This window comes from Aethina tumida, chromosome 1, assembly GCF_024364675.1.
Source record: "Aethina tumida isolate Nest 87 chromosome 1, icAetTumi1.1, whole genome shotgun sequence".
In the NCBI taxonomy this organism is placed as follows: Eukaryota; Metazoa; Arthropoda; class Insecta; order Coleoptera; family Nitidulidae; genus Aethina; species Aethina tumida.
The window spans coordinates 13,136,134-13,389,216 of NC_065435.1; the positions used below are offsets into that span (position 1 = coordinate 13,136,134).

The following is a 253,083-nucleotide window of genomic DNA, read 5'->3' on the forward strand; positions in this document are numbered from 1 at the left end:
TTTATATTATCTAAATGTATGTAGAAGTATATACCACTCCAAATAAGTGCATTTCCGACAATAGTCATTGTTTTTTCATGAAGTATATTTAGGGTGTAATATATCCTTTATCTACACGGATGCTCTGTGGTAAACACTGAAGATTGTTTGAGTATGCAACCCGTACGCAATAGTGTAACATGGGTAATCTAATAATGCTGTCTATTATTAATCAATATTGTTAAGTAGTGAGTTATTTTATAGCCTAATTCGTCCAATTTTAATAAAAATCCTCTAAAATATACAATTAGTAAGTGTTTTAAGCTATTGCTATAATAATTATGTGCGTATAAATAAAATGACGTTAATCATGTATATATTTTTTACAAATTTCGCTTTGAGAATGTTTGGCGCCTGTTATTGTTGTTGTTGTTTTTGTAAATTCACAGTCATGTGTACCGTTATTCAATTGTCGTCACAGACTGATACAAAGAAGTAGTCGACAATAAAATATAATTTCTGGAATGTCCGCGTAATTTGTTTTTTTTTTTTAAAATAATGTAGCCAACATTCTGGAAAGGGTCACAATGTCGGAATCGCAACTTACGCGAATCTGTTTGTATCGAGCGATATTACGTAGCGGAATTTTCCCTGACAACATCAATAAAACTGTCGCTGGATCCGCACTAACAGTTTATTTAAAACTTTGTCGCCTTTGTATTCGAACCGTTAAGTTGGTAGACCGCGTTCTTTTTCTCCCGTGCTCGCACTCTACGGCGAATAAAATTTAAAGTTCTCTCTATTTTACGTCATTCCGTGTGGAGGACAGTGGCGGGCACGTTTGTTGGATGTGTGTGTGTTGTGGCGCATATGCTCATTCGAAATATGTGTTTATAACGACGAACGAACGTTGAACAACCACGTGAGTCGATTTGAACGTTCGGTGGTGGCATACGGTGTCGGATTTTGTGGGAAAAAAAAATTACATAACCTCTTATTGGTGACTAGTGGCAGTAATTAGATTAATTTTTGTATGTCTGCAGTGAAAGTACAGGATGTCGATGTATACCACATTGAGTCAAACAATAATAGCCAGTACAATTTAACAACCACCATGAAAAATCCGTCAGTGAGTTCCACTTACAATAACGCGCTGTCCGTTCTCAGTCACGTTAAGTATGAACATCTGATCGCCGGAATCTCAGGTGGGGCCATATCCACCCTCATCCTGCATCCGCTGGACTTGATGAAAATCCGATTCGCAGGTGACTGGACACCTAAACTCTAACTGACATCGGTTCTAACATTGCATTTTTAGTTAACGATGGACGAACGGCTCTACCTCAGTACAGTAGCTTAACAAGCGCATTTTATACAATCGTCAAACAGGAAGGTGTTAAAGGACTGTATCGAGGGGTCACCCCCAATGTTTGGGGGTCCGGCAGCTCATGGGGTTTCTACTTCTTGTTGTAAGTACTAATTGTTTTCCCACTATGTGCTCGTGCTGCTGAAGGTCACAACCAAATGATTTTTTGTGGATGTTTGCAGACAAAGGAAGTCTTTGTTTACTAATTTTAAGTCTGAAATCTCACAATTTTAACCTAATTGGGTGGTATCAGTGACCCTTAAAAAACAAAACTGGAAATCACATTTTTTTTCTTAATGAACAAGTGCATACCAGATAATAAAATTGAAATGTCTGGCTGACCTTGTCTTCAAAAACCATTAAGCACAATAGTTTTAACCAGAATTTATTGGAAACCTGTGTATCAATTGCATCATTATACACTTTCTAATGTGTGATGTTTCAAATTACTTTAAAATCAGTATAATAGATTTAAATTGCGAAAAAATCAAATGCATTTGTCTAATAACACAATTACTTGCTTACAATATGCTTAAAAGCAATTCTTTGTAAGTAATTTATTTTTTTTATTATTATAACAATAAATGTTACATAGTAGTTTTATAATATTAAAAAAATAATTAAATGGTTGTCGTCAAGCATGAAATTAATTTTTTTCACATTTATTGTCCATGATAAGGCACAAGTATACTTTAGTGATATCAAACCAACAGGAACTAATTTGAATGGTGTGACTGTTAAAACTATAATTATTAGTTAATGTTACACACAAATTAAAGCTGGAAAATTTTCCAGAACGAAATTATTTATATTTAAAACGTTAGATTGTCAAAACAATCATGAATCTAATTGTCGGAGTTGATAATAATTTCGTCTGCACTCTGACACAATTAAAGTCCTCTGTGCGTAATTTAAAACGATAATTCGACTTATAATGTGTGCATATCAATGCATGTGCAAGTAGTGAATTATTTTTCTTAGTGCAGTACAAAGGTTATTTGCAAATTTACGCGTGAAAATGGTCACGTCAATTATCTCGATGATTTCTTATCAGTGAAAAGTCGACGTATTTGCATCAATTACATTTGCGAAATAAATTTATGTTTAGTAATTTAAATAAGCTACATTTTTTTGTCCCTCATCAATTGCACGTTTATTGAGTAATTTTATCTTGTTACGCTGTTAGATTTTATTGGCGGCAACTATTTGTATCAATTGACATTTTATTAGTTGGGGTGACGTGAAAATTAACTGGTTAAAACCTTTGCGAATGTCAGTAATCACGTTTTATCACTGTTGTACTGCATTCAAATTAAATCAGTGCTTATTTGTTTATGTTAATCCTTCTGATTAGGACAACGATTTAATATTAAATCACCTTGCGTGCACATATTGCAAAAGATACTATGATGGTTGTAATATGTATTTTATCTTGTGTTTCATTTAGTTTGAAATATGTTATAAAAATCAATAATTATCTCTGTTTCCAAGTGATCACAATATTAAAATTACTATGACTATCTTATCTGAATAATAAATTAATATTGGTATCATTTATTTAAATTGAACTGTTTCAGAATATGTCAATTACATGAATTTATTGAGATTAAAGGAGTTTTACACAATTTTATGAGACGAATTTGCTTTGAATTTATTAAAAACACGTGTAAACGTCTGCGTGTTTGTAATTATTAATATACATATTAGAAATCTACTTTCATGGCCAAATTTTTTCGTTCAATATGAATTTAAACTTATCTCTTTATTAATAATACAGATTTCAAAGATTTTATTTAAATAATATACATATGTTTTTAATAGAATTATATAATTTATGAGGATATGTTCTATCTGGTACCAGTTGTGTTAATATCAAAAATAAATATGATGGTTATTTCTGATTACTGTTTTGAACCTTATATTTGATTTTATTATTAGTGATTTATATTAAGTAACTAATTTTATCAGTAATATGTATCAATTGAATCATTTTTATATTTGTTTTAAGGGATTTTATTTTTAAACTTTATAGAAAGAATTAATAAAATTTATTAAATGTTTTTTATCTTGAAATATAAAAAGAAAGAAAGTTCTTGATATACAGGGTTATTCACCTAATTTAGTCATTAGAAATATATAAAGAACTGAAAGAGGTATTGATTTGAAATTTTTATAGCAACATATCATCAACTTTGTTATTTTTTATGGAACACCCTGTATATTTTTGGATTTTTAAATTCTACATGTAATTGCAAATAAAATGGATATACCACGTCCTATACCTAAACCTAATAGTTTTTGAATTATTAATTTTTTTCCAAAAATTTTGACAGATTGATGGTCTAACTATAATGTCTGTAAAGGCACGAATTTTGAAGCTGGAATGTTAATTTTTAGCATAAATGTTAACCATGGACCATTCTATAAGAAGCCATTATTAGTACTCCCAAATTTTTTACAGGGTGTTATAGATTTACGTTTAATTTTGTGCATTTTGAAACATCAATAACTTGTTATTTTTAATAGAAAATTATTTGTTTTAGGTTATTTAAATTGAACATTACATTAAAACCTTTCGACTCGTAAAAGCATTTCCTATACATAAAATGAATATTAACTGAGGTTTTACCAAAAATATAATGTAGTATTGTCAGATACAAAATAAATGCTCAGTACTATCAGTAAAGATAGGAAAATGAGTGTTATTTTTACATTTTGATAAAATTTGTTAATATTCAATTTAATTGTACTAAAACATACAGTGTTCCATTGAAAAAAACAAAGTTATTTTTAGTTTTAAAATGCACAAAATTAAGCGTAAATAACGAACATCCTGTATAAAATTTGGGTGTATTAATAATGGGTCATTATAGGATAGTCATTGATTAATGTGTATGCTAAAAATTAATTTTCCAGCAACAAAATTTGGTGGCTTTACAGGCATTTTAATTAAACCATCAATCTATCAAAATATTTGTAAAAAAATTAATAACTCACAAAGTATTGGATTTAGGTATAGGACATAGTATAACCATTTTATTTGTAATTACATGTAGAATTTAAAAATCCAAAGATATACAGGGTGTTCCGTTAAAAATAACAAAGTTTTGTTCAAAATAAATTAGAAAAGTCAAATTATAATTGCTGTAAAAATTTTAAATCACTACTTTTTCCTGTTTACCATAAATTTCTAATGAGTAAGTTAGGTGGATCATTCTGTATATTAACATAATTATCACCAAGAGAAGTAAATTGTTTATTATATTTAACCACATCCTAAAACTTGAGAATCATATAAATGTGTGTCATGGAGGAAAAATGTATGTTCAATTAAAAAATTTTGGGGAATAAAGTAAAATTCAAATTACATTTAACAACAGTAAAAATTGTTAATGGGTAGTTTAAAACATTAAAATGCATCAATGTAATAAAATATTAAAACATCAACAAAGTAATTTGTTTATGAACTTCGGTCACAAGTCATAGATATGTTAAGACATTTCATCAACGGTGACATTGCTGCACACCAGAGGAACTAGAAAAACCGTTTAATTTCAGCTATAACTCCATAAAAAATTGGATTCAGGCAGGCGACAGCCAGTATCCGCTGGGGCCGTCCCTTCACATGTTGGCGGCATCGGAGGCCGGCGTGCTCACGTTACTGGTGACCAATCCCATCTGGGTGGTAAAGACGAGGCTGTGCCTGCAATACGGAACGAACACAGTGCCCAGCAGTCAATGGTACAACGGCGTCGGCGACGCCCTAGTGAAAATTTATAAAACTGAAGGCTTCCGGGGTTACTATCGGGTCAGTTTAATATGGATCGTAATACTCAGTTCTCTGATAAATGCAGGAGGACTGACGTAAAACAAATAATAAAGTAGGTAGGGGGTCGGAATATCCTTATCTGCTCTTTGCAGGGTTTCGTTCCTGGTATATTTGGTGTGACGCATGGGGCACTCCAATTCATGACTTACGAGGAAATGAAGGCATTCTATAACCAATACAGGAAGCTGCCGCACGATAGTAAATTGGTAAGTCCGTTTTTTATATATATAAAATGTGTTTATCTGTTATTGTCTTGGAGATATGTACATACATTATTGCCTTGAAAAAGGCTGATAAATTTTTATTAAATTGCAAATCATAAACATATTTCTTAACACCGGGATAATCACCATACCAGTTAAATGTGATTAAATTATTTTGGACACTTGTTTAATAAAATGGGTGATAAAATCTTCTCTTATGAAATAACGACGCGTGGAAAGTTTTTTTGCATCTAACAGTTTTATTTCGTAGTAAATAATATTTATTGTTACTGATATACTGTGGTGACCTGAGAAATAAATATTTTATAAAAGGGTTTGATTCAAATTTTGTCCAGTCATTTTAAGAAATATATTACAATATTGTATACGTTTTTTTGTTGCTTTTTTTGGTCACACACCTTAAAAACTAATAACAAATATATTTACATTTTGTGCCACTATTTAACAATATTATGGTAGGAATTTATTCTTAGTAGGATTTATAATTTATTGGATAACTTACTTTCTGTGGGAGTACAAACTTTGCACTTCAGAGAAGAGGAAAATATCAAGTTCTAAATATTGCTGAAGTTACTAAAAGCTTAAGATGCTGCCAAAAAATGGTTTACAATGTCTTCTAGGTAAATAAAAAATGAATTAATTGAATCATTCAATATCAGTGTGTCTAGTAGAACAGTCAAACATGCAAAGATGTATTTCAGTAAAGAAAGCAATGGTATAAATAAAATATTCGAACAAAACTAAAGTTTGCACAAGAATATATTAATTATCTTCCAGAATTTTGGCGAAGAAAACTGTGGTGTGATGAATCCAAGTTCAATAAAATAAGATCAGATGGTAAACAATACGTTGGTCGTCCTCCAAGTAAAATATATTGATTACATTTAATTATTATAAGTGTGAATTTCCTAATTATCATTACTATTTTTCTCGTTACCACTGAATTATGACTGATATTAAATACATCATGTAACACTTGTCTACTGGGTGACTTTTTAATCTCAAACATAGTTGCTAAAATTAATATACATCTTCCATCTCCTAAGGTGGAATAGGTTCTTACTTAGAAACTTAGTAGGAGGCTCTATTTTTAATTGCAGATTAGAATTTTGGGCCCAAAAATACTTGGGATTTGTTTAAAACATTTTTTAAGACTTCATCCCTACAAATTTTGATTATAAGGTATTTTTTTGTAGAATATTTACTACTCATTTTAAAAAGTCACCCTGTATAGGATATTTAATTGATTCATCCAAACCAAATGTACTTTATAGAGTTAAAATTATAGATAATAATGTAAACATCGCTTCTGTTGGGTGTTGTGGTAAATTTAGGTGTTTAGGTGATGTTTAGCATCTATTTTTGAGAGGTGTGATTTTTGGATTGCAGACAACGGGGGAGTATTTGAGTTTCGCCGCGATCTCGAAGTTAATAGCGGCCGCCGCCACATACCCATACCAAGTCCTGCGTACGAGGTTGCAGGATCAACATCACGATTACAAGGGCACCTGGGACTGCATCAAAAAGACATGGAAATACGAGAGGATGCGGGGTTTTTACAAGGGCCTGGCACCGTATTTGTTACATGTTACTCCTAATATTTGTCTAGTCATGCTTATTTATGAAAAATTTACTAACAAATAACTTAATTCATTCATTCTAACCGAGGTCATTACCAAACTATATATTGTTATTAAAATTTAGCTGCATTTCTGCGGATTAACGGCTTCACTTAGCGGTACAGTCATACACTAAATGATACGATTGTTTATATTATCCATAAAAATAGTAGCAATAATTGTTGACTTGTACTAGCTTTGGTCGTTGAGCTGTGGTTATTGATATAAAAAAGATCTGTCAAGTACATTTGTCTAAAAACGAATTTTCTTGTGATACTATGTACTTATCATAATTTAACATTTCAAAATGTTTTCAAATTGTTATGTTGACAAATAAAATATATTTTTGTAGCAATATTTTATGAAGACGGCTACATTTTTGCTAAACTTAATTTCCCTTAGTGATTGATACATATCGATTAAATTTTAGGTTCATCAATTTACATGATTATGTGACAAGAAAGCAGGGTCGTTAAAATTTAAATTATTTTTCTATACATTAGGTGATTCCATAGTATTGTATGAAGAAACTATTGATGATGATTAAATAATGTGATATTCATTTTATCTTTTATTATTGACCAACCAGAACCAACCCAGATTAAAAGTAAAACTAGGTAAGTACCAGCATTTTTTTTAACAAACCTTCAATAAACACATAAAGATAACACGGATAATCAGATATTAAAATGATGATAACAGGCTCAAACTCGTCTAGACTAAACGTGCTTCCTTGATCATTAATAATCTAAAATTAGAAAGTTGATAAGGGCGAACAAATTGGCCAAAATTTCTGATAACATTTTCGTGCACGGAATACAATTAAAAATATACGACTTTCTCCCGACAACTGTTTGGAAAATTTTTGGTACCGAATTTCATATACCGAATATTTCTGGTTATTTAAATAAAGGTTACAGACTGATTGTGAGTGATTTTCACGTGATTCTATATACGTTTCCATTTAATATACTTGCCCGCTGGCGAGTCGCCAAGAATGTTTTTAATTGGTGACCATTTAATTTGTAATCCGTATTAGGTGAGAAATAAGTTGGTGTTTATTGTAAATACCGATTAGAGAGTGTATAACATCGATTAAATGTCCCATAATTTAATAATGAAGATGACCACAAAAAATGATTTCGTTAAATATTTAATTCATTACACCAAATTAAAATATTCAGGAATTTTTACTACTAAAGTTATGTAATTTATTAATGTATTCCACATTTCAAAATCGTTTTAGTTTACTGTTGTATTTTTTTTTATTATATTTTTATTTTCCTTTTGTATTTGTGTTTTAAATGAATTAAATTTGTTAAGTTGACAGTAAGACAGCTGTGATATATTAATAAATATACAGCAACTTCTGTAATGAATAGATTGTTTATTAATGGTCTGATAATGAAGTTATTGTTTAAAATTGCAGTAAATTTTGATTACACATAAAACGCTTTGTATTGTACATTTTAACCAATAATAACTTCACAAAAGAAATATTTCTAATGGTTGTGTATGAAAGATAATTTGACTAATAGTTTATTTCTTTTAATAGCTTAACAATAAAGTTAACTACACATACATTATTATCTATTGGGAATGATTTACTAAATTTGATATAGATTTAAATTATTAGACAGATCCAGTTAAAATGTCTGAATTTAATGAATTTAACATTTCCTAATCTTTTAATTCAAATTTTAACCAGTCAGTGTATAAAATATATTTCAATATTCTATGTTTTTTTTTTTGTTTTGTATTAAAAACGAGTATTATTTTAAACCCACGCAGTAGTCTGATTTGTTTGGCCAAAGAAATGGCACATTCAAATATATTTACGTTTTGTGCCACTGTTTAATAATACTCTTAATAGTAAGAATTTATTCTTAGTAGGATTTATATTATTTTATTGAGTAACTCACTTCCACTGAGGTTAAAGGAACAGAGCACCTCAGAGAAAAGGGAAATAATAATTAATATGTAGCATTAAGGGTAAATATTGCTGACATCCCTAAAAATGTAAGGTGCTTTCGAAAAATGGGTTACAATGTTATTAACAAACATGAAACAACACACTCAATTGGAAATACAATAAGAAACTGTCTTAACAAAAAATAACTCCTTTTATAGACTCACAAATTAGAAGAATCAATAAACGAAACACTTTCTTGTCTCCTAAACAAATAAAAAATGAATTAATTGAGTCGTACAATACCAGTGTGTCTAATAGAACTTAATTGAAAGTACAAAATGAAACAGTCTTAACAAAAAATAACTCCTTTTATAAACTCAAAAATTGTAAGAATCAGTAAACGATTTTTTTGTCTCCTATACAAATAAAAAATGAATTAATTGAGTCGTACAATATCAGTGTGTCTAGTAGAACAATCAGACGTCGACTGAAAGGATAATTTGATAAAGAAACCATTGGTATCAAAAAACTATATTCGAACAAAAATATATTATTAATTATCCTCCAGAATTTTGGCGAAGAAACTTTGGAGTGATGAGTCCAAATTCTATAGAATAGAATCAAATGGAAAACAATATTATCGTCGTCCTCCAAGTAAAAATTTGAACCTCAGGTACACTACATCATGGTGGAGGAAACGTTATGGTTTGTGGGTACCTTTTCTTGACATGGTTTAACACACCACTACAGAAAATTTTTGGTATAATGGACCATTTAATGTGTACAGATAACATGTAATGGAACCAATTGTCAACGATAATTAACCAGTTACATGAATTTATTTATTTATACATGATAATGTGTCCAGAATTGATTAAAAGATAATCATGTTGAGGTTGGCCAGCGCAAAGTCCGTATCTAAGTCCAATTGAAAACTTCTGGAAAGTGGATGAATCGTGATTATTAATTGAAAAGTCATGGAATTTAATTTCAAAGGATCATTGCTAATTATTAACATTTTTTAATTTATATATAAATTATTTAATAAATAAATTTTATTTATAGGTCAGTTGTAAATATAAATAAAAATTGTTGACAGAAAAATAACTAAATATTTTTGTTATTAATTGTATGAATACCAGAGGTTTGACAAGTCATTGTTTAATATTGTAGTAAATATTTATTACCCTTTTACATGTTTATGTGTGACAATAAATGTGCAAATTTATCTAATATTTTTTTTCCTTCATTAAGTCAACAACTAATAATCATTTATGGAAATTATTTACTAAATGGGACGTTAAAACTTCTTTAATTTTCTAGATGCAATTAAAAAACTTGTACAATATAATATTAAATCATTCAATTTATTAACAGTAGAATGATACCTATTAATATTAATTACAGAATATATACATTAGAGGTTTGAAAAATAAGTAATTGTTTAATGTTGTAGTAAATATTTATTACACATGAAATACTTTGTATTATACATTTTCAACGAATGCTAAGTACATAGAAGAAATATTTTCGGAATGTGATTTTTTAGGGTTTGATATGATTTTATATGAAAATAAATAGGTGTGGAAATAAAAATTTGACTAATATTTTATTCCATTTAATAACACATAAAATATTTTAAATTGTTATGTTTACTATAAAATTGGTAGTAGATAAATAATAACAGTTAAATAAAATTAATAGAGTATTCGAAAAAATGATACAAATAAATAACCTGACCGTCGAATCTGTGCCCAGTTAACGTTCGTTAAGGATTTCTAAGGAACTGTATGGTAAAAAATGGTAAATACACACATATGTTATTGTGTTTTATTATTATTGCATATTCTATCCATATGACTTATCTAGGCTAGTATTTTGTACCAAGTTAAATATATTATCGTCAGTTCTAAATCTACCAACATTAAAAAATTGTTCAACATGTAAAAACACTACAAGCACCCAATTTATACATTTACTAAAACATTATGAACAACATTTAATAGGTAAAAATGCAAAGGAACGTTTTGCATTAATTTTCAAAAATTTCGTGCAAGTTTCAAACATCTCATGCACGTATAAAGCTTTTTTATTTAGTGCTAGGAATTGTGTAAATTGGGCATCAGATCAGTTGCACACATGAAAAACAACATGACACAAGTCTTGGTTTGTTCTATTTACAAAAAATCGAGAACACTCAAAAGTACCTCAACAGTCACAGATTTACGTGACCAAAAATTATATCAATTTCGACTATTAAATTTACAACGAAGTGAACGATTCGAGTGTTGTTCAATAATAGAATTTTCGACCCAACACGTTCATTTTTCATGCGTCAATTTACTGGTCTCGACGTTAAAACAGACTCGAATTTGAAGAAACATGATATTTGTTATATAACAAAATTTGTACATTTATATCATATAGTATAAAAATAATTTATTTATAAAAATATTGTTTTATGAAATGAACAATTTCAGTTTGAAATTATATTAATTCTAGTTACGATCAACTAGTTACTTTCTTTTTTTAGAATATTTCAGATTATCAACATGCACTTTATTAACAAATAAACAAACTATATTTGATAAGTAATACCTGATGATGATTCTGGAGTACTTTTGGAGTATCTAATAAAAATACAACCGAGCACAAATACGACGGCCCTATAAACGATACAGTAGACCTTCTTTAGCAATAGAATCAAGCAATTGGAAGAGACGGTCTAATACTCTATATATAAAAAAACACATACACATATAAATAATGTCTATTGATGCTGACTAGATAGTGCTACATTGATTTTTTGAGCCAGCATTTCAATGTTTCAATAAAGGTCTCAATAAATCAATTTCTTAAGGGCAACAAATCTGCTGTCCCTGTATATAATTGTTTAATCTCACTTAATAGGTTAGTGTTCGTCAAAACAGGCCTTACAAAGTACACTTTAACACCGTTTCAGGAGCTACTTCCTTGTTACATTAATGTGTGGAGGACGAAAACATGGACGATGTTTAACTAGTCGTTTTCACTTCAGGGTGTGTCACTATTATTACGTATTTCGTACTGGTTTTTAGTTTAAATGTGTCGTAACTAATAATGAATATAAAAAATATTTTTGAAGGAATCCATGGACAGAATCAGTTCATCCAAGTATTAATAACTTGAGTTATTAAACGTGGATTTTATATATTGTTCTGAGCATTTTCTAGTGAGGGACGAATTAATTACCACAAATTATACGTGTGAGCAACGGAAATTCGGACACAATTAGTTGTTACGTGAGCAGTTATTTCACAAAATTGATTCAGAAATGTGGACGTGAAATTAATTGAGCCGACGTATGGAATTACTTGAGCTGACTGAGTTTCAAGATTGTTTCGACGGGCAATTTTGGTTGGTTTACATGTATCTCGCCATTCTCAACTAAACAAAGAGCACCAGTATATAGCACGAAAGAGCATAAACAAATCAACGTTAGAAATTAAGGTTTGCTGGTTGATTAAATAGCTTTTTTACATAAAGAAGCGAATCGCCGCAAGGTACAGGTACCAAAATTGCACGTCGCCACCTAAATGTATGGCCTTTTAATTGGAAGACTAACCTATGTTTATTTTTTTAGGAAAAATTATGTTTATGAGAATAAAATATGTTGTTTAAGCCAACCAGTCTTTGGTATGCTCTTCACATTCACAACAAATAAATAAGTTATGCGACAAAGCAAGATATGATCTATCACGAAAGCTCAGCGCATTTTTTTTTCTTATTGTGCAGAGCGCGCAGGTCTTCGCATTTTGTATTGTCTTCAGTCTGTAGAACTTATACTAACAATTAAAAAATATATTGATCTGCGACTCAAGCATGATCAAAAAATGAACTCAAAAACAATTCCCAAGGACAGTTCAATATCAACTACAGTAGGCACTTTCAGACCTTCAGTTTGTTTGTTTTAGATGTATACTGGATTCTCTTGGCCCGTCAGCAAACGGAACATGGAAGTCGGCATTGTCTTCATCAAGATCTGAAACGATACAATGAAGACTTCGTGTTGTGGGTTACATAGTTACTCACCTCTCCAACGGAGGTTGCCAAAAGGTTAACGATTTTTTCATGGGGTACAGCAACAACGCTTTGATTGTTGATCTCAATTATCCTATGGCCTACGCGCACTCCACCCCTTTCGGCAATGCCGCCCCTCAGTAAGCTGCAAATCTGAAACTTTCGTTAGTGGTTGTACTACAAGGAGTCGCTGATACTTACAACACCATTTTGAACGCTAAATCCTAATTGATACTTGGTGTCAGGTCTCTTAATTTTGACTTCGACAACCGGGGCACAAGGAACAACAGTCAATTTAACTACGGTTTGATTTTTAGAATTCTTAATGTAGGTTTGACAGGTGGACAAGGGAAGGCCAACGAGACTGACGCCGTTTATGGCTATGATCTGATCACCAATGTTGAGCTGGCCGCAACGTGCAGCTGCACCAGCTGGTGCCAAGTTGGCAATAACCACCGTTGGTAGCATTGATCCCCATCCACTTTCGACTATAACAACTCCTAAGATTTCACCCTTAGCCTTTGGTACCACTACCTGTAACCACACACATTATCACAACCTAAGTGTTGATTAATTAAGGGAATATTCCTTACTTCCTTCTGCATCTCCTTCTTGGCAAACATCTGCAATTCGTCGCCGAAGATCTCCTGAGAATTGAGCACCTCCTGATAATCCATCTCCTTGACGAAACTGTGGTCCTCAATGCCGTTCGCCTTGAGGAACTCCATGTAGGCGACCTGGAACGCCTGCCCGATGGACTGGGCAATGAACTGTGCCTCCTCGCTTTCGAACACGTGACAAATCATCTTGGGGGTCCTGTTGATCTTGGGAGCCTCGTCCATTTCGTGCGGGACGAAACGCCGTCTCGCCATCAGCACGACGAGATCCCCTATGTCGGCGATGTACGAAATAGTTCTTAAGGCGTGGTCCATCATGATTTCCTTGAGATCCGTGTTCAGAACCATTATTTTCTCCGTTGAAATGAACAGGTCCACCTCGGTGCTCGGTTGGGACTCTCCGTCTGGAGCCTACAAGTAAACAAAACCAAGGTTATGAGATATTAAGAGCTTATGACCTAGGGTTTCCTTACCAGAGCCTTTAATATCCGAAAGAAAGCAGCGTCGAAAATAAAAAAAAAAACAATGTTAGTAATTTTAGTTCATTAAACAAGGTCAGACATGCATGTTTGGTCACACTGAAATGAATTTCTAGCCTGTCGACAGACAAAAAAACTAAACTCGTCGAAAACATTCATATGGAAGGTGATGTCGAAAAAATGTTGGTAAAAACAAAAACGGTCCCGGCTCATGAAAAAAATGATACAGTCAATAAAAAAATTATTACAAAACAGTTATTCGTGAACAGACCTTGATCTTTGTCACTGCGACTTCTACCATATTTTTCTTCAAGCGTTTGCGACGTTTTCTACCCCCTTCCTCATCAACCTCAACAGATCCAAGAAAATGAAGGCGAAACACGGTGCCTGTTGCGCCCACGCCCAGGGTATTCGGATTGTAACCCCGGGTTCCTTCTAACAAATTACCTCTCAAACATTGCATTCTCGTCTGCACCGCAAAATCTAAGGATACTCTTTTCGGAAGTGAATGTATTAATAAGTGTCACACCTTGAAATAAATACTAGTGGAAGGTTTACTTAGATTTTCTGATATTCTAGAAGTAATATGGCAAACATTGTTTCATTTTACTCTCTGTTTATCTTATTGTAAAAATTAAAGTGGTACAGATTCAATGTTCATCAACGTTTACTTACTTAAAAAATGATTTAAAGGTGGCAACTAACGAAACAAACTTAATTTTAATTAATACAAAATTCTTTAGATATCCATAAATTTTGTGGTACAGTTTGATTGGTTGCAAACTTCTGCCAAATTCAAACCACATTTTGAAAATTGAATAATGACTGAATCATCTCCCAACATTCCTCTGGACGTTACTATTAACTAAAATGTTTAACAATTGCATACGATGTACCAAGAACGTCTGATTGGGACATCCTAAGGACGTCCAAGAGGATGATCTTTAGGTAAGAGACCTCTCTAATACGTCTCCGGAACATATTTTTATCTCAGACGACCAAAGGATGTCCTAGGAACGTCTTCGGAACGTGTTAGTGCCATCTGAGGAATTTAATATATTAACTAAATATATTTATTTTACAATTATGTTTAGAACTTATTTAAAACATCCTACATGTAGTTGAGATGTACAAAAGATGTCTATATGGGATGCACAGAGGACGTCTGATTGGGATATCCCAAGGACGTCCAAAAGGACAATCTCCAGGTAAGAGACTTCTCTGGTACGTCTCCGGAACATATTTTTATCTCAGATAGACGTCCTAAAGACGTATTAGGGACTTCCTTGGATCGCAATTGTTTTAAAAATGCATAAACTTATTCTATAGGTGTGAGATTTGTTTGGGACATCCTAAAGACGTACATGAGGACGATCTTCTAGTGACCCAGGAGATATTTTCATCCCAGATTGACGTCGTAAGGACATCTTAGAGACGTACTTTTTTAATTGAAACGTGAGAAACATGTTTTAGAAGAAATATTTCTCATTAATTCTTATAAAATATTGTCTGTAACTGTAGATGGCTCACTTCATTTGACTCTTACTTATTAACATTGTTCGTAGTTGTATAAAGGCCTTATCTAGAGTTTAAATGAGGTTTGAATTCTTGGAACTATTGCATGACTACGTCGACCGCAATGCTTGGAAGTGCTCACCGTTGCGCAGCTGCAGCGTATTACTTTCGACAGCGGGTTCTGGTTCCATCATGATAACTTGAGACTCGTCATCATTGCTACCGCTTTCTGAGCTGTTAGGGACAAATTCTTGTCCGCACTGTATCATTTGGTTGGACACCTCCTGCAAGTTTACCTTGTCATGCCACCCGACATTAAATTAAAAACATTTTCCAGTAAAAGTTCTTAAAAAATCAGTCTACACACATCTAACACAGAGTATCCAAATAAAAAAAATATACACATATTTCCACATGATCGGATCCTGAGCTTGGTCTGTGCAAATTGTTTCTATATACAGTTATCAAGTAAAATAAAAACATCCAAAGCATGGATAGAAGGAGGTGCGACATCGTGAAAAAAATTACAGGTAACATGTAGCAGGCTACCAACCAAAGAGAACAGGGCTAGGTATTGGACATGAACAACCCAGGCAACACATCATACCAGTCACAACAGGTCTTAAGTCTTCAGCATTGCACCAGAATTTTTGTACAGCCACAAAAGCAACAACTGACGGGTTTTATTTGCCTAGGCTGCATTCGATCCCAATTCCAACCCTGCCGATAGAGCATTTAAAGCGTGCGCCAAAGGGCACTGCCATTTTAAGTAGGAAGGGGGTACACTATGTTTCCACATTTATTTTTTTTATGTATAACCACTTTCAATTTTATTTAACAGGTTAGATTGTCATAACAAGGGTAGAAATTCATCCGTGCTAGTTTTAGACATGCCAGATCATGCCTTTAGTACATTTGTTTGTTTATTATTTATATTTTTTTATTAATAATCATGTTAGATAATTATGACAAGTTAGGCCTCATGCTTATCCTTGATTTAAGCTTAAAACGAAACTTTCCAAGATATAACGGAAGAATGTCAAGTACCAAAATGATCTTCTTTATGTCCTCGAAAGTACTGTTTTAAGTTACATTATTATCCCACATGTTATACATTAATTTGTCGTTGACACCTAAGGCATACATAGACGTAAACCATGCTACTGACCTTTATCCTAGACACAGCTTCCTCAGCTTGCATCATCCGTGTTGTTTTAGTGGGCTGTCCCTCACAAACTAACTGAGTTGAACCCAGATATCTGGCTCTGAACAGCACGCCTTCTATCAGCACTGAACGTTGGATGACATCTGGAAAGAAATGGACGGTTGAAACGCCAACTTCTGATGCAAGAGGCGACACCAATCTTCTGGGACACATTTAACATGTTATGTTAGAAGTATGAGTGTTTGGAAGTACTTATTTTATGCTGGTACAAGGGTAGCCGGAGAGTAAATGTTTCTTGAAGATTTAAATATTAATTTTTTGCCTCATTTACTGTCCGGGTATGCCCACAATCCTTGGTGTATTGCTGTTATTGACTGTATGCTTCAATTGTATGTATTTACATGGCTTATCAATTGAGGTAGAACGTCTCATCAACAAGTCAACTGGAGTGCATTTAAATTTAAAACATGACCTTCCTGGTACGAGATTCAGACGTACCAGAACGTTCCCAGGATGTTCTAGGGACATTGTTGGGATATTCCAGGAACGTCTTGAGAAGTTATTGAATAGGAAAGTAAAATTTCAAATTTAAATGAGCCAATTTACGTAAAACAAAGTGTTCTAATTCAATTGACATGGCTCAAGTCATGATGTTCCGTTTGTCAGGTGTGAGAGTATCACATACGGTCATGCATCTAATCGACGATTTAAAAATGATGACGTACATAATAATTATATCATTATTTCGCATCCGTTTTTAAAAGCTCTTTAGTGGACTTACCATGTATTCCATACGAATTGCAATTCAAATAAAGTAGTTATTTTTACAGCAAATAACTAATATGTTAGTTCTAGAAAAGTTGTACTTACCTTCCTTATTACGCCCCTTCTTTTTATTGTCTTTCTCCTGAAAATAAACACGCATTTAGAGATGTGGAACTGAAGGGAAAGTGAAAAATGGGGATCGTTTTCGTGTAAATTAAACTGCTATATACATATCAGAAAGCGAATCGCTATGTTTGCTGTGCATTCTATAAAATCGTTTTGTTGTTTAATTTATTTAATATAATTACCAAACTAATATTAGTAAATGCATTATCTTACAGTGTTATTTCGTGTACCCAAATAAACCATGTCCACTTTTTGTCATGCATTATATCTGCTCAATCCCATTCCAAATTTAATGAATTTAATACAAGAACAGCACGAAACAATATTTAGATTAATATTCATTATATTGGGCTGACGAAAATGTATGCATACTATCGATGTTGATATTTACCATGCATGCAACTAGATTGTACGTAATTATGGTCAGTAATAAATTTGAAACCATGACGTTATACCTTACCTGGCAACACACAAGATATAAGTCGTTAAATTTATTATTTATTCATAAAACAGTCGACCCAATTTAATATTACTACTGTACGTCTTGTATTAAATCATTGGTTGTTAATTATACAGTCCTCAGGGAATCCCCGCATGACACATAAAAACAGAGTACTAGTTCAGCCTGTTGTTTTGCGTTGTGAAGGGAATTCCACGCCAGTCCGCGCGTGTTAGTAAAACTATCTAATCCAAATCATCTACAAATCAAGAGTTATTCTGAAGTATCAGTATATTAGTGTGTTATGTTGTCAAAATAAAATACGAAGCCCAAAAAATGAACTAGTCTAGTAGAATTCTATGCATGCCAGTAGTTCGCACACCTTTTTTAGCTTATTTGACGTCACCGATCCTTTTTGACTTTGAGGCGATTGGCTTTTTTCGGATACTGCTGTTGGGGAGGAGGGATTAGAGTTTTGGGGTTCGGCCGGGACTAAGGGTAGGGTACCTTCGTCCATGGCATTTAACATTTGTTTAGGGTTTGTTAAACTGAGGGCAGGCATTATTGTCCGGCTTTTAGGTTTTCTCCAACCCTAATAATACAAATATGATGAGAAATGGCATTTTGCTATTAATTGGGAATGTTAGCTCTATCGTTTAAAGGTATAAAATCATTAAATAAACCATAATACCAAATGTTGACAATTATAAACGTTAACTTGATCCGTCAACTATCCCAATGAACACATGCTACGTTTTCTAAGTTCTTCTATGTCTTGTTAAACTATGTATTAATTGGAAAATTTTAAAAAGACATTCGTTAACTATCCTACTCTTTCAGAAAAGTATAAAGTTATTTCAAACAGCATAAACAATTCACCTTGTCGTCGTAAAAACCTTGGTCGTCTGTCCTTTGTTGCCCCAACAAGCGGTCGGTTTCCAAGTCGGTGTCGTTCTCCTCTGCAATAAAAATCCGATAAGTCATTTACTAACCCATTTTGGAACCATTACCTGTACCTTCCTCTCCACTGTTCACTTTCCTGTCAGAGTCGCCACTAGCTGCCGACATTCCCCTTTGTCTAAAAGGAGCACTTAATATTTCAATTCCCTTAGATTTACCCCAAAAAAGCATGTTGCCTAATAAAATCTTACCTGGGCACCCATATTGGGCTGGGCACGTTCTCCTCGGGATCCTCCTCGGGATGACACTTGAGGGGCAGCGTCTTGGTTCTTTGCAACGTCAGTCTGATGTCCTTGATGGCAGCTTCCACGTCACTTGACTTTTCTGGCTGCATCAACCGATGCGGTGCTGGGGCCGGAGGTGGAGGTGTCTTCTCTAACGAGTCCATTTTAGGTTCGTCAAAATTGTTACCACAACCATTAATATCAATTGGCGACGAGTTGAGGCTGGATTCTTTGTTGGGGGACATACCGTTTTCGGTAGATTTGTTGCTGGGCTTTGTCTTGCATATTCCCTGATTGATTTCCCTTTCAATTTCCGTTATTTGTCTTTTCATGAGCATTACCGTTGGGTTATTGTTGTCTGTATCACTCGCATGACCTGAAGAAAGACCGTCTTCCAGCACTGGCATACTGGAGTATAAGCGTAATGAATCGCCAGGAATAGTTAAGTCTGTATTGGATCCTGCAATTTATTTATTAATTACTTGGACACCTTTTATTAGTGGGGCGTCATTACCTAAAAGTCCACCAGAGGGTCCCATATCATTTTCCATAAGCATTAAAGATACTTCACTATCTAAATCTCCACAATTAGAGTCACAGTCAGTTGTTTCTGGGGAAAGGGTAAAATTTCTACTATGTCCTACTTGCAGACCGACCTCTGTTTCGCCTAAATCACCACTAGAACCGGTGCCTATCGATAAATCTAAAAAGTTGTTCTCATGCTCAGTTATGTCATGGTCCTGAAATAAAAAGCCCATTGCCAGGATAACCGAGTATATGAAGGGATGAATTTACTTACATTGGAGTTGTTCATACATTTCCTAGGCGACTCGATCCTCATGCAGAACTCGTTGCCCTCGCCCCTTCGCTCCTTAGCTAATCTTTGGCCCACATAGGAATTGCCACTTTCGCTGGCCTGCCTCCGCAGCTCGTACTCTAAATCCTGAAATTCCGCCTCCAGGCGGTTCTCCTCTTCCGGCGGTGGACATTTGAAGAACTCCTCCAGCACTTTTCTAGTCTCGGAGAACTCGTATAGATAATCGAATGTTGATGTAGCCGTCGGTGATGATGAGTTTTTCTGTAAATAAATGTGAGCCATCGTTATTTGCACGTGCCCGATACAAAGAGTGGAACAAACGGAAATGATATTTCTTTATTTTACGCTGTTTTGTAATTGGATACATTCGAGTTGTTATAAAACTTGTCGATAACAGACGAGGCCTGATACTGACTGCAAAAAACGAAACAAAACAGTAACCAATATTGATTTTGTTTTACAAATTAAATTACTGATTTAATATTATTATAAAGTGCAACCGACACTTTTAGTGATTGTTAAGTCCCTTTATGTTTATCTAATGTTTTGTAATTATTAATAAGATTAACAATAAACAACGTGTCATTTTAAAATGTTTGATCCCACTAGAAAATGCGTCATTCATAAACACTATTTAACAGTGTCGATAGACACTGTAGGTTTGTTTGATGGGATCATTAACATTAAGTAAATATTTCTGATTAAAATTTTCCATAAATTGTCTTTATTTAATTGATTAATTTTCTATAAGAATTGTGAATATGAACAAAAATAATATATAAGAAATGTTGATTTTGGGCAAATACTCTATACAAAAATTAAGAAATTAAAAAATATATTGAAAACATTTATTTTTAAATTTTAATTATGAAATTTCTCATATTTGTTTTTTAATTGATTGATTTATTTTCAATATGAATTATGAATATGACTAAAAATAGTATATAAAAAAATGTTGATTTAAGGCAAATAATTTGTACAAAAACTAAGAAATTAAAAAAAAAATATATATTGAAAACATATATTTTAAAATATTAATGATGAAATGTTTGATATTTTTTATTTAATTGATTCATTTTCTATATGAATTATGAATATGACCAAAAATAGTAATATAAAAAATATTGATTTTGACCAAATACTCTGTACAAAAATTAAGAAATGAAATAAAATATATCGAAATTTCTGATATTTGTTATTTAATTGATTCATTTTCAAAATGAATTATGAATATGGCCAAAATAGTATATAAAAAATATTGATTTAGGCCAAATAATCTGTACAAAAACTAAGAACTTAAAAAAATATATTGAAATCATATTCTTAAATTTTAATTATCAAATTTTTAATATTTGTTATTTAATTGATTCATTTTGTATATGAATTATGAATATGACCAAAATAGTATATAAAAAATGTTGATTTAGGGCAAATAATCAGTACAAAAACTAAGAAATTAAAAAGATATATTAAAAACATATGTTGTTCAATTTTCATGATGAAATTTTTGATATTTGTTATTTAATTGATTCATTTTCTATATGAATTATGAATATGATCAAAATAGTATGTAAAAAATTAAGAAACTATATTTGTTATTTAATTGATACATTTTCTATATGAGTTATGAATATGACCAAAATAGTATATAAAAAATATTGATTTAGGCTAAATAATCTGTACAAAAAGTAAAAAATTAAAAAAATATATATTGAAAACATATTTTTAATTTTAATGATGAAATTTTTGATATTTAAGAAAAAATTCGTACTGATTTATCTGTTGTAGAAAATTATATAATTTTTCTATTTTGAGAAAATAATCGTATTAAAATGAGACATTAAAATTCATTATTTTTATAACTGTTTATGATTATTTATTTAATATTTTAATCAATATATAATAAAAACCCTGATGTGGAACAAAATGAAAGTAAGAAAACAAAACAGGACCTTTTATACCATCCACAAATCCACCATTATTACAATTTAATTACCCACACAACACAAAATGGTTTTACGTTGTGATTTTTTTTTCACTTGAGGTAACGAAACACACCACAAAATTTAAACTCAATTTTCATAATGTGAACATACTTTGGACGCGACACGAACAAATTCGAAAATAATCAACATAACAAAGTTAGGTTAAACTAACTAAAGCCTTAATTAATTAAAAAGTTTCAAATTCCCATTTTGAAATTGTTCAGAACATTATGATTTTGTTCCGCAGCAAAGGCACGTCGTAAACCTGATACTAACTGTACCTTTTACTGTAACACAAACAGACATTATCTAATTATGTGTGTACGTTCTTAAGGTTAATGAGTCTTGTTAATATCAATAAAATATTAATTAATCATACAGTAAAATCTTGTCTGTGTTAGTGAAAACTTCTGCAGTTTTGTGCACTGAACAGATTCATCAATGATAATTACTTTTTATGATAAGCTATAAAATTGTTTCTTTTTCAATGTTTATTTTAAAAGATGCTGCAAAAGGATTAATAAAAAAATATTGCAAATATTATTAAGAAAATAATGGGGACCAATAAAATGATGACGATCTTATTAGAATTTGTATCACCCCTACTTTTTCAATTGAACTTAGTTCTGATAAAAGCCTTAAGTAAATTAATAAAGATTCTCTTGAGGCCAAACTAGAAATTTCATATCTAAGATTAAAATCTAATTAGGCGGATACCTTATACCTTAATCCCCTTTTAGGCCCTATTTACCTTCTGTCTACCTTTGCCTGGCTCAGTATGGAAGTAAAGTTGTCATTAGGGAGAGCAGGATAAATCTTAGGCTCCAAATTTCGTTAAGTAAAACATTTGTTGAACGACAGTGGATCATGGAAACGAGATAGTACCTAAAGTTCGACACACTAATGATTTGAAGGGAACATTGAAATCATCACAATGTCTGTTACAAATGAAATGAACAATAGACACACATGGACACATCCCTTTCAAAGATTCAGCAAAGAGACATGTAAAGCATTCTGAAAAATATCTATTCCATCCTTCAGCAATCTTCCACTTGAATTCAGTATAATTTATTTGTGTAATTAGATGTCTTATTTAATTGATCAAGGAAGGAAAAGCCTAAAACAGGATAATAAGAGTTATATACTTACATTAAAGGAGTTGTTTTCAATATTCAAGTTGGTTTCATTTTCATTGGGACTAGGAGTGTTGATGATCCTCTGGGGGAAGCCGGGCCTTGGCGGGTAGACACTGGGCGAGGCTAGCAGACTTTGTGCACTGGGAAGTTGCGGATGTGAGTAGTTGCTTTCCATTTGTCTGGGACCGTACCGTCTCGGCGAGCCCTCGTAAACGGCGATGGGCAGGCTCCCTATCACCTTCGTCACCTTGTCGCTGTCGGTGTCGCTGTTGTTGAATATATTCGTGGCAGTGTGGTTCAACTCCTCGAACCTCTCGGTCTCGAAGTGCTCGTTTTGGTATCGTTTGTTGTCATCCGACGGCCAAGTGTCACCGATGTCATCGAACACGACCACCTCGCTGGCGTAGTTCATCTTCGGACTGGCTATCCGCTCAGGTTCGGGGGATGGTTCCCTGTCCTGTTCGTGCGTCACCGAACATACCTCCGACGAGAACACCGTTTCCGTGTATTCGCGCGAGTTCCTCAGCTTCTTCGCCTCGTTGTTGCGGCTTCGCAGCTCCCACACGCCCTGTCTTAGCGGGGACTTTTGTAGTTTCTTTTCGCCATCGTCGGCCAGACCGGCGTTACGCGACTTCCTTACCGCTTTGCTTCGGCTCTGCGAGTAGATTTCACGGCCTCCGGCTATTTCTATTATTCTAAAATGGGGAAACGGCCAATTAGTTGATGTACGACTTGTTCATGTGACGCAAACAGTGCCATTGATCATTGGTTTGCGGCAACTGAACCTGAACCTAATTGAATTACTCGCGGACAAGCGAATGAACTACTACTATAAAATACACAAAGCTGAGAAGTGCAAATAATAGTTTCCTTATAATTTATTAAGAATTAATTAGGCATGCAGCAGTTGTGAAACTCCTTCAAACGAATAATATTGGCAGCGTAACAATGAAGCAGAGTTTTACGTATTTTATTTGAGAAACTTCAATTTTGGATATAATTATTCGTTGCTCAAAAAGTAAACTGATAACGGTACATTGTTGAAACAGTCTCGTCTGAAATAAGGCTTTGAAAATTTAATTAAGTCCCTCACTTTATTGACATTTTAAATTTTACTCAGATGAATTAATTTCAAAATAATCGGTTCGTTCATTTCTTGGCGTTGTTTTATTTAATTAATGTCACATCGATTTCCTAAGAGTAATTATTTTGGGGACAGGCCCTTTCAGGATTTTTATAATGTGTCAAAATTTCAAATTGAATTTATTAATTTTTTGCCTAAATTAAATGTTTGTGAGAAAATTTAACACCAGTTGTTATTTTCTCGAATATTTTAAATAATTAATCAATCAATCAATTATTTTGAAGATATTTCACATCAGATTTTAGATAATTTACCAAAATTTTAAATTGTTATGTTAATTTTTTATACAAAATAAATATACATTTTCAAAAAAATAAGAGTAGATTAGAAAATGTTTCAACATTTAAATACAGTTGTTATTTGAAAGAATATTGATTAAATTATTATTTTGAAGATACTTCCTATCAGAATTTAGATGATTTACTAAAGTTTTAAATTGTATTTGTTAATTTTTTTGTATAAACTAAATATACATTATCTAAAGATATGAGTAGAAAATGTTTAAAAATTTAACACCAGTTGTTATTTGACAGAAAATATTAAGAATTTGATTAAATAATTATTATGAAGATATTTCCCATCAGAATTTAGACAATTTACCAAAATTTTAAATCGTATTTGTTAAGATTTTTTATAAACTAAATATACATAGACAAAAGATAAGAGTAAACCAGAAAATGTTTAAAAATTTAACACCAGTTGTTATTTGGCAGAATATTTTAAGTAATTAATTAAATAATTATTTTGAAGTTATTTCCCATCAGAATTTAGATAATTTACCAAAAATTTTATATTGTATTTGTTAATTTATTTTATAAACTAAAAATATATTGTTAAAAAAATAAGAGTGAACCAGAAAATGTTTAAAAATTTAACATCAGTTGTTATGTGGCAGAATATTTTAAGTAATTAATTAAATAATTATTTTGAAGATATTTCCCATCAGAATTTAGATAATTTACCAAAAGTTTATATTGTATTTGTTAATTTATTTTATAAACTAAATATGCATTGTTAAAAGATAAGAGAAGACCAGAAAATGTTTAAAAATTTAACACCAGTTGTTATTTGGCAGAATATTTTAAGTAATTAATTAAATAATGATTTTGAAGATATTTCCCATCAGAATTTAGATAATTTACCAAAATTTTATATTGTATTTGTTAATTTATTTTATAAACTAAATATACTCTGTTAAAAAATAAGAGTAAACTAGAAAATGTTTAAAAATTTAACACCAGTTATTATTTGGCAGAATATTTTAAGTAATTAATTAAATAATTATTTTGAAGATATTTCCCATCAGAATTTAGATAATTTGCCAAAATTTTATATTGCATTTGTTAATTTATTTTATAAACTAAATATACATTGTTAAAAGATAAGAGTAGACCAGAAAATGTTTAAATATTTAACACCAGTTGTTATTTGGCAGAATATTTTAAGTAATTAATTAAATAATTATTTTGAAGTTATTTCCCATCAGAATTTAGATAATTTAATAAAAATTTTATATTGTATTTGTTAATTTATTTTATAAACTAAATATACATTGTTAAAAGATAAGAGTAGACCAGAAAATGTTTAAAAATTTAACACCAGTTGTTATTTGGCAGAATATTTTAAGTAATCAATTAAATAATTATTTTGAAGTTATTTCCCATCACAATTTAGATAATTTACCAAAAATTTTATATTGTATTTGTTAATTTATTTTATAAACTAAATATACATTGTTAAAAAAATAAGAGTGAACAAGAAAATGTTTAAAAATTTAACACCAATTGTTATGTGGCAGAATATTTTAAGTAATTAATTAAATAATTATTTTGAAGATATTTCCCATCAGAATTTAGATAATTTACCAAAAGTTTATATTGTATTTGTTAATTTATTTTATAAACTAAATATGCATTGTTAAAAGATAAGAGAAGACCAGAAAATGTTTAAAAATTTAACACCAGTTGTTATTTGGCAGAATATTTTAAGTAATTAATTAAATAATGATTTTGAAGATATTTCCCATCAGAATTTAGATAATTTACCAAAATTTTATATTGTATTTGTTAATTTATTTTATAAACTAAATATACTCTGTTAAAAAATAAGAGTAAACTAGAAAATGTTTAAAAATTTAACACCAGTTATTATTTGACAGAATATTTTAATTTTTATTTTTAATTGATTAAATAATTATATTTGTTAATTTTTATATAAAATAAATATAAATTGTTATAAAATTTAAATAGATCAGAGAATGTTTGAAAATATTTAATATTTAAATATGATATTTTCTATCAGATCTACCTATTATAAAATAACAAAATTTAGTGGCTTTTGTAAATTCCTTATACAAAATAAACAGACGTTGTCCCCAAGTCGAAAAATAGATAAGAAAATGTTTATAAATTGAACAAATGAATTGTTATTTAACCGGATATTTTAGGCAATTGTAGTTCAACTTTCATTTACATTTATTATGTAACACTAATCAAACAAACCAATTTCCGCTTATTTCCCATGCACTACACAATAAAAATAACGCATGCACTAGATTTTAGGCGATAAAAAATGAAAATAAGTGTCTACTTTTTTCGTTTTCTTCAAAAAAAATTTAGTACCTGGAGTCACGTAATTTGTACGTTCCCCCCGGAAGTTTGTGATCAATTACATCCTCATCGCCGGGCGACTGTCGCTGACTTAAATTATCCCTACTAATGTTACAGGAACCATCAGCCATCCATCTAGCAACAATGGTAAAACAACAGGTCAAGACGGCGTGACACGTCTAACAGTGAAACTGGGCGTTAATATTAGTGACTGACCTGATTGAAGTACAATTTTTAACTGGGTGAAGTAACAGTCACTAAATTAGTGCCCGGTTGATTAAAACTGGGTGATTTCTCTTTTGAGGCTTGTCAGCGATCATGCAAAAACTTTGAATAAAATTAACATATTTATGAATCAAAATGACCATATTGTACTGCTATAAATAACGCTGATATTCATAAACAAATGGTCGTGATGTCATAGGTAAACATGTGTTTTAAATGGCTGTTAAGTTCGTCAGATGAGAAAAGAAACTTTGAAGCCTAAACTGTATGCACAATTACTCTGTCTTTGTGTTTTAAAATGTTCTACAACAAGTTCTGACACAATAAACATACGTGAATAAAAGAGTTTAGACTTTGAATAAGTTCTCGCTGTTTTTTTTTTTCAAAATAAAATCTTTATTTTTAAAAGTAAGGAACAAAAATATTTTAGCCAAAGTATTGTCCATCACTAGCCACAACTTCCTCCCATCTGTCTGAGAGCATATAAATTCCATGTTTGTCTTTTGAGGCTATCCAAAAATCGATCCATTCTTTAGTGTCTTCGTAAGAATGGAAGCGCTTCTCAACCAGGCCATGTGCCACCGAATAGGGAAAACCTGAGGCACAGCGTTGTCATGTAACAAAATCACTTTGTTGTGTTTCTGTTCGTATTGCGGCCGTTTTTCTTTTGGGGTTCGACTTAAACGCAACAATTGAAGTCGACAGCCATCTCCCGTGATAGTTTCACTCAGTTTGAGCAGCTCATAATAAATTACAGCCTGCAGATCTCATCAAATGCTGAGACGAAGCTTCGTACCATGAATATTTGGTTTTGTGGAAGATATTGATGACTGGCTGGGCTTACCCAACGATTTTCTATACTTTGGATTATCGTAGGGTATTCACTTTTCATCGCCAGTCACGATACGGTGCAAAAAACATTTTCTTTTCCTCCGTTGAAGCAGTAGTTCACGTCACTTAGCTTCTTTTCTTACTGCACCCAATATCTCTGCTTCTTCCCAACACTTTTAAACCCTTTGACACTGTTGACTCATCTACTTGTAATGTCTTACCATGATCTGCTAGTGTTTTACGTCGGTCTTTATTCTGTTTTCAATTTTTTTCGGAGCGCCAGAACGTTCCTTATCCTCAAATTCAAAATCTCTATTTTTGAAGCTTCGAAACCAGTCTCAGCATGTCATATGTGACAGACCATTGTTACCGCCTCAAGAAGAATTCTGTGTGCTTCAGCTGCAGATTTTTTTTTAAATAAAATAGTGCAATAGAATTCCCCCGAAAATAGAGTTTATTTGGCACAAAAGTAGACATTTTCGGAACCAATAAAAATTATTTCGTTAACACTAAAGTGAAGTACCATTCACTGAAAGTTATGTTTAGATACAGTACTTCCTTGTAGGTGTGTTACCATTCGAAATTCCATACAGAGTATAAACAGCGAAAACTTATTCAAGGGTGATAATACTTAACATTTTAAAAGGTTGCTATAATAATGAACATTAATGGGTATTTATGTATTTATCTATTTATGCCTGAAATGCGGTTGATGTTAATCACGCTATTGTACTGGCATTAGCTCTAGTTTAATTTAAAACGATTTTTCAATTTATTGTCAGGATTCCACGTTTAATTTATTCCGTCTGTTTGAATTTACTCGCAGTCATAATCAAACCGATTTCAAAACAAGGGATTCTCATTAAAAACACAACATTTAACGAGAACCCCTCAAGTATAATTGATATTGGCTTTAGTACTTTATTCAGCGGAAAGGAGTCGTCGTATTGGATTGTGAAAATCATGAAATATTACTTGGTATTAAGCTGAAATTTTAAAATGAAAAACACAAATCCTCGCATTTATAATTGCTCATTCCCTTTTGGTAGTGCCGCACTTTTAAAATCTGCACGGCTCTTAAAAACAATAGATTTTCAATGCGAATGTGTATTTGTTCTGTTCTGTTTATTTTAATCAGCATTATTCAAACAATCGATATTTCTAGATGGGAAGTTTTGTAGCGCTCGAGTACATGTTTCGAATTAACAAAAGACAATGTTTGTATTTCATTTTAAAAAATGTTGTCTGGTCGATAAAACTACATGCTGAAATAAATTTTAGTTTTAAATAAATTATGATCAATCAATCAAATAATTACTTATAATTACAAAAATTGTTGTTTCTATATATAGAAATGTAATATTATTGTAATTTAACCAGCTTACAATATACCCAAGCAATTTTAGAGTTACTATTCGTTCCAAAACACAAACAAACATTTAATTAACGTGGCTATAAAGTTAAGAATCTCTCAAACAATGGTTTACAATATTATTAACAAATACTAAACAATACACTCTATTGAAAATTGGAATTCTTTTTCTTGGTTTGGAATAGGATCATTACAGAAAATTATTGGTAAAATAGACTGTTTCGTATATAGAGATAGAGTTACATAGTTTTTTATGCATGATAATAATTCGAACTTGTTCAAATTGGATCTAAATCCAATTGAAAACTTATGGAACGAAATGAAGTCTCAATTAAAACACCATAAACCATCAAATTTAGATAAATTGTTGTTATTAATTGAAGAATAGAATTGAATTTCAGAGGACCATTGCTGATATCTTGTTGAATCTAACGTACAAAGGATACCCAACAAAATATTAATAATTTTTTATTTTAATGTATGGTATTTCGGTGAGCCACCACTGTTTCGTTGTGTTTCTATTTTTACTAATAAAATACTTGACATTAATACGTTAATTAAACAACAATTTAAAAATAATTTTTATAAAAAAATAATCAATTTTAATGAAAATAAATTACGTTGGAAAAAACTGAATATAGTATTTATTTTAATAATAATGAGGTACTTTAAAATAAATATCTACTTAAACTAATAAGTTTCAAATTAGTAAATGGTAAATAATTAGACCATTTTAAAATTTAAACTGATACTCAAAATTAAAATAACCCATTTATTAAAACAAGTAATTTTAGTAATTATCTATTTATACAGTGGGACACCCCCATAAAATTTGTATTTTTGACACTTTTTTTTTCAATTATAAAATATGAGCACACTTGTAGATAAAATGTCATGACTTTTGGCACAAAACCAAAATCTACAGAGTAATTTAAAGGCATGAAAATTGAACAAATCATACTAGCAAATTTTTCATATAAAATCTAACTACACCACTGGATTAAGCACCTCCTAAGATGGGTATACACCAATTTTTATAAAAAAAAAATATGCATATTAATAGTTCTGTGGAAAAATAAAAAATCCTATATTGTTGAAACATAAGATAATTTGTGCTATTTTAACAGTTTATTCCATAGACTACTTTAATTAAAAAATAATATCATAAGAATATGATTTTTAATTTTTTCACAGAATTATGAATATGTACAATTTTTTTATGAAATTGAGTATATACCTATTACAGGGGATGCATAATCCAGTGGTGTAGCTATAAAAAAATGTTTAATATAATTTTCATATGTTGAATTTGGTTTTAGGCCAAAAAACATGAGTTTTTGCCCACATTTTCATACTTTACTACAATTGAAAACAAAAAAAAACAAATTCTATGTGGGTGTCCCGCTTTCAAATGGGTCACATTGTAGAAAATAAGTAAGAATTAATCATTTTATCGCAAAATGTATAGCTAGAATTGTTGAAATAATTATTAAAACAGTGATGAATTAATGAAAATTATGACTGAATCCTCTAATTTTTAAGCTGTGATATTTAAATATACCCTCGTTCTACATGCTGACGTAAAGAACTAAGATTGCGTAACATTATTATAACAACCATCAATAAATTTTACAATTTATTATAAATAAAAACAAAATATGTTCCTACTGATGTGCACCAGAACTAGATTGTAGAACTGTCGTAACTAAAATGAGTAAGTGATTCAGACAGAGTAAGTCTGACGCATAAGTTATTATTTTTAACAATATAAATATATAAAAATAACAAAACAAAAAGTGATTTTAAAACACTCATGTGCGTATATATGATAAAATAAAGCGTTTACCTATCATTTTCACTGTCTATATTCATGACAGTATTTGCTGAGTTTTCAGTGCATTCATGGTCTCGTCCCGAGATGATTGGATTTAAATTAATATCACTTCTTGGTCGACACTTAGGAAATAATTTGCTAATTTGTTCGGTATTCTCACTCACATCGATATTATCTAAAGCTAGAGTCAAACTTGTCATTTCTGATTATTATTTACCGATAAAAAATTCCATAACACCATTTCTCGGACAACCTACAATAGTTTTCTTGTATGATTGTCTTGCCATTTAACGAGGTGTCGGTAAAACAACTGATATTCCGGCGTGTGTCGGGCGGACTGAGATCAACGCATGAATCATCCGAAATTATGTATTCTGGGATATCAATTGTTTTACTTCCGCTAAATATTGAAACGTTTTAATAAACCTTTTCTCAATCAAGCAGGCATGGCGCCAGGGGAATAACTCACTTAATTGTACGGTCAAACGTCGACGGACTTTAATTTTAACATGTAACACCAAAAATACGGTTTAACAAGATCAATATTCACAATCACGCATTGAACTTCCGATTGGAACCGATTAACTAGATTAACAGGAACGATATTTATCACACAATACACATCTTACGTTAAAACTACAAGTACTAGGACTATTTACATTTCTGCGGTGCGAACGGCGAGATAATATTCTTATTTAACCCCCGAGTCTCCAACCCAAAATCAATATTCGGCGTAGCGGCGCAGAAATTTTCAAATCTAGCCAGCACTCCGTACGAAATTCGTTCTCAGATCACCGGCCCGATTGTTTTAGGGTGACGACTCGGTTTGCCATTTATTTGCGAACACCACCAAACAAAATGTAACCCCCATGTATATTACACCGATTTAAAAGACATTGTCGCCATGCGCCTGCTTCTGCGACGCCGCAATATGTTTAGTCAATGGCAAAATATTGAACGCATGTCTGGTTATTATGGTAAATTGTCCTGATCTAGATCACTTGATATCAAACTTGATGATGTGCCGTTGCGACCGCACAACACCCCAATCAATCCAGACGCAGTCTTTGAGGCTTTGAGGTTCAAAAAAACTGTTGCTAATACGGTTTTATGTTTTTGTTGTGACTTTGTTGTTGATGGACTTGAACTACGCCACTGGTCGATTTTAAATGACACAACAATCTACGTGTAAAATTAATGAAAGCAATTACCTTACGTGCACCGGCCTCAAGTCAATTTATCAAACCCATCCGATTTAAGTCCAGTGTTGCTTATTTTGTTTACGAAACTGATAACAGAAATGGTTACCGATGGGGCTTTAAAGTCAGTCCTACCACCTGTTCTCTGAACTGTCAAGCCCCACCACAAATTCACCAAACAACACTCAACGGTGATGGGCCAGAAACAAACTGCTTTGGCACAATTTTCTGCCCGTCTTGTTTGTTGGTGAAGACGTTTTGTGGTTGAAAAAAATGATTGGGAAATACTTTGATCCGAGACCTGTGGCGTTGACCCCTCCGGACTCTGTTAAGCCTGCGCCATAACTCAATTTCCGTCTATCAACTTTTTCGTCCTTTAATATGCAAATTTCACGCCTTACTACCCCGCAGTACGTCGGGCTTTGTACGATTTCATTTCGCTTCCTTTGCAGATGTCACAAGGGTTAATTGGACGACAATTTTCGTCTTTTTATTTTGTTGGCGAATGTTTTTAATTGTCCCCACGAATTTCCACAGAAGAAATTTTCTTTAACGTATCAAGAAATTTAAAAAAAAATTAACTAATATAATTGTACTAATCCTGGTATGTTACTGTGATGAACTATTTTAATACAAACTAAAAATTTGATTTAACATTTTCAGACATTTTACTGTAATTGTATGGAATATTCAAAATATTCAGTCAACTTTATACAGTGGTGCCCAGAGAAATCGCACGCAGTACAATTTATTGTTAATTAGGAAATGGACACTTATAATTAAGTGTAGTCAAAATATTTCGTATTTTATTTAAAATACTTAGACTATATTTATTCTACAATTATTCATTTTATACTCAAATCAAAACAATTTCTACTTAAATTAAATCTTAAACAGAATGTGACTGCTCATATTAATATTTTGTTGAGTACTCTTTTTCGTTATAACCACCTGAAAATGACAAGATATAGACTCAACAATATATAACCAACAGTCGTTTGAAATTAAATTAAATATACTTAATAATATAACATAATTAATAACCACCGTTCATCTAAATTTGATGATTTTTGGTGTTTCGAGACTTCATGTCGTTCCATAAGTTTTCAGTTGGATTTAGATCCGGACTTTGGGCTGGCCAATCAGGCTCAGAGGCTCAAGATGATTAACTTTACATGTAACTAGTAAATTATCGTTAGCAAATGGATCCATGTTACCAATAATTTTTTGTAAAAGTACTATCCCATGGCAAGAAAAGGAACCTCATACCATAACGTTTCCCCCATCGTGTGTATATCTAAGGTCCAAACTTTTATTTGGAGGGCGACAAACGTATTGATTTATATCTGATCCTAGTTTTTTAAACTTGAATTCATTACTCCAAAGTACCCTTCATCAAAATTCTGAAGGATAATAAATATATGTTTGTGGAAACTTTAGTCTTGCTCGAATATTCTTTTTTGATACCAATTCTTTCAGTCGACGTCAGATTGTTCTACTAAACACATTAATATTGTATGACTATTAATTCATTTATTATTTGCCTAGAAGACAAAAAAGGTTTTCGTTTACTAATTCTTCCAATTTGTCTGTCTTTAAAAGGAGTTATTTTTTTGTTAGTATGTTTTCTTATTATATTTTCTACTGACTGTGTTATTTCATATTTATTAATAACATTGTAAACTATTTTACAGGAGCATCTTAAGTTTTTAGCAACATCAGCAACATTTAGACCTTGATGTTTCATGTTAATTATCATTTCATTCTTCTCCGCAGTGTAATGTTTCTTTTTTTCCACTGAAAATAAATTATTCAATAAGATAATATAAATTCTACTAAGAATAAATTCTTACTATTAAATGTTGTTGTTAAATAGTGCCACAAAAGGTGGTGGTAATTCTTTAACCAACCTAATAAGACTAATATGAGCATTTAAAGTCTGTCGTTTTTAAGATTTTTCAATATTCATAGTTTTGTAGTAAAAATTGATAGACAACATAATTTAACAACTTATATTTATAATAGAGACAAACAATTTTATTAACTATTAGATGAATGTGTGGCTTTGGACATCATGCTTTCAACTCTGTTAGCAGTTTCTCTTACAACATCTGATAGTTCTGGCAATTCTGGTAAATCTAATGTAATGTGAGCAGACAATCTTTTGTAAACAGAATTTGAGTCGGCCTTTTTCCTCCTTGACTCCTCATATTTCAACTGTTGCTTCAAGAAAATGGCATTTTTAAGATTCTCTTGTATACTTTTAAAACTTTCTTCTGCTTTGCTCATTGATTTTATCGCGCTAAAAATAACAATTATTGCTTGTTTCATGAGTATTGATTAAATATATTACCCAACAGCATATTCTATGTCATAGCATCTTCCTTGTAATTCTGTGTGCAGCTTGTCCACATCCACTCTTCTGTCTACCATTGGGTTTAAAGCCTTTCTGACGTGCTCCTGTAGTCTATAGAAGGCCAGTGAGGGCTCATTTGCTACAATATGCATGTTTTCTGATATCCTTTCAGTGGCTGCAAAAATAAACGTTGTAGCTTTGGTTTAAATTATTTGATATCACCCACATTTACGGACTTTAACTTCTAAGTCGGAGTCTGCATTAAATGCCATTGTGTTTTATTAGACTTATACAGCATAATATTTGTATTCAAAGTTTTGACATTTCTGACGTTTACGTTTAAAGGTTATAATCACAGAACAACAAAATATCGACGTTGGCTAACATAGGCAACCCCGGGTACCGGAACAATATATATTAATTTTTAAAATAATAATTTCATTTAGAACTTCCCACAAATTAAGCCCCAATGAAAACTCGACAAAACACAAAACGGGGTAAATTATTAAATTAATACATAATTAAAGTGCCATCTAGTTTTTGACGCTCTACATACAACCGGCCAACTTTACAAATTTGTTCAGACGTGGCCGATTCGTGGCGTATTTTCACTTTGTGGTTAGCTAGATGAGTGAGAAGTAGTCAGTTCTGGTTCAGACAACATAGTGAAATAGTTGTTTAATTTAAGTTATTATTGCTCAGGTATGTTTTATAATTTAATCTTGTGGAGTTTAAAATAGTTCTACTTGGTAAATTTATGGGTTTTAATTCAGAATTTTCTTTTAGAATGTTAAAACAAATTGCTGTCGTTCTGGCACTATGTGCTGTAGTCCTCTGTGATAGTGAAGAAGACTCAGGAGCAAGAGTGTTAGTCTCCAAGCAGATTTTGAACAGATATTTAGTCGAAAATAAAGATATTGAAGTAAAATATACTTTATATAATGTTGGAACATCAGCAGCTGTTGATGTAAATCTGGTTGATAACGGCTTCCATCCTGAGAACTTTGAAGTAGTTGGGGGCCAACTGAGCTGCAAATTCGACAGAATTCCACCTCAGTCCAATGTAACACACGTTGTAGTTGTCAGACCTTTGAGGTATGGATACTTCAACTTCACCAGTGCTGAAGCCACATACAAAACATCTGATGATGCCAGTGCCGATGTAAGTGTTCACATTTAACTTCAACAGTACAACAGATGTTTATGTAATTTTATTTTTATTTAGAAACCAGTACAAGTATCCCTGAGCAGTGAACCTGGTGAGGGTGGAATCATCGCCTTTCGCGACTACGACAAGAAATTCTCCTCTCACTACTGGGACTGGCTGGCCTTTGCCCTCATGACCCTTCCATCTTTTGTCATTCCATTGGGTCTGTGGTACAGGAGCAAGAGCAAATACGAAAAATTGGTCGCCAAAACCAAGAGCAAATAAATTGAAGACTTTACATTTTTTTGTTTTTAGATTTATTTATTTTTACTAAGTTAATTGTGAGTACAATCATCTGCAGATTTGTAACATCATTGTATAAACCATTTTTTTATGGTTCTCAGGCTCATTGTTATTTGTTTAACTTTTCTATGAAAACAAAATAAAATCATTTTTTATAAGAAACAGATTTTATTCTACCCAAAATCATCCTAAATTCAACAATATTTTCTTAATCTTAACGTTTATTTCATATTATGAAGTAATTAATATTTATTAAAATTGATCATTAAGGGTAATTCAGAAAAGGATTTGAAGACATTAGCATATAATTAAATATACATTTAACTTAATCATTATATAATATATTCAATATGCTAATCTCAGTTTTCATTTTATTAAATTATTTACAAAATTATAAATAAGACAATTAAATAATATTGTTTTTAAATCTGTTAACATTGTAGAATCTCATTCACTTTCTCTAATTTTTGAATACTACTTATACTTCAAAGGTGAGGACACAAAATAAAAGCAAAAATGTTTCTTGTGGTAAGAACATTCAGAATTCATAAAATTAATCACATTTTTATTAAATATTAAATCATAATGATTTTATTGTTCAAATTGTTTATTTAAATTGTAAAATTGATAATTTGTGGAATATATAAAAAGTTCTACTAAAAAAAACTTGACTTCATATTTATTTTTAGTATTTTTCTTCAGGTTAAAATTTCTTATATACAAGATTTTAACTAATTTGAAGAAAATAAGAAAAATAGAAAAAGCAGTATATGTTATATTTAATTATATTTATTTTCATTTTAACGTTGGATCCTCTTAAAATCTTATTGGAAAAATTTTTTGGATAACATTATCTTAAATTTGTGGGGAAATTGAACAAATTCGAGGCTGCTTTTAAATAAAATTAACCATTCGTTGAATAGCCAGAAGAATTTGTACTATTTTAGAGGGAATGGATTGGGATTAAGTTTACTGAAACGCTTAATTATAAACATTAAATGAATTTTATTGCAAATTACATTTCCTTAAGCAATAAATTTATCAAACATACATTTAAAATATAAGAAAAAAAACGGCTAAATAATAACATCCACAAGCATAAAACGAAATCGTCAAAACTAAGTATCCATAAAAATATATTTATCTCAAATTAAAACTAAGAATGACGATTTCTTTTACATTTATGGCTTAGACTAATGATAAAAATTGGAAACGAACCAGGTGGTTTTCAAACATGTGTCTTCTGCACTTAGTCTTAGAAATAAAACATAGACATATTTATACGTTAATGTATACGCGAGGTTCATTTTGTTATGAATTGTTTGGATACAGAAACTTAAAAGAAAACTAAACTAGTTATCTTCTACTATTTGTCACTCTATAAAACACATTTTGGTTACCAAGTTTCAATTTCAATCTTTCAACGAAGCAGTGTTTGAAAATCATCTAGAATAGTGAGTAGTAAAAAGATTCAACCTCTCACACTTTTATTTTTAGATTATATTTATGATTAACTGTACTCATATATCACAAGTGTTAGTTAATGCCTTATTGGGAAGAAACTATTTTGTGTATCATATTACAAAATCTATTGTCATGCATTTAATTTTGTGATTCAAACCAAACTCCTTTCTTTATACAGGGTGTTTTTTGTTAAAGCACTCTATCTAATAAATATTTATGATAAATACAAATTGACCCTGGTTGTATAATATCCTGTGTGTGTCCTCAAACCAAGAATATCATGTCTCATAAAAATTCGTTTAAAGAACGGATTAAGGAGTTTTTGTTCTAATTTCGATTTCAATGTCGTTTTGTATCACTGTTATTTTTTGACACCGCAAAAACAGTAAAGAGAGGTTTTACAAATTAAATCAGAGTTTACAGAAAATTATTTTCGTACAACGAAGATAATTATTAGTTTTGTAATTGTTTAACTAGTCAATAAATTCATTCATCAGTTTCTCTTAATAGTTACTTTTATTTTAACCATTGTGGAACATCACACAACAAATTGTTGAGGTCTATTTGAGGTAAATGCACGATACACAAGTGTAGTACTCAAGGAAATTTCGACACTATAAAATTCAAATAATTAATGTAACAACTAACAAGGTCTAATGTATAAAATGGAGACAATACTGAGATATACTGAAATATTTGACTGTAAATGTAAAAATAGTATGTATATATTTAAATCTATGATTCGTTAAAACACACAAATGTAATGTTTAACAATTGATTATTTAGTTGAAATTATGAAAATATATCAGTTTTATAAAATAATTACGTTATAATAAATATGCCCACTTAAAGTAAGAGACATGAAATTCTCAGTTTTTTCATAGCCTCTGAAATTTAGCCGACTTTTTGAAAGTCTTACTTCTAAATTTGTACTAAATAAATAAAATAATGAACACAATTTCTTTACCAAAAGTTTATCCATACAGAATGTAGTCATGGCCCAATAATAAATATGTGGCATAATACTTAACAACAAATTATACAAAAAAACAAATAAAATTATTATAAAATATCAAATTATAAAACGGATGATATGAAAAGTCAGATTATTTTTTATATACAACATACAATATTTTTCAACTGACACTTCGGTGATCTCGTCATTTGTAAAAGGCATTGTTTAAGCATGTAGGGCAAGGTGAAGTGACCCCATGGACGACATAGTTCAGGGTTTTCAAATAAATAAAAACATAAACTTAAATTGGACGAATATATTTACAAACTTAGCCTCTAATAAAATGAATTTAAAGTTTATGTCTGTTAATTTGAATACCCTGTGAATTTTAGTAGCATATAGTAAATGAAAATAAACGACAAAACAAACCCAGCATCGACCGCGTTAATTTCATATTCTATAATTATAACATTTAAACTAAACAACATAGACAGCTAAAACTTCAGTACTTTTTAAACAAAAAAAAAAAACAATTCTGTTCTTCTTAACAACGTTAAGTAAAACTCGCAATTGTGTTTATGTGGCCAGCACTTCTGGTGAAAATACAAACTCTTTTTTAACCAGTCCTACTGGTAAGAAGAACCAAAAAAATATGTTTGTTATCCATAATTATTCTGTAAGCTATTTAATGACTTAAGGACACGTCGTGTACCTAGCAAACTAACGAAATGGTAACATTGATACCTAAATTCCCGTTGTCGGCAAAGTGCTGGGCAATGGAATTATCGAACACCAAGCAGTCTGAACCCATGATTGCTGAAGCTACGCCCTCGTGGCTTGATCTAGGCATGGCTTCCCAAATAAGGCGCCTTCTATTTCCATTTAACTCTAACCTGAAGAACACAAATATTCACATTAATTCTCGTCTTTATTAGCTGTTTTACACACTCCAATTTAGTGACTACAATTTGTTTACCATTTTTGCCAGTGCAGGCAACATGTTTATTTTTAGGTTAGGTTACTTTAGTGTGAATAATCTGTATATGTTTATAAACAAACTTCGTTTATAAGTTGGTAGTATCAAATTACAGAAAAGGTAACTTAAGAACTATGATTCATTCCCATTGAAAATTGAGCAATAAATTAGCGTGTATAAAAAGTTATAAAATTGTAATAGAGTTCTTTACCTATACGCAAAGTGTTCAGCTTGTTTTCTAGATCCTATTAACTGTACAATGGCGAAGAACTGTGTATGTCCGTCACTCTTCTCTTGTTTTTCTAGCACCAACATGAAATGATGTCCAAAGCAGCTCTGCATCATTACCCAATCAACCGCCCCAGCCAAATTAATTTCCGTTGCTAGAAACACAATGTCCTCTCCGTTTAAGGTCGTGATGTTTTTGTGGGCGTGTTGTAAGTGTACCATTACCTTGTCCAGTTGACCCTGCAGAAAAATAAATTAACCACCTGTGGCTGGGAGCAGCCACTAAGATACTTTACCTGCCACGAGCAGGAAGCTCCAGGACATGGACAACTGTAAGGTCGGAACTCGCATATCTCTTCGTGTTCGGCCTTTTCGTTTAGCCCCAAAGACATTCGGCAACCAGTCGACTTGTGTTTGCAAGGGAACATCAAGTTGTTTGCCACCTTCTCCATTGCTAGGTTTCTGATATTACCTACAAACGTCCAAAACAAACATTGTAGACTTCTATGAACGTTCCCCATTAACGAAGCACTTACCTAAGGTTCCTCTGCAAGTCGGACAGCAGGACAGCTTGGGCCTGCAGCTGGCACAAACCAGATGGCCGACCTGACACTGCATGATAGGTGGAAGCACGATCTCGAAACAAACGGGACATTCAAACAGGGCGGCCAATTCATCGGTCAGCGTGCCCGGCGCCGTTCCAATGGCCGATAGCTGCGTGCTGGAACTTGTCGAAGCTGATGGCTCGCCACCGCTAATACCCCTTCTCTTTTGGCCTCCTACCTGAGCCATGATACCCAATGCTGAAAACAATAGGTTCATTGTTATTATTGATTAGAATGTTATAGATATTAGTTTGTTTGTTTATTCATACACCGCGTTATTAAACTTATTCACACTTTTGAGAACATAAAACAATTCCAGAAAACATTTAATTATTTTTTATTTGTTTAAATTATCATTATTTAAATTCACTAAAGATCTTTTTGTATGCATCTATTACAAAATTAGGAAATTTCTTATCAGTGTTTAAAATTCTAAAATTAAAATTTGAAACAGCTTATAATCTCTTAATGTATTTAAAGTGTTTTATTGATAATAAACGTGTCAAGTGCCAATCATTGTGTGTGTGTAATATCAACAAATTATATAAAAAATTAATGCTTGAGCGTGAGTAGTAAGCAATTGTTTATTAAACCCTAAAAAATAGACTTCTGAAAATAATGAAAGAACTAAATTGTTGAAAATAACTAACATTATACAGAGAAAATTAGCTCTAAATTACAGTAAAACTTGAATATAATCCAAATTGATTGGGTTCTAATATCTTTTACTGGAATAAATAAAAATATATTTCCTATGTATATTAGTGTAATTTGTAGTACAGCAAATTTATAATTAAATCACTTCAATATAATTTAAGTATAATTTTATATAAAACAAAATAATTAGATAACAGCAACACTAAACAAATACTGAATTGTATTTGATGGCTTCTATTTGGATAAAAGTTATGTATGGATTAAAGTAATTTTAATTTCCCACTTAAAGTTTATTACTATATAATAATAAATTGCAGTTATCTGCATTCACAATAATTTAAAAATAGAAATATATATTGTATATAATTGAAATTTAAATATATTTTTAAAATACTTACTGTACGAGATTACATACATAAGTTAAAACTATTATTAATAGTGTTAAATTAACATTTAAATTTATTCTGATATATGATATCGTTTTTCGTTTGCCTATTCAATTTTTATCATTTAAATTACCATATTATTGTATTGTTTCCATAACGTTTACGAAAATTATTAGATACTGACAAATATGTAAGATTACAATAAGATGGCAATTACACAACTATTTCCATTAGGTAAGTGAATTTTTTAATAACTATCCACATTTTTTTCTTAATTTAGTATGTTTCAATAATGAAATACTATGATGTTTGTTTGTAAGTATTATAATTACCTAATTAATTATGTACCTCTTTGTTTTATATGTTTTATTTTCATCACAACCTAGAAATTGTCACTGGGCACACGGTTATTAAACAAAAAATATTTTTCACATATACAAAAAATCAACAAATATACAGTATGTCTCTGACACACTTAACTAAATAAGATTAACCTCTTTTAAACAGTTAAAATACGAAGATGTTATAACATCCCTTGTATTATTTGAGGTTACTTGTCATCAGTTTACATATAATTATGTTATTTATTATGAGTGTAAAAATTATGTTATTTAAAATACAAAAATTTGAGGTTATTAATTTTAAATTAAAGAAAACTTAATTTTAATGTATTAAATTGTCTTCCTTATGAAAAAATCTCATACAGAAAAAATAATTGTTAAAGAAAATTAAATCTTGACATTGAAAACATCAAAAAGAACTAAATACCATCAATTTGTTAAATCAATATCATTATTTAATAACTGGATATCAAAATAATGAACACATTTATTTTTAATACAACCACTGACATTTTATATTATGTTAAAGTACTACAAGTTAATGTTAATTAAATAGTTATAAATGGCGTATATAATATATATGTTAGAAAGACAAAAAATAAGCATGTTGATATACCAATGTGTAAATTCTTACTTTGTTTATATAATGATGATCAGATATGCTAATGATTAGTTCCAATTATAACATTATGCCGTCAGTACGAAATTTGATTTTTCGCCTGCGGATGTTGGGTCTTAAAAGCATACTGCTCCACACTTTCCTAAAATACTAATAATGTCTTGTATCACCTAATATCACAAGTTTTTTGTACACTTATACTATATCGACGCCATATCACAATCACCTGAAATGTCAAGTGAATTGTGGTAGGGGAATTTCATTTTGCCAACTTCCAGTTTTTGACACCAGGGTGGAAATTTTGAAAAACGTTTTTTAAACTAATATTACTTACGTTTATGATTCCAATAATTGAACATTTTATAATACTGTTTATATTGCCTCTTATACTTTACAGTATTACACAATTGAGTTATATTTAAAATGTATTGTTTTCATAAAAGTATTATACTTATATTTAAGTTATAAAATTTGTTAAATCACATCTTAGTCTTTTTATAAATAGTAACGACAAAAAATATTGTTGTTGAATTTAAATTAGTATTTCATCATAAAAACACAAGTAAATTGAGCAAAAACAAATAGTAGAAACTATACTCAATGATAACAGGTTTGAGCAAATTCCAGTTTTTTTATTTGTTTAACAATAAGTAAACATGTCATCGTGTCCACATGACTATTATTGTTTTGGTGTTAAGTAAATTTAACCTAACTTTTCTAGTGTCAGTGACAAAGGTTATCGCCAAATGCTGAGAATGTTGTTTTGACCGCAATGAAAATTAAATAGAAGGACGATTTGCATGAGCTATGGCGGAAAATGCGGCAAATTTCACTCAAATCCTGCAACTGAAGCCTTCAATTTTTGAGATCATTGCACAGAAATCCCTGCATGACACTCTGCATCCTGCCTTACAAAGAGTCGCATTGGTATACATTAAGATTTATTTACAGTTTAGTGTATTAATTTTGTTTTGTTTGTAGTTTCTGGCAACAAATTTTCCTTTAAAGTTTGGCTGGCTGAATAAATATTATGAAGAAACTTATCTGGCACTAAATTATCTGTTACAATACAACTACTTGCAAAAATATGGTAATATTTTGTTGACAACCACGTTAAAACGTCTAAAATTGTGTTTTCAGATGCATCATTTGCTGAAAACTTCTATGGACTGAAAAGAGTATTAACAAACAATAAAGAATTTACAGATAGTAGCAGGAACATATCTTTGGTGTTCCTGGTGCTTTTGCCATATGTTAAAAGAAAATTAGAAGAAAAATTGAATGTATATAAAATTGAAAGTGCTGAGGGATGCTTGAAAAAAGACTTTGAAGGAAGATTGAAAAAACTACTTCTCTTTTCACATTCCATATTTGAAATGTCATGGACCTTGTTAACACTTGCCAATTATTTGAAGTATATGTCCAACAGTTCTGAGTCACAATTCCCTATACTACAAATAATTAACATGAAACTGGTCAGAGATGAACAACAAGACATTCCTGGCTTTTGGACTGCTCTATTTAAAGGACAATTAAGGTACAGCTAACACAATAATTTAACAGTTTACAATGATGAACATAATTTTTTGTAGTGTTTCAGACATCAGCATGGGGTTGTTGAAGAATTCCATGACAAGTCTGCTGCAAATTTCCGCCTTTTTCTTACAATTCCTGCAAGTTTGGAACAGTGAAAAATCCAATTATAAAATTACAGATCTTCCTGCAGTACCACCACCTCCAGTAAGTACATAAGTTATTATAAAACTTTTTGTTTAATAGCTCTGTTTCAGCCTGACCCCAAATCCAAAATGATGAAAGGAAAGTGTCCATTGTGTTTAAAACATTGGCTTATACCAACCGTACTGCCAGTTTCCGGGTACATTTTCTGTTTCAGGTGTATATTGAGATATTTAAGTGAGAATCAGAAGTGTCCAGTCACTAATTTACCTGCAAAGCCTTTAGATATTGTTAGAATTTATGCAAATGAATGATGGTTGTGGTTTTGTTATACATTTTTTGTTAGAAATTGTGTCTTATTTTTACCCAGATCTTGTATAGAAGTCAGAAAAACTATTATTGTGTTAATTAAGCATATTATTAATCATTAATTAATGCTTATTTAAATAACTTTTGAAATTAAAGTATACATATACAGTAAATCTTTGAACGTGATTTTTTACCTTAATTTAAGTAAATCTGTTGTGAGTTTTGTGTGTATGCGCATCATGCGAAAACTACTTGGATTTTTATGAAACGTGGCATAACGAAAGCTTAGAACTTGTACGAACATTTAGAGTACTTTTATAGCAAAAAAATTAAAGGATTTTTACAAAAAAAAATTACTTAAATTTTTTTCTTATAACAACATTTACAGTTGAGTAACAAATTGAGGATAACTAGTGAATATAATAAAGAACTAGTTAATATGAATATACAAACCCCGGTAAATGAAGTAAATATTCAAAAAATAAATTAAGATAACAAGTGCACGTGTGGTGTTAAGCGGCAACAATAGGTAAATACATTGTTTTAAAAATAACAACTTTCAAGAGCCAAATATTAATTAGAAATTTGACCATGTAACTTTATTGTGCAACTATAATTAAAATTAATTTATTAAAACATTGTTGTAATAAAGAACAATTTAATATTAATTAAATTTTACAAACTAGGTTTACGTCTGTGTCCATAAACTCGAACTATTATCTAGTTCTTAGAAGTTTAATAATTCTTAGAATAGTAACTCTAGTTTTAGAGGTCTATTAGCACTAAATCTGTGAATACAATTCTCTGAAATTCAAAGTGTGAACGTCAGAAACAATTTTTGGTGTCCTGTGGTTGGCGGACTTGTAATGTATTTGTTTTTGCAAATGGCGACGGATTATTGACGGTCGTAAACAGGTGAAAATCCGAACACGGATACGAACCCTGTCTTTGACCGCTTTGTTTACAAAATTATTTAGTCATATATGGCATGTTCTTCAAATCAACCAAATAAAATGGAAGAGTCGGTGAGCTCACAAGGTGGCGATTCGGATATGGAATGTTCCGATAATGAGGGTTATGACGATTATTATTTTGGTTTAAATGATGACAGTGACATTGAGCAGGTCGATCCTTGTAAGCAAGATCCTGAATTTTTCGACTATAGGTGCTTGTATGAAGAACAAGTGGAGAGGTTACTAAATGAGACTGTTGAACGGTTGAGTAACAATTTGAAAATTACCCCATCTCTAGCCAAAGTAAGGTTGTTGCTGAATTAAATGTTAAGTATTCATTGGTGTGTTTTCAGGTTTTGTTAAATAGTCATTCATGGAATATAAGTGAAATTGAATCAAAATATAGGGAAAATTCAACAAACTTATTAGTGTCTTCTCGAATAGAACCAGCCATAACACCATCTAGTATACACACATCTAGATATATTCATTGTCCAGTGTGTGTGACACCACAGCCAATAGATAAGTTTTATAGTTTATCATGTTCACATCTTTTTTGCAAAGAGTGTTGGACCATGCATTTTGAAGTACAAATTAATCAGGTAAATATTTTACTATTTTAAGTTTTGCTCATGTATTGGTAGTCTTAAAATTAATGTGAAACCCTAAAACAGTAATCTGGCTTGTCATATTCTTCATTATGGAGCTCTTACATAATATTATCCAATAAATAAGGAGAACTTATCCTATTATATTATCTAGACTTATTTGACGTGTTGGTTAGTTAAATAAACTTTATTCAATCCCAACAAATATAGATATGGAAACAATGGTCATGAAAGCCTTAACCTTTACATCTATTCAAGTTGTTTCTGTTGATTTAAGTTCATAAGAAGTCTTTATGAAGAGATAAATGTCAAAATTGACATTAATAAAAGTGAAAAATAAAATTGACATATTGATTTTAATTTACTTTTAACTAAAATAAGCTAAATTACAAAGTTCTGAGCACAGTTTTTGTACAAAATTTATTTTGTGTGCAGTTTTAATTTAATTTATTGGTCATACACATCATATTTTACGTTTTCTTGAAACTTTGCAGGGAATTTCGACCACAATCAGTTGCATGGCAAGGGATTGTGTTGTTCTCGCACCCGAAGACTTCGTCCTGAAGCACTTGAGTCGTCCAAACATGCGTGAGAAGTATCAACAGTTCACCTTCCAGGATTACGTGAAATCCCATCCGGAACTAAGATTTTGTCCCGGCCCCAACTGCCCGATAGTGATCCACAGCAAGGAGATGAAAGCGAAACGTGCCACTTGCAGCCAGTGCAAGACCGTGTTCTGCTTCAGGTGCGGCATGAACTACCACGCCCCCACCGATTGTTCGATAATCAAGAAATGGCTGACGAAATGCGCAGACGACAGCGAAACCGCTAATTATATCAGTGCCCATACAAAAGACTGTCCAAAGTGCCACATATGCATCGAAAAGAACGGAGGCTGCAACCATATGCAGTGCTATAACTGCAAGCACGACTTCTGTTGGATGTGTCTGGGGGATTGGAAATCTCACGGGTCCGAGTACTACGAATGTTCTAGGTACAGGGAGAATCCTAACATAGCCCACGAATCGGTACACGCCCAGGTAACGTATTAACTTGACGAAACTGGTGATTTGTATAAACTTCTGGCGTGTTCTAGGCGAGGGAAGCACTGAAAAAGTACCTCCACTACTACGAACGTTGGGAGAACCACTCGAAGTCACTTAAGCTGGAGGAGCAAACGTTGGAGAAGCTGCGCGATAGGATTAATCAGAAAGTAATGTCCGGCCTGGGTACTTGGATCGATTGGCAATACTTATTCACTGCGGCCGGTTTACTTGCAAAGTGCCGTTACACCTTACAATATACATATCCATACGCTTATTATATGGATGCCGGACCCCGCAAGGAACTGTTCGAGTACCAACAGGCTCAGCTAGAGGCCGAAATCGAAAATCTCTCGTGGAAGATCGAGAGGGCGGAGACAACCGACAGGGGCGACTTAGAAAACCAAATGGATATTGCGGAGAAACGACGAACTACTCTCTTGAAAGACTTTCTGAAGGTGTGATACTTTTATTATTATATCATAATTGAAGAAATTTTTTATAATGTAATGTTGCCAACAGCTCATATTTTCAAACAATTAGACTGTGATGTTCGTTAACATTCTTCCTGTTTTAAATAAAATGGAAGGATTATTAGATTGACTATAATAATGCAATCTTTGTTAATACACTGGGCACTTTAAATTACAATTACAATAGTACTGTGGGCTAAAATAGGCATCCGAAATTTTGAACTGTTGGTGTTAGTTTGCTGGATGAGTCATTAACTGAAATAAGGTTTCTTTTATTTTATTCTGAAGAGTTTTTACTACCTTTTGCAGTCTAAACGAAATAATCTTATGGTTTTAAATTTATCTTTTATTTTTACAAGTATAATAAGTATATTGTGTATATACCCAAGGCAAAAATGGAATATTTATTACTTTATATGTCTGACATGTTATATTAGATCATTTTGTTTTTTTTCCCAAAGTTGAGTGTTCCTTAAATTTATTTTCACAGCCTCTAGTAATCTGTGGTCAGAGTATTTACAACATTTAGTCAAAAAGGAAATTAATATTTCTTTTTCAATTTACCATAAAATATTAAGTTTTAATATCAAAATATTTTTATTTTCGTATTTCTAATATTAGAACACGTATGACACTTAAGAAATTCAATATCATATATTTATTTTATAAATAATGCATTGCAATCCTTGGTCCATTTGTTTTAAACTATTAATTTTACAGAAAGAATAATGAAGGTTGATATTTCTTTTTCATAAAGAAGATTTGTAAGGAGGGAGGGAGGAAGCCAGGAAGATAAGTAAATTTTTATTTCCTTTAAATTTAATAATATCTGTATAAATTCATTGTTTTAAAGTGCCATGTATTAATTTTATTTTTGGTGCATCTTAAATTATTTGACGTGTGTTAATGGGAAATATTCAATTCTTGTTTATTATTTGATGGTATGACGTGTTATTTTTTATTTTACATTTCATTCATGTGATTCTGTGTCATTGTATACCTCTGATATCAATTTTTTTTCAGTTACATATCATGTTGATTCGTTTTATTCAAGAAATTACTTTCATTATTAATTTTACAAGAAAAGATGGTGTCTCCTTAGGAAATAATATTAAAATATTTCATATAGGAGTTGATTTAGAAGATAGACAACTATTAATTCACACAAAGAATAAAAAGAAAGATATGGTGTAAAACAAATATATTTAAATTTAATAATAATTATAAATATATTTTTTATTACCATATATTAAGTATAGTTTCGTTTTATCTTTATGTGACGTGTTAATGGGAAAAATTGAATTGTTTAATATTTGAGAGTATAACTTTCAGTTAACCATCTTTATTTTTTATTTTACTTTTTATTTACTTCTTTATGTGACGCTAGATATCAAATTTATTCAGTAATCTACCAAGTTGATTTCATTTTTTATTAATTTTATATTAAATTTATATTAACCAGAAGCTGAGTCTCCTGAGAAAATAATTTTATAATCAATTCAGTTACCCTACAGTATTTTTGGACTTAATTTGATTATCAGCAGGGCCTACGTCAAAGGTTAAAAAGGAAATATGTAGATTAAATCACACAAATTTTAAATAATAAATAATATTTAATAGTTATGGCCCAACTTTCTGGTTGGACATATACAATAAATTTTATTCTAATCTGTTTTAATCTGTATTTTATCACTTTTTTAACCTTTGACATATCCCTTGGTGATGACCTAAGATCAAAATATATAATGTTAAAAAATAATAGATATAGGGAAGTGCCTTTTTTAACTAAAAATCAACAGATACCACAGCTAATATGGATAATATAATTTAAAATGAGATTTACTTTAAAAATTAAAGATTATATATATATTATCATATACAGGGTGAATGTAAAAATAAATTTAAATGATTTTGAGATATTTTGGTCACAAAAATTCATGTAAATTTCATCCTGTTTGGCCGGAGTAGTTTACTCTTGGAAATCTTTCACATTTCTTTTACACATAGGAAGCAATGGAAAGGATTCTTATTTACAAATCTATGATCAATTACTAAACAAAAATAAAAGAAACTTTAGTTTGTACGTGGATTAACACTCACAGTTCTGTTCTACAGCGTTACTTTCACACATACCTTTGTGATGTGCGACATTTGAACAAACGCAAAATGATTACAATGTGGAAATCTATACTTTTACGAATTTAACGAAGCACTAAATACCAGCATCAATTCGACCGGACCAATGAATCTCGCCCTTCTAAAATAAAAGGTGAGATGGATGAATAAGGTTACGAATTTACTTGTGCAGCACGTCGCTTTATGAACAGCAAAAACGTTTTGAAATGTCGTCTCCTAATGCTTACAATTAAATTGTACGTTTTTTCAAACTTTTTTACATGTTACAAGAGTCTAAATGTTCCGTAATACGATAATATCAGGACGTATTTTTGTCCTAATTTAGCGCAGTTGTGGTGCGTGTAATCCAGCAATTTTATATACACCAGTCGATGTTTTTTTGATGTATTTTGAGGACCTAAACACGATTTTAACATGGGGAACTTACAGTAAGTTTCTTATGTTATACGCAGTTAATTTAAGGGGTCAGATATGTAAAATGCTAGGCGATTGGTTTTCACATTATTTGATACTAGTCAGGAATACAAACAGTTCAAACAAACATTCTAAACTCTCTAAATGTAATAATTAATGTTAAATCATTGCCATATGTAAATGTACCGAGTGGATTTATAAATATTCCCGAATATTTATACTTTTTATATGTAAATATATTAACGAATGGTGAGGCAAGACGGAACTTTTAACATTTTTTAATGAATAATGCAAATAAATGACGTTTATGTTTAATTATTTTGACGACACCATTGTAACACCAAAAATAACTACGTCAAAATGATTAGAAATAAATATTTTAAATCTGCCGAGAGAGATAATAAAATGGTATAGTCCACTCAGTATAATAAATGCCTCACTAAACTTAGGTGAAACTTGTAAATATAGTTTATGACTATTTCAACAAAAAAAGCATTTGGTAATTTTTGCACCGACGTTCCAAGATTATGAAGCAGATTTTGTGAAATATACTTAGGATTTCAAACTTTTTTACTAATTGTATTGTGCTTGAGCAAATTTTGGTGTTTTAAGATGTGGATAAATTTTATTTAGATTAATAATTGCACAACAATATTTTTATATTTGTTGGTGTGTTAATATTTTTTGAACGAAAATCAAATCGGAACTTTTCAGTGAATGAATAACTCTACGTAAGTTTTGAACTTTTTGCATTAGGGCATTCCAATCTCGCACTCAAACTAATTTTGGTGCACTATGATTTCTAAAAACTTAAATAGATGTCTACGAATGAAAATAGATAAGCCATTCGCTTCTATGAAACCGGTGACATGTTTAACCCAGTTTTTATTGTATTTGTACCTATAATTCGGAGTAATAAATGACTTTGTTTGTATATATTGGCAATATTTTCCAGATTTAGGCACACCTATTAATTAAAAATTATTTATTTATTTGACTTATTTTAAAAACAGTTGTATATATTTAAAAATAAAAGTTGTATTCTACACAAAGTGTTTTTTATTTAGTATATACGCTGCTGGTTTATTGTATGTAAATCTGTGTAATTTAATTCTTGAATTGCTGTGATGAGAATTGAAGCATACCCATAACATAATTGAATTATCACCATGTTTTACTGTGGTTATAACAAACTTTTTATGTAGTTTTGTCCTGTTTAACATAAGCAGTACCATCATTCTTTTATAAATTAAGTTCAGACTCGTTCCCACTATTCTGTGGTCCAGTGAATGTGATTCTAAGCAAGTCAAAATTGGACTTTCACATTTTTAGTAGAAACCAGGGTTTTTCCAGTAGGTTTGGGTTCAAACGAACCACTAACCATCTTCTCACAGTCCTTGAGCTAATTTCAGTAAAACCCATTTGAACAAACTCAATTTGTTAATAATAATCAAATAGTCGGTGGCCATTTACAAAATGTAAATTTAGCCGAGGATAGCGAGACGCAAACATCAGAAAACCGTTTTTATTTGTAAGATTTTTTATTTTGGTGTGTTTGAACTTTGCCAGTTTTTAAAAAGTGACAATGTTAAATTAATGCTTAATATTTAATTGAAACGTGATGAGTTTCGGTCACGAATTACTTTGCACTTAAGTAAGTAGGTTGCTTACAACGAAACTGTTCTGATGATGTTAAGTTGAGGAAAAGCTTTAGGTGTAGTACCTGATTAATATAATTAAAAAAAAATAACAGGAAGTAAACGTAGTAAGGCTTATCATTATCAACCATTCAAGGAAAATGATTGCAAGTAATTTATCACATTAGTACCCATGTGAAAATTGAACTACACAATTGGTAATTCTGATGGGTTCCAATCATGAACAAAATCGGGCTGAAATTAAGGATGCGCATAATTTTGTAGTGTGGTGGGATAATTTTAAATAAAAATGAGTAACCGTTTTCCCAATAAACATTATTCATCAGATATTCAATTCAGGAATTTAAACAAACCGTTGGTAGTACCAACTTTTTGATACGTTTATTAGTTTTATTTCAGTGCAATACTTAGCAGCGGTCTTTTAAAAAGTGATAGTCATAAAAATCGAGTTCACGAGCTAAATAACGTTTTGTAACACGCAAAAATTATCTAACGTTATATCATTACCATGATTGAATATTTATATCTGACATGTACAGCAGTGTTTGTTATTATGGCAACTTTACTGCCATATTGTATTCTAAAAACTATTATTTACTTATTTTATAGTAGGTTACTTATATTTTTCTAAATTGGGCTGCTAACCTAACCTAACCTTAGTTTTGGAATGACTTTTTTAAAGGCTAATATTCCTGCAAACTTGCAAAATTCTATAAAGTGGATGACCAAGGCAAAACATCCATTTTTGACCAGTTGGTCATAGTTTTGGATGTTGAATCACATTTCTTAAAGGCATCTTTTCTTCAATACATGGAAACAAATTGTTGTTTAATATGTCCATGTACTTAAATCGGTCCAGGTGTCCTTCTATTCGATGAAGGAGGTCTACATCACAAGTAGAGAGGCATCACCATAACTAATTGAACCACCAATGTATTTCACAGTGGGTATAACCAACTTTTTGTGGAGTCTTGTGCCTGCAGGATGTTTAATTTAATCAGAACCATTATCTTTATATAAATTAAATAGAGTCATCACTAAAAATAACTGTTCCACTGTTCTGTGGTCCAGTAGATATGATCCTATGCAAGTCAAAATTGGACTTCCACATTTTTAGTAGACAGCAGGGTTTTTCTTGTAGGTCTGGGGTCAAACGAATCCCCATCCATTAACCATCTTCTCACAGTCCTTGAACTAATTTCAGGAAACGATATGATTTTATTGTTTTTTGACATTGGAATTATCCAGTTATTGATTTTCTTTCAAGTTTTTCGAACTTAGACAATTTTTTTTGAGCCAGTTTCTCTAAAGTTTTTAATAATACGGTAAACGATTGACTTATTTAGGCACAAACTCTATCTATAGCTATCTCTTCTTGTTTCTCTCGGTCTTGGTAAGGCTGAATTATAATTTTTCTTACAGTATCATATCGACCTATGAATAAATAATTATAATTAACAAAAGACCATAGAGTAAAAAGTTGCTATAACTTTGTCCACTGAAAAATAAAAAAGTAGGTAATTTTTTAAAGAATAAAATTAGATTGATTGAATAGTAGATTCAACAGTAACAGAAAAAACAATAAACATTATAGGTATTGGCATTCAATGCAAGTAGTAGAACAATTGCTATAATTATGTCCACTACAGTGGATCAAGTGGTATAAAACTGGACTTTGGAAGTTGCTTGGGTCCTTTCCAAAATTTTTTAATCATAAATAAAAAAACTATAGGTATTTTTAGATTATTTATTTTTATATATTAGTGTTCTACATATTTTTGGGTACATTTTTACAAAAGCTGCATTTGAGACGGCATTACATAATATACAAAGTCATAAAAAAACAAAAACGTTTTGTAAAAAATTCGGATTCGTTAATTATAAAATGATGTTCACACGAAATTCACTCTAGTAATTGTTTATACACATTAAGTCTCTAAATTGACATGCGTTTATAGTTTTTAAACTCACACAGCCCTAGAATTTAATTAAACTTTTTTTATATATATATACAAACTCGTCCAATGTATTGAATAATAAATGCATTGGATAAAGTTTTAAAAAATGTCTCACGTATGTCTAAAATAATTAATTTTATTTAGTACCATAAGTGTTTAAAGCCTTTATATAGATGAACTCATTTAATCATAACCGAAAGTTGGTTAATTTTAACGTTCTAACTTCTATAGTTTCGTGTGAACATCATATACATGCCCCAACTTTATTAATAAATAAGGCAAAAATATAAAATTAGTTCAAACAGAATATATTATTAGCACGCAAATAATCCAATAAATTTTCATTGAAAATTTCCCTCAAACAAAAATTCGAAAACTCAAACTAAATAATTTTAATTTAGTTAAAATGGTCGTTCATGTAACTAACCATCACCTTAAGTCAAAAATAATAAAATAAATTATATCACTATTAAAAATTGCGTTACCATTTTGATGATAACATAACTTCAAGTGATTATATACAATATACAATATTGAGCACAATATAACTTAAATTATTAACAATACATTAAAACTAACTTGTACATAAATTAAAAATTTACAACATATAACTATTTAATACTTATTGTCTGGCACTCAGTTTTTATTATTTACATTTCAAAACATCTAGCTCATAAATAAATATGTCAATAGAGCTTAATATGTTTAAAATGTACAACAGGCCAAACGTTTGAACACAACCTTTTAATTTTGTACATCCAAAATAAAAATTTGTTAACTGTAAAAGTTATCACGCTGCTGATACAGTGGCAATGGCGTTATTGGAGACGAATCCTCATCTTCTGTGCTGACTTGCTGCGGCTGAAGCGGCAACTTCTGCAATGCCTTCACTATAAAGAAATATAAGAAGTTAGTGAAGGGGTGCTCAATTAATTAAATATTTTGTAATGCACCAAATTTCAGAACACAGTCTAGTCTAATAATACATCTATTACTTATATTATAATCCAGGAGTGTCACTTTATTAATGGATGGTAAGCAAACTTAACTTATAACTTAGTAATGCACTTGTTTTTATTAATTTTGAGTACTATAAACTATGAATTTGGTGACTGAAAGTGAAAATTTTCTGTTCAGTTGATCATTTAATCATAATATTAGGTATAAGAAACATTAATTTATGTCATTTTTTTATTATATTGTTTTTAAAACATTTTTGGGGTTAAAAATTGTGTATTTAAGTGCTACAATTAATTTCTATTTGAATGCACTGAAGATGAACAACTTCAAGTTCATCCTGAAACTTATACTAACAAAGAAATTAAGCAATATCTCCTCCAATAAGTTGGAAATAAGTATGTCATTAAACTGCGATGAATCAATCACTAAAAAGAGGCTTCGTGCATTAAATTTCATCAAAAAGTTGGATAAACGTATTCCACATACAATAAGTGAGGTTAACTATTTGACAGTTGTCAATTCTCTCCTTGCACGCAAGGCAAATGAGCCTTTTATTTATGGTATTGTTAGATACGATAAAAAATGGGTTGACTATGATACATCTCACCGGTCTAAACAATGAGGTGAAGCTAGTAAACCTGGTGAAGCAATACTTAAGTAAAATATTAAGTCAAGACAGATTTTGATGACTGATGAATTTAGAGTGAAATTTGACATACTGATTGCTGACCAAGATGTCAAACTATCAGTATAATTATCTATTGCTCACAATTTGGCCAAACTCATGAAAAATTTATTCAAAGAGGAGCTACTTCTTTATGATAAAGCAAGATCATTCAAAGGAAGCTTTAAAATGTTACATCCTCCATATAGTTCAGATATTTGTTCATGTGACTATTATGTATTTTTGTGATTGCCCATGTTTTAATATAATAAACAACCTGGCAAAATTTAATTAATCTACTTTAAAGTTAAAACATAAATTACTTTTTCCAGTACCTAATTATTAAAGACTCATTTTTTAAGAAAGTGGCTCAATTTAGCATCATTAAAAACAAATTTTTAAGTGTTGTCTACACAGAAAACTTTACTTACTCATAATTGTCTTAATCCACATTATTTATCGAAGATTTCTTGTTCTTCTCTAAAGTTTCTATAAATATACATACATTGAAGTTACAATTTTTGCATTTCACAAGTTCAAGCATTAACCAAATAAAAATACTCACCCAAAAACAAAACAAAACAAAAAAAAAAATAAAATAAAAACAAACCTGAGTTATTTTAAACAGCAAAAAACACGCAAGCCAATCATTTTTCATCGGGATTGTTGTTACCTAAGAAAAGAAAAAAAAACCAAATGCAAAAACGCCAAAACTAGTAGCTAAAATAAAAAAAAAATAAACGTGCACGCGTTCATGCCAAATGCAAAATGAAAACGAAATCATAAATACCTGCAACGATTTTACTCATTTCCATGACCTGTTTGGCCAATATCTGGTTCAGTTGCAGTAAGTGCTCTCTTTGCTTTTTCTCCTCGATCATTTTCGTGGTTGCCTTATTCGCAATTATATTTTGCGTACTTTCAGGAGCTTTCTCATCTAAAAATTTCAAATCAGTCAACGTCTCCACATTAACATGGACGAGATCCTTTCCACAATAACAACAAATCCTGGGTAACAGCCAATTTGTCAGTCCGCATGAAATTTTGTTTTGGAAATCCTCTAACCAAGGTCTTTCCCATCGTTTGCCAATTTTAGTTATTGTGGTAAGGCGTGTGATGGGTCAAAAATAATAATGTTCTTTACCTGTTGGATTGGCTGAGCTGCCACTAATTATGGCAGTGTCAGAGAGCATCTTTTTGATCGATTCTACTTTTCTTAGCCTTTGTTCTTGCTCTTCAGCAGTTAGCTGGGGTAATTGTTCGGGGATATATCTTTCGGGTATACTTATTTTATTTGGTGTTCCTAGTATATTATCAATTGTACTTTCATTATATTTTAACTCTTTATTGCTTAAGGTTGACCTAACAACATCAGGAGCGTCAATTCTTTGTCTCAAAGCCCTTTCCATGTCCAAGTCGTCTCTAGCCCTCCTGGTGTTCAAAATCATTTTATCAAAGGCATTGTCATCAGTCGGTAATTGGTTTAAGCTCTTCATTATCAAGTTATTGTTGGGAGCAGTATAATGTCTTCTCTTTTCTTTAGGAACCGCCCTCCTATTCGTTTTCTTTGGTGTGTCTTGAATGGACATTTCCGTTATAATTTGCCTGGCAGCTTCGCTTTTAAATATGGGAGACAGTTCAGGAGACCGTTCGCTACTACTAAGAGTATTTGCATTGCTCCTACTATCGTTAAACTGGGGTAGACTGGGACTTGAAAGCGAGTTTTCACGCATCAAAGGCCCCGAATTATTATCGTTAAACCCTGTTAAGGACAAAGCAGTTGAGCTCTGCGTTTTTTGCACCGGAGTGGGCCTGAAAAGTATACTTGAATTTTGGGAAGAATCGTCCTCCTCCAAAAGCACGTCCCACTTTCCACTTCCACTGGACGTTATCTTTTCTCTGTCTCTTTGCCTTCTCTCGGATTCCCGTTTTACTATTCGTACGGTTTTTATTTCTTGTTTTTCCGGTGGCAAGTTCGAGTGTTGGGTGTTGTCGTCGCTGGTTGAGTCACTGGATTTCATGATTCTGTTGTAATAATCATCGGGACTTTGTTTAATGTCTGTGTTTATGTACAGGGGTGTTGTGGGTGTGGAATTGTCCCAGGACTCGCCGTGATCCACTATGATCATTGTGTCTAAGTCTGTTTCCCTCCACGATGATGTCACCTTTTTCTTATTACCTAAAGCTAACAGTTTCGTTTTTATTTTGGTGAAGGTGGTTAATGAAGTAGTAACTTACATTGAAGATTGTTTATGTTATTGGAATTAGACGTTTTAATTTGTGACAAATTGTTTGATCTGTCAGTCAACTGTCGGACTTGCATACTAAGTTCTTGGCGTTGTTTTTGTAAGTCTCCAATTTTTTTCTGAACTCTATGCAAATCTGATTCTAGCATAACATTCGTACCAACAACGCAAGGCAAACTATCACCTACAATTGAGGGGACAACATTTAGTACATAATAAGCACATCTATTACAACATTGCTCTTAAGCAATCAACCTTTCAGAACAACGTTGTGTACGTACTATTGAGCCATCCATCATGCTGTGAATAATAACCTATACATACCTGCATTGGAGAATTGCGGCGAATTTCGGTGTTGCCTTGATGTCTGCAACTTTTGCTTAAGTACCAACAACTCATGCTCCAACCTCGCATTTCCAGCAACCGTCTCTTCTAGTTTCTTCGAATTTTGTGCTAACATAAAGTGAACTCTACTTAATTCATTTTCTAACATTATTTGCTGCTTGCGAGCCTGTTCCACTTCGGCAGGATCATTGAATCCTTTATTGATCCTCATGCGCAAGCCTCCAAGAGCTCTTTCAATGTCTTCTTTGTCTTGCTGAAGGTTCTGCAAGGTGCCCGACTCTTCATGGATTAATCTATCCAATTGGTAAAGCTGCTGCACCTTTTCTTGCAGCTGGTAGTGATTGGGGGTGATTCTATTCCAATCTCTTTTTTCTTCAGCTAAAAGTCTACGCTCTTGTATTTGTTGGTTGAACTCTAATCTATCGCGGATGTATGGGTTTATGTTGTTGTGATCTGTGGGTGTTCTATATAGTGATCCCAACTTAACCATGTTATCTACTAGATTCACTAAAGGTTTTCCTTTCTCATACTAAAAGATGTTTTGCTATAAGGTGGGTTTAAAATTAATTTGCAACAAGTTACCTGTTTTTCAAGCTCTAGCAAGTGTTGTTTGATTTGTTCTAACTTTTGTAAGTTCTCTAATCTCTTTTGTTGATCCATGAGGTGCAGTTGAGCCTAAAAGTGTTATAAATTGAAATATACTTCTCGAAACATTGAAACAAGTTTCCAAAGCTTAAATTAGATTAAATACAGTAAATTACAGGTTTTGTCGTTGACTTAAATTAATTTGTTTAGTGTCTGCAGCCCTTCACCAAAATCTGGTTAGTACGCATGAAATGTTTGTTAATCTATGTAGACTTGAAAATGTCAAACCTGTATGGTATCAATTTCATTGTAACTATTTTCAATCGCTTGCAAAGTGTGTGCACTTTGTCTGCGAAGCTGAATTAATAACAAAACTAGTTCTTCGTGAGTTCTACCTAATAACTCCCCGGCAGATACATTGATTTTATTATCATTACCCTGCCAATTTTCCTAAATAAAACATTTTGATACATAAGTATAAATGAGTAAACTTTATCAATTTAATTCGTTCAAATACTTACTTTTCTTGATGCAAAAGACGGGTCTGCCTCATGAGGATTTTGCTGGTTTACAAAGTAGCCTTGCTGATGAGATCTAGAAATTAAAACACATTTCTACCCAGACTCATTTAATTGTTCATTGAACTCACAAGTATTGCTCTGTGTCACTCCTGTTCAAGTTTGTGACGGACCTGGCTTGAACATTTTGATTATGGGGTGTCCACATTTTCTTGGCAGGTATCGCCCTTGGAAAAGTGTCTCGGGTGTTTAGAGAAATTGAACCTGAGGCTACAATTAATTAATTAGCATGTGATGGTGATGGAAGTTTATTTCTGTGAGAGTTACTATGGGACTAATGGTACGGTAAAACATAAAATTTGATACTTTGATACCCTGATCAAAGATGTGAACTAAACTGACAAGTTTTTACATTCAGTTGTACAATAATTATGTTTTTACACTAACAATGAAGTACACAAAAGAATTTAAGAAACGAAAACTTCAAAAACATTGAATTTATACAAATTTACATGTTATATACATAATTTACAAAAAAATAAATCAATACCTGCAGTTTGTGTGTTGGTATTTTCTGGTAATGATTCACTATTCCCTTCCCGAACATCTACCACAGGATTATTACCTTGTGAAACCTGAGTACCAACAATTCCTGACAACTGATCTTCACTTGGGGCACTTGAAAGCAAATCCCACTGTCTTAATTTTTCCCTGTCAATAATAAAACTTCCCTCCTTTTTTATTTCGTTATTTTTATTGTCGGAAGGTGGTTTGTTATCTTTTTGCATCTTATCCTGGATGGGCATGTTAAATATGTTATCATTCACATAAACGACACCCCTCGTTATACCTCTCGGCGTTTTCTTTTGGACTTTTTTGGTGTCTTCAATAGAATCCAAGTCTTCCATGGATTTGGTATGTCTTTGACTGGCAGTTCTAAGACGTTCCCTCCAGATGGAGTCTTCTTCCCATAAATAGCTACCTTCGGTGGCGTTGCTTTCATTATTGTCAGTCTCTTCATTCCCGCCAGTAGAATCAATTGTTTCACTCAAGACATTTTCCAACAGTCCTGCCAAAGACTGGCTTCTCCTTACGTTACAATCAACCTCAACCATATCATTTGAGGCAAATTTGTCATTTTTTCTCGCAGGATAAAGATTTCTGGTTTCCGGATTAGAGGTGGAAAAGCTGGGATCTGATGTCTTCTGTCTTTTTAAGGTGTCAGATTCATAGATATTTTTCTTGTCTATATTTCCTGACTTGTCTGTTAAATTCAAGAAGTCAACAGAAACGGATCTTGCTTCTGCTGCCAACTTAAAGGTATTTCCTTCGTTTTCCCTGGTGGGTACCTCAATATTTAAAATTTGGCTGTTGTCTTTAATGGGATTGATAATATGGGTGATATCTTTTTTGCTACCATTCATGGCCCCCCTTTGGTTGTTTAAGGTTAAAATAGTGGAAACACATTCAGTACTTGCAACGTTCAAATCAGAATAGTAGTACGGAGCAGGTTGACTGAAGGACGAGTTGGCCGACTTGTCCCTCCTTTCAGAAAAGTAGGTGTTGGGAATTTCTTGGGTGCTCATTGAACTTCCTATTCTTAAACTCGGAGTGGAACAATTGGAGTTCCTCAATAAACCGCAAATTTCGGCCGACGTGGAGGCGCTACTTTCCGGTCTTCCTCTCAGAACGAAGTCCTCGTTTGTCATCATTTGTCTTTCGGTCGAATCTAAAGGCATTGTCAAAGCGTTGTGACTACTGGAAGGACTCTTAATAGAAGAATACGAATGTACTGGCGTGCTTTTGTCGATTTTCTTTGGAAAGCCGTTGATGAACAGGTTTTCGTAATCGTGATTCCTGAGGCACAGTTCGTTGCCTTCTTCGTTGCTCGCCAAACTGATGTTACTAATCTGTAGGTCCTTTAGATATCTGTCTAAATCTACCGTGTCGTTGGTGTCAAAGGTACCATCCATGGACTCCAATTCATCGCAAAATTCCTCAGAAACGGGTCTTCGTTTGAGCATCCTCTCATAGTCGAGTATTCTGGGCATTCTTAGCTCAACGTCGGAGTCACTATTGTGTGACAATCTGCTGCTGTACCGAGTGTCAGTGTCAATGGTTATGCTGCCCACAGAGGACGTATCACCTTCCTTTCCGCCGCCATTGAACGAAATAAACGGTTTTTTAGCGTCCAAAGACTGAGTACTACCTTTTATGAAATTCGTTGTGCTGTTAAACAAGTGCGAGTTAGTACTGTTGAAGAACTGATCGGAATTTCGGTGGAGTTGTAACGAAAACCCATACGTTTCGTCTTTTTTGGAGTACTTTCTGTTCTCCATGTTTGAACACTCTTCGTTGTTTTCATCGTCGTCCATGGGTGGTGGAGAATTTGGAATTGGAGGTGGTGACACTAATTCACTGTCGGAACTGTCTTGGAATTCGGGGACACTCTGACTGGCCCCCAGATAGTAAGAAGCTGGCCTAAAAGTATCCGAAAGGCTGAATCTTGGTTGGCTTGGAGTGTCCAAGGAGTCTAGGTCTTTGGAAGCTTCATCGTCTGCATCTGAGCTATCAGATTTATTACCGGGGGCTTTTTGCTTGGGGGACATTAGAATATCTGGTAGCTCTTTAATGTCTTTATTGGATATGTTTAGTGTATTTGAATCTGGCTGTTTTAATTCCATGTATACTGGCTCGAATGAACCTTCAGTGAAGCAAATTAGTTCATAAGGTTGTTGTTCATTTTGATCTGCGTTTGAGTCGGCTAATATTGAGCCGAGGTTTTGGGTCATTTCAACGTAAGGATTCTCATCGGGTTCATTAAATATGACAGTGGCGTCACTGTTATTGCTATTTCTAGAACCAAGAACTGACTTTTTGGCAGTCATTGTCATGTAATTTTCTTCAGTTGCACATTCAGTTTCGTTTGTGGGAGTCTCAGTGGATTTATTTGAGCCGGAACATTCGTTTGCAGAACTAACGTCAGACTTATTTTCAAATTCCGCAAGTATAGACTTAACAAGGGCCCCATTGCTTTTAATTTCAGTAACCATTGGGCTTTGTTCGAACTTATCTGAGTACTCAGATCTAAGGCTAGATACGTGGGCAAGATTAGATGATTCTTTGTTGAATTGTTTTAAGGGTTTAGTGAACGTATTATCATCAGGTTCCTTTTTGCCAGGGTCGTCGGGTGGATTTTTGGGCGGTGCCATGTGAAAATTTTGGTGCAATAAATCAGAATGTGTTGCAAAGTCGCCAGGTTTCCCAAGGGAATGGAATACAGTGGTAGAAGTGGTTTGTGCAGGTGTAAGTGACTCAGAAATACTCGGAAATGTGTCCAAGGTCCGTCCTGCCTGTGTGTGCACATTTTCCTTGCTTCTCTCCTCATTTTCTGAACCAACCATAAAAAATTTACAAATTTTACATCAAGATGAAGATCCATTTCCAAATAGTAAATTAATCTGTTAGTAAAAGTAATGAAAGTTAAGTAGAGTACTTAAGTGTTAGTTACAGAAAGTTGAGACCCAAGTTGTTCCAGGCAGGAAGGACCAATGTAGACTACTCCCAATACTCTCACCATCTAAATACAAATCTAAACAACCAAGAATTTTTACCCATAAATACAAAAACATAACAAAATTCTCAGTTGTTCTAGACTAAAAGAAAAGAATATTGAATTTGAAAGGCACTCACCCTCATCATCTGACGAATAACTGTTGTACTGAGGAAGATTTGTCACTGATCTTCTACCATCAGAACAAGAATCTGAGTGCTTTTGAGGAATGTATCCATTTTCGTTGTAGTAGTCCACGTTTCGACCAGCATAGACTCTGTTGCCCTGGACTTTTCTGTTTAGAGGAGACTGAAGCATCCTTTGCTTCCATTCCAACAGTCTCTTCATTGACTCTTCTCTCTACACAAATAACATCAGCGTTTACATATTAGATATACATCTACTGCCATTAACTAGATAATACTGAAGTGAGAGCAAAACGATAGTCGCGACGGACCGAAGCCTTAAAAGGGCTTAATTTGTGATTTAATTCCCGACTATTGATCGAATTTGCGATATTTATAGTGTCAGATTAAAGTTTTATTGCATAAAAAGTTTTAACCAACCTTCCTATCACCTTCCCTGTTGGGTTGCCTCTCCTCCGGATACCTTTCACCTTGAGCAGATGGATTCTGAGCTAGTCTGGCGCTTGCCGACCTAGTGAACTGATCGTACTCCCTATTCCTCATATTTTGGGCGTAGTTGTACATTTCTTGCCTCGTTGAAAAACCGGGTGATATCGATTCCCTATCCAGCCTCTCCCGGGGACTCGATCGTAGGTCCATGTCCAGTTCTTTTGATAGAGAGCCCTCACTTAAAACGCTTCTGCTTCTTACCGGTTGGACCGCTGGGGGCATCTCTTTAAGAGGTGCGTTGTTGAAATTTATCGGTTGGGTGTTGGACCTCATCAGTGGGTAGGTGGTACCCTCGGTTTCCGGATACCTGTTCACCGGCATTGGCTTGGGTTGTATCAGAAAGTCGTTGTGTTGCTGGGGATATCTTAACGGCGCCTTCTGCAGATACTGGGCTGACTTCCTCATCTTTTCGGCGTACCGTTCCTCGGAGTAAAAATAGTTGTCGCTGTCGTTGCGGTTGATGTCTAAACTAGACTTAGGCCGTGCTGTTGGTGTTACGTTTTGTTGTCGGTGATTGATTTCGTACTCTAAGAAGTCCGCGCTGTGCGGTCTAGCTATGGAACTAGGTGATTTCCTCATGTGAGGTGGTCCGTATTGGTCCAGTTCTTTAGGTCCTAACATATTTACAGGGGTGTACGCTCTGTAGGCCGGATTGATTGTTGGGTTGGCTTTCTTGATCACGTTTATGTGATTGTAGGCGATGGGGCTCAACGGTCGCTTGTACATTGCCTGGTCGGCGTACACGTCTTCGTAATCCGTGCCACGTATTTTGGTGGCCAACTGAGATCTGCCGTAAGTGTCTGGCGTTCGTCGCTCTGAATTTTGCGGTACGTTATGCATCTCTCGCGTTGGTGTGAAGACGTACTCGTGGGGATTGTGTTTGGGATGCATGTGGGGCATGCAGTCAGGTTGCATATGCGTGGGTGCCAACATTGTGTGCCCGTAAATGCTTACAGGTGATTTGGCCAGACTTCTGCAGCCGTGCATTGGCTGGATGTAGTGGTTTTGGGTGTTCGGGTACTTGTCGAGGATGTCGGGACTTGGTGACGAATAGCCGGCGTCGTTCAACCGTCTGGGCTTGGGTGGTGCATTTGCATATAAGGGTTGATTATATTGACTTAGTTCCTGTTGACTTGGATTACTCAAGTCGGTGGTGTTACTGGAGGAATGTGTGTGAACTGGTGTAGTACCTAAGTTGGGGTTTTGGTGGTATATAGGCTCGGAATTTTCGTTTTCTGCATTCGTTTGTAATGTACTTGGTGTATGTTGATCACTTTCACTGAAACATATTACAATTTATGCCGTTGAGTACCCATTAGTAAGGACAATGATACGTGATTTGGACAAAACATTAACTTTACTAAAAACCAAAACAATAACCTATTGTGTTAAAATCATTTATATTAGCCAAAACACGACTCATTGTTGATCACGTAAATGCTATTTATTTTGAAACAATGAAATCCTCTCAAGTTCCTTTACTTACATATTAGTCTGTAGATTACAAGCTAAGGTAAGCACTTTAATCCATTGACTCATTAGTTCCTGTGAATCAGCTGCTAATATATATGTCCGCATATTAGCGTGTTCACATTTGAAAGAAAACTTTTTATTGACTCTATCTTCGGGAACACAAGCTGAAACCTTGTACGATGGAAGCAAAATTGATCCCAGCAATTTTTCTTCCTCAGGACCTGCAATAAATAAATTTCTTGTTCGTTGTTCTTTTTAAAATTATAGAATCATTTATGAATCTCAACTCTAACTTTTATTCTCTCACTATTCCTAATAAAAGTTCCAATGTCTAATTTCTGACATCTCTAGAAGTACTATTTCTTGTTTCTCAAGGTAATTTATGGTACATAATAATATCTGCCAAAGAAATCTGCTTCTAAAGTACCAGTACCACTTCATTTTCCTTCAGCATTTCTCAAGCCTAGTTCATTGTCATCAGCCAATCAAGAAATAAGTGCCACAAACTTAAGTTACTTACTTCTTGTGCCAAACTAAGACTTTAATTAATTAAAATCAGTTACCAATTAGGATTCTTAATCATTGCTGACAGACAAAAGCAAAATATTATTATAAATCCGCAGCTATTCCCTTTGTATACTGATTGAGAAATCAAAGCTGGCCTGTGGGAGACGAATTAAATCCATTTGAAAATTACTGGAGTGGATAAAATAAAGCCTGCTATCAAGTTACTTAATTCAGTGTAAATTTCACGAATGCCTCAGACACGTTAAAATCCGATGGAATTGTATTTCACATCGAACCCGTTTTATCTATAAGATGATCTAGGCTTCATTACAAAGTCATTCGGAAATCACGCGAACAACTAATAATATGCAAATTCCATGAAATTTCAGAAGGTGGTGTTATTCGAAGCGATTTTATTTGTTTTTGATTAGGTGTTAACCCATTAAGGTCACCGGTGACGTATATTTATGACTAATCGGGTCTTACCTTTGTAATAGAAGAGACAGTATTCGGAAAGGACGAACCAGCGTCGTTTCCACAACATCAGCCCTTCAGATCCTTGCTTGTGGAGCCAGCCCTGCATGGAGACGGGGGCTTCCAGGGGTCGTTTGGCGGAAGGCGATCGGAGTTGTTGGGTGCTGCTGCTGGACTTCTTCCGCTCGACCACTTGCTTGGGTTGGGGTTGGGGTGGGGTGGTTGAAGTGCTGTTGGGTTTGGGTGGTGTTTCGTTCTTGTTTTGTTGTTGCTGTTGCTGTTGCTGCTGCTGCTGCTGTTGTTGTTGGTGATAGTGAATTGGGGGCTGGTGGGGCATCCATATTTGTGGGGTGTTCTGGGGCATTTGATTGTAGGAGTGGGCGGGAGGTGGAGGTTGAGTTGTCTGGTAAAGGGGTTGGTTATTTGGTTTTTGCTGATGGATGTGGCCGTATTTTTGGTTTTGGTTGTGGAGCAACACCGGGTTTGGATGGATGTTGATGTTGTTGAACTGTGGGGAAGGCTGTAAATGTCTGTGAGTCGTTTGGTATTGGATTTGGGAGTTGTGCTGGTGCACATGGAGATGTAAAGGGGAGTTGATCTGTTGATATGCATGATTTTGATTGAGTTGATGATTGGGGATTTTTAGACCATATTGGAGCAGTCTTAGATGCTGTGGTGCTGTGTTGTGTTGGTGTAGGTGTTTAGGTAAAGCTTCATCAGGTTCGTTACTTGGAGTAACTGTGTTGTTCTGATAGGCAGCTTTTTTGCTTTCCATACTTGTGGGATCCAACCTGTAATTAATTATATTGGAGTTTAATATTTCTTACCAAGATGCCAAAGTCAAATACCAATCCCATAGTTGCCACAGACATGAAAACATTTTGGCAAGCGTAAATATACGTTGTTTTTATTTCAAAAATATCTAATAGACGCGACGTCCTTGATGAAACGCCGGTAAAATTTGTAATACAAAAATAAATAAACTATATTCAAGCACGACCGAACCATTCTCTACGGATTGATGTAGGTCATAATGGTCGCGGCTGGAAATCGCACGATTTTTGCCACTTAGGGCCAAGTCATTAACACTAGACAATACGAACACATCGTAAACACTGCTCGTTCATTAACGACGTCCGAAACACTAATAACTACATATCGACATGTGTATAAGAAAGCATTTCCGCATACTACAAAACAGCAAACAGAAATGCCTGAATCCTACTACCAGTTCACGGCGCCGGCGTCAGAGATTTCACCCCCTAATCCCTATGGCCAAGGGTTTGAAACATGTGCGTCGATAGGAATTGGGGGAAATCGTTTCTCTTTAAGGAAACGTGATGTGTTGCGTTCCTCGTTTCCCATCTTGGAGATTCATGACAATGACCATCAACGTACCCACATTACAGGGTGTAATAATAATGTTTTTACTAACACAAATTTAGTGTCTGTTTTATTGTTCACAATTATTGACAAGGAGTAACAACTTCAATAAATATTTATAAAATTTGTTAACAATTCATTACATATTCTTTGATATTTTGAAACAATATTTATGGACATGATCCTGAGTCATGCCTGAAATATTAAAGGTGCTAAATGACGCCACTTTTAAAGACTTTTTTTTTGATAAAATATCATGTCACACGCTCATTTCCTATTTAAAATCAGTCTGTTTATGTGTGGTGGGTTAATAACCTTCAGAGTGTAACATTAATGGCAAAAATAAGGGAAGGAAGAGTCCCAGATGACGTATTATTTTACCACTCACAATGTGCACCCTCCCCATTCAAGTTACATAAAAACCCTCTTTATAATTTCATGTGCTCATATTCACTTGCCTCTAAGACCACACAGTGTTGTCAAAAGAAAAAAAAAAATAAAAACAAACAGGTAGTGAAGACCTTTTTTGATGGGACGTAAAAGGTTATTGAAAATGGGGATGAATAAGATTTTTTCCAGGGATTAACCGATGTTGCATGGTGCAAATGGGGTCAATATATTCATAGGTTTGGCTGTGTGCAAAAATAATGATAAAAATCAGTTTTATCGTTTAAGGTAAGATAATTGAATTGGTGCTGTTTTGTATGTTTTTGAAGAGGAACTACGCTCAACTTAATTTTATTCAAACTAATTTGTTGATTTGATTGTAATCAGTAATTTTAAATTTTATTGCTTTTTACAGTTAGACTAATTTAGTCAGTACCAAGTGATTACCACTGTACCGTTTAAATCAATATTACTAGCAAACTAACATTGCATGTTCTATTTGCATTCCAAAACTTGCTTATTATTAATCCATTATACAATTATAAACCCATTGAACAATTATAAACCCATTGAACAATTATAAATTTAAAAAAATGTGTGTATATTTTATTTTTAAATTGCCGACCTTCAAATCTATTATTAATCTATTATGGAGAGACTACAATATCACTTTAAAAGAATGATAAAGAACTTATGTAATACGGGTTTAAAGGCGAGAGAAAGTTGATCACATGGAATGCCGTTCTTTTCAGAACACCCTTATGTTTCAGGTACTCGTTTCATTAAACTTTAATCATTCATTTATTAATGCTATCAAATATTGCTGTAAAACATTGCTTAGTTTACAAATTTTGAGCCATAACTGAGATTAACTTAAAACAAATTCACCTTTTTTATATTTTGGTGGCCTTTTATTTAATTTAAAATATTACAGGAGTCAGTTATTTTCATTGTTTGTATTGAGAAAAGTGTATTGTGTAATTTATTCTGTGCTGTAATCACTTTTCCATTAATTTTGATGTCTTACTTTCATTGTAATTCAATTTTGAAGTAATATTTATTAAATTTTTAAAGAGACAGTTCAGGAAAAATGGTCAAAAAATATTGAAATGCAAGGCTACTGACATGTATTGACTTCAGTTTTTTTATTAGACCACATTTTTGTGAATAATATTGAACATAACCTTACTCTCTTCATCAAAAGCTGGATTAGCAATATTCATGTTCAAGGTGTTCAAATTCCAATAATCCTGGTGTCTTATTTCCATCGTAATTAAATTTTGGTGAAAATGTTCACCTTGTTTTTCAATTGTTTGGCTTTTAAATTAGGAGATATAAAATAATCTAGATGAGAGTGCCGGAAATGCCTTTTTAAGAACATACTGGGACATACAGCATGTAGTTTCAAAAATAGTAAATTCTTAACAACTTTAAAATTGTCAACTCCTTTGCAAGTTTACTTGCTTCGATAAAAGCTGAATTCATGTTCAACCTTTCCAAAAATCTTAATATCTTATTTCTTTTGTAACTAAATTTTGGTGAAAATGTTCACCTTGTTCATTATTTTCAGCCTCTAAATTAGGAGAACTAAAGTAATCTATGAAGATTATGATGTTAGAAAGCTAGGTTAGGTTAGGTTACTATAGTTGTAATGTTTTTTTCTCCGCTCTAATTTAAACAAAAATAGACTAAAATACCACAAAAAATTGCTTGTTCATTATTTTCAGCCTTTATATTAGGAGTTGTAAACTAATCTAAGAAGATTATGATAATTAGATGTTAGAAAGCTAGGTTAGGTTGGTTTACTATAGTTCTAATGATAATAATGGATTAAAATGTTCCTCTATATTTTCTGTGCTCTAATTAAAAAAAATTAGACTAATAAAATTGGTTGTTAATTATTTTCAGCCTCTAAATTAGGAGGAGTAATCTATAAAGATTATGATGATTAGATGTTAAAAAGCTAGGTTAGGTTAGATTACTATAGTTCTAATGTTAAATAATGGATTAAAATGTTCGTCTATCTTGTCTCTACTTTAATTTAAAAGGAATTCGACTAAAATATCACAAAAAATTGGTTGTTCATTATTTTCAGCCTCTTAATTAGTAAAGTAATTTATGAAGATTATGATGATTAAATGTTAGAAAGTTAGGTTAGGTTGGGTTACTATAGTTCTGATGTTAAATAATGGATTAAAATGTTCCTCTATCTTTTATTTGCTCTAATTTAAAAAGAATTAGCCTAAAATACCACAAAAAATTGCTTGTTCATTATTTTCAGCCTATAATTTAGGAGTAGTAAAGTAATTTATAAAGATTATGATTATTAGATGCTATAAAGCTAGGTTAGGTTGGGTCACTATAGTTCTAATGTTAAATAATGGATTAAAATGTTCCTCTATCTTTTCTTTGTTCTAATTTAAAAAGAATTAGGCTAAAATACCACAAAAAATTGCTTGTGCATTATTTTCAGCCTCTAATTTAGGAGAAGTAAAGTAATCTATGAAGATTATGATTATTAGATGCTATAAAGTTAGATTAGGTTGGGGTACTATAGTTCTGATGTTAAATAATGGATTAAAATGTTCCTCTATCTTTTCTTTGCTCTAATTTAAAAAGAATTAAGCTAAAATACTACAAAAAATTGCTTGTTCATTATTTTCAGCCTCTAATTTAGGAGAAGTAAAGTAATCTATGGAGATTATGATAATTAAATGTTAGTTAGATTATTAGATGCTATAAAGTTAGGTTAGGTTGGGATACTATAGTTCTGATGTTAAATAATGGATTAAATGTTCGAATATTTTTTCTCTGCTCTAATTTAAAAAGAATCAGACTAAAATAGCACAAAAAAATATTGCTTTTCATTATTTTCAACCTCTAAATTATTAATGATAAAGTAACTTATAAAGATTATGATGATTAGATGCTAAAATGTTAGGTTAGGTTACAGACTAAAATACCACAAAAAATTTGCTTTTACAGATTAATATGGGTATTTTAATTTCTAAAAGTATGTTTTTTGCTATATTTCAAATACGAAGGCTAAATTAAAAAAATCATTTCACGTGAAATTTTACTTTGGCTCAGCACCAAATGCTCTCTCTCGACACACAACTTGAAGTGCATATTTCCCCCCAGCAAAGCTCTTTTATTTAACCTTGCAGTCTGCGATTTTATCATTTAATTATGAAAAGCACTCGAAGCATAACATTTCCATGCTTTATCTCATTTACCCACTTGTAACTGTAACAAAAACCCATAACCTGGGCAAATACGTATTCTGCACCGCTGCAGTAGGTGTTCACATGAATGAAACGCACAAAGTCGTTTTTATTGCATCGCAACACCTGTATCCTGGGGTACGGCTGTAAAAATCTTAATAAGTGAGTGAGACATTAAAACAATGCCGAATTTAATGTTAAATAAATTACACGCACGGGAAATAAAACGTCAATAAATCGTTGGAACATATGCCATTATTCAATCGCGGAGTCACGCTGAAGTGTGACCCTCCATGAAAAGGGTAAAACGATCGTAAAATATAAGTTTTATTAATCATTTTCTCAGGTACGTTGCATCGTATGGATCGTATGTGGCTGCTTCGCAGCCAGGTCCGGATTTCTTGTGGACCACATGCTGGCGAAGAATTTAATTTTATTACACGTTTCATAATACTATTATTTCTAATGGTTGTTTTCTTATTGGATGGTTTAATAAGCTGTTTAGTAAATAACGTTTGCAAACCAACGGTACATATTAAAAATGTGGCACGTAATGATATAATTATTATAAAAAAATTATTTATTATATCATTTCAAAGGATTAAAATGAGACACACCTGTTTAAAGATACATTTTCTATTAAATCTTCTAGTTTCTATTAATATATCTGTGTAAGTAATTATTTAAAATCAATGGAAACATGGGAAAGGAATGTCAAATAAATAATTTAAGTAATTTTTTAAAAGGAAATAAACAATATTTTGCACTTTACAGGAAAAATATTTATAAAATTTTATCATTTAATTATATGTTATCAAAATTACAACACTGTCACACAATAATATATTTTTGATTAATTTGTTTGGTTTTTGTTGTTTATTTGGATGATTACTGCAATACTAAACAATATTGTACTCTCTGTAATTTCTTAATTACTGTAATTAATTTATATATAAACAATAAAAATTATATATTCTACAAAATGAGGTTTTTAATGACTTAAATTAAATTAATCAACTGGTAAATAATTATTGATTTTCATGTTTGCAAATAATTTTTCAATATTTCATGAGATGGTGTTAAGGAATGAAAATGCCTGCTTGTAATTTTTAATTATTAAGAAGAAATACTAGCAATTTAATTATTATTCAATAGAAATATTTATTTATTATATTTTCTAGAACCTATAAAACAACAGTCTGACATGGAAATATTTTACATGTAATTTTTAAAAGATTTCATATTTTATGGGGTAAATATTTATAAATATATATGTTATATATATTTATAAAACAACGCTGCCACACAATAACAAATTTTGATTAATTTGTTTGGTTTTTGTTATTTAATTTAGATAATTACCAGAATAATTAATAAATATATACAAAAAAAGAAAATTCCAAATAATTTTCAAATTTTAGAAAGAAATATATTATTTTTTAATAGAAATATGTATTTAGTATATTTTCTAGAATCTATAAACACAGATTTAAATGGAAAAATGTAAGTTTTGTTCTTTATAGAATAAATATTTATAATTTTTTAAATATCACAATATTGATTAATTGTTAGAATTTATTTTTTTATTTATATAATTAAATTCACATAATTAATAAGTACATACTACCTAGTAAAAGTACTCTAAATAATTACTAAATAAAAACAAAGGAGAAAATTGAATATTTATATATGTCCATTAAGTATTCCAATGAATTATTGATTTAATAATTATTATAATTATTAACAATAAAAAGTAGGTAATTACTGATTTTCAAACTAATAACCAACAGAAACAAATATAATTTTAAATGTGTCCATTAAGAATTTATTTTATAATTGATTGATGTGCTTACATTAAAAAAATTATAAATCACAGAAAGTGGCATTAAATTTTGTTTATTATTAACAGGTGGTAAATTATTATTAATTTTCACAGTTTCTAACAAACTTTAAGTCTTGGTCTACATAATAAATATTTTTACGTTTTAAAACACACAAATATATATTTAATTTATAATATTTTTGATTTAACTGTTTTAAATTTTATTTTATGAATAGAAAGGGATGAAAATGAATTGATAATTTTAAATTTCCTCAGTAAAAGTCCATAATTTCCATTATTTAATTAATAAATATAAATAAATTTCACAGTTTTTATTTCTCAATAAAATAAGAAAAATTAAAAAGCATTTTTCTTTTCGATTGTTGTCTATTTTATAATTTATAATTAGTCCTTTATACATAAATATTTACATTTAAAGCAACCACACAAAATTAAAAAAAATATATTTACAATTAATAAAATCTAGTATCAAAATAAAATAAAACATCGAAGTTATAAAAATTTTTAGTTTATTTTAAATTCCTGAATAATAAATTTTATACTTTTCTATTATTTGATAAAAGAAAAGATTAATTAAAATATTTTTTTTATTCTGATTTAACATATTTTTATATTTTGTATTTATTATCATTAATTTTCACAGTTTTTGACAAACTTTGAGTCTTGTATATTTACTTATGAATATTTCTGTTGTGTACATAATAAATATTTTTATATTTTGAAACACACAAATATATATTTAATTTTTAATATTTTTAATTAAACTGTTTTAAATTTGTATGTATAAAAAGGGTTGAAAATTAATTGAGTATTTTAAATTTGCTCAGTAAAAATCCATAATTTCCATTATTTAATTAATAAATATTAATAAATTCCACAGTTTTTATTTTTAATAAAATAAGATAAATTAATAAGCATTTTCTATTTCGATTGTTGTCTATTTTATAATTAGTTTTTCATACATAAATATTTACATTTAAAACAACTACGCAAAATTAAAAAAATTCTTGCATATTAAAACAATAAACAAACAAAATAAAACACAAACAGACTTAGGAAAAGGTTTAGTTTATTTAATTTTTAAAACAATAAATTTTGTTTGAAGGTTTCTTTCTGATTTGATGTTAATAATTAATTTTTTAAAGATAAATATTTAGAATTAAAAAAATCTAGTATATAGAAATAATTAAAACAAAATAAAACATCGAAATTAGAAAAATATTTAGTTTATTTTAAATTCCTGAATATACATTTTATAGTTTTCTATTTATTAATAAAGGAAAAGATTAATTAAAATATATTTTTTCATTCTGATTTAACATTTTTTTATATTTTGTAATAAATTATTATTTATTTTCACAATTTTTAACAAACTTTGAGTCCTGTATATTTACTTGGGAATATTTCTGAGGACTACATAATAAATATTTTTACATTTTAAAACACACAAATATATATTTAATTTTTAATACCTTTGATTAAACTGTTTTAAATTTTATATTATGTATAAAAGAGATGAAAATTAATTGAGTATTTTAAATTTGCTAAGTAAAAATCTATAATTTCCATAATTTAATTAATAAATATTAATAAATTTCACCGTTTTTATTTTTAATAAAATAAGATAAATTAAAAAGCATTTTGTTTTTCTATTGTTCTCTATTTTATAATTTATAATTAATTTTTCATATATAAATATTTACATTTAAAACAACCACGCAAAATTAAAAAAATTCTTGCATATTAAAACAATAAACAAACAAAATAAAACACAAACAGACTTAGGAAAAGATTTAGTTTATTTAATTTATAAAACAATACATTTTGTTTGAAGATTTCATTCTGATTTGATGTTAATAATTAATTTTTTGAAGACAAATAATTACAATTAAAAAAATCTCGTATATAAAAATAATTAAAACAAAATAAAACATCCAAATTAGAAAAATAAATAATAAATTTTATAGTTGTCTATTTTTTAATAAAAGAAAATATTAATTAAAATAGATTTTTTCATTCTGATTTAACATTTATTATATTTTGTAATAAATTTTTTAAACACAATTATTTACAATTTTAAAATTAAGTTTATTTTAAATTTTTCAATATTTTTTTTTTTCAATTTTAATAAAGATTAATTAAAATATATATTTTTTAATTTTGATTTGACTGTTATTTTTTAAGTTTATAACTAATTTTTTAAACAAATATTTGCAATAAATAAATAAATATTAAAATAAACATCAAATTTAGAACAAAAAACAATAAATAGGTAATTAATGGTATTTTTTCAAAAAAAAAAAATATTATTAATTGTAGATTATGTTCTGAACTCACATTTTAAATTACTAAATACAACACGAAGATATCCCCAATTTCAGTAAGGTAGTATAAACACAAGTATAAACAGCAAACGCACACAACCATCAACCATGTGGCTATCACAAAGAATTTACAGCAACTGAAGTAGTAAACAAAATAGAATTGGACCCAGTGAATGAGTAAAAATATATCATTGTCTGATATCTTCGGACATATTTATTCAGTACACGAAAAACACAGTTTCTATACAGTCTACTTCGTTAATATATTCTACGGTGTATACAAGAAGTATGTTAAAGAAGGTAAATGAGAATAGACAATACTAAGTACTTGTTTCTTGCGGCACAAGTATGAATTCTAATTAATGCTGTTGTGTTCTCACGTGGTGTTGCTTACATGAAATGTTTGGCATGCTTTCGAAATGAATAAATAGGGGAGTGGACATGCATTTAACGCGAAACGATCAGTTTATACGTTATGTGGGTTTTACCTACTAATTATACAATTGATGACTCAATTTACATAGTATTTTGACACAATTTAAAAGCGGATATTCGCCATTTTAAATGTTATTCGTTGCATATGTCAAAATAACTTGCAAACGCCTTGGATTGGTCGGGAATGTTTGTCTAATATGGCAGGAATCATAATTTGCCGGGATGTTGCGCCGTACGTAACAACGTCATTAAATTAAATGGCTTATGAAATTATATTATTGTGTGTGGAAAAAGTTAATCAAAATTGCTGGAATACAACGGTATTAACTCATACAGCAGATGATATACATCCAATTGGGAGTCAATTTATTAAAACGGCTGTCCCACGATTGATCCCTAAGTAACACCAGATGCTATCGTGTTTTCCCTGTTAGGTGGAATCAAATGCATTCATCATTGGAATTGAATTATTATGGTCGTGGAGAAAATCCGTGTTATTTTTACCATTTCGATAATAAACCTTGAGAAAAGTATTGGCATTTATCAATTGAATTTGTAATAAGCACCATTGCAAATATAAATTAATCAGGAAACATAAATTAGAGTGTTAGTGTGTTGAGAAATTTAAGTGTTGATGAAGGTTACAACTGGATTTTTATATTGTAGGGTTTTAACAATTATGTCAAATGAAATAATATAGGTGAGAGTGCAGGAAATGCATTTTTAAGGACATTATAGCATTCACAACTTGACAGTTTTAATAGTTTCAGAAATGACATACAATTCAAGTAGTACCTATAGTTCATTAATGCTAAAAAGTTAGATTAGGTTAGACAAAAAAGTCTTTTTTTTATTTAGCTATTTTTTACTCATAATTATCAAACTACTATAGTTATGGAGTCATATAATGGATTAAAATGTACGTCTATTAATTGTCTATAATTAAAAATAAATGAAGACAACAGTAACAGAAAAAAACAATAAAAATTATAGGAACTGACATCCAATTCAAGTACTACAGTTCATTGATGCTAAAAAGTTAGGTTAGGTTAGACAAAAAAGTCGAAAAAATTACTTTTTTTCTTATTCACTTATTTCTTACTCATAATTGTCAAATTACTATAGTTATGGAGTCATATATGGATTAAAATGTTCGTCTATTAATTGCATATAATTAAAAATAAATGAAGACAACAGTAAGAAAAAAAAATTATAGATACTGATATCCTATTCAAGTAGTACAGTTCTTTGATACTAAAAAGTTAGGTTAGGTTAGACAAAAAAGTCGAAGAAATTACTTTTTTTCTTATTCACTTATTTCTTACTCATAATTATCAAACTACTATAGTTATGGAGTCATATAATAGATTAAAATGTTCGTATATCAATTGTCTACAATTAAAAATAAATGAAGGCAACAGTAACAGAAAAAAACAAAAAAAATTATAAGTACTAACATCCAATTTTTTTCTTATTCACTTATTTCTTACACATAATTACCAAACTACTATAGTTATGGAGTCATATAATCTATTAAAATGTTCATTTATTAATTGTCTACAATTAAAAATAAATGAAGACAACAGTAACAGAAAAAAACAATAAAAATTATAGGAACTGACATCCAATTCAAGTACTACAGTTCATTGATGCTAAAAAGTTAGGTTAGGTTGGACAAAAAAGTCGAAGAAATTACATTTTTTCTTATTCACTTATTTCTTACTCATAATTGTCAAATTACTATAGTTAAGTCATATATGGATTAAAATGTTCGTCTATTAATTGCGTATAATTAAAGATAAATGAAGACAACAGTAACAAAAAAAAACAATAAAAATTATAGATACTGATATCCTATTCAAGTAGTACAGTTCTTTAGTACTAAAAAGTTAGGTTAGGTTAGACAAAAAAGTCGAAGAAATTACTTTTTTTCTTATTCAGTTATTTGTAACTCATAATTATCAAACTACTATAGTTATGGAGTCATATAATGGTTTAAAATGTTCGTCTATCAATTGTCTACAATTAAAAATAAATGAATTGTATAATTTTTTCTCAACACCTGTAATTTTTATATTTTTATCATTCAAAAAATCAATATTACATATGTTTACATCAAGTTAAACATCTCAGTATAAAAATCAGATTAAAATTAGTATTTGAGTTTAATCTCAGTTTTAGATAAGTAAATTCGCAGTAAACATTGCCAAGTTTAACATTGATTGAACAGATTTCGAACCGTAAAGTTTTAATTAACTTAGATTCGAGTATGTAGATAAGAACTGATCCAATTCAAAACATTTTCTTAAACGTTCCGACCTTATCCAATCAAACGACATTAAAATTAAAAATGAAAGTGTTGATATCTGAATTGCTTCGGAACAAAAAATTAATTTAAACATAAAGCCCACACATCGTCAATAATATTCCATATCTGCATTATTAATTAAAAATACGCATTGGTAATAGGAACCGATAAGAAATAAACACATTGAACTGTCTCTATTTACAATTCCCATAAATTAAAAGCCTTCATTGTTTACCCGGTCTAAAAATTAACAGAACAAGATTGACAAGTTGCTGAAGATTATATAAACAGTATCATTAAATCCACGTTGGAAACATCTGCTAATGGCCACGTGCTCCAAGAATTTATTTCAAAACCTTTTATCTGGAAAACCACAACTACGACATCTAATTTTCTACCTTGGTTACTGTTTAATTAAACCATAACGCTGTTTTTGGACGAGGTATTGACACGAGGTAATATAGAGGATATTGGAACGGTTTTAGTTCATTAACTTATAAAGCAATCAAAACATATACAAGACTCTCATTTCTATAAACCTGTTGGTGTTTGAACGATCGTTTTTATTTATTTTCTTCACGATCTAACTTGAATTATACACTGCACTAGGATGTATGCATATTATTAGTTTGCAGTTCATTTCATTTGTTGTTTACTATTTATTTACATTAATGTGATGGTGAAGTTTCTATAATTCATTTGCGGAGAGTGCATTTCTTTTCTTCCAAATGAAACGAAAGTGGTATTGTCAACGTGAGACCTTTGTGAAACTAAGGAACGGCTTCCTTTAATTACAATATTTATAATGATATAAATAAACATGATTATAATCTACGATCTAGTTAGAGGCAAACTATTTTGTCAACACTTCCTTAACGGTTTTGTCCCAGGTGACAATAAAGTGTCATTAGTGAGCTGATGACAACGTATTTATTATTAACCGAATCTCCTAAAATTATTTTTAGAAATCGTGCAGCCGTTTCACGCTTGAAACAATCCACAAATTCTATTTGTCCATATAAACAATAAAATGGAGCTTGTGCTTAGGCAAGCATATTAAATAACAATTAACAAGTATTGTTTCGTACGGCTGCGAAACGGAGGTAGAAGAAATTCTACGGAAGATTTACGTAGGAATCCGTTATGCTAATATTTCAAGCGTGAAATGCAAAATTGCAAGAAATTAAACTGATAGTGCTCAAATATGAATACAGATCTTACCGGCTTTCTGTGGAAGGCTTACACAACTGTCACAACATTCGTACAATGCATCTATTATGTGTATAATCTTATCTAAAGTTAGTGAAATAGTTATCTATTTAAATGCAGAAATAAAAAATTATCTGAGGAGTCAGTATATAAAAATCTAGAAGGAAAGTCTTCCACTGTTCCTTTTGCCAACATTAACCTCAACCAATGACTAAGTTTAAGACATTTTAAGTAGGAATATCATATTGTGCCTGTTTTTTTGTTGCTAGTGGCTCATTTTCATAAAATACAAAGTTGGAGAGTTAATTCTGTGCACCTTCTGGCTAAGTAACACTTTTCTTCCTGTACTCAGACTGCTCACAGCCTAGGAATAAAATCATTTTTAACCGGTGCAACATTCTCACATGTAAATTAGCTTTAAAAGAAGAAAGTGCGTTGAAATAACCTTATTTATCTGTAAACTTGTTGCACTGTCTCTCCGTTTCTTCGGATGTGCCGAAGGTATTTTTATGTGGAAGCCATACAGCATCTGTTAAGTGTTAATATATTGTAAGATCTTGTTAGTGTGGAGTACCATTATTGTATATAAATCCTTGAGGTAAAAAAAAATATCTGAGGAACCAGTACTTAAAAAATCTAAAACAAAAAGTCTTCCACTGTTCCTTTTGCCAACATTAACCTCAAACAATGGATAGGTTTAAGACATTTTAAGTAGGAATATCACATTGTGCCCGTTTTTTTGTTGTTAGTGGCTCACTTTCATGAAAAAACAAAGTTGGAGAGTTAATTCTGTGCATCTTCTGGTTAAGTAACACTTTTCTTCCTGTACTCAGACTGCTCACAGCCTAGGAATAAAATCATTTTTAACCGGTGCGACATTCTCACATGTACGTTAACTTTAAAAGAAGAAAGTGCGTTGACATAACTTTACTTATCTGTAAACTTGATGCACTGTCTCTCCGTTTCTTCGGATGTGCCGAAGGTATTTTTATGTGGAATCCATACAGCATCTGCTAAGTGTCAATATATTGGATATTTTGTTCGTGTGGAGTGTCATTATTTTATACAAATCTTTGAGGTAAAAAAAAATATCTGAGGAACCAGTATTTAAAAAATCTAGAAGGAAAGTCTTCCACTGTTCCTATTGCCAACATTAACCTCAACCAATGGATAAGTTTAAGACATTTTAAGTAGGAATATCACATTGTGTCTGTTTTTTTTGTTGTTAGTGCCACACTTTCTTAAAAAAACAAAGTTGGAGAGTTAATTCTGTGCACCTTCTGGATAAGTAATACTTTGTTTCCTGTGCTTCAACTGCTCACAGCCTAGGAATAAAATCATTTTTAGCAGGTGCAACATTCTCACATGTACAATAACTTTAAAAGAAGAAAGTGCGTTGACATAACCTTACTTATCTGTAAACTTGGTGCACTGTCTCTCCGTTTCTTCGGATGTGCCGAAGGTATTTTTATGTGGAATCCATACAGCATCTGCTAAGTGTCAATATATTGTGATATCTTGTTCGTGTGGAGTGTCATTATTTTATACAAATCTTTCAGGTAAAAAAAAATATCTGAGGAACCAGTATTTAAAAAATCTAGAAGGAAAGTCTTCCACTGTTCCTATTGCCAACATTAACCTCAACCAATGGATAAGTTTAAGACATTTTAAGTAGGAATATCACATTGTGCCTGTTTTTTTTTGTTGTTAGTGCCACACTTTCTTAAAAAAACAAAGTTGGAGAGTTAATTTTGTGCACCTTCTGGATAAGTAACACTTTTCTTCCTGTGCTCCGACTGCTCACAGGTTAGGAATAAAATCAATTTTAGTCAGAACAACATTCTCACATGTACATTAGCTTTAAAAGAAGAAAGTGCGTTGAAATAACCTTATTTATCTGTAAACTTGATGCACTGTCTCTCCGTTTCTTCGGATGTGCCGAAGGTATTTTTATGTGGAATACATACAGCATCTGCCATGTATAAATCTATTGTTGCATCTTGTTCGTGTGGAGTGCCTTTATTTTATACAAAACCTCGAGATAATAAAAAATTATCTGACGAATCAGTGTTTAAAAATCTAGAAGGAAAGTCTTCTACTCTTCCCAGTACCAACTTTAACCTCAACAAATGACTAAGTTTAAGACATTTTAAGTAGGAATATCACATTGTGCCCGTTTTTTATTGTTAGTGGCTCACTTTCATAAAAAAACAAAGTTAGAGAGTTAATTCTGTGCACCTTCTGGCTAAGTAACACTTTTCTTCCTGTGCTCCGACTGCTCACAGCTTAGGAATAAAATCATTTTTAGCCAGTACAACATTCTCACATGCACATTAACATTAACAGAAGAAAGTGCGTTGCAATAACCTTATTTATCTGTAAACTTGTTGCACTGTCTCTCCGTTTCTTCGGATGTGCCGAAGATATTTTTATATGGAATCCATACAGCATCTGCCATGTATCAATCTATTGTGATATCTTGTTCATGTAGAGTGTCATTATTTTATACAATCCCCCGAGATAATCCTGTCCGTTTCGATTCTTAAGGCTTCAAGGCTAACGTGCATATTGTGCACCGGAGGTATTTATTAAGTAACATTCAACGAACAATTATTTCACGATTTTACCAACCAAAACCTCCAACTTGCCAAAATATCATCGAGAAACGTTTCGACCGTGGATTATCATTTCTATTTCAACACTCACAATGCAGCTCATTTAATTTAGCTGACATTACGTTACATACACGTTTATGTTATCTGGTAATTAAATAATTTGTAGTGCTGTTCCCATAATTGCAACAGCAACCACGTCATGCCATGCATAATTTTTACAACAATGTCAAACAAACGTGATTACATCGTTTTGTTCACGTTGAATTTTATGCGTATTATAAAACATACGAATTTAATTTGATCGAACCTTAATGTCAATTAACCATCTGCCACGAATCTCGAGTGTCTCTTTTATGTGCGTACTTTGAACCAAACGTTTATTCTTAAAAGTATTTATAACAGAATGACGCTACCTTTATTTTTATAACAAGTTGTGTGAATCTGGAATGGAAATGTGCATCTGACGTCCATTTTTTTTTTGTACTGAAAGGCAATAAGTATCGAAACAAACGAGTAATATGTTGTGACTTTTACTGCGGTGCTTTTGTAGAAAGTTACCCTCAAATGCAGTGAAAGCAGGCTACATGCGCAATTATAGGCGATTTGGGTAAAATAAAACCAAATATAGTTAAAGTGCATATAAGCTAAGAAAATTATTTCCTTAATTAAATATTAATTCGCTCCTGGGTCAACAATATAAACGTTTTATATGGTGATGCTCACAGTCTTAACTATCATATTGTGTGTGTGAGGTGAAGTGAATGTGTTCAAATCGGCTCATCAATTATGCCGGTTGATTCATCGATTAATCGCCATTTTAATCCAATTCTTTATGAACATATCTCTTTGGATGGAATCCAACAATACGTTTAATCCTGTTTGTGTAATTACCAAGTAAATCCATACTGATTGAAAACCCATTTCGATAATATTAAGTGTTCAATTTAAATCTGAACGTGTAATTGAAATTGAAAAGTATTCAATAATTAAACCTATTCCCCGCCTAAATATTTTATCTAGGCACAGCTAAAGCTGAAGCAACGGAATATGTTAAACAAATACCTTTTATCATTCTTTTCTCCGAGAATGCATTGAACAAATAAACCAAAATGAATGATAAGAATTTACAAAGGAACACAATGGAATCTTCTAATAGACTGGGTTGGCTTAAAGAGAAGCGATGTGACGTTTCTTGAATTTTTGCCGGGATCAAAATAGTTTGGAAATAAAAATGTACTTACAAGTTTAATACACTTTAATACTCACTATGCTTAATAGAATTCGTGCACAATTAAACATATTTGCAAATTTGCTGATGCATTTACTTTTAGTACAGCAAATTTATTGCACGCAAGTAATTTAGTAATTGTTGTTTCCATCTTCCTCTGTGGTGGTTGCATAAAATCATTAGAATATCAGTCATTGCACACAGTAGTTTATAATGTTCATTGATTTTTCTATTAAGAGTTTATGGCTGAATAAGTCCATTGTTTCTTGTATTATTAAAAATTTAAAGAAGATGGTCCAATGGTAACTATGAAAAATATTGATGAGTTCAAAAACCTTGAAAGAAAGTTAATAACTGGATTCGAATGTCAAAGAACTATCAGTTATTATTGTAAACTCTTCAATATCTTTTAAATATATTAATTTCTTCTTATTCTTTATATTATCATGCAGAAATTCTTCTTCTTTCCTCATCATTGAGGCTATCTCCATGACTAAAAATTATTGTATTTTTATTAAAATATATTAAAAATATGTACTGTACTACTTGAACTGGATGACAGTACCTATATATATGATTATTGTTTTTTATATTCTTGTTGTGTCTACTATGCAATTGGTCAATCTAACCTTATTCTTTAAAAAATGGATAACTCTTTTATTTTCCAGTGGACAAAATTATAGTAACTTTTTACTTTATGGTCTTTCATTGCTCTCTGTAAGAAGATGGTTACTGGATGGGACATTCGTTGTACCCCAGACCTACAAGAAAAACCCTGGTGTCTACTAAAAATGTGGAAGTCCAATTTTAACTTGCTTAGGATCACATCCACTGGAGCACAGAACAGTTGAGATAAGTTATTTTTAGTGATGGACCCATTTAATTTATATAAAAATGATGGTTCTGCTTGTGTTAAACATCCTGCAGGCACAAGACTTCACAAAAGTTGGTTATACCCACTGTGAAACACATTGGAGGTTCAATTAGTTATGGTGATGCCTCTCTACTTGTGATGTGGACCTCTTTCATCGAATAGAAGGACACCTGGACCGATTTAAGTTCAGGGACACATTAAACAACAATTTGTTTATATGTATTGAAGAAAAGATGTCTTTAAAAATGTGACTCAACACCCAAAACTATGACCAACTGGTCAAAAATGGATGTTTTGCCTTGGCCATCCACTTCATAGAACTTTGCATGAAGTTTGCAGAAATACAGACGTCTTACATTCGTAAAATAATTAAATTAAATGTTACTCAATTAGCCAATAAAAAAGTCCTTCCAAAACTAAGGTTAGGTTAGGTTAGCAGCCCAATTTAGAAAAATATAAGTAACATACTATAAAATAAGCAAATAATAGTTGTTAGAATACAGCATGACAATATTAAAGTTGCCATAATAACGAACACTGCTGTACATGTCAGATATAAATATTCAATCATGGTAATGATATAACGTTAGATAATTTTTGCGTGTTACAAAACGTTATTTAGCTCATGAACTCGATTTTTATGACTATCACTTTTTAAAAGACCGCTGCTAAGTATTACACTGAAATAAAACTAATAAACGCATCAAAAAGTTGGTACTACCAACGGTTTGTTTAAATTCCTGAATTGAATATCTGATGAATAATGTTTATTGGTAAAACGGTTACTCATTTTTATTTAAAATTATCCCACCACACGACAAAATTATGCGCATCCTTAATTTCAGCTCGGTTTTGTTCATGATTGGAACCCATCAGAGTTACCAATTGTGTGGTTCAATTTTCACATGGGTACTAATGTGATAAATTATCACTTGCAATTATTTTCCTTGAATGGCTGATAATGATAAGCCTTACCACGTTTACTTCCTGTTATTTATTTTTTAGTTATATTAATCAGGTACTACACCTAAAGCTTTTCCTCAACCTGAACATCACCATAACGTTTCGTTGTAAGCAACCTACTTACTTAAGTGCAAACTAATTCGTGACCGAAACTCATCACGTTTCAATTAAATATTAAGCATCAATTTAACACTATCACTTTTTAAAAACTGGCCAAGTTCAAACACACGGAAATAAAAATTCTTGAGCCATTACAAATAAAAACGGTTTTCTGATGTTTGTGTCCCGTACAAAAACGGGTTTGATACAGAGTGTCGTTGGGATTCCTCGGCTAAATTTACATTTTGTAAATGGCCACCGACCATTTGATTATTTATTATTAACAAATTGGGTTTGTTCAACCGCAGTTTTTATAAAACTTCTCGGAATATAAAGCTTCGATGATTTTATTTATTGATTTGTACTGTGAGATTGCAGACAATAGCAGTCCTGTCTCGTTTTCCTTTGTAGGTAGAAAAGCACGAGGGTTATTACGGTTAATATAATTGCTTTTTACGACGAAAGCTTTGTGTTCTGTATTGGTTGTTCAAGAACTTTTATTGTTTTATTAGGATGGGGGATTAAAAATTGAATGAATCTATAAATATATACAGTGTGCGTCCTTAACTAAATATACAAGTATAATTTATTCCAAATAGGATATTATATCATCACTGTACAATCAAGATTTGTTTATTTTTTAATACACCAAAACTGTATTAGCGTTCTTGTTTCGTCCAGAAAATTAAATATTTACACGTTTCTATGTAAGCACATTTGAAATATTAAAATAAACCGACTGGACTAATAATAAAGCAGCAATAAGAATAAAATATAACTAATACATAATTTATTGACAAAATTTATATTTAGTATTAATTTAATTACAAAGTAAATTTGCACAAAATTAAAAAGTATGTAGGTGTGGATATCTTTAGCCATTCAAAGCAATTTCCAATTTTATTGCTAAATACATAAATATACAATAAAATAAATAAAAGACTATTGAATTCGTTGAATATTTATTTGACTTGAGTTAAAAAATTGATTTATATTTAATTAGTTTATTTTTAAAATCATTTTCATGCATCAAACATTTTAATGTATGGACGCACATCTCTCAATATCTAATTTATGCAAATGACTTAACATTAGATAATTTTTAACCGTGGTGATTATATTATGTGGTTCGTGGACCCCAATAATAACAGTGTCACTTTTTAAAATCCGATACACAAGTAAAACGATATCGGAATAAAATAAAATACAAAAAAACGGGTTTAACAGTGCTCTTTAATTGGAATTCCTTCGAGTGAACAGATAAATATTGCTCATAGGTATGCTTAAACAAATACCAATTTATAACGAAGAAGTTAAGCCAGCGTACGCTTTCATGTCCGGTGCCCATACGTATAAACAAACATGGCTCAGCCTAAGAAAAATACTTTGATCTCACCTATTGACATATGAATGCCATTGATCCCATAGTTAGAAGCACATTTTTGAAAAACATCACAGAAACTGTTGTAAACAACCTTGAACCGGCGTATTCTCAATGAAGGTGCATGTGCAGATATGTCCCAAAGGCACTCACACAAAAACACATCTTCCAAAATGTTAATTCAATAATAAAACGCGAACAGTTTAATGGAACAGCCGCACACGAGATACATTTTGTGCTGAGAGTAACTTCACCAGGTTCTGAGAACGTAAAACAACATTTTAGTGTACAGCAAGAGTAGTGGGAAACAGGTAGTCGTATCTTGGCTTGGCTTAGTAAGGCTCCCCTCTCTTCTTACTTTAGACACCTGTCCTCTCGACGGACACCGCATTATCATTGTTATTCCTATTCAAAATCGGCATTAGAATCATCCTTTGAGATATTGCCTCTTCGACACACTTCGGAAAAGGTATTGGTTCGCCATCTCGAGGTGCCGCTGACTCACACCAGCACCGAATACCAATTTATCCGCACAGGGAGTGTTACCGATACACAATGTACGTCGGAATGTGCAGGGCCCCATTTATTTTACCATTATTTTTTTTTAAATTGAACGCAAATTGATGTTTGTGTGTGCCGTGTGGCGTTTCAAACTAACCGTGACCCCATTTCCAACGGTCACAGGAACGATAATTACCTCTGGTCGTTGTGCGACATGAAAAAGTGCTGGTCAAAATTGGCCACACGGGCAAATGGAACTGTTATTACAACGGAACTGTCCCACGGGGCACGGTTTCAATCGAAATTGTTTTTGCCGGGTGTTATGAAACATTAAAATGAACGATGGGCTCTTAAATCGATCTAAATAAAGAACCGGCATTTGGCGATGTATAAATATATTTTGCCGTTCCGAATATTTTCGATTTGGGCCACTTTGCACATACTGGCATTGACTTTGGCTTAAAAATAGTCGGTTGGAAAAGCAATTCGCATGGCCCTTGCCAAATTCAAACTGATGAATTGAAGTGTCTGAAATCTGATTGGATATTTCCCAAAGTCAACTTTTTAATATTTTTCATCAATTAATTAAATAATGATTATAAATATATATATTCCATTATATATGTTGTTACTGTACTTGCACTTAATGATGTTTACTCAAAAATACAACATAAAAGTTTATAATTATGGTCTTTGAAGTCCGCAATGGAGCGATGACTATTATTAAAAAGAACGTTTCTTTTCCGTAATTTTACGTGAATATTCTCTGTAGATAAGACACCGTAAGTTTAATTATTCAACAGTATATCTGTCATTGAATGAATTGTTTTTATTTTATATATATATATATATATATATATATATATATATATATATATTTGTTATTGCTTTGATGTATGATGTACTTGATGACAATAAATAAAGTTTTTATGGGGAGTTCGTGATAGATTTCCTTAAAACTTTTATATTTATTTAAATGAACTAAGCAACCAATTAATAAATATTCAGTTAATTGATGGTGTGGTAGTATCAAAATAATAAATTAATCCATTAACTAATAATTTAATTAATTAAAAATTAATTTATTGAACATATTACATTTATAATTAGGTGAGTTTCTCCACCAGTTTCCTTTATTTAATAGTTTTATTCATTTCATCTTATATTTTTACTGTTTTATTATTTAAATGGCAAAAACTACAAATTATTTAGAAAGTACATGTTAATAAAGTAGTTTGAAAGTCAGTGGTCACTTTATTGATTTATGATTTTATATCATCAAACTAAGAGATTAAGTTAATTACTATAGAACTATAAATCAATAAATATAAATAAGTTATGATAATGATATTGCTTTAAAAAATTCTAGAGTATTTCCTACAAAGTATACTTAACAATTATCTAACTTTAAAATAACTTTTATTCAACAAAATAACCACATTATAAACAAATTTTTACTCATGGAGAAATGTCTGGACTACATATAATGAATGTAGTAGAACGCATTTAAGATTTTGAAGCTTACATAGATCCTCTAATAAGTTTTGTGGTCCTGCGTTGTCCTGAAGAAGCAGAACAACTTTTCTATTCAAAATTTTTACTCATGGAGAAATGTCTAGACTACATATAATGGATGAAGTAGAGATTTTGAAGCTTACATAGATCCCCTAATAAGTTTTGTGGTCCTGAGTTCTCCTGAAGAAGCAGAACAACTTTTCTATTCATTTAAGAAACTCTTCTTTGAGAGTGTTTTTATGGCCACAACCAATCTGCGATTGTTTGATTTCTTGGTAGCTAGTCAATATGTAAAATTGCTATCCCAGTCCACCACCCTTCTAATTAATTTTCAGGTTTGCAAGCTTTAACCTAACTGCCTACCTAGACCAGCAAAAATTGTTGTAATTATCCTATTTTTTCCCACTTATGACAATGTGTTGAAGAAAAAGCTCATTTGCATTGCCAGCAAAGACAGAATTGGCAATTGTCAAACGCTTTGATGAAATTCATCGCATGAAGCAAATGGTTAACATCACAATTTAGTGGTTGGTCTACTTCCTAACTTATTACAAGAGAATATTGGTTAATTTCTTTACTTGTACGAATTTTAGTACAACATTGAGGTGTCCCTCTTCAATGCATTCTTTACCATTTTGATTACTTCTCAGATTTACAAGCTTCAACCTAACCATCTACTCCTACCAGTGAGAATTCTCGTAATTATCCCACTTCTTGCTACTTGTAACAATATGATGAATAAAAAGCTGCGTTGCATGCAAGGAAAAAATTGGTAATTGTCAAACTGTTGAAATTCATCGCATAAAACCCCTTCCAAATGATTGATTCATCACAATTTAATGAACAAACATGTTCAAGAGAATTTTGTACGAGATATTGATTAATTTCCTTGTTCGTAGAAGATTCAGATCAACCTTAACGTTGATCATCTTCAATCCACTAATTACCACTTTTAAACAAACAAAACCAAAATGGTGCGACTTCATCACTTACAGTATCTTCTACACTTCTGCTTTTATTGCTGATTTCTCACTTGAATATACCATTTAAGCAAAATAAATAGAAAGAGCTTAAAAAGCTTTCAAATATTATATACAATTTAATAAAAAAAAATTATTAAAAGACACATTGTATATATTTAAAATTTCGAGACCCAATAATAAATTTAATAAATTATATAATTTTACATCAATATTATTCATTTTTTACTTTATTACTTCTCTTAATAAATATCTAAATAATTTTTGATACTTACCTTTAATAATTTTTTATACTTACCTTTAATAATTATTTTACTATAACTACTTAATTGAAAAATTGTGTTCAATTAATATAAACAAACATTTTTAGATTGTTAGATTAAGCTAAAATGATGAGGTAAGTAAAAACACATGAAAAATTAATATATTACACAAATATGTTATTTTTACATGATTTATCATGCACAATAAGATATAAAAAAATAGGAATAACTTATAAATTTAACTAACAAAATGGAATATTTATAGACAATTTATTACTACAATATAGAATTTTTTGGATGTTTAAACAAAACAGTTCGTATGATACAAGTTGGACACACGTTTTCACTAAATTCAGTCAGTTACAGTTGTAACATAATGATCTCAAATAATTGTGTGCGATAACTCTGTGTATCATACTCACTAAGATCAACATATACAAATAATAACATGCTTAATACTATTTATATCAATTATAATAGGGAGTAAAACATATTCTAGTTAAAACAATAAAATTAACGTTTTGGTAATTAGGAGTACTGACTATGTATTTTGATCTTACAACTAAGTTGATCAACAGTATTTCATCTAAATTGTCATTTAAAGTTCATTGCAAAACTTATTCAAGGATTTTCGCCTTTTAGGCGTAAGAGACACTATACATTATTTTTGTCGCTTACACCTATATTGATATATTGGATAGTATGATACTTCTTCATTTAACATAATAGCATTTTGTATACTTACTGGCTCATACAAATTATCTTAAGTAGTTCTAGTTTAAATAAATAGAGCAGATCTTCTTCCATTTAGTGGATTACTTATTCTGATACATATAAACTATGTCGGTTTAAACAAAGTTCGTCCAACCACGATTTGAACGAGGAAGATGTTAATATAGCTGGAATAACATCTATAAAATTAGTTAATAGTCAAAACGAACTTCGTTTATGGGACACCAAGATTGAATTGCATGTAGCATTTAAACAACACTTAGCAATATAAACTCAAAAATAAGTCAGCAAGTGTCTTATTATTACTGTCAAATAACTAAACATCACACGTACACATATTGTCCCTGTTCATCATCGATCTAATTACACAAGCATTAAATAAAAGAGCGCATTTTACTGATATCGTTACATCTGGTCGTGCAAATTAGGTATTTTAAGTTCGCTTAAACTAAATTTTAAATTGGAATGCACTCCTATCATTACTTATAAATCATCTACATGAGTTAAAACTGGTCGGCCAGAAGTTCGCAGACTTCAACCGATACGCTTTCTTTGCTGGATCGAACAGTTAATCTGTACATCTGGAAATTAAAGGCAACGTGACAGTTAATAAAAAATAAATTTTTGTTGATGGATAATGTACCTGAGCATTTTTGTTTGGTTCCAGACGAAGAAGACATCCCACTTGTTGGGTGCGCATGTGAATGATGCCGGCGCACACGAAATTGTCCGGATTGGGGTCGATGCCGTCCAACAACTGCATGCCGAAACCGATGATTTTCACTCGGGCCGCCGCCAGATCCATCGGGCCCGTTGCCTTGAAGATTTTTTGAGATCGTTGTTGATTTGTACTGAAAGGAAAACAACAATTAATGGAATTTTGAAAGAACAGTCACATTTAAGGTCAAAATATCTCTTATTTTTTTTTATTTCAATGAATACTAATGAATATTTTTTAAATTTTAAGTAAAGTGGTTAAGTGATCAGAAGACAAAATTTCATAAATGAAATATGCTTTTTTACTGTCAGATTTATTAATATATTTGTTTAATTTAATGTATATCCATTTTGAAGGTTCCTATATTCAATAAAAGCACGAAACTAATTGTCAAAACTAATAAGTTAGTTAAGTCAGTATTTAATATTCTCATATATTTTTTTATATTTTAATCCATGATTTAAGTAGTTAAAGTAATAAGACAAAATTTCATTCATAAAATATGATTTTTAATTAGATGTATAACAATTTTTAAAGTTTCTACACTCAACTGATTGTCAAAACTAATAAGTTACGTCAGTATTTGATATTCTCATATATTTTTTAGATTTTAATCCATGATTTAAGTAGTTAAAGTAATCAGAAGACAAAACTTAATTAATGAAATATAATTTTTTACTGCCAGATTTATTAATAAAATTGTTTAATTTGATGTATATCCATTTTGAAGGTTCCTACATACAATAAAAAAATTTTAAGCACTCAACTGATTGTCAAAACTAATAAGTTAAGTCAGTATTTGATATTCTCATATATTTTTTAGATTTTAATCCATGATTTAAGTAGTTAAAGTAATCAGAAGACAACATTTAATTAATGAAATATGATTTTTTACTGTCAGATTTATTAATAAAATTGTTTAATTTGATGTATATTCATTTTGAAGGTTCCTACATTCAATAAAAAAATTTTAAGCACTCAACTGATTGTCAAAACTAATAAGTTAAGTCAGTATTTGATATACTCATATATTTTTTAGATTTTAATCCATGATTTAAGTAGTTAAGTAATCAGAAGAGAAAATTTCATTAATAAAATATGATTTTTTACTGTCAGATTTATTAATAAAATTGTTTAATTTGATGTATTATCATTTTAAAGGTTACTACATTCAATAAAAAAATTTTAAGCACTCAACTGATTGTCAAAACTAATAAGTTAAGTCAGTATTTGATATACTCATATATTTTTTAGATTTTAATCCATGATTTAAGTAGTTAAAGTAATCAGAAGACAACATTTAATTAATGAAATATGATTTTTTACTGTCAGATTTATTATATTAATATATTATATCCATTTTGAAGGTTCCTACATTCAATAAAAAAATTTAAAGCACTCAACTGATTGTCAAAACTAATAAGTTAAGTCAGTATTTGATATACTCATATATTTTTTAGATTTTAATCCATGATTTAAGTAGTTAAAGTAATCAGAAGACAAAATTTCATTAATAAAATATGATTTTTTACTGTCAGATTTATTAATATATTTGTTCAATTTGATGTATATTCATTTTGAAGATTCCTACATTCAATCAAAAATTTTTAAGAACCAAACTGATTATCAAAACTAATAAGATAAGTCACTAATTGAAATTCTCATATATTTTTTAGATTTTAATCCATGATTTAAGTAGTTAATCAGTAAGTAGTCACCAATTTTGATACTGGAAAGTTAATTTTTGGCACACTTGTTAACCAAGGACTATCCTTGGAGCCATTATTAGTCCTTTAAATTTTATACAAGGTGTTTGTTATTGTCAATGAAACATCATGTATATTTTAGCATAATAGCAATTTATATGGTAATTCATTATAATCTAGTTATAAATAAAAATGGACAAAGCCATAATATTTAAAATGTGTTTATTATATAACCAAGTAGTTCTGTAATTTAAATAAAGAAATAAATACCTTCCAAGATTCTTCCACCTGGCAAAGAAGGACTCGCCATTCATTTCGGTGGGCTCGAAGAACTTGTTCAGCGTAATCGGTAGTTTGATAGTGATTTTCTGGGGAGAATTATTGTACAAGAAACTCACAACTATGCTGGGCGCATCTGTAAACAAAATTACGTTAAAATAAAATCCATAATATAAAACAATTTATCCACTTACCAGTGTAATCGTCAATGCATTCGGCGTTAATCATTTGCTGTATCTGAGCACCGGCTTCGAGAACAGGTTCCACGGGCTTCATTTGTATGTTCAGTTTGTTGGTTTGCTCGTCGGACCACAACAAGTTCGGTACGAAATTCTGTAGCGGTACACTCGTTTTATTGCCGTAAAACAAACCTAAACGGCCCAAATTGTTGCGGAATTCGCTTTTCACACCGATTTGTATCAAGTCGTTCTCGAACAGTACTCCGTTGTTTTTACAAATGAATCTGAAACAGTTTAAACGGGATTAGAAAAGAGAAATTACAGTACTGGTCATTATTGCAGCAATTTTACTGGAACTTGAATATGTTCTCGCTTTTTTACAAAATAAAAACTTTATTTAAAACATTGCATTCAAAGTATTTAATAAGTTGCTTCAACAAATACGTACTTTTTGGGGTTGTATTGCGTGTAGTTGCTGTTATTGGTGGAGTTGTTGTAAATGTCTCCCAAAACATCGAGCAATACACCAGTGTTTCCAGAATTAGGTTGAGAAGTAGGCGGAGTGGACAATCCCAGTAGGTCTCCAGACACGGTGTTGCTGGAAACAAAACAACACATTAAAAAACCTAGGTAAATCAAATGCCAATCAACGTTAACTAACCTGGTGCTGTTAACCTCATTGTTATGGTTGGCAACTGGGGTTGGGCTCTTGTTTTCCTTAATGTCATTCTCCGGGACCCGTCCCGGCTTCTTCTTCTTCAAAACGGCCAAAATGGAGCTCTCCCTCTCGGGGAACGCCGGCATTTCCTCCAAGACGGTGGCCAGAACGTCGGGGCTGGCGATGATGCTCAGCTGTAGATATTCGGAGGCCCTTTGTTGCAGTTCCGCATCCGCCGACCTCAGATTGCTGTGCTGCTTGAACACCTCCTGCACTTGGGTGCGGATTTCGGGGAAGAGATTGATGAACTTGATGTAGGTAGACAACAGCAGTGCCCTTGTCATGGGTGAGCACAGATGATATTTCGAATGGAGCAATTGGAATTGTACGGAAGGTGAGGATCTCTGGTCGCCGGCGATGAGATTTCCGAACTCCCCGAGGATGTAACCGCCTACTTTGACCATGTTTTCGTGGCATGCGGGAGCTTGGAGGGCCTCAAACACCGTTTTGGCGGCGTAGCCCTGCACTTCATCGCGGTTGATGACGATCTGGATGACGCGGTACCAGACTTCTTCAGAGACGTAGTCTCCGGCTATTCTGATTAAGTTTAGTATCACGTCGACGTACCAAGTGTAGTCGGTGGCGTACTTCTCGGCGAGGATGGCCACTTTGAGTACCATCTCCTCCCTGATCGAATAGTCGGCGGTTTCCAGGTAGTTCAGCATTTCCTGCACTATTTCCTCAGCGTTGGTCTTGTCGCACATAGCGTACAGTAGGTCGACCGCCTGTTGTCTTACCGACACATCCTTTTCCATTTTCATCGACAAAATAACCACTTCTTGGTGCTTTTTGACCGCCTCGTGGGAGAATTCCGACGTGGCCAAATGGCACATGGATTCCAGTGCCAAGTATCTCAGATTCGTCTCACGATTGCTGAGGAACTGTCCCAACTGATTGCATGCACGCACTAATAGATTAGCTTCGCTATCATTGTGGATTATCAAACTGATGGCTTCGAAGAGAACCGCGTTCTTGGCGTTCGAGTGCTGCACTTTTTTGGACTTGGGTGGCTCCTGGGCCTTGTTCAATATTGTTTCCAAGCATTCGTTCAGTCTGCCTCTGACGCCCGGATCCTCAGCTAATGACAAAACAACACTTTGATTGACAAATATGTTATGGGAATTGTTTTTGAACCAGAAATTCCACTTACAGTCTAAGTTTTCTTATAAATATTATTTTTTAAATAATTAACTGTTTATATAGCAAAAGCTTATGATATTATTATTTCAATAATTTTATTCTTAGCTGTTTTGTGATGCATTCTTTTCAGATATTGAAGTTTGGATAATTAATAATTTTAATTCCTCTTATTTTTTTTTTTTTTTTAGCTAATCACCTTTTTCCTTTTGTACACAAAACCCTGTTAGACATTTCTACATATACAAATTTATGTGACAACAAAAAAAAGTTGCTTTGACAGCTTTGATTTTTAAGTCCTTAAGATGTTTAACATTATTATTTTAATATTTTTTCTCTTAGCTGTTATATGACATATTCTTTTCAGATATGGAAGTTGGGGTAATTGTAGAGACTTGGTAATTTTTTATTAAATAATATTTTTAATATATAATTTAGCCCATCACCTTTTCCTTTTTGTACACAAAACCCAGTTAGACATCTCTACATATAAAAATTGATGTGTCAAGGAAAAAATGGTATTTACTTTGACAGCTTTGATTTTTTAGTTCTTAACATGTTTTACTATTATATTAATATTTTTTCTCTTAGCTGTTATATGACGTATTCTTTTCAGCTATGGAAGTTTAGATTATTGTAGAGACTTGATAATTTTTTATTAATTAATATTCTAATTCATAATTTAGCTAATCACCTTTTTCCTTTTGTACACAAAACCAAGTTAGACATTTCTACATATAAAATTGATGTGTCAAGGAAAAAATGGTACTTTTTTAACATGTTTCACTATTATTTGAATAATTTTAATTTTAGTATGACGTATGGAAACTTGGGACTATTAAAGGGACAATTTAATAATAAAAAGGGCAAAACAATTATTTGGTCAGCCATTTAGACTTGGATTTACCTGGTGGGGTATAATTCTGAAGGAGCCTCAACAGTTTAACCGACAGCCAAGGCGCCGGTACGAAGTAATAAGTATAATCCTGCAAGTCGGTGTAACTAGCCGTCACGATCTACAATTAAAAGTCGATGAGTGTCAGAACAAAGGATGCAATTAGCAAACGTACTCTACTGAGCCGAGATACGGCCAAGCCGACGCATCCCTTGTATTCCTCGGGGTTCTTCTTGACCAGAGCATCGATTAAGCTCGTGGCGGCGGTTACAACGCCCATGTGTTGATCGTTCAACAGATGGATTATACGAGACGTCCATTCGCCGCCGGGTATTATCTCCTGCGACGTCCTGAACAAACGCAACAGGCACAAAGCTGCGCTCTGTTTCACCACGTCCATGGTGTCCCTAAAATGTACCATCTTTCTACACATCTTCCCAGCGGCGCAACAACTTATTGACGATTCGCTAATAATAAATTTATTTTAAAATTATTTATTCAAAACCTTTATAGGATTAAACCCTTTGAGATCTACAAAATAACCGAAATTTGCTGGAAAAATACAAAACTGAGCTGCGTCCAAATAAACGTATCAAATTACTATATAATACAATATAGTTATAGGAAGTGCATTTAAATAATATGCTGACCGATGTACATTAAATAAATTAGACCTGACCCAAGAAAGTTCTTTGGACTGTCCCCCAGCGAGTCGGCTCGTGACAATGGGTTTTAATTTAGGTTAATAAAAGTTCACTGATGCAATAATGGGTTTTTAGAATTGGCCTTTTACATACCCTGAAACCAGCAGTTTTGGGATATCGTTGCCGAAAGCCTCGGCCATTTCGCGGCTTCCGATGTTCGCGATGCATTGCAGTGCCAAATTGACGTGGATCGGATTTCTGGATGCCAAATCATTTTTAATACTTTGTATAATTAACTTTATTAGTTCACTATTAGTGTTGACTAGCACTGATATAAATAAGTATCCCTGAAAAATAAACGATGCAAATAATATGTTATTCAATCTAAGGTTTTCTCATTTATATATTATTGTTAGATCGTGTACAGTGTGGCTCTTTTGAAAGAGGGACACACCCTAATAAAATTTGTATCTTTTGTCCCATTTTAGCAATTTTTTTTCAGTTGTAAAGCATGGAACTTTGTACTTATAGACAAAATGACATGTCTTTTGGCCCAAAACCAAACCTACAGGGTCACTTTTTGGACAAGAAAATTAAAGAAATCCTACTAACAATTTTTTGAAGCAAATCTAACTACACCAGTGGATTAAGCACCCCCTGAAATAGTTATACATATTCTTAACTGAGTGGAAAAATTAAAAATCATCTTATGATATTATTTATTTAAGTAGTATATGGAATAAATTGTCAAAAATACCACAAATTATCTTATTTTTCAACAATATTGGAGTATTATACTAATAGTGCTATGCTAATGTGCGGAAATTACCCCAGAACACATGAAAAAGATAACCTCGAACTTACAAAAAAGATAATAATAAATGCATTGAACTGATCAGTGAATTGGTTGAAATAAATAAAATTATTAGTATTAAGAATATTAGTATAAAACATTAGTACAATATTTCAATATTGTTGAAAAATAAGATAATTTGTGCTATTTTTGACTGTTTATTCCATAGACTATGATTAAAAAAATAAATTAGTAAAATGTAAATTTTTTAAATTTGGTATATACCCTTTTCAGGAAGTGCTTAATTCAGTGGTGTAGTTAGATTTTATATAAAAAGGATGATTTCTTCAATTTTCATGCCCAAAAAATTGCCATGTAGGTTTTAGTTTTGGGCCAAAAAACGTAACAATTTGTCTATAAGTACATATTTACATGCTTCATATTTTGAAAAAAGTTTATTATAATTGGACAAATAATTCAAATTTTATATGGGTGTCCCACTTTCAACTGGGCCACACTGAATGTATAAATTAAAATTTATAATCCAATAAGAATCAGTCATCACACAAAATCAGTTTAACTGTTATTATTAGACAGAAAATCATATAATAAAACAAGTGTTTTATATACTTGGAACAAGATAAAAAATCTATTACAGTACTTTTTTAATAAATTTAAATTTGGCCATTAGTAATTTTTTGGGGCATTGTGCCAACTAGTTGAATAAATCTAAGCTTTAAAAAAATATTAAATGGTGTAGTTTAGAAATATTAAACGTTAATGTCCAATTTTTCTTCCTTTGCCTGATAATATAATTCATAAATATTACAGGAAACTAGTATGCAAAAATTTGATACTTTAAATGCAAAGTAGACACTTTAAATATTTTATTTCGCCTGTGATTTTATTAAACATTAAATGCATCACATGAATTTATGAAAATGTGTTTTCACTGAAAAGAATGGAGTCATAAAAGTGTGACCTAATGAAATTGTAATAATGAAATCAAAACAATACATGTTTACATTTGAATTAAATGAAACAGTAATAAAATATGTTTAAAAAATAACCCAATGAAACTGCCTCATCTGTTACATATCAATTTCATATAGGATTTGTTGACAAATAATAAAATGCAGTGTGTTATCTCTTCATGTTTTAAAAATCCTTGAGTAATGATAAAATTAATTCAGAGTGAGTAATAAATAAATAAGCAATAATCACTTACTATTTGCTTCTCAGAGTATTTGTTTGAGGATAACAAATTCACTGCTTCCATATGTCCAAAATCAATATCATGTCCCAGCAAAAATATAAATAAAAGTTTGCAGACATATTTCTTCTTTTGGTATCCATCTAGAGTTTTGTCCCCTTTAAACTTACTACGTATATTGGCTAATTCTTTGTTTATTCGCTTGATTTCAGCCTCTTTACTTTTGCCTGAAAATAAATGTAAAAATTAATAGAAATATTATTTGAGAATTTGGCAACTTACAATTTCTTATATCAGAAATAAAAACGGCCAAGCCACGCATGCCATCTCCCCTAACCGCTGGCATGTCTCTTGGGCAGTCCAAAGGGGTCACTACAAACTATAAAGAAACACTATCAGTGACCCATATTCAACCCTTGTGCAAAAAATTCATTAAAAGGTCAATCATGACCCTCCCCCAATTTTGTTATCGGTTTTTGACAGATGTGCATCTATTCAAAATAATTAATAGAAATTCTTACACTATATTACTTAAACACCAATAACACTACAAGTTTATCTAACTAATTCACGAAGAAAATTTAATTAATTGACAGCAAAACACCCTATTTACACATCAACTTGGCGAAAGACAGAAACAAAATCTGATATAAGGTGGCGTTGCCGGTGCACGGTCGTTACGTTGGCAACGTAAACTTCGAAAAAAAAACAACTTACACAAATTCAAATCTGTAAATTTGACGAAATTATTCGTAATTTAACTAACAACGGCATCAGCTACAACGTACATAGCTTCGTTTAAAAACTTACGACCACTTTTGCGAAGCCACGTAAGGAAACGGACAGGGCCGTAATCGGATTTTGCTGGCCCACTCCGGATATTTACCAAGGATCTGCATGAACGCATCTTGAGGGATTTTTAATGCGATCGGTACGAGCCACGTCAATTAGTTCTGCATCATCTGCACGCACAAGATTTTTTCGTGTGTTCTGGTTTGGATTTAATGGTTGTTTATTCGGTCATTTCCATGGTAACGTTATCAAAAAGTTTTAAATGTTTTTTGAGGTTGGTAATGCCAATAATATTTTTCCAGTGAAATACTGCGATCAAACTGATTAATTTATCATGTAACTATTAAGTTATTAAATACGTTTTGATTTTATAGTATTAGTGACACCAACGTCAACTGAATATCGCGGTACATTTTAGATGTACTTACGTCATAATAATACAATTACTACTTTTAGGCCAATAAGTATGTAGAAATTTTGAAATAAAAATCTGAATAAATGTTATTATTTAGTTTAATGTAAATCTGAGTCAGCCCACTAAATTATCTTGAATGTTTGTATAACACATGTTAAGAAATTTCAACAGTACTTACTCATTTCCGAATTCCGACACAACTTTGATAATAAAGTAATTACAAGTGGTACTAAGGTTGGATCATAAGATTATAACGAAAAGTTCTATTATTAGAATCGGTTTTTACATTAAAATGAAACGAGACGATTTATTTGGTACAATTTTAATCACATTATTTATGTTCACGAGTAGGAGTAGTGAGTAAGTTGTTCTAAATTGGTAAGTACGGACCTATTTTCCATGAAACATTTTGACGTTTACTGATTTAAAGTATATATTTCCACACTCTATAACGCCGAAATTACGAACAATCCTGAAGGAGAATGAAAGGGAATGAAATACGTCATCTTAAACATAACCTAAACATTTAAAAGTGACATTTTAATTTGTTTTGTACACAAACAAGAAATATAACTTCAGTTCAGGTGACCAATGAATTAATTGGAAATAAACATGATACAGAAAGGATTATATTTCAAAAAATAATCAATGTAACGAGCCTAAATGTCATTTATGTAATTTGAGATTCAAAGGTTGAAAAACAAATAAATTTTTTTTATTATTTTACTATTTATTGATATCATTGATGCAAAAAATTAGAATTCAACAGACTATTAATTTTTAACTGATAAAACTGCTATAAATAAAGCCTGAAGTCGTTAAATAATTATTGCTAATTATATTGCATTGTGTACCACTGAGACTAAAACTGTAAAACATCAACATTATGGTTTTGTTCAAGTAAAAACGTAATAAATTCGCCAATAATAAATAAATGTGACAACTGAGCAGTGATAAAATGTGTTAGTGATGACGTCACTCATTCCCATTTTCTTCCATTTCTTATATACGTTCAGATGAGGACATAACGAATGCTTGAAATGTCGAATGCTCGAAAGGTCGGAACCGGTCGGCTACCTTCGGCAAGCACGAAATATACGATGGGACGTCCGTTATTTGGGAACATTTAGCATGAGCGTTTAAAGGGAATTAGTAATACCTACTGTGGGTGATGTTTGATCTACGCGGTTTCATCGGGCCGACGATTAGAGCTTAACCTAAAAATATTTTATATTTCAAACAAACAATTGTAATAAGTATCTGTTAAAAATCTATAAATGATTATATTTCCTAGTAAGTTTTACATATGTGTGAAATTTATTAAATAATGTTTATTACAGGAAAAGAAGTTTAGATTTAAATATTGAAAACAAGTAATTAAATATTACTTTTTTATCCATATCATTGATTACTAAGAAATAAACATTGATCTGAAGATTTGAGGTATAATTTCAGGAAATGATATATGACAGATTAATCAGTATTAATTAGTGAACTTGTTTTGATGTCAGTAAAAAGTGACAGCAAAATTAAAAGTTTTTCATTGTATACTTCTATTCATCGACAACCAGATATTGTAATCTTCTTAGGATTTAAAATGGACTACATTAATAGATAATATATACTTTTTTAAAAAAATAATAAAAACAAAAAGAACAACAAGAATTTCTGGAAATACATTTATGCCTTATTTACACAACTTTCTTTCCGACTTCTTACATTTCATTTGTTTGAACCTAATATTAAATGTGATATTTTAGAGTGTTTGTTTAATATTATCTTATACCAAACATTATTACAAATTTGAAATATTTTAGTATGTTAGTTGAATTGTTTATAAATTTAGTATACATTATTTTACTGATATTTTTCATAAATACTATCCTACATAGTGCTTAAATTATCTATCTAATTTCTATTTTTAATTATTTCAACTACATTAGGTATACTATCTACAAACTTAAATGAAATGTTTTTTTAATATCCAACGATTTAATTAATGTATAAAAAATTCAATCAATTTATGATCAAACTAAGTTTGCACATCAACTTTAACAAATAATTTAATTTAACCAAAATTTATTTCACATCCTGGATCAAATAGCACTTAAGCATAATTATTTGTTAAATGAGCTCTAACCATAATATATTACGACAATATAGGTCTAAAATTTAGGTGTTTCAGCGTTATTAATTATTAATAAACAAAACAAATACTTTCAAAATAAAATCAATTATTTTCACATTTTCTGTTACTACTTTTTTGCAGCTTCAATTTTAACCCACCATGGTTGTAATAGTAAGAGTACTATTATATAATTGATAAACTGTAATACTGTTCTCTATGTTTAACCAACCACTTATAATAATCAATCTCAATAAAACTCCTTTAATATGAATAACAAAAAAGTATGATAAGCTATTAAAATATTTATTATTTCCATTTTGGATAATTACCTATGAACAGTAATACTAAGTTTATAAATAAATCTAACTAGAACTATTACATTAAATAACAAACTTTGTTAAGGGTAAACTGTTTATTCACCTATTTGGTAATAGATGAAGTTTTTTAGTTACATATTTTATTTTTCATTATTTAAATAAATTAAGGCTTTCACATCATCATAATAATATAACATTCAAATTCTTTCTAAAAATTAAATAGTTTTAATTAATGTCCATATTCATTCACTTTACACCCATGATGTCTTTGTCACATTTACATTTTTTTAATTTCCACTATTTAATTAAGATCTTCAATGCTTGTTAAATATGTTTAATACATTAGAATTATAATTTTAAGTTGTGAATATAAACTTTCAGTGATATCTTTGACACATTTACTGTTTTAAATTACTCCTGTGAGGATAACATGCATGTTACGACTGTTTGATATATTATCTATGGATTGATCCATAGAAAACCTGTTGTTCATATTACTTCGAATGCCTCTTAAAATTAAAATATATAAAATACTTGGTATTTCATACATTTTTTATTGTAAAATATTCATTTACACCTAAAAATTAATAATAATATTAATTAATTAATTAGTTAATATTTATGTACCAATTGAAATTTTGCTGCAAAGTGAACGTGTCATTATTTATAATATTCGATCCCTGAATATGAATAACTGGAGGTTAATGTTAAATGATTTGAAAATTAAATTCCCGTAGGCCGTCTCAGCTGCACGTTCATCGATGAGCATGCGCATGAGTTACCGCCGCGCACATGTGACATCGACTCGGAAGCCCTCGCATATTTCCGTTTCGCGTATCGGACATTTCGAGCGTTCGACATTTCGTGCATTCACTACGTAGTCCGTTCAGATGGTTGTGTGTGTATACCTTAGTATAGTGTTGAAGTATTTGACTGTGGACCCAAGCTAAAAATTTGGCGCAAGTAACTTTGTGTAAATTATTGTTTTGTTTAAAATATCCATAATGGTAGGAATATCGGCTGGTGCCCATGCATACACGAACACGACTCCGCAAGAAGGTGAATATTTAATTATATAAATAAACTTCTATTATTGATTTGATAGTGACATTTGACGGTGGGGGGAATGTATCAAATAATGGTTTATAATAATTTTATATAATTGTGATTGTTTGCAAAAAATGTCGGATGTGAATAACACTAATTTTACGATTTTAGGACTGTTTTAATGAATGATCCAAATTAAGGTTATGTCAAAACAGAAAACATTCAAGGTATGAAGTAACATACTACATTTTCTTGCTTTTAGCGTTTTTGTTCAAATATTTTTGTAGCTTAGTTCTGCACTTGGTATGCACATTGTTTATGTTTGGATCCGAACGATAACATAACCGCTCTAACATTACCGACGATTAAGGGAAATAATGTGTATTTGCAGGGCGAGTTGAGAAGTTTTGTTGTGGATCTGAAACATTAGTAATGTCGGTCTTGTTTGTTACTCATGAATCATTCGTAATAAATACATGCTTTCATAGTTAAAATAGGACTTTTTTCATGTTAAAAAGTTGAATTTTTACATAAAGTAGGTGGTGTGTGAATACCACAGTAGCGCTGACATTTAACAATTAATAAAATCTCTGTTTTGCTTTTATTTGCACAACATTGTACAATATTACAATATTTATATGTGACTACAAAAATTCGTACCTAACCTAAAATTTTTATTGGATAATTTCTCATTTGTTTGTTAAATAGTATTATATTTTTAAGTAAGTATTTTATACACTACGAATGAACTGGAGGCTCTAATTGTCAATTTTGTAAATGTGAAACACTGTACGAACAAATGTATTCCTTTGATTTTCATATTGCATTTCTATGCTTATATTTAGTACGTTTTTGTGTAATATTGAAAATTAACAGATAAATATTAATAAAACTTTAAAATATACAGTGTCGCCCAAAATTATACATAATTTTTTAATGAAAATTGGTATATACCCATTTCGGGGTGTGCTTAATCCAGTGGTGTGTTAGATTAGCTATAAAAAATAGGCTAATGTGATTTCTTCAATTTTCATGCCTAAAAAGTTACTCTGTAGATTTTGGTTTTGGGCCAAAAAAACGAGACAATTTGTCTATAACTACACATACTTTACAATTGAAAAAAATTGTCAGAATACAAATTTTATGAGGGCCATATGGGCCACACTGTATATTAGCTTGAAAGTTGTTAATTTTTTGGAAAGTAACATTCAAGTATAAAGGTTTTTCAGTTGTATAGAAAATTTTTTACATGTTAAGACCAATTTTCTTTGATATTATCTGAAATTGTCAGGACAATTGTGTAAGTTTTTCTTTATTGTGTATGAAACTAGCTGAAACAACTCAATATGTGTATAAAAATGTTCTTAATTTGGTTAAAATAGATGATAGAGACCATTAGATATAATTTTCCTAATTGTTTACCATATCAATTTAGTATTATTACAAATTTCACTTATGTTCTGTATAAAAATGTTCTTAATTTGGTTAAAATAGATGATAGAGATCATTAGATATAATTTTCCTAATTGTTTACCATATCAATTTAGTACTATTACAAATTTCACTTATAATTTAATACACTATCGTAATTTCTGTGTTTTCAAGGTTGTAATAGGATTTCTGGTACTGTTAATATTGATATCTCATTATAATACAATAGAATGATCATACATACAAATGAAAAAAAATCAAATTCCATTTCATTATTTAAAAGATAAATAAACTAAGTTGTACTGAAGTACTAAAATGGGAATCAAAAGATTTCCTGTTAATTTATATAATAAAAAAATTAGAGTAGGGTACCCATAAAAAGCAAAGGAAAATTATTAGAAGGCATTTTTAAATTGGATTCTTAGGTCCAGCATAATTGAAATACAATAAACGTCTCTAACGATTATTACTAGTGGTGTAGATTTATTTATTACTGAATAAATCACTTAAATCACTTCATATAATAACAAAATAATTAATAAATCAAACAGTATAAGCATTGGGTGTTGATGTTTTAGCAGTTAAGGTGAAAACACTGCTGATTAATTTTTTTAGTCATTGAAAGTTGATGATTGATGTTGGAATTATTCGATTTGTGTCCAGGTACAGCGTTTTATGATTATCGAATTTGAAATTGAATGACTATTTGAGTATTTACACACAAAGCGTATTTTTTCAAGTGGGTCCCACATTTGGCTTCAAAATTCTGTGTCCAGGTACAGAGTTTTATGATGGGATTTTACTGTGGCACTTTGTCATATTGAACTAAATCCTATTACAATTAGTAGTAGAACTTCAAAATACAATAAAATATTCGAGTATTTACATATAAAACATAATATTTGAAGTGGTCCCTACATTTGGCATGCATCTTTAATAGCCAACTCTCAATGAAAGATTTTCAGATTGCTTACAGATGTCTACGATTTAAATCGGTGTAAAATTGGATTTAAATTAGTGCAGAAACTTTGATAGAATATACCTCAAGAATAGATTGTAGTGCCAACGGGTTTTTAGTCCGCAATAAAAATGTTTCGGTGATCGCTGCCAAATAATTGAATTTCAGTCTCGATACAAGCTGATTTTTATCAGGGACGTCGAAACAAATAGAAAATCGATGCCAATGTCGATTTAAAATATTGATTAAGTCCTCCTCCTTTAATTGTTGTAATTAGAAACATTCGGGCTTGTTTAAGTATTTTTTTGTTTAATCCTATTGTGGAAATAAATTAGAAAAATTTAAAAAATATGTTAGAAAATAATATTAAATCAATACCTAATTTATATATTATGTATTGTATATTGTAAAAAAATTATTGAATTCTTCAGTAATATAATAATTGTTCCACCTATTTATATTCAAATACGTCATCATGCGCAGTAAACAAAATTAAGTGAAGTATATAAGTAACAAGATTTTATTTTTACATTGGTTGTGTTTACAATTTGATAAAAATATGGGTGGTTTTATTGAACGTATTCTAGAATTCTAGTGGTTTTATTTTTGAAACAATAATCTTTCGATTTAAACAACTGGTTCTAAAACATTTGCCTTAATCTTGAAGCAATTAAGATAATTCCATAAATACAAACACTTTTGTTGTTGTTTTTTAATGTGATAGGTCTTTCTTATTGGTAAATTAAATTTGTGAAGAAATTTGATACATTTATGTTACAATAATCAGTCAGACAAAACATATTTTAGTTTGGTGCAAAAACATTAATATTGGGTGAACTAGAAACAAAAATTCTAATTAAATATATCTGATTATTTAGCAAAATATAATTCAATAATTGAAAGTTACACTATATTGTTGAAACCATCATAATTTTATAGTCCACACATGCCAGTTTTATTACTTTACCATTTCAGTTTTATGGACTGTTTTATAAATGGTCAGATAAAATAATTAATAGGTAAAGTCAGTTAAATGAAAGTAATAAAGGGCCACTAAATATAAAAAACTAGAAAATTAATTAATAGTTAGTATGTAAAATTAATGAACTCTTGGTAAAATAATATATGAACATATTTCTTATAAATACAATGTATACAAAAACATTCGCAATGAATGAAATATTAACAAACATAAATTAATAAATTTATTACATGCTGACCATTAATTCTTATTGTAGATTTGCAGATTTAATTATTACCAGCTAACCCATACTGACATTTAATTAATTTTGCCCATTATATTCACAATAGTGAACAAGGACATGAGTTCAGAAATTTCATATTAACTAATCATATTTTATAAGCTTACTATGACTTCTTATTGTATTGCTTTTTACTTGTGGTGGTCAGAGAAATAGCATACATCATTATTTAATGTTAATTAGGAATTACACACCTTTAGTCAATTTAATTATTTATTATTATTTCTACAATTATTCATTTTGTTCCTAAATCAAAATAATTTCTACTTAAATTGAATCCAAATTTGATGGTTTTTGGTGTTTTAATGGAGACAATTCATTCATTTTTTATTTGCCTAGAAAACAAGGAATTCATTTACTAATTCTTCCAATTTATTTGTCTATAAAAGAAATTATTTTGCTAAGACATTTTATCATTGTTTTTTCAATTGAGTATTTTTTTATTAACACTTTAACCCATTTTTCGAGAGCACTCTTAATTCTTAATTTTCAATATTGGCCACCATTGTAATACTTATATTTTGATTAGAATCTGTTCATAACGTGGTACATGAATTCCATCCGTCATTAACATATGGGTTAACATAAATAACTGCCTTTTGATGAAATTGAGGACATGACTGTGCCAGAATCAACCATTAATTGTTAAGTTGTCAACAGGCAATCCTAATATTGATTAGGTATGATTTGTCTCCAATATTCTGTGTTTGTAATACTCAGTAGTCTCAACAACTTAGTACGTAGCATCCAATTAGACATTACTCTTCATTAAAAGGTCCACAAAATGTTCCAGTTTAGGACGTGATACCTGAAGAAGATAATAAACACTGTAAGGGCAACCAAAACACCACCTACAGCATAATACTTTCCCTCACACGAATAATGTTCAATCAATTATTCAGCCTAAGCAACTCAATACTTAAGAATTAGTATTTAGTTAGTCAACACTTTCCATTAGCTTGTTCACACAATGCATCAGTTAAGAAGTGGTACCTGAAGATAAGAAATAGTGTAAGGGCAACCAACATATTCAGGTGGCTGCTGTGGCCTCACAATGACAACCACCAAGATCCCTCAAGTTGGTTTCCCTCATACTAATAATGTATAGTTGTAACTTGTCGCTTTGGCTGCTTGTAAGTGCTTGCAATCATCCTGCAAAATTTCAACGTAAACCCCCAATTTGTTCACAGGTCGAGAAATGTCTGGCTTATCGGCAAACGCTCCCTCATCGGCTGACGCATGCTTGAGCATAGTCCACAGTTTGATGTGCCACCGGCAAGGTGGCGAGAGTGAGGGCTTCGCTAAACGAGCGATCGAGTCCCTCGTCAAGAAGCTGAAAGAGAAACGCGACGAATTGGACTCGCTGATTACTGCCATAACGACAAGTGGCGCCCACCAAAGCAAATGCGTTACCATACAACGCACCTTGGACGGACGTCTGCAGGTGGCCGGTCGCAAGGGTTTCCCTCACGTGATTTACGCGAGGATATGGCGCTGGCCCGACCTCCACAAGAACGAACTAAAACACGTAAAATACTGTCAGTTCGCGTTCGACCTGAAGTGCGACTCAGTATGCGTGAATCCGTACCATTACGAGAGGGTGGTGTCGCCGGGCATCGATTTGTCTGGACTGACTTTACAGGCCGGTACGCCGAGGATGGTTAAGGATGAGTATACGGCTGGGCCGGTGCCGGGCAGCAGCATGGATGTGGACGGGGAGTTGGGGATGGGGGTGTCACAGACCATACAGCACCACCCGCCACAACAAAACTTTCCTCTTACAGCGTTACATCCCTCACCGCCGAGTAAGTGGCTTATTTGTTGATGGTTTTACTTATGTTTTTTTTCTTTGATGTAGGTTGAGACGTTTAAAAGGTTTCACACCTTTTGTAGTGGATAAACTGAGGTACAAGATGTGACTTGGTAACGGAAGGAGGTTCATTCAAAACTCACATTCGAAGTTTATTCGAAAATCTACTCAGAGGCCAAAAATCATCAAAAAAATACATTACATACTAATACTAAAGAAAATTAACTTAGTATCTGGTTTTGTTTAAATATAATGATATATTGTGATTTTTTATTTCTGATGTACTGATTAAAAATTATAGTTTTAGTTTTAAAAAATAGTTTTCGTCAACAAATTCATTTGACAAAATAGTGCTTTTTATAAATGAAATAAGATGAAATAACTATCGTTTATTGTTGTCATTAAGAATGAAAAATTAAGAAAATACAAAACAATTATCAAAAGAATTTTTAGTTTTGAAGATGTGTGGTACTGAATGAACGTTCCTCATTTGTAATTTAATATTATATTTATTATTTTACCATTTATTATGTAAAAATTATTATTCAATGTTACAATAGACAAAAAGCTTCATATAGGGTGATTCACCTTACTTATCTCATTAGAAGTCTGTGGAGAATGGAAAAGGTATTGATTTGTAATTTTTATAACAATTACAACTTGACCTGAACTACTTTCGTAATTCATTCAACTTATTTTCAATAGAACACCCTGTATATTATTATATATTGTATTATTTTCAGTGGAACACCATGTATTTTTTAACATAATTAAATTCAACATTAAAAAAATTTTCGATTGGTGTTCAGTCAAGTTATAATTCTTAGAAAAATTTCCTGTTTTCCATAAACTTGTAATGAATAAGTTAGTTGAATCACCCTGTATAAAGAAGAGACCGTCACACAAACACTACAACTATTTTATTTATTCAAATATAATAACTTTGTACCTCTATGTTTAAATTTATTATTTATAATTGCTGTAATAATTTTTTGAAGTGTGACAGTGAAATATTATTCATTAGATTCATTGGTATATTGCATTTCAAAAAAGTTAATGATTTATACGCAATAATTTGTTTATTTAACAAGGTAAATATAATATTAATATTTTAATTAATTTTAATAGCTTTATTTAATTTAATTTATTCTACAAATAATTAAACAATACATATAACCGGAATAAAGTAACGTTTTTAATGTTTAACTATCTGTAAAATAATAAGTTTTTGCCAACGTTCCACAAGTAAAATCATGCCAAGAAAAAAAGTTCTTGGGACTGAAGAAAAGATTGAACTCAATTTTTACCTTTCCCTATGAAAAGAAGTTGGGCAACGGAAAAATAAATAATATTCATATGGAGAAATATCTGGACTATATGGTGGATAAAGTAGAACTAAAATTAATGAATGAATTTTCGTCTCCTTTGCCTGAAGCTGAAATATAAATTGTTTCAAAAACGTTTAAAAAACAAGTTTTAGTAATTATTTTGTATAAAAAATTAAAGTTTTAATAATAATATAGCTGATTTTATATAAAAATACATCTTTTTTATAAAATATAAATGAAATATTCATGGTAATTCCCCTAACTAATTCTTAGAGGTTTACAAAGAACTAAATTAATAAAAAATATAATTTCTAGCTGACAAATTTTTATTAATAAACACTTTTTTGTTAAATATAATTTTGTTTTCAATTTTGTTCTTTTTGTTGGATAAAGTAGAACTTTCTATTTAACATTTCGAACCTTCATTTGAGTCTCCAAGTCGACTTTTGATCTTGCTTTTTCAGGAAAAAGCAGAACATCTTTTCAATTGTCTCAAGAAGTTCATATTCACCTTCAACCCGTTGTCCAGACTGACAAAAAATTGTCGTAATCAACCATTTTTTATCACATGTAACAATACGATCTGTAAAAGACCCATTTGCGTTGCGTACAAGGAGAGAATTGCCAATTTTTCTCACTTACCTCTTCTGACACCTAAATAAATTAGAAGAACCACTAATATGATACTAGGAGTATTTTTGACCTCTGTTCCTAATCCAGCTGAGTGTTTAAAAAACAAAGATAAATTATTGCATTAAATCACGAATTTCTTTATTGAAATGCAAAATACAGAACGTGAAAACTTTATTTATGAGCTTTTGTGTACGATTTGTTGTGTATCATTGGTCAATTTTTCGCTTAATTTTTCGAAACTTTGAGTTATGCATGTTTTTTTCTCGTTGTTGTGGTAGGTGATCCGGGAATATATAATACAACAAATAGAGCAGTCTTGGGACCACCTACTGTACCAAAAATTGAGGGGGGACCAGAAGCATGTTCAAGATCAAATTGGTTGCCACATATTCATTTGCCTTGTAAGATTTATTTTGTATTTTTTAGTTTGATCCCACTGATACGATACAACGGTCATAACACACGAATACATTTATAATTTTGTTATTATAAGTATATCGAATGTCAGTATAAATACGATTCTTCGAAATCAATCGAATCAGTCGGTTGCGTATCGAATGTCAGACCTAAGTTTCGCCAGTGGGACTTCGTAGTGTATTTTAGTTGAGTAACCAGCGATTAAATGCAGCACCATAGTGAACCTGGACGAGCTTTAGATGTGCCCAATTTCAGGTCACAATAATCAAAATAGCGTGCAAACCGGCATGAGTAACCAGCAGACGAACACGGGAACACCCCTGCACGTGGCGCCACCCACACACAACAACCAAGCCCAGTTCTACAACGCCGCCCAGAATCCGGGCGTTCAGGACAGACCTACACCCGACGCAATGCCTCAGAATATTGGTGAGTGTGAGTTGATGTTGATGTTTTATATGAGGGTAACACCGTGGTGTTTATGCAGGCAACAACTCTCCTGTGTCGCCTCACATGCAGCAAAACGGCTTCAACAACTCGCCGAATCCGAGTGTGGCCACGAACAATGGTTCCGTGTCGGGCAGTCAGCCTACGGCCACGATGGGACAGACGTTCACCGGAGCTGGCGGTACTTGGACAGGTTCGAACACCCTGACCTACACCCAGTCGATGCAGCCACCCGAACAGAGGGTCCACCACAACAATTATTGTAAGTTGACACACTCAGTAGTAGTTTTGGTTGCATCCTCTATACGCACGTGTCATTTTTATCAGTGGCAATTGGTGCCCTCAAAAGAAAGGAACAGCAAGTGGCTAAAATTGCACCAACAGACAGAACAGCTTAATAATATTAATAATTCTATTTATAGAACGACGTGCAACTGAATATAATAAAATAATGTAAAGCCAGCGACGATTTTAACACCGAGTACCGGAACTGCATAACATGCGTGTGTCTGTTTCCAGGGAGCAACCACTCGGCGGCCACGAACCAGATGAGCACGGAGGTGAACATTGCAGGCGGCCTGCTGTCGACGCAGCCCGCCCCCGAATACTGGTGCTCCGTGGCTTACTTCGAGCTGGACACCCAAGTGGGTGAGACGTTCAAGGTGCCATCGAACTGTCCGAACGTGACGATCGACGGCTACGTGGATCCGTCGGGCGGCAATCGATTTTGTCTCGGCGCCTTGAGCAACGTGCACCGGACCGACCAGAGCGAGAGGGCCCGGCTGCACATCGGGAAAGGTGTGCAGCTAGACTTGCAGGGAGAGGGTGATGTGTGGCTGCGATGTCTGAGTGACCATTCAGTATTCGTTCAGAGCTACTATCTGGACAGGGAAGCTGGACGGCAACCCGGAGATGCAGTACACAAAATTTATCCGGCTGCTTACATCAAGGTGAGTACCATCAAGTGCAAGGACACTTTTTACTCTAAACATGAGACTACTTAATATAAATTAATAGTCCTTCAGTGTAACCTATATAAAAAGATTGTGTTTAAATATTATGGTGGTGATATCAATGTAACAATGTTTTTAATGAGATATAATTGTCTCTGAGAATACTCATCTACATACGTAAGTGTTGATTTTATAAATTTGTTGTTCATCCTGAGTTTATTTTCTTCTTTGACATCAGTGTGAGTAAACAAAAATTTACTCTAATCTTAAATCTAAAATATATAGTTTCTAAATGATAGAATTTTGTAAAATATAATTTTGTCCATTTTGTTACTAAATTTAATGAATGAAGGAATTTTCGTGTTTTAAATTTATTCTCCTCCTTGGCAAACCTGAAGTATAAATTGTTTCAAAAAAATTTAAAAAACAAATTTATATAATTATTTTAATAGTAATATAGCTTTTATACAAAAAATATAATTTTTTATAAAATATAAATGGAATATTCAGGGTTATTCCCCTAACTGATTCTTAGAGGTTTATAGGGAACTTAATTAATAAAAAATACAATTTCCAACTGATAAATTTTTATTAATGAACACTTTTTTTGTTAAATATAATTTTGTTTTCAAGTATTTGTTCTTTTTGTTACTAAAATTCATAATGAATGAATGAACTTTCGTGTTTTAAATTTATTCTTCTCTTTCACAAACAAGAAATTAAAATACAAATTGTTTCACAAACGTTTAAAAAACAAATTTATGTAATTATTTTGTATGAGAAATAAAATTTTAATAATAATATAGCTGATTTTATAAAAAAAAATATAATTTTTTTATAAAATATAAATGGAATATTCAGGATAATTCCCCTAACTGATTCTGAGAGGTTTACAGAGAACTAAATTAATAAAAGATATAATTTCTAACTAATAAATTTTTATTAATAAACACTTTTTTTTGTTAAATATAATTTTGTTTTCAAGTTTGTCCTTTTTGTTACTAAAATTCATAAGTGAATGAACTTTCGAGTTTTAAATTTATTCTTCTCTTTCACAAACAAGAAGCTAGATACAAATTGTTTAAAAAACAAATTTATGTAATTATTTTGTATGAGAAATAAAATTTTAATAATAATATAGCTGATTTTATACAAAAAATATAATTTTTTTTATGAAATATAAACAGCATATTCAGGATAATTCCCCTAACTGATTCTTAGAGGTTTACAGGGAATTTAATTAATAAAAAATATAATGTCTAACTGATCAATTTTTATTGATAAACACTTTTTTTGTTAAATATAATTTTGTTTTGAAGTGTTTGTCCTTTTTATTACTAAAATTCATAGACGAATGAACTTTCGTGTTTTAAATTTATTCTTCTCTTTCACAAACAAGAAGCTAAAATACAAATTTTTTTTTTTTTAATAAAATGTAAATGGAATATTCAGGGTAATTCCAATAATCAATTCTCAGAGGTTTACAAAAAACTAAACGAAATTTCAATCTGAAACTTTTGATGTACCTTTTAGTTCTTTATCTAATTTCAGAATAACATCGTTGAATCACCCTGTATTTTTGATTTTCTTCTCTTGAGGCTTTCACGTTCAATAGCTGAAATATTGAGCAACAGATCTTCTGTATTATATTTATCTATGTTCTTCCCTTTTTCCAAAGCAATAGAATATACAGTGAGATTGTAAAAAGTCTCTATCTCTGAAAATTTCACCACAAAATTGCCAAATGCCATCATCTATTTTTTATTTCTATTTTTCTGTTTCACACAAACAAATAAAATATCAACATTATTGTTAAATTTCTACTCCGTTGATAGTCACCTGTGTTTTAACAGAAGAGACAAATATGACACAGTTTAATTTGTGTAGGTTTTCGATTTACGACAATGTCACCACCAAATGACATCACAGGCAGCAACTGCCCAAGCGGCCGCCGCGGCTCAGGCTGCTGCCGTCGCCGGGCACATTCCTGGACCGCACTCAGTTGGAGGAATTGCTCCCGCCATCAGTAAGTACCCCATTAATTCACATTTCATTTGAAGGCTGTGTGAATCTGTGCCTTTATGAACAATTGTGTTTGTCACATCAGGTCTATCCGCATCGACCGGCATTGGTGTGGACGATTTAAGGAGACTGTGCATACTGCGATTGAGCTTCGTGAAGGGCTGGGGACCAGACTATCATCGACAGTCGATTAAGCAGACTCCCTGCTGGATAGAGGTGCATCTTCACCGGGCGTTGCAGCTTTTAGACGAGGTTTTGCACACCATGCCAATCGATGGGGCCCGCGGCATCGAGTAATCGATCATTTTTGCTTTCTATTCGATTTGTGAAGTGCGACAGAGTTTTTTTACTTTAGCATATAAGTTTTTATATAATACGCTTATGTCTTATGTAGTACTGAATCTAATTTTATTCCCATCTAGACTGAATGGGATGTTTTATTTGTTTTTATTTTGTGTTTATATAGCGTGTACTATTCATCACATATATATTATATATATTCTTTGATAATTTTAGTTGAACGGCTTCATTTCTCTTGAATTCCTGCAAAATTCAAGGGAGGGTTCGAACATGTTATCCTGGAAAATTGACTAATTCAAGGAACGTTACGTACATTGTCTACTTATTGTGTGTCGTCAACGTTTATAACGTTCTTTGGATGTTTTTAGAGTGGGAAGAATTCACATTGGAAACGATATAAATTTAAAGTTGATAAAAATTGTTCTGATCTCATTTAGACCTACATTCTTTAAATAGATAATACCAAAGAAATTTTTGTTGAAAAAAAAAACGTCAATGTGTGTCTTTCCCAAACTTACCCATTGGTCTCGACACCATTTATTTTATTTTGTTTTAATACAGTAACCTGTTAACGTCAAATTAAGGATTTTAAAAGAAACAATCGCACATGACATCTACCCTCAATTTATTATCCCAGTAACAAATTCTCCGGAGAAGTCCTCGCGTTTTGGGTTAAATACGAATAAAACACAAAATGATGCTACCTCAAGTACTTCTCTTTTTTACAGGAACATTAAAAAATGTACATTTTGGTTTAAACGTCCACACGAGTGCCTACAACCGTTACAAATGGATTTTTTGTTCGGTAAACCATTTGTGCATTTATCCGTTTTAACATTTGACTATGTGATTTTAGGTTTAAGACACTGTTAACGCAAACCAAACACCAAAATATTGACAGCAAATCCAGTGGCAAGCCACAATACAATTCGAACACTGCCTAATACGCCGAGTGATACATAGATTATATTTATATAATAGATTTTTTTCGATTCAACCAAACAAAATAGTTGCTTCTGATTCAATCGACTTGGGACACTGGAAAGGCTTTTCTGAATTTTAATGTTTAAAGTATAACGTGCAGCCTAGCCCAAAATTCGTCGATTTCCACTCAAAATTAATACATGGCACGAGATTTTTTGTTACTGGGATCATAAATTTGAAATATAAATACAGTAAAATATAATTAGGCTGTGACAACTTAATAATAAGCATTGTATTTTCTATTATTGTATTGATATTAATAAATATGGTTTTAGAGTTAAGTTATCATTTATTCATTTTTTGTATTATAAAAAACATACCTTATTTTGTTCAATCATAAGTATATGTATGCAGTAGATATTGTATGAACGTTTACGAGCGTACATATTATTATGTGAGAAACTTGAAAAATTAGTGTAAGGTATATTTATTGAGTGTTTCTGTAGTGTTTGGTATTATAGAATACTTTTAAAATATATAAGCTAATATCAGACCACTTATTTTTTGTATATAAAAAGCAGTAAATGACTAAAAATACATACATTCATATTTTCGACTTTTTAAAAAAATATATATTTTAATTGGAATGTTGTTTGAAGTTTGATAGTTTTAATAACGTATTTTTTGGACAGAGTAATTTAATTTCCAAAAAAATATTTTTTGTTATATTTGTTTAATATTTTATTTAGGACTATTTGTTGATGCCATTTTGTGTTTGATTGTTGTCAGTTTTCAAAGTATAGTTTAAGAAGAGTTTATGGGTACAGAGACTTTCATAAATAAAAATCATATATTCAGAATATTGTGTTTTATTTGTTTACGTTCACCCTTCACGAAGAATAGTATACCTTTAAAATACCAACCAACCTTTTAACAAAAAATACAAAAATCGATGTAATTTAACTTAAAAACTTATTGTATTTGTCAAGTAAATGCCTAAGTTAACAAGAAATATAAAAATACTGTTTATTCCAAACTGAAACGTCTATGTTACTTAGATGAAATTACTTATCAATATAATTATTATCTACAATTGTATAAATCATCCAACTCGCATAAACTTGTATATAAATATCCGTGGAACATAATAATCACAGAAGACGTTAATGTTAAACAAAAAATTACCTTGCATATTAGTCACAGTTATCAATATATTGATAATAACAATAGTTGTAAAGGTTTAACAATAACCAGAGATTATGATATCATTCTGTAGATAAGTTAATGACAAGCTAGTCATGAATGTTTTAGGAATTGATGGTAAATTAAATGAGGGCCACAAAAGTTGATATAAAAATTCAACGCAATGCAAAACATCTTATGAATGTAAAATATTCATATAAATGCAAATTATTTCTAAAGGAATTATAAATTATTGCAAAATTTTAACAATTTAAATTGAAGCCGAATCAATTTAAATTAATTCCAAAGAAACATTTTGTTCAAATTTTGAAGACAAAAAGATCTTTTTTGTTCCAAATTGTAAAGGTTTAATGTTTTGCAGGAAAATAATTAAAAAATTTGGAATGTTTTTTCAAATGAGGACCACAAAAATTGATAACAACATAAAATTTTTATTTAGATACAAATTGATTCTAAAAGAAATTTGCAAATGACAAAATTTCAGATATTGGAAATGAAAGCCAATAATCAATATGTTTGATCTAAATTAATTTTCAAAACCTATTTTGAAGTGTGTTTAACACGAAATGGTCTTCTTTCTTTTAATTTGAAAGGTTTAATAATTACCAATGATTATGATAATGTTCTATAGAAAAGTGACAAATTTTGGAACGTGTTTTCAAGCGAGGAGTATAAAAATTCACGGTAACTTGAAACACAGAGCTAATTAATATAAAATTTTCATTTAGGCACAAATTGTTTCTAAAATAAAGTTGAAAATGACAAAATTACAAAAGTTGGAAATGAATACCAATAATCAACGTATTATTTGATCTAAATTAATTTTCAAAACCTATTTTAAAGTGTTTTGAAGACGAAATTGTCTTCTTTCTTCTAATTTGAAAGGTTTAATAATTACCAATAATTATGATAATGTTCTATAGAAAAGTGACAAATTTTGAAACTTATTTTCAAGCGAGGACTATAAAAATTGACGGCAATTTGTCAACTTGAAACACTGAGCTAATTAAAATAAAATTTTCATTTAGGCACAAATTCCTTCTAAAATAAATTTGAAAATGACAAAATTTCAAAAGGTGGAAATAAATACCAATAATCAACTTATTATTTGACCTAAATTAATTTTGAAGTGTTTTGAAGTCGAAATTGTCTTCTTCCTTCTAATTTGAAGGATTTAATAATTACCAATGATTATGACAATGTTCTATAGAAAAATGACAAAATTTAGAACGTGTTATCAAGAGAGGACTATAGAAATTGACGGCAATTTGTCAACTTGAAACACTGTGCTAATTAACATAAAATTTTCATTTAGACACAAATTCCTTCTAAAATAAATTTGAAAATGACAAAATTTCAGAAGTTGGAAGTGAATACTAATAATCAACTTATTATTTGATCTAAATTAATTTTCAAAATCTACTTTGAAGTATTTTGAAGACGAAATTGTCTTCTTTCTTCTAATTTGAAAGGTTTAATAATTACCAATGATTATGACAATGTTCTATAGAAAAATGACAAATTTTGAAACTTATTTTCAAGCGAGGGCTATAAAAATTGACGACAATTTGTCACCTTGAAACAATGTGCTAATTAATATAAAATATTCATTTAGGCACAAATTGATTCTAAAAGAAATTTGAAAATGACAAAATTTCAGAAGTTAGAAGTGAATACTAATAATCAACTTATTATTTGATCTAAATCAACTTTCACAGCCCGTTCCAAGGAAGCGTTTTGTCCAAATTTTCAAGACAGTCGGAAAGTTCTTTGTCTAGTATTGTTTCAGTCAGGTTTTCTCTAGATTCAAATCACATCATCTCCCTCCACGAAACAATAACAACCCAACCATCTACGTGGGAATGACGACACGGTCGCATTCCGTAGAAAGGTTTGCGCCACGGTGCGCGAAATGAATCGAATTCAATCAAAAACGGTCACGTGACATTTGTGTACGATTTTAAGTTTAATTAAGGTTTAGTTCTGACAAATTTCTTATCTATCATATGTCAAATCATACACATAAAACACGGACGATAAGGTAAATGAAAACATAGGAATTTTACGTGACTGAACTGTCAATGGTGTGCGGTGTGCGTCTGAGAACTTTCTATGCGTTCCGATTTTCGATCGTGAGTGACGGTAATTTGGTTGAACGTCATCTGTGAATATTACAGGTAGAATAACCTAAAAAAAATGAGAAGAGCCACCAAAACAGTTATTTGCCTGTGATCCACTTAAATGTTTCTGCATTCGATTGGGCTCGATCAACGTAACGGACGTAAAACTGGACTTATTTACAATTGTGATAGTGCGATCAGTGAAATCTTTGTTCTAACGCGTTATCTCCTAATTAATCGTAATTTCACTAGACATTCCTTCACGGTTGGAACTAATTAACAATACGATTTGCGAAAATGTGGATGCCTACTCATGTAAACGTAACTGGTGAGTTTGTGACCTTAATATTGTTTATATTTGATTTAATAAATATTTTCCTTTTGTTGTTTTTAGTTATTAGAGGCGCAGATCTATTGACCAAAGGCAAAAACAACACAAATGACTGCTTCGTTACTATTGGGCTTGGGAAAACTAAATATCAAACATCAGTTAAAAAGAATGCATCACCTTCAGTGGAATGGAGAGAGGAATGTGAACTGTAAGTTATTTCCCACATAAATAACGCCTCATAATGTAATTATAATTTTTACAGACCAATACCTGATCAGGGAAATACAGCCGAGTTAGTACTGACGGCTTATCACCACAGCTTTGTTGATGAATTTCTTGGCCGTGTCAAAATCCCTCTGAACAGTCTAGAAATATATGAAAGACCCAAGAACAAATGGTACACACTCGAATCAAAAAACAAACCAGGTAATCAGTTATTGTTTTTATTTATAGACTGTGACTCATCAACGATTTTTTTAATTGTTACATTGATTGAATCAGAATCTTGGGTGAAGTAATGACTTATCACATTTACATCAAGAAATAATAACAAACTGATTCAGTCACATTTGACCTTCAACCTATTAGTGTCATTGTATGTTGAAGAATGTAATTTTTCTATTGCAGCCAAGCTGGGCAAGGCTGTTGTTATTTTGCATTATGTTTCAACTTTCGCGGTTGATACATACGAAATTAGCCGTTGAGTCACGGGCCTTATCTCACTTTCCGTTTTTCTATGTTATCATAAAATTATGATTAAAATATGCATATGAATTATTAAGTTAAAAATACACTTTTTTGTGTATTACTTATTTTATTAACGTATGTAAAATAATATAAATGTATTACCTTTACATTTAAATATTCGTACTAATATTGATTGTTTAAAATAATTGTTATTTTACATTATGTTTCAACTTTCGCGGTTGATACATACGAAATTAGTGGTTAAGTCACGGTCCTTATCTCTCTTTTCGTTTTTCTATGTTATCATAAAATTATGATTAAAATATGTGTGAGCTAAAAATACACATTTTTCTTGTATTACTTATTTTATTAACGTATATATATATATATATATATATATATATGAATTACTTTTTCATATAATAAAAGCAATTTAGTTAATTTTATAATTATGTTGTCAAATACATTAGAAAAAAGGTTAAATTATTTTTATGACATCAGTTTACTTTAATTAAATATTCGCACAAATATTAATTATTTAAAATAGTACACCTACGTACGTTAGAAAAATTTAATTATTTATATTACACAAACAGTTAATTAAGTCTCTGCATTAATAAAATTACAATGGGTGTGATAGCACTAAATTAATTAATTAAAAAAGTACACATCTAAATTATAATTAATAATATAATTTAAATTGATTATTAATTCATGACATTCACTTGTTATTATAAAAAATGTAATAAATTATAATCTATATTTTCATAAATATAATATTTCATGCTTATTATTTTAATTTAAAGATTATCAATATATTTATAAAAATGTGTTTTCTTAACTCAAATATTTATTTACAGTAGTGGCCATAATTATAGCAACTGATTAATTTATAAATTATGAGCTTTACTACTTAAATTTAAAGAATAAATATAATGTACATAAATAATTTTATTTAAAAAAAATTGCCTGCTTTTTTGTATTTCAGTGGATAAAATTATAGCAACAAATTACTTTATGGTCTTTCATTGCTTTCTGTTAATTTAATTCTATTATTTACTAGAAGTCTTTTTCTTATTATAATTATTTAATCACAAAACAGTAGGACAAATGTTTTTTAGTAACGAGTCTAAATTTAATTTATAAAAAAATGGGTCTGCTTTTGTTAAACATCCTACAGAGTCAAAACTACACAAACAGTTTGTTATACCCACAGAGAAACATGGTGGAAGTTCAATTAAACCCCCTTAGACTGATTTATGTACAAGGGTATATTAAGCAACAATTTCCTTCCATATATTGAAAAAATGATGCTCTTAATAAATTTGTTTCAACATGAAAACGATCCCAAACACAAACCCAAAATTGTGAAGGATTGGTTAAGAGACTAAAGCATCGATGTTTAATATTGCCCGTCCCAATCTCCAGACAGGGATCACGTTTATAACTTACAAATTTTACTAATTTAAATAAACTCATCACAGGAATTCAAGAACCTTGAAGAAATATGGACTTGTTGTATATTCAGAAAATGGTCGAGTCTCTCCCAGGGAGAAATGATATATAAATTGTTAATTGCTAAATAACACAGATTTAATAATTAAAAATCCCTTTTAAAATTCAAGTTGCTATATTTATGTCCAGCTCAAAACATTAAAATATTTGTAACATCTAATAGAGTAGAAATATAGCAGTTTTTATGATACTGTACAAAAGACAATAGTAAATTAATATTATTTCAACAGTTAAACATTAAATAAGTTATGACTAAAATAATTAACAATTTAAAAATTGTTACAATATTGACCACTACTATAAATTTCTTTAATTTGAAATGTAAAGCACATTTCAATTTACATTTAAAATGTTATAAAAAATCAAAATTTACAAAAATATACATATATGTGACAAATTAAGTTAACATTACTTAAGATATGACAATATTTCTGGTAAATTTTGAGATTGTGGTCCGAAAATACTCGTAACAACCAAAATTAACCTATTTGAGACACCCTGTATGTATTAAATATACACAACACAGATTTAATCATTTTACAATTAAAGTTGCTATATTTATGTCCAGTTCAATTCAAAAAAGTATATGTAACATTTTATAAAGAAAGAATATAGTAGTTTTTATAAATGTAAATTAATTTTATTTTAAAAGTTTACATTAAATAAAATAGTTTTGGACAAAATATCATAAATTGAAAACACCTTTATGTATTTTTTTTTTCAGGAAAAGAAACTAAACACAAAGAAAGAGGAAGATTGGAAGTAAAAATAGGTTTCATTGTAAAATCCGGCAGTTTAACAGACCTGAGTAAAAAAGAAAAGCATAAATCATCAATTGGGCAACTGTCGGCGGTCGCCCAAAGTGTCGGAGGCAGTCTACTCAGCTTGGGCAGCGTAGAGAAACGCAAGGGCATAAAGAAATTCGCAAAATCAATCGGTTCGAAAATGGTTAGGGGAAAGAAAAAAGACGGCGACTTCGACGACGGCGGTTCCTCTATTGGAAGTGTCGGAAGTTTGAAAATCAGAAGCAACACCAGTTTCGACAAGTTCAAGAGCAAACAAACTATGGATGACGCGGATCCTGGTGTTGTGAGCGAAGACGACGATTTTAATGTAGGTTGAATTACTTTAATTAAATTAAATAATACAGCTTAACGTGTTACAGTTTGACGACCTCTCCCACAAAAGTTCGGCGAGTTCTCTGAGCCAAAACTTAAATGGAACCACTACATCACTTGACAACGTATCGGATTCGAGGAAAGTAAGTTCACCTCCGGCCAAACCTCCTCGCCAGGAGCCAAAAGCACAAGACGAGTGGGAGTCCAAGCTGTTTGGAAACAAAAGCAAAAGTAATAAATATTAGTCGTTTTAATACTCCCAAACTTAAACTAATGATTTTGTCTGTAGCACTGCTGAAACCCGGAAGCAGCGAGTCTTTAAACAGAAGGTCTTGGGACTCATCCAAACTATCATCACAAATTGAAGAGGAGGATCCTGCTGATTTGCTTGAGGTGTCCAACGCCGAAGACAGTATTAGTGCAAAAGTTAATAAAACACCTGAGCCAGTCAAGAAGGACGAAAAAGAAGGCATGTTTTCCAAATTTAAGCATTTCAGAAAAGGTATGTTGTATTTTATGCTTTTACCTTATTTGTAGTTACGGCCATGTTGTTTTTTTAGAGAAAAATGAGTTAGATACGAAACTTGAGAAGCGTCAAAATGCTCATGAACGTATTGTTATAGGAGGAGAGAATGAAATGCCTGTAGCACCAATTAACAACAGAATCTCAAATGAGTTGCTACAGAAGTTTGAAGGAAAAACCAGAGAGGTACACCACACACAACTTCAATGATTTAAGATTAAATTAAATTATTATTTTAGGATTTGATTTTGTCGCTGTGCGACACCCAACTAGAACTTGACAAACAAAAAAAGAAGTTGAAAGATTTGGAGGATTATTTGGATGACCTTCTATTGAGGGTGATGGAGACCCAACCGAAAATTTTGCAAAACCCGTACGTTACCTGCAAAATTGCACATTCAAAATTTTCGTAAGTTGCTTATGTGCACGATAGATTTCCCTGGTGTTATATTTAATGCAGTAATATTTTCCAGTAGTTGAAAGGAGCCTTATTTTGTAATGACATGGTGCTGAAACCTAAAATCCATCCATTTGACGAGAACTTTTTGGAACATACTGTGATTCTAACATTAAATGGCCATTTCTGTTGTTGAAGGCTTTAATATGATATTTATCTTCACATAACTAACGTTAGTTTTTAGTAATCTTGAATTTTAAATGTTATTTTCTATTGCTTGTTTTAATGATAAATTGCCAAATGGCTCACCATGAGAGAGAAAATATTGTATATTTATTTATTAATTATATACACTTTATATGTATATTTAAATCACTGGTGTAACATCATTAACTGTAATTCAATTGTTGAGACCTAAACATCACATACTTTTAATTATTTTTCAAGTTTTTCTATGTCTTCCTTATACGGAGACTATTTTATTGTTTTTTAAAATTTATGGTTAAGGAATATTTTCTAATATATATTTTATACAAAAAATATTAAACAAATGTACTGAACAAAATGTTGTTTTATTTTATACACCTCTTTTGCCTGAAATATTTTATTATTATTATATTTAACATGAACATTTTATATAATATCCTTTTTGTTTTATAATTTTGGTCCACCCTCATGGCATAGACTTTTCACACTTCTTGAATTAATTTCATTAAGTCCCATTTCCTCCAGGTTGGCTTTACTTTCAGTGGACCACAAAATAATTGTTCCAAATAGGACAAATATTGTTTAAACCATATTTATTAATTAAATACACCTTATATGTAAAATTAAGTGATTTAACATTATTAACAATAAGTAAATTGTACACACTCCATACTAATTATCAGTTTGTTTTTTAAAATTTATTTTTTATACAAAAAAATTAAACAAACCTTTGTTTTGTTGTATATGTACCTATACTGGAGTAATTAATAGTTTCTAATTATAATTTTATACACTTAAACTTGTATATAAAAAGATGGTTTAACTGAAGTCTATACTCTCCCTGTTTGACCATGTCTGAATTTAATTGGGATGGGGAGTAAGTCCACGTAACGATTAATTGAAACAGTCATACTAAATATGCAAAATGTATTTATTGACAAGTTCGAAAACATTTGATAATATTAAATAACATGTACAGAAAATATAAAAAATAAAAGATACCTTCTAAAATTAGTTACATCGGTATAATTGATTTTATGTAACTTTAATAAATACTTTGTATAGTTGTGTAAAAAGAAAGGGAAGTTCTTTGTTAAAATTGATAAAAACATGGGACAACAAAAAAGATATGTTAAGCATAGTATGTTATGCTATATATTTAGCTATATATGTATAATAGAATACATTACCACAACTTAACACAGTGTACCAAAACTAAGTTGTTACTGTTAGGATGTGACCGTTCACGTAAAAATATATCTATATTATCTGCATCTTTTAAACATGGTTTCTTATGTACAATGAAAAGATGTAAAATGAGGATAAATAAAGTAACACAAAGAATATACAAATAAGTGATACAAATAAAATATTTTACATTTCTTAATTTTTAAAATTATCACAAATGAACTGTGTATGTAATTAATAGGCTAGATAATACTAAAATACTTCTGTCAGATTTTGGCATCATCAGACAGATTCAAGTCACCGAACTCGAACCCAAATACACAAATTTTGACTAGTTATATTTCAGAGGTAAATAACAAATAATAAAAATTAATTAAATAAAAAGATTGAGAACATCATAATGCAATTAATAAACGACATAATCAATACGAAAATTACATAATATTAATTAATAGTAATCATGAACAATGATTTCCGTCAAAATATTTTGCCATAATACCTCATGAAATATGCGAAGCAACATTCATGTAATGGTTTTAGAGAAAAATTGAACCTATCACTACTGATCGCACTAACAAGCGTCCATTGATGTAGAAGGCTGTGTAGAATCCGGTGACATAGGACTATTCGATCTACTGTCTGCCGAATTGATGTTCTGCGAACAATTCATACAAATATAATCCTCGTCCTCGTTAATATCTTCGGCCGACAGCCCTACACAATCCATGTGGAACCACTGTTCACATCCGCCGTCGCACTGCACCCAATCAACGTTTTGTCCGAGGGGCTTCAAACAGCCCGGAGCCGCACAGTTTTCATCGTCTTCGTCCTCCGACCCGGTGGACTGACGTCGTCTACCTCTGCGCTTGCCACCCTTCTTCTTCGGGCCCTCCTCTTTGGTATCTTTCACTTTTCTGCCCCGCATCTTCTTTTCACCCTCGATTTTCGTCTGTTTCATGCCCTTCTTCTCCGTCACCACCTCCTCGGACAAACGTTTGCGGCCACGTTTCTTGGGGGTGGTCTTTAATTGGGCCTGCAACAATAAATTATCATTTTGGTTGTGCCAAATCTCAAGAGATTCCACTTCTTTAAGTTGTCTAGCATACTCACCACATTGGATTTTGTCATACTCTTCTCAATCACGCAATTAATCAATTCAGAAATTTTAATAACCGCATAATGTTGAACATCCATGTTTATTAATTGGCTTTATTGTACTAAATGGCAGGAAGTGAAAATATATTATCACCTGTATTTATTGTTTTGTAATATCAAATCTGTAGAATTTGATGAATCAGTTGTGACAATTCGTTTTTAATCGAGTTGAATATACTGGCAAAGTTCGATATTACTAAGAAATTATGAACAATAATTTTGATATGTGATTATAATAAAACTCTTATTAATAACTTTAAAGTATGTTGGATGATTAATCAAATTTTTAACTAATTGGGTTTTATGGAATGTAATTAATAATTATTTGGTTCATTGTTAAATAACACTAAAAATAATCGTGATTGAGGTAAATGATTGTGGAATTTCATCTCTACTAAACTACTTAATTAGGACTAATTAATTTACTTACATCAAAATCAATTAGAGTTACGTCTTTCTCTGGATCCCTGCATGCTTGAATGACCTTCCAAAGGGCAGCCGTCTCATCCAATGACACCTCCAGCAAATCACCCTCTATCAACAGCTCCTCTACTTGCTTCTTAATCTCCGAACTCAGATGAAGGGCGTGCTCATCGTCATCGTCCATCTTCGGCACGTGCAAAGAGTAAGCGTGCTCACCCATGCGATCGTCGCTGCAGTTCTCCTCATCATCGGAGTCTTGGCTCGTTATACCGCCGTCGTAGCACATCAAATCGTCCACCAAACCACTATATTGGGCGATCTCCTGAACACGATGATGTAGATCCGGATTCTTGTAAGCCCGTTTCAGTTCTAACGTAATTATTTTCTCCGTTCTCTGTCTGGCGATAGCTTCCGAGTACTTCTGGCTGACGCTGGCAAGTTTGTTTTTCGCATAGTCCAATTCGGGATGTGTCAAAAGTTGCCTCGCCCTGTCCTGCCAGTTCATGGCCCTTTCGGTGAGGCACTGCAACGCCTCGCCTTCGGGTACACGCACGTACAATTTCTGTAGGGACATCAACAGCCCCAGTATGACGTCCAGTCTGGGGCGTTTGGTCCTGTGACAGTTGGGGCACATGAACTTGCAATCCTTCGACCCCAGGTGTAAGGCCACGCTGTTGAAACTTGACCCCTTGAATTTAGCTGTGGCTACTTTGGGAAGTTGCGTACAGCTGGCGTGGTACCAGTCTTTGCACAGCTCGCATCGCATCATCACACCAGACACGCCTCTGTTGCATAGGCAAAAGGTGTGACCGTCGGCTGGGTCTAGGCTCTTTTCCGAATTGACTTGTCGCAGCTTTTTGATCAGATTCATTTCGGTGTCTTCGGCTTCCTTGAACAAGGCCACAACAGTGGCTGGATCCATTGTATTCGTTAAAGCAATGGCGTTCTCTTCTTCTTGAGTTCTCTTCCTCGTTGGCTTACTGTTGGGGGGTTGCGTCCTGGGAGACAGAGCGTCCATCAATGTGCAAGATGAATTCTTTCGCAGAAATGCTCTGCTCGTCTTGTCCTTCCAAATTGTGGCCAAGTTCAAGTAATCGTTCATTTTGTCCACCTCAACCAAGTGCAACGTGAGACTGCGGCCTTTTCGGATCAATTCCTCCATCGCACTGAAGTAAGGGTAGTACTCAGCCGAGTTCATTTCCTCCAACATTCTTAGCCAGTCACGTGCTTTCCTCATAGAGTCATACAAGTGTCCTTCGGTTGGAAGATAACAGGTTATTTTCGAGGCTTCCTTCAACAGTTTATCCACCTGGATGAGAACGTTATGGTCTTCAGACTCCAAAACTTCATTAGCTTTCCTTTCCCATTCTTCACTTTGGATCATGATCTTTTGTAAGTTGGCTAGTTCCAGCTCCATGTCGGGGTTGGGTGGTAATTGTTGGCCTTGTTCAATTAAATTTTTAATCGACTCCAGACCTAGTACTTCCGTCTTCTTTTTGTAGGTGTTCACATCACGCAACCACTGTACCTGTTTCATTCTGGTACTGACCGTTTTTAATCTAGGCAATTCGATACAAAGTGCACTTCCGTGGTTATAACAAGTTTCTAAGTCGGTTAGGGACATTTTACTAAGGGACATTGATAGTAGTTTATTACTTTCGGCTTCGAATTTCTTAGTTTCTTCTAATAATTCCCTAATACTTTTGGCTTCTTCTAATGTACAGGCTAGGCTATCTATTTCTTCGCAAAAGAGCGTCAACTCTTCCACAGTTAGTTTGTACTTTGTATCAGATGAATTTCTGGTTCGAGTTCTCATTTTATTGAGGTCCAATTGATGTATTACACTGGCGCACTTTTCAGCATCCTCAACTGCACTAGTTAAGGTAAGGAGTAAGTCGGATTTGGGGAACTTCTTCCCTTCAGCTTCACTTAGTAAATCCTTAAGGTCAGACAAATTCATGGTCTTTGGTGTTTTTGGGTCCAACGCGTCTTTCACTTTGCTGACCCAATTGTCGAACGATTCAGCTTTCAGCTTCAAAGACTTGAGCATTACCGGTAGCTCGTCCAAGGTGTAGCGGTAACGTAGCGTTCGTTTACTCGGTGGACATTCGCAAAGGTTCTTATAATGCCTCAGGCAAACAAGTAAATTTGGATTACAGGAACACGTCATGGCAGATAAGAAACACGTCGTCTTGCAGACGTCACATTGTCTCTCATCATCTGGAAGAACTTCGAAGGCTTCTCGTTCAGCGTTAGTTACACCCTGTCAACCGGAATGATGATTTTGGTTTGGGGATCTTTAAATATAAAATTTATCACTTACCCAATCCAATAGGTTCTTCCTCAGCTTCTTCTCGGTGTCGACCATCTGTAGCATATCTTGGTAAGTAGCCGCGGCAATAGTTATATCTAATTTTTCGGTGTTTAGAGCCATCTTGCAAACTAGCTCGTCGTGCGAGAACACGCAGAACCGTCTGAGGTGTGAGTAATGTAACACACACTCCCTACCCATTCTCAACCAATCCGCGGGCGCGAAGTTTACCGCTTCAGCAAAATTGTACCTACAGAAAATTTACACCTGTATAATCTTTATCTAGCGATTGTGAGCATGCAATTGTCTTTGTAGACAATGTTCAAAGTCACTGATTAACTTTTCAAATAATTTGTTTTATTACAAGAAAATTAAAAATTGTTGGAGCATTTCAGAATTTTTGTGACTTAAAAATCCAGTTATTCATAATATTTTGACCTCTTTATTATTATAAACAGCAAAAAGTACACAAATACAAATACAAATTCAGTGCTGTAGATATGCCACAGCGTATAGGTGTAGATACTTATTATATGATGGCCCCTCATTATAATAAAATATAAAAAAATAAATAAAATGTATAGAAACGTGCATAGGCCATTAGACACAGGGCTGTAGGTTACATTTTGAACCCTCCTTTTTATAAGAGACAACAAAGATTTTAAATTAAATTTGTAGGGATATTTCTGAATTTTTAATATATATTTATACTTAAAAATGCAGTGGTGTACATATGTAACAGGGTATAGATGTAGATATTTATTATATGATGGCCCCTCATTATACAAAAATATGAAAAAATAAATAAAATTTATAGAGACATTTCAGAATTTTTTAGAAACATATTTAAAAATTCAGTGGCCTGCATAGGCCATCAGACACAGGGCTGTATGTTACATTTTGAACCTCCCATTTTTATAAATGATACAACAAAGATTTTAAATTAAATTTGTAGGGATATTTCTGAATTTTTAAGATATACAATTAAAAATTCAGTGGCGTACATATACCACTGGGTATAGATGTATATATTTATGATGGACCCTCATACTAAAATATAAAAAAATAAACAAAATTTATAGAAACATTTCAGAATTTTTTAGAAACATATTTAAAAATTCAGTAGCGTGCATATGCCATCAGACACAGGGCTGTATGTTACATTTTGAACCCCCCCTTTTTATAAAAGATACAACAAAGATTTTAAATTAAATTTGTAGGAATATTTCTGAATTTTTAATATATATACTTAAAAATGCAGTGGCGTACATATGCCACAGGGTATAGATGTAGATATTTATTATATGATGGCCCCTCATTATAATAAAATATAAAAAAATATATAAAATTTATAGAAACTTTTCAGAATTTTTTAGAAACATATTTAAAAATTCAGTGGTGTGCATAGGCCATCAGACACAGAGCTGTAGGTTACATTTTGAACCCCCTCTTTTTATAAAAGATACAACAAAGATTTTAAATTAAATTTGTAGGAATATTTCTGAATTTTTAATATATATACTTAAAAATCCAGTGGCGTACATATGTCATAAGAGGTTACTATATTTTGGTTCCTCGTTATTATAAAAGACAACAAATAAATAAGAGGAACATTAGGTAGGAGTATTTCAGAATTTTTATAAAAAAAACTAGTGAAACAGATATTAATCCATACAAAAGTACTTACCCTTGGTTAAACCCTGCATGATAAGCCCTTGGAAACGTGACAACGAACTCTCCGGCATGCTGATCGGTCCGGTAAACCGGAACGCCGGCTCTCATCAATATGTTGGGATTCATGATGGTGACGAGCTGATGGAGCAGATCGGGCTGCGACTGGAACAACTCCGGTGCCGCCGATTTCATCGTCTCCTCGAAAGCTTCGGCCCTGCTACCGGGCACGCCATACCAAGTCTTGGCTTCGCCCCAATGTAGATAGTTTATCGAGTAGCTCCAGTGATCTTCGTTGTGCCAGCAGAATGTGGCGAAGCACATTCCAACGTACATCCAAGGAACCTGTCGACAATTATGCGTCGCAATTTAATTTTAAGTCTACCGTTTCCGTACATTTTGGTTTGTATTGAAAATAGTGATCGGGCCCCGTATTGTCGTGCGTTACGGTCGAACGCGACGACCTAATTTACATCGTTCATGTATCGTTTTGGCCCAGCCCGGAAATTGTGACGCGACTGTACGTTAAAGGCGCAAGCGTTCGTGAAATTTACGGGGTCAGTTCAAATAGCAATATTTACTAGAGACCTATAGAATTCGATTTCTTTGTCATTGTAAATTTACTGTCGCAATTCTAGTAAATTTGTTACCAATAAGTATTATAATAATTTTTAGTTAGCTGGTCTATGTTTTAATTAATCAAAATATATAAATAATATAAATATTATAGAAGTGTTGGACATGTATTTTGAATTAAAAAGGAAAGGAAGCATCATAGATACTGTGTCATTGATTATATGTTGCCCTCGTATTATTTATTTGATATTTCATTATAAGAGACAAAGTTTTAAATAAAACTTGTAGAAATAGTTCTCAATTTTTATGAAAACTTAAAAACTCAGTGAAGTACACATGTTACCCTATGGCAATTCATAATATTTTGACCCCCCTATTATTTATTATTATAATAGATACAAAAAAAGAATAAATAAAATTTATAATACAGTATTTCTAAATTGTTATGAGATAGTTAAGAATTCAGTGACGTACATAGGTCACAGGATATACGATTATTCAGTATATTTTGGCCCCCTATTATTTATTATTATAAGAGATACAAAAAAATTAAACAAAATTTGTAATAGAGTATTTCTAAATCGTTATGAAACAGCAAAAAAATCAGTAACGTACACAGGTCACAGGATATAGGATTATTCTTTATATTTTGACTCCCCCCTATTATTTATTGTTATAAGAGATACGAAAATATTTAAATAAAATTCGTAATAGAGTATTTCTAAATTGTTATGAAACACTAAAAAAATCAGTGACGTATACTGGTCACAGGGTATAGGATGATTCTTTATATTTTGACTCCCCCCCTATTATTTTTGTTATAAGAGATACAAAAATATTTAAATAAAATTCGTAATAGAGTATTTCTAAATTGTTATGAAACATTAAAAAAATCAGTGACGTACACAGATCACAGGATAGAGGATTATTCTTTATATTTTGGCCCCCCCCCCATTATTTATTATAATACATACAAAAAAATTAAATAAAATTTGTAATAGAGCATTTCTATATTGTTATGAAACACTAAAAAAATGAGTGACGTACACTGGTCACAGGATATAGGATTATTCTTTATATTTTGACTCCCCCTATTATTTTTGTTATAAGAGATACAAAAATATTTAAATAAAATTCGTAATAGAGTATTTCTAAATTGTTATGAAACATTAAAAAAATCAGTGACGTACACAGATCACAGGATAGAGGATTATTCTTTATATTTTGCCCCCCCCCATTATTTATTATTATAATACATACAAAAAAATTAAATAAAATTTGTAATAGAGTATTTCTATATTGTTATACAATAGATAGATACAAAAAAATTAAATAAAATTCGTAATAGCGTATTTCTAAATTGTTATGAAACACTAAAAAAATCAGTGACGTGCACAGGTCACAGGATATAGGATTATTATTTATATTTTGACCCCCCATTATTTATTATTATAATATATACAAAAAAACTAAATAAAACTTGTAATAGACTACTTCTAAATTGTTATGAAACATTAAAAAAATCAGTGACGTACACAGATCACAGGATAGAGGATTATTCTTTATATTTTGGCCCCCCATTATTTATTATTATAATACATACAAAAAAATTAAATAAAATTTGAAATGGAGTATTTCTATATTGTTATGAAACACTAAAAAAAAGCAGTGACGTATACTGGTCACAGGATATAGGATTATTCAGTATATTTTGACCCCCTATCATTTATTATTATAATAGATAAAAAAAATTAAATAAAATTTGTAATTGAGTATTTCTAAATTGTTCTGAAACACTAAAAAATCAGTGACGTACACAGGTCACAGGATGTAAGATTATTCTTTATATTTTGACCCCTCTATAATTTATTATTAAAAGAAATACAAAAAAAAATTAAATAAAATTTGTAATAGAGTATTTCTAAATTGTTATAAAACGCTTAAAAATTCAGTGACATACACAGACTACAGGATATAGGGTTTATTTGTTATATCTATTATTTATTATTAAAAGAGCTACAAAAAACATAGGATAAAGGACTATTATTTTTTAGACATAATTTTGATTGTTGATATATGAATAAACATATTAAATATTTATATTTTATTTTTTCAATAAATATTCTAATTTTCTAAAATATCAAACCAGATACAACAAATAAATTTAGATAAATGCTATATTTACCTTCATTCCGGAAATGTCTGCGTTAATGTACCCAAGTATGGAACCCTCCAAAACGGGAAGATTATTCAAATTCCAGCTGGAATCGGCGTATTCCTTATCACCCGGGAACAAGTTCATCGACGTCTTCGTGGGAAATCCGGAGCCGTGATCCATGGTGTGCAAATCGGCGCCGTACTCGACCGTCACGTCCTCATCGATCGACGAAACGATCCGCCAAAACTCCTTTTCGACCGTGCTCGTCGGAACCATCTGATATAATCAACGACATGTAGGCACATTTCAGTGGTAGCAAATCGATCAAACTTACATGTACAGGCATGTTGAAATATTCAGATTTGAATTGATCCGCCATTTCGCCGAACTGCTGCAACGTGTACTCCCTCTGGGCCTGTTCGAAGCCGAACGCTTCCATCGGCTTCGACACCTCTTCGGCCACGCATTTCGGACAACGCCAGTCGCCTTTGGGGATCTCCCCCAAGGGTGGTATTAAACAGAACGTGTGGTAACTGTCGTCGCATCCATCGCACAACAGCATGTACTCTTCGGCGTCACCTTTGTTGCAATTGTGGCAAACGTATTTTGCCAGCTGCGAAACCAGGACAAGTTACAAATTGCCAATTATTAAAGTTACTACTTCATTTTAGGAGCCTCCAAACAGTTTCCTTTAATATGTGTGTGAAACTCTGTGAAATTTTTATGAGCAACTGAAACTGTTGGCGTACTCCTACACATAAAATTGTGAAACACATGTCAATACGATACACATTGATATGAAACCGTGAGAACTGTAGAGAGTTATCGGTCGTATAAGTCTCCGCAATTCCATCAATGCCTGCAGGATGTAGGTGGATGGATCTCTCTTGTTCAAATTGCTCACCTGATCTTCGAGTTCAACCTTTGAAACCCATTGTGGCTTGAAATTATACAAACGACATAATGAATAAATCACTGGACATCATTGGCGTTAAGTAAATTACAGAGAAGGGATGCAAATTTTGTGGTAACATAACAAACCATTGTAAATAAAAAGTAAATCGCCAATTTGTATAAGAGAGTGCGGAGAAATTTGGTACTTACCAATAAAACCCTAACACCGAGAAATGATTTATCTAATATTAATTAAGGGTTATTGTTTGCTTATTTATTTCAATTCTATTTCATACAATCAAAGTGAGCATCCACTAATGTCCCGGGTAAGAAGGCGTTGATGGTGAATGGGAACCAACTGCTGGGCTTAGGGAAGGTGGTTTTTTTTTCATCAGAGAAATTTCGGAGGGTTTAGGTTGTGTGTAAGCGTGTATGATCTGTAGAAAGGCAAGGTCCTGTCAGATGCTCTGGACGACCAAGAGGTACTACAGAAAGGCTACTACTGGCTTTTAATCACACAAATTATGCGACAGCTTGAACATAATGTCGTGTCTTTTGGACCCCGCAGTTAACCACCCCCCTTTTGGTGCATCCACTGGCTCCTGATCCACGATCGGAATGAACTGTGACAGAATTGCCTTCTTTGGGGAATCCAGGTTTTGCTTAGGGGTTGAGGATCCAGGAAAACCGGGGAGAGTGACTTGATCCAGCTTATTCCGTTGACTGAAACAGCCGGGATAATGATTTGGGGGGCTTCAATCCGGACAATTCGACTTCGTATTTCATGTTACGGCCACCTCTTTATACTGACTTACTCCCGATTGATCGTGTTGCTTGATACGACAGCAAGAAGACTGACTAATCTTCTCAGATGACCAGCAACCCTGGAACAATTGAGGCATGAAATTCGAGTAATGGGGAATTCTTTGCCTCAGGCAACCTGTGTGAATTTTAGGCGGTGACCCTATATACAGTATTGATTAAATTAAGTTTCCATTTACAAAAAAATATTATTTTAGTTACTATTAACATGTATACCACATTTCATTAACAAAATCAATGTTTTCTGGGTGTTTTAGATTTTATTGATAAGTAGTGTAATTAACTTGTTATCTTCTTCGTCGTCATACCGACAGTTATGAAAGTTCTCCAACAAAATAACTTTCTAAATATACCTTCCAGTTGCGAATGTGACTCACCGGATCGAATTCGTAATTGACGGTTTTACTCCTGGGTTTGGGCGTCTCTTTTTTGTCCTTCTCGTTGAATCCGGCCATTTTGGGTCCAGCGCCATAAAACTGCAAACGTTTCAGTTCCTTATTTTCTAAATCATCCGGATCTTCCTTTTCATCATTAACCTTAATAGCTAAATTCTGAGAAACAAGAAAATACTTCACACTCTTGTTGCAAGAGATGAAGATTATACTTACATCAGTCTTAGTGTCATCGTTCTCGAAACGTTTGGAGCGTCTGGCGTTCTTCTCCGGCGGCGGCTTGATGGCCATCCTCCCCACGATCCCGTGTGGTTTGTAATCCTTGTCAGCCTTCTCCAGTTCGTCCCCATTCTCCTCGAGTTTCTAAACAAAAACCACGTTAAATCATCGATTTTAGCTTGTAAACTGAGGGAACTAACAATGTTCAGGGTTTTCCCTTGTTTGAAAACGTCGAACGGATATAGCAGCCTTTCGTAATGTGTCTTGAGTATCGTTCCTATGCTCTTGCCCGGCGGATAGCCCATCCTAATAGAAATTTTGGACCATTTCCTGTCCTTGGAAGCGCATTCGAAGCCGCCCTCGTGCTGGACGATCCGGTGCAACGTGTAGAGGTCCAACGCCCGCTTCTCCACCATCGGTATTTTCAGGGAGGAGCCCTGCAGTTCCCAGAACTTGGCTATCTGATCGAGGAAGTTCAGTTTCACTCTGGTCTTGGCCTGCGAGAAAACAAACGATGCAGTTAACTTGGGGGCCCCGTGATGCGGAACGAATTCACTTACTTCTAATTCGTTGAGCCGTTGGATTCTGGGAGTGAATCGCAGTTTGTCGACGTCCACTGCAAATGGCGGTTGCCAATTCTAGACAACGGAATCGTTTATTAATGAACTGATTAATGTTGTTTAAGCAATTTAACGTTTAAATAAAAATTGTTTTGCTCGTGTCCCCTATTGAATTATCGTTGTTTAATGGAAACTCATGTAATTAAATTATTAACGCTGTATGTGGATGGCTAATAAATGACTGATTACTTGGTTTATGTACCTTAATTGGGAAATACCAATACTGTAATAATTAACATATCACCTCCAAGTAATTACATGATGACCAAAGTAACACATTTATTTATTGTTAATGTATGATTTAGTTTTAATTCAAGATAATACAGGATTAATTTGTGATAAGGCTGTGTATCTAAATATTTTGCAACACAAAACAAAGATGTATGAAAAGATTTTTAAAATATTGTGTGTTTAAATAAAAATTCATACTTAACTATGGCTAAAAATTGAAAGGAAAATATTTTAAAATATAATATCAGCTCAATACATATTTAAGTAATATTTTGATAATGTGATGTGGCAATTTTAAAATTGCTTTTTATATATGTAAATATTTTTTTTAGGTTTAACAAGTTTCTAAAGTCATTTTATGCAAATAATATACAATTTAAAAAGCTATGGCATGTACTTCAGTATTTCTTGGTAAAATTTAATCATGGTTGTTGCTATTGTTATTTATTCCTCCAATAAAGGGTAGATTAGATTTTTTTTCACATCTGATATTTTAAGCTATAATATGTAATTCAATGTTAATTTTTTGATATATAAATACACTATTATTATCAATATTATAGTCAAGATCTATCAGATCTACAAATCAGTTATAAAAAGTATATTTTGAAAATATGGTGTGGTAACTTAAAAATTATTTTCTACACATGTAAATCTTTGATATGAAACTATAATATGTACTCCAATGTTAATTTTTTGATGCATAAACTTAATAATACTATTAATGTTGTGGTTTAGGTCAGATACACAGATCACAAGATACTAAAATTATATTATATGAAAAATATACAACAGTTTAAAAAGCCAGAGCATGTATTATCCAGCTTATTGTTCCAGTAAAGGGTAAAATAGACTTTATTTCATAATTATGGTCAATTTTGGTCACCTGCAAGTAGTATTAAGGGGTTCAAATGGTTGTTACACAAGTAATCATACAAAAAAAATTAAAAAGTGAAAACGTGATGTGGCAACTTTAAAAGTAACTTTTTATACATGTAAATATTTGATATGAAACTATAATATGTACAACAATGTTAATTTTATTATCAATATTGAGTTTTAAACCAAATTTTCACAAACACATTTTACATGAAGAATAAACAACAATTTAAAGATACATGTTCTCATTGTTTCTTGGTTAAAATCAACCATTTTGAGACTAGTTCTTGTGTTCTTTTGACGTAAAAAAGAGTAGATTACTACCACTAAACTACGTTTATGCCAGAAGTTTGTCAAACAATGTAAATATAATTAAATGGCTGATAAATTAGGATTTTCACATTTTTTATCAAAAATCAATCTGGTGTAAGTCAAACAAATTCAGTGAGTGGATAAATTGTTGCATAAACAAAATATGGATACGAAAAAAAAGGAAAAATTACAAACTAAATGGCAGCCAATTTTAGTTATCCATAATTAACATTAAAAAGTTCAAATGGTTGTTACACATGTAATCAGAAACTAAAAAATTAAAAATCAGTCATACAAAGTGTAAAATTTTGAAAACTTGATGTGGCAACTTTAAAATTTTGTTCTACACATGTAAATCTTTGATATGAAACTATAATCTGTACTCCAATGTTATTTTTTTGATATATAAATTCTATTTTATAATCAATATTGAGTTTTAGATCAAATAGATAGACCAAAAATTTATAAAATTATCGTATATGAAGAATATACAACAGCTTAAAAAGCATCTGTTATGTTGCTTCTTCTTCCAGTAAAGGGTATATTATATTTTATTTTATCATTATGATCAACTTTAGTCACTTGCAAATAATATTAAAAGGTTCAAATGTCAGTTATAAAATGTGTAATATTTAGAAATGTGATGTGGCAACTTCAAAATTACTTTCTACACAAGTAAATCTTTGATATGAAACTATAATATGTACTCCAATGTCAATTTTTTTATATATAAATCCAATTTTATCATCAATATTGAGTTTCAGATTAAATAGATAGGCCAAAAATTCTAAAATTATTATATATGAAGAATATACAACTGTTTAAAATGCCAAAGCATCTGTTATGTTGCTTCTTCTTCCAGTAAAGAGTAGATTACATTTTATTTCGTAATTATGATCAATTCTAGGCAACTGCAACTGATATTAAAAGGTTCCAATGGTTGTTACACACGTAATGACAAATAAAAAAAATTCAAAATCAATAATAAAAAGTGTAATATTTTGAAAACGTGGTGAGGCAACTTCAAAATTACTTCCTACACATGTAAATCTTTGATTTGAAACTATAATATGTGCTTCAATGTCAATTTTTTTATATATAAATCCAATTTTATGATCAATATTGAGTTTTAGATCAAATTGATAGATCAAAAATTCTAAAATTATCTTGTATGAAGAATATACAACAGTAAAGGGTAGATTATATTTTATTTCATAATTATGATCAATTTTAGTCACTTGCAACTGATATTAAAAGGTTCAAATGTTTGTTACAAACGTAATAGTAAACAAAAAAAATTCAAAGTCAGTCATAAAATGCGTAATATTTGGAAATGTGATGTGGCAACTTCAAAATTACTTTCTACACAAGTAAATCTTTAATATGAAACTATAATATGTACTCCAATGTCAATTTTTTGATATATAAATCAAATTTTATCATCAATATTGAGTTTCAGATTAAATAAATAGTCCAAAAATTCTAAAATTATTTTATATGAAGATATACAACTGTTTAAAAAGCCAAAACATCTGTTATGTTGCTTCTTCTTCCAGTAAAGAGTAGATTACATTTTATTTCGTAATTATGATCAATTCTAGGCAACTGCAACTGATATTAAAAGGTTCCAATGGTTGTTACACACGTAATGATAAATAAAAAAATTCAAAATTAATCATAAAGTGTAATATTTTGAAAACATAATGTGGCACCTTCAAAATTACTTCCTACACATGTAAATCTTTGATTTGAAACTATAATATGTGCTCCAATGTCAATTTTTTGATATACAAATCCAATTTTATGATCAAAATTGAATTTTAGATCAAATAGATGGACCAAAAATTCAAAAATTATCGTATATGAAGAATATACAACAGCTTAAAAAGCCAGAGCACCTGTTATGTTGCTTCTTCTTCCAGTAAAGGGTAGATTACATTTCATAATTACGATCAACTTTAGTCACTTGCAACTGATATTAAAAGGTTCAAATGGTTGTTACACACGTAATCACAAACAAAAATATTCAAAGTCGGTCATAAAAAGTATAATATTTTGAAAACGTGGCGTGGCAACTTCAAAATTTCTTTCTACATTTGTAAATCTCTGATATAAAACTCCAATGTTAAATTTTTGATATATAAACTCGATAGTATTATCAATATTGTGGTTTAGGTCAGATACACAGATCAGAAGATACTAAAATTTTATTATATGAAGAAAATGTGTTTTGTTGCTTCTTCTTCCAGTAAAGGGTAGATAACATTTTATTTCATAATTATGATCAATTCTAGGAATCTGCAAGTGATATTAAAAGGGTCAAATGGTTTTTACACACGTACTCACAAATAAAAAAATACTAAGTCAGTCATAAAAACAGTAATATTTTGAAAACGTGGTATGGCAACTTCAAAATTACTTTCTACACATATAAATCTTTGATATGAAACTCCAATTTATTGATAAATAAACTCAATAATATTACCAATATTTTGGTTTAAGTTAGATACACAGATCAAAAGATACTAAAATTTTATTACATGAAGAAAATATAAGCCAGAGCATGTGTTTTGTTGCTTCTTCTTCCAACAAAGGGTAGATTAGATTTCATTTTATAATTATGATCAATTTTGGCCACCTGCAACTAATATTAAAAGGTTCAAATGGTTGTTACACACGTAATCACACACAAAAAAAAATTAAAAATCAATCATAAAAAATGATAACGTGATGTGGCAACTTTAAAAGTACTTTTTATACATGTAAATATTTGATATGAAACTATAATATGTACTTCAATGTTAATTTTATTGTCAGTATTGAGTTTTAGACTCACAAAGTCATTTTACATGAAGAATATACAACAATTTAAAAAGACACAACATGTGCTCATTGTTTCTTGGTTAAAATCAACCATTTTGAGACTAGTTCTTGTGTTCTTTTGACGTAAAAAAAGAGTAGATTAGATTTTATTTCGTAATTGTGAAGTAGCTTGTAAAAAACTAATTCTTCAATTACATTTTTTTTTGCTGTAGACATTTGTAAAGCATGGAGCCCAGAACCACAATGCTTAGAAAACTACGTTTGTGCCAGAAGTCACTGTTTAAATGCAAAACTACAACACCAGTGATTTAATTACATAAATTAATTTATCTCAGTTCCATTACAAAGCTTATTTTTGTCCACACCTATTATTACTGCACTAAGTTTGTCAAACAATGTAATATAACTAAATGGCTGATAAATTAGGATTTTCACAATTTTTATCAAAATTCAATCTGATGTAACGCAAACGAATTCAGTGAGTGGATAAATTGTTGCATAAACAAAATATGGATATGAAAAAAAGGGAAAAACTACAAATAAAATGGCAGCCAATTTTAGTCATCTATAATTAACATTAAAAAGTTCAAATGGTTGTTACACATGTAATCATAAAACGAAAAAAAAAAAACGCAAAAGAAAATTAAAAACCAGGCATAAAAATATTAATTGACTATATTATGTAAACCGTGACATTAAAAAAAAATAAGCTAGATGAAATGCAGCACATAATTTTTTTATATGGCCGTCAATATAATGTATCTACAAAGGAATATGTCTGCTGAAAAATGCACAAAGCAACAAATAGGGCACTCGGAGACGCGTAACAACAGCAAGAAAAAATATAATAGTATAAAAACGAAATACTCACCGAAGGTGGTTTTATTTTGCATATTCCCGTACATTCGGCGGTCGGTCGTATTTTGCTAATATAAGCAAGTGGGTCCATAAACTCCTCTTCGGTCGGATAAAAAACAGGTGCTTCCGGGGGCACTTCGAATTCGAAAATTTCCTCTTTGTAAATGAAATTGTTGCACTTTACTGGAGAACCTTTAGAGCTACCAGGACTGCTCTTAACAGAACCATTACATGGCTTTTCCACCTTTGTAGTCATTTTGACGACACTCTTCTAAAGCATAATTCCCGGATGAATAACATACAACCGATCGTTCATGCTTGGATCGCGAAAAACACAACGGACTTAATTCAGTCTCGTTCACATCACAGGGCACTGGTTCAGCAGCGGCAGCAGCAACAACATAAGTCACGAAACTTCGTACGGTGGTTGGGTAAAAGTACCTTGTCCAGAACGCACTTTACCTGCCTCGAAAATCAGCATTTGTTAAATAAATAATGGGTCGGTCGGCCGTGACAGCAGCGCACCCGTCAAAACTACCATCGGACAGAGTAGGTAGGAAAATAATTCGAAACGGACATTTTCGTATAAACTTTACGTTCCGTGAAAGACAAAACGAAACGTTTTGCGGATCCACCAATGGTTCCCCCCCACCACTTCATCGATTCCTGTGATTAGTAGAACAACAAAGATGGCCTATGCCGTCCGTCAACGTAAACATGGCACAATTTTTAAAACGACCAACTCGTCGGGACGCACGACACATAAAAATTGCCATGTGAAATGGAATCACCCCTTCTTTACGCAAACGGGATTTTCCCCTTTTAGGTTAGGGACTAGTCGATCTACGTGATGTACAACGGACGATTTAATTATTCTCGATCTATCGCATCGCATTGATACGTAACAGTCCACTGGTCCACTGCAACGTAAACGTTGGTTTCCTATTCCCATTGGTTAAAATTATTATGAAGTGTGCACCAATAAAATGTATGATAATACGCACCAAATTTGAAATATATCCACTAGTGTTTTCTGGTCAATTATTCATACTTAAATTTGATGGTTTAATGCTTTGTAATATGCCAACTTAACTTCTAACTTAACTTAAGCTAAAGCTTCATTTTTATTTACCAATAACACCATTAGTTTGCATCTTTCATTTTTTTCATGAGAATCGTACAAAGTAATATTTACTTTTATAAAATACTAAAATTATTTTAATATAAAGAAATTCAACTATTTCGAACCTTATTTCGTTCATAGTTCCATTAGTTTTCAATTGGATTTAGATCAGGTCTTTGCACTGGCCCATCAAGAACCTCTCAGGATCTATAAGCACTTTTGGACAACTTTGAACCCATGCTTTGGATCATATTGTTAAGTTATCGTTACCAAATGGTGCCTGTACATCTACAATGATATCTCTATTCATGAAACGGTCCATTTTACCAATAATTTTCTGTAATGGCTCTATACTATAACAAGAAAAGGAACCCCAAATCTTAGCACTTCCTCCACCACATGCATCTACGTCATCAAAATACTGGGGGCTAATTAATACTATTTATGCAAACTTTAGTCTTGATCGAATATTCATTTTTGATGCCAATGGTTTCTTTACTGAAATACATCCTTGAAAGTTTTATTAATTCAGTCCACGTCTGACTGTTTTACTAGACACTGATATTGTATAACTCAATTAATTCATTTTTTATTTGACTGGAAGACACCATGTTATAAAGCTTTTGTAGTATCTGGGGTTCAAACTTTTATTTGGAGGACGACTAACTTATTATTTAGCACCTAATCCTTTTCTATTGAACTTGGATTAATCACTTCAAAGCACTCTTCGCCAAAATTCTGGAGGATAATTAATATATTTTTGTGCACACTTTAGTCTAGTTCGAATATTCTTTTTTAATACCAATGGTTCCTTTACTGAAATGTCATAATAAGTTTTATAATTGTCTGGAACAAAATAACTTTTAATAACTTTCTCATTTTTATAAAGAATTTCTTTAAACGTTTCGTAACTATCTTAATTTTATAAAGAATATTTTAACAAAGTTTAATAACTGTCTCAGTTTTATAGAGAATTTCTTAAAAAAATTCTTAATTTTATAAAGAACTTCTTAAAAAGTTAATTTTAAAAAAATTAATACCAATGGTCTCTTTACTGAAATACATCCTTGCAAGTTTTGTTCATTCAAAGTCTGATTATTCTATTAGACACATTGATTTTGTATGACTCAATTAATTCATTTTTTGTTTGTCTAGAATACAATAAAGGATTTCGTTTACTGATTCTTCAAATTTGTATGTCTATAAAAGAAGTTGCTTTTTTGTTAGGATGCTTTCTAATTCTATTTACAATTGAGTGTGTTGTTTCATATTTATTATTTGTTCATTTTTTCGAGAGGAGCAATGTCAGCAATATTTAGACCTTAATGTTTCATATTAATATTATTACCCTCTTCTCTGGAGTGCTAAGTTTCTTTCTTCTCATCGAATGTGAGTTAGTCAATAAAATAATATAAATTCTACTTTTAAGAAGTGTAACAAAAGAAACAAAAAAAAAAACGTATAGCATTATGAAATATGTTTTTATTCTGACTGGTTAAAACTTGAAAAACTCCTTTCGAGTTAACCCATCCTTAACACCCATACGTAGGAGTACCTGACTACCTAAAACGTAACTTATTCAATAAACAATATAATTACAAGAAATTTAATTAGACAAATTTAATTTATCTAATATATTTTTCTATATTTACAAATTTTGGGTAGTCGTCACAGTAGCTCATCCAATTAAGTAAATCTACCGTGTTAATAAAGGATCTAAGAAGAGAAACATTACAGATTGAATACATTTAACGTATTAAAACCTATTTCTACAAAACAATCGAACTAACGTGGGAGATGTCGAAATAATCGCTCATGAAGTTCAATAGGAAAGTGTGTCAACAACACCAACAATGACGGAAACATGTTTATAAACATTTTGAAATTTGGGAAGTGGTTAAAGATATTTTTATATTATTTCAATATTTAAAAGTACAATAGAAGCAAACTTTTTCTATATAACACGTGTTAATAATAAATAAAAGTTTCTGTGAAGTACGCAAAAATAGATGTTCTGAATTTCTATTTCTCTAGAAACTTATCAATTTCAGACCTTTTTTGCACCATAAAAATATATTAGTTGTAGGTGTTCTTTTTTATCACAATTAGTTTCTAAATAAACTATAACACCTAGAAAACTTAACATTCAATATTAGGCAAATTGTGTGACATCCCAGGCCAAATTTTTAAAATAGGAGCGCCCTCTGTGGGCCACAATTATTAAACACACGCACGTTAACAAAACAATAAGAATTTTTTCATAAAATTGCACATAACAAAAATAACCAATAATTATCAAAAGATGGCAGGGAGTTTTGAAAATGCCGACTGCATCTCCGTAAACAGGAAATAGTTTTCGGAGATGTGGCAACTGCGTGTGGGATGTTGTTGACGAACACTTCAGCCACCATTAACTCAACAAAATAACCAGCAACCAGGAAATTCTTTACAACCGTTTACATTACATTTTTTATTATTAACCACTATAGTAATGCGTGTTGATGTGAATTTTTTTTACAAAGAAGAATGCACCGAGTACGTAACGTTCGACCAATGAAAAATATAATGTAGTTAATGTGGCGAGTACGCAAAAACTTTTCACAAATGTAGTTCACACAGTGAGTAAGACGGCATTTAAAGTGTTTATTTTGTGTTGTTTTTGCTCGTAACGATGCACTTCCCATTCATTTTGACCGCATGAATGTCAAGAGAAAGATGCTGATTTCATGAGTGTGCCGTACGTGTGCGTTGGATTGTGTTTTAAATGAATTGAAACTAGTGAATTTCGAATATGAGTCACACCAGTGATCAGAACCCCCTTTCCCAGCCTTTGAGGGTAGAAACGGATAGTAGCAGTGTGCATAACGAGGCGAACGGGTATTTTGAGGAAAAGGACAACTTTAGTCATCACAATAATACTGACAATGATGATACTGACTCATTGGGGCCGTTGCCTGCGAAGTGGGAAAAGGCCTACACGGAAAGTGGTGAAGTCTATTTCATTGAGTAAGTATCAATTATTTATTATTATTTAACATTCTAATCTTAGAAATAATGTACAGCATCTTAGTCCTATTTTTCTCAATTAGAAAAGTTCAATTAGTTGGTAAGTTCAAAGGCGAGAATTGAAAGTTCAAATTGATGTCAAAGTAAAAGTTGATGCTGGCTCTTTTCTGTTTGTAAAACTTGTTTGAGAGAGATACATACTAATAACTATGTTTAGTCAAAGTGTGTGCCACATCTGTCTTTCATAACTCACATGTGTTTTGAAATATACATAAACAAGATGTGTGGTTTCACAGTTTTAGATATAATTTAGTTTTAAGATAAATATGTTTGATATGTATTTGATAAATGTTGTGAAATCATTACTCAGATTTTCTTAGTTTTAATGAACTGAAAATAGTTAGATCTTAATTATAAATCAAGTTGATAAAACATTTTAGACGCAACAAGGAAATTATGGAAGACATTCATGAGTGTTACACTAAATTGGTTTTAGAAAAGTAAGTTATAAATCTAATTAAGTTTAATTTAAATATGTGTTAAGCACACGCACTAAAAAGTTTTTTAAAATGTTAATTGCGTGTAAGTGTGAAGTAAAATGTGTAATAACAAAACTGTAAAACGTAACTGTTTCCTTTATAATAGTGCAAAATGTAAATTAGTCAGTAAATTATTTAATTAAAAAATATATTATGTGATATACTTAAAGTATAATTTAATTTAAATTGTTTCTAATTAGTTTCTAAAATATTGCGATCGTTATAGATAAAAATGTTTATAATCATTATTTTTTGTTACTTTATATTTATATTATTTATATGCCAAACAATTAAAAAGTAGCTATAATATTTGAAAATTTTTATTAATCCATGTAATTTTCTGTAAATTACTTTATTTAGACACACAGTGATGGGCACACATTACTATTTATTGTTAATTAGGAAAAGCGGTGTGTTTTTCTAATTGAATGCAATCAAAATATTTTATATTTTATTTAAAATAATTACACTATATTTTTCTACATTTATTCATTTTGTACTCATATCAAAATATTTTCTGCTTAAATTAATTCTTAAATAAAATAAATTTGCTATGTGGCTGATTAGAAATAGCACACATTTAAAAAATATATATTTATTTAGTTTTTAAAACTGAAGAATCGGCAATGTTCGTGTCGGTATTTGGAGTTATCTCATTGGCTAGAGGCATGCCTCAAATCCCTTATCATTAAAATAATAGCTCAACCTTAAAGCGTATGCGTGAATGTTGGAACAATTAGAAATATATACTTATGAAACTAACTGGTGTGAAGAGGCACATTTAAAAGTGCCTCTGGAGAAATATAGATTGAAATTTAATATAAAAATGTTACTGACTGTATTAACATATTACCCTTTTACCTTTGTTTAACTATACCTAATAAATATTCTATTTTAAAGAATTACATACATTAAAATGTATTTTTAATATTAACGTTATACCAATAAAATCATTTTCATAGATGATTATTGCTATTTAATTTAATATTGTGACCTCTTTGGACACCACTGTACATAGTGTACGTGAAATGATTCCTGTCTTACCCTGTGATGTTTAAACACCCACATAATAATGTTTAACACCAAAAATGTTTGATAAATTTGGCACAGTAGTGGTTGTTCTGCTTTTTATCAGATAAATATTTTTGTTTTCGTTACAATTGTAAACATTTAAATCTCCAAGTATACGGTGCGTTGTAATCGATCAATCATTTACAATATACGGTGTGACCTATTTTAGGTGAAAACATTTCTGTAACGTTTTTATTTACAATTCGAATTAGTTTGTGACAGCATTAAATATGACATTTGAATGGTTTTGTTTTTTTTTAATCAATTAATTACGGAATAAAATGTCATACATATTTAAGAATATAATTATATAAATTATATTAGCGATATTGAGTGCTTAAAATTATTTATTTAATAAAAATTACTATAATATACAGATAATTTAATACAACTACATAATGTTATAGTTTTGAAATTAATAAATCTATTTACAAAAAATATTTATTATTTTTGAAAATTGGGATAACCTAACCTAACTTTTTAAATATGTCAAAAATCAGGTCGAAACAAATAATTTTTTACTTGATTGTATAGAGGGCTCTTTTACGAACATTTTGTCTAATCTAACCTAATCTAATTTACTAGATATGTCCTAACCTAACATAACTTTCTAGATGTGTCAAAAATCAGATCAAAACCAATAATTTTACTTGACTATATAGAGGGCTCTTTTACGAACATTTTGTTTAATCTAATCCAACCTAATCTAACCTCTTCATATCAAAACCAATTATTATTATTATTATTATTATTATTTTAAATGACTGTATAGATCATTTTTAACCCATAAACAATAATTTGTTAATTATGAGTAATTGAATATGAAATTTTTTTTTGTCTTTTCGTCTCAACCTTATCAAACTTAACTCCTTAGCATTAGATATGTAAAAAACAAATAAAAACCAATAACTAACATTACTACTATACATCTGAGGGTTGATAATTATGTAAAAATTGATAATAATTTACTACTTTTAAAAATACTATACTGTAATTGTCAATATGTGCTTAAAGATGCATATCCAACACTCTCATCAGATTACTTTCTTCCTAATTTAGAAGATAAAAATTATGGACAAGATGAACACTTTCACTAAATTTTAATCACTATGAAAATAAGGTCTCAGGATTATTGGAGGAAGGTGTGCTAGGTAATTACTGCTGAACAGTTAAACGAGAAACTGATTGTAAGAAGTACAAAAAATATTCAGCACACCTTTCACACACAACCAGTAAAATGTGAAAAGACAAGACAAAATGTATGAAAATATTTTTTTGGTTAAAAAGTACTTGGACTCAAAATGTTCGTAAAAGAGCCATACCCTTAAGTAGTGGAATATTTTGTGTGTTGGTTATCTGTTTTCTTAATGCCTGAAAGCTAAAAAAGCTGTAAAATTAACCATTGTTAATGGTTTTCGAATTCTACGGAATATTTTACCATGATATCCATTAAAAAAAATATTATTGTTCCAGTCACTCTACCGGAACATCTCATTGGCTGGACCCTCGTCTCTCGAAATTCCAAAAGAAGTCGTTGGAAGACTGTCTGGACGACGAGCTGCCTTACGGCTGGGAAAAGATCAGCGACCCCCACTACGGCACCTACTTTATCGACCACGTGAACCGCAGAACCCAATACGAAAACCCTGTGATACAAGCCAAAAGGGCCGCGTCTCAAAATTCCGCCAGGGCCAGCAGGACGTCGTTCACTAAAGACCCGTCCGAGCTGTGCGGTCAGCGTTTCAGGACCTCCTTGGTTAAGTCGTCTAGAGGCTTGGGATTCACCATTGTGGGCGGTGACGATGGGGTCGACGAGTTCTTGCAAATCAAGTCGGTGGTGCCCAAGGGGCCGGCCTGGCTGGACGGTCAACTGCAGACCGGCGACGTAATTGTCTTTGTGAACGATACGTGTGTATTGGGGTACACGCATAACCAGATAGTCAGGCTGTTTCAGTACATCAGCGTTGGGTCCACCGTTTCGCTTGAGGTTTGTAGGGGGTATCCCCTGCCGTTTGATCCCAATGACCCCAACACTGAGGTGGTGACCACAATAGCTGTGGACGGGCATCTACAACCAATAGCTAACGACAAAAGGTTGCTAGACACCAATTATAACTTTCTGGATGGGGATGACGTCTCCAGAGACGAAGAGAACGTCTTAGACAGCACCGACGACATAGATGATCTGTTGAAAGGTATAGGCAGTCTCACATTAGGTAAAGTAGAAGTACGTGTTAGAATAGTCAAAGGAAATCTCGGTTTCGGTTTTACAATAGCTGATAGTGCTTGTGGCCAGAGGGTCAAGAAAATATTAGATAGACAACGATGTAAAAACCTCATGGAGGGGGACATACTCCTTGAGATAAACGAGGTGTCCCTACAAAACATGTCACACGACGATGTTGTGCAGGTGTTGAAGAACTGCCCGTACAACAGCGAAGCAACGATTTGTGTACAACGAGGATGCACAAACAAAACGCCAAATATTAGAAATAAGCCTAGGAAATTAGACAATAGATTTGGGGGTAAAGATATAAGTAGCGCATATAGAAGTAAAACACCCACAGCCGACATATACAGCACTCAGCCAAGAGAAGTCTTACCAAGCAGACCTAAAACTCCTTTAGTTGACACCAGAAGTCTTACCAAAACCCCAGTGAAAGACCTAAACTCCAACACCAACCACGAATTACTAAGAAGAGACTTCAACAACGACTCGTACAATCCGGAAAGGTCTCGCCTGAGATTGTCCCTCATTGACAATCCTGAGGAAGAGGTCGAAATAGACATAAGCGAGAACAACATGCCCAGCAAACCCTCGTACGAATTTCCACCGCCTGTGGATCCCAAATTCGGTCTGTACATGTCGTTGCCGCACCGATACGACTGCACTTGTTTCACCTGTGCTAATCAAAGAAGTGGGTCAGGCATTGCGGAGACCTGCGACTCGTACGACATGAGCAACGGGAAGAAGAATGGCTACGATTGGTGGTACAATTCGAGGAACAGCGAGTATGTTACTACGGCCGTTACGCTCAACAGACAGGAAACGGGGTTTGGGTTTAGGATAGTCGGCGGCATCGAAGACAAGTCGCAGGTAAACAAAAGTGTTTTTGTTTGATAAATATTGTGCTTTTCTGCTATTAACTTTCAATGATAAATTCATAAATTATTTATAATTAATAATTCAAAATAATTAAAGAAATAAAGATGACAATTTTGTGTTATATTTAGAAACAAGTCTGAAAAAATAAATTAAACTGTTAATTAGATTTAGATAAAGAAATTTTTCTACAGTTTCTTTATTGGATGTTGAAACTTAATCTGTGATAAATAAATTAAATTTGTGTTTATCAATGAATTTCTTTATTTTTACATAAATGAACATGACTTTTAAATTTTAAAATTAATTTTGACTAATATAAATTTATCTATTATACAGACAACGTAGAATTAAGAAATTCAGTCAATATTTTTTATTTTTAATGCTGTAATTTGAATAAAAAACCCATTTGCTTTTTTAAACCTTTATAAAAGTTATTTTTTATTTTTCGAATTCGACAAATAATTTTACTAAGAAATAGTCGTTTTTTGACATTTGAAAACTAGTTTTTATATCCATATTTTTTATAGTTGAACTTTAAAGTTAAAATTAAGTATATTCGGACTTAGTCAGCCATTTTATATAAGAAAAGACTCTCAAATATCGCGGACTAGTGTAATTAAAAATCTAGTTTCATTCTACATTTGAATTTTTTAATTGAGTTAATTAATTTAAAAAGTACAACAGTTTATTAATAATTACTCTGTTAATAAACGTACAGATTTACATTAAATTTTCTACTTTCTTAATTCTTAACAAAAGTTTTTGGTTAGTAAATTTATAAAATAAATGATTCTGAAATGTCTTAGATAAGTTTTTCAATTTTCATTTTAGTATATACAGGGTGATTCATTTAACTTATTCATAAGACGTTTATCGAGAACGGAACAAAGTAATCATTTAAATTTTTTATAGCAATTATAACTTGACTATTAACTACTTTTCTAATTTATTTTGAACAAAATTTTATTTCCGGTTTCCCCGGAAGTGACGTCAACTTTGTTATTTTTAGTGGAACACTCTGTATATTTTTGGATTTTTAAATTCCACACTTAATTGCAAATAAAATGGCTATACCATGTCATATACCTAAACCCAATAATTTCTGCGTTATTAATTTTTTCCCAAAAATTTTGACAGATTGATGATCTAACTAATATGTCTGTAAAGTCACGAATTTTGATGCTGGAAAGTTAATTTTTGGTATAAACGTTAAACAAGGTCTGTTCTATAAGGAACCATTATTGATACTCACAAATTTTATACAGGGTGTTCATTATTTACATTTAATTTTACGCATCATAAAATATTAAAAACATTGTTATTTTCAATGGAAATGGAAAAATCTCGGTTAATATTCTTTTTCTGCATAAGGATATAAGCATTCTAACCGAATGTCTATAAACTTCTAATGAATTAATTAAGTGAACACCCTGTAACTTTATTTGTGGATTCAGTCAGTAAATTTACCATAAGAAGTAATTCTGAAATGTCTTAGATGATAAATCTTCGAAATTTTGTTTTTAATAAATATATATTTTTCAAGAGTTGAAAAATTTTAAAATAAAATAATTTATTAATAGTTAATGTATTAATAAATGTTCTATTTTTACTTAAAATCTTCTAGTGTCTTAAATTCTACCTTTATTTGTGAATTGAGTCAGCAAATTTGCATAAAAAGTGACTCCCCAGTGTCTTGGATGGTAAATTTTTCCTATTTTGGTCTTAATATATATTTATTTTTTAATAGTATAATAATAATTAATTAATAAACGTTCTAATTTACCCTACATCTTTCTAAATTTTAACTTTACTTGTGGATTCAGAGAGTAAATTTATATACAAATATATTTTAATATAATAATTGATTAATTTTACATAGTTTAATTAAAACAGTTTATTAATTTGTTAATAAAAATACAATTTTACCTTAAAACCTTCTTTGGAATGTTGTATTAAATCATCTATTAATCAAAATTAAAACATACACTGAAATTATATAAACACTACACAATTTCTTTGTTTGTGTTTTTTATAATTTTTGTAAACACTACACGTAATCATATACTTTTTTAATATCTTTGTACAATTATGTTTTTTTATCATTTTTGTGTTGTTAATATTGTTAATAGTCACTAAAGACAAAACAGAACCGACAAGTAAAGCCGACAATTAAACTGTGTTTTATCAACGGGCCTTTGTTATACTCAAGAATGCTTTTGTAACTTGAGACGATTTTAGATAAGTTATGTGTTCAAGTTCAATAAAATTGGTTCTATCCTGCTTTAACAGATATAAAAGTTAGTTATTGAAACATTTTGAAATACCAACAATTTTTTACCCAACTTCTGCAAGTAAATCTAAGCCACGAGAGAAAATTTTGGGTTCGTGGAGCAGAACATGTCAACCATTATTCTGACATCACCTTAGAATATTAGTTTATTAATTAAAATAAATAAAAGTCACAATTTAAACCGTATTCCCATTAAAGGTTGCCGTTGGCCACATAGTGACCGGTGGAGCGGCGGACCTGGACGGCAGAATAAGATCCGGGGACGAGATCGTAAGCGTGGACGGTCTGTCGGTCCTCAAGGCTTCCCACAGACAAGTGGTGCAGCTCATGAACTCGGCAGCTGGAAGAGGACAAGTGAACTTGATACTGCGAAGGAGGATTTACCCGACACCACCCATCGGTCAACAGGGCTATTCCATGCCGTGGTCGCACGATAGCTCGCCGCCAAGCAACAGCGGCCATCCACCACCTTTAATCGTAACGAATCACCACCCCGGCCAGACCTACGACGTGACCGTACAACGCACAGAGAACGAAGGCTTCGGCTTCGTCATTATATCGTCGGTGAACAAAATTGGGTCGACAATAGGTGAGACAACCTAACATCTTTCCTAACATTGACATTAACAAATTTATTTTTGGGCCACAGGTAGACTAATAGAAGACAGCCCGGCCGAAAGATGCGGCAGACTAAGGGTAGGTGATTATATCGTGGCGGTGAACCACATCGACATCATGCACCTAAGTCACGGCGACATTGTCAACTTAATCAAAGAATCTGGCCTCTCGGTGACACTAACAATCGCTCCAAACCCGGATCTGTGATTGAATTTACGTGTTTAACACCAATAATCAAAAACGAAGTAACAATCTTGTTGCATATATTAAATTACACACCCTTCAAGCTGTAAAAAATCGAATTCGCTTAAAAATTGGTAGCTAAATTGGATAGGAAGTTGTATTTTTATTTTTACATTAGAAAACTAGTTTCGGTGAGTTTATACAGGGTGTAAGCTATTGTTATTGTTAAAAATGATATTTTGAAATAATAGATGTTATCAGAAATTGTAATTAGATATTTGTGATACAAAAAGATTTGTTGAGCAATTTTAAACGGCTTGAAATTAATAACTGTACTGTTATAAATTAGTTAAAATCAATGAATTCCCGATTATTGAACGCATTGGTATTAATTAAAAATAAAAGTCATTTGTTGGTTGTTAATAATTTGGCTTGACGTCTCATCAATTTAGAAATCGCATGCCTGCTGTCATCAATCATATTTTACAGGCTGTGTATTTTCAGTTGTATAAAAACTGTTAAAAAATATATAATGTGAGCTCAATGTATTTAACTGATGGTTTCAGTTACATTTTTTAATACCAAATTTTGATTATCTAGAACATTTGTATATGTGATATAGATATAGACATCTCACTGCCTCAATAATATTAAAAAAGAACTGATCAACGATTTTTACATTTAAGTGGGAAACTGTTTTTTCTTAAGTTTGGAATTCTCTCATAATATAATGTTGTCATATAGATTTAATATTTGATCATTATTGTATTAGTATCTCTCGAATTCGTGCCCTTCTCTACACCCACTAATAATTTTCCTCTCTTTTGTGGCATTATTTAAGGATATTTTGTAATTTGACTGAACAAATTTTTTTATGTATTTATTTGTGAACGACTGAATTTGCTAACCAATAATATTCTTTAAACAGTTAATTTTTATTGTGATACATTGGGAACTTATCCAAATCTCTCATTTTGTGAAACGTACTATTTTTAGCTGTCATAACGATAACTAATACAAGTTTAAAATATATTATTGAAAATTGTTGTTAGCTATTCCTTAAAACTCAATCATTTGTACTCTAATTTATTGTATTTTCCTACTAACTAAGAATTTGTTACCTCCTGTATTATATAATATTTAGACCTTACTTTTAAGTTTATAATATCTGCAATATAAATAATGTAATCATTCCTACTGGATTATATTAGGCTTTTGTATATTTAAAACTTCGGTGTTTAAAATTTCTGTGATAATCTAATGCATGTGTAGTTTAATGTAACAATTTTATGAGAAAACTGTGTTTTGATATAAAGAACTTTGTACTTTTTTATACACCGTTTTGTCATAAACTAAAATGTGGCAATAAGTCAGAACATTAAGGAATAAAGTCATTTTACTGTTTTAGGAAAACATACAATGTTAGGTTGTTTAATTAAAAAATTCGCAAATATTTTAAACAAGGATATACTTTTGTATAAATTTTAAATATACATTAGCGATCTCAATTATTTTATATATTTTAATAAACTTGCCTTATAAATTTGATCTGAATTAATAAAATATGTATATTATATATGTATATTAATGTTGTTATAATTAGCATATTATATAATTATGTAATGTTAAGAGTTTAGAATAAGTTACACTTTATATATTCAGTCTGTATCATTGTTATCGTATTTTTAATGTTACAATTGTTGAATCAAAAATTATTCCGGCCAGCGTTCATGAGGAAAAAAATCAAGAATGAAATAAGCTAGACTGATATTTTGTATATAATTTTATCTCCATCTGACTTGTTTTCCAGAATATATCTTATGATAACCAATCGTATTTTATTTTCTTATGTTTACGTAACAATTCAACATGTAAACAAACGTTTGTTTATTATTTTTATTACCTTAAACTATCACCCTGCTTCATATTTTTGATAACGAGGTTCAAACTTTGGTATCTTGGCATTTTTAAATATTGAATAAGTTCTCGCTGTTTTTCAAAATTGTGTGAATTTCGAATGGTAATATATATGCAAGGAAGTACTATATCTGATCTTAAATATTGGTGGATTGTAGTTCACTTTAATAATTTTTATTGGTTCTGAAAAGTTTTACTTTTGAGTCAAATAAAGTGTATTTGTGGAGAATTTTATTACACCATTTTATTCAAAAGAAATTGCAGCTGAAGCATACAGAATTCTTGTTGAGACTTACGGTGACAATGCTTTGTCGCATACGACATGCAGAAATTGGTTTCGACCCTTCAAAAATAATGATTTTGAAATTTTGGATGAAGAACGTTCTGACGCTCCGAAAAAATTTGAAGACTGAATTGGGGGAATTACTCGATCAATACCGATGTCAGACGCTAGCAGATCATAAAAACACATTACAATTAAATGAGTCCACAGTTTCAAAACATTTAAAAGTGTTGGGAATGATGCAGAAGCAAAGATATTGAGTGCCGTAAGAATTGAAGCCAAGTGACGTCGAACGTCGTTCTCTGACATGTGAACTATTGCTTTAATGGCAGAAAAGAGAATGTTTTTTGCACCGTATTGTGACTGTCGATGAAAAGTGAATATACTACGATAATCCAAGGCGTAGAAAATCGTGGGGTAAGCCCGGCCATCAACATCGTCCACAAAGCCAAAATTCATGGTTCGAAGCTTCGTCTCTGCATTTGGTGGGTTCTGCAGGGTGTAATTTATTATAGCTGCTTAAACCGAATGAGACTATCACAGGAGATCACTGTCGACTTCAATTGATACGGTTGAGTTGAGCCCTAAAAGAAAAACAGCAGTTATACGAACAGAGACACGATAAAGTGATTTTGTTACATGACAACGCTCAGCTTCACGTTGCGATGAAAACCTACCTGAAACACTTCAATGAGAAGTTCTACCCCACCCGCTGTATTCACCTGACACAGCCCCCATTTTCACCATTCTGTTTGATGGCACATGGCCTGGTTGAGAAGCGCTTCCATGTTTACGAAGATATTAAAAAATGGATCGATTCTTGGAGAGCCTCAAAAGACATATTATTTTTCCGACGTGGAACTTATATGCCGCCAGAAAGATGGCAGAAAGTAGTGGCTAGAGGGGGGTCAATACTTTGAATAAAATATTTTTGTTCTTTACATTTTAAATAAAGCTCTCATTTTGTAAAAGAAACAGCGAGAACTTATTCAAGGTCCTAATTTGTATCGACAAAGAATATTTTAAAGGAAATTTTTTGGAAGATTTGGAAACGTATTAAAACAATCAAAGTAATTCGGTTTAAGAGAAACGTTTTATTATAAATACAAGTAATTTTGACAATAATGGTTATTTGTTAAAATACTCTTAAGATATCATACGTATCACATCCATTTATCACATACACATAAATATAAATAAACCTATAACAAAATGCATCGTGCATGCGTAAATGGTATAACTCTAACAAAATATTTTGGTTATTTTAACATATGGAACAATAAGTTTGTTTTGTACCAAAGTTTCTACTAACTAGACTCCTAATCTTAATCCCAAGGTATCTAACAACATCAATATAAAAATATATTTATTATACAACTGATTATAATTACTTTTCCCGTATTTTTTATTTAATTATATACAGGGCATTTGCCATTTCTTCAACATTCATTATTACTCTAATTTGTATCAAACTTAAAATTACTAGTTTTTGTCGACACCACACAACATATATCACATACGCATTCAATATTGTACAGGTCATACAATTTCCAACAATATTTTGAGGTACTCTGTAATATATAGACAAAAACAATTTTCTTAAAAATTAAGTAAAGACGACCTTCGTCAATCTACCCGAATGACACACACACAAACGACTACATAACATTCCAAAAATATAGCAAACAACATTTAAAAAATATATAGAAAAACGTAAAAAGAGAAAAATATTTATTATGTACATATAAAACATGGCCCCATTTGTTACTTTTCACCGACTGAATTATCATTAATTTGAATGAAGTACGCGTTTTAAGACGACGGAAAAAAATTAAGTCACAAGTTTACATTATTTAAGTATTTGTTTGCCGTTGCACACGCATAATATTGTTGTGCGTTGTATTTCTCACAAAAATATGAAATTTAGGTTCACATCAATCAATATGACAATAATATTGGTTGATGTGTTCAGTATGTTAAAACTACGTAACGTAATTTTTATACTATAATTGTCAAAATCTATTTAAGAACTGATTCTTTTTATTAATAAATACTAGTAGTATTTAGAGAGCTGGAGTGGACAAAGACAAAATGAAAGAGGAAAGCGTCCATGAGCTGTAGAGCACCAAAGCACAACAGCAAGTGTTTCACCTTGTCGACCCTTACAATACTTTGGCATATCTTTGGATTGAAACCATGCGTTAAACTAAACCCGTATATATACCTACTTCTATTCCTGTATTGCATAACCCCATACATAAGTTATCACCAGTTGATGATAATATTGAATAATTATGTATTAGGAACGACAGTTATTTCAGTCAATAACAACAGAATGTTTTGTAGTAGTACAAATTAGATGTTGTGTGACTTCGGTAAGGAATGACTGAATGGAAGATCGTTTTTGTCAGCTGATTTTAATTATATCAGTAACTGCCACACCCTGTACATATTCCGTTATGTGGAATAAAATGGTTATACCAGAATTTCCAAAGCTTATGTCAACAATAAAGTACATTTAGTGTCTGTAGGAACAGCGTCAAAATATCTGGTCGTACAATGATTTATGGTAAACTAAAATATGTATAATTTATTGTCAAAAACAGGTAAATGAACCACGATTTTTATGTTGATCACCAGTTATTTTGATAATTTAAAATTTAAATTGGATTCTCCAAGTATCTAAATAAATATGATTTTAAATCAAACAATTAATTGTTTAAGTTTAAGGGCAAATTTCACTGGTTTCGTCTATTAGCGTTACAATTTGTACTATAACAAAAGTAATACAATACGATATAGATTTGGTTACTTAACTAAAGAGCTTAAAAATGAGATCTATGAATGCCCGTATATAGATATAATCCATTGTGTAAAGATGCTTAAAAATGTTGGGAATTGAAATTAAAATGTAGCTTCACTGAGATTTGTTCCCACATCACAGTAAAAATAAACAAAAAAACAAACGAACAAATAATAAAAGTAACCTCTGCAATTAGGCAGTAATACAATTAAGTTTCAATCCTACATTACATGGCATTTGGAAATAAAATTTAAAAAAAAGCTTAACACATTCTATCACAGAACTAATACCAAATATAAATAAGTACTTGTGGTGCTTGGCTAAAGAAACAGTTCAATGATCATTTTCACTGTCGGTGTCAATGGGTAACGCCGTCAACGAGTCCATACTGTCGTTGGACGACACAGAGCTGCGTACGTTTGCAAATTTGCCCGACGGTTCGTCTTCTTCAGGCGATGGAAGGACTTTGGTAACTCTGAATCTGAGCCCAAAACGGATTAGCTCACATCACCAGTTTACAAGTTTATTTCATGACAAATTGACCACTTTTGAAGGCGACACCTTTGGATTTCACTTTGTCATAGTATTTTTAGAGTATTGAAGTGCTACAGAAGCATTAGAGACTCAAAATGAGCTTCAAAATGTTCCACCTCATCCAACAGATGATGACTATAGTATAGACTAGTAATAAACGGTTTAATTTTAAAGATATTATAACTGAGGGTAACTTTTTCTTCAGTCCTAAGAACCCAGAAGAATATTTTTTCTTATGGTATGATTTTGCTTGTAGAACGTTGGCAAAAACTTATTGATTTTAATTATTTTTTGTATGAATTTGAGTGAAATACAATACAGAGTTGGATTCAAACGTGGCCGATTTGGTATTCTATCCTATATACAGAGTGACTCACTTAACTGATTCATCAAAGGTTTCTACATAAAATAGGTGTTCAAAATTTGGGAGCAGGTAGAACACGTCCAGTAATGAAGAAAATCTAAATAATTCTTTTTACTAAAGTTCCTCCTGTAGTACATACAGCCAGTTCTCTATAAACCTTTAATAAATCATGTAGGTGAAACACCTCAAATATTTTCTAACAACAAAAATCAAAACTGACTTACCTATTGGCTTTGGGTTTGGCCGCATGCGTTGCATTGGAATCCGACACCCTGCTAATGGAAAAACGACTTTTACCGGTTTGGACGGGCGCCACGACCGGCTGAGCAATCACCACATGACGTAAATCGCAGCTCAGAGACACCTTCCTCGATATCAACTTCGATATGTTCGATCCTTCGTCCTCCGCCGGCGTCTCCGTCTCCAGACTCTTGTTTATTGTGCATATTTCGTTTATTTGTTTCACTAACTCTTTGTAAGCGTCCGCTTCCTAAAATTGCCGTTCAACATTCAATGTTAACACACTTTTTACCCGATCAGCAACTTACATTGCACGATCTGTTTGTTTCGTCTATTTCGATTTTAGTTATTTTTGTATTCGTTAGTGCGTGGCACAGCTTCTCCACACCGGTGATTTGAATTGCCTTATTGCCCTTTAAGTTTATTTTCTGTAAAGAACAAGGTTGTAACATGTTGTTGGGCAGTGTGGCACATTTAAGGTCGAAACAACTCCGTAACTCTTTTATTAATTCGACATAAAAGCCGTCCTCAAGGCTCAAAGAAACTCACTACCTCATCCACCACATAGTCTTGATATTTCTGTGTGAAAACGTGGCCAAAATAGAAGTATTAATAAAAAAGTTACGGGAGGTGTTCCTTCCTAAAATGGGCCACACTGTTAATTATAATGACATACTCTAAGAGTTTTATTTTTTTGTACAGCTTCAGCTAAAACTTGAATGCCTTTACATGTCAGTAAAGTACACTGTAACCCTAAACCTTCCAATGAATTAGTTTCTGGCAAACTGGCGCTGATGTGCATTAAAACCTCATCAGTCAAGTGATTGAAGCCAATATTCAGTGTGTGGAGGTTCTTACATTCTCTCTGTAAATATATAAAATAAATACTTCTAGTACCTATGCTGGTTATTAATACACTTACAATAATATTACTAATACAGGGTCCACTCTTCTCAGTTATTTGATTGTTGAAAACCACCAACACAGACAATCCATAACCAATACGGACTTGTTTACATAAACCTTTCGAAAGCGCCTCGAATCCACGATCGCCAATAAAATTATTGCTAATGTCTAAGACTTTCAAATAGAAATTCATGGTTAAAAAACGGCTAAGAACTTCCGCTTCTTTCGTATATAATCCGGTTGATGGAAGATACAATTCTCTTAACGTTGTGTTGTTGATTAAATTTTCAACTAAAAATTTAAGCATTTTTAGGTACTCCTTAGTGTGGGTGCTAGAGATGGGTTAACTCTATGTTTTAAACTGGGTTAACTAGAATTAACTCCCACAACTTTTACTAATTGAGTAAATTGAATGTTGTGGTACATTATTTTATTCAATAAGTCACTTTCAGAGGAAATTATAGAAAATTATTGGTAAAATAGACCTTTTCATGTATAGAGATATCATGAGAGATGTAATGGAACCATTTGCCAACGACAATTTACCAGTTACATGGGTTTTTATGCTTGATAATGACCGAAGAATGCGTCCAAAGTTGCTCAAAATTGGTTAAAAGATGAGGTTCTCGATTGGCCAGCGCAAAGTCCGGATATAAATCCTATTGAAAACTTATGGAAATTGTGGTTATTAGCTGAAGAGTTGTGGGATTTAATTTCAGTTAGCTCAATTCAACAAAAACCTGAGTAGCCCCATCTCTAACGAGTACCCCAGAAACCAGACCACTTACTTAAATAAAAACTGGGCAAGGTAACTAGTGTACACCCGTCAAATTTCAATGTTGTGATGTTCGTGTTCCTGCTGACCGTGTGTATCAACGGTCTCGTGTAGTTCTCATCCACCGACATCTCCTTCAAGGAAATCGATTCCAGCACCTTGATGTTGCTGCACGCGTTACAAAAACACTTCCACGTCTCCTCGTCGTCGAACTTCATCCTCAGCTCGATGTGACAAACCGATTCGTAATATTCGAGCATGTTGAGGAATTCGGTTATAGTCGACGGCGTGAACTTGCTGTCGCCCAACACCAGCGTGTTGAAGTTCGACACCTTGAGTATGTCTTCGAGGGTCTCGTTCACTTCGGACGTTATGTTCACAGATGACAGGTTCAATGTTGCTGAATGGTTTGTGTTGTTTTTTATTTCCTGTGTACGACATCAAACTTCAATCGGCAATCAAGCAATTTTTTATTAACTTAATAACAAGTTTCTACATAATTTATTTGTCTATAATTTTTACGTGGTATCTGTTTAAAGGGTTCAAATTTGTAAGCTCATGTATTGTATATAAATATATTGTATATTTTTGTACCTTATATTTTAAATATATATATTTTAAATATTATATTTATTTTTTTAAAATTCTTAAAAATACACTTCTTGCACTCAAATCCTAATTTAGGAGATGAACTAGGTGAACAAAATTAGATAAGATATCAGGATTTAAAGGAAATGGGACAATGAAAATAAGAAATATTCATTTAATTCTAACGATTTGACGATGAATGTAATTTTAATTAAATACATTAAAGTGTAATCGCATATTTAAATAACAAAAAGTTGGTGTTATCATCCTTGTTTTGAGGTTTCCTAAATAGCTGAACTATCAAAAATTAGCATATATTTTCAATAATAATTAGTTTATTAAGAAACCATTTTAAGATTAAATAATTATCTACATTTATTTAGTTAATCTACCAAATATGTAAATTTATTACTCCCATGAATATGTATATTAAAAGAATATAATAATATAATCAGCTTTATCAGTACTGGAAATTTTTTGACAACATTTTTTAATCATAAAATCAAGTAATTTAATTAAATTTATATTAATAAGTAGAAAAACAACCAAATTAATTTATTAATTTTATATAAACAAGGTGATAAATATATTTAATTTTTAGTATATAAAAAAAACGAATAATAACAATTTGTATATTAAAAACTTACCCGAATTTGTTCTTTAATATTATCTAATTCGATGGTGTTGTGTCTTTTGCAGGAATTTTGATACACATTCAGAATGGCTTCCCAAGACATATCAGTATCTAAAACAAAATAGTTCAGAGTAAAAAACATGTAATGACAGAGTTGGAAGTATTTATATTAAAATATGCGCTTCAATTATCAAGTACCCACAGTTAATAATTGAGGGTCCTTGAAGAACAAAGTATTAATTAGTCCACTTAAATAAAAATTGCTTTTGTTTCCATATATAGTAAATTAAGTAGTTTTGGAAGTACTTCAAGCCCATAGAATTTGTTTGAAGTACATTTGAAAGTACTTGAAGTCCTTTCATTATCCATGAAAGACACTAAAACTACATGCATAACTGCTGAGATACAAGAAGTACTTGAAAGGCCTTTTTCGTTCATATTTCAAGCTCCAACAATAAAATAAAAAACTCACCAATCTTCCAAGGTGTTGGAACGTCGGGCTCCCTGTAGGAAACCAGAAAATCACCCTCTGGAAAAGAAACTCTACGACTACTGGGACTATTGGGATCAGGTACATGTTCGGAGTTATTTGAAGAGGATGGTCTTCTTAAGATGGAAACAAACGGAGTATTATTACGGAGCTGTACACAATATACAGATGGAATGTCACTGGCATTTAGTTCCTCGAAGGGCGGGGAGCCGACAAGGACGGAATCGCCGCCGGCCAACACGTCTAACTTGTGGCCGATGTCGCACGTGTCGAATTCATCTTGGGATGCGGTTAAATTCGGTAGTGGTGTGTCGTCGGCGGGGATTAGGTCGATTTCCGGGCCAATTTGGTCCATAATTTCGGTGTTGGCTTCTAAAATGGGTGGCGTCTCGTCGATGTCCTTGGAGGTGTTTTCAATGACGACGAAATCGTCTTCTGATGTGCTGTCCTCCGTGGAAGAGGGAGCCTTCTCTTCCTGCTTCGGGCAGGTTACCGGGGTGGGTTCCAGTGGTACTGCCAATATGGCTTCATCTATTGAAAATGCTTTGTCTAGTAAATTTGGAGGTCGAGTGGGTTTCTCTTTGGTACATGTCTCTGTAAGAAATTAAAACGTAATTTTTCAACTAATAATAAAAATAGTGGGTTGTGATGGTTTCAATAGTTTAATGTTGATTTATCAAAAGATCAGCTTAAAGGCCCAAAGTGGCACACCCTGTACATATTTGGTTGTGGAATAAAATGTTTATATCAAAATTTCCAAAGCTTATATAAATAGCAAAGTATATTTTATGTCTGTAGGAACAGCGTCAAATATCTGGCCGAGCAATGATTTATGGTAAATTAAAATATAGATAATTTATTGTCAAAAACAGGTAAATGAACCACGATTTTTATATTGATCACCAGTTATTTTGATAATTTAAAATTTAAATTGGATTCTCCAAGTATCTAAATAAGTATGATTTTAAATCAATCAATTAATTGATTAAGTTTAAGGACAAATTTCACTGATTTCGTCTATTAGCGTTACAATTTGTACCATAACAAAAGTACGACAATAAATACGATATAGATTTGGCTACTTAACTAAAGAGCTTAAAAATGAGATCTATGAATGTCCATATACAGATATAAACCATTGTGTAAAGATGTTTAAAAATGTTGGGAATTGAAATTAAAATGTAGCTTCACTGAGATTTGATCTCACATCACAGTAAAAATAAACAAAAAAAAAAAACAAACGAACAAATAATAAAAGTAACCTCTGCAATTAGGCAGTAATACAATTAAGTTTCAATCCTACATTACATGGCATTTGGAAATAAAATTTAAAAAAAAGCTTAACACATTCTATCACAGAACTAATACCAAATATAAATAAGTACTTATGGTGCTTGGCTAAAGAAACAGTTCAATGATCATTTTCACTGTCGGTGTCAATGGTTAACGCCGTCAACGAGTCCATACTGTCGTTGGACGATACAGAGCTGCGTACGTTTGCAAATTTGCCCGACGGTTCGTCTTCTTCGGGCGATGGAAGAACTTTGGTAACTCCGAATCTGAGCCCAAAACGGATTAGCTCACATTGCCAGTTTACAAGTTTATTCCACGACAAATTGACCACTTCCGAAGTTAATACCTTTGGATTTCACTTAAATTTTTATGTTTTATAATATTTTTATAGTATTCAAGTGCTACAGAAGTACCTTATCTTTTCTTTAGTATTAATTTATATCGACAAAAAATTGTTTATTATAATGGTGATGTTGACAAACTCATAAATCCAAAAACACATCTAATTGGTTACCTCCATAGGAGAATAAACTTACGTTCAGTGCACCTTATTTACCAAAAAAATACATAAAAAAGTATCTAAATATTTGTAATAAATCGGTGTAGTTGTTGAGCGTGTTTAAATTATAAACAAAACTGTTTTACTTTCATCTAGTACACAATATAAATTATTTGATTTAAATATCGTTTCTTGCCTAATCTTATGAAAATATTTCTTTTTATCAACACGAGACATGACTTATCTAAAGTTTTAAAATCAACGTGTAATATTATCAAACATGGGTATATCTTGTATGGGTGATCTTAAAATAATAAGTACATGGAAAGTTTAAGAAGTTTTTATTTTATATATCTAATTTTGTACATTGAATTACTTAATAGTATCATCTATCACATACAATGTAAATAATAACAGATAAACGAAGTGAAATATCAGTGTACCTGTTAAGATATAAAGCTTTAAAACTTAAAATAATAATTAATATTTACTTTGCACTAAACATATGTGCTAATAAGCAAGTATATTACAGTTAATCCGTATTAATACTCAAAAATCCAATGGGGGGAACAAATGTCTTTGGCTAAAGGCATTCATTGTTTTAGATTTGATCAATTCCAGTCAGCCCACTTTTTTATCAACTGAATAATCACCGTATTCAATTTATTTTTGCAATTTACGTAATCGGGTGTATTTATTGATAAATAACTTGTTGAGTTGATTATTGGACTGACTGTGATTTACATAGTTTAGAGCACCTGCACATCATCCAGTTTTTGATTTTAATACGATTAAAGCTAAAAATCAATGTTTAATAAATAATCTATAGTTCAATATCCAATTGGATGTTGGACAATTAATTAATTCACTAAGCAAATCTTTTTAAATTTAATGATTATTAATGATCAAAATTACCAGTAATAATCATTTAAATTTTAGCTTTCAGAAGACAATTTTCTCAGTGAATATGTCCACAAAACTGATATTTACAATAATCAATATTACTAGAAAATTATAATTGCTTTTGTTGACAATTTTTACATGACAAATAAATTTTAATTAATTTTGCAGTCTCACAATGGAAAAGTAAAGTAAATTAATTTGATTTCGTTTATAAACGTCATAGTAATAGTAGTAGGAACTATCGAATAATTATTAAAGGCATACACCCAAGTATTGAATGAATTCATTTGAATTGTTTTTATCGATGTATCTTTTACAGAACGTGTATTAGTCAAGTGATCGTGGATGATCGAATATATGGCTGTTTATTTATTGTAATTAAATTATTCTATAGTTCCTTCCATAACAGGAACTACATTGGAGTCACGTCCGTGATATCAGATGTTAATAATATAAAAAATATTTTTCTAAGAAGTGTTTTATCAATGCAAAACCAATATAATATATAATTATACACAACAATTATAGGCAACTATAAATAAAGTTTTGTCATTAATAATATAGAAATAAGAAAAACATATTTATTAAATCATTATTATACAAACATTAAAGTCAGCATTTAATAAATAAATGCCTATATTCTAAAAGGTCTGATGTTGAGGTGGTTGCCAATTTAAGTGATGATTTACAGCAGGTACTTGATATTTTGAATAAAACACCTATTTTGATGTTGTAAATATTTTAATTTTATTTTTACATTTGACTATTTATTTTCCTGCAAGAATAATTTAAAAATGGCAAAAAGTGGTCATAAATCTGTTTTGATGCAATGGTTCTGAATTCTCTTTAATTTCCTCAAATATAATTTTAGCCAGCGTTGGTCTCTCCCTGGCATTCTTATGCCAGAAGGAGCACTACTTCTGAAAGCATCTGTACATTGTTCCAACTTTTACTCAATGCTAAAATTACACAGAATATTAATGCTAACTGACAATAATTTATTGATTGTTTACACATCATGTTTACTTAAAACTTACCTTCAACTGAACCCAAGAAGTTCTTATTAATTAATTATTCTTTCCCATTTTGCTTCCCCGCCTTGTCGTTGTGGTGTCTTCTAATCATTCAATATTCACACACTGGATTCACTGAGACTGATGTGAATTCCGGGGCGGAACAAATATAACAAATCTGTGCACGCTAATTTTTGCAATCGAGTTATTACTCGATTACTTTAAAAACTATTCTGGCGACATCACATTTATAATTTAACTCAAGGAAGAAATGCGAATGGAAATTAATATTATTTAATAGAGAATTATAATATATTTTGTAGGGTCTTGAACATAAATATACAGTGTGGCTCATTTAAAAGCGGGACATCACATAAAATTTATATCTTCTCGTCGGATTTTGACATTTTTTTTTAATTGTAATGCATGAAATTATGTACTTATAGATAAAATGTAACCTTTTTGGCCCTAAACCAAAACTCACAGAGTAATTTTTTAGGTGTAATTGTAGAAATCATACATCATAAAAAAAATATGCATTATCAAATATATTTACATAACAACTAAGTTTGAATCACGTTGTTCATCCGGTATTAATAATAAAAACAATAAAATATTTTTTAACAAATTAATATTACATAATGGTAACACATAAATATTCAATTTTAATCGACAATTTGTATGATATAAAATCATCAAGTCCATTACCTAATCTACAAATAGTATACATGTTGCAGGAATGTGATCTTTAATAAAAAATAATTATATTTTTCTAAGAATTGTTTTATCAATCCAAAAAAGAATTAGACAATAAATATATACAATCATAAATATAATTTTTAATAATATAGCATACAAATAAGGCAAAAATGTGTAAGAACTTTTATTTGTGGACAAATCTTATTGGACATTCAACAATTTCCCAGATTAATTAATACACTAATACTGAGAATAATTAACATTATTTAACGGAAAATTAACACAAGACTCAGTGGTCTTGAAGATACTGAAATAAACATACACATAAACAATACAACAAATGTTGGTGTCATTATCTTTAAGCAAGACTTTTGAAAACCAGAGATAATGATATATCTAATTAGACGAAAGTTTTCCAGTTTCCATACATACAGCGTTAGTGATAATTTTACCGCCATTTTGTTAAATTAAAAAAATATATACATATATGTTTGAAAACAGTCGAAAATGTAATATTATTGGATACCAATTAAACATGTTTCACGATGCCAGTTGAACTAATAGTGACAGTACTTAAGTCACATAATGGAAAATTATAACAGTCTTTGTAGGGTCTTGAAGACATCACCATAAATAAACATATACTTAAACATTACAAATATTGATGTTATTAACTTTATGTGTCATAAAGTTAACAAATAATTTGAAAATTCTGTCTGTGTTTATCTAATTGGACAAAAGTTGAACATAAAAATACATATTATTTAGTTTTATTGAATTATTTATAAACGTAAATTCTTTGAAAAATAAATTGGGTTAAATTTTTGTTGAAATGGAGGCATGTGAGTGTGAATTTGGTGTAATTAAAGTAAAATGTTTTGACACATAAAAGTTGTTGTCAACTGTCTAAATTTAAACATAAATTTATCTTACCAATTTCTGTGTCCGAAACGTATGGGTCCAGTGTCCCATCAATGTTGTGGCTTGTTTGGACACTGCCTGTTTCACTTTCATACAGCAGAGGTGTGTCATGTTCAATCTTACATAGCACTTGATCCATAACATTAAGTATTAGTGTAGTGCCTTCTTTCTGTTATCACTAGCTAAAATTTCAAATGAAATGAACACGGGCACACAATAACAACATTGACAATTTGGCCTTACCTTTTGTTTGGAACATTCTTTAATGAATTGTTTTGATTGTTGGTGACTGAATTCGTAGTGCATGTAACATCACACCAATTCTGATTTGTGTTATCTGATAACTGGTTTTCAAAATCCTAAACATAAAAGTCAAAAATCAACATGGATGAAGCGCGAAGGGCCTATCACTACATACATCACAGATATCAAGGAAAAACCTAAACAGATTCCGCGGACTACTGTGTTTGATGTTACGAAGGAGAGGGGATAATGTCATTTCACAGAAGGGTTGCCAACAGTCTTAATTGTAAATGTAGCACAAGTTTAGGATTGGTGAACTTTAATATACACACTTTGAATTTATATAAATCGAAAAGACTAGTTTTTTAATTTTTTTATCCTTTTACCAATAACATTTGAAATTAATCCACCACATGTACCAAATTGCACCATGTAGACAAATAATTGTATACATGTAAAAGTATTGTTGCTGGGACATTCCATCCCAAATCATCCAATTTGAATCCGACCTCTTTGGATTTCCCCTAAATTTGTGTCTTGAGGATGTCATTAAATACGTTTATGTACTATTTTTAGTTTTCAAATTGTTAATTTTTATATGAACCATTCAAAAATACTAGATAAGTGGTGGCCAGTGAAATAGCACAAAATTAAACAATTTATTTCATAAAAGGATTTGTTTCAAAATTTATCCAGTAACTATATAAAATATATTTCATTAATTTAAAATATATATTTCTATACTTTTTTGCCACATTTTTATTTCACTGAGATATTACTGTAACAAACATATTAGTCTATTTTTACGGTTTTGTACCACTATTTAACAATACTCTTAATAATAAGAATTTATTCGTAGTAAAATTTATACTATTTTATTGCTTAGCTCACTTTCAGTAGAAAGAAAGAAGAATTGCACTCCAGAGAAGAGAAAAATAGTAATTAATATGAAACATCAAGGCTTAAATATTGTAGGATGGATGGACATTATGGTTTGGGGTTCTTTTTCTAGGCATGGTACAGGACCATGGAAGATGTAATGGAACCATTTGCCACCGATAATTTACCATTTATGCATGATAATGACTGAAGCATGCGTCCAAGGTTATTCAAAATTGTTTAAAAGATAATCATGTTGAGGCTTTCGAGTGGCCAGGGCAAAGTCTGGAACTAAATCCAATTGAAAATTTATGGAACGACATGAAGTCTCGATTAAAACATCAAAGAATAATTGAAGAGTCGTTGACTGGAGGTTGGAAGTGTACTCAAAAAAAATATTAATAATTTTTTAAGTTATGTATAAATTAATTAATAAATATATATTTTTTAAATGCCCATTTATTTTGTTTAATATTTAAGTAGGAATAAAATGACTAATTGTAGAAAGAATAGATTGTTATTATTTTAAATAAAATATAAAATATTTTGATTACTTTTAATTGGAGGTGTGCATTTAATTAACAATAAATAATAATTTTACTAAATTGTACTAGTACTGGAAATTGCAAAAAAAGTCATTATCATAGTCTGGTCATAAAATAAGTAACTGTCTTTTTGTTCTGTAATGTTTACATCATTGTTTAAACCAGTAATTTGTTTATATTGTTTACATGTAGATGTAGATATTTGTGTACACGTAGTCCCACATGTTCGTCGTTAATAATAATGTAAAAATAGTTTTCTAAGTGCATGTAACAATATTTAGTCAACGTAAACCATCTTCGCGTTCTCTGTGCAAAAAAAATAGTAGCCGGTTTTTGGTTAGAAATATATGATAAAAGATAACCCCAAATATAAGATGACATTATGAGCATTGTTATGAGGAGTTGAATAATAAAACAAGTTCAACCATGTGGAATATATCGATGTCAACAATTTATCTTTTGGTCACATCAATAATTTACTTCCTTTGTACCAAAATAATCTTCGATAACGTATACTTAACCTCCAAAGTTGTTGTTGACGAAGAATTTCATTTGGCAATTGGACAGGCTTATTGCAAATATGAATATAATAAGGTATTTAACTATATCGATGATTTAATTGAACTGATTTTAGTTTCGTTATAGTGGGATCCGAAAATTACCACTTTGCCTGGTCTGTATTTAGTGAGTTCGTTCATATTGGGCCCCCTTAAACAATGCGGCGTTTATTATTTGAGGTCGATAAATATAGCAGCATCTATCCTAAACTTTTACTTGTTTTATTTCCTTTTAAAGATATACAATAAAGATGAGGTAATTTATTTATTTTGTTTTGTCCTGTTTCGTACATATTTGTTTTTGTTTTAGCCTGCTTGGAAAAATATTTTGTCGGCAACAAACTTAGGGATCCTTCCGCCTCTATATTTCTTTACACATTTATATTACACTGATACCATGTCATTGACATTTATTTTGTTGATGGTATTGTTTCACGAAAAGGGTTATGATTTTTGTGGGTCAATTTTCGGTAAATTAACAATTTATTCCCCAATTAAAACATACATTTAATTTATTTTTTAGGATTCTTTTCAATTATAATGAGGCAAACAAATATCATTTGGGTTTTGATGATTTTAGGGAAAATAGTATTAGATGAAATCTACCATTGTTCAATAAAACACACAAACATTACCATAGAAAGTTCCACTAAGGTAAGTAAAACTTACATAATAACTTAGACTGTGAAAAAATTGATGTTTATTTTTAGGACATTTGGACTTTAAAAGATACATTCCTTTTAATTGTTAAGAGATTTTTCTTGAAGTGCAGATTGGAATTTTGGTTTAGTTTTCTCGCTTATTTATCCATAATAGTATCTTTTGGTGTGTTTATTTATTTAAATGGAGGCATTGTTGTGGGTGACAAAACTGCCCATAAAGCCACCTTGCATGTTCCTCAACTATTTTATTTTGCTTTGTTTTCCTGTTTCTTTGGATGGCCATTTTTTGCGACCGAAGTTTTTAATTTTGTTAGATTCGCACAAAAGTATCTGTCCAGTATTGTAACCATGCTTGTGATTTGTGTATTGATCGTGCATCATAACACATTGGTGCATCCTTATATGTTGGCAGATAATAGGCATTACATTTTCTATATATGGCACAGATTTTATGCAAGATATGAATCATTCCGTTATTTGATAACTGTTGTCTATGTGTTTGCTATGTATGTTATCATGAAAAAACTATGGAGTCAAGATGTTGGCTTTGCTTTGCCATATACTATTTGTATAATTCCAGTACTTATAATGCAAAAATTAATAGAATTTCGGTATTTCTTGGTCCCATTTATACTGTTCAGACTGAAGTTAAAAAATCCAACCGAAGAGAGTATTAGTCTTGAATTCTTGACAAATGTTCTCATTAACGTTCTCACATTCTATACATTCTTTAATAGGGAGTTAAAATGGAATAACTACGATTATCCACAAAGAATAATGTGGTAAATGTATATTATCTTGCTATTATATTTGTGATAATTATTTTAAGAAAATTTTATTGTTATAAATCTGTAAAGACTGTACAGCTGTGTATTTACATATCTTTAAAAATGTAAATTATTGTTAGAATGAGTACTGTGTTTCTTGAAACAAATGCTTCTGAATCAATTTATTATTAATTATAAGAATATTTTTTCACATTTATTTGTACTTATTCAATTTTTCTTCATACAACACATGTACCATGTAAAACAGTTTGTTTCATTTTTTATAAATTAACAGAATTCTTAAATGACTTAACAAATATTCTTATAATGTTTAATAAATTTCGCCTGGTTCAACTGAAATATCTGTTTCTAAATGTGAGTTTTTATTAAAAAATATATTGCCAAACATAGTATTATTTTAATTATTTATGGCTTAAATTATACTTACATTATTCAAATTAGTATTAATTGATTCTAAGAATTTGTAAATATTTGTTTTACTTTAATAATTAATTAAACTTTCGATTCTACCAACTTATAAATGAAATTTGTTTACAAACACATATAGGTTACAAATATTATAATAATGTAACCTAAAAGTAAATATATTGCTAGCACTGGATAAAAAGTGGGAGAGTGAATTTCAAATTGATTGAACAAAATCATTATTTATTTCTTGATTTAAAAGAAAATATGGACATCAATTGAATCTGTACCATCTTACTTAATAATAATTAAATAAACTTGATTTTACCAACTTATAAATGAAGTTTACTTATAAATACAAAAATAATCTCACATAAAAATAAATGTGTTGGCAGCACTGGCTAAAAAGTGGTGTAATAAATTTGAATTTCTTCGAACAAAATTTTAGATTAAAGGAAAAGTTAGGGTACGTGTAAAATAAATCAGAATGTTTCTTTTGGCTTTTTTATTGTGGGATAAATTTTTCTATGTATGGACAAAATCTAATGAAATACGATTCAATTCCTTTACAAATTAATAATGTCTGTAAGCTTTGTACACAATAACATTAGGAATATCTGTATGTAACATTTTGTTTAGGTTCTTAATTACACTATTCTCACAGGGAAACAAAAATGCAACATTTTTGGCAATTTGTATAATAAAGTAGAACCACAACATACGAATACAAACTCTTAAAAACGAATGCCCATATCACATGTTGGACTTGATAACTGCAGACATAAAATAATACAACTCATTTTTAAGGGTCCGTCTTTAAGAATTGGAAATCCTGATGCTGTTGTTTCACTGTATTTTTTTTTAACCTACTTATCATTGCAATACTTACCAATCAATACACTACAAGCACTAGATTACGGAAATAATTGTCTATTTCTTAAATTTAAATTAAATAAAACTTGTACTGTGTGCTGCTTGTTGTCTATTGATCTGTTAACAATACTATAATATAACATCTACTTAAGAAGAAAAAATCAATGCACCATTACACAGAACAATTAAAGCTACTCCTATCTTTATAATTGGAATTCGTCAGGATATGCATAATGACTTGCCATATTTTATAATTAATCTAAAAATAATTGCTTGTCTTTAATAACGGTACATCAATTAGACCCTTCTTAACATCTGAACCGTGAAAAAATCAAAATTTCACATGTCTGGCCTCAAAAATGTAATAATCGAATTTAAAAACAGCCAAATATTATTATAATACTGCTATTGTCTGTTTTGTAAATTCTACATTATACTTACTATAACTAAAGTCAAATGTTATCTGATTGTAACAACTACGATGCGATCGGATGATCCTCTCTTGTGAACCTGCGAATTACTACCTAAAAAACTACCTTAACTTTCGGTTGCAATACTAAAGTGAGAAGAAAAAACTGAGTGTATGAAAATAGTTTTATAATTTCCTTAGTTTGATGTCGACTTATGAGAAACATCGGAGAAAGACTTAGAAAATTTTGATTGATCCACTTTACCCTATTACACTGTAAAATTGAACAATGTACATTAAATGTATGTTTAAATGGCAGTGTTTTTTATTATTATTTCATTTTTTTTTGTCGATTTTGAGTAACACTGCAACGAAACGTTAATATTTGAAGCCACGCCAAAGAAAAATCGAGGTGACAGTGACACAGTATCAACTATAACACAGGCTAGTAATACCATGGTAGTTCAGAATATCATCACGTCCATCATAGGTAAATAACATTATCAGAACACATTCGTGTTCGGTTCAGTTCTGTGACCCGTTGAGCTCGATGTTCCGAGAAAAGATAAAACAAATGGATGGATTTCAGATTGGCTATCCTAGAGATGACATTGAACTTACTATCGTAGTCATAAGGTGCCTTACACTGAGCTTTCTTTAAAAGACTGGTTTGTTGTGCGTTATAGTTGTGAGATATTTTAACGAATGCTCGTAGTGAAAGACCCTGTAAGAGAACATGTCTTACACATATTCTATAAATATACATGTATATATATATATATTTTATATTTCTTCAAAATTCAGTTTGTGCTTGTATCACAATTGTTTTAATTTAAAAAATAAATTAACAAAATTCGCCTAATAACGTATATTTTCATTATTCTCTTTATTTACATGTTGAGTTTTAAACATTTACACATTAAGAGTCTAATGATATTATTTAACACAAAAGTATTTAACAACTTACTGAGTCACTATAACCATAAATAATTATCTCAAGAATATCATTTTCAATATATTAGTTTTTGCCATATAATCCCATAATACTATGGCACAATATCATTTGTTCAAAAATGTTCAATAAATCACAATCAGTGAAATGAGAAAATAATTAAATATCTGCCAATGACAGTATTTGTATTGTCGATAGATTCTTATCAATTAGATAAGTCACAATTAGAATACATGATTTTTTCCTTTGCAACGTAATCTATGTTATGTTGTCTTTGCGTGCTGAAAACGACACTATTGAACGGATTCCTTTTACCGATGTCTGTAAAATAAACAATATAGACCTAAATATCTACCAGTTTAAATTAAATTTCATTACGCCGGCTAATTAAATATTTCCGATAAATATACGACCATACCTTTTTCTTTGAACCGTTAAGGAATTCTTTGTACATTTCCGACCTCAGGTATCGAGAGTAGCTGTCGCTTTTCATAAGATGATAAACGTGAGCCTGAAATTCAATCATTCATAATTGTAGATTATTTTCAATGTGTGTTTTTAAACAAGAATTCTTGTATTAGGACCTTGAATAAGTTCCTGCTGTTTTTTTTGTAAAATAAAAGCTTTATTTAAAATATAAGGAATGAAAATATTTCAGTCAAAGTATCACCAGCCACGACTTTCTATCATCTTTCTGGCAGTATATAAATTTCACGTCTGAATATATGTCACAATATGTCTTTTGAGGCTATCCAAGAACCGATCCATTCTCTAGTATCTTCGTAAGAATGGAAGCGCAGTTCAGCCAGGCAATGTGCCATTAAACGGAATAGGAAAAAATCTTAAGGTGGGTGAGGTAGAACTTCCCATTGAATCGTTTCCAGGTAGATTTTCGCTGGTTTTGCAACAAAAGACCGAGGGTTGTCATGTAACAAAATTACTTTGTCGTGTCTTTGTTCGTATAGCTGTCGTTTTTCTTTTATGGCTCGACTCAAACGATCTCTCGTTATCGTTTCATTCGGTTTGAGCAGCTAATAAATAAATTACACCCTGCAGATTCCACCAAACACTAAGAAGAAGCTTCGAACCATGATTATTTGGTGTTGCGGACAATGTTAATGCATGGCCAGGCTTACCCTACGATTTTCTACGGCTTGGATTATCGTAGTGTATCCACTTTTCATCGCCAGTCACCGATACGGTCCAAAAAACATTTTCTTTTCTGCCGTTGAAGCAATAGTTCACACGTCAGAGAACGCCGTTCTGGTCTCTGTATGTCGTATGTGGTAGAGCATTGTCACCGTCTCAACAAGAATTCTGTGTGCTTAAGCTGCAGATTTCTTTTGAATAAAATAGTGCAATAAAATTCCTCCTCAAATACAATTTATTTGGCACAAAAGTAGAAGTAGATTTTCAGAACCAATAAAAATTACTTCACATTCACACTAAAGTGAAGTACCATACACTGAAACTTAAGTTTAAATACAGTACTTCCTTGTAGGTGTGTTACCATTCGAAAATCCGTGCACGAAGTACTGCTACTGTCATTTTTGAAGAAACAGCGAGAACTTATTCAAGGTGCTAATATAAAGTACACCGTAGCCTTCTGTTTAGGGAATATCTCAAAAACGAATGAAATATTTAAAATTTAATTTTTTAATTCTGAAGAGAAGGTCAAAACTGATCTTTCCTTCATTTCCAAGAACCCAGTATTTTTTTCTTGTGATAAAAACGTTGGAAAAAAATTACTTTTCCCGAGACCTAACATAAAACAATGTTGACCATTTTAGTGAACACATGATAAAATTAATGTGGTAATCAGACAGTACGTAATAAATAAAATATGAATACACTCACCGCTGCACAATCAAAGCTCCATCGGTCAGGTACTTCCATGTTCTTTTTGGTGACCTCGTAGGACCTCGCGTCGACGTTAATCGGACAACTAGCGTCCGACGCGAGGAACTCGGCCCAGATCTCCGCCACCTTGTTCTGCACCTGGCTGTGGGGCAACGCCTTCAGTTCCTGCACCGCCTCCCAAAACTTGAGATTCTCGCCGCTGAACTCCCTGTCCAGGAACCGTACGAAATGATCGCGACCGACCGGATCTTGCAACAGTTCCTGCAGGCTGAAAGCCCAACGTTTCACTCTACGTGCTGATATGTCTTTGGCCTGTTTCTCCTGTTCCCACAGTTCTGGATTGTCGGCAATCCACGGGTTCGGGTATTCAGGAGCGACGAAAAAGCAATCGTACTCTAAATACTGTTCGTAGTACGCAACGAATCTGGAAAAATAATAACTTAATGGTACAATTTATTTAATTGTACGGCAATAAAAGGGTAGTGTTAGTAAAAAGAATAAATTAGTTAGTTAATTATGTCAAGTTCTTAAGTTTTTACCATCATAGCTTGCTACGAAAAACGTTAAATTATGAGCAGTGGCGGCACATTAAATATAGAATAAAAATATTCTATTTTTATTTAAAATATAATAAAAATGAGTTTTTTTGGTCCCGTATTTATTAAAATATTCAAATTAGGAAAGGGACGGTTTAATTCTTTAACAACTTGCATAGTGATTTAAACTGGAAATACACATTTATTTAATAAAGAATCCACCACGTTTTCTTATGTTAATACATTTTTTCGTGTTATTATCGGTTGGCGCCATATCGTAATAAAAATAATGAAGTTTTAAAAATCTTTCCATAACTGAATCCACCTGATACACACATGATCAAGTAGTTTCTGAAACTGAAACATCGGTGATGTTTGGGAACTTCGTGTGTGTCGGCATTTAGTCCCCTCCCATTCAAACAATAGCCCGTTCTTAAAGCACATGCGCGAATGTTAGATTCAAAATTTATATACAACACGAATTGAAGCGAAGAGGCACATTTAAAAGTGCATCTGGAATATTCATTGAAATTTAATTTAAAACTGTTATTGGTTGTCTAAGTGTTAGTTTTACAACCTTTGTTTGAACATTAAGTTATTTTAAAGAATAAAAACATAAAAAATGTGTTTTTTCATATTAATAAATCATTTCGCCTCATTTGAGTAGCCACCACTGTTAGAGATAAAGAATTTTATTATTTTAGGTGACTTTATTGAACATAATATTAAAATATACGTACGATTCCGCTGCTTTTGACACTTTAATGTTTCTTCTTTCAAGTCGTGATTTAAGAAGTGATATTTGCTTCTTGACGGCTTCCACAGTTGTCACTTTGCTGATGTTCCCAGATGTTGAAGGTGACATCCTTGGTGGGCCCACATGCATATTTTTAACGCCATGAATTGGCTTGTTCATCTGGCAAGCTTTCTTAATATCAATTTCCGTAGTATTTACACAACCGGGCTGTAAAATGTGAAATCTCAGCATCCAACAACTAAGTTTAATTGTCCTACGTATAAACGGTAATTATGGAATGGATGTGACTTACCATGGGGCGATGCACATCCCAAAAGGCTCTCTCCTGACTGTCTAGCACCTTCCTTTCCAACTTGTCCCGCTTCTTGTCGACTTTACTCTGCGCTTCGGCCTGCATGAATATGAACTCCCACTTTCTCGAGAACATCTTCTGCAAACGGGCAAGATTCTCGGCTTCGTAATCGGCCAGTTCCAAACGCGTCTTGTTCTGCATCGTTCTCTTGCACAAATACACGGCGTAGTCGGTGTTTTCCGGTTCCCAACAGTTGGACGGCCAAAAGTATGGCGTTTGAAATCTGTAGAAGGTGCTGTCGTTTTTAACAGTGAGCATGTGATCGTCGATTGGAAAGAAGTAACCGTGGGCGGCCATGAGATGCGCCAGATGCAGCGCCTCCTGCTGATCCTCGACGTCCAGGTTTTTCATCATCCACATTATCAGATCGGAACCGGTAAAAACTGACGGTATTTTCGACATAAAACTTTTCACTGTGCGAACTGGCACGCCAGTTGTCTCATCTTGCATTTTTTCAACAATTTTCTCCATCTGGAAGGAATTAAATGTAACATTTTCGATTAAATTTGAAAGGAAACTAATTAGTGAAAAGCCAAAATAATTTGTATCACTAACAACAACAACAACCCTAAACTGCCTGTCACTTATTAAGCAATTATTTTTTGGGAGACTTATATTCTACACAGGATGATTCACATAGTCTATTCATTAAAAGTTTATAGATAACAGAAAAAGGTATTAATTTGAAATATTTATAACAATTATAACTTGACTTGAAATGCTTTTCTAATATATTTTGAACAAAATTTCATTTCCGGTTTCGTCAGCTTTGTTCTTCTCAATGGAACATCCTGTATATTTTTGGATTTTTTAATTCTACAAGTAATTGCAATTGAGTTATTAATTTTTTTTGTAAAAATTTTGTCAGATTGATGGTCTAACTAAAATATCTGTAAATCCACCAATTTTGATGCTGGGAAGCTCATTTTTGACATACACATTAACTAAGGACTATTCTTTAATGAGTCATTATTAATCCTGACAAATTTTATACAGGGTGTTCGTTATTTATATTTAATTTTGTGTATTATAAAATTTTAATAACATCGTTATTTTGGAATTAATAACTCAAAAATTATTGAGTTTAGGTATTAAACATTATTATTCATTTTATTTGCAATTAAATATAGAATTTAGAAAACCAAAAATATACATGTGTTCCATTGAAAATAACAAAATTGACGCCACTTCTGGCGAAGTATTCAAGTTAAGTTGTTATAAAAAGTTATTGTTAAAAATATTTCAAGTCAATACCTTTAATTTCTAATAAATAAGTTAGATGGTTCACCCTGTATATATATTTAGAATGTATATTTTATAATAATTTGTCTGATACTATTATATATTCTATATTTTCTTTAAGTAGTCAATATTATTGTATGCTATTACTAATTACTTTAACGTTAATCTTTGTGGCAACAAATTGTTTTACTATTACTAAAGCACATACCAGTTTTGTAGAACTGATAAAACGGACAAGGAAATATGACCGCATTTAAATTTCAAGATAATCATTATAATTTGCGAAAAAAACTAACAAAACATTGCCAAGAAGTTTATTGACAAAAAATTATAGAAATCAGTTAAATAAAACAAGATATATTGTTTTATTTTAAGACTAATTCATTAGACTATTAATTATTAAAAAAATTAATAATTAAATTATTAAGTTATCTGATTATTAAAGAATACATAAATAATATAAGTAAAAATTGTACCATTTTGGAATTAATTTAAATTAAGCAGCACTTTTGTGTGAAGCAGTTAATTTGATGAGTAATCCTTTAAATTATTTAAACAATTTCATGAAGATATTGGCAACAAATAGACTATTTAAAACAGCTGGTATTTTATCACAAATTTTTACTATTGTTTTTATATCTAATGAATTATTTTGGTATTCATTCAATTGTTACTAATTGATAATTATAATGATGACTGAAATATTAATTAAACTTATTATTGGAGAAGTTACTGTCTCAAACATAGGAAATTTAATATATATTTTTATTTAAAATTTTAAAATTTGATCTGTTCAATAAAATAATACTGGATAATAATTAAAATTAAGTAAACTTACTTTTTTGTAAAGCAGGTGGTTTGGTGACTCCTCAGAGGTGGAAGGCTGTGCAATCGGAATTGTTTCTTCATTACTGGTCACTCCAGTACATCCCCCATTGTTAGCCTCTGGCTTTCGCTTAGCAGCAGCCTTTTCGGAATTCATAGTTACCATATCACTGGCTTTGGAGGAAATTTATCCCCCTTACACTTAAAGCATAACCACTTGCGTTATACTATGCTCACACACCAATTTCAATTTAATTTCCCAGTCATCACAGATTACAAATTACTTGAAAATTTAATTCATGAATTAACAAACAGAACAGAGACAAAATATTTAAAAAAAAACTACATCATAATGATTAAATAGTGTGTTGTAGCAGAGCTGCTAGTCTTGCTGCAACGTTAATTAATCAGAATGAGCATGCAGTTGATTGAAACAAGGGTGATAAATAGGGCTTAAATTATTAAACTTACTCCATTGAAATTTGTATCCAAAAGTGGTTAAAAGGATATCCTTTTTCCTGCATAATTGTTAATTAAAGGATACTTATCATTTGCGATTTTATGTAATTTCGTGCAGAAGCATGTTTTTTAAACACAAATGAATATTTTAAAATTAATGTTTCCAAATATTTACTTAGAGTATCTTATTTATTATTCTACATAGGAGCTAGCACCATCGATATTTTCCTTAGCTCGGATTCGCTGCTTCGCTCGACAATTTTCGTCTCTATTGAAGCGCCAAATTTGAACCTCACAAGCTACAAACATCTTCAATTTATTTACTTCTAAAATAACATAGTAAACATTTTAAATTGTACAGTATATAATCTTAAATTTATATATTTAATTAAATATTACTTCTTTAAGCTGCAAAAACTTTGATTTTAAACCACAAAACAAACGTTTTGTTTGGTGTTTCAGCTGCGTTCCGAAAATATTATCATTATTATTTCACTTAAATGCATTAATCATTTAATCTAATTTGCATTAAATCATTTATTATTGCAAACAGTTATTACGCCGAATAGCTCAAATAAATCCTGTCTGGCGTTTTATAGATTTTAATTTGTATATTTTCGGAACACAATCCGGCAACGTAGGTATTTTGACAGACATGACGGAGCACTATATTTTTCTCTGAAGTTATGATATCAACTGTGTTAAGATTTTGAGAGATTCCCACTAAATTAAAGAAAATAAAAAGAGTTCATAGGTATTTTTATTACCTAAATCCACACCAACACCTTCTAATACAAACTATTTTGTTTTAGCACATCAATCAGGTTTGCGTTAATTTAACAGTATTAACCCAAACAAAATGAGCGAAACTAAAAAGGAAATTAAAGTGGAGACCAAAAAGGAAGTGGAGGATGATAAAAATGAACTGGTAATTATTAAATTACATTAATTTACACCGAAATGTTAACGCAAAACGTTTAAAAACAACGTAAAATCAAATTGGTTGAGAGTGAGGTTATGGTATCATGACTGTTGTTAATTTGTATTTCTATTGTTTCAGTCGGACGAGGATAAGCAGCTCCAAGATGAACTCAATATGTGTGTGGAGAGACTGCAAGTAAATGATTTTAATTATAAAACTAACGAAGATGTTGACTTAAAAACCTTTTTTAGGAAAACAATGCCGGTTTGTATCTCCCAGCTTTGCAAGCTCTCAGCAACCACATTAAAGCCTCAACAACTTCAATGACATCCGTGCCGAAGCCGTTGAAGTTCATGAGGCCCCATTATGATACAATGAAACAAGTTTATGAAAAAATTACTGATCAAAACGTTAAGCAAGTATGTGCGGACATTATATCTGTTCTGGCCATGACAATGGGTGATGGCAGGGAATGTCTCAAGTTCCGTTTGTTATCTGAGTTGGATAAAATTGGCGAGTGGGGCCACGAGTACGTCAGACATTTGGCGGGCGAAATTGCCAGTGAATGGGCCGAGACTGATTTAACCTTCGACAAGGCACTGAAGGATAAGCTCATTTTGTTGGCAAAACAGATTGTTCCATACAACATGGCACACAATGCTGAAGCTGAGGCATGTGATCTTCTCATGGAAATTGAAAGGTTGGATTTACTGGAGAACTATGTTGATGAGAATATTTATCAGAGGGTTTGCTTGTATCTAACCAGGTAATATTATTTTATTTATTCTATCTTCATTGGGTCACCTTTGTGTGTTTATTTTTAGTTGTGTACCTTACGTAGCTGATCCTGAGAACACAACATTGTTGCAAACAGCTTTGTTGTTATTCCGTAAATTTGATCAGTATCCACAAGCACTTCGCTTGGCCATGCAGCTAAATGACCATAGCTTGATTGAGGAAATCTTCATGTCTTGCCCCGACACGTGAGTACATTTTAAATTAAGCATTTACATTCAATTAATATCCTCTATGTGTAACTTACAGTGCCATCCAAAAGCAATTGGCCTTCATGCTAGGAAGACAGCAAATATACATCGAAATTCCAGATACCACACCAGAATATGAAGACCTAATCGAAGTAATGGCCAACTGCCATTTGAACAATCATTTCCTGAACTTGGCAAGAGAGCTCGATATTATGGAACCAAAAACGCCTGAAGACGTCTACAAATCTCACTTGGAGAACACCAGACCTCAATTTGGGGGCAGTCAAGTAGATTCGGCCAGACAAAATTTGGCGGCCAGTTTCGTGAACGGTTTTGTCAATGCCGCATTTGGTAAAGATAAATTGTTGATGGAGGATGGCAATAAATGGTTGTACAAGAATAAGGAACATGGCATGCTAAGTGCGACTGCTTCCCTCGGTTTGGTGCTGCTTTGGGACGTTGATGGAGGCCTCACTCCAATTGATAAATATTTATATTCATCAGAGGATCATATTAAGTCAGGTGCCTTGTTGGCTTGCGGCATCGTTAACTGCGGTGTAAGAAACGAATGCGATCCCGCTTTGGCTTTGCTAAGCGACTATGTACTTCACAACACTAATATAATGAGGATTGGCGCCATCGTTGGTTTGGGTTTGGCGTATGTTGGTTCCAACCGTGAGGCGGTACTTAGTTTGTTGTTCCCGGTGTTCAGCGATCCAAAGTCCAACATGGAAGTGATTGGTATGGCTGCTCTCGCTTGTGGTATGATTGCGGTTGGCTCCGGAAATGCACAAGTGACCACAACAATCATGCAGATTTTGATGGAGAAGTCCGAGGCAGACTTGAAGGATACTTACGCACGATTTTTGCCCTTGGGATTGGGTCTGTGTCACTTGGGCAAACAAGAAGGAGTTGATATGATCATTGCCGCTTTGGAGGTCATACCGGAGCCTTTCAAGTCCATGGCTACTACTATGGTGGATGTTTGTGCTTATGCTGGTACCGGCAACGTTTTGAAAGTCCAGCACTTGTTGCACATCTGTTCTGAGCATTACGAACCCGGTGACAAAGACGAAAGCAGGGGTAGCCAAGATAAAAACTCCAAGGAAAAGTCGAAGGAAAAGGACGACAAAGACAAGGACTTATCTGCTAGACAAGCCATTGCCGTCATTGGTATTGCTTTGATCAGTATGGGTGAAGATATTGGAGGAGAAATGGCTTTCCGCACCTTTGGTGATTTATTGAGGTACTGCGAGCCCGTTATTCGTCGTGCCGTTCCCTTGGCCTTAGGTTTACTCTCTGTATCGAACCCTAAGCTAAACATTCTGGATACCTTGAGCAAGTTCTCGCATGACAGCGACGCCGAAGTGGCGCATAACTCTATATTCGCAATGGGTTTGGTCGGAGCTGGTACGAATAATGCTCGCCTTGCTGCTATGTTGAGACAATTGGCTCAGTTCCACGCCAAGGATCCGAATAATCTCTTCATGGTTCGTATTGCTCAAGGTCTAACCCATCTTGGAAAGGGAACGCTTACGCTCAGCCCATACCACAGTGATAGGCAACTGATGAGTCCTGTAGCTGTTGCTGGTTTGATGGCTACCCTTGTTGGTTTCCTTGATGTGAAGAACAGTAAGTAGATGGAATGTTGTTGTTATTGGTGTACTAATAATGTTCTTTATAGTTATATTGGGAAGGTCCCACTACCTGTTGTACACTCTAGCAGCTGCCATGCAACCTAGGATGCTAGTTACCTTCGACGAAGATCTCAACCCCCTTCCCGTCCCAGTTAGGGTTGGTTTAGTAAGTTCATTTATTTGATTAATTGTATAGAACGTTGTTTTAATTGATAATCTTTTTCACAGGCCGTAGACGTTGTGGGTCAAGCTGGTAAACCTAAAACCATAACTGGATTCCAAACTCATACCACACCTGTACTCTTGGCTTATGGAGAGCGAGCTGAATTGGCGACTGAAGAATATATTGCACTTACTCCCATTATGGAAGGATTTGTAATCCTTCGAAAAAATCCTGACTTCAATCCTTAATTATTTATATAGCTTAAAAGTTATACGTAATCTGATGTAAATTAAACAGTTTTCTACAAAAAATACGTTCTGTTATTTCTTTAATTTGTATATTTTGGAGGAATAAAGTAACAAACTTATTCATCAGTCAGTTAATTCATATTTTTTATAATTACTTCTGAACAATACAAACTATAGGTGAAATATATTTTAAGGACGTTGAAACAGATTTGTTCTTTCACTTTTCTTTCAATTATATGTATATAAAATGCTTAGGATATACAGACAATTTTTCGTGTTTAATTTTTCTAATGTGTTAGTTTCTGTATTGTAATTTTATTAATATAATGAAAAAGTTGATGAATTATTTTTATTCACGTTTTAATATATGTTCTTCGTATTGTGAAATAACAATAATTTTATAAAGATATTGGATCTTTTTGATTTATTTATTTTAAAATAAAAAATGTTTCATACTAACCTTTTGACACTAAAAAAATTCTAATTATTAGTTATTAGTTTTTGCTTAATTGTGTCTTTTAAATAATTTCCTTATTTTTTCAAAATAAACTTATTAATCTGCCCATCTAAAATGTAAGGTTAGGTAAAACTTTGTTAACTCTTACAAATATTTGTATCAATGTACGGTATATATTTAGTTGATTTAATTATTTATTTACAAAAAAGTGAACAATTGTGGACAGCTCTTTGCTTAGGAAACAAATTATTAAACGTTTATGTACATTGTTTAGAACAGGTAAGTTTACATTTCTAATTTATGATGCAGCATGTTGTGCTTTATATGTAATATTTATGGTTATTGACAATTTAAAATTATCTGATCAATAAGAAAGAAATAAAAACTGTATATAAAATTATCAATGTTGTGTGACATCTGAGTCCTAATAAAATATTTACTTTGTTTATAATGTGACTGTAAATGATAAGACAACATTAAATCAATTATTTATTTTGTTTCTTTATTAAGGTATAAATCATTTGTGGTAAACTTTATTTAGGCCTTTAATTTATTGTTTCTAAAAATGTCTGCTTTATGTCATTTGTGGGGGAATTTTATTGGACTATTTTATTCAAAATAAATGTGCAGCTGAAGGACATAGAATTCTTGTTGAGACTGTTGAGACAATGCTCTGTTAGATATGTCATCCATAGACTGGTTTCGACGCTTCAAAAGTAAGGAATTTGAACTTGAAGATAAATAACATTCTGGCGCACCGAATAAATTTGACAAAGACAAAGAATTGGGGGAATTACTCGATCAAGACCGATGTCAGACTCTAACAGATCAGGAAAAAACATTACAAATAGATGAGTCAACAGTCTCAAATCGTTTGAAAGTATTGGGAATGGTCCAGCAGCAAAAACTTACCAGAAAGATGGGAGAAAGCTCTAGCTATTGATGGCCAATACTTCCTTTTAATTTTAAATAAAGCTTTTATTTCATAAAAAACAGCGACACATTGTTCAAGGTTGTAATATTTTGTTTCTATACAAAAGGCATAAACTTAATTTGAGCTTTTAATCAAGTTAATTAAATAAATTAATTAAATCTTGTTATCTATCAACGCAATTCAAACATTACGATGGTCGATAAGGTTATATATTACATTTGTGAAATAAAAATCCGAAATATGAGATAAATATATGCTTTATTCATAAGTTACATGATTGTGTATATTACAATAATACCTAAGATAGTGTATGTAAAAAACACACAGCCCATTCTTGAATAAATTATTTATGTATAAATTAATGGGATATGGTTGCAACAAATATTTATTATAAAAATATCACAAGTTTTATTTAAATAAACATTCATAACGAACTAAATTAAAAGATTCCGCACTAAAAAAGTTTCTACACTCCCTCAAAACTAATCTTTTGGAAGTTTTGTAAAAAATTAGTATGATTAGTTTATTCGGCGGGTAAATAATTCAGTGGGAAAAGGGGGTATGTTTAATGATTAAGTTTTAAAATATGAACTTGCTTCCCTAATCACTATGATGCAAAGTTTTGTATAACGAGGGTTCGATGGATTTTTAGTGAGGAGTCTACAATTGTCCCAATTTTTTTAAAACCAACATCTCTGTTATGACTACAAGGAACTTGACATGATTGCCAAAAATTATGTACAATACATACAATCTATTAATTGCATGTCCTTTTTTTAACAGAGATTTTGGACAGTATTCATAAACAAGTCAAATGATTTGTACGCTTTTCTCTGGACATTGTAAAAATAATGATATAGTATAGGATATGTTAATGGATGTCAATCAATTGCAGTCAATTTAACACCCTGACTAAACTAAAATTTGCTTGAGCAAATACACGTTTGTATTATTAAATTTATCGGCTAGAGGTGATGACGGTTCATTTTTCTTTGTTTGTGTGTGCCAGACATATATCTGAAAAAGTAAATATAATTAAATAAAAAATAATTAACGCACACAATTTTTATCTCGTCTTGTAAATATTTGCGGTGCTAGAGATCCAAACAGTTAATATATTAGAAGTGTTATTTTTGTGCCGCTAAAATTTATTTATATCAATTCGAAGTTACACAAAAGTTACATTACAATAGTTTAAATTTTCTCAGCCGGTTTTAAATAAATGTAATTGTTAGTTATTTAAAAATACATTCTTGAATATATTAACTGCAATGTCAATTATAATTACACATTTAGTTTCATGCAATTGCGGTTTTATTTTGTTTACTTGAAATCAGCAGATAAAAATTATTTTTCTAATTATAATTTCTTGATTTTAATAAATGAAATGAAATTACATAAATATAAATTCACATTAAAATTAAAATATTATTTTTAATGTATATTTACATTTACTTAAGGCATTAAAATATTGTTTAAATAACAATTTTCACCAGAAAAAGCACTTAAATCAGTTTGAGAATTCAATGTTAAATACTAAGAAGCTTAGACTTACAAAGTATTATGTAACAAGCAATTGTAATTAGATTAATTGTACTAATACGATCTTATTCTGTTTACTTTTCTTGACATGTTTACTGTAATGAACAAATTAACTACATTATATACTTTTTTTGTTACATAACATATGAAATTAAAATGAAGGTGAAACATCAGTGATGGGCTGTGGAAAGATGTTTCAAGTCAAATTACATTTTAAAATCAATTACTTTGTTTAAAATTCTAAGCAAATATATATATCAATTGAAAGGTTGATTGAAAATAATAAAGTTATTTATGTTTTAAGTTGTACAAAATTAAACGTAAATAACGAACACCCTGTATAAAATTTGGAAGTACTAATAATGGTTCCTCATAGAATGATCTTTGTTTATTGAATGTTTATACCAAAATTGAAGTTTTCAGCAACAAAATTTGGGGCTTTACAGACATTTTAGTAAACTGTCAAAATTTTTGGAAAATAATTGATAACTCTAAAACTATTAGGTTTAGGTATAGGACATGGTATAGCCATTTCATCTGCAATTACTTGCAGAATTCAAAATTACAAAAATATACAGGATGTTCAATTCAAAATAATAAAGTTGATACCACTTCCGGCGAAACCGGAAATGAAATTTTGTTCAAAATAAATTAGAAAAGTAGTCCAAGTCAAGATATAATTGCTATAAAAGTTTCAAATCAATACCTTTTTTGTTTTTCATAAACTTTTAATGAATAAGTTAGGTGAACCACCCTGTTAATACTGGTCACCTTAGATATTTCAATATACTGGATGTTTTTTGCCCATCACTGATTGGTAAAAAAGATCAAGATCAACAGAACGTCACGTGAAACTCACCTTAGTGCAATTAGAAGCCATAAATTCAATTTCCTTCGGTTCAAATGGCTTGAGACTCTTCAAGAAACCATCCTCTTCAAATCCAGGCGTGTAAGGCATCGAGGCTTGTGGACGTTCCAACAAAAATTGAACTGAAACCGCAAAACCCGCCATATCGACTGGAAACTTCCTTCCGCCCAACCATCCGTCGTAGAATTCGATGAACTGACCGTTCCTGATTACTGGCGTGCTGACGCCGAATTTTGTCACCAGACCCACCGGGAACATCGACACCCTTTTCGTATACCGTATCTCCCTGAACAGTTGCAGGTCGTAGCTGTTGTCGTCGTCGGCGAAGTAGAAGACGCCGGTCTTCGCGTTCTCCCTTATCCAGTCCAGGCCTTTGTTCCTGTTGGACACGCCCCTGGGTTTCGTTCCCTTTTTCTTTTTGTATTGCTCCGGCATTGGTGCTAAAATTGATAAAATTATAGAAAATCTTTGGAAGATAATAATTTGGCATCTTCTCTGGTTCTTCCTAAATTTTATTTCAGGTGACTAAAGTGTTAGGTACCAGAAAAAGTAATTTTTGGAACCGACGATTATAAGCAAAATTGTCCAAGTTCATGAAGAGATGCTTCTTTAGTCAAAACTGAGGTTTCTTCAGTTCCAATAAGCCAGATTTAGCTTCTTCACACATCACCTTGTTGAATAAAAGTTATTTTAAAGAGTTATATTGCTTCTTCTGGTACTCTGACCCAAACATTATAAATATATAATATCAGAGTGTCGAAAGCTACATATTGATCGACTAAATCACCATACCTGTTAAATATTCATATTTAATACCAGTCCTCTCTAATAATTCAGTTATGAGATCATTTGTTTTATAGGCATCTTCTATCACTAACCAATGTAAGTTGGGTACTAACATTAATGTGTTCGATAATCTAGTTAATTCAGCTAACTGTTCAGATCTCCTGTAGGTCGGTGTTATAACATATAAGGGTGGTAAATTTTCAGAACCATCGTTTAAACACTGAAAAAACAAAATCGTCAACAACTATTTAGGTAAATTAGATAATTAATGGACTTGATGCACGACCTTGAAGTGTACTCGTACGCAAATTATTGTTCATTCGTCCTCTGTAAATGTTACTTAATCTGTTCTATGTATTCCACTTAGCATTTAAAGTAACTATTATACAACATTTTAAAGGAAAAATAAAACGATTACGTATGTAAAGCAAGGAAGCATTGTTTTTACTGCAACATTGATTTGTAAGATTGTTGTAAGTTAGCTTAATAAATACACAAACTGTTTTTAGCTCGTAATAATGTGTATTGCTATTATCTTTAAAACCACTTCCTGTAGGATATACTTATCATAAAAACATAAGAAAGCAATCAACAAATTTATTTTAATGCAAATAAATCTTACAAAATATTTATCTTAATGGAAATTACTAAAACTTTTATATATGCAGTGTACCTGTCACCTCCAATTCAATTGAAGTGACTAAAATGTATAAAATGTTGAAAAATTTGTTCTGGAAATAAATTTGTTGCATCAAGATTAAATAAATATATGCTATAAATAAATGGTAAAAATCCCCTATTAATCATCACGATAAATAATTCATTAACTCAAACATTGTTTAAATGACAGTCGTAGACAAACATGTCTAAGAATTGAATTGTATTAATAAATTGATTGATTGTGATAGTCACAATTTTTATCTATATTTATATTAATAATAGTAAAAACTACTTTTATGTATTATAATACAATATTGGACTATTTTTCTGAAATATTTGTTTAATATGATTTATATTTACGTTTTTCAAATCTACGTAGAATTCTAAGCAATTGTATAGGGAATGCTTATACCAATCGAAAAGTTTTGAAAATGAATATTAACATTTTAATTACGTAAAAATATACACGACGTTCAATTGAAAATAACAAGGTTATTGATATTTTAAGATACACCAAATTAATTGTAAATAACGAGCACCCTGTATAAAATTTGGAAGTACTAATTATGGCTTCTTATAGAATGATCTTTGATTAATGTGTATACCAAAAATGAAGTTTCCAGCAATAAAATTTGGGGCCTTACAGACATTTTAGTAAACTGCCAAAATTTTTGGAAAAAAATTGATAACTCCAAAACTATTCGGTTTAGGTATAGAACATGGTATAGCCATTTTATTTGCAATTATATGCAGAATTTAAAAATACAAAAATATACGGGGTGTTCAATTCAAGATAACAAAGTTGATGCCAAAATAAATTGGAAAAGTAGTTCAAGTTAAGTTACAATTGCTATAACATTTTCAAATCCATTCCTTTTTTCGTTTTCCATAAACTTCTAATGAATGAGTTGGTGAATCAACTTGTATTTTGTTTATAACAATTTAAAAAATCAGAATACTTGTAAATATAATTGTATTAAAAATATGTTTGAGTGTTATAAATTTTTTGATGTTGCAGAAATAATAAATATTTATATGAGAAAACTTATAGATAGATTTTTTTTCTCATTTTAATTATGTAAAAATGCAGGATGTTCCACTACTAATATTTAAAATACAATATTTATGGTGAAAAAATACACTTAATTTAGCTTAGACTTAATCAGTGTCTCTTATTTAAAAGCTAATAATAGGTAAAAGGCAAATAATTTCTAGTTAATCACTTTGTTGATAAAAAATTGGTGAATTAAATTTTTAAGTTCATTAAGTTCGTACGACCATTACTTTATTACAAAACTGTTTTACTTGTTGGAACATCTTAATTTTTTATAAAAATATTGGTTGCTTAACTTTCGAGAGATCTAGAAAATTGTTAGATGTAAAATAAAAATAAATAACTTGATTCACAGATTTAAAATTATATTTCTAATCTCATGTGTTACTTTAAATGATAATATTTTGTTTTTTATTTAACATGCTTGAGAAAGTTAACGAATTTGAACTGGTTTTTTCCAAATAATTTAATCAGAAACCTAAAAAAATCTTTTAAACAGTTTTTTTATATTTCAAAAATGTAAAATTTGGAATGAGTTACTTTAGTTGTTATTCTATTAAATTTTTAAGTCGATGCCTTTAACTGCTCCTTTTGAAACCTCTAATACTAATGGATCAATAATGTGAAACATCTTGTGTATCAAAAAACAAAATGAAGAAAGTTATGTTAAATCAAACTAACTTACACAATCTAAATGATACATAAAAATTAATTCCTAATGTTACTCACCTCGTTTATTCGTACGTTGGTGTCTATCTTTTCTCTCTTACTTTCGATGTTTTGAATGTTGTCTCTATAAATGTTCTCCCGGTCAATATCACGATACGTGGGGTTGCTGTTTCTCGTGGAAACATTTATGTGAAATAATGTTATACAGATTATGCATATTATGACAATGGTATTGATGGTACATAACAAGCAAGAGTTCCTGAACATAGCTATCTTTCTCTGTAAAAAAAAACAATCAATCAATATTTTTATTTATTATCATAATCTATTGTTATATAATATATAATAGCAACTAATCCCTGGTTCGTAATCATGTTACTATATCATGTTCAGTATATTTTATTTATTTTTATATTTTGTATTTTTATTTTTAAAATTTAGTCTCTGATAATTTTAAATCAGTTACTCTGATTAAATTCTTATTCCTAATGAACAAATGTGACAAAATCAGTTTCGTAAGACGACTGGTTAGTTGTAGTTGATTCAAAGCAGCAAGGAAGGTAGTAAGAAGAAGCTTAAAATCTGTGACGGATGAAGTACCAATGGAGTATGCTCACTACTAAGAAGAGAGAAACCGAAAGGAGGTTACAGGGCCAATTGTAATTTATCAGTTGATTGGGATCATTACACTTCGACATGGAGGGATAAGCAGAAGAAGGCTGAATTATCCTGTTCAGCAACACACATTTGTGATGAACCTTCTTGACTCTACTTTTGAACCCTTAATAATTAATGAAAATATAATTGAAATATGGAATGTAAAGAGCAAAAATTAATAAAAACTAAATATGAAACATCATGATAATTAGTTTGGGAAGATTAATTAATAATAAAAATTTATTACAAAGTTTTTTAAGGGCCCACACTCTCAATTTAAGTTTATATCGATTTAAAAATTGAAAAGTTGGGCGCCAAAACGAAGAATAACTAATATGACTTTAAATAAATCTTATTTTGATGTGTTTAAGGGTATTTTATATAAACGTTGCTTAATTATAAATAAGGATGTTTCTTAATTATTAGTAACACGGTTTAAACTTAACAATAATCAATAAATTCTTGAATTATTTTAATGAATTCCATTTTAATGAAGGTAATAAAATTTTGATGTTAAACTTTGAAGATTCTTGTCATATCTTTTATATTATTATAATATGATTATTATATATATTGTTATAATATGATTATTATATATATTGTTATAAAAATGGGCTACTTAAATGAAACATCGATAATTCGATCTGCGAAATCAATCGTTGAATGTTGAGTAACACATGTTTCACAGAAATTTACAGTTAATGTGTTTTTGATTGTTAATACCACAATATATATCTAATCAATCAATAAAGCATCAATTACGTCGTTTGTTAAAATAATTCTCTACTCCTTTAGACTGGTCGCAAATAAAGGGTCTTGATTCCTAATATTTCATTATTAAACATTATTTTAAAGTGCAGTTATGTTAATATATAATTAATTAATTCCTAATATGTCGATATGTTTGACAAAGTTCAAAAGTTAATTGAATAAAAAATCACTAAAGACTCCCATCCAGCAGCACAAATTTTGTGATGGACTTTCTTGAGTCTACTTTTGAACATTTAATAAAAATAATTAATATATTAATAACATATAATCGAAATATACAATTTGAAAAGCAAACATTAATAAAAACTGAGGAGTTCATTTTGTCGAAATTTGAACAAATCATGATAATTAGTAGTATCATCATATCAGTATTATTATTATTATACTTTGTCAGTAATGCTCAAATATTCTAGTTGACTTGTGATTGTCTGAAATTCGTGTGCCAGTACTGTATTGATCTTGTAATTAAATATAAATTCATTGAAGTTACGCGTTATAACAAAGAAAACCATTTTTATATAATATTACCTTTGCGTGCGACCACGTATAAAATTTATTTACGGTTTATTTAGGTTTTTGTCTTGACACACGACGTTCTCGAAAGGGAATATTAATGCAGAACCGATTAAACGTTCCCTTTATGTCTGGTTCAATAAAACGCGGGCATAAATGGGATAATTTAATTTTCATGCGTTGATCTGCTTTTGTTGTCAGCTAGTTTAATCAATATTAATGTGTGTGCCGTTTATCACGGAACGGAAATTTGCTCTAATGGCAGCCTCACAACAGATATTAGTTACTGTGCGTGGAAAGTTGATAAAAAATTATCTGGGTTCAGTTGCTGGATGGGTTTTGTGGTAGACAATTAAATATCTACTTACGATTCGGAAACGGCATCTTCCCAACATTTTTGGAGATCATCTTTATCCAAAGGTGCACATAGACTGTTACATATTTTATTCTGTATCTAATCAATAAAAATAATCTTATCAAGAGATGTTTTACTGTGGAATATCCAGATTGTTGCTTTTATACATCATTACGAACAAGTTGATAATTAAATTAATATCAATTATTAAGCATTTTTTGATTTTTGATCCGAGTGCCCCTTAAATACTTTGTTAAAATAGCTTATTTAATTTGTTTCTGTCAATAAATATATCGTGACCCCTTAATAGTGGATAATGATAAAAAATGTATTGTTCATGGTCGTACATGAGTTTCAAATATCAATAAATGTACCTTTATCAAAAGTCGTTTTCAAATGTTGTATTAATATTAACACACAGTCAAATATTTGTGGAAAGCATGTTTTGTTCATAAAGATTACACCAGCTGAATTGTTACACATTATTGTTTTTCTGATTTATGAGGGTATTTAAAAAGTTTTAGTTTAAACGTTTCCAATTCAATTTGAGAACTGTTTAAAATGTTACATTAATTTATATTACTTTGGAAATCTGAATTTGCAGTAAATTTTCTTTTTCTTTCTTTTCCCATTCAGACAAAAAATCAATATGTATGTAAATTATGATTTTTAAACGATTTTTAAGAAAATTTAAATTGCGTAAATTGTTTGCTATACAAAAGACACTGAGAAGATTTACTATAAATTAATTAAATCACTATCAATTGAATGAAAGTGTGGTCCATTTAAGATGAAAACATCGCCATAACTTTTTATTTAAAACTCTATTTTAATCAATAATGGTACAAAAAATAGACAAGTATCTTTCTATGAAGCTTATATAAATAGTTTTCTTCATTGCCTGCCCTAAATCTATTATAACATTTTTTATAGTCAAATATAGAGAAAAATTCATTAGGTCACAGAACAAACCTGTCAGAATTCGACAATAAATGACATATTTCTGATGACTGATGAAGTACCAATAGAGGGAAAGAAGGGAGAAACCAGAAGAAGTTTGTAAGGCCAATTGAAATTTATCAGTTGATTGAGGTCCTCACATTTCGATACAGTACAAGGTTGAATTATCTGGTCCAGCGTCACACATTTGTGATGAACCATATTGAGTCTACTTTTGAATATTTAATAATTAATGAGACTATAAGTGAAATATAGAATTTGAAGAGCAAAAATTAATAAAAACTAAAGTTTCTCTTGTTAAAATATGAACACACCATAAAAATTAGTTTGAGAAGATTAATAATAAATATTGAATACTGAAGTTTTTTTAAGGCCACATTAATTATGTGCTAAAGTATGTTAAAACTTATCAAAATCGCATAAGTCATTATAAAATTATAACAGTAAAATTGATTTAAAATTAAAAAGTTGAGTGATAAGGTTTTTTAATTTTTTTCACGCGTGTGAATGTTGGTTTAAGCTTAACAATAATGATATAAATTCTCTAGTAATTTTACTGAATTCTATAAGTAGATTAAATAATAATAAAATTTAAAAAAAATCAATGCAATACTCTTAGAGATAAGAGAAGTGGATTTTAAAGTTTAAGATTTAATGATGTAAATATAATTATAGATAAATATTATTTTGCCATTAATCTTGTATTAATATATAAACTGAAAACTCAAACAAATTTTCACAAATTTTTCCACTTAATAAATTAGATGGAAGGTTGAAGATAATAAAATTTTGATATTAAATTTTCAAGATAAGATTCTTATCATATATTATAAAAATGTTACTTATAAAAATAGGCTACTTAATTGTTAATTTAATGTAACACTGATAATGCGATCTACCGAAATTTGTGTCACACACAAACTACTAAAATATTTATATAATTAATATAAACAAAGATATTTACAAAAATTTATAAGTATACCACAAAAATATTCTACGTAATCAATGAATGTTGACAAACACGTGTTACACAGAAATTTACAGATAGTGTATTTCTGATTGTTAATGTAATACCACAATAAATATCTAATCAATCAATAAAGCATCAATTACGAAGTGTGTTATGTGTTGATATGTTTAAGATGTTATACCAACAATGTTTTGCTACAGCTCTGTATAATTTAGATATCGGTGTTTTTCTCCGACTAAAAGGTGAAAATTCGCTAAAATTTGGCAAACTCAATTTAAATTTATAACAATGAAATCGATTAAATAATTAAAAGCGCCCAAACGAAATGTTATAATTATAAGTTTGGCTAAATCGTCTTATCTTGAACCAAGTCTAATTTTTAGAATTATAATGTTCAGAAGTTCAATTTTTTTATCATGAATTAATCAGATTTATTGAAATTGTTGGGCGCTCAAACGGAATGTATTAACTAATAGTCTAAATAAATTAAATAATCTTATTTTGAGCCAATAAAGGTTTATTTATAAAGTTATAATGCTCAGACGTTGATAATTTATTTCGTTTATTGTCTTGCAATGAATTAATCAGACTTATTGAAATTGCTGGGCGCCCAAACGAAGTATAATAACTATGATAAATCTAATTAAATGTCTTATTTTGTGACAAACAGATAAATTGAATTTTATTTGTTGTTTTTTGGAAATTGTTTTAGGCATAAAATATTAATTTAAAAAAGAAAAGTTGGATATTAGGCGTCCAAATGAATAAATCTAACTAAATCGTTTTATTTTGCGACAACAAAAAGTTTTTTTAGTTATAATACTCAGAACTTAATTTTTTTTATTATGTTATTACTGATAAATGATACTTAATTGTTGGGCGCCCAAACTAAATATAATAACTAATAATCTGACTAAACTAAATAGTCGTCTCACTTTGAGCCAATAAAAAGTTTGTATTTATAAAATTATAATGCTAAGAAGTTGAGAATTTATTTTAATTATTGTCTTGCAATGAACTTAATCAGACTTTTGGAATTGTTGGGCGCCCAAACAAAGTATAATAACTACTTTAAATCTAATTAAATCGCCTCTTGTGTAATAATTAAAAATTTTTTCTATTCCTGAGGTTTGTAATTTAAAAAAATGAATTTTATTCATTATTATTTGATGACAAAAAATGGATATAAAATATTAATATAAAAAAAAAGTTGAATATTGGAATTGTTGGGCGCCCAAACGAAGTATAATAACTACGATAAATTTAACTCAATCGTCTTATTTTGCATCAACAAATTTTTTTTTTTTAAGTTATAATGCTCAGAATTTGATATTTTTTTTATTATTGTGTTATTACTGATTAATGATACTTTTTGAAATTGTTGGGCGCCCAAACGAAGTATAATAACTAATAATCTGACTAAACTAAATAGTCGTCTTATTTTGAGCCAATAAAATGTTTGTATTTATAAAATTATAATGCTCAAAAGTTGAGAATTTATTTTAATTATTGTGTTGCAATGAACTTAATCAGACTTTTGGAATCGTTGGGCGCCCACACAAAGTATAATAACTACTTTAAATCTAATTAAATCGCCTCTTGTGTAATAATTAAAAATTTTTTCTATTCCTGAGGTTTGTAATTTAAAAAAATGAATTTTATTCATTATTCTTTGATGACAAAAAATGGATATAAAATATTAATATAAAAAAAAAGTTGAATATTGGAATTGTTGGGCGCCCAAACGAAGTATAATAACTACGATAAATTTAACTCAGTCGTCTTATTTTGCATCAACAAAAAATTTTTTTTTAAAGTTATAATGCTCAGAACTTGATATTTTTTTATTATTATGTTATTACTGATTAATGATACTTTTTGAAATTGTTGGGCGCCCAAACGAAGTATAATAACTAATAATCTGACTAAACTAAATAGTCGTCTTATTTTGAGCCAATAAAAAGTTTGTATTTATAAAATTATAATGCTCAGAAGTTGAGAATTTGTTTTAATTATTGTGTTGCAATGAACTTAATCAGACTTTTGGTATCGTTGGGCGCCCAAATAAAGTATAATAACTATTTTAAATCTAATTAAATCGTCTCTTGTGTAATAATTAAAAATTTTACCTTTTCCTGAGGTTTGTAATTAAAAAAAAAAATAATTTTATTTATTATTCTTTGATGAAAAATATAGATATAAAATATTAATATAAAAAATAAGTTAGTTTTTTAAGTTATAATGTTCAGAACTTGATTCTTTTTATTATTGCTTTACTACAGAATAATGAGTCTTATTGAAATTATTGGATGCCCAAACAAAGTATTATAACTACGATAAATCTTATCTTATAAAATTTTGTAATAATCAATGTAAAATTCTGAGGTTTGTAATTTAAAAAAAAAATAAATTTTATTTATTATTCTGTGATGAAAAAATTGTTTTGGATATAAAATATTATTGTAAAAAATAATAATGGAACTCCAAAAAGCATCACGTCTTAGTTTCGAGGTTGAAGGTAATAAACTTTAATACTGAAGATAAGATTCTTATCATAAGAGTACTTATATTATTTTTAATAATGTTTATAATACACAGTAATACAGGCATATTTCAATATTAGTAAAATACGAGAAAAAAGGATGAACTATTTAAAATTATATATCATGATGATATTGTCATCCATAAGTTATTAAGTATCATTTCCATAATAAACATGTACAACTTGAAAATGCACCGTATTTATAAAAAAACTTTTAAGTATAGTACAATTAAAAAATATATACCTCAAACAACAACTGAATGTTGACCAATCCATATTGGAACACAATTATACATTAAAAGGACAATTGGTCATTCAATATTGTGCTAAGTAAACATCTTAATCTAATAATAACAATAATAATAACAGAAATCTTGGGTTGTCGAGTAAAAATTTCAACCACCGTCTTCACAGAGAAACAAAACTGTACCATGAATGGTGTTATTGATTAATAGTATGCTGAGGGTAACTTCCGGATTTTTTTAAAATAGGGACCGGGCCATTGTAAAGCTCTGTACACAACTGTTCTTGGCAAAAGGCCATGTGCTATGCAAATTATTGATTGAATTTGTCGAAATTCGGCAATGCAGTTTTCAATTTACGAGGCGAAGGATCAATTGCAGGCGTTAAGTGTTCATGAAAATAAATTGCTTACCTTTCGATATGATCTTTATGCGAAACACTTTTAAGGGTATGTCTTCCTTCGAGATAAATAATCAACATTATTACTATTTCTAAATAATTATGTTAATAATACCATCAACAATTCATTTAACGGTATTATCTTCTAAGGACACTGCGTATTTTTCAATTTGGAATTTTTTTTTCCTCCCGAAATGATCGGTTGCACTGCAGCTTGCCGGAATGAAAATATCTTGCCGACTTGATATGTACTGTCGCAATTCACACGCACCGATGTTTTGCGATTGTATTGGGTTAGCTCTCGTGTACTATTGTTCTAGGCATCGTTTGCGTCGGTCTAACATATGCGTCGGTTTCTTTTTTAATCTAATTGGGACCCCCACCAACGGCGGCTCATCGACTACCACCGTCTCGTCGGGTCGTCCACAGATGGCTCCCTGCATGTCGTCCACGGATATTTTGGAAGGATCCTTTCGACGGCTTGTCCTTGCCAGGATCGTGGTTTAGGGTTCTTCAGTCAGGTGGTTTTCGTTTGTGCAGTTATCTGTAGTCCGTTGATCCTGGAAGTGCTGGGTAAAATCGATTGAGTGGTTGGTAATTGGGAAGTTAGTACCAACTTTGGCCTATTTAAAGGATTTCAAATTAAATACATGATAAATATCACATACAATCAAAAAAATAGAAAACTGGAACCTCTTATGAAATTTTGAGTTTTATCAATAAACAAATAAAGATTTGAAATTTAAAATCTTTCTTTGTCGTTAAAACTCAGCATTTCTTAAAGAGTTCCACAGTCATCTCCTTTTTTGGTTGTATGTAACATTTATCATGTATTTAATTTCAAATCCTTTAAGTGTAAAGCTAAAATTGTTAATAACTTTCCAATTATCAACTTTTCATTAGATTTTTATAGTTTCAGTCATCAATTTTCTATCACGACTGTATATTTAAGACTTACTTGATGATTTTTTATTTTTTGTGCATTATGGTTTGGTAGCTTACAAAATGGAAAACCTTAAGTGTTTTTATAAAAACTAATAAAAAGTACAAGAACTTAATTTATTATTAGTTGAAATTTGACATCCAGACAAAAATATCGAAGACATTGATCAATATTATCCATGATGATCCAAGACACTTATTGTCTAATGAAGTGGTCAATTTCGTCTTGAGGTACCTCATTCCATGACACCTCTATTGGATGTAGAAGGTCTAAAATCTGTGCATGGAGGGCTGAATTTCATGTCCTGCCATCAATCGGTGGTAAGTCTGTAAAACTTGCTGATCGTCAACAAATTTATATCAGAATTTGGGAAAAACTCCAAAGTAAGTCTTACAATATAGAGTCGTGATAGAAAACTGATGACTGAAACTATAAAAATCTAATGAATGGTTGATAATTGGAAAGTTATTAATAATTTTTGTCTTACACTTAAAGGATTTGAAATTAAATACATGGTAAATGTCACATACAATCAAAAAAGGTGAAGACTGTGGAACTCTTTAAGAAATGCTGAGTTTTAACGACAAAGAAAGATTTTAAATTTGATGGTTTTTTATTTTTTGTGCATTATGATTTGGCATCTCACAAAATGGAAATCTTAAGTGTTTTTATAAAAACTAATAAAAAATACAAGAACTTAATTTACTATTAGTTGAAATTTGACATGGATGGAACATCCTGCATTTTTACATAAATAAAATGAGAAATTAAACAATCTGTCTATAAGTTTTCTATGATTTACAAGTATTCTAATTTTTTTAATTGTTATAAAAAAAATACAAGTTGATTCGCCAACTTATTCATTAGAAGTTTATGGAGAACGGAAAGAGGAATTGATTTATAAATTTTATAGCAATTGTAATTTAACTTGAACTACTTTTCCAATTTATTTTGAACAAAATTTCATTTCCGGTTTCGCCGTACGTAGCATCAACTTTTTTGTATTTTTAAATTCTGTGTATAATTGCAAATAAAATTGCTATACCATGTTCTATATCTAAACCAAATAGTTTTGGAGTTATCAAATTTTTTCCAAAAATTTTGACACTTTACTAAAATGTCTGTAAAGCCCCAAATTTTGTTGTTGGAAACTTCATTTTTGGTATACACATTAATCAAAGATCATCCTATAAGAAGCCATTATTAGAACTTTCAAATTTTATACAAGGTGCTCGTTATTTACATTTAATTTGGTGCATCTTAAAATATCAATAATCTTTCCCAAACTTTTCGATTGGTATCAGCAGCCATTTACTTAGAATTCTATGTGGAATTGAAAAACGTAAATATAAGTCATATTAAACAAATATTTTAGAAAAATAGTCCAATGTTATATTAAAATACATAAAAGTAGTTTTTAGTATTATTATTATATAAATATAGATAAAAATTGTGACTATCACAATCAATCAATTTAATAATAGAATTCAATTCTTAAACATGTTTGATTACGACTGTCACTTAAACAATGTACGAGTTGACGAATTATTTATCATGATGATTAATTGGAAACATTTGCCATTTATTTGTAGCATATATTTATTTAATCTTGATGACAGATACATTAATAGTTTATAGATATCTAAAAAATGAATATCAAATTTTGATACAATGCAATTTTCCAATATTACATTTTAGTTCCTTTGTTGAATTGGAGGTGACAGTTCAATAAATATAATTTAGTTCAGTTAGGAAATAATTTACCAATTTTATAGCGATTATAATTTGACTTGAACTCCTTTTCCAATTTATTTTAAACAATATTTCATTCTGGTTTCGCTGGAAATGGCATCAACTTTGTTATTTTGAATGGAACACATATGCATATAATTGCAAATAATATGGCTACACCATGTCCTATACCTAAACAAAATAGTTTTGGAGTTTTTTCCAAATTTTATACAGGGTATTCCTTATTTATGTTTAATTTTGCGGAACTTTCATATTTTCAATGGAACATACTGCACAAAATCAAACATAAATAACGAACACCCTGTATAAAATTTGGATGTACTAATAGTGACTCCTTATAGGACAGTCCTTGGTTAACGTTTATGCCAAAAATAAACATTCCAACATTAAAATTTTTGGCTTTATTGACATTTTAGCCGGACCATCAATCTCTGGAAAAAAATTAATAGCTGAAAAACTATTAAGTTTAGGATTAGGACATGATATAGCCATTTTATTTGCAATTACTTGTAGAATTTAATATCTAAGAATATACAGGGTGTTCCATTGAAAATATCAAAGTAGATGTCACTTCCGGAAAAATACTAAAATGTGTGTAAAGACCCCAATTTTGTTTGGAAAGTTCATTTTTGATATATGTATTAAACAAAGACCATCCTATATGAAGGCATTATTAGTACTTCCAAATTTTATACAGGGTGTTCCTTATTTATGTTTAATTTTATGGAACTTTTATATTTTCAGTGGAACATGCTGCACAAAATCAAACATAAATAACAAACACCCTGTATAAAATTTGGATGTACAAATAGTTACTTTTTATAGGACAGTTCTTGGTTAACGTTTATGCCAAAAATAAACATTCCAACATTAAAATTTTTGGCTTTATTGACATTTTAGCCGGACCATCAATCTGTCAAAATTTTTGGGAAAAAATTAATAGCTGGAAAACTATTAAGTTTAGGATTACGACATGATATAGCCATTTTATTTGCAATTACTTGTAGAACTTAATATCTAAGAATATACAGGGTGTTCCATTGAAAATATCAAAGTAGATGTCACTTCCGGAAAAATTACTAAAATGTGTGTAAAGACCCCAATTTTGTAGTTGAAAAGTTCATTTTTGGTATATGTATTAACCAAAGACCATCCTATATGAAGCCATTATTAGTTTTTCCAAATTTTATACAGGGTGTTCCTTATTTACGTTTAATTTTGTGGAACTTTCATATTTTCAATGGAACATGCTGCACAAAATCAAACATAAATAACGAACACCCTGTATAAAATTTGGATGTACAAATAGTGACTTTTTATAGGACAGTCCTTGGTTAACGTTTATGCCAAAAAGAAACATTCCAACATCAAAATTTTTGGCTTTATTGACATTTTAGCCGGACCATCAATCTGTCAAAATTTTTGGAAAAAAATTAATAGCTGGAAAACCATTAAGTTTAGGATTAGGACATGATACAGTCATTTTATTTGCAATTACTTGTATAATTTAATACCTAAGAATATACAGGGTGTTCCATTGAAAATATCAAAGTAGATGTCACTTCCGGAGAAACCGGAAATTCGAAAAATAGTTCAAGTCAAGTTATAAATTCTATAAAAATTTCAAGTCAATATCTTTTTCTGTTAAGTGAAAATTCTAATACGTGTCTTCAAAAAATAAGTAACAATTAACTATAAAATAATTCCAGTAGTATGTCAAAACGTTGAGAGGTGAAGAACGATGGAACCGCCGTAACGGAAGATGATTAAGACTCGCCCTGCGTGATTCAGCTCGGTTGACAAATCTGCAATAATTAGTTATAAGCATGTTTGGCGTTAGTCGAGACATTAAGCATGGTTGCGTGCGACTGAATGGGCCCTACGGAGCGCCGGGCGCATTTTCAAAAACGGTAACAACGCATCAACTTCGGAGCCTTGCGCGTCATCTGAACCGTGAAAACTTTGTTGGGGGGTGTCGAACTGTGAACTGATTCATTTGTGACGGACATTAAGCCACGATCTTTATATTACACTTCGCAAAATTCATGTGAAACGTACAGGTGCGATACCTTCGAAATCCTCTATTTGTTTCCCCGGTTTTACGCTTTTGCTCCGGTTACGCAGTGGAAATTTTAAAGCGTCACACACATGTGTGTTTTCGCCGAGGGAAAAGTTTACGGTTGATTTTTAATAAAAATCGCGGAATTATCAACCGTGCTTCGTATTTTGTCGAAGAAGTTTTCCTATTTTAATGCTTTTAGAAAATGTTTTACATTACTAATAAAATTTTAAAGTTAGTTTTAAATTTTGGAAAATATAAATTTTAAGTAATTATACTTGAAAAGAAAATATTATGCACCAGAAAGGTAATTTACATTTTCAATGTTTAACTTTAATATAACTCTTAAATTTATTAAATCGTTTTTTACGTATTATGTAAATAATGAACAATGACAAAAATAAATAACTGTCATATGTTCAAGTATCTGGACTATATCAAGGGGCTCTAACATAAATTTCTGATTTTTTTTTTTATAAAAAAATGCTTTATAAGATTCGAGTACTTTCATATTCTTTTTGAAATTTATAATTTTATTCTTTGGCAGTTGTTTTAAACATATATTTTTTTTAAATTTTATTACAAAGAAAGTACTTGATGAGGCTCGTGTACTATTTGATTAGGTTCATGGTTTTTTTGAAATTTGTATTTTTATTCGTTGACAACAATTCTAACATATATTTCTGTAGATTATTACAAAAAAAGTGTTTGATAAGACCAAGTACTTTCATATTATTTTTGAATTTTATTCATTAACAATAGTTTTAAACATTATTTTTTAAAATTTAGTAGAAAGACAGTACTTATGATTTGAGTATTATACTGATTTTATATATTAGATTAACAACCGATAAAATCATCGACAGTAATTTTTAACATTTTTTTTAAATTTTATTACAAAGAATATACTTGATAAGATTTGAGTACTTTAATGATTTAGATTATGATATTAGATTAGGTTTAATAAATTTTCTTGTTTCAAAAAAATCAACTGATAAGATCTGAGTGATTTCACAGTTTTTCTGAAATTTGTATTTTTATTCGTTGGCAGTAGTTCTAAACATACATTTATACTTTTTTATTATAAAAAAAAGTTTCATAAGAATTTCATATTCTTTTCGAAATTTGTGATTTTATTCATCGACAGTAGTTTTATTCACTTTTTTTTTTTAATTTTACTACACAGAAGGGACTGTGGAGTACTTTAGGTTTAATAAATTTGCTTGTTTCAAAAAGGCAACTGATAAGATCCTAGTACTTTCATAGTTATTTTGAAATTTGTATTTTTATTCGTTGGCTACAGTTCTCACATATATTTTTTATTACAAAAAAGAATGTTTCATAAGACTCGAGTACTTTCATATTCTTTTCGAAATTTATGATTTTATTTATCGACAGTAGTTTTATACATTTTTTTAAATTTTACTACAGAGAAGGTACTTGATAAAATTTGAGTACTTTAATGATTTTATATAATAATTTAGGTTTAATAAATTTGCTTTTTTGAAAACAAGTAAGATCTGACTATTTTCATGTTTTTTTTTTTTAATTTTTATTTTTATTCGTTCGCAACAGTTCTAACATATTTATAAATTTAATTATAAAGAAGCCTTTTAAAAGACTCGAGTACTTTCATATTATTTTCGAAATTTATAATTTTTTCTCATTGACAGTGGTTTTAAACATATATTTTTTTAATTTTTACTCAAAAAAGGTACTTGATAAGATTGAGTACTTTTATGATTTTACATATTAGATTAGAGCTTTAATAAATTTGCTTGTTTCAAAAAAGGCAACTGATAAGATCCTAGTACTTTCATAGTTATTTTGAAATTTGTATTTTTATTCGTTGGCAGTAGTTCTCACATATATTTTTGATTTTTTATTTAAAAAAAAATGTTTCATAAGACTCGAGTACTTTCATTTCTTTTCAAAATGTATGATTTTATTCATCGACAGTAGTTTTATATATATATATATTTTTTTTAAATTTTACAACATAGAAGTGATAAAATTTGAGTACTTTAATAATTTTATGTAATAAACTAGGTTTAATAAATTTACTTGTTTCAAAAAAACGTAACTAATCAGATCCGACTACTTTCATGTTTTTTTTTTAAATTTTTATTTTTATTCGTTGACAACAGTTCTAACATATATTTCTAAATTTTATTACAAAGAAGCCTTTGAAAAGATTCGAGTACTTTCATATTCTTTTCAAAATTCATAATTTTGCTCACTGACAGTAGTTTTAAACATATATTTTTTTAATTTTTACTCAAAAAAGGTACTTGATAAGATTCGAGTACTTTAAAGATTTTAATTATAAATTAGATTTAATAAATTTGCTTGTCTCAAAAAAAGCAACTAATACTTTTATGGTTATTTGAAATTGGTATTTTTAATCGTGGCGGCAGTTTTAACATATATTTCAGAATTTTATTACTAAAAAGTGTTCGATAAGATTCGAGTACTTTCATATTCTTTTCAAAATTTATATTTTTATTCAATATATATTTTTTTTCAATTAGAGTACTTTAATGATTTTATATATCAGATTATGTTTAATAAACTTACTTGTATTAAAAAAGGAACTGTGAAAAGCCGAGTACTTTCATGGTTATTTTGAAATTTGTATTTTTATTCGTGTCAGCAGTTCTAACATATATTTCAGAATTTTGTTACAAAAAAGTGTTCGATGATATTCGAGTACTTTCATATTATTTTCAAAATTTATATTTTTATTCAATATTTTTTTTTTCAATTCGTGTATTTTAATGATTTTATATATCAGATTATGTTTATTAAACTTGCTTGTATTAAAAAAGGAACTGTGGGAAGCCAAGTACTTTCATGATTATTTTGAAATTTGTATTTTTATTTGTGTCAGCAGTTCTAACATATATTTCAGAATTTTGTTACAAAAAAGTGTTCGATGATATTCGAGTACTTTCATATTATTTTCAAAATTTATATTTTTATTCAATTTTTTTTTCAATTCATTTTTTCAATATTTTAATGATTTTATATATCAGATTATGTTTAATAAACTTGCTTGTATCAAAAAAGGAACTGTGAAAAGCCGAGTACTTTTATGGTTATTTTGGAATTTTTATTTTTATTCGTTGACAGCAGTTCTAATATATCTGATTTTTATTACAAAAAGGTTTTGATAAGATTCCAGTACTTTCATATTGTTTTAAAAATTTATAATTTTATTCGTTGGCAGTAGTTTCAAGCATATTTTTTTAGTTTTTTCTACAAAGAAGGTAAGATTCGAGTACTTTCATATTTTTTAGAAATTTATCAGTTTATTCGTTGTCAGTATTTTTAAAGATAAATTTTTAAATTTTACAACAAAGAAGGTACTTAATATGGTTCGAGTACTTTCATGTTTTTCTTTCACAATTAATTCGTTATAAATTCGGGCATAAATAAATTAGTTGTGTTAATTATATTAATAAATAAATAAATATGCCACAATAAACAAAATGAAAAAGAAATAAATTAATGTATTGTAAGAATATTTTTTGTTGGCAAATAATAAAAATTAAAATATTTATATTTTTCAGTGAATATTCCAGACAAAATTAAAATGAAAACTTATCAGTCAGCTTAATAAATTCATCAGCTCTAGTGCATATAGATGCTTGAATTCGATGGGCGATATAAGCCGTATTAAAAACCTTCATAAAAGTATTGAGGAGCAGCAAATTTTGCGATTAGTATGATAAGGTTTGCATAGAAACCGAATCACCCTTAAAGAATACAATGGAAGGGAGTCTGATAACCTATGTCAGGCGTGATAACGACGTTTAGATCAATTTACTGGACCGGACTAAGATATTTTTATAACGTCACATATTCATTCATTTCGGTTATCTCATAATTTTTTATGTTAGTCCCTTAATTTTTATAAACCGTGGGGTTAAATTTAATATTAATTTGTGGGAAGCAATTTGCTCCGAAATTGTACTTGAAGCACCATTATTATAAAATCCTTCCTCGTTCTAAGGTTTACTTTTAAAATGAAATGGAGGAGTAATAAAGTCATTCAAACAATAACTGGCCAAAATTGGCAATAACAAATTAAATTTGTGTTCAACACTAATAAAAAACCAAAATTAAATAGCAGTGACGTGGGTATTTAAATTAATTAGGAGGGTGGATAGATTGCGGACCTGTGTGGTTGTCGTTTTTCGAAGGCTGAAGGGAGTGCGAAATGGGGAATGAATAGGAGACAGAGGTCGAAATCGCAGAGCACAGCAACGGGCACCGTGCAGAGATAGACAGATAATCCCCGTTTGAAGTGACAACGCGTCGTTTCCAGATTACTTATGAATGCCAAAGGTGTCGATCCTCACAAAGGGGGGATGAACAATTAATGAACTTCTATATATATATATGTATATATCTATACAAGCCCTTCCAATTCCCTGCTAATCTTTAATAAACCCATCCTACACGACAATTATATATCGGGCCCCATTTAGTATCTAAATCGATCTTGATGCTTGTTAAAAACTTCCTCCCCGTTATTTTACTGTCCGCTCAAGCGTTTTATTTAATTGACAGTATCCGCAGCATATTAAACCCTTTAATATCGGCCACTTTACAATTTTAATAAATTAAGTCGATGTGAACGCACAAGAACAATTGGGGAATTTATTAATTAAATAGGTAATTTAACATAAATACTAATTATTTTAAAAATTTGGATTAAATTAGACAAGGAATAAAATCTCTGTAATATAATTTATAAAATACACATTGAATATTCACTTTTACAGTCTGATAAATTGATAGAAAAAAGTAAGTAAAATGTGTGAAACTACAACTGAAATTTGAACTGAAGTTGAAGCTTAAGCTGAAACTTAAACGAAGGAAAAAATGAAGCTGAAGCTGAAATTTAAGAGAAGAAAAAAGCGAAGCTGAAGCTGAAACTTAAGCGAAGAAAAAAAAGCGAAGCTGAAGCTGAAACTTAAGCGAAGGAAAAAGCGAAGCTGAAGCTGAAACTTAAGCGAAGGAAAACCGAAGCTGAAGCTGAAACATAAGCGAAGGGAAACTAAAGTTGAAACTGAAACTGAACAAAATGTATTATACCCACATTTTTAAGTAGAATAAAAGACGGAATTATATTTCTACAGTGTGCCTGTTAAGTCGGAAGTAAGAAAACATAATATTAATATATTTTAGTTTGAGTTCTTTTTGGATGTCTATAAACATTTAATGAATCGGCATTTTCAATTCTTTTTAAAAACCATTCAATATTAAAATATGAAACCTATTCACAAATAGTGCCATATTGTATTATTATCTTTCGTACATCCTGAATTACGGTCATTAAAAAGCGGAATAGCTTGTAAAGTTAAAAATGAACAGGACGTTGCACAATTGCCGTTTTCGTATAAGGGCGGTCCCTTTTCCGTAATGCACAAATTAAAGTTTGGAGTAAGTGTAGCAAATAATAATGTGTTGTACAACTAGGTAAACCGACAAACTGTTGTGCTGTCAATGCGAATTTGTGTAATACTCTCGGACATACCACTTGTGCAAGTAGTGAGCAAAATTGCAGGGGCGGTTAAGCCATTTAAAATGATCTGACAATAGTGGCGGATAAATAGTAAGCAAGCCCCATTATCGGACGAGAAGTGTGAGCGGTGCTTTGGTCGGTCTTTCGGTAAAAAGGGACCGAAGGTACAAAATGCGGATATCCAAGACATAACACTGTGTAATCTGCTTAAGGATATTACGGGAGATGCAGTTCTTAGGATTTGGTCAAGGGGAAATAAAATGCCTGTAATCTTTTAGATTTTTGCTCATAATCAGAACGTACGGTATAGTTGTTGTACAGTTGGTTTCATGCCCACTAAACTTCCTAAACCGCAAGCAGATCAAATATGCATCCAATGTTTAAAATGACGTGCTGTTACCTTTTATGATGCACCGCATTCTTTGTACAACCAAATTTATGTTGTGAAGTTGCCTCTGTAGTTTATCTGTATTTTAATATTATTTTTCTTCTTCACAACCATTTAATAACTCACCTACAAATAAAATAATTTAAAATAAGCATAGAATAAACAAATTTCATCAAACTACTAGCTTTATATTTGATAAATTTGGTATAAAATATAAAATAAACTTTACTAAAAATTTATTTTTCTTCAAAATAAATTTATAGCAGCAGAAGTAGAATTTTTAATTTTGTTTACAAAAGTTTTTTTGCACATTATTAATTATGAAAAAAGAATAATTATGATAATTTTAAAATAAGTTTCTTAGTTATTTGTTTAAATAAAATGAACACATAAAAATTAATTTTTCTAATAGACTTTTATATAAAATGGTAATTTTAACATCATATGAAGAAATAACTTAGATATTCTTTTTCTCTCTAGTTTGTGTTTATATATTTGTTGTACTTTTTTTTCTTAGATTAAATAAGCATAGAATATTTAATGTTTATTTCAAATTTATTAATTAAAATATTTATTGTTTTTTGACTCTCTTGATGTTATTATAATATAAAAAATATTATAAAAACATCACAAATTTCTTCTGTTTAAAATAATTCTATAGGAGCAGAATGTTTAATTTTTTTATACAAATTTGATTTCCCTCGTATAATATATATAATAAAAATATGATCTCACTGAATATAAGATTATTTAAAATACATTAAAAAAACTGTTTCATCTTGAATAAATATATGCTCCTAAAATTATTATTATACTAAGATAAAAATTAAGTTTTAATGTGTATTTTTATATAAAATAGTAATTACTTCAAAGTAATTTTAAGATTATATGAGGAAATATTTTTAAGTAAAAGAAAAACTTGATTTGACTATTGGTAAACTAAAAGTTCACTTGAGAAATCCATCTCATTTTTGTATGTAATTATTATTCAATAACTATCCTAAATTTAATAATATGAACAAATTTAAAATTACCTTAATTCACCAGGAAAGATTATTTTAATACATTATTATTAATTGAGTCTTGTTAAATTGTAAAATATACCTCACCTAAATTTCTTCTCTTTAAAATAATTCTAGAGGAACATAATTTTTTATTTTTTTTACAAATTTTATATCCGATCTAAAAAGTATGAAATCCTCACTGAATGTAAGATTATTTAAAATAAATTTGAAAAAAACTGTTTAAACTTAAATAAATACAAGAAAGCTTTCAAAATTATTATTATATTGAGATAAAAATTAAATTGTTATGTGTATTTGTATATAAAATATTAATTATTCAAATTAATTTTAAGATTATATGAGGAAATATTTTTCAAGTAACAGAAACATTTGATTGGTTTGAAATAAATAAGTTAATATTGTATATTATTATTCCAAACTTCTAACAATTGGAAAACTAAAAGCTCATTTGAGAAATCCCTCTCATTTTTGTATGTAATTCTTATTCAACATCTATCCTAAATTTAATAATTCACCACGAAAAATTATTTTAATACATTATTATTAATTGAATCTTGTTAAATTATTTTCTACAACATTTAAAATATTTACTGTTTTTTTGTCTCTCTTGATGTATAAATGATAAATTTATGTTATAATATAAAATATACTTCATTTAAATTTCTTCTCTTTAAAATAATTTTAGAAGAGCAGAATTTTTAATTTTTTTTTTACAAATTTTATTTCACATATATTTATCCATTATAAAAAAAATATGAAATTATTTAAAATAAATTTGAAAAAAACTGTTTAAACTTAAATAAATACAAGAAAGCTCCCAAAATTATTATTATACTATTATAAAAATTACGTTTTTATGTGTATTTTTATATAAAATATTAATTATTCAAATTAATTTTAAGATTATGTTAGGAAATATTTTTTAAATAACTGAAGAATTTGATTAGTTTGAAATAAATAAATTAATATTGTATATTATTATTCCAAACTTCTGACAATTGGTAATCTAAAAGCTCATTTGAGAAATCCATCTAGCCATCCAGCTCATTTTTGTAATTATGATTCAATATAATAAATTTAAAATTACCTTAATTCGCCAGAAAAAAATATTTTGATATATTATTATTAATTAATTGAGCTGGTTAAAACATAATTGGATAAATTTGGGAGCTTTGAGAAAAAATTTAATATAAAACCCTTCTGTATTTTGCTCCCAAAATGTTGGCCTTCTAGGTAGATAAGTCCAAACGGATGTAGACTCCATCAAGCATGATATTTTTTGGCGTACCTTCCCTAGGGCTTTTTATGGTACTGAATAGTCCCAGTATTTACTTTGACCTATGTTTTACTACTGTGCTGTCGATAAAATTTGTTCAATGAATTGGAATGTACCATATAAATTTAAAGATCTAATTATTTACTTAGCTAAATAAATATTTAAGTACATACCTTCGAATGCATGAGGTGTAGTACTAACATGTTATTGTAGTACCAAAACATTTAAAGGTGTTCTAGAAAATTGCCCTTTTTTTGTCGACTTATTTATGTTATAAATGTAGTAACTAACTTAAAGTTCTAAAACATATTTAGAATTTAATAGCTTGTAAAAAAAATTTCAGTACGCAGAAATAGAATATGTAGATCTATTTAGTCGTCCAAATCAGAAGAAGAAAGACTTTGTGTCACTGTTTATTGCAGAATCGAGTCTTTGGGACTTATCGTCCCCAATTTTATTCAGGTTATCTTTAGTGATGAGACTCCATCTTGTTTGGCCATGCATGATAATCGGGTCAAAAGGCACCGAGTAGAGAGGTGAACAATTTTTTGTGTACATCAAACAGCTGGAGTTAGGTTTGGGGTCCATTGCACATGATAGTCGGCCATTTTTAGTCTTCATTAGAAAAATTGTGGAACCCAAGTTGATACTTCATCTTAGCACCCTTCAAAATCCTGGTTTTCAACAAAAAAAATGGCCTACAATATATTGCAAATATTTCTTTGGAATGTTCTCAACATTCTGAGGTAACTTTGTTGCTAAGGCCAGTAAGATCTCTGGTTGAAAACTGGTGGGACTTCATGGACAGGAGATTTCGTAATTCATCACTCCCTCCACAGGATTTGTAGAGATGACATGGATGAAGTGCTGCAGGATGAAATTGACTACCTCAAGATAAGTCAGTGAATGTGTCATAGTCATAGTCAAACTGGAGACCAAAAAAATCAATGAAATTTGATCATCAATTAGCTCCTGATCAAAGTTAAAATAAAAGACAATAATTTAGTAAATAACATTTATTTGAGTATATTTATCATGGCTAAATTACATAATTTTTACAATTTTAATTCTAAGCATTGCTGAATCCAAGAATTTTATTCACAATTAAAATTCGGAAAGGGCGTAACCCCGCACATATTGCACATTGATAGAGAGATCAAATTTCAGATAAACAGGTTATAAAACATCAATCATCATAAAAATTAAGTTATGTACTCTGGACATGTCGACGAATGTTCATTGTATATTTTTCTAAAATTATTAAGCACTTGATTGGACTGATGATTAATAAGGAGCATGTTTGGAATAACCTTGTAATTTATCTAAATTTATTGACAATTATAAATATAGCACACAGATGATTAATGAATCAAAAGGGGGTTATTTCGAAACATGCTAGTACATTTCGCGTTCAATACGAGGGTCACAATAGCTTCGACGAGTAGACGGGCACCGGCATCGGGGGTCTGATGAAGGGACTGATGAAATGATGAAGCTCCCGCTCGCCGGTGTACACCGAATTGCCGTTCCCACTACTCGAATTACCGGTCACAAAGTCCGCATCAATGTTGCTCGAGCTGTTCTCGTGCAACTTCCTCATGTGCTTCTTCAGGTCGAAGTTGCGACAGAACCCTTTGCCGCACACTCGGCACGTGAATGGCTTTTTGTCGTTGTGCGTGTGCATGTGGAACGTCAAGTTGTAGATCTGGTGGAAGGCCTTCGAACAAACCGTGCACTTGTAGGCCTTCTCGCCGCTGTGCGTCAGCTTGTGGTTCTTGTAGTTGCCCTTCTGATGGAACCCTTTGCCGCAGAACTCGCACACGAACGGCTTGTAGCCGGCGTGGATTCTGGCGTGGGTGTTCAGCGTGGAGGACCGGTTGAAGGCTTTGCCGCACGTGTGGCATTTGTGGGGCTTCTCGGAGGTGTGGATGATTTTGTGGCGGCACAACGTGGACGCCTGGCGGAACCCCTTGCCGCATATCTTGCACACGAAGGGACGGGCGCCGGTGTGGACCGGCATGTGACGGGTCAGGTTGTAATGGGCGTTGAACACTTTGCCGCACTCGCCGCACTCGAAGGTCTTCTGCTTGTTGGATATGAGGTTTTGGTTTATGCCGCCGTTGGGGCCTCCGTTGCCCTTCACCGAGGTCTGCTTCTGGCTTGGCTTCGGGTAGGTGATGCTCGATGGGGTGATTGTTGACGGGTTGCTTGGGGAGTTCACTTCCTGCTGCAGGGATGAGGAATACACTGAGCCTAACATCAGTTGACTAGGATGGTAGTACACCAGGGGGTACTGTTGTAAAAGTTCTTGGGACCTTAGCACGTTGGGCACGTATTTTTTGAACGCCGACTCGAAGGCCGAAGGATACGACAGGTTTAAAGCTTTGTCACTTTTGTCCGATTCGGTTTTTTTCTTGTTATCGGGTTCCATTATTTTGGCTATTGAAAAATTTAAGGTCCTGGCCGGCGGTGAGGGCGCCTCCGAACCCTCCGGATATATTTTCGTCGAACCCTCCGAAGACATGGTGGATCTGCAACAAGACAAATCATTGTTTTTAAATCAAGCACTGACTCATTACGACATGTTAATTGAACTACGCCCCGGTTATCATTATTTCCAGATAATTTTCTATGCATTTAACTAGGAGTGATCACGTCAATAACAGGAATCTATCATTATTAGCTTCTCTCCCCTATTTCTCACTTATGGTCTTCTTATACTTAATAGAGATTTCCTCTTAAATGGCGTGTTTACATCCTCCCTATTCACATCTATATTTAGAACGACAGATTAATGGATCCCGTAAATCGAACAATTTCCACCCGCTTAATCGAACGAATGTCACATCATCAACACATATGTAATTGCCATCTATATGTGTGTGCCAAAAATTAATTTGTTTTTCCCATGTCTTAGTTTCACAAAGAAATTTTTGTAATAAATATAAGATAATTATAAATTTTTATACAGGTTTAAGTCATGAGGTTCTATTTTTTTGTATAATTGTAATAATTTGATATATATCATAAAGATTTATTATCTTAACTCTTATTTTTAAGAATACCTAGAATAGTTAAAAATAGTTAACATAAAGCAAATTATATAGTTATTTTTCCTTTTTAATAAAATAAATTAATTTTTTACTTGAATTTGTTCATAAGTTTTCAAATTTGTTTATTTTTTCTATATAAATATTGATTGACAGAATAGTTTATTAATTTATTCTTTTTAATAAAATATATTATTTTTCATTTGAATTTGCTTATAACTTTTCATTTATAATTTATTTTTTTTTTCTATATGAATATTGATAGAGTAGTTTATTAATTTATTCTTTTTAATAAAATAAATAATTCTTGTTTGAATTTGTTTATAAGTTCTCGAATTTATTTATTTTTCTTATATGATTATTGATTGATAATATAGTTTATTAATTTATTTTTTTCAATAAAGTACATTATTTCATATTTGGATTTAATTATAACTTTTCAAATTTATTAATTTTTCTTAATTTCTTATTTTTTTTTAATCAAATAAATTATTTCATATTTGAATTTGAATATAACTTTATTTTTATTATTTATTTTTATTTATGAATGTTTACTGATAGAATAGAATTCTTTATTTGACTTTATAATTTTTCAAATTTATTTATTTTTTCTATATGATATAATAGTCTATTAATTTATTCTTGTTAATAAAATAAATTATTCTTTATTTGGCTTTGCTTATAAGTTTTCAAATTTATTCATTTTTCTATATGAATATTGATTGATAGAATAGTTTAATAATCTATTATTTTTAATAAAATAAAATATTTTTTATTTGAATTCTATTTATTTTTTTATATGAAAATTGATTGACAGAATAGTTTATTAATTTAATCTTTTTAATAAAATAAATTATTTTTTATTTTAATTTCCTTATAATTTATTTATTTTCTCTATATGAATTGATTGATTGATAGAACAGCTTAATAAATTATTTTGTTAATAAAATAAATTATTTTTTATTTGACTTTATAAGTTTTCAAACTTATTAATTTTTTTATATGAATATTGATTAATAGAATAATTTATTAATTTATTCTTTTTAATAAAATAAATTACTTCTTACTTGAATTTTCAAATTTATTTATTTTAGTTATTTTAGTTTATTAATTTATTTTCTTTTTAATAAAATAAATTTTTTTTCATTTTACTTTATGAGTTTTCAAATTTATTTATTTTTTCTATATGAATATTTATTTAATAGAATATATAATATTAATTTTTAATAAAATAAATTATTTTTTATTAGAACTTGCTTATAAGTTTTCAAATATATTTATGTTTTTTAAATCTATATTAATTGATAGAACAGTTTATTAATTTATCTTCTTTAATAAAATAAATTATTTTTTATGCTCATAAGTTTTCAAATTTATTTATTTTTTCTATATGAATATTGATTGATAAAACAGTTTATTAATTAATTTATTTATTTTTTTAAATAAATTATTTTTTATTTGAATTTGCTCATAAGTTTCAAATTTATTTATTTATTCTATATTGATTGATAGAACACTTTATTAATTTATTTTTTTTTTAATAAAATAAATTATTTATCATTTACTTTTTTTAATAAATTATTTCTTATTTAAATTGGTTATAAGCTTTCAAAATTATTTATTATTTCTATATGAATATTGATTGATAGAAGAGTTTATTAATTTATTCTTTTTAATAATATAAATTATTTTTTATTTAAATTTGCTTATAAGTTTTCATATTTATTTATTTTTTCTATATGAATATTGACTGATAGATTAATATATTAATTTATTCTTTTTAATAAAATAAATTATTTTTAATTTGAATTTTCTAAAAAGTTTTAATATTTATTTATTTTTTCTATGTGAATATTGATTGATATAACATTTTATTAATTTATTTACTTGTTTTTTTTTTTTTAAATATATATTTTTTAAAATTGCTCATAAGTTTGAAATTTATTTATGTATTCTATGTGAATATTGATTGATAGAACAGTTTATTAATTTATTTTAATTTAATAAAATAAATTATTTTTTATTAAAATTTGCTTATAACGTAGATTAGGTTAATAGTTTAGAAAGAAGTTGATAGTCTTGATAAGATCAATTATTCTTATTGTTTGTGCCCCGTTTATCGTTGTTAGTTGTTAGTTGCAGCTGTCGCGAAAAGGCGAATCAAACGATGAACAAGCGGGACGAAATAACGTATGTACATACGTACGAACGGCATTATTTATTATTCGTGATGAAGTGGACGCGCCGCCGTGCCGTCCGCCTATAAACGGCCTGTTCGCAGATGTCCCATTGTCCTTGTTGAAAATATATAATTGAAGGTTAAGAAATGAGCCGAGGAAGTTGGTAAGACGATCTTGAACACACGCTGAAATCAGAGCACCTAAAACAAGACGGCGTCGCATTGTTGTCGCGGGGCGCGTGCGACGTCACATTTAACGCAAGAACAAAAGGTGAACCGGAAACAGGAAAAGCGTGCAGATGCCGCTTTTATTGTGGCCTGTGCACTCTTCATTGTGTCCTGAAATCAAGACACCTACGATCGACAAAAGGAGCCGCCATTCATCGTTGCTTTATTATTGTTTTTTTTTTTTTCTTAGTTGATTCGTTCGCGTCCTGTCATAATCTGATTATGGGTCGCTTATTTATTTTTTGTTGTGATTATTATTTATGCCGAATCGAGGGTCAATAGACGTCTGGGTTTGTGCGGAAAAGGAATCGGGGACGTTCAAGAGGACAGTTTTTATTGCGTTACGATTGAAATTTTATTTGGGGTCGGTTTATTATTCGATGAAAACTAATTTAAACAGAAAAAAGGAAATAAATTTTAACTGATATGTGGTGAGCCTTTGTTGTAAAAATAAAGTTAACGTTTGTGTAATTTTTTAAATTTATTTAAAGATTTTAACACCAATAAAATGTAGTAAATGTAAATGAATTAGTTAATTTATAAACAAATTGGTAAAATACTTTATGAATTTGTTAACTACATAAATTTTAAAACTTTTAAGCATATTCAAATAAAAAATAATTTCTATTATTGAAAAGAATAAATTAATAAACATATTATTATATCAATATTCACATAAAAAAAATAAATAAATTTGATAACTTATAAGCACATTCAAATAAAAACTAATGTATTTTATTAAAAACAATAAATTAATAAACTATTGTATCAGTCAATATTCAACAAATTGAATTAAAATTTAATTTATTTTATTAAAAAGAATGGATTAATAAACTAATCTATCAATTAATATTCATATAGAAAACATAAATATATTTGAAAATTTATAAGAAAGGTCACATTTATTTTATTAAATTATTAAATTATTCTAATTAAACTAATTTATTTTAATAAAAAGAATAAATTAATAAACTATTTTATCAATCAATATTCATATAGAAATAATAAATAATTTTAAAGTTTATGACCAATTCAAATAAGAAATAATTTATTAAAAAAAGTAAATGAATAATAATTTATTTTATTAAAAAAAAAAATAAATTAACAAACTGTTCCATCAATCAATATTAACACATATATATATATTTTTTTAATAAATAAATTAATATTCATAATAAATAATTAATATTCACTTAGAAAAAAATAAATAAATTTGAACTTATGAGTATAAGAAATAATTTATTTTATTAAAGAGAATAAATTAATAAACTATTCTATCAATTAATATAGATTTAGAAAACATAAATATATTTGAAAACTTATAAGCAAGTTAAAAAAAAATAATTTATTTTTTTAAAAATTAATATATATGTTCTATTAATCAATATTCATATAGATAAAATAAATAAATTTGGAAACTTATAAAGTAAAATGAAAAATAATTTATTTTATTAAAAAAAAAATTAATTAACTGTTCTATCAATCAATATTCATATAAACAAAATAAACAAATTTTAAAATTCTAGTAAGAAGTAATTTATTTTATTAATCAATATTCATATAAAAAATAAATAAATTCGAAAATTTATAAAGTCAAATAAAAAATAATTTATTTTATTAAAAAGAATAATTTATTAAACTGTTCTATCAATCAATATTCATATAGAAAAAATAAATAAATTATGAGGAAATTAAAATAAAAAATAATTTATTTTATTAAATAGAATAAATTAATAAACTAAACTATTCTATTAATCAATATTCATAGCAAATAATTAATTATTTTGGTTAATTATAACCAAATTCAAATAAAGAATATTTTATTTTATAAAAAAGAATAAATTAATAAATTATTAATTGATACAATTAATATTCATATAGAAAAAATAAATCTGAAAACTCATAAGTAAATTCAAATAAAGAATTTATTTTATTATAAAGAATAAATGAGTAAACTATTCTATCAATCAATATTCATGAAGGAAAAATAAATACGTATGAAAACTTATAAACAAATTCAAATAAAAAATAATTTATTTTATTACAAAGAATGAATTAATAAAATATTCTATAGATAATTATTCATATTAAAAAAATAATAAAATTTGAAAATTTATAAGTATTTTAAATAAAAAATAATTTGGCTTATTATAAAGAAAAATTAATAAACTATTCTATTAATTAATATTCATATAGAAAACATAAATAAATTTGAAAATTTAAGACCAAATTAAAGAATAATTTATTTTATTAAAAAGAATAAATTAATATACTATTCTATCAATCAATATTCATATAGGAAAAATAAATATATTTGAAAACTTCTAAACAAATTTAAATAAAAAATAATTTATTTTATTAAAAAGAATAAATTAATAAAATATTATATAAATATATATCAGTCAAATACTGTTATAGAAAAATTTAATAAATTTGAAAACTTATGAGCAAAATCAAGTAAAACATTTATTTTATTAAAAATAGTATTGATTAATATTCATATTGAAAAAAAAATGAATAAATATGAAAGCATTTTAAATAAAAAATAATTTATTTTATTATAAAGAAGAAGAAAAAATAAATAAATTTGAAAATTTATAAGCAAATTAAAGTAAATAACAATTTATTTTATTAAAAAGAATAAATTAATAAACAATTCTATCAATCAATATTCAAATTTTAATAATATATTATTATATATTATTTTATATTATTAAAATTGTGATATATAAATCAAAATAAAAATTAAACTTGGAATTTATAAATAATTAAAGAAAATTTGAAGCGAATATCCAAATTGATTATAACTGGCCTTGATTTGATTTATTTAAATTTAAAGTGAATTAATCTTGCGCTGTTTTTGTGGAGGGTAGTTTTGTGTCACCGAGCGTACGTCATCAATTGTCTGAGCTTATTATGGGGATTTAGTTGGGGTTGTAGGCGTGACACGACTAGATTGGTTTTCACTTAGATCATCCCCTATGAGACACACGTTTTCCTGTTTATATGGACTTAATCGCCTTACGGCATTTCAACCGCAGACGTACCAACCATCTAATGCAAGAAGGGTTACAGATTATTCAATTACTTTTCGGTAATTACATGTTTATTTGTGTGGGGGTGCGAAATTTGCCGCATAATCTTTGACAGAAGTTCACGTTTTTATGTCGGAAATCTGTAAAATGTTCAGGCGGAAGTGATTTTAATGGGGTGGTTACACTTATAAATTAATTCGTGCATGTTTTCTTATTTAATTTGTTTTTAATTAACAAATGATCATTAAAAATAAATAAAATATTAAATTAATTTATGCTACATAAAAATATATTATTTTGTCATATTATACAAGGTGTAGGGGTAAGTAAAACATGTCCCAGTAATAAATAAAAATATAATAATATAAAAAAATGTTAATTATGAATAAAATTAAATGAATTAAACAAAGGTAATAAATTATGGAATGTAAAATGTGGAATGTTATCACTTGAATTATTTCAGGTCCAATTAACCAGAAAATTACATAATGCACATGCAATTTAATTTATCAGATAAGTTAAAATAAAGGGGTGTTCAGTTATTTGTGGAATATCACCTAAACGTGTCGTAAATACAATAGCTAATTTCCGTTGTGTAAAAACGAATTCATTGGGGACGTTTACCCCTTTTGATAGTTCCAATTATGAGTATAATTTCGCATAAGACCGGAAAAATAAACATGGCCAATGACACGTTTATCTGTACAAATATAACAGTCCAGACACGGAAGCGCTTGGGCCCCCCCGTTTTGGGGTGTGCGTTGTAGTGAATAAAATGATCATTTACGTATATTCTTATTTAAACAATTAGTTATATAAATTGGTCGTAAACCAGGCCTACCTTTCCCGATGCTAAGTGGTAAACACGCAAACTAATATGAGTTTCGAGGGTTTTCGGGGGGGTTAAACGAAGCTATGGGGGTGATAAAAGTGTTGCATGTTACTACAACCGCTGTATATAGGCAATAAAATTAAGTGGGTGGGTGGCACCGTGTTAAACCGTAAAACCACCAAACCATCAAACTACGCAGAGAGATAAACGCTTTCGATATTACAAACGTAAGACATCACGACGACTCTATTTTCACTGTGACAAAATCGATAACGCAAATTTTAACGTCTACGTATATAAATCATTTAGTTTTTTTACGCCCTAAAATATAACAAATTATTTTATTAATTTAAAATTACTATTCTGATCCAATTTTTCACATAAAAATATTCAATTATAGTCTACAATTAAAGAAATATAAATTGAATCAAATTTGTGAAGGTATTATTACCTTAAATATTAAATATTATATCCTTTAATTGTTGGGTTCTAAACAAAAAATATTAAAATATTAGATCCTCTAAATGTTGGGTTCTAAACAAAAAATATTAAAATGACATATTTTTAAATTTTTCAAAAATCAATTACTTTATTAACCTGAATGTTTATTACAGAAACAGAAATTATTTTGTTAATCTAAAAAGAGAAATATTATTATTTTCCTAATTAAAATATTATATACAAAAAATTTTGGACTCCAAACAAAAAATATTAAATTATTATACATATTTTAAAGTTTATTAAAAACCAATTACTTTATTATTCTGAATTTTTGATATAAAAAAATAAATTACAGTTACAATAAGTTAACAACTTTAACTTCACCTAATGTTAATGCTATATACGAAAATTAATTAAAATTTTGAATGTATTATTATTATTATTTTACAAGTTTATTAAAAATATTAAAGAGAAATTATTTGGTTAATTTAAAAAGGGAAAAGAATTTTAATATTATTACTCAATTTTTATATAAAAAATTAAATTACAGTCTCTACAAATTAATAACTTTAATTTCACCTAATCCTATATACGAAAATTAATTAAAATTTTAAATGTATTATTGTTATTTTCCTAATTATTAAATACTATATCCTCAAAATTTTGGAATCTAAACAAAAGATATTACATTATTATACATATTTTTAAGATTAATAAAAACAAATTACTTTATTAATCTGAAAGTGTATTATAAAGAAATTATTTTATTAATCTGAAGAGGGGGAATTAATTAAATTTTTAAATATTATTATTTTCGTAATTATTAAAAATTATAACTTCAAAATTTTGAACTCTAAACAAAAGATATTAAATTATTATACATATTTTTAAGTTTATTAAAAACAAATTAATTAATATGAAAGTTTATTATAAAGAAATTATTTTATTAATCTGAAAAGGACGAATTAATTAAATTTTTGAATATATTATTATTATTTACATAATTATTAAATATTATAGCCACAAAATTTTGGAATTAAAACAAATTACTTTATTAATTTTGGACTCTAAACAAAAAATATTAAATTATTATACACATTTTTAAGTTTATTAAAAACAAATTATTTTATTAATTTGAAAATTCATTAATCTTCACAAATTAATAACCTTAATTTCACCTAATGTTAATCCTATATACGAAAATTAATTAAAATTTTGAATGTATTATTGTTATTTTCCTAATTATTAAACATTATATCCTTAAAATTTTGAAATCTAAACAAAAAATATTAAATTATTGTACATATTTTTAAGATTAATAAAAACAAATTACTTTATTAATCTGAAAGTTTATTATAAAGGAATTATTTTATTAATCTGAAAAGGAAGAATTAATTAAATTTTTGAATATATTTTTATTATTTTCATAATTATTAAAAATTATAACATCAAAATTTTGGGCTCTAAACAAAAAATATTAAATTATTACACAAATTTTTAAGTTTATTAAAAATAAATTACTTTATTAATCTAAAAATTCATTAAACAGAAATTATTTGTTTAATTTAAAAAAAGAGAACTTTAATATTGTGACTCAATTTTTCATATAAAAAATGAAATTACATCATCATCATCACTACAAATTAATAACTTTAAATTCACTTAATGCTATATACGAAAAATAATTAAAATTTTGAATATATTATTTTATTATTATACTAATTATCAAATATTATATCTTTAAATTTTTGGCTGTAAACAAAAAATGTTAAATTATTATACATATTTTTAAGTTTATTAAAAACAAATTACTTTGTTAATCTGCAAGTTTATTAAAAAGAAATTATTTGGTTAATCTAAAAAGGAAAATCTTTAATATTGTGACTCAATTTTTGGTATAAAAAAATAAATTACAGTCATTACAAATTAATAACTTCTAATTTTATCGAATGTTAATGTTTTATACGAAAATTAATTAAATTTTTGAACATATTATTTTCTTAGTTATAAATAAATACTAGTTATAGTAAATACTTAAAATTTTGGGCCCTAAACAAAAAATAGTTTATTATTAAATAGAAGAAATAGAAATAAAAATTATTTGGTTAATCTAATAAGGGAGTCCTCAAAATTTTGGACTCTAAACCAAAAATATTAAATTATTATATATATTTTTAAGTATATTAAAACAATTTACTTTATTAATCTGAAAAGGGAGAAGAATATTGTGACTGTATTTTTCATACAAATGAAATTAATAACTTTAACGTTAATGTTAAATACAAAATATAATTAAATTTATGAAGGTATTATTATTATCTTAATATAAAATATTAAATATCATATCGTCCAAATTTTGGGTTACAAACAAAAAAATATTAATTTATTAGATATACTTAAATAATTAAAAATAATAAAGATACAATAAAAAACAACAATTACACAAAATATTTTCTAATCGGAAAACCATAAAAGTGATAAAAATATACTATTTAAAAATTTCAAATAATCCGTTTATCTGTTTTAATTTACTTACTTTACTAATATTTTAAAAGGATTATGTCAAGATTAGATACGCCAAATTCTTTCTAAGAATAAATTTACTATTTAAAAAATAAAACGATGTGTGCATATCTATTTTTGGATTATTTTAATAACTATCTTAATTGACTTTACATATACCAAAAATAAAAAGTAGTTTTTAGAAATAACTGAAGCAATTAGCTTATTAAAGTTTGTAAGAGTTCTCTGATATTAGAAACAAGATACATATTTGATATGTATGAAAAATATACTGGTGAAAATATATAAACGAAGATCCATGAATATCTAAGGCAGAGTTGAATTTGACGTCGGACCCGGTCCTGGAATTGGGCAAATACAAACGACGAATGGTGACAAGTTCAACAACTAGCTCGATCTGGCTGTCAGCAACACCGCTCCCCAGACTCCCCGTTTTGCCAGAACTGCCTGCCATTGTTAAAGCCACGTCAACTTTCCGACTGAACAGCACGGAAAAGACAGAAAAGAATACCCCCTGAAACAAACTCAACGACACTGACTTTCGACCCTTTTTCAGACGCCGACGGGATACTAAAATGGCGGATCCCCGATCCTATCGTCGCGACGTTTATTTTACGGGGACTCTTTGCCTGATGTTTTCAACAAATTGCTGTTTGCTCTTGTTCGATCATTAAGTTTTGCCAGTTTTAGGCGGCGACGACGATTGTTCTGGCGGTGTCCACCGACAAGTATCGAGTAAATTGATTTAGCTTCCAAAATGGAAGCAATCATTAAATCTACAAATAATTGTTCATTTTTTTACGATAATATTTTAATAGTCAATGCACACTCAGCTAAACAACGAAAAATGACATGGAAGTATTTAATTGAAAAGTAATGATTAACACAAGAAAGATTTAAGTATTTTTGAGTTAAGTTTTTAAAAAATACTTTAAGAAGTTTTATAATTGAGTATTATATATAGTTATTTTTAGGTTGTTTAGTTAAATGATGAAATAAATGCACCTCTCTACTTGTTTTTTATTAGAAAGTTCTAGTTTCACCTTGGTGCCATCATTAGAAATTTCTACAAGCAAATTTTTAAAGTAATAGATAACAGAATTTATGTATTAATTGGTGAGAAAATATTTTCTTTACTTAAAGGTAAAAATTAATAATTAAGACTAGAAATATTTAAGTATTTTTGGGTTAAGTTTTTAAAAAATACTTTAAGAAGTTATATAATTGAATATTTCCAAATTATTTTTAGGTTGTTTAGTTAAATGGTGAAATAAATGCACTTCTCTACTTGTTTTTTTATTAGAAAGTTCTAGTTTCACCTTGGTGACACCATTAGGAATTTCTACAAACAAATTATTAAAATAATAGATAATAGATTTTATGTATTAACTGCTGAGAAAATATTGTTTGTCTATTTTCTCTACTTAAACATAAAAACTAATAATTAAGTTAAGAAAGATTTAAGTATTTTTGAGTTACGTTTTTAAAAATACTTTAAGAAGTTATATAATTGAATATTTCCAAATTATTTTTAGGTTGTTTAGTTAAATGGTGAAATAAATGGACTTCTCTACTTGTTTTTTTATTAGAAAGATCTAGTTTCACCTTGGTGACATCATTAGGAATTTCTACAAACAAATTAATAAAATAATAGATAATAGATTTTATGTATTAACTGCTGAGAAAATATTGGTTGTCTATTTTCTCTACTTAAACATAAAAACTAATAATTAAGTTAAGAAAGATTTAAGTATTTTTGAGTTACGTTTTTAAAAAATACTTTAAGAAATTATATAATTGAATATTTCCAAATTATTTTTAGGTTGTTTAGTTAAATGGTGAAATAAATGCACTTCTCTACTTGTTTTTTATTAGAAAGTTCTAGCTTCACTTTGGTGACATCATTACGAATTTCTACAAACAAATTATTAAAATAATACATAATAGATTTTATGTATTAACTGCTGAAAAAATATTGATTGTCTATTTTCTCTTCTTAAAGATAAAAACTAATAATTAAGACTAGAAAGATTTAAGTATTTTTGGGTTAAGTTTTTGAAAAATACTTTAATAATTGAATATTTCCAAGTTATTTTTAGGTTGTTTAGTTAAATGGTGACATAAATGCACTTTACTACTTGTTTTTTATAAGAAAGTTCTAGTTTCACCTTGGTGACATCATTAGGAATTTCTACAAGCAAATTATTAAAATGATAAATAATAGAATTTATGTATTAACTGCTGAGAAAATATTGATTGTCTATTTTCTCTTCTTAAAGATAAAAACTAAAAATTAAGACTTGAAAGATTTAAGTAATTTTGTGTTAAGTTTTTAAAAAATACTTTAAGAAGTTATATAACTGAAAATTTCTAAGTTATTTTTAGGTGGTTTAGTTAAATGGTGAAATAAATGCACTTCTCTACTTGTTTTTTTATTAGAAAGTTCTAGTTTCACCTTGGTGACATCATTAGGAATTTCTACAAACATTTTATTAAAATAATAGAATTTATGTATTAAGTGCTGAGAAAATATTGGTTGTCTTATTTCTCTACTTAAAGATATAAACTAATAATTAAGACTAGAAAACTTTAAGTATTTTTGAGTTAAGTTTTTAAAAAATACTTTAAGAAGTTATATAATTGAGTATTTCCAAGTTTTAGTTGAAAGGTGAAATAAATACAGTTTTCAACTTTTTATTAGAAAGTTGTATTATCACCTTGGTGACATCATTAGGAATTTCTACAAATATATAATTAAAATAATAGATAATAGACTTTATGTACTTTATGTATAAATTAATGCTTAAAAAATAAGTGAAAACATATTTTTAAATTTGTCAAAAAAATAAATCAATTGTTGAATGTAAGAGTGATTGTGGTGTATTTCATAGTAAAATTTTAGTCGCCTGTGTGATCGCTTCCTGATCGAATTTCCCTGATTCCCATTGAACACCAATGGAGGAATGGAGGAAATCAGTTAAATATTTGGCTTCCTCGCGGTACAATTGCCGTAGACTACGGCCCTTATACGTCGCACTCACTATAATTTCAAGGCGAATAATTATTCATTGTTGTGAGCCGGTACAATGCGAAATGCTGTATGGGGTCCGCAAGCCACAGGAAACCATCCCCTGCGGTTTTCTTGAATTTTCTGACATATGCCGTAATTACCGGCTACACCGTTTGTACTTGCGATTGCTCCCGATCTACCCCAGCTGCTTTTTTTTATATTGTTTGTTACGTGATTTTTTCGGCCAATTATCCCCTGTCGGCTTGTTATAACGCCACCGCCATTATCCGTCACTTTCCGGTCGGTCCGGTAGTTTCCCCGTATGCGTTTTATTTTCTTTTCCTAAACTGATTAATGGTGTGCAGTTGATCATTGGCTGTCGTGTCGGTATCTGCAAGATAAATGTCTGACTCGATCGTAGATGATGGTTTCACTACCGCACAAACCGGACATGAATATTTTATGTGGGCCTTTGCATTCCCTTTTGCGTGCCAGCTTAGAATGTTCACTATCTATCTCTTATATGGGGTTACCGGATTATTTATGCACCTTTAAGCTTTACCTTTCGTCCAGTTCACCTTTAAAGAAACTACCTCCTCACTCCTCAATGGCGACCTTTACCTTTTTACACGACTTCGCAATCCACCCCGTTGCGACTCGGAATCTTTTAGATGTTCATATCCTTTTATCATAGTTTATTTTATTTTTATGTCAGCAACTTCCTCGCCAAAGATTGACGAACACAATTTTATTTCCGGGACGTGGACGGTAAAACATAAAACAAAACAAAAAAATCACGGCACATAATAACGTTAAACAAAATTATATAATTACACCCTCGGATGATTTCAATATACTGCTCACTGTTTGTTTTGATAAAATATTGGACAAAGTAAACAAACCCTGAAACATCTATTGTGTGCTCAAATATAGTGTAGAGCGATTAGTTGATACGTAAAGCCCAGAGGATTAAACAATAAATATGGGATAAAAGTTGTATTGTCGTTGATTCCGGAGCGGTAGTTGAAAGATTATGTGAAGCAGAAATATTGGGGGGTTGGACGCAGCCATATTAATGGTTATTTCAATGGAATCATTATCCTTTTTATCGGTGCATGTCAGGATGAATTACGCAAATGGACATCCATCTTCATTCACACTGTTTTTGTCGAATATTTACCACTCATTTATAGTTATTAGATCTATATATGCTTTTTAAAAACCTATAAATACCTAAATTATTCTACACCAAGTTAATTCTTTTTATCATTCAAAATTAAATCAGCAATAAAATCGAAAATTCTACTAGTATTATAAACTTTAAAATTATAAGGAAAGCTTAAAAATTATTTTACTCATCTTTTCTACTAGTAGATAGGTGGGATATACTTCTAGACAAAGTCCAAATACAAATTTCTTTAGTTGTTCATCTTGAAAGATTTACCATGATCACATCTCATCTCTTCTAATTTACTTAAGAATCTAATATTCAAAATTTCATTGCGAATCTGTCAAACTACATTTTCAATTTTGTAATATATCAATAGCTTCTTAATAATGAGTAAAAGAGTATGTAATGGACGGAGTAAATTATATTTATAACATAGCTAATGTCTTGAAGAGCTTAGATACTAATAAATTAAATTTTAAGTATTATAAACTTTAAAATTATGAGGAAAGCTTAAAAATTATTTTACTCATCTTTTCTACTAGTAGATAGGTGGGAAGTACTTGTAGACAAAGTCCAAATACAACAAATTTCTTTAGTTGCTCATCTTGAAAGATTTAACACGATTACTTCTCATTTCTTCTAATTTGCTTAAGAATCTAATATTCAAAATTTGGTTGCGAATCTGTCAAACTACATTTTCAATTTTGTAATATATTAATAGCTTCTTAATAATGAGTAAAAGAGTATGTAATGGACGGAGTAAATTATATTTATAATACAGCTAATGTCTTGAAGAGCTTAGATATTAATAAATTAAATTTTAAGTATTATAAACTATAAAATTATAAGGAAAGCTTAAAAAATTTTTTACTCATCTGTACTACTAGTAGATATGTGGGAAATACTTCTAGGCAAAGTCCAAATACAACAAATTTCTTTAGTTGTTCATCTTGAAAATTTTACCACGATCACATCTCATCTCTTCTAATTTACTTAAGAATCTAATATTCAAAATTTCATTGCGAATCTGTCAAACTACATTTTCAATTTTGTAATATATCAATAGCTTCTTAATAATGAGTAAAAGAGTATGTAATGGACGGAGTAAATTATATTTATAACACAGCTAATGTCTTGAAGAGCTTAGATACTAATAAATTAAATTTTAAGTATTATAAACTTTAAAATTATGAGGAAAGCTTAAAAATTATTTTACTCATCTTTTCTACTAGTAGATAGGTGGGAAATACTTCTAGACAAAGTCCAAATACAACAAATTTCTTTAGTTGCTCATCTTGGAAGATTTACCACGATTACTTCTCATTTCTTCTAATTTGCTTAAGAATCTAATATTCAAAATTTGATTGCGAATCTGTCAAACTACATTTTCAATTTTGTAATATATTAATAGCTTCTTAATAATGAGTAAAAAAGTATGTAATGGACGGAGTAAATTATATTTATAACACAGCTAATGTCTTGAAGAGCTTAGATACTAATAAATTAAATTTTAAGTATTATAAACTTTAAAATTATGAGGAAAGCTTAAAAATTATTTTACTCATCTTTTCTACTAGTAGATAGGTGGGAAATACTTTTAGACAAAGTCCAAATACAACAAATTTCTTTAGATGCTCATCTTGGAAGATTTACCACGATTACTTCTCATTTCTTCTAATTTGCTTAAGAATCTAATATTCAAAATTTGATTGCGAATCTGTCAAACTACATTTTCAATTTTGTAATATATCAATAGCTTCTTAATAATGAGTAAAAGAGTATGTAATGGACGGAGTAAATTATATTTATAACACAGCTAATGTCTTTAAGAGCTTAGATACTAATAAATTAAATTTTAAGTATTATAAACTTTAAAATTATGAGGAAAGCTTAAAAATTATTTTACTAATCTTTTCTACTAGTAGATAGGTGGGAAGTACTTGTAGACAAAGTCCAAATACAACAAATTTCTTTAGTTGCTCATCTTGAAAGATTTACCACGATTACTTCTCATTTCTTCTAATTTGCTTAAGAATCTAATATTCAAAATTTGGTTGCGAATCTGTCAAACTACATTTTCAATTTTGTAATATATTAATAGCTTCTTAATAATGAGTAAAAGAGTATGTAATGGACGGAGTAAATTATATTTATAATACAGCTAATGTCTTGAAGAGCTTAGATATTAATAAATTAAATTTTAAGTATTATAAACTATAAAATTATAAGGAAAGCTTAAAAATTTTTTTACTCATCTGTACTACTAGTAGATATGTGGGAAATACTTCTAGGCAAAGTCCAAATACAATAAATTTCTTTAGTTGTTCATCTTGAAAATTTTAGCACGATCACATCTCATCTCTTCTAATTTACTTAAGAATCTAATATTCAAAATTTCATTGCGAATCTGTCAAAATACATTTTCAATTTTGTAATATATCAATAGCTTCTTAATAATGAGTAAAAGAGTATGTAATGGACGGAGTAAATTATATTTATAACACAGCTAATGTCTTGAAGAGCTTAGATACTAATAAATTAAATTTTAAGTATTATAAACTTTAAGATTATGAGGAAAGCTTAAAAATTATTTTACTCATCTTTTCTACTAGTAGATAGGTGGGAAATACTTCTAGACAAAGTCCAAATACAACAAATTTCTTTAGTTGCTCATCTTGGAAGATTTACCACGATTACTTCTCATTTCTTCTAATTTGCTTAAGAATCTAATATTCAAAATTTGATTGCGAATCTGTCAAACTACATTTTCAATTTTGTAATATATTAATAGCTTCTTAATAATGAGTAAAAAAGTATGTAATGGACGGAGTAAATTATATTTATAACACAGCTAATGTCTTGAAGAGCTTAGATACTAATAAATTAAATTTTAAGTATTATAAACTTTAAAATTATGAGGAAAGCTTACAAATTATTTTACTCATCTTTTCTACTAGTAGATAGGTGGGAAATACTTTTAGACAAAGTCCAAATACAACAAATTTCTTTAGATGCTCATCTTGGAAGATTTACCACGATTACTTCTTATTTCTTCTAATTTGCTTAAGAATCTAATATTCAAAATTTGATTGCGAATCTGTCCAACTACATTTTCAATTTTGTAATATATCAATAGCTTCTTAATAATGAGTAAAGGAGTATGTAATGGACGGAGTAAATTATATTTATAACACAGCTAATGTCTTGAAGAGCTTAGATACTAATAAATTAAATTTTAAGTATTATAAACTTTAAAATTATGAGGAAAGCTTAAAAATTATTTTACTAATCTTTTCTACTAGTAGATAGGTGGGAAGTACTTGTAGACAAAGTCCAAATACAACAAATTTCTTTAGTTGCTCATCTTGAAAGATTTACCACGTTTACTTCTCATTTCTTCTAATTTGCTTAAGAATCTAATATTCAAAATTTGATTGCGAATCTGTCCAACTACATTTTCAATTTTGTAATATATCAATAGCTTCTTAATAATGAGTAAAAGAGTATGTAATGGACGGAGTAAATTATATTTATAACACAGCTAATGTCTTGAAGAGCTTAGATACTAATAAATTAAATTTTAAGTATTATAAACTTTAAAATTATGAGGAAAGCTTAAAAATTATTTTACTCATCTTTTCTACTAGTAGATAGGTGGGAAGTACTTGTAGACAAAGTCCAAATACAACAAATTTCTTTAGTTGCTCATCTTGAAAGATTTACCACGATTACTTCTCATTTCTTCTAATTTGCTTAAGAATCTAATATTCAAAATTTGGTTGCGAATCTGTCCAACTACATTTTCAATTTTGTAATATATCAATAGCTTCTTAATAATGAGTAAAAGAGTATGTAATGGACGGAGTAAATTATATTTATAACACAGCTAATGTCTTGAAGAGCTTAGATACTAATAAATTAAATTTTAAGTATTATAAACTTTAAAATTATGAGGAAAGCTTAAAAATTATTTTACTAATCTTTTCTACTAGTAGATAGGTGGGAAGTACTTGTAGACAAAGTCCAAATACAACAAATTTCTTTAGTTGCTCATCTTGAAAGATTTACCACGATTACTTCTCATTTCTTCTAATTTGCTTAAGAATCTAATATTCAAAATTTGGTTGCGAATCTGTCAAACTACATTTTCAATTTTGTAATATATTAATAGCTTCTTAATAATGAGTAAAAGAGTATGTAATGGACGGAGTAAATTATATTTATAATACAGCTAATGTCTTGAAGAGCTTAGATATTAATAAATTAAATTTTAAGTATTATAAACTATAAAATTATAAGGAAAGCTTAAAAATTTTTTTACTCATCTGTACTACTAGTAGATATGTGGGAAATACTTCTAGGCAAAGTCCAAATACAAGAAATTTCTTTAGTTGTTCATCTTGAAAATTTTACCACGATCACATCTCATTTCTTCTAATTTGCTTAAGAATCTAATATTCAAAATTTGATTGCGAATCTGTCCAACTACATTTTCAATTTTGTAATATATTAACAGCTTCTTAATAATGAGTAAAAGAGTATGTAATGGACGGAGTAAATTATATTTATAACACAGCTAATGTCTTGAAGAGCTTAGATATTAATAAATTAAATTTTAAGTATTATAAACTATAAAATTATAAGGAAAGCTTAAAAATTTTTTTACTCATCTGTACTACTAGTAGATATGTGGGAAATACTTCTAGGCAAATTCCAAATACAACAAATTTCTTTAGTTGTTCATCTTGAAAGATTTACCACGATCACATCTCATTTCTCCTAATTTGCTTAAGAATCTAATATTCAAAATTTGTTTGCGAATCTGTCAAACTACATTTTCAATTTTGTAATATATTAATAGCTTTTTAATAATGAGTAAAAGAGTATGGAATGGAGGGAGTAAATTATATTTGTAACACAGCTAATGTCTTGAAGAGCTTAGATACTATTAAATTAAAATTTAAGTATTATAAACTATAAAATTATAAGGAAAGCTTAAAAATTATTTTGCTCATCTGTTCTACTAGTAGATAGGTGGGAAATACTTTTAGACAAAGTCCAAATATAACAAATTTCTTTATTTGCTCATCTTGGAATATTTACCACGATCACATCTCATTTCTTCTAATTTGCTTAGGAATTTGCTATTCAAAATTTGATTGCGAATACTTCAGATTACATTTTCAATTTTGTAATATATTAATAATTAGTAAAAAAGTATGGCATGGTGGGTGTAAATTAAATTTATCAAATAATAAAAATTTACAATTGATTTTTAAATAGAGTGGGTTAATTAAATGAATAATCATAAACTTAAATGCAGTTTAAATATTGTGGCAAGCGAATATTTTGTGGGGATTGTGGTGGATTGCAATTCGGTAAACAAAATCAACATCTTAAGTAAAAATTGAAGTACATTAAACAGGCAGCGGTGGGTTCTTTTAGCGGGTGTATCATGGAAGGGGAAGAAAACAGATTAAAAATTTTGTATTTAACAAGGGGGTGTGTGGATGTTTTAAAAGAAGCGGAGCGAAATGGGGAAAGTCGGTTTTCCGCAGCAGTGTGGCGCCCTGCACAGCATCGGATGAACCGTACATGGTCGTCCGCTTAAAGTCGATCCGAATAGTTAAAAGGTAAATGCAGGGCAAATATTTGACAAAGATAATTACGGCAGCGCCTGAGAGGCGTGCCTAAAAGCTACCCGAGCACATTACAGGCATTGCCACTCTATACTGCGTTCGCCAACGGCATTCCGAAATCTCTAAGGGCCGCAATACCAACGATACAATATTAACCAGCCGCCTCCTACCCAATTTCCTTTTATACCATCCGAATTTACAGCTGTGGATACAACAAACAGCCAACCCCCACGAACAATCAATCCCATTGCAGCAAAAACCCAAACCTAAATACTCGCCACTCATTATTTTAATCCATAACAAGCTTTCGAGTGTTGCAGCTTCATCAATTGAAACAAATGTATTCACTTAAATCTGGCAAATTGGCATTTATTAATGTTAACGGGGTCACGATTTATTGTTTGTATGCTAATGCCTCAAGATCACTAATTAGTTTAATTACAACAACAATTTTTCCTTTAGTTTTGACTGTTTTAAAGCTTTTGAAAGCTTTTGTCACCCTCACATGTCTTTTAGTAAGGGATATGAGTAAGACAATTTTCAGGCCATAATATTCAAAATCAAGTTTTCTAGTTGTTGCCAGCAACAAATAAATCTCAAGAACAAAGTAGGGATGAAAAGACAATATTCTGAATTTATCAATAATTTTAATAGAGTCTTTGGTTGAAGTTAAATAATTGATGATTCTTTCGTGTTCACATGGAGAGTTGTTACACCTTAATTGTATTTAAATCACGCCATAGATATAAATTTGTAACCTCACCATTTTTAGCTACTTCCATCTTGAACCATGTTAATATTTTTCAGTCCCTATTTTACAAAATTCTGATGGGAGAACTCTATTTTGTAGGAACGAAAAGTTTTCATATCGATTTTTTTAATCGTAACAAAAAACAGAAGCCAACAATTAATAAAACTCAAGAACAAAGTAGGGACGAAATTATCAAAGACAACATTCTGGATTTATCAATAATTTTAATGCAATCTTTGGTAGAAGTTAAATAATTGACGATACTTTCGTGTTCACATGGAGAGTTGATATATCTTAATTGTATTTAAATCACGCCATAGACATAAATTTATCTCCTCACCAGTTTTAGCTACTTCCATCCTGAGCCATGTTAATATTCTTCAGACATTATTTTACAAAATTCTGATGGGAAAAACTCTATTTTGTAGGAACGAAAAGTTTTCATATCGATTTTTTTTAATGGTAACAAAAGACAGAAGCCAACAATTAATAAAACTCAAGAACAAAGTAGGGACGAAATTATCAAAGACAATGTTCTGGATTTATCAACAATTTTAATACAGTCTTTGGTAGCAGTTAAATAATTGATGATACTTTCGTGTTCACATGGAGAGTTGCTACACCTTAATTGTATTTAAAACACGCCATAGACATAAGTTTATCATTTCACCAGTTTTAGCTACTTCCATCCTGAGGCATGTTAATTTCTTCAGACTTTATTTTACAAAATTCTGATGGGAAAAACTCTATTTTGTAGGAACGAAAAGTTTTCATATCGATTTTTTTTTTAATCGTAACAAAAAACAGAAGCCAACAATTAATAAAACTCAAGAACAAAGTAGGGACGAAATTATCAAAGACACTATTCTGGATTTATCAACAATTTTAATACAGTCTTTGGTAGCAGTTAAATAATTGATGATACTTTCGTGTTCACATGGAGAGTTACTACAACTTAATTGTATTTAAATCACACCATAGACAAATTTATCACCTCACCAATTTTAGCTACTTCAATCCTGAACCATGTTAATATTCTTCAGTCTTTATTTTACAAAATTCTGATGGAAAAAACTCTATTTTCTAGGAACGAAAAGATTTCATATCGATTCTTTTAATCGTAACAAAAAACAGATGCCAACAACAAATAAATTAACAATAAATGAAATTATTAACAATTTTATTGCAGTTTTTGGTAGAAGTAAAATAATTGAAGATACTCCCGTGTTTACGTGGTGACTTGCTACGCCTTAACTGTGTTCAAATCACGCCATAAACATGTAAATTTATCACCTCCACATGACCAACTACTCTTGAATAGATAATAAGAACCCCCCGGTCAGTGTTGATAAATATCTACGAACCAAATGCCAGTTCAACCACCCCCTCGTTTTTTTTTTCTTTTCCATTCGTGTTGATTATTTAGAAACTTACGAAATTAATCCTACATTTGTTAAAAAAGCTAGTCCAAATTAATTATACAAATATTAAAAAACTCGAAGAGAACGTGACGATGTGAAACGAGTTGGAAAATATTAACCTTTGAATTTGAATTCAAAAGAGTGTTATAGACAGTTCTGGGTAGCGCGAAGTTGTGGAATATACGCCCCATTGCCACTGCATCAATCTTTTTAAAAAACCGTTTTCGCGATGCCATTGATTGAGGCTGGAGCAAAGCAAGAATTGCGAGACATGACTCCCCGCAATTCGCAAATGGCTGCAGCGCGAGATTAGAATCCCGCAACAATGACATTAAACATTTTTACGCTGTGCACGCATTTCCACCTATTAGCGGCGGCGTGGAGGGAAACATTTCAACACACACAATCCTTGTCGTGGACTTTTCATATTTATAATATCGCATGTTAAAGTAAATTCAAAATTTAATCACTTTATTTAATTGTACTGTAACTTCTCAATAATGAGTAAATGAGTATGAAATAAAGGAAGCAAGTCATATTTCCAATATCTTAGATACTAAAAAATTAGATTTTTAATATTATAAATTTTAAAATTATGAGGAAAGCTTAAAAATTGTTTTACTCATCTGTTCTGTAGGTAAGTAGGAAATGCTTTTATAAAAAATCCAAATACAGCAAATTACTTTAGTTATTCATCTTGGAAGGTTTACCACGATCACATCTCATCTCTTCTAATTTACTTAAGAATCTTTTATTCAAAATTTGATTACGAATCTGTCAGACTACATTTCCAACTTTGTAATATATTAATAACTTCTTAATAATGAGTAAATGAGTATGAAATGGAAGAAGCAAGTTATTTTTCCAACAAAGTTAATGCCTGGAAGACCTTAGATACTAAAAATTAGATTTGAAATATTATAAATTTTAAAATTATGAGGAAAGCTTAAAAATTGTTTTACTCATCTGTTCTCTAGGTAAGTAGGAAATGCTTCTAGACAAAATCCAAATACAGCAAATTACTTTAGTTATTCATCTTGGAAGGTTTACCACGATCACATCTCATCTCTTCTAATTTATTTAAGAATCTTGTATTCAAAATTTGATTACAAATCTGTCAGATTACATTTCCAACTTTGAAATATATTAATAACTTCTTAATAATGAGTAAATGAGTATGAAATGGAAGAAGCAAGTTATATTTCCAACAAAGTTAATGTCTGGAAGACCTTAGATACTAAAAAATTAGATGTGAAATATTATACATTTTAAAATTATGAGGAAAGGTTAAAAATTGTTTTACTCATCTGTTCTGTAGGTAAGTAGGAAATGCTTCTAGAAAAAATCCAAATACAGTAAATTACTTTAGTTGCTCATCTTGGAAGGTTTACCACGATCACATCTCATCTCTTCTAATTTACTTAAGAATCTTGTATTCAAAATTTAATTGCGAATCTGTCAGACTACTTTTCCAATTTTGAAATATATTAATAACTTCTTAATAATGAATAACAGATATGAAACGGACCTCAAATTATATTTATAACAATGTTAATGTCTGGAAGATCTTAGATACTAAACTTTAGATTTGAAATATTATAAATTTTAAAATTATGAGGAAAGCTTAAAAATTGTTTTACTCATATGTTCTCTAGGTAAGTAGGAAATGCTTCTAGACAAAATCCAAATACAGCAAATTACTTTAGTTATTCATCTTGGAAGGTTTACCACGATCACATCTCATCTCTTCTAATTTACTTAAGAATCTTGTATTCAAAATTTAATTGCGAATCTGTCAGACTACTTTTCCAACTTTGAAATATATTAATAACTTCTTAATAATGAATAACAGATATGAAACGGACCTCAAATTATATTTATAACAATGTTAATGTCTGGAAGATCTTAGATACTAAACTTTAGATTTGAAATATTATAAATTTTAAAATTATGAGGAAAGCTTAAAAATTGTTTTACTCATCTGTTCTCTAGGTAAGTAGGAAATGCTTCTAGACAAAATCCAAATACAGCAAATTACTTTAGTTATTCATCTTGGAAGGTTTACCACGATCACATCTCATCTCTTCTAATTTATTTAAGAATCTTGTATTCAAAATTTGATTACAAATCTGTCAGATTACATTTCCAACTTTGAAATATATTAATAACTTCTTAATAATGAGTAAAAGGTATGAAATGGAGGAAGCAAATTATATTTCCAACAAAGTTAATGTCTGGAAGACCTTAGATACTAAAAAATTAGATGTGAAATATTATACATTTTAAAATTATGAGGAAAGGTTAAAAATTGTTTTACTCATCTGTTCTGTAGGTAAGTAGGAAATGCTTCTAGAAAAAATCCAAATACAGTAAATTACTTTAGTTGCTCATCTTGGAAGGTTTACCACGATCACATCTCATCTCTTCTAATTTACTTAAGAATCTTGTATTCAAAATTTAATTGCGAATCTGTCAGACTACATTTCCAACTTTGAAATATATTAATAACTTCTTAATAATGAGTAAAAGGTATGAAATGGAGGAAGCAAATTATATTTCCAACAAAGTTAATGTCTGGAAGACCTTAGATACTAAAAAATTAGATTTGAAATATTATACATTTTAAAATTATGAGGAAAGGTTAAAAATTGTTTTACTCATCTGTTCTGTAGGTAAGTAGGAAATGCTTCTAGAAAAAATCCAAATACAGTAAATTACTTTAGTTGCTCATCTTGGAAGGTTTACCACGATCACATCTCATCTCTTCTAATTTACTTAAGAATCTTGTATTCAAAATTTAATTGCGAATCTGTCAGACTACTTTTCCAACTTTGAAATATATTAATAACTTCTTAATAATGAATAACAGATATGAAACGGACCTCAAATTATATTTATAACAATGTTAATGTCTGGAAGATCTTAGATACTAAACTTTAGATTTGAAATATTATAAATTTTAAAATTATGAGGAAAGCTTAAAAATTGTTTTACTCATCTGTTCTCTAGGTAAGTAGGAAATGCTTCTAGACAAAATCCAAATACAGCAAATTACTTTAGTTATTCATCTTGGAAGGTTTACCACGATCACATCTCATCTCTTCTAATTTATTTAAGAATCTTGTATTCAAAATTTGATTGCAAATCTGTCAGATTACATTTCCAACTTTGAAATATATTAATAACTTCTTAATAATGAGTAAAAGGTATGAAATGGAGGAAGCAAATTATATTTCCAACAAAGTTAATGTCTGGAAGACCTTAGATACTAAAAAATTAGATTTGAAATATTATACATTTTAAAATTATGAGGAAAGGTTAAAAATTGTTTTACTCATCTGTTCTGTAGGTAAGTAGGAAATGCTTCTAGAAAAAATCCAAATACAGTAAATTACTTTAGTTGCTCATCTTGGAAGGTTTACCACGATCACATCTCATCTCTTCTAATTTACTTAAGAATCTTGTATTCAAAATTTAATTGCGAATCTGTCAGACTACATTTCCAACTTTGAAATATATTAATAACTTCTTAATAATGAGTAAAAGGTATGAAATGGAGGAAGCAAATTATATTTCCAACAAAGTTAATGTCTGGAAGACCTTAGATACTAAAAAATTAGATTTGAAATATTATACATTTTAAAATTATGAGGAAAGATTAAAAATTGTTTTACTCATCTGTTCTGTAGGTAAGTAGGAAATGCTTCTAGAAAAAATCCAAATACAGTAAATTACTTTAGTTGCTCATCTTGGAAGGTTTACCACGATCACATCTCATCTCTTCTAATTTACTTAAGAATCTTGTATTCAAAATTTAATTGCGAATCTGTCAGACTACATTTCCAACTTTGTAATATATTAATAACTTCTTAATAATGAATAACAGATATGAAACGGAGGAAACAAATTATATTTATAACAATGTTAATGTCTGGAAGATCTTAGATACTAAACTTTAGATTTGAAATATTATAAATTTTGAAATTATGAGTAAAGCTTAAAAATTGTTTTACTCATCTGTTCTCTAGGTAAGTAGAAAATGCTTCTAGACAAAATCCAAATACAGCAAATTACTTTAGTTATTCATCTTAAAAGGTTTACCACGATCACATCTCATCTCTTCTAATTTATTTAAGAATCTTGTATTCAAAATTTGATTGCGAATCTGTCAGATTACATTTCCAACTTTGAAATATATTAATAACTTCTTAATAATGAGTAAAAGTAAGTTATATTTCCAACAAAGTTAATGTCTGGAAGACTTTAGATACTAAAAAATTAGATTTGAAATATTATAAGTTTTAAAATTATAAGAAAAGCTTTAAAATCTCATCGGTACTTCAACTAATCCTACAACTTACAAAATTTTGAGAAATACAGGTTGAAGAAAAATAACACGGTTCACCTTTGAAGTAGTTAAAACTGGTAGTGAGTAATGAAATGACTCTCAATGAAGTAGCATGGATTTAAACAAACTTTTAGGCGTTCGTGTCGGTGAGATATAATCGATCTGACCTGACTAAACCCAGTAAATTAGTATAACCGGCGATACAATGGCAATTAGCATTTTCCAGACAAACTAATCAACTGATCTAGATTTTTGATGTGTGCTGTGTCTTTTTAATCGTCCACCGGTTAAATTTAAACAACCCCCATGCACACGTGTCCGGAAATTCAAAAAGCTGCAAGCTCGACGGCTCTGGCGTGCAGCTTTTGGTCTTCCACTGTTATTAGAGGGTGTGGCGGACTTTTGTGAACCGCATATATTTCCTATAACTGCATTGTACGCGCCTCACACGTTTAACTCCACTTTGAACGGTATTTAGAGATGGGGTGACATCGGGGTTAACCTAATTTTACTTCAACTTTATATTATACTATGTCAAACTCCATATATAACTTATTTATTACATCGCCATAGAACTTTTTAATAAATAAAAAATGTTAACAAATTAATTAATCACTTATTATAAAAAATTTTCAAATCACTTTTGGAGATTTTTTTAACATAAATTTAAGAGTATTAAGATGATTTCTGGATAAACTTCTTCAACAGAGATGGTAAATCTTTCCAAAAGAAAAATTACAGTAAATGATAATATTTTAATTTAATTTAAAAGTATTAAAATAAATAAATCTTAATAAACTTGAATTATTTTTGGAAGGTCTTCTTCCTGCTTCCTTGATTTGGTCATTGTCCATCATCCGTCGGATGCCTCTCAGTCCATCACCAATTTTTAATTTTATAAAAGCAAAAAACATAAAAAATGACAATGGAAAAGCGTTGAAAAAGTGGTGTAATCCATCTAACTTATAACAATAGCGAAAAAATATTGTTTATGTCACACCCAATTGAAATAATAATGAAATGACTGGTTACCCAATCTTCAGTTCATTTTCACGATAAAAATCAATGAATGCATTGCGTGGAATAAGTGATTAAATCATGTTTCTGTTGTACTAACCATTATGACTTTAATTAATTTTATCAACAGGCCGCTGTCATCTAAACTGTGCGGTGTTAATCATTTTGATTGAATTTGAATTTTGTATAAAGGCCATTCTGTCAACACTTTATTTCATGATTAATTCGCGGTGCACTTGTTCATAGGCCAACGCGTGTGACATCATCGAAAATATGATTTTTTCCCATTCGAAACAGACAACAAAAATTCAAGTCTTAGAACCACCACCGTGGCCAATTGGTTAACAACTCTTTCAAACATCCAGTACCGCCAACAATGGCCCGGTTGAAACAAAAGACCGAGTAATCACAAAGGAATAAGTTTATTAAAGTAATGTAAATATTGATTGCATTGAATTGCGAATATATCGTTGGGGTCGGGTCACAAGGACTCGGGGGTCGGTGGTCTTTTGTTTTACGCGGAGCATTTAAAGGGTTCCTCAACAACAAAAACCACTCAAATTTTGCGTTTGTGTGTTTGGAAAACTTTAAACGTTGAACAACTTAAAAATATATTGATTCAACGTACGATAATTTAAGGAATTGAGCCCTGAAAAGAAAGTGTGTGCGACTTCCGAGTGACAAAGCGGGGATTAGGTTGCCGACGTAAAACTGCGGGGCTGGACCACAACTTTATTTAATTCTGTAAGCTTGTAAACTCTATAGAATAGAGTTTATAGTAAACTTACTTCAGTCATAAATATATCTCTACTTTATCTAATTTTATATATATATATACATATATATTATTTTGTTAAATTTATTATGTAAATATTTATTATAACTTTTTTAAAACATTAAAAAGGTAGTTTTTAAGCACTTAATAAAAAATAGTACAACCAAGTTTCTTATTTGTTTATAACAATTAATTAATCTTGATATAACCAATTTCTATTTTTGTACAGTTTTTATTATTAACTTATTACAAACTTTAGAACGTGTATTAGTATTATAACAAATTAATAAAAAAAAATAAATAGAAGTAAAAAAATAATAATAAAAATAACTTTATATATATTTTTTTTTTTAAATTTCCAAATTATCATAATAACACTCATTATTGTATTAGTTAATATGTTATTTCATAAAAATTACCATTTTAAGCAATTATTTACAATAATTCGTATAAATTAAATATTTATAAATAATTAAAAATTTACAAATTTTCGAAACGTATAATTTATTTTTAGTTTAATTTAACGTTAAATAATTTAATAGTATTAAAATTAGTTAAATTAGTGCATATACATTTTTTTAAATATATTATTTTAATTTTAGAAGGTTTATTAATTTATAAATAAACAACAAATAAAAAAAATTAAAAAAATAGCATTAATAAATTTTTCTTCAATTTATTTATTTATATACTGGTTTATTTATTATTATTATTTAAATGTAATCAACAGTTTTTAATATTACAAAAAACAATGTTTAAATTATAATAATAATAAAAACAATTAATATAATAAATCTATATATATTGCCATTTTTAGCAATTATTTACAAAAAGTGGGACAACATAAATTAAATATTTATAAATTAATCAAAAATTTATAACTTTACAAAACGTATAATTTATTTTTAATCTAATTTGTCGTTAAATAATTAAATAATAATAAAATTAGATAAATTTTTAAATTATTATAATAACAATTATTATTATTAATTAATTAATATATTATTCCATAGAAATTACCATTTTTAGCAATTATTTGTAAAAAACGAGACTCATTTGAATTAAATATTTATAAATATATAATCAAAAATCTACAAATTTAAGAAACATAATTTATTTTTATCTAATTTATCGTTAAATAATTAAACAATATTGAAATTAGTTAAATTAGTGCATATACATTTTTTTAAATTTATTAGTACCTTTTAATTTTTTTATACAGCATAACATAATTAATATATTATTCCATAAAAAATACCATTTTTAGCAATTATTTACAAAAAAGGGAGACATTTGAATATTTATATATAATCAAAAATTTACAAATTTACAATTTATTTTTAGCCTAATTTGTGGTTAAATAAATAAATAATATAATATTAAAATTAAATGATAAAACATATATTTTTTTAAATTGGACTTTTAAAATTTTTCTACGAAGAATTTTAGAAATTTATAACAAATTAGAAAATAAATTAAAAATTAAAATTAATAAACTTGCCTATCATTTACACTGGTTTATTTATTATTATATATATTTATTTATTTATTATAATTATTTAAATATAATCAACAATTTTGAACATTACGAAAAACAATTTTTAAATTATTATAATAACAATAATTATTATTAATTAATTAATAAATTATTTCATAAAAACTGCTTATTTTTACAAAAAAGGAGGACACAAATATTTATAAATAATCAAATATTTACAAATTTATAAAACATATAATTTATTTTTAGTTTAATTTAATATTAATATTAAATAATTAAATTAAAATTAAATTACTACATTTAATTTTTTCAGTAAATTTCATTAGTGATTTAAAATTTTTCCAGAGCCAACTTTAGAATGTTTATTAATTTATAAGAAATTATTAAAAAAGTAAAAAATAAATTTAATAAATTTGCCTATAATTTATTTATTTTTGGGCATCAATAACTTTATGTATTTTTATGGTTTGCCATTATTAAGTATTAAGTATATTGATATATAAATTTACAATTTTGAACAATTGACGAAATATAATTTTTTATTATAAAGAAAAATATTTTTATATTATATTATTATAATTAAAATATGTAATAATGATTTGTAAGAGATATTTTGAAAAAGAAATATGAAAAAGAAATTTTTTATTTTATTATTTAGAATTCTCTGTGATAGGACAATATTTAGAAAGTCCTGAAGTAAATTTTTACATTAAATTGATTAATTTAAAACCTTTTTTAACAATTTACAACATTTATAATAAATTCATAATTTTTTTGAATGTATGAAATAAAAAGTTTTTTATTTTGTTATTTAAAATTCTTTGTGATAGGACAATATTTAGAAAGTTTAAAAGTAAATTTTTACATGAAATTCATTATTTTACAACCATTTTTAACAATTTACAACATTTATAATAAATTCATAATTTTTTAAATCAGTTTTTAATTTCAAAAAAGGCCGAAATAGATTTTTTTCCAATAATATTATTAAAAATTAAAATTAATCATTGTTTATTGTTGTTAATTAAAATATATATTTTTATATTTTTATGTATTTAAAGAATATTTCACGAATCTAAAATTTTTTATGAAAACCGACGTTAAAGACTTGTTTTATTCGATTATTAATCTAAAAGCTTTAATAAATCAAGATAAACATATGACTACAGAATTACAAATGATATTGTTCATGTAGTGCATATATTAATGTCCAAAGACAATCTCATTAATATAACTAGGAAGGAACTAGACTTTTATAACTTGATGACTTGTTAATTTTAATGAGGACTATTTTTTGACTGTTTAAATGATACAAATGTCTGGGCAGCAGTTTTGGAGATGATCTCCTATATCTACTGCATGAAATATTATAACGGTGGCAATAAATTTATATATAAAAATAAGTAAATAAATAAATAAATAGGTGTGTGCAAAATATCAAATTTAAACACAACCTAGGATAAATAAAAAATAAATTTACCTTGTTGGATGAGCTGGAGTAGCGTGGAGTTAAAGAATTGTCCTTCGGAGAAGCAACGTCATGTGCACTGAAGACCGCACATAAAAAAACCAAAATAAAACCAACACACACAACAACCCTGATGAGTGTCACTAGCAAAAATGTATTATTTTATAAATGTGTCAATTTCGGCGTCGGTGCCTTAGGTACGGGAAAAGGGCAATCCTCGCCTGGCAGAGCTGCTATGTGAACGAAGGTGAACTTTGCCCCCTCTAAGTTGAGCAAAAGCGCAAACAAGACAGAGGATGGTCGATGGTGGTAGCAGCAGTTGAGCATATAGGCGGCATGCACAAGAGATCGTGCCATTTGCATAATTACAGGCCAGGATGAGAACGATTGAAAAGAGGCTGAATAAAGACATGACGAACGACCAATCGTGGAGCGGCGGCTCGCATTTAACCAATCGGGCGTTCACCGCCGCTCCGCAGTCAATAGGGGGCTGTCCCGGTTTCTACCTGGGGTGGAGCGCGTCACAGAGGCAATGTTATCCCCGTACGCGTTGCGGCTTCTCCCTAGGGATCGGCAGATGTTGCGCGCTTGCTCTGTTCACTGTTGGATGTACACTTCAGATTCTTCTTCACCTGCCGTCTGTGTGACGTCCATGGGCGGCCATACAGGCATCTATATACAATAACTGGCCATTTGCTGCTACCAAGTACCTCGGCACTCTCTCTGTTCACGACGTTTGTGTCGCTCTACTTAGTTTCCACACTTCCCTTACCTATTACCACCTTTTTATTTACACTACCGGCTCAACATTTCAATTATTTATTATAATCAACGCACACTGCACCTTCGCAATTCCGAAGTCCGACTAATCGATTTTCTCATTCTTTGTAGGTTGGCTTGTTTGCTCTAATTTACACAAGAGAACATGACATTTCAATAACTAAAAGTCTGAAGTGGAGATGACAATGTTTTCCCTTCAAAAGTCAGGACCAGCTCCTCCTCAGGAGCAACTATTACCTCTTCCTACGACTACTTCTTTGACTCGACAACATGCTGGCCTAAGAAGTTATCACAATTCGCAATTCCGAAGTCCGACTAATCGATTTTCTCATTTTTGTAGGTTGGCTTGTTTGCTCTAATTTACACAAGAGAACATGACATTTCAATAACTAAAAGTCTGAAGTGGAGATGACAATGTTTTCCCTTCAAAAGTCAGGACCAGCTCCTCCTCAGGAGCAACTATTACCTCTTCCTACGACTACTTCTTTGACTCGACAACATGCTGGCCTAAGAAGTTATCACAATTCGTAATTCCGAAGTCCGACTATTCGATTTTCTCATTCTTTGTAGGTTGGCTTGTTTGCTCTAATTTACACGAGAGAACATGACATTTCAACAACTAAAAGTCTGAAGTGGAGATGACAACGTTTTCCCTTCAAAAGTCAGGACCAGCTCCTCCTCAGGAGCAACAATTACCTCTTCCTACGACTACTTCTTTGACTCGACAACATGCTGACCTAAGAAATTATCACAACTCACATTTATTGACTATTTGCGGTGTTTTATGGAGGGCAGTTTACCTAATTCACACACGACACCCGAGATCCGTCCACTTTTTCCACGTCTCTCCCGTTGGCAAACGTTCAAATCGAACTCGGCGAGTTTGTAACAAGTGTTTTTTGCAGGCGCCCCCGAAACTCATTAGTATGCACTCTCGGATTGTTTGTGAAACAACTGTTTTACTACTTCCATTAACATGAAAAGAAGGAAATTTACAAAGGTAATGCTCGCCTCATCTAAATAAATATTGCTTACAAACGAAATATACCTCTTGTTAATTGAATTTTGCAATTCAGATCGCCCTCAAGAAATTAAGAGGGGTGTTAAGCAGTTCGTACACTGCTCGAACAAATTTAATAGAGAGTGCATGTGGATTACGAGGGGGGATGGCTAAATCATATTTTTGTTTATTGGGGACTACTTAATGGCTACTTACGTGCTAATTTTAAAGCTCGTAACTGCACATTTTCTACAGTTACACTAAATGGGCATATAATTATTTATTTATTTTTTTTCATGTTTATAAAATAACTAATACGTACTAATGTAAATGTGTCTTCCTCTGAATAATCTAATTACGTAGTTAAGTTAGATTAGATAAGTTAGGTTACATTAGGCTAAATTAATTAAACACTTAAGATTAATTCATCCTAAAGAAAGCATTTCTAGTATAATCTTTATATAACTTTAACCTATATTAATTAAAATCAATTTGTCCTAATATAGTTACACCTAACCTAACCTAAAATATTTTTATATTGTCCAAATATAGTTATACCTAACCTAACCCAAAATATTTTTATTTAGCTTAAGATTAAAGCTTAAAGTTTGTAGAATCACACAATTATCTCAGTTGCTTTAGTTTTTATTATTGTATTTGTAAATTATTTAAAGTTTTTAGAATAGTTTCATTATATTTAAATTTCCTATTTTTATAAATATATATGTATGTTTGCATAACTACCTTTTTAAAATACTATATAACAAAAAAATTAAATATTTATGAAACAATTAACTCCTAACTAAAATTCTCTTCTTCAATGTAATTTAATTGCTTATTTAAGTTAGGTTAGAGTAAATTATGTTACATTTCAGATAAATTAATTAAACAATTAAGATTAATTGATCCTAATGAAAGCATCTCTGTTATAATTTATATATAACTTTAACCTATGTTAATTAAAATCAATTTGTCCTAATATAGTTACACCTAACCTAACCTAAAATATTTTTATATAGGTTTAAATTTTTCAAAGTTTGTAGAATCACACAATTATCTCAGATTCTTTAATTTTTATTATTGTATGTGTAAATTATTTAAAGTTTTGAGAATAGTTTCATTCTATTTAAGTTTTTTATTTTTATAAATATATATGTATATTTGCATAACTTCCTTTTTATGATACTATTTAATAAAAAAACTAAGTATTTATGAAATATCTACCTCCTATCTAATATTCTCTTCTTCAATGTAATTTAATTACTTACTTAAGTTAGGTTAGAGTAAGTTATGTTACATTTTAGATAAATTAAGTAAACAATTAAGATTATTCTAATGAAAACATCTCTTTATATAAATTTAACCTATATTAATTAAAATCTTTTTGTCCTAATACAGTTACACCTAACCTAATCTAACCTAACATATTTTTATATAACTTTAACCTAGTTTAATTGACATTTGTAACTCTTTTAATGGTATAGTAAGAAATTTAAGGCTAAATTTAGGTTCAAAATTGTGTCTTTATGTCATTCCAAATCTTGTTACTATTAAATATGCAATTTGATCTAAATTAAAATAAATTAATATAAAAACTAAATTCCGTCTAACTTTTTACATCAAATGGAGTCTGTTTAAGTTGTTGTGGAATTTAATATACAATGATTATTTTCATTCATATTTTGGCAATAATAACCCAGTATCCTGTTTTTAACTTTAACCTATCTTAATTAAAGTTTGTAGAATCATACAATTATCCCAGTTTCTTTAGTTTTTATTATTGTATATGTAAATTATTTAAAGTTTTTAAAATTGTTTCATTCTATTTAAGTTTCCTATATGTATGTTTACATAACCATCTTTTTATAATAATAAAAAAATAAATATTTATGAAACAGTTAACTCCTATCTAAAATTATCTTCCTCAATGTAATTAATTACTTACTTAAGTTAGGTTAAAGTAAGTTATGTTACATTTTGGACAAATTAGTTAAACAATTAAGATTAATTTATCCTAATGAAAGCATCTCTGGCATAATATTTATATAACTTTAACCTATATTAATTAAAATCAATCTCTCCTAATACAGTCCCTAACCTATCATATTTTTATTTTGTCCAAATGTAGTTATACATAACATAACCTAAAATATTTTTATAGAGCTCTAAGTTCTTTAAAGTTTGTACATTCACACAATTGTCTCACTTTATTTTGTTTTCTTATTGTAAAGGAGTTATAGCTTTAAATACAATAAAACTAACAATTTGTTTGTAAATCTAATTTTTTATAATAATATATATTATAAAAAAGTTAAATATTTATAAAATGATTAGCTCTTATCTAAAATCTTCATCAATGTAATTTAATTACACTAAGTTAGGTTACATTAAATGAATTACATTAAGTTAGGTTACATTAAATGAATTAAATAACTAAGATTAATTTATCTTAATGAAAGCATCTCTGGTATAATATTAAAATAACTTAATTAATTAAAATCAATTTGTCCTAATATACTTACACCTGACCTAACCTAATATATGAATATAACATAATTTTAACCTAAATTAATTATATATGTAAATTTGAATCCAAAATTGAATTTTAAAAATAATTAATAATTACACCTAACCTAACATATTTGTATGTGGTTTTAAGTTTGTAAAGTCACACTAGTTCCCATTCTTTTAATTATGACCCCTATCATAAATTTTCTTCCTCAATAGGAACAGTACTGATGACCTCTTCTTCAGAATTATGAAAAAAATTGGAAAATCAAAAAAATTAATAATAGTCACTTGGAGTAGTCTAGCAGTGCCATAAAGAAGCAGAATGCCTTTTCTGTTGCAAGTTGATACTAACATTTTCTAATTATCATTATATACAATGTTACAAATTCTTAAACGGTACTACCAATTCCTTTGTGCAAAGGTTAAATAATAAAATAATATAGATATTTATTATTAAACTATTTTACCTTTAATTCTTGTATAACTGGACAATACAAAAAATATTTAAGTTTTCCTGAATTATGGTGTATATGTTTAGACTGGATACTGACTTTTTTAAATAAGCAGAATTTTAAATGATTTGTACTGTTTAAATATTTTAAGAATATTAACTACTCATTAAAAGGCAGTATAACAAATTTTAGAATGATACAACAACAGATTCCTTTGCCCAAAAGTTAAATTGTTAAGACAACAACATGAAATTATTTTGGTAAACTTTTTATGGTTTAGACAGGTAAAATCTAAGATATATAATAATAATAACAACAATGGAGTAATAAGATGTTGCTATCTCTTAAAGTACCCATCATATTAATTAAAAAATATTTACTCAGATTAATTATTTTTTATATCAACCAACCATAAAAACCTTTGTAAAATTTATAACTTTAATTATATTTTTATATTTTGCAAATAATCTATTCATATTTGTGGTAGAGAAGAATAAATAATTTTTATATTACAAAAATCTACTAAGAAAGAATTTTTGAAACGTCTTTGTACCAACGAAACCCTTCTGTGCCTTCTGTAAAAAATATTGATTCCAAACCTATTTGTATTTTTATTCATAGAAATCAGAACTAATATATTCCGTGCCAGCAGACATCAAATAAATACGTGATATCGAATAGATTTCACAATAAAATGAAAATGAGCATGGAGCAGACTGATGTTTGATATGCCCCAAAGATATAGCAAGACGTTTCGAGTGCACTCGACAATGCTTTCAAAAACCTTTGCCTATGTCGAATGCCGACGATCTGACAATTTTAATTGGATCTTGTTTTGCGCATCGCGGAACTTATTTACAGACGCGCTGATTTCATTTTTTTTTGCCGTTGCGTTCAAGTGACTTCAAAAATTTCTGCTTTAATCAAAGTAAAATGTACAAGTGCATGCCTACATGCGGCGGTTCGTTATTGTGCAAGACGGGGCCGGTGCGTAATTACCGGTCAGGAAGATGTGTTAAATGTGGGACATGCCAATTATGTCGTCGTACGTCATGAATGGAAATCGTTACGGGCACTTTGTACATATTTACAAACGTTGGATTGGGATGTACCGTACGTTTACACAATGGTAGCGCAATTGTGGCATGTTGGACTGTAATGCCTTTACCTGCCTACTCAATTAAAGACGCTAAGAGGATTAAGAAGGATAACACAGGATAAAGCCTCTTGAACATATGTTACCGAAATATGTGCAATAAGTTGTAAGACGGAAATCAAAGCGTCTAGCCGTTTTTGTGCCTAAAAACAGGATACTGGGTTATTATTGCCAAAATATGAATGAAAACAATCATTGTGTATTAAATTCATTCCACAATAGTTCAAACAAACTCCATTTGATCTAAAAAGTTAAACGGAATTTAGTTTTTCTATTAATTTATTTTAATTTCGATTAAATTGCATGTTTAATAGAAACAAGATTTGGAATGACATAAAGATACAATTTTGGATCTAAACTCTGTTTTACATTTCTTGCTACACTAAAAGAGTTACAAATGTCAATTAATCTAGGTTAAAGTTATACAAAAATATGTTAGGTTAGGTTAGGTGTAACTATATTACGACATATTGATGTTTATTAATATAGGTTAAAGTTATATCAAGATTATACCAGAGATGCTTTCATTAGGATAAATTAATCTTAATTGTTTAATTAATTTATCTAAACTGTAACATAACTTATTCTAACCTAACTTAAGTAATTAAATTATATTGAAGAAGAGAATTTTAGATAGGAGGTAGGTATTTTATAAATATTTATTTTTTTTTTATTACATAGTGTTATAAAAAGGTAGTTATGCAAACATACATATAAATTTATAAAAATAGAAAACTTAAATAGAATGAAACTATTCTAAAAACTCTAAATAATTTGCACATGTAATAATATAAGCTAACGAAACTGAGACAATTGTGTGATTCTACAAACTTTGAAAAACTTAAACCTATATAAAAATATTTTAGGTTTGGTTAGGTATAACTATATTAGGACAAATTGATTTTAATTAATATAGGTTATATAAAAGCATCTCTGGCAACACCTTTACAATAAGAAAACTAAAGAAAGTGAGATAATTTTGTGAATCTACAAACTTTGAAGAACTTAAACCTATATAAAAATATGTTAGGTTAGGTATAACTAACAAATTGATTTTAAATGATATAGGTTAAAGTTATATAAAGATTATACCAGAGATGCTTTCATTAGAATAAATTAATCTTAATTAGTTAATTATTTTATCAAAAATGTAACATCACTTAATCTAACCTAACTTAAGTAAGTAATTAAATTACATTGAGATAGGAACTGGTTATTTCATAAATATTTAATTTTTTATTATGTAGTATTATAAAAAGGTAATTATGCAAACATACATATATATTTATAAAAACAGGAAATTTAAATAGAGTGAAACTCTTCTAAATACTTCAAATAATTTGCACATGCAATAATAAAAACTAAAGAAACTGAGAAAATTGTGTGATTCTACAAACTTTGAAAAATTTGAAGCTATATAAAATATTTTAGGTTAGATTAGGTATAACTATATTTGGACAATATAAAAGTATGTTAGGTTAGGTGTAACTATATTAGGACAAATTGATTTTAATTAATATAGGTTAAAGTTATATAAAGATTCTACCAGAGATGGTCATTAGGATAAATTAGTCTTAATTGTTTAATTAATTTGTCCAAAATGTAACATAACTTACTCTAACCTAACTTAAGTAAGTAATTAAATTACATTGAGGAAGAGAATTTTAGATAGGAGCTAATTTTCCATAAATTTTTATTTTTTTTATTATATAGTATTATATAAATGTAGTTATGCAAACATACATATATATTTATAAAAATAGGAAACTTAAATAAAATGAAATTATTCTAAAAATAATAACAAAAATTAAAGAAACTGAGATAATTGTGTGATTCTACAAACTTCGAAAAACTTAAAGCTCTATAAAAATATTTTGGGTTGGATAAGTATAACGATATTTGGACAATATAAAAATATGTTAGGTTAGGTGAGGTGTAACTATATTAGAACAAATTGATTTTAATTAATATAGGTTAAAATTATATAAATATTACACCAGAGACGCTTTCATCAGGATAAATTAATCTTAATTGTTTAATTAATTTATTCAAAATGTAACCTAACTCACTCTAACCTACTTAAGTAAGTAATTAAATTACATTGAGGAAGAGCATTTTAGATAGGAGATAGTTATTTAATAAATATTTAATTCTTTTATTATATAGTATTATAAAAAGGTAGTTATGAAAATATACTTATATATTTATAAAAATAGGAAACTTAAATAAAATGAAATTGTTCTAAATATAATTTACGCATATCATAAGGAAAACTAAAGAGACAATTGTGTGATTCTACAAACTTGAAAAACCTGAAGCTAT

At 30.2% G+C, this 253,083-nt stretch overlaps 19 protein-coding genes across 50 annotated transcripts; 9 read left to right on the plus strand and 10 right to left on the minus strand.

The window, feature by feature from the left end:
• The first annotated feature begins 705 nt into the window (after positions 1–705).
• LOC109598088 (mitochondrial folate transporter/carrier) lies at positions 706–7,579 on the plus strand. 2 transcript variants are annotated; one of them, XM_020013915.2, is made up of 6 exons: positions 707–901; positions 1,023–1,244; positions 1,298–1,448; positions 4,904–5,153; positions 5,267–5,380; positions 6,788–7,579. In XM_020013915.2, exons 2-6 carry the CDS (start codon positions 1,094–1,096, stop codon positions 7,040–7,042), a joined length of 921 nt encoding a protein of 306 aa, XP_019869474.1. In that variant the 5' UTR covers positions 707–901; positions 1,023–1,093; the 3' UTR covers positions 7,043–7,579. The 2 variants fall into 2 exon arrangements, with proteins under 2 accessions (XP_019869473.1, XP_019869474.1); XM_020013914.2 differs by having other exon boundaries at positions 706–1,244.
• Positions 7,580–10,531: 2,952 nt separating this feature from the next.
• Positions 10,532–33,023, minus strand: LOC109598086 (amyloid-beta A4 precursor protein-binding family A member 2). Of its 11 annotated transcripts, none has more exons than XM_049961801.1 (16): positions 32,446–33,023; positions 31,247–31,487; positions 26,985–27,107; positions 23,233–23,914; positions 20,078–20,356; positions 19,793–20,018; positions 19,246–19,738; positions 19,111–19,172; positions 18,974–19,053; positions 18,477–18,686; positions 17,635–17,671; positions 16,768–16,907; positions 13,582–14,016; positions 13,190–13,522; positions 13,001–13,141; positions 10,532–12,950 (listed from the first exon to the last, which is right to left on the minus strand). In XM_049961801.1, exons 2-16 carry the CDS (start codon positions 31,432–31,434, stop codon positions 12,879–12,881), a joined length of 3,501 nt encoding a protein of 1,166 aa, XP_049817758.1. In that variant the 5' UTR covers positions 31,435–31,487; positions 32,446–33,023; the 3' UTR covers positions 10,532–12,878. The 11 variants fall into 11 exon arrangements, with proteins under 11 accessions (XP_049817758.1, XP_019869472.1, XP_049817757.1 ...); XM_020013913.2 differs by having other exon boundaries at positions 19,105–19,172; XM_049961800.1 differs by having other exon boundaries at positions 19,111–19,184.
• A 1,408-nt stretch (positions 33,024–34,431) lies between these two features.
• On the minus strand, positions 34,432–35,133 carry LOC109598084 (BLOC-1-related complex subunit 8 homolog). The gene is made up of 3 exons (XM_020013901.2): positions 35,016–35,133; positions 34,787–34,964; positions 34,432–34,735 (listed from the first exon to the last, which is right to left on the minus strand). Exons 1-3 carry the CDS (start codon positions 35,059–35,061, stop codon positions 34,474–34,476), a joined length of 486 nt encoding a protein of 161 aa, XP_019869460.1. The 5' UTR covers positions 35,062–35,133; the 3' UTR covers positions 34,432–34,473.
• Positions 35,134–35,349: 216 nt separating this feature from the next.
• Positions 35,350–36,401, plus strand: LOC109598076 (translocon-associated protein subunit beta). The gene is made up of 3 exons (XM_020013890.2): positions 35,350–35,491; positions 35,576–35,951; positions 36,015–36,401. The coding sequence occupies exons 2-3, from the start codon at positions 35,577–35,579 to the stop codon at positions 36,219–36,221; spliced, it is 582 nt and encodes a 193-aa protein (XP_019869449.1). The 5' UTR covers positions 35,350–35,491; position 35,576; the 3' UTR covers positions 36,222–36,401.
• An 823-nt stretch (positions 36,402–37,224) lies between these two features.
• On the minus strand, positions 37,225–42,675 carry LOC109598097 (E3 ubiquitin-protein ligase SIAH1A). 2 transcript variants are annotated; one of them, XM_020013930.2, is made up of 5 exons: positions 42,486–42,675; positions 40,399–40,665; positions 40,159–40,334; positions 39,846–40,102; positions 37,225–39,551 (listed from the first exon to the last, which is right to left on the minus strand). In XM_020013930.2, exons 2-5 carry the CDS (start codon positions 40,652–40,654, stop codon positions 39,371–39,373), a joined length of 870 nt encoding a protein of 289 aa, XP_019869489.1. In that variant the 5' UTR covers positions 40,655–40,665; positions 42,486–42,675; the 3' UTR covers positions 37,225–39,370. The 2 variants fall into 2 exon arrangements, with proteins under 2 accessions (XP_019869489.1, XP_019869491.1); XM_020013932.2 differs by lacking the exon at positions 42,486–42,675 and adding an exon at positions 41,843–41,908.
• Positions 42,676–42,948: 273 nt separating this feature from the next.
• LOC109598077 (peroxisome assembly protein 12) lies at positions 42,949–44,496 on the plus strand. Of its 2 annotated transcripts, XM_020013891.2 has the most exons (6): positions 42,949–43,080; positions 43,192–43,397; positions 43,452–43,560; positions 43,611–44,007; positions 44,063–44,210; positions 44,261–44,496. In XM_020013891.2, exons 2-6 carry the CDS (start codon positions 43,278–43,280, stop codon positions 44,459–44,461), a joined length of 975 nt encoding a protein of 324 aa, XP_019869450.1. In that variant the 5' UTR covers positions 42,949–43,080; positions 43,192–43,277; the 3' UTR covers positions 44,462–44,496. The 2 variants fall into 2 exon arrangements, with proteins under 2 accessions (XP_019869450.1, XP_049821144.1); XM_049965187.1 differs by lacking the exon at positions 42,949–43,080 and having other exon boundaries at positions 43,151–43,397.
• An 858-nt stretch (positions 44,497–45,354) lies between these two features.
• LOC109598074 (potential E3 ubiquitin-protein ligase ariadne-2) lies at positions 45,355–51,135 on the plus strand. The gene is made up of 5 exons (XM_020013888.2): positions 45,355–45,712; positions 45,763–46,011; positions 46,512–47,057; positions 47,114–47,518; positions 48,294–51,135. Exons 1-5 carry the CDS (start codon positions 45,440–45,442, stop codon positions 48,327–48,329), a joined length of 1,509 nt encoding a protein of 502 aa, XP_019869447.1. The 5' UTR covers positions 45,355–45,439; the 3' UTR covers positions 48,330–51,135.
• A 2,339-nt stretch (positions 51,136–53,474) lies between these two features.
• On the minus strand, positions 53,475–86,701 carry LOC109598070 (uncharacterized). 8 transcript variants are annotated; one of them, XR_007547418.1, is made up of 17 exons: positions 66,508–66,735; positions 65,672–66,450; positions 64,692–64,899; positions 63,137–64,484; positions 62,711–62,930; positions 59,568–62,408; positions 59,149–59,287; positions 59,021–59,093; positions 58,788–58,949; positions 58,497–58,589; positions 57,894–58,443; positions 57,562–57,753; positions 56,468–57,508; positions 56,114–56,260; positions 55,934–55,996; positions 55,755–55,812; positions 54,515–54,589 (listed from the first exon to the last, which is right to left on the minus strand). XR_007547418.1 is itself a non-coding variant. In XM_049964040.1 (16 exons), exons 1-15 carry the CDS (start codon positions 66,537–66,539, stop codon positions 55,766–55,768), a joined length of 7,872 nt encoding a protein of 2,623 aa, XP_049819997.1. In that variant the 5' UTR covers positions 66,540–66,735; the 3' UTR covers positions 53,475–54,589; positions 55,755–55,765. The 8 variants fall into 8 exon arrangements, 7 of the variants coding, with proteins under 7 accessions (XP_049819997.1, XP_049819998.1, XP_049819996.1 ...); XM_049964040.1 differs by lacking the exon at positions 55,934–55,996 and having other exon boundaries at positions 53,475–54,589; XM_049964041.1 differs by lacking the exon at positions 55,755–55,812 and having other exon boundaries at positions 53,475–54,589; positions 66,508–66,734.
• A 2,646-nt stretch (positions 86,702–89,347) lies between these two features.
• LOC109598092 (AP-2 complex subunit alpha) lies at positions 89,348–99,018 on the minus strand. Of its 2 annotated transcripts, none has more exons than XM_049969465.1 (12): positions 98,923–99,018; positions 98,488–98,584; positions 98,221–98,432; positions 96,353–96,546; positions 95,731–95,962; positions 95,568–95,676; positions 93,467–94,601; positions 93,254–93,403; positions 92,821–93,089; positions 92,618–92,762; positions 90,567–90,774; positions 89,348–90,504 (listed from the first exon to the last, which is right to left on the minus strand). In XM_049969465.1, the coding sequence occupies exons 2-12, from the start codon at positions 98,549–98,551 to the stop codon at positions 90,427–90,429; spliced, it is 2,796 nt and encodes a 931-aa protein (XP_049825422.1). In that variant the 5' UTR covers positions 98,552–98,584; positions 98,923–99,018; the 3' UTR covers positions 89,348–90,426. The 2 variants fall into 2 exon arrangements, with proteins under 2 accessions (XP_049825422.1, XP_049825411.1); XM_049969454.1 differs by lacking the exon at positions 98,923–99,018 and adding an exon at positions 98,727–98,864.
• A 3,723-nt stretch (positions 99,019–102,741) lies between these two features.
• LOC109598093 (mothers against decapentaplegic homolog 4) lies at positions 102,742–116,249 on the plus strand. Of its 3 annotated transcripts, XM_020013925.2 has the most exons (9): positions 102,758–102,916; positions 103,076–103,131; positions 107,746–108,360; positions 110,605–110,727; positions 110,999–111,172; positions 111,231–111,452; positions 111,710–112,140; positions 114,031–114,169; positions 114,251–116,249. In XM_020013925.2, exons 3-9 carry the CDS (start codon positions 107,754–107,756, stop codon positions 114,460–114,462), a joined length of 1,908 nt encoding a protein of 635 aa, XP_019869484.1. In that variant the 5' UTR covers positions 102,758–102,916; positions 103,076–103,131; positions 107,746–107,753; the 3' UTR covers positions 114,463–116,249. The 3 variants fall into 3 exon arrangements, with proteins under 3 accessions (XP_049826287.1, XP_019869485.2, XP_019869484.1); XM_020013926.2 differs by lacking the exon at positions 103,076–103,131 and having other exon boundaries at positions 102,754–102,916; XM_049970330.1 differs by lacking the exons at positions 103,076–103,131; positions 110,605–110,727 and having other exon boundaries at positions 102,742–102,916.
• Positions 116,250–118,508: 2,259 nt separating this feature from the next.
• Positions 118,509–123,842, plus strand: LOC109598073 (rab11 family-interacting protein 2). 4 transcript variants are annotated; one of them, XM_020013887.2, is made up of 9 exons: positions 118,509–119,040; positions 119,107–119,251; positions 119,306–119,469; positions 121,970–122,358; positions 122,411–122,594; positions 122,653–122,865; positions 122,987–123,072; positions 123,126–123,295; positions 123,347–123,842. In XM_020013887.2, exons 1-9 carry the CDS (start codon positions 119,010–119,012, stop codon positions 123,360–123,362), a joined length of 1,398 nt encoding a protein of 465 aa, XP_019869446.1. In that variant the 5' UTR covers positions 118,509–119,009; the 3' UTR covers positions 123,363–123,842. The 4 variants fall into 4 exon arrangements, with proteins under 4 accessions (XP_019869446.1, XP_019869443.1, XP_019869445.1 ...); XM_020013884.2 differs by having other exon boundaries at positions 118,512–119,040; positions 122,924–123,072; XM_020013886.2 differs by having other exon boundaries at positions 118,512–119,040; positions 122,924–123,072; positions 123,363–123,842.
• Positions 123,843–124,402: 560 nt separating this feature from the next.
• On the minus strand, positions 124,403–141,863 carry LOC109598089 (lysine-specific demethylase lid). 3 transcript variants are annotated; one of them, XM_049961944.1, is made up of 11 exons: positions 141,036–141,862; positions 135,860–135,937; positions 135,500–135,796; positions 135,297–135,443; positions 135,066–135,164; positions 133,307–133,585; positions 133,000–133,248; positions 130,255–130,583; positions 128,580–128,817; positions 126,264–128,519; positions 124,403–125,711 (listed from the first exon to the last, which is right to left on the minus strand). In XM_049961944.1, exons 1-11 carry the CDS (start codon positions 141,276–141,278, stop codon positions 125,250–125,252), a joined length of 4,677 nt encoding a protein of 1,558 aa, XP_049817901.1. In that variant the 5' UTR covers positions 141,279–141,862; the 3' UTR covers positions 124,403–125,249. The 3 variants fall into 3 exon arrangements, with proteins under 3 accessions (XP_049817901.1, XP_019869475.2, XP_049817900.1); XM_020013916.2 differs by having other exon boundaries at positions 135,066–135,239; XM_049961943.1 differs by having other exon boundaries at positions 135,066–135,443; positions 141,036–141,863.
• Positions 141,864–144,550: 2,687 nt separating this feature from the next.
• Positions 144,551–154,789, plus strand: LOC109598096 (membrane-associated guanylate kinase, WW and PDZ domain-containing protein 1). Its single transcript, XM_020013929.2, has 4 exons — positions 144,551–145,151; positions 148,235–149,858; positions 152,356–152,746; positions 152,807–154,789. Exons 1-4 carry the CDS (start codon positions 144,937–144,939, stop codon positions 152,980–152,982), a joined length of 2,406 nt encoding a protein of 801 aa, XP_019869488.1. The 5' UTR covers positions 144,551–144,936; the 3' UTR covers positions 152,983–154,789.
• Positions 154,790–156,232: 1,443 nt separating this feature from the next.
• Positions 156,233–168,292, minus strand: LOC109598095 (protein phosphatase 1 regulatory subunit 37). 2 transcript variants are annotated; one of them, XM_020013927.2, is made up of 11 exons: positions 168,239–168,292; positions 168,064–168,179; positions 167,833–168,002; positions 162,475–163,086; positions 162,016–162,113; positions 160,794–161,208; positions 160,022–160,296; positions 159,776–159,964; positions 159,408–159,527; positions 159,084–159,349; positions 156,233–158,442 (listed from the first exon to the last, which is right to left on the minus strand). In XM_020013927.2, the coding sequence occupies exons 3-11, from the start codon at positions 167,957–167,959 to the stop codon at positions 158,295–158,297; spliced, it is 2,250 nt and encodes a 749-aa protein (XP_019869486.2). In that variant the 5' UTR covers positions 167,960–168,002; positions 168,064–168,179; positions 168,239–168,292; the 3' UTR covers positions 156,233–158,294. The 2 variants fall into 2 exon arrangements, with proteins under 2 accessions (XP_019869486.2, XP_019869487.2); XM_020013928.2 differs by having other exon boundaries at positions 168,064–168,269.
• Positions 168,293–169,669: 1,377 nt separating this feature from the next.
• Positions 169,670–173,499, plus strand: LOC109598081 (putative Dol-P-Glc:Glc(2)Man(9)GlcNAc(2)-PP-Dol alpha-1,2-glucosyltransferase). Its single transcript, XM_020013898.2, has 5 exons — positions 169,670–170,081; positions 170,133–170,300; positions 170,355–170,514; positions 170,568–170,698; positions 170,755–173,499. Exons 1-5 carry the CDS (start codon positions 169,914–169,916, stop codon positions 171,490–171,492), a joined length of 1,365 nt encoding a protein of 454 aa, XP_019869457.1. The 5' UTR covers positions 169,670–169,913; the 3' UTR covers positions 171,493–173,499.
• A 535-nt stretch (positions 173,500–174,034) lies between these two features.
• On the minus strand, positions 174,035–180,396 carry LOC109598080 (regulator of G-protein signaling 7). 2 transcript variants are annotated; one of them, XM_020013896.2, is made up of 7 exons: positions 180,177–180,396; positions 179,719–179,906; positions 177,579–178,109; positions 177,270–177,493; positions 175,991–176,417; positions 174,552–174,644; positions 174,035–174,454 (listed from the first exon to the last, which is right to left on the minus strand). In XM_020013896.2, exons 2-7 carry the CDS (start codon positions 179,869–179,871, stop codon positions 174,392–174,394), a joined length of 1,491 nt encoding a protein of 496 aa, XP_019869455.2. In that variant the 5' UTR covers positions 179,872–179,906; positions 180,177–180,396; the 3' UTR covers positions 174,035–174,391. The 2 variants fall into 2 exon arrangements, with proteins under 2 accessions (XP_019869455.2, XP_019869456.1); XM_020013897.2 differs by having other exon boundaries at positions 179,719–179,988.
• Positions 180,397–180,791: 395 nt separating this feature from the next.
• LOC109598079 (26S proteasome non-ATPase regulatory subunit 2) lies at positions 180,792–184,239 on the plus strand. Its single transcript, XM_020013894.2, has 8 exons — positions 180,792–180,918; positions 180,977–181,092; positions 181,225–181,281; positions 181,338–181,852; positions 181,911–182,069; positions 182,131–183,704; positions 183,757–183,875; positions 183,938–184,239. The coding sequence occupies exons 2-8, from the start codon at positions 181,024–181,026 to the stop codon at positions 184,118–184,120; spliced, it is 2,676 nt and encodes an 891-aa protein (XP_019869453.2). The 5' UTR covers positions 180,792–180,918; positions 180,977–181,023; the 3' UTR covers positions 184,121–184,239.
• Positions 184,240–185,750: 1,511 nt separating this feature from the next.
• Positions 185,751–198,796, minus strand: LOC109598082 (galactosylgalactosylxylosylprotein 3-beta-glucuronosyltransferase P). 2 transcript variants are annotated; one of them, XM_020013899.2, is made up of 5 exons: positions 198,514–198,796; positions 191,151–191,369; positions 188,714–188,927; positions 187,913–188,361; positions 185,751–186,528 (listed from the first exon to the last, which is right to left on the minus strand). In XM_020013899.2, the coding sequence occupies exons 2-5, from the start codon at positions 191,355–191,357 to the stop codon at positions 186,424–186,426; spliced, it is 975 nt and encodes a 324-aa protein (XP_019869458.1). In that variant the 5' UTR covers positions 191,358–191,369; positions 198,514–198,796; the 3' UTR covers positions 185,751–186,423. The 2 variants fall into 2 exon arrangements, with proteins under 2 accessions (XP_019869458.1, XP_019869459.2); XM_020013900.2 differs by lacking the exon at positions 198,514–198,796 and adding an exon at positions 193,400–193,521.
• Positions 198,797–212,523: 13,727 nt separating this feature from the next.
• On the minus strand, positions 212,524–244,903 carry LOC109598069 (fez family zinc finger protein 2-like). The gene is made up of 2 exons (XM_049969336.1): positions 244,875–244,903; positions 212,524–214,007 (listed from the first exon to the last, which is right to left on the minus strand). The coding sequence occupies exon 2, from the start codon at positions 213,998–214,000 to the stop codon at positions 212,900–212,902; it is 1,101 nt and encodes a 366-aa protein (XP_049825293.1). The 5' UTR covers positions 214,001–214,007; positions 244,875–244,903; the 3' UTR covers positions 212,524–212,899.
• Between the last annotated feature and the right edge of the window lie 8,180 nt (positions 244,904–253,083).

Excerpts from the sequence above, each read along its gene's own strand:
- LOC109598088 (XM_020013914.2), top strand. The coding sequence starts at position 1,013 with ATGTCTGCAGTGAAAGTACAGGATGTCGATGTATACCACATTGAGTCA. Across the intron at positions 1,449-4,903 it reads TGGGGTTTCTACTTCTTGTT|CTATAACTCCATAAAAAATT; the intron begins GTAAGTACTAAT and ends GTTTAATTTCAG. Across the intron at positions 5,154-5,266 it reads GCTTCCGGGGTTACTATCGG|GGTTTCGTTCCTGGTATATT; the intron begins GTCAGTTTAATA and ends TGCTCTTTGCAG.
- LOC109598086 (XM_020013907.2), bottom strand. The coding sequence starts at position 31,434 with ATGACAAGTTTGACTCTAGCTTTAGATAATATCGATGTGAGTGAGAAT. Across the intron at positions 19,185-19,245 it reads AGCCCAATATGGGTGCCCAG|TGCTCCTTTTAGACAAAGGG; the intron begins GTAAGATTTTAT and ends TGAAATATTAAG. Across the intron at positions 13,523-13,581 it reads AGAAGGAGATGCAGAAGGAA|GTAGTGGTACCAAAGGCTAA; the intron begins GTAAGGAATATT and ends GTGTGGTTACAG.
- LOC109598084 (XM_020013901.2), bottom strand. The coding sequence starts at position 35,061 with ATGGCATTTAATGCAGACTCCGACTTAGAAGTTAAAGTCCGTAAAT. Across the intron at positions 34,965-35,015 it reads AGAAGTTAAAGTCCGTAAAT|CCACTGAAAGGATATCAGAA; the intron begins GTGGGTGATATC and ends TTATTTTTGCAG. Across the intron at positions 34,736-34,786 it reads GACATAGAATATGCTGTTGG|CGCGATAAAATCAATGAGCA; the intron begins GTAATATATTTA and ends TGTTATTTTTAG.
- LOC109598076 (XM_020013890.2), top strand. The coding sequence starts at position 35,577 with ATGTTAAAACAAATTGCTGTCGTTCTGGCACTATGTGCTGTAGTCCTC. Across the intron at positions 35,952-36,014 it reads CTGATGATGCCAGTGCCGAT|AAACCAGTACAAGTATCCCT; the intron begins GTAAGTGTTCAC and ends ATTTTTATTTAG.
- LOC109598097 (XM_020013930.2), bottom strand. The coding sequence starts at position 40,654 with ATGGCTCAGGTAGGAGGCCAAAAGAGAAGGGGTATTAGCGGTGGCGAG. Across the intron at positions 40,335-40,398 it reads GACTTGCAGAGGAACCTTAG|GTAATATCAGAAACCTAGCA; the intron begins GTAAGTGCTTCG and ends GGACGTTTGTAG. Across the intron at positions 39,552-39,845 it reads GCTGAACACTTTGCGTATAG|GTTAGAGTTAAATGGAAATA; the intron begins GTAAAGAACTCT and ends TGTGTTCTTCAG.
- LOC109598077 (XM_020013891.2), top strand. The coding sequence starts at position 43,278 with ATGGCGGAAAATGCGGCAAATTTCACTCAAATCCTGCAACTGAAGCCT. Across the intron at positions 43,561-43,610 it reads CAACTACTTGCAAAAATATG|ATGCATCATTTGCTGAAAAC; the intron begins GTAATATTTTGT and ends TTGTGTTTTCAG. Across the intron at positions 44,211-44,260 it reads CTGCAGTACCACCACCTCCA|CCTGACCCCAAATCCAAAAT; the intron begins GTAAGTACATAA and ends GCTCTGTTTCAG.
- LOC109598074 (XM_020013888.2), top strand. The coding sequence starts at position 45,440 with ATGGCATGTTCTTCAAATCAACCAAATAAAATGGAAGAGTCGGTGAGC. Across the intron at positions 45,713-45,762 it reads TTACCCCATCTCTAGCCAAA|GTTTTGTTAAATAGTCATTC; the intron begins GTAAGGTTGTTG and ends GTGTGTTTTCAG. Across the intron at positions 46,012-46,511 it reads TTGAAGTACAAATTAATCAG|GGAATTTCGACCACAATCAG; the intron begins GTAAATATTTTA and ends GAAACTTTGCAG.
- LOC109598070 (XM_049964037.1), bottom strand. The coding sequence starts at position 66,539 with ATGTTTTCATGTCTGTGGCAACTATGGGATTG. Across the intron at positions 64,900-65,671 it reads CTGTCTCTTCTATTACAAAG|GTCCTGAGGAAGAAAAATTG; the intron begins GTAAGACCCGAT and ends TATTTATTGCAG. Across the intron at positions 58,590-58,787 it reads ATGAAATTGATACCATACAG|GCTCAACTGCACCTCATGGA; the intron begins GTTTGACATTTT and ends TAACACTTTTAG.
- LOC109598092 (XM_049969465.1), bottom strand. The coding sequence starts at position 98,551 with ATGCCAGCGGTTAGGGGAGATGGCATGCGTGGCTTGGCCGTTTTTATT. Across the intron at positions 96,547-98,220 it reads AATACTCTGAGAAGCAAATA|GGATACTTATTTATATCAGT; the intron begins GTAAGTGATTAT and ends TTTATTTTTCAG. Across the intron at positions 92,763-92,820 it reads ATGCATTGACGATTACACTG|ATGCGCCCAGCATAGTTGTG; the intron begins GTAAGTGGATAA and ends TTTTGTTTACAG.
- LOC109598093 (XM_020013926.2), top strand. The coding sequence starts at position 102,862 with ATGGTAGGAATATCGGCTGGTGCCCATGCATACACGAACACGACTCCG. Across the intron at positions 111,173-111,230 it reads CGCAATGCCTCAGAATATTG|GCAACAACTCTCCTGTGTCG; the intron begins GTGAGTGTGAGT and ends GTGTTTATGCAG. Across the intron at positions 114,170-114,250 it reads AGGAATTGCTCCCGCCATCA|GTCTATCCGCATCGACCGGC; the intron begins GTAAGTACCCCA and ends TTGTCACATCAG.
- LOC109598073 (XM_020013884.2), top strand. The coding sequence starts at position 119,010 with ATGTGGATGCCTACTCATGTAAACGTAACTG. Across the intron at positions 119,041-119,106 it reads TACTCATGTAAACGTAACTG|TTATTAGAGGCGCAGATCTA; the intron begins GTGAGTTTGTGA and ends TGTTGTTTTTAG. Across the intron at positions 119,470-121,969 it reads CGAATCAAAAAACAAACCAG|GAAAAGAAACTAAACACAAA; the intron begins GTAATCAGTTAT and ends TTTTTTTTTCAG.
- LOC109598089 (XM_049961943.1), bottom strand. The coding sequence starts at position 141,278 with ATGACTACAAAGGTGGAAAAGCCATGTAATGGTTCTGTTAAGAGCAGT. Across the intron at positions 135,938-141,035 it reads GCAAAATAAAACCACCTTCG|AATTGGCAACCGCCATTTGC; the intron begins GTGAGTATTTCG and ends TCCGTTGTCTAG. Across the intron at positions 133,249-133,306 it reads ATTTCAACATGCCTGTACAT|ATGGTTCCGACGAGCACGGT; the intron begins GTAAGTTTGATC and ends TGATTATATCAG.
- LOC109598096 (XM_020013929.2), top strand. The coding sequence starts at position 144,937 with ATGAGTCACACCAGTGATCAGAACCCCCTTTCCCAGCCTTTGAGGGTA. Across the intron at positions 149,859-152,355 it reads GCATCGAAGACAAGTCGCAG|GTTGCCGTTGGCCACATAGT; the intron begins GTAAACAAAAGT and ends TTCCCATTAAAG. Across the intron at positions 152,747-152,806 it reads CAAAATTGGGTCGACAATAG|GTAGACTAATAGAAGACAGC; the intron begins GTGAGACAACCT and ends TTTGGGCCACAG.
- LOC109598095 (XM_020013927.2), bottom strand. The coding sequence starts at position 167,959 with ATGGATCAAGTGCTATGTAAGATTGAACATGACACACCTCTGCTGTAT. Across the intron at positions 163,087-167,832 it reads CGTTTCGGACACAGAAATTG|AGACATGTACCAAAGAGAAA; the intron begins GTAAGATAAATT and ends AATTTCTTACAG. Across the intron at positions 159,350-159,407 it reads AAACAAACAGATCGTGCAAT|GAAGCGGACGCTTACAAAGA; the intron begins GTAAGTTGCTGA and ends CGGCAATTTTAG.
- LOC109598081 (XM_020013898.2), top strand. The coding sequence starts at position 169,914 with ATGTGGAATATATCGATGTCAACAATTTATCTTTTGGTCACATCAATA. Across the intron at positions 170,082-170,132 it reads GCAAATATGAATATAATAAG|TGGGATCCGAAAATTACCAC; the intron begins GTATTTAACTAT and ends GTTTCGTTATAG. Across the intron at positions 170,515-170,567 it reads TTTTTGTGGGTCAATTTTCG|GATTCTTTTCAATTATAATG; the intron begins GTAAATTAACAA and ends TTTATTTTTTAG.
- LOC109598080 (XM_020013896.2), bottom strand. The coding sequence starts at position 179,871 with ATGGTAACTATGAATTCCGAAAAGGCTGCTGCTAAGCGAAAGCCAGAG. Across the intron at positions 177,494-177,578 it reads GGGATGTGCATCGCCCCATG|CCCGGTTGTGTAAATACTAC; the intron begins GTAAGTCACATC and ends CACATTTTACAG. Across the intron at positions 174,645-175,990 it reads GGAGCTTTGATTGTGCAGCG|GCTCACGTTTATCATCTTAT; the intron begins GTGAGTGTATTC and ends ATTGAATTTCAG.
- LOC109598079 (XM_020013894.2), top strand. The coding sequence starts at position 181,024 with ATGAGCGAAACTAAAAAGGAAATTAAAGTGGAGACCAAAAAGGAAGTG. Across the intron at positions 181,853-181,910 it reads GTTTGCTTGTATCTAACCAG|TTGTGTACCTTACGTAGCTG; the intron begins GTAATATTATTT and ends GTTTATTTTTAG. Across the intron at positions 183,705-183,756 it reads TTTCCTTGATGTGAAGAACA|TTATATTGGGAAGGTCCCAC; the intron begins GTAAGTAGATGG and ends TGTTCTTTATAG.
- LOC109598082 (XM_020013900.2), bottom strand. The coding sequence starts at position 193,426 with ATGTTGGGAAGATGCCGTTTCCGAATC. Across the intron at positions 191,370-193,399 it reads GAAGATGCCGTTTCCGAATC|AGAAAGATAGCTATGTTCAG; the intron begins GTAAGTAGATAT and ends TTTTTTTTACAG. Across the intron at positions 188,928-191,150 it reads CCAACGTACGAATAAACGAG|TGTTTAAACGATGGTTCTGA; the intron begins GTGAGTAACATT and ends TTGTTTTTTCAG.
- LOC109598069 (XM_049969336.1), bottom strand. The coding sequence starts at position 214,000 with ATGTCTTCGGAGGGTTCGACGAAAATATATCCGGAGGGTTCGGAGGCG.